This window comes from Hypanus sabinus, chromosome 21 (genome assembly GCF_030144855.1).
Source record: "Hypanus sabinus isolate sHypSab1 chromosome 21, sHypSab1.hap1, whole genome shotgun sequence".
Lineage (NCBI taxonomy): Eukaryota > Metazoa > Chordata > Chondrichthyes > Myliobatiformes > Dasyatidae > Hypanus > Hypanus sabinus.
Window position 1 is genome coordinate 17746244 of NC_082726.1, and position 286913 is coordinate 18033156.

Sequence of the window (286913 nt, forward strand, 5' to 3'; positions counted from 1 at the left end):
TACCATTCGGCTGCAAACAAGCGGCGATTTGCTGCGGCCGAACTCACAGGTCTTTTGAGATGCGCAGAGTAAAAGCAGGCTGACAGCGGGAGAGTGTGCAGCCGCCGACGCTGGGATCGAACCCCAGTCCTGCTCTGCGATCGCGACCTGTGCGTGTGGGGGAAATACAGACACACAACGAGCAAACATTTACAGCCGCTTCTCTACGAGTAACAACACACCGTACAGGAGCAGGTTCAGCACTGTGGGTGGTGCTGTTTTTCAGGTAAAACTTTACTCCAGAATTCTGCTTGGCCTCGGTGGTTATTTAAGGAAGGAAGGAGCTGGTCAACACTTCGGCAGAAATTTACCTTGATAGCACACAGTAAATCCTCTATGTAGCAACGCGTTTGCATTACTGAACCATCTCAAAATTAGATTACCCAGCTTCCTTTCAAAGGTATAAAATCTATTCGATCTTTATATCTACTGCATCACACAGGTACCGCTGCCAACTAAGGCAAATTTCGACCCATAGTAAAGGGATTGAACCACCCACGGTAGTTAAAATCTTTATTACCGGGCGTTAGTCTGCCCTTCATCAGCAAATCTTCAACATACCGACTGTCCGCGGCTCTTAGGCAGCGCAAAGGCGTGGTAGATCAGGGTGCGGGCACCAGCGGCTCCCTGTGCACAGGATCTTTTTGGCGGGGTTGCGTTTGAAACGGTGACGCGGCCTCCTCCCGGGGCCCATGTTAATGAAAGGGGGTGTTTCCATCTCTGGGAGTTCGGCTGCCTGTGAGCGGAGGTGCGCGCCAGCCGCGGTGAGCAATCTCCCCCGTTTACCCCTTTCCCCCAATGATCCGTAATCTCACGGCAACCGTGCAAGGACTTTGCGGCTGCGATCCGTATCTCGGAAATTCGGGGTAGGAGGAGGAGGAGGGGAGTTGGGAAGAGAAACCGCGTAGGGCGCCCGCCGCCCGCAGAGTGCCGGAGCCCGAAGGAGGGTGAGGGCTAGGGTTGCAGAGGAGTAGATGGCTTTTCCCCTTCCCCTTACCTCGTCCCTCTCCCCCGCGACCGACCGGCTGCCACTCACAGCCCTGGCACACGGTGGCCTTATGGGGGGGATGGGAAGGGAGGGCTCACTCGGTATTTCCTTGCTTCCGAACACTATTTATAATCAACGTGGTGTGGATTTTTTTTTAAAAAGCAGGGTGCGGGGCCGGAGAGAAGGTAATCAGCACCCGCCTTCTTAAATATATTTGTTCTTTAGTGCTCGGCGGCCGCGGCGTGTGTTTGTTTTGGGAGCCGGGATTTAAAGGGGAGAGGGTTGAAAATGGAGAGTGTAGCGGAAGGAAGGGAAGGTGCGTAGTTTGCATGTGCAGCTGGCTAGTGATTGAGCTGTCTCTGTCCCTCCCACCGTTGTATTCAGGGGGGCTGGTCTGCCGCCGAGAGGGAGGAAGGAGAATGGTAAAGGGGTGTTTTGGTCGATTTTGATGGTGGCCTCGCGTTGCCAGCCCTTCCCGGCTGACTGACCGCCGCCCGTCCCGACTGTGTAACAAAAGCTTCTCGCCCTGTAACAAAAGTCCGCGCTACGGAGCGCGCAACGGACCAAATGGCCGAACGCGCTCACGCCGTTCGTCGCCCTCCAGCTCGAAACTCCCGCACTCTGACTGCGGGAGAGCGGCAGGAATAAACAGGGGATCCCCTCCAGTGGAGATTGATGGGGGAAGACCCCGGGACTCTGCGCCGAGCCGCCGCTGCCATCCACTGACGCCCGGTGAAGGGCCGACACCGCAACCTCACCGGGAGTAAACACGGCCGAAGTCCCGCCCCCTGCGCACGCTGCACGCCCACCTGATGACGTAATCATGTCCCACCCCTCTGCTCGGCACGGTCCCGCCCTCCCAAATTTCCCGCAAAGGTTGCCGCCTCCTCTTTTCTGATTGGTTAACGTCCTCGGAGCGGGTCCGCCCCCTAGTTACTCTATTCTGATTGGTGGATCTGCCAATCGCGCCTCCCGAAGGCTTTCATTGGCGGATGGTTTTGTAGTAGTGGGGGGGGGGGTTGCCGCTTCTACGGGATCTGTTGCGTCACTTTAGTGGCGGCCTGTCACGTGTCACGGGAGGATTCCCCGGCAGGGACCCGGCTCATTGACAGCGAGTCGCCGCAGCCCCAGCGTGCACGGCGGGCGGGAGATAGAGCGCTCCACGGTGCTCGCCGTCCGAAACAAGCATTCGGTGCCTCCGGAGCGAAACACACGAAGTGGAGGCACTCGGCGTGCCTAGAGATCCTCCAGTGTTTCGTGCGTGCTGCATCCAGACTTCCGGGATGGGGGGCGGAGCCGTTGCGGGCTTAGCAGCTGGCCCTGAAATAACATGTGATCGAATGAGTTGGGAGTTCTCGCTGCCAATGCCAAACTCGTCTCGGTCCTTCCACCGTTCTGTTACTTCACAGCAACGCCAGTGCCGCATTACTGAGTGAAACTTGTAGCTGTGCGGGACCCGGAACTTGTTCCCTGATCGTAGGGTTAATGAGATTTGTTCTCTGAGGTTTTTTTTTCCCCAAGGGTTTTATGTTATTCTGCCTAGTTCCGCTACCCCCGACGTTGGGTGCATCACGTACCCAATGTACGCAGTGTGACTCTATCCACGGCGTCGGGGGTGAACAGTATTCGACAGCTTGAGTAATTGAAACAGCCGCTCACAGTGGGGGTGGGGAAAGTGACTTTGAAAAGAATTGCGACTGGAGGAATTCTACAGGAAGTAGTTCTTGATGTTTCCCCCCTGCGGGATGTAAGCGTCGCTAGTATAGGCAACACTTACCGCTCGTCATTGATCGTCCTGTGAAGTGGTGCTGAATATATCCCCACGGTGCTTTTAAGGAAGGCAGTTCCTGTACGTTGTCGCAACCCATTGAAAGAGTGGGGTTAGATTTTAAATGGCCACGTGAGAGCGTATGATTTGAACGCGGACGTGGATTCCAGCGTTCTTACAAGCTTTGCTTGCTGTATCTTTTGGTGACGAGAGGTGGTGGACTTGGGAGATGCTGTCAAGAAGCATCGATCGGCAAGTTGCACTAGTTCCTGAACCGTGCACAGTGGTAAACAGTTTGAAATGTTTAGGTGACGGATGAATTCCCATTCGGAATCATGAATATTATTGACTTAAATGACGTGAATTTTGCTTTGCAGTAGCAGAACACTGCAAAGATATTACTATGAATTATAACAATGAATCGCACAATTCAGAAGTATGATGCGGAGGGGAAGAAGCTGTTCCTGAGTACTGAGTGTGGGTACCTTCTCCACGGCGGTAATAGTGAGAAGAGGGCATGTCCGAATTGGTGGGATGAGATGCCGTCGTCTTAAACCAACACCTCATTCTACCCTTGTCATTCGGACAGGAGTATAGAGAGGAAAGGTTTTGAGAAGAATGGATCAAATTGTGCAAGTGGACATCTTGGTTTGCAAGGACAAGTTGAGCAGAAGGGGCCAGTAGTGGCTGCGCTGTCTGTGATTCTATACAAATGCAGATTCTGGTGCATGAAAAGTGCACATTCTGGACCTAAACCAAAACAAATTCTGGATAAATCTTGCAAATCAAGCAACACCTCTAGTGAGAGGGCTAGCTGTGGTTCCTGATCTGAAATGTTGGCAAGTTTCTCTTTTCACAGATGCTCTGTGACTGTCTTGAGTTTGTCCAGCTTTTCTGTTTCTGCTACCATTCTGCTCTGTCCTGAATGGTACTCGACTTTTTGACCATTGGAACTTGACACCCAGGCCTGGGTATTAGAATGAAGACATACTGTCTCCTGTATCATGACGTTTCGTGTTCTGTGGCAGTAGTGTAGGACAAAGACGTAAAATTCCTATAAATTACAAAATAAACAAGTGATGAGAAATAACATTCTTGGATCACTCAGAAACCTGATGGTGGAAGGGATGAAGCTGCTTCTGAATTGTTGAGTGCATCTTCAAGCTCCTGAAGCTCCATAGTGATGGATGCCTCCTTTTCAAGGCACCACCTCTAGAAGATGTCCTTAACGTTGGGAAGGCTCGTCTCCGCGATGGAGCTGGCTGAGTCCCCAGCCTTCTACGGCCTCTTGTGATCCTGGGCATTGGAGCCTCCATCACCAGAAGATGATGCAAGCAGTCAGAATGCTCTTCACTGTACATCTAGGTTTGGTGATATGCCCTTGCTCCATCTGGCAGTCTTTGGGGTACAGTAGGACGAGAGTCACTTGCCCAGATTGACTGATCTCTGACCTTGCCCCTGTGCCCTATACAGCTGAGCTGTTAAGCTTTCAGTTGTTAGTGACCTCTCCTTCCCATGGCTCTTCAGGATATTGTTGGTGAATTGGTGGCATTACAGGTACATTCTGCAAGGACGTGTGAATGGAAATTAACCCCCCCCCCCCATGTACTGCCAGTGGTGAAGATCATGAAAGCATCTGATGATGTCCAGTTTAGGAACTGCCCTGAAGAACATCAGCAGAAATGCTCTGAGATGATTAGTGTCCACCACTTTGTTAAAATTATCCTTCTGCGTAAGAATTTTCCTATTGGTTTCAACTTTGCAATACCTTGTAATTGCCCTGATGCTATTAAAGGCAATGACCTTAACCTTAAGGAAGGATTTGTTTGTCACAAAACATGTGGGAAATGTCCATGTGTCAACTGATTTGGCACTTGTTCAGTTTTCCCTTCATCGGCAGCACTTTTACTAAAACCACTGTTGAATCTTTTTTAATGGGAATGGAGTAGGAACACTGAACACAGATGAATTTTAGCAGCCCATTTCATTCGTGCATTTACAAAAATCATTACTATCAACAGCTGCCCTCTAGTCAGCAGACTAACTTTTTCATTTTGATAATAATTATCACCTGTCACAGCAATAAAATTGGCTCCAAATGGTAAACTTCTGTTTTAGATATTTTTGTGCTGATTCTTTTAAAAATGTGTTTGCATTGCTCAGCAATGAGAACATGTTACATATTTCCAAGAAGACCTTTTTTAAAATTAAAGGAGCAAATCATTTTATCTGACAAGACCTGCACTTAGATCTTTTCACAAGAAGTCTCTTGAGTAATCAGCTTGAAATATCGACTGTCGGCTTCTCCCTGTAGAAGCTGCCTAACCTAAACCTGTGTCCCTCCAGCTATTTGTTTTTGCTGCTCCAGCTTTCTTGTGTCTTTGTGTCCCCTTGTGCAGCAGAAGCAATTTTGAAGAAGCTACCTTCATAGAGTCATACAGTGCATAAACAGTCTCTTTGGCCTAACTGGTCCCACCAACTAAGACTCCCATCCAAGCCCGTCCCATTTGACCATGTTTGATACTAGCCTTTTCCATCCATATTATCTGTTCGAGAGTCTATAAGTATTGTGACTGAACTTTCTTCAACCACTTCCTGTGGCAATTCATTCCACATAAATACAGCCCTATAAGGGGGAAAAAAAGTTACTCCTCAAGTTCCTATTGTACTCTTCTCAACTATGCCCTTGAGTTCTTAATCTTTTTCCTAGGGCTGAAGAATCAAGTGAATGTAGAAGATCACTTCTCAAGTTTCCGACACTCCAAGATGAAAAAATCCTAGTCTGACCAAATTCTCCTGTAACTCAGTCCCTCAAGTCCTAGCAACGTCCTTGTAAATCTTTTCTGCACTTATTTCAGTTTAATCTTTCCAATAACAGTGACCAAATTTCAACACAGTCTCACCAGTACAACTGCACCATGTTTATACTTCCCCACTTTATACTCATAGCCCAGTCTAATGAAGGCCAACATGCTAAAAGCCACCTTCATCTTCAAGTGACTCTATTTCTATTCCAAGGTCCCTCAGTTCTAGAACATGCCCCAGGGCCCTTCCGCTCGCTGTGGAAGTCCTACCTTGCTTTGACTTGCCAAAATGCAACACCTGGTACTTATCCGAATTAAACTCCATTTGCCATTTCTTGGACCATTTACCCAGCTGATCAAAGAATCCTTGTAATCTTTGATAAGCTGCTTCTCTGTGCAGTATAATACCTACAGCATGTTTGTGTAAGCTACTAGAAACAAAATACTTCTAATTGCCATTTTAAAGAAACTAGATGAATGTTCATCCAAACCCTTGTAAGAGTATATTTTAAAGATATGCCCCGTGGAAAGACAAGTTTGCACAAAGTTTGACTCACCATAGATCTTAAAAAGCCCAATCTTATCACCAACACAGGTTAGGGCCACTGGAAACAGAACTGAATATCTTCAAATTACTGCCTCATTCATGCTGAGAAAATGCTCTTTGAGCCATTTGAACTAAGAAGGTGACTGAGCTATGACTTTAAATAATATTTTGTTAATAACATAATTAACAAGTAATCTGAAACACTGTAGGTATTTGAATAGTTTGGGAGCAGGGTAGACCACCATGTAATGATTTTTTTTTTGCTGATATGATATTGGCCTCAGCTTCAATTTCCATGATACTCCCTAACCCTCAAGTGCATTAATCTGCTTTCAAAATATTTTAAGAATTGGTATTCTTCTCTGCAACAGAAATTTCCAAAATTGAAAACCCTCAAGAAATTCCTACTTAGTTCAGACTTTTATTTAATCCAGAGATCATTTCCCCCAAATTCTAGATTTCTAAATTCTAAATCCACCGACTGCCCTCTGAAGCCCAAATGTAAATGGAAAGAAAAAAACAAAGTGAGAACATTTGGGTGAAGCAGTGCAACATAAGTAGTCCTGGAGGTACTTAGTGGGTCAGACAGCATCCGCTGAGTTCCTCCAGGGCTTTGTATGTTGCTCCAGATTCCAGCATTTGCTGACTTTACCCCCCCCCACCACCACCACCCCCCCCCCCCCGAGTTAAATAGGGGATGCTATCAGTGTTTCTAACACAGCTAATCTGTGGTGATAACAGATCAGAAAAGTTTAAGTTCTGAGCATGGTCATGAATATTGAATGATAACTTTCAGATTTAAGTCCACCATGCAGTTAAAAAACTTTTGGGTTAATTTGGACAGTTTCCAATTTCTAGCTAATAACGTAATTGGTCTATTGCAGTGAGTTTGATTCTCCAGAAGTTAATTTTAATGACAAGTTATTACCAGATGATTGGCAACTCATTTCTTGCCTTTTTTTGTCTAAAAGTTTTAAACCTAGGTTTGTCCATGTCTGAAATATGCCGAGCCAAGTCAGGAGCACTGGCTCACATACCTAGTCCCCCGTAACCATACATGTACATGTGCAATCCTTGTTGGCGAGTGTCTGCTTGTAACTGGATGAGCTCACTGAGCATTCTCACCAGCGTGGATCATTTAGTGATATCAAAAGTAGGGATCTTTGCTGCACACTCCGTGACTGAAATTGGTTAATTCAGCATATTCTGTCAATTAGGATCTTCCTTGCAGAAGTCAGGGAGAGGTTTTTTGTTTATACAGCTGCTGTGTCCTCACTACTTTCACACTTTCAGAGTATCAGGGAAATAACAACTTAATATGCACAGCAGGGTTCTCGATATGGCAGTAAGGTAGATCATGATCTCATCTGTTTCAATTATATTGTTTGAGGGGTAATTCTTTGCCAGAGCACAATTCCTTCTTCAAAAAGCCCCTCAGATCATTAACATCCCTAGAGGGAATGTATTTAATTTTTCTTAAAGACAATCTGAGTGTGCAGTGTACTCTCAGTGCTGTACTGTGTATCTATCTGAAGCAGCATTCAGGGATGTGGAGTGTGGGTTGAACCCATTGCCCTTTGGCTCAGGCGAGTGTGCCAGCATTGGATTAACACCACTGGACCATTTTCAAATATGTAATCTGGGAAATAAAACTAATACAAACAATAGATCTGAACCAGACAACATTTCCATCTCTGCTGGTGGGAGGTTTTATGTAAGTTTGTTTTTCTCAAAGATTAACTACGGAGTGGAGTGTGCTGGATACATTGCTAATGTAACTGCGTGAACCAACCTGTTGCAACACTGGGAAAAGGAACACCTTTCTTTTTCTTTTTACACCTGGTATAGAATCAATTGTTTCCCCCTCCCAACCATCCTTGTTTTCTTTCCCATGGCAGTTGCTTCATTGCACCTTCCCCCGACTTCTCTTTCCAAAGGGTTAATGGAGAGGGACAAGTCAAGTTAGTTCTGAGCTGTGGGCCCACTACCAGCACTGAGTGGACAGAGGAAATATTATGTGGGTTGTATTCCTTTATCCTACAACTCAATAAACTGTGGCATCTACTAGTTACTTGAAAATAGATTTTTGAGCTCACTTGTCTCCTAATGCCAGACTGGTTATCATTGACATTGTCCTCAAAGACTTCAGTGAATGCAGTATGAACAAGAGAAAACCTGCAGGTGCTGGAAATCCAAAGCAACACACAAAATGTTGGAGGATCTCAGCAGGCCAGGCAGCATCTTTGGAAAAGAGTACAGTCGACGTTTCGGGCCGAGACCCTTCATCGGGACTTTCTTTTAGCATGGTAGTGTAGAGGTTAGCCCAAAGCTCTACAGTACCACCGCTGTCTGTAAGGAGATAGTACGTTCTCCCCATGACTGCATGGGTTTCCTGCAGGTGCAGCAGTTTCCACCTATGGTCTGAAGATGTATCAGTTTGTAGCTTAATTGGTCACTGCAAGTTGTCCTGTGATTAGGCTAGGGTTAAATCGGGGGTTGCTCAATGGCGCAGCTTGAAGAGTGGGAAAGACCGATCCAGCACTGTACCTCAATAAATAAACATTTGTTGTCAAGCTCCTGGTCCTGTCAGACATCTGCAAAACAAAGCTTCTGTTCTGGAGCAGAAAATGTGCCGATGTTGGAAATGTGAAATAAAAATAGAAAATGCTGGAGGCATTCAGCAGGTTAGGCCCCAGCATTTTCTATTTTTATTTTAGAAACCTCATGAAATTTGCTACAAATGGCACTCACTTTACCTGTAATGCGGATGATCTTGCTACAGTGAGACCAGGCAGTACGGAGATGACTGACCGATTCCAACTAAACAGAACCAATAGTTGATCAACATTTTGGTCCAAGGTCTAATTTTAGTTTTAGTTTCAAGGAAATGTAATAATGGATTTGGGGAAGAATTGTATCATGCATTAGGCTATTCACTCCATTAGGTTGATACTGGTCAAAATATGTGTCAGACCAATTTCATATTACAGTTCCAGTTGGTTTCCATGGTTAGTTTGACTAATCCCTTCAAAGGTTGTCCCAGATGACAGGCTACAAGGAATGTTAAGCAGTAAGTATGTTGAATGTTAATTTGGCACAGTTGTGTCTGATTCGGGAATTTCCATGTTTCAGCCCATCTATTTAAAGCAGTTATCGATGAGTCCTGCAGTCTGAGATCCCTTTAGATCGGGGGTTCCCAACCCGAGGACCACAGAACCCTTGCGTAATGGTTGGTCCATGGCATTAAAAAAATAGCTTGGGCATCCCTGCTTCAGTAGAACCTTGGTTTGATCGATGGTAAAGATCCCCAGAACACTCTACTAAACAAATTAACTGGTCATCAATACTAATTATTTGTAGGTCTGCTTAGGTTAACTATGACTACACTATAAATGAGGTCATAGACGAAAGGAGTCAGGATGCTAAGGATGCCTAACAGGATGGGTGTAGAGATATTTTCTATAGTGCGAGAATGCAGAACAAGGAGTGACTGTTTAAGAGTTCACTCTTTTGAGGCAGACCAGGTTTAGTTTTTCCTCTTTCAGGAGGTTGTGAGTTATTGAAACTTCTGTCCCTGAAGGGTGTTAGAAGTAGCGTCTTTGAATATTTAAAGTGGAGGTATAATCCAGGGGGAGGGAATTGAAGGGTTACCAGGAAATATATGGGAATACAGAGTCTACATTCATAATCTTATTGAATGGCAGAGTTAAATGGTCTACTCCTGCTTCTTACTCATAGGTTTGAAAATGTTCAATTTTCTGAACAATTAACATAATTTTCCTTTTGATCATAGCACTCATTCCAAATATTATAGATCAATATAAAAATATTGCATTAAACGGGTAAATAGAAACATAAATTGCAGACTTGTGTAAGTGTTGTTTACTTGAGAAGCACAACTTTAATCCACAACTGTTTAGTTTTGTGGTTAGTGGCACTCTCACCAGATGTAAATACGCCCCAACATCTTAAGATGTTAAAGCACACCTTTGTCTCTAATCTAAACCAATGAGACTGATAAATTAAAATTTGCATCCTGAATTTTATAGGCGGTGTCTAACACATGCATGCACATCACTGGCTTCAGAAGAGCATCTGGTTGCTTTGTGAAAGGACATCACCTGCCAGCCCACAGACCCAGCCAGCGTTCCAACACCTTTGCACAGATTTTGTGACAAACCAGGTAAGGGTCACCTTTAATTCTTATTGTAGTCCATTCATACATTTGCTGCAGATGCTAGTAATTTGTTTTCCTGTTTCCCTCCTTCATGTCCCTACCCCCACTTCTAACATTGTCTCCATCTACTCACAAACATCTGCGCCTCCCTCAGATATCACCAAACTGCTCACCCAAGGTCTCTGGTGATATCTTCTTCCCAGATGCAACCATCAAGCAAAATTTGAACCCAATTTTATATCTGCCCTGCCGACAGCACAGACATAGCCCAGGCAAAGCCATCCACAACACTGAGGTCTCATCTCCCCTTTCTCTTTGTTATGACTGGTAGTCTTTCTCCTCCATCCCAGCCCTTCATTTATGTGTTGCCTCTAGGCTGAGTATCACTGACTATCACCTCACCATGGTGACTTGGAGATAAACAATGCAGAGCGTTGTTGAAAAATATCAGAAAACTAGAGTGTCTTCCTCTAAGAATTCAAGTTCTTGGACAAGCTCTGCAAACTTCCATCGCTACCCTAACCCTGCTGATAAAATATTCAACAGTCTGTATACACAGTCTCCTGCGAGATAAAAGTTGAGCTTCCTGCTCTATCATAATTGTTATTACAAAAGAGGCCATTCAGTCCAAGGAGTCTTTCTACTATATCTCTAGATGGAGATACGCATTTCAAGTATGCCCTGGGTGAGGGGTCTTCCTTCACAACCGCCTTGTATTTTTCACCCAGGGTTTAATCTGTGACCTATTTCCTCAGTCTTGACCCAAAATATTGACTCTCCATTTTCCTCCATGGATGCTGCTTGACCTGCTGAGTGTCTTCAGTGCTTTTTGTGTTGTCATGGAGTACTACAGCCCAGAAACAGGCTCTTTAGTCCATCTAGTCAATGACAAACTATTATTCTGCCTGGTCCTGTTGACCCACACCTGGACTGTAGCCCTTCGTACACCTCCCCTGTACTTTGGACCCAAATCAACCACTTCTTGTTCCCTCTATTAATCCATGAAACCAGTTAGTCTTGCATGCTTTCATAAAATCTCTGAACTTGGGGCTCCAATATAATCCTAAAACTGAAATTCATCATCACTGTAAGTATTAGAGTATATCTAGGATCTTCACATCCTTTCAACAATGAAGCACTCTACATCAGCTGTGAACCAACTAAGTTCAGAATGGCTTTTCTACTCTCTTTATAAATTTTAGGATCTGATGTTTTAGTAATAGTTTTTTTAGCTTTCAAAAAGTCTTTCACTACCAAATGTCATTCATAACAATAATGTTCCCTCTAATTTGAAATGACCAGTGTGCGCAAAAATCTTATGTTGTGCAAATTTTGTCCGGTGACAAAACGTGTACGCACTGAATACTAGCGGTTCTTTTGCACTTTGGAATTCGACATAGTGAATCAATAATTTCTTCAGTAAGGGTATAAATAAGCCAGTTCTAAAATCTGCAGACAAATAATTGCACCAAGTCATTAACACTGTCCACATCAGAAACCAGAAAAAGAAATATAATTGTGTACGATTGTGAAATATACTTAACATACCAACAAGGTAGAGGGTGACAACCTTTTGTGCACAATTTAAATTCCCTCCTGCACTAGTAGCAAAAGATGTGTGCACGTGCACACCTTAGAAGTATTGTTGTATAATGGTACTTATCTTCACACTAACTTGTGCTCCCGTCTATTGAAACCCCTTTACTTACCCTTCTGACGTGGCTTTTCTACATCTTATCTAACATTTTCTGACATCCAGATGAAAGGTCACACCCCAAATGTTGACCATCCATTTACATCCATAGACAGTGTCTGAGCTCTTCCAGCTTTGTGCGTTCTGCCAGGTTCCAGCACTTGTGGTCTCTTCTGTCTAGATTTTCTGAAGTCTCACTCTAGACAAAGCCTGCACATTTGCATTCTTGTTGACTGCCTGTTCCCATAATAGATCAAATTGTAATTGCTTGTCACCAAAATATTTCTCCATGGTTCCAAGCCACCATGATTTCATGATTCTCCAGGCTTGACCCTGCTCCTGTATCCTTGAAACTTGGCTCAACGCACAGTCTACCTTATCTTCCTGTCTCCCTTTCATCTTTGGTAAAAGTGTACAGTCACTTTGCCCTTCCTGCTTAGGATTCTCTCTTTAGTTTTGGATGAAGCTTTCGATAACTCTTCCCATCGTACTTTCATGAAGGATCAATACTTCCTCCTTGTATTCTCTGAGATACCTAGGACATTTTCCTATGTCAAAGACATTATATCAGTGGAGTTTGATCATCTCTTGGCTGGATTACTTCCCATCACTGGCTACAGGAGAAATGCTGTAAGGTATTTGATAGGTACACCAGTGGAATTTAAATTGACTTAATCTGGATTTTAAAGGTTGTTCCAAATTCTCATGTGATTGATGATGGTATTGCCAGTGATTTTTTTCCCCTCCATGTTACGAGCAATACACTGCAGGGTTGGGAGTTAAAACTGGAGGCTACAGAAAGAAGATAAGAGGGGAGAAATTTAAGAGGCCTGAAGAGTAACTTTGCAGAGGGTAGCAACCATTTAGAATGTGCTACCAGAGGAAATGGTTGAGGCAGATACTATTGCAACATTTACTGGAAGGGAGGGACTTGGTGGGTTATGGCTTGAATGCAGGCATCTTGGACTAGCAGAAGAATGGTGTGGTTAGCATGGACCATTTGGGCTGAAGGGCCTGTGTCTATGCTGTATTACTGTGACTAAAGAAGTACCTCCTTAAGATAAATTACTCTTTCAGTTAAGTATTTAGCATAATAGAAAACTAAATTCAAAATCAGGACATCAGGGTTAGGCAGCATCTGTGAAAGAGTTAATACCTTGTGCCAATGACCTTCCGATCAGAACGGAAAGGGTTTATCTATTGGGTGGCTGAACTCATACTGATGAAGGCAATTCTGTTTTCTGTAGGTTACAATTAAAACAAAATCTGAGTCCATAAAGGCCTGACAAGATAGATGTTGAGATGTTTCATGGGAGGATCAAACAAGGGCATGTAGTTTCAGTGAAGGGGTGGTCACTCAAATCTGACATGTGTAGGAATTTCTTCCCATGAGGTGTAGGGAACCTTTGGACTTTTCTACTGCAGAGCTATGGAGGTTGTTTAATCGGGGTGCATACTTCTGAAAGTTTGAGGAACGAAGGTAGTGAGGAACTGGCATATTAGAGGGCTCTGGGATGATCATACTGAGTGGCAGCAGAAGGCTGAGGGGCCAAGTGGCCTCCTCCATTCCTAATCACCGGGAGGAAGGGATGCGTCATAAAATAACTTGGGGTTGAAGCCAGCTGCACTGCCAGGATATGATTTTAGCTTTTGGCAGGTGGGTAAATTGCATTTGAGCAGTTGTGTACTCACTTGGTTTCCTCTTCAACCTATTGATAAATGGTAGCCAATCGAAAGTTTGGTTGCATAGCTGAAGTTGATGCTGTTGCGAGTTTCTGCAGGATGGAGAGAAGTGTTTTGGTTACAATTTACCTGAAATTCTCTTGTTCCTATTGAATTGATACTGTGTTTACTGCCTTTGAATCTTATTCATGTTACAATGTTTAATGATAGTCTCCCCTTTCCATGTACCACTGGCTGTTGTGTTTCCTGTACTAACAGTGACTATCGTTATTGGGTTGGCCGAACGAGTGGTTTGGAATGTGCCAAAGACTCATATAAACAGTCTTCTGCGTTTAGAGAAAAATACTAACTTGAAATGCCTAGAGTGTGGTAGGTGAGTTTGAGACAGAACCTGCCAAACCAACATAGATTTCTTGGTGATTTGTCAGATCTTGCAGATCAGGGCAAGACTGTTGATCAATCAGCTCAAACCCACTGCAGGAGTTCCTTAAGGCAAAGTTTTCATCCCAATTGACAACAATGATTTTCATTCCATCACAAGGCCAGATAGGGGATATTTGCTGATGATTACTAAATATTCACAGCCTTTCAGAACAGCAGTATTCAATAGGATCTGTAAAATATTCAGGCAAGGAACTTTTACATCACAAAACTACCAGGCAATCCCTATCCCCTGAACTAGAATCTAACCACCTCCCCTTGACATTCAATCTCATTCGCATTGCTGAGATCCCCCACCAAAATCCTCAGTCACACTTGGCCAGCAACTCCTAAGGATGATGGGTCAAAGGCTGGATATCCTGCTGTGAATGCATTCTGACAGCAAGGTCTTTCCATGATCTGTAAGGCACTTGCTCAGATAACCGCAGATCCAGCAATACTCAAGGTCAGCACTGTCCCAGGTAAAGCAGAGTGCTTGGTTGGTGCCCCAAGCACCATGGGTGTAGTGTGTACTGTTTTCAAACTGCATCCACGTGCCTCAGCTACAGTAACAGCATCTCCCAAATCTCTACCAAGGACAAGAGCTTAAGGCACACTGAAGCACTCCCACTCCTTTCCAAGTATCTCACCCTCCTGACTTCAAAGCGGTATCACTAGTCCATCATTTGGTCTTAAGGTTGTGAAAAACCCTACACAGCAGCACTTGAAGGACTTAAGAGCAGTTCAAGGCAACCACCACCATCAAGGGCATTTAGGAAAAGACAGTAAATGCTGGTCTTGCCGTTGATGGTCCTTCCTACCACATCGGTCTGGCCAGGTCATCGCAGCACCCCCTCCAACCACGATGCAAGCGAGATTCACTGTTTGGTGGCATGATGCATAGACTGGCAGCTTTGTCCGTCTGCCTTCCAAAGTCATCTTGCTCTGGGACTTCTTTGACTGGTTGTATTCCACAAGGGACACAAACAACCCCATGACAGCAAGAAAAACATCAGGTCAGATAAACCTTTGAATCTCTGATGGGTCCTTTTGCTAATCCCCTTTAGTCTTGTTTTTTAATCAGGTATTTATCCTGCTATTTACTTAGGAGTTAATTGGCAGGGCATTAATGCTTACTCCTGGGAGTCTGTTCTAAACATAACTTGTGTGTGTGAGGGGGGGTGGAAGGAAATTGAATAGATTCTAATAATGCTCCAGACTTGTTTATTATAATCTAATTAAGTACATAGTCTTTTCATCCCTGAATGAGGAAGTGACTTCTTCTGGGGAATATCAAATGGATGGCACCAATACTTCTAAGTGCCATTTCTGTATAACTATGGACAAAGGAAGATGTGGCATTTAACCACACAAAGCATTCTAATTTCTCCATACCACCTTTCAGACTCACGCAATAGCAGTTGTGCAGAGGCATTAGTCAAATGTTTCTCTGAACTCCAAGTTAAATTAAATTTACTAACCATTATGAAAATCACACCAAAATCCATGACTATAATATTTAAAATTCTGGGGCAGTGGCTTTTATTCGGGCCATTGAGACTGTCTACCTAGTTAAACATCAAATAATATGCAAAACATTATTGAAAGCAAGATATCCCAAAACGTGAAAACATTTAAAACATCCCAAAACATTTAAAATGGACAGCAAGTCACACTGAGTCATTAAATCAGAGATCAAAAGTTTAGTCTGCACCCATCCAATATTCTGAGATTCACTGTTGAAGATTCACCGTCCTCTGGTAGATCCTGAAATGGCCAGCCCTACTTTTTCAATCCATGACCCGTGGTTGGTAGGCACCCTAGTACCAGAAACATCAGCTCTGTACCAGTCCCACAAGAATTTTGTTGTTTTATTAAAACCACATTACTTCTTCCTTCTAAACAAGACTGGGCTCAGACAGTTTACCTGCAACCCCCAATCACAGAAATCAATCTGGTGAACCTTAATGGCACATTCCCCATCATAAGAACATCCCTTCCTGGAGGGATAGGCAAGACCTGTGCATAATATTCCAGAAGCTGCCTCACCAGGAACCAATACAATAGGGACAAGACATCTGTACCCTTGTATTCAAAACCTATCTCAAAGCCAAACAGTTTGTCATCTTAATTGCTTGCCAAAATGGCTTTAACTTTGATTACATACAAGGATAGCCAAGTTCCTCTGACACAAACATCTTTATATGTGTTTTTCCTGAAATTAATAACTATTATTCCTCGTTCCATGACCCAATCCATCCACATCTCCCCGAAACAGGGGTTCACAACTATTTTTTATACAGTGGTCCCCTACCATTAACCAAGGGGTCCATGGACCTCAGATTGGGAACTCTTGCCCTGAAGCCTCAGCCCAAATTTCCACCTAGCTTTGCACCTCAGTAAACTTGGATACAAGACCATAGACATAGGAAAAGAATTAGGCCATTCAGCCCATTGAGTCTTTTACTATTCCTCTCAACCCCTTTCTCCTGTCTTCTCCCCTTAACCTTTGACACCTACTAACCTGTGCTTTATATATATACACACACAGTCAGTGATTTGGACTCCACAGCCATCTGTGGCAATAAATTCCACAAATTCACCACCCTCTGGCTAAAGAAATTCCTCATCTGTGTTCTAAATCGACATCCTTCTAATCTGAACGTTGTGCCCTCTGATCCTAGATCCACTGTAGGAAACATCCTCTCTATGTCCACTCTATCTAGGTCGTACATATGTCACATGAATCCTACACTCAAGTTACTAATACACTCAGACTCCGCATAACGCTAACCTGCATAGCACTGATTCGTTATGATGTGATTATTCAATTCTTTACTGAAATTTTTCAAAAATGGCAGAAGTTAATTCTAAACAACACTTAAAACTTCTCAAGAGCAGCTGCCGTTACAGTAAACATTCAGTCAGCCAATGAGAACACTTTACATACACTCTGAGCCACTCACAGCCAATCACATATTAGTTCACACTCTGCCTCCCTCACGTGTGTAACATTCTTGCACCTTTGCCAACATATTCCATTTTTTTGTCATCCATAATATTTGGAAAAAGGCCTGCAACTTCCAATGAGGGTAGTAGATCTAAGATGTCCAGGATAAGCATTAGCACGGATGTGAGACTGCAAGTGATACGGCGTGAGGATGTTAATGATGGCGATGTTACTGCATTCTCACTGTGAGAATCTTAGTATTAAAGAGCTTCGAGAAATGGCAGAGCAACACATCCTGGGTGAATCTGTGGACACAGATGGAGAAGAGGAAACACCAGCAAGAAATCTCACCACAGAATTCCACAGCTTTAGCATCATTACGACCACACAAATCACGGTCCAGTTCATGGATAATGACCCTGACTGGGAGCGAAGCAATAAGGCAAAGAGGGATGTCCTCAACAGAGAACAGCTTGTTGAGAGGAAGCTTAAGAAAAGGCAGTCAAATCTTGACGCCTACTTGAAGAAGAAGCTAGAGTGAGAGGAAGACCCTCAGCCTGGTCCCTCCTCCAAGATGTAACCACCTTCCCTCCACTGCTGCACAGCTGACGTACAGGTTAGGCCTATTTGCGTCTTTGTTACTCCACAAATTACGTTATATACATAATAATATCATACATGTCTGGTTTTCTTTCTTTTTGTCAGACACACCCAATGCTATAACGACCCCGCGTAGCACTCCACCCCCAAGGAACACATCCTCAGCGTTAAGCGGGGTCTGAGTGTACATTGAATGACTGAGCTCCAACGGACACAGTCTTCCAACCTAAAACTGATCATTTATGCTCCATTAATCAACCCTCAAGTCCAAGTACAGCATCCTGCAATACTCACTCTAATTTTGTGTAGTAAATCTTGTCTGGGACCTTCTGAAAGTTCAAATAGTGTACACTACATCAAATGGCTTGTCCTTAATGATGTATCTTCAAAATTTAGAATGTTTATCACATGCTTTTAAGCTCTGCCAAGAACTATTATTTTCCAAATGTTGTTTCTACTTTATAAATTATAGAATTTTCTTTGTTGTTGAAACGATTTTTCAGTCGAATACTTTTAGATAGGCAACCAGAATGTCTTGGATTAATTTGAACTGATGAAATATCCTAGCTAGTCATTATTCTGCAATAATCTAGCTATCTGGTGATTAGACAGAAACAGATCATTTAGCAGAAACTTTATTTTGCACAATTAATGTTCCCACTAGGCTGGTGTTTTATGATTTTAAAAAATCTGCCAAATCTCATTTCCTCACTGAGCTTTAATTTGGAAGTTTTCTTGGAGCTGAAGCATTAATGTTGTAGGTAAGAACAGTTCCTGATCTGAATTCCAAGCAGTTCACTGCTTTCATCAACTTTTAATCAGGGCTGTAGCACCAGATATTAAAACTTCATTTTAGTCAATTTACACAATTTACAAAAAGACTCTGGCTGTCATTACTTTCACTTGTTGTGATCAGACATCTGTTGCAAAAAACATTCAGGCTACTGAAGTCATTGACTGAAGACTGAAACCCCTCCGCAACAACTTTCATCCTTGTGCAGAAGCACTCAAGTATTTATCTCTCTAGGGATGCCAAATTTAGTGGTGAATTCAGCTAAAATTAGCCAACAATAATGAAAATTTACACCAAAGCCATAGCGGACATTTAAAGTAGCGTGCCTTGGCTTTCATCTAGATAATCAAAAGAGCCTGTCATCCACTGTGAGAAAACATTAATTTTACCAACACTAAAAAACTACTTCCACAAGACTCTCTCCAAGACATTTTTGAAATTTGTTACACAAAATTAATTACACCCAAGTATAGTGTGGGAAAGCCACCGCACAAGGCAATGAGGCATGAGGAACCCTTTCTAGCATTTCTATGCCCCCTTATGGTACTGTAATCTTTAGCTGTCTGAAGTAGGATTGTGGTTTGAGGTCTTATTCCAAGTATTTTAAAGGTTCAGCCTTCCATTAGGAATGTTCAAACCCTGGTGGGACATAACTTTTTGAGTCTGAATATCACTAAACAATAACCAATTGCATTAGCATTCATTAGGTAGTGAGGGGAGGTTTGGGGAAAAGAAGTGGGAGAAGGAATGGAAGAAAAGGTGCTTGAAGGTACGGTACTATGCATGACTCTTGATCTCGTGGAACGCAGCTGGAAACCTAGTTGAGGAAAAGAAAGATTCTTGCAATGGAGATAAGTGTATTGTAGTCTTAGTCGGGTCACCATAATATTCAGAGAATAAGAATCAGATTCATTATCACTGACATAGGTCATGAAATTTGTTTTGTGGCGGCAATAGAGTGCAAGACAAAACTTCCTGCAATTTTGAAAATAATTAATGCGAGGCATAAAAAATGAGTTGGTTTTCATGGACTGTTTGGAAATGCGATGGGAGGGCAGAAGTTGTTTTTAAGTTTGCAGATTTATACTAATATAACAAGTGCAGCAATGAACTAATGCATATCGGACCTAATGTGAAATTTTAATTGGTGGTTGAAAGCTTCTCCATGTGTATGAGGTGAACTTTGACTTGATAAAATACTATCTTTTGTGTCACTGTGGTAACAAAAAGCACTCTTTAAATTCATTGTGGACATTGCTGGCAAGACCATTTTATTGCTGGGCCCCAGCTCATGGTGCAGGTGGAAGGGAGCAGCCATCTTAAATCTGTGGCCCCTATTTAAACTTTGCCCCAAGCAGTTCTTATTTAGAATGGGATCCTCCCTGTCATGGCCATGTCCAACCCTTCAACATGGATTTTCCATTTCATAAAAATTGTTTCTCTCCTGAGTAGTCCAGTGTGACAATGCAGCAGAGTTCAGGCACTGTCCTTACATGCATCAATTTCTGACAGAAGCAGAACTTTTATGAACTTTTATGAAGAAAGTACTGTATTGACCAAAATACGAGTTACATCACAGATCAGTCAATCCAATAGGTGGAGCAGATTTGGGAGAGTATATTCTTGTTTCTGGAATCTCATTCCCCTCCTAATAGCCTGCCTACCTGTAGTTATAAAACAGGAATTATTGAAAGTACTCAGCCTGTCAGGCAGCATCCATGGAGAGAAACAGGAATGCCTCATGGGTAATTGTGAAGGTGATATGGAGAGCAAATTGTTGCCCATGTAGCAAGCTCTCCCTCTCCATGCATCTGATGAACCAAAGGAATGGCAGAGACTAATACAGATTGGTACCAGTGGTGTCGCAGGAGTTGCCAGTCAGCATTGAACTCAATGTAGGACTGCCTTAGGGACTCCAGCTCTAGAATTTTTCCCCCTCGGGGTTTACTCCCAAAGCCTTAACCATGAGTGGGTATAGCTGCAAGGCAGCGGAGGTTTGAGATCAGCACTTTCCTTCTCCTAGATGAGCTGCCAACCATGTCTGATGAGCCCTGTCTGCCCGAAGCGACTGGTTTTAATGAGCTGGTGTCCTGCCTTTGCCCCTTCTCCTGTCAGTAGAAACAGTTCCACCAGGCTTAGTAGCCAAGGAGGCCAGGAGCTGGACCTGGTAGTCAGACACTATCTAAGATGCATGCCATTGGGAGCATTTAATAGGTAGTGGGAGTTTGTCCCCATTCCCAACCCCAGCTATAACAACCTTGGGGAGAAAACAGCTGGAATAAATGGGTTATGCTCTCGTTGGAGGGGTTAACAGTGGGGTACCCCAAAGACCAGATCTTGGGCTTCAAATGTCTAGAGGGAGGGAACAACATGTAAAGTCTCCAAGTTTGCTGTTGATACAAAACAAGGCAGAAAGGTCTGTTGCGATAAAGGCATTGTGAAAATGCAATGCTTATGGGTAAAGTTAGTGACTGAGCTAAAACCTGGCAAATAGAATTTAATGTGGGGAAGCACTTAAGAGGAATCAAAAGGAACATTGTATCGATGGAAAGAGACTGCAAATGAGGGATGGACAGGGGGATCTACGTGTACCAGTGCACAAGTCAAAAATTAAACAAGCAGATCCAGTAAGTAGGAAGAAGGCAAACAGCATTTGGAACAGAAGGGCTGGGGTATAAGAACGGGGTGGTTTTGTTGCAGTTGTACAGGGTTTTGGTGAAGTCACACTTGGAATATTGTGTGGTTTTGATCCTTGTACTCATGAGGGTATAGTAGCATTGTAAATACCCAGAATGAATGGGTTGCCTTATCAAGGGAGGGTAGACAAGTGGGTCTGTATCCCTCAGAGTTTAGCAGAATGTCACCCATACAGTATCTGAAGAAGGCTTGATAGGGTATGTGTGGAGATGTTTTCACCATTAAAACAGTCACAAGCAAGGGGCCCTGGAGCCAGTTATTTAGAACTGAGGTCTGCAGCAATTTCTTCTCACAGATGGTAGAGAATCTCTGGAATTCTCGACCGAAGGAAGATCGAGGCCAGGTGTAGGTACAGGTAATGTGGAGGATGATGAATTTGAAAGATCGGGAAATTGAGGGTGATGGGGAACTGGCACAGAAGTCATCAAGGGGCAGATCCACCATGATCATATTGAATGCTGGGGGGGGGCAGGGTCGTTGGGGTAAATGGCCAATTCTTGCTCTCATGTTGCTGTCTGCTGCAGAGGTTTGTGTTTTTTTTTAAATTACTAATGTTAAATCTTAGCCTATGCTGACATTTTTACTGCTTCCTTCAATACCTTCACAAGTTCCCGAGCTATTGCAATTATTGGCAAGTTTTATCAATGACCCAGAGGAAACAGCCCAGCTTCTGCCTTAAAAAATATCTTTGCGCAAGTATTGAGACTTGCCTCAGGTGTCCAACTGCATTCAAATAAAATGAAGTATTAATCTGTCCCTTCTACAATATTCAATTTAAAAATTAATGTCATTTTACACCTTCTCAACTGCCACCTCTTTCTTTGTGCGCAGTTCAGTCCAAAATTCTGTGGACTTCCAAAAGGCAAAGGCTTTGGCTTGCATATCCACCAACAATGCCCGTAGAGAATAGGTTTGTTCCAAGATTGGCTGCTACTGTATTTCTCATGTCCACGTGGAGCAGTGTTGCTGGAAAGGAATCAGTACAAATGGAGATAAGAGTCAGCAAATGTTGGATTCCAAAGGAACACAGCTGTTATATGGAGAGAAATGTACAATCAATATCTCAGGCCTAAGCCCTTCCAATGGAAGGTTCAAGGTCTTGATAAATGGTCTTAACTTGAACCACTGATTGTCTATTTCCCTCCATAGCTGTGTTGCAGTTAGTGCAAATGCCCTGTTTGAAAATTCAATATAATTAAACCAAGCCAAGATCTCACCAAAGCAACTCTGATATAAGGGGAGAGAAAAAAGAATCTGTATTTTGGTAGTGGGATCAGTTAGTCTCCTGTAGTTAAAGGCTTCATTGGAATTTGAAAAGTCACATCTTCATATCAGAGTAATGAAACGTTGGTCAACTGTTTCCATAAGTTTTGCCTCAGTAATTTCAATCAAGTTTCAATGTCAAATTGAACAATGCTCTTAACCTATTGTCAAGACTAGATTTCATGACAATTACAAATTTAAATTTATAAATATACTACCAGACAGCAGTTTTCTTCCAAAAGCTTATGAATTGTTAGTTCCACATATACTCAATTTTTTTCCCCCATGTCACCTCCTATTGAGTTTTTGTTAAATTTGACATACCTCTCATTAGGTCTGCTCTTTTCCTGAGGCCCAGCATGCTTGATGCTGTTAGTTGCATTGTCTTTCTAGGAGACTTATGTAATCTTTTGCAATTTTGCTAATCGTTTACCATCTTTGAAGTGTGGAAACAATAGTACCTCACTCAGATACTTTATCATTTCAGGCGCTTTGTTATTTTAGCCTCCTTTAGGTGCATCCCTGTTTCTTCCCCTTCCTGTTTGTGCATTCAAACCCAAGATGGAAACACAGAATGCCTGCGCTCACACAAGTGCCAAGCCAGCAATTAAACTGAACTTAGAAGGGGTGATCAAAAACTTGCTCAAAGGGTCAGACCTTCAGGTGATGCCGGGAGGGAAAACGCGATTAAAGGTTCCTTCCCAGTTATAAAATTGTTCATGTACAGAATAAGGATGTTGTTTCAAGTCGAGTGCACTCACACAAAACCATATTTGAGGTCTGGAGTCACATTGAGTACAGGCTATGCAAGAACTGGTGCCTTTACCCGAAACATTTGCAATCTAGAAGGTAAACAAACTAACAGTTCCAGTCACCATTACAGATACATTCTTAATACTAGGAGTTTAAACTTAAATTTCCCAGCTGCTTTGGGACCAAAATTGGTGTCCCGAGATCAATAATAATTTCAATATCAGTCTGGTAATTTAACACTCAGACACAAGGGTTGGTTTTCTCAAAGAATGAGTGACAACGGTAATTAATCACTCTGCCATTTTCCAATTTGCTCCAAATATTGTTTCCCTTCAAGTGACTTCCAAATTCATTAGATGGACTAATGTACTCAGATTATGTCACCTTCCCCCCCCCCCCCCATCCTCAAATGTTCTACTGACTCGAGGCACACCATCACACCTTCCAATTTCCCATTAATAGCAGCACAGGCTTCATACTTCTATAATCACCCTTTCATGGTGTTTCCTTATTCTCAAGTATGGTGGTTTGTGGTTCCTGAAGTAATTTCTTTCCCGTGTGGGCAGCACTGCATTGGGTCAATCTAAAGAAAACTCAGAAGATCAGATAACATCTGTGGAAAGAAACAGTCAACACTTCGATGCTTTCTAAAGAAAGGTCCTTCACTTGAAATGCTACTATTTCTGTTACCACAGGGCCTGACTTAATGTTTTTATTTCATATTACCAGAATCTACAGTTTCATTAATTTATTGTACCAATATAGATACTGGTAGAAGCTATGCCTCAACCACAGCTGCAGCCATAGTCATATTTTAGAAACTATTGATGAAAAGGCCAAAACTGAACGATTTTCATTCACACATCTCCCTTGAGTCACTGGTCAGGATAGAGGACCCCATTCATATGTTTGAATATTTGGGGCAAACATTGCTGCTTTCATCGGCACTTGAGGCACCACAAGTAAGGTGCATTCTCAATCTAAATTGATTAGTACAATAAATCTTAAAGGATTCATAATAGCAGTCTATACAACTTGATATTTAGGATTGCATTAGTTTCTGTGTTCCTGGTTATTTTTCTTCCCCCCCCCCCAATCAAAACTAAAATTCCAAATATAGTTCTTTAAACACTTCAGGATGGATCCAAAAGGGGTAACTTAGCCGTTACAAGCTATTTGTAAATAAAGTCTTAAGTGTAGAGGCACACGATTTTCCCCTGTTCTGATTGGAGAGACGCTGGCCAAATCTTTGAAGGCATGTATTATTAATACTTCGTGCCATAAAAGCAAGCTTTTGATCACCCCTTCCAAGTTCATTTTCATTAAACCTGTGCCATAAACAGGGAAATGTATTATTTAAGACTATACTTTGTAGTATCTAGTAGTAACAATATCATTCTAGCTAGGCTGAACAATACATACATTCCCCTATTAACTTAAATTCTGAAGAACCATTCCTGAACGCGTCACCATCTTAGCTATTAATTTTTGGTGTCGAATTGTAAAAGGATCATTTAATCCCCTCAATAAGAGGTTTAAAATTTTCACGGCAAAGCATTGTACATCAACAATAAACTGCTTGCTTAAGTCAAAAATACTATAGAAACATCAAATAAATTAAGTTTTAAATTTATGATAAATTTAACTGAATAAATTACTTTTTAAAAAATTACAACGGTTGCACTAATCCAACAATTGTAGGGAGTACCACAGCGCACAGAATTTAGAGCGTCTTATTTACCACTTCAGGTCCAGGTAGAGACTTTAATGCGTTGATAAATACTGCACCGCAAATAAAAATTGTCCATAAGATTGCATTAGGTAACTAACTGCAGGACACAGCAGCCTGACTCGGTCATTGTTTGCCACAGAGGTGGGTTCAGTCACGCTTGAGATCTCACTTGGAGTCGAGTGAGATAAGCAGTCACAAATCAGTAAGCAGAGGCAAAGCTGAACTGCCTGCTTGCACAGTGAAAAAATGGTGACCTGATTTAAGCCAGTACCAGTCGTGGCACTTCCGCTATTAAAGGCAAATAACTGCCAATCAGTTTGATAGACATTTGAATATGCCAAAGAAAATACACCGGTCCACTTAAATTTAGCAAACAAACCAATCATAATCGAGGAAGGCGGCGTGGCTGTGCTGAACCTAATGTTATGTGGTTGGGAGTATGGGCGGGCAGCGGTTGTCAGCTCGCTTACTCGAGCTGCGGGATTGGCAGCGCTTGTAATCCAATCAAGTTCATTCCTTCCCCAGCAGACTCGTCGGCGGGGCTTCTGTCGATGACCAATAGGCGCAGGGGAAGTGCGGGACTTCCGTCCCCGGCATCTGCCGATCACGCTCGCAGATAGGCGTAGCACTGTTGTCAGGTTACAAACGACAGCGGGATGACGGACGTCGCCCGCCAGCCAATGAGCGCTTCGAAACCCGCCCGCTGTAGCAGCACCGGAACCAATGGGGCACGCGGGGTGGGCGGGACTTCCTGCGCGGTGTACAGTTGATTGACAGGCAGTGAGTGAGCGGACGAAGAGACGGCCTCCGCTGCGAGCTGTTTGGTTTTATTTCACCCACACCCCCGGGCCCCGCTGGAGGGGTTCGCGGGATTTCTCTGTCGGCGCTCCCCGGAGCGGGAGGGACACTGGGCGCAGGGAGTCTGCATCTTTGGCGGGGCTTCGGAGCGGTGAGTGGAGGGGGCCTGTGTGGGGTGAGGTGTTTGTGTGCCGGGAGGGGGGCTGCGCTGTCCTGCTGTGTGAGGGAGCGAGCGAGCGAACAACCCGCGGCCTGCACAACAATCGGTGCCCCGGCTCGCGGGCTCAAGATCGGCAGCCGTGATTGGGGGTGGGGAAGGTGGAATGAGAGACGGGGGGGGGGCGGAGAATCGATCGGCCGGCAGAGCGGATCGAGGCGGCGATCGGGCGCGTTTGGGGAGGTGGTGGGCTGGTCACCGATCGGTGGCGCCGGATTGCGCTTCCCCGAGCGGGAGGGAGAGCCTCGGGAGGCGGGATTGGGGGGGGGGGGACATCAAGCCAGCACGGGCCCGAGGCAGGAGGCTCCGGGCGAACGAGGGGAGAGGAGCGGAGTGAAAAAACGGGTGGGGGGAGGGAGGGAGTTGTTCTGTACGGAGCCGAACGATCGGGTTTGAGGGCATCCGGGGAGAGAAAGGGGCCGACGGCGAGCGGGGATTGGCGCTGAGGGCGTCTGAGGAGGAGACTGGCGGTGAGGGGGCGGGGTTAGCGGATCCACGGGGAAAGTTGCTGCTCTGGGCTGCGAGTGTGTGTGTGTGTGTGGACAGGGCAGTGGGAGGGATCTGGGAGGGGGTGGAGATTAGGGAGGGGCTTGGCTCGAAGAGGTTCTAAGGGGCGGGGGGAAGAGTAGGCATCAGGCATAATGGACACTGTGGGGTGGTCCTATTGGAGAAACATTTAGATTCTGCTGGAAGTATTCACCTCCGGTGCCCGCAGACAAAATTGAAACCTGTGCCTTGAAGTGTCCGCGAGTCCTCTCGAAAGGTTTCGTTAAAATGCCACCGCTTCTCAAAGTTTGCGAGTGCGGGGCAATCGGAGAAAATGAACCAGGAGAAGGATTCGCGCTAGAGATCACTATGCCTTAGAACAAGCATTGGCATTTCTGATAGTCTTGAGTTTAGCTAGAAGGCTTGCACTTGATACCTTGGGATCTAATCCCGGTTAATGGTAGGGGTCCATGGCATAAAAAAGGTTGGGAACTCCTGCCTGGGTGGTTCCAACATTCCACGTTCTTTCTCTATAAGCCCGTTAATTTTGTAAAGAACCGGTAGTTTATTTGGATGAGATATTACACTGTGGCCACATTTTTTCAGGTGGTCCAAAGAGTCTGTTTCACAATGAAACCTTGTCCGCATTTATCTTTCAACCGTTTTTAAAGCACATCATTTGGTCATTAAGTAATTCTTTCCTTTATGAAAATCCTGTGTTCACTGTAGTTGCCATGTGGTTGTATTATGACAGTGATCATCAATAAAGTGATGAAATAAATATTGTATAAAGAGATTCCACGATTGACTTTGGGCGAAAATACATTCTGTCTCTGTTTTTAGGTAAACATGGGGGGGGGGGGTAAACCATGCAAGAATGCAAGAATGATAGATGTGAGTAAATTAATGCTCAGATCTGGTATAGTGGGGAGCTGGAGGGTTGAGGATGGTTTTAGAATGCCATTTGTACCAGTGTTTGATTTCAGGCTCAAATCAGTGTTCTATTTTGTGTTAAAATAAGTCATTATTTGTAGGTACCAGTATGTGGTGATTGTGTTCTACAATAAGTGTTCTTGCACTATGATATGTAGTTATAGTTTGCTTGCTATGTATTGCACACTTGTGAACTACCTGGTTGTTTGCTGTAACTCAGATTCATCATGCAGCATGAACTACTGCTGCCTGGGATGTGGCCAGCACCATTTGTGAAGTAGTTCACTATTCCCATGTGCATGTGTGAAGGCCATTGTGCAAGCTGCGATTTTGATTGCAATAGTAATTGATGTGTTTAACTTTTACAAATTATACCTTATTGTGATTATAGGGAGATGAATGCAAAATATATAATCAAAAGAAATTCTTCATAACTTCTTTAGAATATTAAATTGGAGGCTATAATGTGCCCTGATGGGCATGAGAAGCAAATACTATATAATTGTGAAACCTCTTGAGTTTCTTTTCATACTATGACTGGGGGGACTCAGTAAGGCATATACACATTTATTAAACTGATGTTTGCATATGAATTGATGCCAATGAGCACTCAGACCCTAAAGCAACCTTTGTATTGCTTTTGATTTGTAATCAGGACAGGTAGTGCACCACGTAGTGTAATTATGCCTTAAGAGCATACTAAGACATCGACACACAGAATTTTGTCATGAATCCATTGTTGCTCTCTATCACAGTTCAGCCTTGCTGCAGTGTTTGTGTAATAGAGCTGAAAAGTAAATCTTTGGAAGTATGTGTTTGAGAGTTTCCTAGGTACTGCCCTGCACATAGATGTGTATCAGAACTTCTTATTTTCATTCCTTTAGTCCAAGAGGATTGGTACTTAATTTTGATTTTTATTCCCAGATCCCTAATCAGTGACAGGTATCTTTTTTTTTGTTTTGCCAACATATGCTGGCAAGAATTAGTACACTAAACAGGAAAATGTGAATATTATCTACTTACTGCATTTCTTTATATTTGACAGAATATCCAAACAGCTCGAGCCAAGAGATTAAACAGTTTTCTGCTTTGCGTTTGGTCACTATTTTATTTCTATTTATTATCAGTTATGCCCTAAAGTAGGTGTTTTAAAAGAATAATCTATTAAAAATAATGGGCATTCTCATTTGCTATATCACATATGCCCAAATGTCATAATTCAGTGTGGATTCTTGTTTTGATTTTTTTCATGTGTTTTTACAATGAATATTCAGTGTATGGACTGTAAAGAAAATATTTTTGTTCATTTATTCCAAACAGAATTTGTTCTGTCAAAAATTGTTGTACTACTCTTGTCTGTGATGTTATTCTAAGTTTTGTTGATTTATGTCTCTCTCTATGTGATCTTTCTTGAAGATCTTGCTAAGTATAACTGAACAATCCTTCAGATTTCCTGGGCTAATGATAGTCATCTGCTGAATCTAGTTTTAAGTTTTTTTTGAACTGGGTAGGTCCCTGCTCTTTGCTGCATTATTATGAAGTCAGTAATGTGAAAACTAGTGATGGAAGTGATTAAGCTGTCTTACTGCCAGCTCATTTAAGGTCTGTGCTGGGACTGTTGATAAAACTAGCAGTGGATGGAGTCCACATTACACAGATTAAATTCCACATCTCCACGTGAGTTGTTATCAGAGTTGTTTGGTTGTTGACCTGAATGCTGCAACTTGGGTGAACTGCTGTTTTATATTTGAATTTAAGCTTTAAGCAATGAAGAATGAAGCAAAGTATTGTGGGAATTGAAGTTTTGAAATTGTCATATAAACTATTAATAGCTTTTCTGTTTTTTTTGTTCTAGTTGAGTATGGCTGTGGTAATACTGCATATTTAGTTAGTGCTCAGTGACCAGAATAAGTTACTGTATTGGTAGGGTATTTAATTAGAACACACTTCCACTTCAGAGATCTCAACACAAAAATATAGACTGGCTTTTGAGTTCAATAAGTAATCCTGCAATGTCTCTCATGTGTTAAACTGGAGCTCCATTTATCATCCTGTATGGAATCAAATGATTCATCACACATTTTCAAAGATAAGCAGAGTATGTTGTGTCAGATGGCAATGTCCTTGAATGTAGCTCAACAGGTAGCTCATTGTGGCATTGCTGATTGTGGGACCTTCCAGTGTGTAAACCCAACCTGCATATCCATTGCTACCACAGTATTTCCATTTCACAATTACTTCATTGAATGAAAAGTGTTTGAAAACCATGAAAGATACCATTCAAATGCAAGTTTTCCTTCTTGCTTTACCAAGTAAGCAGTGAAATAGACATCACATGTTTTGTCTAGTCACTGATTCATGAAAATATTAAGGTGGACAAGCACACAGTGAGCTTGCTTGAAATGGTCACATGCACAACATGATTATGTTACTGTTATTTTATTTTGAATGGAAAATATGTAGCAAATACATCAGGTAATGCTCCTCTGAAATTCCCATGCCCTATTATTCCATTCCTATTTGAATAATTTTTGAGAAGTAAAAAAAAATTCAATTCCGTGATTCCATCCACCAGAAAAAGCGGGATCTCCCAGTGGCCACCCATTTTAATTCAACTTACCGTTCTCATTCCAATATGTCTGTCCATGAACTCCTCTGCGTTTGTGTTGAGGCCACACTCAGGTTGGAGGAACAATGCCTTATATTCTTTCCGGGTCATCTCGAACCTGATGGCATGAACATTGATTACTTGAACTTCTAGTAATGCCACCCCTGCCCTCTCCTTCACCAATCCCCATCCCCTTTACCCTCTCTCACCTTATCTCCTTGCCTGCCCATCATCTCCCTCTGGTGCTCCTCCCCCCTTTTCTTTCTTCATGGCCTTCTATCCTCACCTATCTCTTTCACTAATCAGCTTCACAGCTCTTTGCTTCGTCCCTCCCCTTTCCGGTTTCACCTATCACCTTGTGTTTCTCTTTCCCCTCCCTCACCTTTTAAATCTACTCCTTATCTTTTTTTCTCCGGTTGTGCTGAACAGTCTTGGCCCGAAGCGTCAACTGTACTTTCTTTCTATAAATGCTGCCTGGCCTGCTGAGTTCCTCTTGCATTTTGTGTGTGTTGCTTGAATGCAGTTGTTTTCCCCTACCTCGAAAGCTGAATTTTGTTTGAGTGTGATTATTGACATTTTTCTATGTTACTATTTCAGAATTCCTCCAATTTGGAGCCATTCATTCTGCTTGTAATTGACCACAAATCCATAATTCAGTCATCTCCGTTTGCTACAAAGCTTGGTCATGCAAATAGCCTGGATGTGTTTGTTGCTAATTGAACTTCAGTTTAGTTAGATACTGGAGGCACTCAGTGAGTCTAGCAGGACATGTAGAGGGCAATGGACTGTTGATGTTTCAGGTGGAGGCCCTTCATCTGGACTGAAAGATAGAGGGGGGGTGGGATAGTGAGAATAAAGAGATAAGGGGATAGGGTGGAGCAAGAGCTGGCAAGTAATAGTTGGATTTAGGTGAAAAGGTGTTATAGGCAGATGGAGGAGGGAGGAGTAGAAATAGAGACTGAGTCTGGGAGGTAATTGGTGGAGCAAACAAAAGATTGCAGTTGTTGGAAAGGATGGTAGAGTATAGAATCATAAGGAAGATGGTGTGGGCAGATGAAAATAAGGTGGAAGGGGACCCATTGGAAGGAGTTTGGCTAATGGGCAGATGGAGTAGGTAGAGGAGAGGAAATAACATTGGGCTGTGGTGTAGGAGGAATTGGGTAAGTCAAGAGGATAGGGTAAAAGGACAGAAGGAAAGCAGTTTGCATGAAAATTGGAAATTCACTGTGAGTGCCATCAGGTTGCGGAGTACCCAGGCGCTGTTTCTCTAGTTTGCACTTAGACTGGCAGTGGAAGGGGCCAAGGACGGGCATATTGTTAGGAAGGGGAATTAAAATGGACGGGAACCAGGAGTTCCAGAAGGCCATGGCAGATGGAATGCAGGTGCTCAGCAATATGGTTGCCTAATTTTTATGTGGTCTCACCAACATAGAGGGGGCCACATGAAGGGCACTGAATGTGATAGACGAGGTTAGAGGAGCTGCATGTGAATACTGGAATGGCTGTTTAGGCTCCTGTATAGTGTTAATAAAGGATCCATAGGGACGGGTGTTATACCTGCTACCGTTGTAGGGGAAAGTGTCTGCACAGAGAAGCAGTAATGAGCAAACCAGGGGTGTCATGGGGAGAGTAGTTCCTCTGGGCAGCAGAAAGTGGTGGTGAGGGGGAGATGTGGCTGGTGGTGGGATCATTTTGCAATTGAAGTTCAGCACAGTCCTTTTGCTCTTTCTTTTTGAATCTAAGTTAACAAAGTTCTTAATATACTTTGTAGTCCCTGCTCTACCTCCCAGAACTTTACTGCTACATGTCTGAAAGAGCATTTCTCCAGGTGTGTTATAGGAGGTAACTGACTTTCTGCAGGCAGCCCTTATACCAGTAGAATATTTTGTCTGTCAGTTATGTTTGCCATGGATCTTCCTTATTCATTCTCAAATGAATTAATTGTGTTGTATCTTTCCCATAATGTCAAACTCTCCTGAAAGTGCTAAAAAGCGGTCATAATATCAAATAGTTATCTCCTGATTTGTGACTCAAGGGCTGTTTTGACTCAGTGATATACTTCATTGTGTTGTTTTTTGCTTGGAGCTCAGTGTAGTAGAGTGGTGCTTGAAAATTACTTGAAAGCATAGACACCAACATTTTAGATGTTAAAAGAGCTCTATTTTGTTTTAAAGTTGCATTTCATCATCACAAGCCCGTTAACTGAAATGTTTAAATTAATTTCAAAGATTGGTAGTCGTCATTTTTGTTTTTGTTGAAAATTTTTAGCTTTTGTTCTAAACATGATGATAGCTCTGCACGACGGATTTTGAGAGTTGTTTTACTATACAGTTGTATTTTTAAATAATTAGTAAAATCATTTATTACTTTTTATCTGATGTTAGAATAATGCACAGTAGTTTAGGAAGCTACATCATTCTCCGCAATTTGAAAATAGGTATAAAGGCAAAATAATATGTTTATTCGAAAATTAACAAGCCATGGCATGGTGTAACACAATGAAAAATGGATCAGGTGTTTAAATTTTGTTTGGAAATGCCTTTAGGACTATGCTGGCAAAAATGCAATTGCTATTTGAAAGCCCAGGAAACTGAAAAACAGGATAATTGGAGAGGAAGAGCAAGAGACATTGAAGGTGCAGAAACCAGTCGAAACTTAGTGTAACTTGATTACCAAGACTTCACTGTTATGTGCACATTAGGTATAATTGATTTCATAATGATTTAGACTGCAATCTGACCTCAAATCATATTCAAGATGCTGAAACTGATCAATAGCCTGTTTATCCTTATGCCAAATTCAAGCACCAGTCACTATTCATATACTGCTTGTCCATGTGTGTATTTATTTTAAAATCCCAATTCGTCAGAACTTCTGTGGTTCTACTCTAGCCCTCATATGCAACTTACTGTAGAACCTTTATCCCAGCTTGCATAGTCTTCTCTGCTGGCTGTTTTACCCTTTTCCTGATTTGTTTTGGTTTTGGAGAGCTTTCAGCCCTCCACCCTATTGTTGAGGTACATTCTTCTCATTTTCAGATGACTATTTGATATTACGAACACTTTTTTCCACTTTCAAGTTATGTGAACTGTTTTGTGATATTTCAGGTGCTTTATTAATGGAAAATAAATTTGGTTACCAAATAATTTGCTCATTCCTTAGAGGTTCCATTCTCAGAAATGTTGTTGATTTATTCCATTTGTTTGCACCTAAGTCTTTGACAGCATAAGTCTTTTCCAAATATGGGTATGAAATCTAGTTGAAGCATTAATATACTTTTGGGGGCAGAGGTAAATTGCAGTGGTATTGTTTTTGGTTTGAACCTTCACTGTATTCTCCCAATATTGTATTAAATCATAAAGTTAATGTATCCACCAGTCATTCATCTTTGTTGCTACTCTATTTTATATCTGTAAATTGAGTAAATATCTAATTGACAGTAAAAACAAGTGATTATGATGTGCTGATGCATTGTAAGATCATGAAGAGTTTGTTCATTTTAGCCTGTGTATCTGATGGAATTGGTGAATGTATTTTAGTTTAAAGGTTAAATTATAAATTTTTATGAGGAAACTAGAGAAACCTTTGATGGTAAAATTCATTTAATACCTTTGTAGCCATAGAGTTGTACAGTAGAATTCCTTCAGCTCACCATATCCATGCTGATTTTTTTTCCCATCTACACTTTTCGAAATTGCCTGCCTACATTAGGTCCATATCTTTCTAACCCTTTCCTATATTAACTGCCTGTCTAAATGTCTCTTAAGAGTAGTGATTGTGTCAGGTTCCACCAGCTTCTCTGGCAACAAATTCCGGATATCAATTACTCCTTGTCCTTCCTCTTACCTTAAACCTATGCCCTCTTGTTTTGGATACCCCTACCTTGGGAAAATGATTCTTAGTAGCTACTTTATATAAGCCTCTTAGGGTTTTATATCCCTTTATCAGGTCACTCTTCAGCCACATTTACTGCAGAAAAAGCAAGTCCAACCTATCCAATCTTTTTCTTTAATGAGATAACCTCCTCAGAATTTTCTCCAGTAAACTTATCCTCCTTATAGTGTGGCTACCAGAATGGAACACAATAATCCCAAGAAGTGATCTTATCACTGTTTTGTGATGTTGCAACAAAATAACCAAGTTTTTAAAAGTTTATCATATATACTGTATATGATATGGGGTGCCTTGATAACGTAGTGTTTAGTATGATGCTATTACTGCTCATGCGGCATTCTGAAATATAAATAAATAAATAATAAAACTCACCCTATCCTCGTTATATGCAGGGGGGATACGTTCCTCGTAGTTGACGCATAATATGGAAACGCATAATGTGAATAATTATTTGAATGGGGAAAATAGGGTTGCATTCTGGAGGGCTTCCTAAATATTGTTTTATCTGTAATTTATTCACATTTTCATACTAATACGACACAAAAGCAGTGCCACACGGCAACATTCATATTATATTTCATCAATTTAAGGTAATATTCAATGTAATAAATCATAGGAAGTTAGCGTACTAGGATGTACAGTACTCACCAGCAGTGGCAGGTGTGTTCGCTCCGGGAGATGAGTGGTTGTTGTGGTGTCGGGCAACTTTACATGGATGAGGTGGATGGTTGTGGGTCGTCAGGATCATCAAGGACAGCAAGGAATGAAGGAGGACTCGCAGAACTCTCAGAACTGCCGGCAGCAGAAGATGACACCGGTTTGAAGAAAGTGGTGAGGGTTGTTTGCTTTCTTCCATACAAGCAATTGACTGCAGGGAACGACTGAAATGCTGATTCTGTTCTAAACTTGGGTCCATGTCCCAGAGCTGTGTTACCTTCACCTGACATGGCCCTGTTTATAATTTCCAACTTTTTTTCCAAGTGTTAAAACGGTTCTCTGCTGCTTGGCTGATGGCCCAGGACATGACATTGGACGCTTAGGAGGCATAGTTAAATATTTCAAGCACAAAATTAGTGCACCGTAGGTAATAACAACAGAAGTTTAAGAGCACAAGATTGCCCATCCACACGCTGCCAAAACCAATGTGAGACTGTGAGGTGTGCGCACGTGACTTGTATTGGCGAGAAAACTGTGCTTCTCGTCCCAACAACCTCGCATAACTGTGAGTTTTGGACACATAAGGAGGAGTTGGTAGAAATAGGTTTGATGCATAACTGTAAATCCACATTGTCTGAAGGCACACATAACGAGGATAGTGTGTATGTGAATATCTTATGGATTTTCTTTTAAGCTCTTTGCCCTATACCAGTGGTCCCCAAACTCCAGGCCGCGAAGCATGTAGGGATGCAGCGGTAGCTGGTGCGCACCCAGCACATCTTTAAGGAAAAAGCCAAAATAAACAAGCTAATTAATTAGGTGTGGCACATAATTAATTAGCTTGTTTATTTCGGCTTTTTTCTTAAAGATGTACTGGGTGCGCGCAGACTTTGCGGCCCGGAGGTGGGGACCACTGCCCTATACATTCATTACCAGTTAGAACTTAGTAGATATTGTTTTAGTCTTTGATAAGGCAGGCAGTGGATCATTGCACTTGAATACATAAACCAGGAGTAAGCCATTTGATGCTCCGGTTTATGTTGTGCCGAGGTTGCTCTTTTTTTATATCTCGGTGCCACTTGTGCACTAATCCCACATCCTTTAATAGAGAGTTAATTTCATATTCAGAAATCAAATTTTTCCTGAATATGCTTGGGGACTCAGCCTCTCTGACTTGCCCCTTATTTTTGACAGTGACTCTTCAACACACCAGCCAACATTCTCTCTGTATCTACGCTGTCAAGCCCCATTAAGAAATTTGCTTATTTTGTTGTTTGCTGCTGATTCTTCTAAACTAAAATAAGATTAAAGGGTCTGTCTGCCTAAACTCTTTATATGGTAAACAAACTATTCTAGGAGCCATTTTGGTGAACCTGCACTGTACTCACTCAATTGTAGTTATAAATTTTACTGGTGACTTTAAATTGCTCCTTTATGTAATTATTATTTCATTATGCTGTCTTGTAGTTTGTTATGACTGAGCTGTGTGTTTGCAAATCTTTCTGCCCATATAAAGCCATCACAGGTAACAAAGTGTTTATTTTAAAAACTGAAAAAATAGGAGCAATAGACCAGTTTCTTGTCTGCCCTTTTGTTCAGCATGATAATGATTATCTGAACCAGGCTTCACCTTTTTTGTAACAGGTCCTCAATGCTATGATTTTTCAAAAATATGCTTACTTTCTCTAGCTTTCATAACCCTCGAGTGTTTTCATCAAGAAGTTCCTATTTATCACAACTTTAAATGATTGCTTATACCTATGACACTTATCCCATTAGTGCAAGCATCTCAATCTCTGCCCTTGTATCTCTCAAAAAGATCACCTCTCATTTTTCTAAACAAGGGTTACAGATCTAATAGAGACATGATTTTAATTTAGGATAATGGCAACTAGCTGGTTTTTAGTCAAATATTAGGGGGTAATGAAGAAAGAGGGTAATTTTGAGTGAATGTGCATGTTTTAGCAGCACACAGTCACACAATTAATATGTTTAGCAGAATTTTGCTGTTCTTATGGTGAAGCCCAAGGAAAGGAAGTTTTAAGTTTTTTTTCAAATTCTAAATGTTTATATTTTCATTTAAGATTGGACATACGGTGGTCTGAATAGAATATTTTACAGCCTCATTAATATTCCTTCAAGAACTTAACTGCTTTAATTTAACTTTAATTATTAACAAGAAATTAATTTGAAGATTCATTTGAGGCTGAATAGTGATGCTCCCAATAGAAGAAATGCCTGCAAAAATGTATTAGCTCTGATTGTGGATGGAAAGTATGTATAGTTTTCAGCCAAGTGTATTTTGCTATTTGTGCCCCTCAAGGTTTGTATATGTTCATTGACTTAATTTACAGACGCTTAACTCTGATTGCTAATGTTATTAATGTCTACTGCTTAACATAAAGTTGGCAGGTGAACAAGAAGTGAGAAGTCAGTGAAATTACTTCAAACTCTTGCAACTAATTTGAAAGGAAACATGTCCAATGACACTTCCTCATTAGTGCAGTATGATGTGCTGTGATATAAAGGATTATATGTCCTGCTGATTGTATCACTGTGCTGTCAAGTGATCATTACTCTGCAACAACATCTAGCTTACCTTTGTTCAATAGTTTGTGATAGGATCCATTACCTGCAAGCACTGGCACTGGCACTGGCACTGGCACATACAGTTTACAGAAGTGACAGTATCTGCAACTATTGTATTTTGTTACATTGGTCAGTATGTTTTTGCTTAGCCTCCCAACAGCAATACAGCAGAGCAGAACTTGGTGAACTGGTACTTTATTGTTGAGCATCAAATGACTTCATTAGTTTCTTAAAGATAGATATCTGAATTAAACTGTTTGTACTTAATTGTTATTTTTCCTTATTATAACAAATATATTGGTGAAAATAAAGTAGACCATTTCTACACCAAAAGGAAAACAATGCTTGTGATTTATTTTTGCTTTGAATGTAATTTAAAAAGCTAGAGGGTCATGGATCTCAAGTTTTTAAAGCTACTTCTCCATTACAGATTTCTTTGACCCAGAAGTGTACTTTCTATCATTTCTTGTGGGTTCTTTCCAAAATACTCTCATCAAATGGCAGACTGAATTTGACCAGGATATTGTCTTATGTGTTTTTTTTTGATAGGAAGCTTTGAGAGGTAATTCTATCTCTCTGTTGAATTTAAAGTCAAGTAGTAATTGAATTCGATTTCTAGGTTTTGCAGTTCTTTTTGTAGTTACTCTTTTTGTTTATTTCACATGCTGTTATGGTTTTTGTTGCTATAAAAAGGAATTCTAGACCAATTGAATTAGAAGTAGTTTGTTAAACCTGTTTAAATCCTTGGTTAGATAAATCACACAATGGAAATGCTGTGCTCAGTTATGGTCACATTGCAAGCAGACTAATGCTGAAGAAGTACACAAAGAGATTTACAACAAAGAGATTTGATGAGTTTTTGCTCTCAGGAAATATGACTGGGCTACGATAGTTATACAATAAATTATTTCGCAAGCTGAGAAGTCCACATGAGGGACATAGGAAATAAAAATTAAGCCACTGGAGTTAGAATCAAGTATATTGTCACTCTGGTATGTTGTGAAATTTATTGTTTTGCAATACATAAAATATACTATAAATTACAATATGATATAATAAGTAGTGCAAAAAGAGAGCAAAAATAGTGAGGTAGCATTCATTGATTTATTGACAATTCATAAATCTGATGATGGAGGGAAAGAAGCTGTTCCTAAAACATTTATTTTGCATCTACAGGCTTCTGTACCCACTCTCTGATGGTATTAACAATAAGAGGGCATATCCTGGGTGATGGGGGTCTTTTAATGATGGATGCTATCTTTTTGAGTCATCGTCTTTTGAAGATGTCCGAGATGGTTGGGAGGCTAGTGCCCATAATAGAGCTGGTTGAGTTTACAACTTTCTGCTGTTTTTTTCCGATTCTGTGAAATGGCTCATTCATATGGTGATGCAACCAGTCAGAATGCTCTGTAGAAATTTGCTCAAATCTTCAATGCATTCAAGATATCAAACTCTTAATGAAATATAGCTACTGGCATGCCTTCTTCATGATTGCATCAATATGTTGGCACCAAGGATAGATCTTGACCGCTGACACTGAGAAACTTGAAACTGCTGACCCTTCAAGGAGGACTGGTGTGTGTTTCCTCAACTTCCCTTTCCTGAAGTCCACAATCAGTTCCTTAGTCTTACTGATGCTGAGTGCATGGTTGTTGTTGTGATACCACTCAACCAGCAGATCTGTCTCACTCCTATAAGCCTCCTCATCACCATCTGAGATTCTACCAACTACAGTTGTGTCATCAGCAAATTTATGGATGGCATTTGCACTGTGCGTAGCCACACAGTCATGGGTGTGGAGAGTGCAGAGCAATGGACTAAGCACACGTCTTTGAAGTGCACTGGTGTTGATAGTGAGGAAGAGATGTTATTTCTGATTGTCATTGTCTACAATTTCCTGAACAAAAAGTCACAGATTTGTTGCAGAGGCCCAGTTTTTGAAGCAATTGATAGTTCTGAGGGGATGATGGTGCTGAATGCTGAGCTGTAATCAATTAACAGCAGTCTGATGTAGGTATTGCTGTTGTCCAGGTGGTCCAAGGCCGAATGGAGAGCCAGTGAGAATGCATATGCTGTAGACCTATTGCAGCAGATCCAGGTGCTTGCTTAGGCAGGAGTTAATTTTAGCCATGATCAGTCATTCAAAGCACTTCATCACAGTAGGTGTGAATGCAATTGGGCAATAGTCATTGAGGCAGCTCATCCTGTGCTTGGGCACTGGTATAATCGATGTCCCTTTTGAAGCAGGTGGGATCCTCTGACTGCAGCAATGAGATTGAAGATGTGCTTGAACACTCCAGCCAGTTAGTTGGTACAAGTTTTCAGTGCCCTGCAAGGTACAGCATCATGGCCTGACGTCTTGTAAGGGTTCACCCCTTTGTTCAGATTTTTCCCTCTGAGACAGATATCACAGAGATTTGCATAGGTGTAGATTTATTCTCTATTTTCAAGGTGTACATAAAAAAGCATTGAGCTATTCTGGAGTGAAGCTTCAGATGATGCTCAGGTTTTGTCTTATAGGAAATAATAGTCTGCAAATCCTGCCAGAGCTAGTATGCATCCAATTCCAACTATAACTTCAAATTGCTTTTTCGCTCTTCTGTAGGTTGTACCTGGATTGGAGTTAGCTAAAGTAGATAAAGAGAAGTTCTGTGAGTGTTAATGTCCTGAATGGTTTTATTACAATAAGGCATTCCTATTTAGTAACCTACAGCTAGAAAATGTATCCTGTGTCCTTAACATTGTGTCCACCAGCTATGCAGTGTTTTCCCTCACTAAGTGGACAATGTTGCAAAAATTAAGCAACTGAACTATTTACTTTCCTAAAAAGTTAGTAAAGTATCCTGATTTTGGACCAACTTTAGATGATGGTATCAACCCTTCACTCCAGTGAGGTGGCATACTTGATTGCATAACAGAAGCTTCTCTGAAAGCAACTACAGATTACTGAATCATGTTTCTTCCCTGCATGTGCCGTGATAATGGGTGGGTAGCCGTTAGGAATTGAGACCACATAATGTTGTGTGGGTGAGGTTGGAGAAAAGAGGCACATGTATATGCCTGTTCTCTTCATTAATAATACTTATCCCATTATGTTGAATTTCCTCTAGCTTGTAAATGAAGTGGATCTCTCCAAAATCTCAAATTCTATCTTGTACGAAAAGGGTATTCCTCGTTTTGTGGACCCGAATGTAGCATTGTGGACTTTGACTTGTCCATTCCAAAACATAAAATTTCTTCTTTTTAAACCATTGTTCTTGACTTGCTCTTTGTGGTTCAGATCATTGTCTTGTTGCATCATCCAGTTTCTATTATGCTTCAGGTGATGGACTTCTTGTAAAATGTCTTGATACAATTTTGAATTCATTATTTCCTTTAACGATTGCAAGCTGTTCAGGCTCTAAGGCAGCAAAGTAGCCCCAAACTATGATGCCCCTTCCACTATGCTTCACGGTTGGGATGAGGTTTTGGTGTTGGTCTGTAGTGCTCTTATTCTTCCAAACATAGTGGTGTGCATTCCTGCCAAAAAGTTCAACTTTTGTCTTATCTGTCCACAGAACATTGTTCCAGAAGCGTTGTGGAACATCCAGTGGTCTTTTGCAAACTTGAGATGTGCAGCCATGTTTTTTTTTGGAGAGCAGTGGTACCCATCCATGAACCGCATTCTTGTTCAGTGTTATTCTTATACATAAACAGAGACTTTAGCAAGTTCTAGAGATTTGTGCAAGTCTTTTGTTGTTACCCTTGGGATCTTTTTCAGCTCCTTCAGCATTCATTGATTGGAACACCTGACTATTTAGCTCTTGTAGAAGGCATTCCCCCTAGAGGTTCACATACTTTTTTGAACCTAGACTGTAACTGTTTAAATGGTGTATGAGAAGAAATACAATTGTTTATGTGTTATTAGTTTCAGCAGATTGTGTTTGCCTATTATTGTGACCTAGATGAAGATCAGACTACATTTTGTGAGTAATTAATGCTGAAGACCAGGTAGTTACCAGGTAGATAACAAAAAAGGTAAAACGCCAAGAAAAAATGAGGTACGAAGGTAAACTAGCCAAGAATATAAAGGAGGATAGTAAAAGCTTCTTTAGGTATGTGAGTAGCAAAAAAATAGTTAAGACCAAAATTGGGCCATTGAAGACAGAAATGGGTGAATTTATTATGGGGAACAAGGAAATGGCAGATGAGTTGAACAGGTACTTTGGATCTGTCTTCACTAGGGAAGACACAAACAATCTCCCAGATGTAATAGTGGCCAAAGGAACTAGGGTAAAGGATGAACTGAAGGAAATTTATATAGACAAGAAACGGTATTGGATAGACTGTTGAGTCTGAAGGCTGATAAGTCCCCAGGACCTGATGGTCTGCATCCCAGGGTACTTAAAGAGGTGGCTCTGGAAATCGTGGATGCATTGGTAATCATTTTCCAATGTTCTTTAGATTCAGGAACAGTTCCTGCTGATTGGAGGGTGGTTAATGTTGTCCCACTTTTCAAGAAAGGAGGGAGAGAGAAAACAGGGAATTATAGACCGGTTAGCCTGACGTCAGTGGTGGGAAATATGCTGGAGTCAATTATAAAAGAGGAAATTACGACACATTTGGATAGCAGTAGAAGGATCAGTCCGAGTCAGCATGGATTTATGAAGGGAGAATCATGCTTGACTAATCTTCTGGAGTTTTTTGAGGATGTAACTATGAAAATGGACAAGGGAGAGCCAGTGGATATAGTGTACCTAGACTTCCAGAAAGCTTTTAATAAAGTCCCACACGGGAGATTAGTGGGCAAAATTAGGGCACATGGTATTGAGGGCAGAGTACTGACATGGATTGAAAATTGGCTGGCTGACAGGAAACAAAGAGTAGTGATTAACGGGTCCCTTTTGGAATGGCAGGCTGTGACCAGTGGGGTACCGCAAGGTTTGGTGCTGGGACCGCAGCTGTTTACAATATACATTAATGATTTAGATGAAGGGATTAAAAGTAACATTAGCAAATTTGCTGATGACACAAAGCTGGGTGGCAGTGAAATGTCAGGAGGATGTTATGAGAATGCGTAACTTGGACAGGTTGGGTGAGTGGGCAAATGTATGGCAGGTGCAGTTTAATGTGGATAAATGTGAGGTTATCCACTTTGGTGGCAAGAACAGGAAGGCAGATTACTATCTAAATGGAGTCAAGTTAGGAAAAGGGGAAGTACAACGAGATCTAGGTGTTCTTGTACATCAGTCAATGAAAGCAAGCATGCAGGTACAGCAGGCAGTGAAGAAAGCTAATGGCATGCTGGCTTTTTTAACGAGAGGAATTGAGTACAGGAGTAAAGAGGTCCTTCTGCAGCTGTACAGGGCCCTGATGAGACCCCACCTGGAGTATTGTGTGCAGTTTTGGTCTCCAAATTTGAGGAAGGACATTCTTGCTATTGAGGGAGTGTAGCGTAGGATCACAAGGTTAATTCCCGGGATGGCGGGACTGTCATATGTTGAAAGATTGGAGTGACTGGGCTTGTATACACTGGAATTTAGAAGGATGAGAGGGGATCTGATTGAAATATATAAGATTATTAAGGGATTGGACACACTATAGGCAGGAAGCATGTTCCCGCTGATGGGTGAGTCCAGAACTAGAGGCCACAGTTTAAGAATAAGGGGTAGGCCATTTAGAACAGAGATGCGGAAAAACTTTTTCACCCAGAGTGTGGTGGATATGTGGAATGCTCTGCCCCAGAAGGCAGTGGAGGCCAAGTCTCTGGATGCTTTCAAGAGAGAGTTAGATAGAGCTCTTATAGATAGCGGGGTCAAGGGATATGGGGAGAGGGCAGGAATGGGGTACTGATTGTGTATGATCAGCCATGATCACAGTGAATGGTGGTGCTGGCTAGAAGGGCCAAGTGGCCTATTCCTGCATCTATTGTCTATAGTTGCAAAGGGTTCACAAACTTTTTCTTGCAACGGTATCTGGTGGCTCTTCCCATTTCTCAATCATGGTTTGTACTGCATGATGTGAGTAAAAATGCAGTAAATGTACAAATGTATCATTGTCTTAGGTTTCCTTTACAAACACTCAGCAGCTAACGATTTCATCCAAGACTGCATGAGCTTGCTTTATAGTCTTTGACCTCCAGTAGGTCTTCAGATCATGTATTCCTCCCATTGCAAAGATTGCCTGATTATCCCCATCACATCAATTGTATATGCTGATGAAGCCCCTTTTACCTTTGTATATTTCCTGTGTTGGATTTTAAAGTTCACTCTTGACTTACCAATCAAAGCGTTCCTTTCTAAGCTTGTCATCAAACTCTGGCTGCATTTGGCCGAACTTTCACAAGATGCTGTTCATGCATCACTCCTTTACTTGATTATCTTATCAAATGAACACTTATTTATTTTATTTATTTAGCGATACAGAGCGAGAAGGCCCTTCCAGCACTTCAAGCCATGCTGCCGCAGCAACACCCCCCCCACCCCAGCAAACCTGATTAACCGTACCCTAATCACAGAACAATTTACAATGACTGATCCTTTGGATTGTGGGAGGAAACCAGAGGCTCCTTACAGAACAGCACCGGAATTGAACTCCGAACTCCAGACCGCTACATTACCCTTTTTTCTACCTTAATTTATGGAGTTCCTTCATAAGGTTACCCTGCTTCTCCACTTATCTTCCTCCTTAAACTTTACTTCTCTTGATATAAGCTTTGGCTAGTTACCCTGATACCATCATTTGTTGTACAATATGGGATATCGTTTGATGATGCTACTGTTAGGTTGGAATGTTATACTGTGATAAATGCACTATATTGATAAGTTACCATTGTTTAGGAACAGTAACAAGGGCCTGAATGTCAGTTATGAGTGGTAGTACAGTGTAGGGGATTATTTGATATGGAAGTACTGGGACGAGAAAATGGGGATTAAAGTGTCAAAAATTAATTCAAATCCAATATTTAATTTGGGTCCAGTTCTTATATTGTGGCCTGATTTGATTTTATTAAAATAAAATTTTGACCTTATGGTAGTTTTGTGATTTAGTTTAGCATATGATTGGTGTTGTATAGAAGAGTCAAAATAAAAATTGAGCAATAGTTTTTGAAAAGTTTGGCATCATTTACTACTGTCTTCATTGCACTTATTTTACATAAAGTCTGAAACTGATAGCCTTAACTGTTCTTTCTGATGGTAATTCGTATCTTTGTATTCATGATTGATATAGAAAAGATTAAAAGAAAAATGTTATTGATACTTTCAACCCGGTCAGTCCAGTAAACAACAGTTTGAAATTAATATGCTGTTCTGAGAAGGATATTTACCAGAGATAGTATCCAATGTGCACTGAGAGTTTGCACAATATAGCACAATAATTCTTCTTTATATTGTGGTTTGCAACAATATTACTGTAATTATGTATCAAGCCAAGCTATTTGATAGTGTGTTAAAGGATATTATTTCATTAGCTTGACAACTGCATCCCTCTGGTGAAGGCAGGTCAATAATTGGAGGATGAGCTGTTTCACTGAGAACAGTGAAACTGACCTTTCTTTGCAGTATTAGTTGGCATCTTAAGTAGACACTGAACAGGTGTAATCAGGGCCTTCAGGGACTCTCATATTGAGAATTGGAATCTCCTGTAAATTGGTGAGACCCAATGTAGATTGGGAGACTGCTTTGCTGAGCATCTATGCTCCACCTGCCAGAAAAAGTGAGAGCTCCCAGTGGCCACCCATTTTAATTCCACTTTCCATTCCCAGTCCGACATGTCAGTCTAGCGCCTCATCTACTGCTACAATGAGGTTACACTCAGGCTGAAGGAGCAACACCTTATGTTCTCTCTGGGTAGTGTCCAACCTGATGGCATAAACATCAATTTCTTAAACCTCTGGTAATGGCACGACCCCCTTCCCTTCTCACCATTCCCCATTCCCTCTATCACCTTATCTCTTTAACTGCTCACCGCCTCCCCCTGGTGCTCCTCCCTCTCCCTTCCATGTCCTTCTGTCCTCTCCTATCAGATTCCCTCTTCTCCAGCCCTTTATCTCTTTCACCAATTGACTTCCCATTTCTTTACTTCACCCCTGCTCCCTTCCTGGTTTCACCTATCACCTTGTACCACTTCCTCCCCTCCCCAACTCCACCTTCTTATTTTGATTTCTCATCTTTTTTTCTCTAATTCTGATGAAGGGTGTCAGCCCAAGATGTCAACTGCTTATTCTTTTCCATAGATGCTTCCTAGCCTGCTGAGTTCCACCAGCCTCTTGTGTGTGTTGCTTGGATTTCCAGCATCTGCAAATTTTCACTTTTCTCTGTTTTCTGTTCTTTTTGTGATGTGATGTAAGATTAGGGAATCCTAAACATCTCTGTTCTAGTCTGTATTAGTTCAAAATTAGTTGCTAAATGGTAACAGTATTCAATTAACTGATGAATGAGTGTTACCTGAATACTGAATTTAAATTTTAGGCATGCACTCCTTAGAAATGATTCTTTCTTAAGAATTGCTTTCTTAAAAATGACTTTTTTTTCCAGTGAGTGAGTTGTGAGGGATGTGGAAATACCCACTTTCCTCTAGTGGTTTCCCCTACTGAAACTGAATCTGACCACTTTGTCTGCAGGTAGTTGCAAATACAGTGATGCTAGAAAGCTTGTGAATCCTTTAGAGTTACATTATATTTCTGCATGTACATGACCTAAAATGTGATCAGATCTTCATATAAGTCCGGATACTAGACAAAGAGAACCCATTTAAACAAATAACATAAAAACATTATACTTTTTCATTTATTTATTGAGAAATATGATCCAATATTACATGTATTTGTTGGAACAAGTATGTGTACCTTTGCTTTCAGTGACTGGTGTGATCTCCTTGTACAGCACTAACTTCAACCAAACGTTTCCAGTAACAGTTGATCCATCCTATACATCGGCATGGAGGAATTCTAGGCCATTCCTTCTTACAAAACTGCTTCAACTCTGTGAGTTGGTAGGCTTCTTTGCATGAACTGCTTGCTTCAGGTCTTTCCACAATATTTCTATAGGGCTGAGGCCAGGACTTTGACTCAGCCATTCCAAAATGTGAAATTCTTTTCTTTAACCATTCTTTGGTAGACAGACGTTTGTTTAGGATCATTGTCTTGCTGCATGACCCATTTTCTCTTGAGCTTCAGTTTGCAAACAGATATTCTGACGTTTTCCTCTAGAATTTGCTGGTACAGTTCAGAATTCATAGTTCCATCAATGATGGCAAGCCGTCCTGATCCCGAGCAGCAGAGCAGACCCAAGCCATGACATACCACCACCATATTTCACAGATGGGCTGAGGTGATGGAATGCAGTGCTTGCTTTTTCGCCAAACATAATGCTCCCATTTAAGCCAAGAAGTTCTATTTTGGACTCATCTGTCCACAGAACATTCTTCCAATAGCTTTCTGTCTTATCCATGTGGTCTTTAGCAACTTTTAGATGGACAGCAATGTTCTTCTTGGAGAGCAGTGGCTTTCTCTTTGCAATCTTGCCATGCACACCATTTTAATTAACACCGTTAATTCAGTTTTTGCCTGATGGTAAATTCTTGAACAGTGAAATTAGCCAATGCAAGAGAGATCTGTAGCTCCTTGGATGTTACCCTGGGATTCTTGGTGACCTCCTGGAATATTACACACCTTGCTCTTGGGGTTATTTTTGTTGGTTGACTACTCCTGGGGAGAGTAACAATGGTGTTGAATTTCCTCCATTTGTACACTAACTGCCTGACTGTTGTAGATGGGGTGGAGCCCAAACTCTTTAGAATGGTTTTGTATCCTTTGCCAGCCTGGTGAGCATCAACAACTTTTTTCTGAGGTCCCCAGAAATCTCCTTTGAGTGAGGGATAGCACACTTCCAAAAACATGTGGTGAAGACTTTGAAAATAAAGACCCAGGTTTATGTCCTTTAAATAGGGCAGGGCTTCTCACACCCACACCTGATTGAAACACCTTACTGTAATTTCCCCTTTAAATGAATTGATAATCCTAGAGATTCACATACTTTTTACAACAAATATATGTAATATTGGATCATTTTTCTCAGTAAGAAAATGAATGTATAATATTTTTGTGTTAATTATTTAACTGAGTTCTCTTTATATAGTTTTAGGACTTGCGCGAACATCTGATCACATTTTAGATCATATCTATGCAGAATTAGAGAAAATTCTAAAGAGTTCACAAACTTTCTAGCACCGCTGTACCAGTTTGACATTGCTCAGTGTTTTACAGTCATCCAGAGGTATGCATTATTGGTTGCATTCTGTTTTTTTTGTGTCCTGATTAACAAGTTTAAAATATGTTATTGTTAAATGCCACTTTTAAAAGTTTCAAGCTTTCAACTCTGCTTTTATTAATGGTGCTGAGATCAATGATTTTTGGGATTCTTTCTAATTAATGCAAAATTTAAATACAACAAACAAGCAATAAAATTATCTTTTATTATGCATTTCAAAATTCAGTTTAGTTCCAAAAGAGGGATTTTTCGGTTTCTATCTAAATGTCTGTGATGAGTTGTTGCTATTGTTTCCTGGATTGGTTACTAAGTGCATTATAAGTGGGGGGACAGTGGCTACAGAAATAGACTTTTAGATGTGCTTCTTGGCCTATCCTTGCAGTAGCATATTGCAATGTTTTATGTGTGGTGATAATGGATAGTCACAAGTAGCTTTCCACAGAGTAATATGGACTCTTTTGGAAAAAATAACTTGTCTGTGAGGATGAATATTCAAGTTTAAATTCAAATAGAATCCTTACTTGTGTCTAAGAATTAGTTTTCACCCATAAGCTCTAACAGTTTGGTATATTTTCCAAGTTTAATGGTGAATTAAGAATTATATTTTAATTATATTTGAAACACTTCAAATATGAAGTTTGTCCAACCAATCTTGAATTGGAGAGAATGAGAGAAACTTGCATTTATGACTCCAAGAAGTCTCAAGTGTCGTTTAAGTTTTGATGTTCAGTCACTGAGATAACCTTAGGGAACGAGGCAGACAGTTCGTGCAGAGCAGGCTGCCATTCATTGCATAATATTTCCTTCAGTAATTTATTAATGTTAGAGGCATGCACTGCCACCTTGTGATGTCTTGGCATTTGCTGTAATAATAACAAGGAACTGTATTCATCCAATTTCCAATGTAGCTGTCTCTTGGGGCAGGTAAAGCTTTGTCTGCTACTGCATTCCTACCCACACTCTCATTTGTAAAGTATGACCTCTTAACTAAATATTTTTAAATGGAAATTTGAAGAGAATATGTATATTTAAAATTGTAATACAAACGGTGGGCTAAATGGCTGAATATTTATCAGGGAAAGAGGTGAAACATACCAAAGATCACTTTATCCAGTGGGAGGGTGATAAAACAGCAGTGTTAAGTTGAAATATTATATTAAATATAAGTAAAATATTTGAATGCATTGATCAAACAATATAAATACAAATAGAATAGTGGAAATCAACTTATTATCTTCAGTTGTACCTACTTATGTGCAGGTAGAATGACATTTGCTAATTTGAAAGATGTTTAGGAAATCTGTCAGTACTAATTTGGCCGAGTTTAACATGATTATAATGTAATTCAAATTCAGTGTTAATCTATTTCTAAAACTGTTACTTTTCTGTTAATGTATCTTAAAGAACTACCATATATGAACGGTCTTTAAATTCTAATTACCTCCAAGACTCATGTTAACTTTGTACACTTCAGTACTCTGCAAACAGAAGTCAGTTAAATTTTTCACAGGCAAGATGATCAATTTTGGGACATGAAGTGAACGCACTTAGTGCTCTGGGTACAACTTTCCAAATCTTGAATACATATTAAATCTGGAATGTCAGCATTTTTTTCCCTTTGCAGAATTGTCAACAACTTGTCCAGATCTAGCCTGCTCATTGTTGTTTTTTCTAAATCTATTAGCAGATTTGAGTGTCGAATTAATGTGGATATTTTCTATTGGATATTCAGACTATCAAATAACATGACAATGGGGACAATTTTTAAAGTGTACCAAGTACAGCCACTTAATGAAGATGCATTTTTAAAAAATGGGATCTGGTGGAGACACTCATATAGTAGAAATTATAGATGCTGTCAAATAGTAAGCATTTGGCTTTTTAAATCACAGTACGTAACCTGTTGCTAAAGTTATGTTTCAAAAAATTTGATTGGATGATTCCTGGCACTTCAATGTGTGAATGTCATCCTTTCTGTTTTCAATTTACAGGATTTTGTGGAATGAAGGGGTCTTTACCCAGAATTGAATCTGGTCTCTATGACTTTAGATATTTGGATGGACTAAACCAATGATAGTGTTTTCTGTGCTGTTAAGAAGACTGTTGAAGTTCTGAACAATACTGCAATGGGCATTTAAATAAGATACCTGCAAAAAGTGTAGCAGGTGGCAATAGCTTGGGTGATGTGTATTTATGAGTTTCCATGTATACTTACAAATGCAGTATTAATCTATTTCTTGTGTATAATTACTTTGATTAGCACTTCTATTCACACCTTTTATGAGAATGCCACTTGTGTCTTAACAATAGCACTTTACTCAAGAGAAGTGACTCTAAAAACTTTGCCATATATATATATACACAAGAATGAACTTTGCAGTTGGAATATCAGAAAATGTGTACTTTGTTCTTAGACCAACCTTTTCACTGTAATGATTGAAAGGGTGCTTTATGCCCCAATTATTTTGGCATTAGTAGGTACAGTTGGCCCTCCTTATCTGCGGGGGATTGGTTCTGGGACCTCCCACGGATACCAAAAAACGCAGATGCTCAAGTCCCTTATTTACCCTGACCAGTGAGTGCAGTGGTCTTTAGGATCCAGCGGAACCCTGGACCTTATTTAACCTGTCTCAGAGCGGTGGTCTTTAGGACCCGACGTAGCTCTGTTCACAAAAATGATCATGATCACGGTTGCAAATAAAGTGGAAGTAATAAAGTGATTGGAAAGAGGTGAAACACCATTGGTCACTGGAAAAGCATTAGGCTACAGTCAGTCAATGATTGGAACAATTTTAATGGAGCATGTGAAAGGCCCTGCCCAGATGAAAGCTACAATTATTACTAAGCAACTCAGTGGTTTAATTATTGAGATATATACGTTTCTTTAGTGTTTTATATGCATAGAAAGGTAAACTATACTGTATACTAAGACAACCGTTTGACTAATTGACGCTAAATAATACTGGATGTACCTGTTTCGACTTCAAATTCATCTTAAAGACAGACTCAGGAACAGAACTCGTTCATAACCTGGGGACTGCCTATACTCTTAAATCATCTCTAGATTACTTATAGTACCTAATACAATGTAAATGTATGTAAATAGTTCTTGTACTGTATTGTTTAGGGAATGATGACAAGACAAAAATGTCTGTACATGCTCGAAGAACGAGTGCTGGAAGAGCACTTCCGAGTTTTCCCGATCTGCGGTTGGTTGAATCCGCGCATGCGGATCCCGCGGATAAGGAGGGCCGACTGTATTCATCTTTTGGAATATAAGCAGTGCTGGCAAGTCCACCATTTATTGCCCATCTTAATTGCCGCTTTGAGTAGGATATCTTTTCAAACAGCTGCATTCCCTTTGATGAAATTACTCCCTTAATTTCTATTTAGCAAGAAATTTCTATTTAGCAGAAATCAAAACTTTTCTGTGTTTATTATAAGTTGTCTAGTATATGCCAGCTGAAATATAATATGCGAGGAGCCAGAGTCTCCAAAATTAAATCAATACCAGCAGGTTGCAGTCTATAAATTATTTTAGTATTTAGTCCCTTGCAGTTGTTCAGGGCTTAATTACAACATTTTTTCTTTTCTGGTTTATTGATGTTAATGATTGCTACGGAAACATAATCTCATTTGCTTCTTTAATACAGAAAAACGTAACTGAACCCTTGCTATGAATTACTCAACAGGAACACATTGAAATTGTTTCTATTTGACTTGCAGTTATAAGTATGTGAATGATAGCTTACTGCAACGAATCCAAGTAAGAGCTTGTATATGGAATCAACTTGCATAATAGAAGTTACAGTTCTCATTTTCTCATTTATATTGGGCAGTGCTGTGATAGGGTAGAACAGTTGGGGAAGTTGATGGTGAAACTGAGATTCCCTTTAAGTGCTGCCTTCCCAATGTGGCTCACTGCAGCCAATCAGGATTGAACTGATGTTCCCACGGGGATGCTTAACGTAAAAAAAAACCTGCCATGTAGCTTATGTTTCCAGTGTTTATGAAAGATGACACTACTTGTGATTTACTGTTCCCATACGTTGGTATTGTTTGTTGAGAGGTCAGTCAGAGTAGGCTTTTTATTTTGAAGTGTTGACAGTATTCTGAATCCTTATGTCCATTAAAATGAAAACAAGCTGCTTTTGTTAAGACCTCCATTTGCCATTACACTTCTGCAGCTGTTCATCTCTTTGAGCACTCCTTCAATTTTATCTGTAAGTCACTTGTTGCTCCCCCTCACAAAATCTTTATTGATATCTAAGGGGTACAGGCTTGAGTTTATCTAGTATATATTAGTAAATCATCCAGCACCAGAACTGTCCAGGTCATATCAAATTTCACTGGAATCTTCTGCCCTGTGCCAAGGTTATCTGTGGCTTGCATTCCCCACTATATTCCTGAATCCTTTTAGTTTAGTCAAGTATGAGGAGCTTGTAGATTTATTTATCACTGAGATCCCTCTATTTGATTCCATGACTTTCTGTATATGATAATATTTGAAAATCTACCTATTTAACTAAATTATTTTTCTCTTGTTAGTATTTTACTGATTTGATCTTATTTTTCTCAGATTATACTTCTACTAAGCACTTTGGGATATTTTCTCCTTTAAAGATTTTATATAAACGCAGGATGTTGTAAAATATTTTAATGAAGTAAATATGCATTTATTTGGGTCAATCTAATGGTCATTTTTCCTCTTTAGGGTTATAGGGCTCCCTTGAGTATGAACACATAATGAAGCGTCGACTGGATGAGCAAGAAACAGCTTATGCGTCTCAGCAACGTCGGATTGCAAGCAGCGCTGAAACGTTTTCACACCAGCATCGAGTACTAGCCCCCGCACCCCCTGTCTACGAGGCAGTATCAGAGAACATGCAGCCGACAGCTGGCATTCAGTACTCGGTCACACCAGGATACCAGGTACTTACTTGTTTATGGGGATCCCCTTGTTTGGGATATATCTCACTTTAAAAATGTACAGGTTTCCCCCGCTATCCGAAGGAAGAGCATTACAATGAACTGTCGTAAAGTGAAGACACAATTACAATTTATTTGTATGGGAAAAATTCGTGAGCGTTCACAGACCCAAAAAATAACCTACCGAATCATGCCAAATAACACATAAAACCTAAAATAACAGTAACATAGAGTAAAAGTAGGAATGATATGATAAATACATGGCCTATATAAAGTAAAAATACTTTTTTGCAATCATTGCAGCACTGTCTAGCATAGCGAAAATCTTACTACATAGCGGAAGCAGTCTCTCCAGTAACCTTTAAGGTATGAAGCTGCCAAATCTTACCAAATAACACATAAAAATAAACAGCTTATATAAAGTAGAAATAATGTACATGCAGTGTAATTTCACTTACCGGAATCAGGAAGACAGCAAGCATACTGATGATGGTGTGTTAGGCTGAGTCGTCGGAGGTTGGGGTGGTGGGAGTTAGAGGAGACTGAGGTGTCATCTCATCGTCATCTGTTTCCTTCAGGGCAGGCAGGTCGCCTTCTTCTATGTCTGCCTGCCTCAATGTTGAAGGTCGAGTTTCGTCGTCTGCTGTGGCTGATGTGGAAGGCTTGAAAAATGACAGTATGCTTGACTGCTTAGCCTCACCCATTTTTCTATCATCCAGTTCTTTGAAAGCGCTCAAACCGTCCTGCAAATATGCCCTAAACCTACGTACCCTTTCAAAATTAAAGTCATACTTTTTGCAATCATTGCAGCATTGTCAATCACAGCAAAAATCTCACACAATTGCATCACGTTCAATTCCTGGATAATTTCCACTTTTGGGCCGTTTGCTACTGCATTCGGTTTCAATTGTTATCCTTTTCTCTTGCAATTGCGTTAGCTCTTCATCTGTCAGTTCTTGGTCATGGGATGCCAAAACCTCTTCAACATCATCTTCGTCGACTTCCACAAACCCAGCCTCCTTAGCCAAACTCATTATGTCCTTACTTCATTCACCATGATCGATACACTTAATTATGTCTAGTTTTACATTAAGTGTAACACCCTTACGAGCTCTTTTAGTCTTTTCTGATACCTTAGAACTCATCTTGCTAACGGATGCTTAAAATAAATCAACATCAAGCACAGATGTTCACAGGCACATATTTAAGCAATGGCGGCTAGAATGCAGTTCCAGGGGAGGAACTCAGCTGCTCAGGGCACACGCTGCCTTTTTTCATAACAGTGAAAAACACCTTTTAGCAAAAACAGGTAACTAATGTAGGTCTTTCGTAACAGTGAGGTGTCGTAAAGTGAATGTTCGAAAAACGGGGGCCACCTGTGGTTGAAACCAGAGACAATTTTAGTTGGCATTTCATTATTGTCCTTAACCTTGACATGTATTGGAATAAGATTCAATTCCCTTACTACTGTTATAAAAAAAAATTAACTTTTTAAATTCTATTTTTATTGATGGTAACCTCAAAGCACGTAAAGCCGATATCTATTGATCATTTGATGTAGAATTCAAAAATAAGATGTCTGAAACTAGATAGTTTCTCTTTGCTAAGAGCATTGATTTCTTTTTCTGGGGAGGCTGTTATTAGATTGTGATTCTCAGTTGCATGGGATATGCACTACTTTTCTTTTTTTTCACCAAGGACTTTAATAGATGGGATCTTACTTGACCATTTAATCAATGTATTTTTAAAGCACAGAACTATAAAAAAGGCCAATCAGCCCTTTAGTCTGTTCCCATTGAAAGGGCGGATTTCTTACCTGTCAGCACTTGCTCTGTAACCTGCATTTCATGGCTCCTAGTGCACATGTAGCCACTCTTTTTAAAAAATAATGATGAGGGTTTTTGCCTCTACCACCCTTTAAGTCAGTGACCACTACAATTATCTGAGTGAGAGGATTTTTTTCCTCAAATCTTTCTATTCCTTTAGTTTATTGGGATTCCTTTGAGTATGAACATACATTGAAGTTCCCTGGGTTTGACGTCATCTAAGGGAAATAGAAACATTTATATCATAGTAAAATTGAAGCAAATGTTGGCCATTAAGAACAATCATGGCTACTTCTTTAGCTGGACGGCATATTCTTGTCCCATACTCATTGGTGTCTTTTGTAGCTAGATACATATCTAAAGTATATTCTGCAACCAAAGCCTTTTTGTGGTCATTAATTCCACAGGATTATCATGCTTTAAGTGGTGAAATTCCTTCATATCTTAACACTATCTGTCTTACTTCCTTTCCTGAGAGTGTGACTCTCAGTTCCAGACTGCCAGACAGCTAAACAATCCTCCTTGCATCCAACATATCAGAATCTTGTGTATTTCAGTGAGATTTCATCTCTTTCTACTAAACTTGAATGAATGCAGCTCCATTGACCAAATCTGTCTTCATGTGACAGATCCAAAATCCCAGGAATAATTCTGTTGAAAGTTTGCACTCCGTTTCATGATTGAAGAGACCAAATGGTACACAGTACTTTGGGTGTAATCTCACCAAGGTTGTGTATAATCTTTCCTTTGCACAAAGCCGTTTGTGTTAAAGACCAACATACCATACACTTTCATATTGCTTGCTGTACTTGCCCATTTACTTTCAGTGACTGGTATACAAGGATATCCTGTTCTGTTTGTCCATCAATATTTCCTAAATTATCACCATCTATTTTATACCATGTCTCTTTTTTTTACTGAAGTGGATAATTTCACATTTATCCATGTTAGGTTACTTTCATCATGTACTTGTCTAAATTGTATTCAACCTTTGAAACATTCTCACAATCCCGCTCAACTTTGTGTTGTCAGCAAATTGAGAAATATTACATTTGATTCTCTTAATCAAATTATTGAATGATATTATGAATGGCCGGGTGTAAATATTGATTCTTGATGTACCCAACAAGTCCCTCCTTAAAAATCAATTTATTCTTGCCATTTTGTGCTTGCCAACTAATTTTCAATCCAGGCCAATATATTGACCCACTCCCATGTGCTTTAATTTCGCTTAAAAACATTCTACAAGGAAATTTAATAAATTTGAAAAATCCAAGTGCTCTACATTTATCTATTCTATCAGTAAATCCTCCAAAAGAAAACTCTAGTAGGCTTGGCAAACACGTTCCTTTTCATTAATCCAAGTTGACTTTGTCTAATCTAGTTGATTAAGTGTCTTGTTATTACATTCCTTTGATTAGCTCTAGCATTTCCTCTCTACAGATGTAAGGATAACTGGTCTGTAGTTCTGTTTCTGACACTTCTTGTGAACAGTGGGGTTTCATTTGGTATCCTCCAATGTATGAGGGTTTTTCTACAATTTGCAGAATTTCATCAGATGACAAACAACCCATCCACTATTTTCATGGCCACCTCTTTTAGTTTTCTGGCTACCATTTATGGGGGCTTTTTACTGGCTCAAAGTGCCATTGATTTCTCTAACACCTTTTTTCCCTAACCAACGCTAATTTCATTCTTCCTATTCAGTGGTTCCATGGCATGTCTAGAAAGTAATGTGTATCCTCTTCTGTGTGGATGGTACCAGATTATCTGTTTCATGGCTCTACTATTCCTTTTTTTCTATTATTAATGCTTTTTTTGACAGAGAAAAACATCTATATTCACTAATCTCTTTTACTTTTGCTGAAGATTTTATAGTTTACTTTTATATTCCTTGTAAGAGCATGAACAATCTAAACTATTGGTTATAGGCTTTCCTAGAATGACAGTAATCGGAGGCAGAGGGGAAGAAGCTGTTCCTGAAACACTGAGTGTGTGCCTTCAGGCTTCTGTATCTCCTACTTGATAGTAACAGTGAGAAAAGGGCATGCCCTGGGTGCTGGAGGTCCTTAATAATGGACGCTACCTTTCTGAGACACCATTCCCTGAAGATGTCCTGGGTACTTTGTGGGCTAGTACCCAAGATGGAACTGACTAGATTTACAAACCTCTGCAGCTACTTTCGGTCCTGTGCTGTAGCCCCTCCCCCACATGAGACAGTGATGCAGCCTATCAGAATGCTGTCCATGGTACATCTGTAGAAGTTTTTGAGTGTGTTTGTTGACATACCAAATCTCTTCAAACTCCTATTGAAGTATAGCTGCTGCCTTGCTTTTTTTATAACTACAGGTTTCCCCCGCTATCCGAAGGTAGAGTGTTCCTATGGAACCGTTTGTAAGCTGAAATGTCGTAAAGCGAAGAAGCGATTACCATTAATTTATATGGGAAAAATTTTTGAGTGTTCCCAGACCCAAAAAATAACCTACCAAATAAAACCTAAAATAACACGAACGTATAGTAAAAACAGGAATGATATGATAAATATACAGCCTATATAAAATAGAAATATTGTGTGTGCGGTGTAGTTTCACTTATCAAAATCGGGAAGACCGCAAGTCAAAATTGATTTGGAGGAAAAAAATCGGCATGTACACGTACATGCCTATGCACTTACACGCATGCGCACACAACTGCCTGCACAAGGCTTCACGGTCATGGTAGTCTTTCTTGGAGTAAACACACATATAAAGCGGATGTCTTTTTTTTGTAAAAGCGAAAATCCTGTTTGGTTAGCGAAAACAGGTACTAATGTAGGTCTTTTGTAACAGTGAGCTGTCGTAAAGTGAACATTCGAAAAATGGAGGCCACCTGTATTCCCAATAATGTAGCTTTCCTAGCAACTCAACAATAGTATTATTAACTTCTTCGACATGGTTGAGTCACTTTTCCTTTTGAGTAGTTTTAGAAAGAAATGTATAACTGATGCAGTTCCTGCATTGTTCCTCATAGATTGTAAATTGAGCTCCCAGGCTAGCTCACCTGCAGCTGTGTCTCTATGATGACAAATGTATATGATCTATGTACATTTATTTGTGTTGTTAATTTGGTTACCTAATTATGAATGTTTTATACACTTGGATCCAAGTTCTTTGTCTTATTCTTAGATATTCTTAGACATTCTTAGATATCTTAGTTATGTACCATCGCACTATTTCTCCAACTGCTGCCTTTTCTTATTCCAACTCTATTTATGAGTGCACTGTTTTATTTACACAAGATCCATAACTAATTCAATTTGTTTAATATTATCCCAGTCATTTTATTGTTCTGTTTCTTTTTGTTTTCTCTTTAGCACTGTAGATTTATGCTTACTGCGACCCTTCCCTGACTTGGTTAGTTTGTAGTCCTATATACAGCACTTAGTAGGTACAGAAGAGATGTTGGGGGTAAATTTTTTTTATGCATAGAATGGTGAGTGCATGGAATAGGCTGCCGACAATGGTGGTGGAAGTGGATACGATAGGGTCTTTTAAGAGACTCCTGGATAGGTACATGGAGCTTAGAAAAATAGAGGGCTGTAGGTAACCCTAGTAATTTCTAAAGTAAGTACATGTTCAGCACAGCATTGTGGGACAAAGGGCCTGTACTGTGCTGTAGGTTTTCTATGTTTCTATGTTCTATGTTAACAAGTTAGTACTCAAGTCCCAGAATGGATCAAGGTGGCTTCTTTTCCCAGTACTGATGCCAGTGCCCTTCAATTGAAATCTGCTTCTTCCATACCAGTCACTGAACCATGTATATAAAACTCAATCCTGCCTCACTCTTCCCCTCCCTCCCCCTCACCCCCCTCTTCCTCTCCTCCTTGTTTTCCTCTTACTGTTTTCCCTCTTCCCCCCCCTCTGTGGACTCATGGATGTCTTGTCCTTGAGGTAGGAAGCAATGTTTTACAGCACAGGTAGGTTGATGCCTTGTGGCTGTTGAGCATAAGGACTGTTTTCTTCTGTGGTTTGTTATAAGTCAAGGTGATTTGGAGATTAGTATCTAAATGTATACATTTGCAAATGTTATCTACATACTAGAGTTTGGTGATTGAGGTTGGGGGTGACTTTACGTCTGTGTGATTGTAACAGCAATAAACAATTTCCCCATTTCCAATTTGTCCTGTACATTACTTCCACTCCAATCAGATGCTTGATGGAGATGCAGTGTGGCACTATAGTACGGAAGATTGAGAGGTGTTGGTGCAGTGATGCAGGCTGCTCTGAGATTGGGCCTGTTGGATAGGATCACAGCTTGTCTGTTTTCATATTGCAGTTAAGACAAACCTGCAAATAATGAAAGCTGAGAAAGATACTTCACATTCCCTCTCAATTTGGCAGTTGTCTGTTGTGTTTGACTTTGCATTTAGATTATGTGGATAAGATAGCTCTCTTTTGTATACAGTGCGATTTTGAGAACTATTAAGGTGAGTCAGGAGTTAGGTTTTCTCATTTGCTTTCACTTTCCATGGATCCTTTGCTTGGACAAGTCCTTTGCCCTGTCAGCTTTCTAAATAGATATAGAAAGTTAAAGTGGAAGTGGGTAAGTACAGGTTTCCCCTGCAATCCGAAGGTAGAGCGTTCCTATGAAATTGTTTGTAATCCGAAATGTCGTATAGCGAAGAAGCAATTACCATTAACTTATATGGGAAAAATTTTTGAGCATTCCCAGACCCAAAGAAATAACTTACCAAATCAAAGCAAATAACACATAAAACCTAAAATAACACTAACATATAGTAAAAGCAGGAATGATATGATAAATTTACACCCTATATAAAATAGAAATATTGTAGGTACGGTGTAGTTTCACGTATCAAACTTGGGATGGCAACGAGCCAAAATCAATTTGGAGAAAAAAAATCGGCACGTACACGCATATGTACGCACATGCGTGCACACGTACATGCATGCACAAACAACTGCCCGCAGAAGCCTTCACGGTCATTGTAGTCTTTCTCAGGGTAAACACACGTATAAAGCGAGCGTCTTTTTTTGATAAAAGTGAAAATCCTCTTTGGTTAGTGAAAACAGGTACTAACGTAAGTCTTTCGTAACAGCCAGTTGTCGTAAAGTGAATTTTGGAAAAACGGGGGCCCTGTTGAAACAAAATCATTACTGACCATTTCCTTGATGGAAAAAGTGTTGCCTCTTGATGCACTATCAGCAACCCAGCATGTGGTGAATAAGGTGTAATAAGCTTTTGGGTGCCTTAGCAATTCATTGGTGAAAACTTGTGCAATTAGAAACATTGAGACATAGAAAACCTACAGCACAATACAGGCCCTTCTGCATAGTGAAGAATTATAAGCAATATTAACTATACCACGTCCCCAAAATCATACAGAAGCATTGACCAGTTAGCAATTAGAGATGGGTGACATTTCCTGTGACCTTTGCTTCTTTCAACTCATGTCCTGAAGCATGTATTTATGAAGATGCTTTCAGACTACAATCATATTAATCAGACATCTTAATATTTATACTTATTCCACTCATTGCATTATATTTACTATCAACAGTGACGTGGACAAAATTCAGCATTCCATGGTCAGTAGGTCAGCAATTTAGCTGATTGAATGCATCAAGCAATTTTCATTCTAGATGTGCAGAATGTGTTCAGATCACTTCTTACATACGTAGAATAGTGCAGTACACCACAACAACAGGCCCTTCAGCCCATAATATCTGAGTTGACTATAGTAGCCAACTTAAACTGCACATCAGAATGCAGGTGATCTCTATCCCTTCATTCCCTACATGTTTGTTTGCCTGTTTAAATGCCTCTTAAAAAATTCTGTTGCATCTACTTTCCCCTCCCCCCTCCTCTGGCAATACATTCCAGTCATATACCGTGTGTGTTGCCTCAAAGGTTGTCTTATTTATTAGATTAAATAATTATTTGACTGGTAAGCTTCTATGTCAGAGTAATATTTCTGTACAATTGAATGACAGTAGACAATTGGAGTATTACAGTACATTTTGATGAAAGTCAGAAATTTAAATTAAATTTAAAAATGTTTTAAGTCCATTTGTTAAAGTCTTGGATGAATAGGAAACAGCTAAGTAAATAGAACCTATAAAGATACATAGCTAGTGTGTCTAAGACTTTACACTGTACTGTTTTTGTCAAAGTGGAATGGAGAGTGAGTATGTAAATCTGGCTAGAACATAAGATGTTGGGAATGGCAAGGGAAGCACCATGAGAGGGATGTGGGACAGGAGGCAGAGAAAGAGTGTCAGTGACAGAGGGTGTCGAATGTATAGGCACCCAGTACCTGGATGCCAGGCAGGTCATTTGTTTTCAAACAATTGGGTTTATTGATCATTACAGAATGTCTTTTTGGTGCTTCCTGCTCTCTCTTCCCCTTTTCCCAGTCATGATTTCCCTCACCCTGCTCCCTTCCCACTCTCAGTCCACAATATGGGCTCATATCAGAGTCAGATTTATCATTACTCACATATGTCATGATTTTTTTGTGACAGCAGTACAGTGTAATACATAAAATTACTACATACTGTGCAAATGTTTTAGGCTCCCTAGCTAAATATATGCCCCTAAAACTTTTGCACAGTAATGTATGCTAACATTAATATTTACTTTGCTACATTAATTTCATTAGCTACTGAAAACTTCATCAAAATTTCTGGTCCATCAAAGCACACAACTGGTTGAATTAGACTTATAAAGGTAGTATTGTATTATGTACTTCATAATGAAAACAGAAAATCCCTGATGTTCTCAGCACATAAGGCAACATCTATGGAAGCAGCCACGAAGTTTAGCATTTCAAGCTAATTCTGAGGAAAAAGTAGCAATAAATTGATTTTAATTTGTAGAATAGAACAAAAGAAAAGGTATGTGAGAGGATGAGGCAGGAAAGATAAAATGATAAAAAAGAAAAGTGATAAAAGATGGTAATGGTCAGTAAAGAAAGATGAGGTATAACTAGGAAAATGTTTAGTGAAGTAATCATCAAGAATTGTAAGGCTGTAGCAACCCACTTTCTGCGCAGGCGAACCGGCTCACAAATAGCCAGCGTGTGAGGAGAGACTTTGGTAATGCACCTCTGACGTAATTTCCGCCCGGAGAGGGCGGGCGCTAGGGATTAAATGCCAGCGCCGCGAAGTTTGAATAAACTAGTCTTGAAACGAGTTACCGACTGCGTATCGTTGACTCTAGCTCTGTATGTAGTACATCGCTACATTGGTGACCCTGATGGTCCAAACAGGATTTGGACCAAAGATGACCGACTCTTCATCTGTTCACGCAGTTTCACTAAAACTGCCGACTTTCTGGACGCTGCGACCACATGTATGGTTTAGCCAAGCAAAAGCTCAGTTCCAGATTCGGCAGATATCTTCTGATTCCACGCGTTACTATCAGGTGGTGAGCGCCCTTGACCAGGAGACGGCTGCTCAGGTTGCAGATTTCATACAGCCGCCCCCGGAAGAAGGCAAATATGAAGCATTCAAAGCGCTGCTCATTGGGACCTTTGGCCTCTCACGGCGTGGGGTGCCTGCCTGCTTCACCTGGACGGATTGGGAGACAGGCTGCCGTCAGCATTGATGAACGAGATGCTGGCCCTGGCTAACGGACGCAAGCCCTGCCTCATGTTCGAGCAAACGTTCCTAGAGCAACTGCCCGAGGACATACATCTGCTGCTGGCCGACGCAGATTTCAGCAACCCCCGGAAGGTGGCGGCCCGGGCAGATGTGCTGTGGAAAGCCAAGAGGGAGAGCGTGGTGTCCGTCGGTCAGATTACCAGGCCACGTACCCAACAGCAGACCTCCCAAACAGAGGCTGATCCAGACTGTGGATATTGGGGGATGTATCGCCGGTTCTGGGGTGGGTTATGTGGCGACCCACTTTCTGCGCAGGCGAACCAGCTCACAAATAGCCAGCGCATGGGGAGAGACTTTGGTAATGCATCTCTGATGTCAAAAAAGCAAGCTTTTTTGAGAAAGTAAGGAGGCATGGGATCCAGGGGGACATTGCTTTGTGGATTAAGAACTGTCTTGCCCACAGAAGGCAAAGAGCGGTTGTAGATGGGTCATTTTCTGTATGGAGGTCGATGTCCAGTGGTGTGCCTCAGGGATCTGTTCTGGGACCCCTTCTCTTCATGATTTTTATAAATGACCTGGATGAGGAAATGGAGAGATGGGTTAGTAAATTGGCTGATGACACAAAGGTTGGAGGTGTTGTGGATAGTGTGGAGGGTTGTCAGAGGTTACAGCGGGACATCAATAAGATGCAAAAACTGGGCAGAGAAGTGGCAGATGGAGTTCAGCCCAGATAACCGTGAGGTAGTTCATTTTGGTAGGTCAGATATGAAGGCAGAATATAGAATTAATGGTAAGCTTCTTGGCAGTGTGGAGGATCAGAGGGATCTTGGGGTCTGAGTCCATAGGACACTCAAAGCTACTGTGCAGGTTGACTCTGGTTAAGAAAGCATATGGTTCATTGGCCTTCATCAACTGTGGGATTGAGCTTTGGAGCCAAGAAGTAATGTTGCAGCTATATAGGACCCTGGTCAGACCCCACTTGGAGTACTGCGCTCAGTTCTGGTCGCATCACAAAGTGGAAATCATAGAAAGGGTGTAGAGGAAATTGACAAGGATGTTGCCTGGATTGGGGAGCATGTCTTATGAGAATAAGTTAAGTGAACTTGGCCTTTTCTCCTTGGAGCGACGGAGGATGAGAGATGACCTGATAGAGTTGTATAAGATGAGAGGCATTGATTGTGTGGGTAGTCAGAGGCTTTTTCCCAGGGCTGAAGTGGCTAATACGAGAGGGCAGAGTTTTAAGGTGCTTGGAAATAGGTACAGAGGAGATGTCAGGGGTAAGTTTTTTACGCAGAGAGTGGAAAGTGCGTGGAATGGGTTGCCTGTGATGGTGGTGGAGGCAGATACAATAGGGTCTTTTAAGACAGTGGTCCCCAACCACTGGGCCGCAAAGCATGTGCTACCGGGCTGCGAGGAAATTATATGATTTGGTGATATGAGTCATCTGCACCTTTCCTCATTTCCTGTCACACTTCACTGTTGAACTTAAACACACATGAGGTCATCAGTCGCCTAAACATAGGGATATCCATGAGCCAGGGATCAGTGGTTGGCCTCAGGTAATCAGCTGCCTTGTGCGGCCGGCGAGAAGTGCCGTTGCTACTGGCTTGGGGCGCGGACAGATGGGAGCGGCTCTAAACCTGTTTATCACACCAAATGTTTGTGGGGAACCCGGTGCTAAAATATTCGCAGACGACCTAATTCGGGCTCAGGGTTTCGTAAGTAGCAGAGTGGCTACCTCGCTGTGATCTACTGAATGTTGTCCCTTGAGCCAAACTTCTGTCGGCTGATAGATCCTACCTACCTACAAGGCAGGGACGGGCACGTGCCCAGTCGCACTCCTTGCTCGGTTGATCGCTCGCTCTCTCCAGACTGCACAGGGACCTCTGGCCCTTACCTTGCCTTACCTTGTTCTCTCACCCCACCCACAGCCAGCTGCACCTGGCCAAGGCATTTGGTAGCGGGCAAGTGAGAAGCTGGAGTTTGGGCCCAGAGGCTGTCTGTTGAGGCAATAAAGCCCTCAAAATGGCTTTGGTACCCTGAGTCCAAGCACCCTGCACTTAAAGACAAACCTGTTGAGTTTCTTGAGTGGAAAAAACGTGAGGAAGCAGGACAGAAGCAATTGTTGAGAGCCACGGAAACTAAATTGCGGAATAGACTGGACATAATGAACCCCCTTCGAGAATCGCTGTCTCCCATCACCCCTCAATGGGACCATCTTGTTGCAGGGAAACAAGCTCAGGGCTGCCACTGATTCAGCGATATTGGTGTGTTGGAATGATTTTATATGTTCATAGGTGGAAAATATGCGCTGTGTTTAATATCCAAACGTTACTTAAAATGTTGTGATGCTGTTGACTTATAATTGATTTATATGCGCTGTGTGCTTAGTATTAAATTCGTTAGATAAACCCTTTTAGAAACGAAATTGAGTGTATTAGCCACTTATAAATGATTTATAGTTGACTTACCACCTATAATCCGGTCGTGATTAACACCCAGCTCCCCCTGTTGGTCGGTCCACAAGAATATTGTCAATATTAAACCGGTCCGTGGTGCAAAAAATGTTGGTGACCCTTGTTTTAAGAGACTCCTGAATAGGTACATGGAGCTTAGAAAAATAGAGGGCTATGGGTAATGTTCTGAAGTAAGGACATGTTCAGCACAGCATTGTGTATTGTGCTGTAGGTTTTCTATGTTTCTATTATTTCACTGTCCCCCATTGCTACCTCGCCAGCATTGTTTTACAGCGGTCCAATATCCACTCTCAGCTCTCTTTCACACTTTATGTATCTGAAGAAAATTTTGGTATCCTCTTTAATATTATTGCCTAGCTTACTTTCGTATATTCCATCTTTATCTTCTTAATGACATTTTTAGTTGCCTTCTTTTGGTTTGTAAAAGGTTCCCAATCTTCAAACTTCCCACTAATCTTTGCTCTGTTCTATGCCCTCTCTTTGTCTTTTATGTTGGCTTTGACTTCTCTTGTTAGCCATGGCTGTGTCGTCTTTCCTTTATGATACTTCTTCTTTGGGATGAATATATTCTATACCTTACAAATTGCTTCCAGAAATTCTAGCCATTGCTGCTTTGCTGTCTCCCTGCCCGTGTTCTTTTCCAATCAATTCTGGCTGATTCCTCTCATGCCTTTGTAATTCCCTTTACTCCACTGTAGTACTAATGCATCTGACTTCTCCTCAGATTTCAGGGTGAATTCAATCATATTATTATAACTGCCCCTAAGGTTTCTTTTACCTTAAGCTTAGTAATCAATTCTGCTCCATATAACCATATAACAATCACAGCACGGAAACAGGTCATCTCGGCCCTCCTAGTCCGTGCCGAACTCATAATCTCACTTAGTCCCACCTATCCGCACTCAGCCCATAACCCTCCACTCCTTTCCTGACCATATACCTATCCAATTTTACCTTAAATGACACAACTGAACTGGCCTCTACTACTTCTACAGGAAGCTCATTCCACACAGCTATCACTCTCTGAGTAAAGAAATATCCTCTTGTGTTTCCCTTAAACTTCTGCCCCCTAACTCTCAAATCATGTCCTCTCGTTTGAATCTCCCCTACTCTCAATGGAAACAGCCTCTCAAAATTTTAAATACCTCGATCAAATCCCCCCTCAACCTTCTACGCTCCAATGAATAGAGACCTAACTTGTTCAACCTTTCTCTGTAACTTAAGTGTTGAAACCCAGGTAACATCCTAGTAAATCACCTCTGTACTCTCTCTAATTTATTGATATCTTTCCTATAATTCGGTGACCAGAACTGCACACAATATTCCAAATTTGGCCTTACCAATGCCTTGTACAATTTTAACATTACATCCCAACTTCTGCACTCAATGCTTTGATTTATAAAGGCCAGCGTTCCAAAAGCCTTCTTCACCACCCTATCTACATGAGACTCCACTTTCAGGGAACTATGCACTGTTATTCCTAGATCTCTCTGTTCCTCTGCATTCCTCAATGCCCTACCATTTACCCTGTATGTTCTATTTGGAATATTCCTGCCAAAATGTAGAACCTCACACTTCTCAGCATTAAACTCCATCTGCCAACGTTCAGCCCATTCTTCTAACCGGCATAAATCTCCTTGCAAGCTTTGAAAACCCACCTCATTATCCACAACACCTCCTACCTTAGTATCATCGGCATACTTACTAATCCAATTTACCACCCCATCATCCAGATCATTTATGTATATTACAAACAACATTGGGCCCAAAACAGATCCCTGAGGCACCCCGCTAGTCACCAACCTCCATCCCGATAAACAATTATCCACCACTACTCTCTGGCATCTCCCATCTAGCCACTGTTGAATCCATTTTATTACTCCAGCATTAATACCTAACGACTGAACCTTCTTAACTAACCTTCCATGTGGAACTTTGTCAAAGGCTTTGCTGAAGTCCATATAGACTACATCCACTGCCTTACATCAACATTCCTCATAACTTCTTCAAAAAATTCAATAAGGTTTGTCAAACATGACCTTCCGCGCACAAATCCATGCTGGCTACTCCTAATCAGATCCTGTCTATCCAGATAATTATTAATACTATCTCTAAGAATACTTTCCATTAATTTACCCACCACTGATGTCAAACTGACAGGTCTATAATTGCTAGGCGTACTTCTAGAACCCTTTTTAAACAATGGAACCACATGAGCAATACGCCAATCCTCCAGCACAATCCCCGTTTCTAATGACATCTTAAAGATCTCCGTCAGAGCTCCTGCTATTTCTAACTTCCCTCAAGGTCCTGGGGAATATCCTGTCAGGACTCGGAGATTTATCCACTTTTAAATTTTTTAAAAGCGCCAGTACTTCCACCCCTTTAATTGTCATAGGTTCCATAACTTCCTTACTTGTTTCCCACACCTTACACAATTCAATATCCTTCTCCTTAGTGAATACCGAAGAGAAGAAATCGTTCAAAATCTCTCCCATCTCCCTCGGCTCCACACATAGCTGACCACTCTGATTCTCTAAGGGGCCAATTTTATCCCTCACTATCCTCTCGCTTTTAATATAACTGTAGAAACCTTTCGGATTTACTTTCACCTTATTTGCCAAACCAACCTCGTATCTTCTTTTAGCTTTTCTAATCTCTTTCTTAAGATTCCTTTTACATTCTTTATATTCCTTGAGCAATTCCTTTACTCCATGCTGCCTATATCTATTGTAGACATCCCTCTTTTTACGAACCAAATTTCTAATATCCCTTGAAAACCATGGTGCTTTCAAACCTTTAACCTTTCCTTTCAACCTAACAGGAACATAAAGATTCTGTATCCTCGTAATTTCATCCTTAAATGACCTCCATTTCTCTATTACATCCTTCCCATAAAACAACTTGACCCAATCCACTCTCTCTAAATCCCTTCGCATCTCCTCAAAGTTAGCCTTTCTCCAATCAAAAATCTCAACTCTAGGTCCTGTCCCCTGTCCTTCTCCATAATTATATTGAAGCTAATGCTATTGTGATCACTGGACCCGAAGTGCTCCCCAACACATACATCTGTCAGCTGACCTATCGCATTCCCTAACAGGAGATCCAACACTGCCCCATCTCTAGTCGGTACTTCTATGTATTGTTGCAAAAAACTATCCTGCACACATTTCACAAACTCTAAACCATCCAGCCCTTTTACAGAATGAGCTTCCCAATCTACGTGTGGAAAATTAAAATCTCCCGCAATCACCACCTTGTGTTTACTACAAATATCTGCTATCTCCTTACACATTTGCTCTTCCAACTCACGCTCCCCATTAGGTGGCCTATAATACACTCCTATCAGTGTTACTACACCTTTCCCATTCCTCAATTCCACCCAAATAGCCTCCCTAGAGGAGCTCTCTAATCTATCCTTCCAAAGCACTGCCATAAGTTTTTCTCAGACAAGCAATGCAACACCTCCTCCTACTCTATCACACCTGAAGCAACTAAATCCAGGAATATTTAGTTGCCAATCACACCCTTCCTGCAACCATGTTTCATTAATAGTTACAACATCATAATTCCAGGTATCAATCCACGCTTTAAGCTCATCCACCTTTCTTACAATGCTCCTAGCATTAAAATAGATACATTTAAGATACTCTCCACCACCTCCTCTCTTTTCATCCCTAACAATGCATTCAAATTTATTATCCTTTTCTTTCTTCTCCCCTACATCTTCGGGCTGAGCGCATCCCTTCTCCATCATCTGCCTTTCCTCCCTCACACACTGTCTACTTACTTGCTCTACTGGTGAACTAACCTCCTCTCCCATAGTTTCCTCAAATTAGTTCCCGCCCCCCCTTCTTACTAGTTTAAAGTCTGCCCTGTAGCCCTAGCAAACCTCCCCGCTAGGATATTGGTCCCCCCAGGATTCAAGTGTAACCCGTCCTTCTTGAACAGGTCACGCCTGCCCCAGAAGAGGTCCCAATGATCCAGAAACTTGAATCCCTGCCCTCTGCTCCAATCCCACAGCCACGCATTCATCCTCCACCTAATTCCATTCCTACTCTCACTTTCGCGTGGCACAGGCAGTAATCCCGAGATTACTATCTTTGCAGTCCTTCTTCTTAACTGCCTTCCTAACTCCCTATACTTTCATTTCAGGACCTCTTCCCCTTTCCTACCTATGTCATTGGTACCTACATGTACCACGACCTCTGGCTCCTCACCCTCCCACTTCAGGATATCTTGGACGCGATCAGAAACGTCCCGAACCCTGGCACCAGGGAGGCAAATTACCATCCGGGACTCCCGATCACCTCCACAGAACCGCATGTCTGAACCCCTGATTATCGAGTCCCCTATTACTATGGTCCTCTCTTCTATCCCTACCCTTCTGAGCTACAGGGCCGTCCTCTGTGCCGGAGGCCCAGCCACTGTCACTTCCACCAGGTAGGCTGTCCCCCCCAACAGTACTCAAACATGAGTACTTATTGTCAAGGGGTACAGCCACTGGGGTACTCTCTAGTACCTGCCTCTTCCCCTTCCTGACCGTGACCCACCTATCTGCCCCCCGTGGCCCCGGAGTGACCACCTGCCTGTAACTCCTCTCAATCACTTCCTCACTCTCTCTGACCAGGCGAAGGTCATCGAGCTGCAGCTCCAGTTCCCTAACTTGGTCCCTCAGGAGCTGTAGTTCGGCGCACCTGGTGCAGATGTGGACGTCCGGGAGGCTCGGACTCCAGGACCTCCCACATCCGACACCGAGAACAACAAGCTGCCCTCACCCTCATACTTCCTGAATAACTGAAAACAACAAGAACTAAAAGGTAAGCCTACTGTGCCCTCTTCTGCCTAAGCCCCCTGAGCCCAAGCCCTACACTCTGCTCCCGGCGCACTCCGCTGCCCGCAAACGAAGCTGCCCGCTTCTTAAGGCTGCGTTCTTTTTATATCTTCCCTCCTTCCCAGGCCTCCTTCACGCGCCTGCGCAGTCCCGCCTCTCAGAACTCCAATCTGAGACGCAATTGGACAATTTGAAAATGGCCGCCGCTGCACTTCCTCTCAAAGCCTCGCTGTCCTCTTCCAAAAGAGAACTACCTCACTCAGTCTTCTCCTTTTTATATCTTCCATCCTTCCCAGGCCTCCTTGGAGGGCCTTGGTCCTTGCACCCAATCCAGAATAGCTGATCGTCTAGTGGGCTCAACCATGAGCTGCTCTAAAAAGCCATCTCGTAGACACTCTAGAAATTTTACATCCTAGGATCCAGCACCAAGTTGATTTTCCCAATCTACCTGCAAGTCCCCCATGACTATTACAACATTGCCCTTTCGGCATGTATTTTTTATCTCCCGTTGTAGTTTGTAGGCCACGTCCTAACTGCTGTTTGGGGGTTGGTAAACAGCTCCCATCAGGGTCTTTCTACACTTGCAGTTCCGTAGCTCTATCCAGAATGATTCAACACCTTCCAACCCATTGTCACCTCTTTCTAATGATTTTATTTTATTTTTTACCAACCGAGCAATGCCACTTCCTCTGCCTTCCTGTCTATCCTTTCGATACAACATGTATCCATCATACCTGCCCATGTTCAACTGTGCTTCAAGTTCATCTACCTTATTCTGTATACTGCACCTTCAGTCCTATATTCACTCTTCGATTTTGTCGCACCATGTTCAACCTTTTAACTCCTAACTTTGTCTGAGGTCTTACCAACATCTGCCTCCACAACCTCTGTATTAATTGTTTTGGCACTCTGGTTCCTTTTCCCCTGCAACTGTAGTTTAAACTCCACCATGAAGCATTAACAAACCTTTCTGCTAGGATATTAGTCCCCCTCCATTTCAGGTGCAAACATCCCTTCTGTACAGATCCCACCTTCCCTGGAAGAGAGACTGACGATCCAAAAATGTTCTAAATGTCTGGATTATTTTCAGGTTCTGATACATAAGAACTCAGCAGCCAGGGTGTATGATATATGTACAGCAGATCTGCCCTGTTGCTGCTCACTATTGGAGCAGACTGTTTGATAACACTCTTGGTGTTATCACACTGTTGGAAAAGGGCTACCAGAAGTTTTTTCCAATTTGCCCACTTAACTCCACAGAACATCCAAGCCCAGCTGAAAATATTTCTTTCTTTGTTGGATCTGGAATGTAATTGTTATTAGCAGCCTCCTGATACCATCATTTAGTTATGAGATGAGTGTCACAATTAGATGTTTAAAACTTCCACTTTCTCCACAGGTGATTGAAGCAGCTTGATACTTTTTTGAGCAATGCATACAAAGGGTCAGTAATTCATGGGTAGTTTCAGTGGAAGTTGCATCTATTTTTTTTTGCTCCAGGTTTCAGCAATGCCTCAAAGCTCTGGCAGTCACAGCCATACTCCAGCTGTACATAGTGGCCACCATCATACTGCACCAGTTCCCCCTCATGGACAGCAGGTGGTAACTCAGAGCCATGCTCATCCTCCAGGAGCACCAGCCACACCAGTCCAAGGACAGCAGCAGTTCCAGAGGCTAAAGGTGAGATGTAATTTCTGTAGGAGAGCCCTAACATTCTTGAAGGCGAAGGTTAAGGTATCTGAATTGTGTTTATGAACTTAATACCGTCTACGATTTGTTGCTGTTGTTCTCCCATCTTATCTATTTATTTGTTTAGCAGTACAGCGCGGAGAAAGGCCCTTCAAGTCATGCTGCCCCAGAGACCCCCAACAACCCTGATTAACCCTAACTTCATCATGGGACAATTTACAATGACTAATTAACCTACTTGGTATTTCATTGGACTGTGGGAGCAAACAGGAGCACCCGGGGAATACACACACATTCCAAGGGGAGGACGTGCAGAGACTCCTTACAGACAGTGCCAGAATTGAGCTCTGAACTCCAGTGCCCTGAACTGTAGTAGCGTTGTGCTAACTGCTACGCTACCATGATGCCCAAGTTATCTTGGCATTGAAATATGTGGTGGCACTCACATGTTTTGATGTGTATGTGATAAATTAATAAATCCGTATCTGAATTTAAAGCGTATTTTTCTCATCTGTTGATGTATTCCTCAAGTTATCCTCTGTGTGAATTAAAGACATCCACTTGTCATTTAGACTTAATTAAAACAAAGGGAATGACAGTGTTTGAAATAGTAGATTTACATAGACATTGTAATCAGGATATTAGTCTTGCAGTTAATATGCATGACAAGAAAGTGACATGAGTTCATCGTTAGAATGGATACATTTTAGCTCATCATTAAAAGAACAAAAAGTTAGGATGTGTTTTGTGTAAGATCCGGGAATTCTTTATCTGTAAATAATATAGCATATAAGAACATGGTGAAAGGGAAGAGAAATGATTTGTGAAACAGCAACTCTTTTGGATACAAGGCATAGGGTGCTGAGTCGATAGGATTCTATGAACGGGTTCTAATGATGTCATTTAACCATAGTTTTGAAACGGAAGTGGTTTAATAACAGCAACTAAAACCACAACATGTACAGTGATACGATGATTGCAGTTTAGAAATGTTGAGTTATTCGACTTCTGGCAAATGCTTGTCTGACCACTTCTTGCTGCCTTGATGGTTGGCTGACTGACATGGTTTAAACGTTGATTGGATATTACTCTTAGTACTCTTCGTACTAATTTAAGAATTGAATTATCTGTTACAGCAGATATTGACTCTTCTGTGGTTGGTTGTTTATCTCATACTGTACAGGAACATGTGGTATTGTCTGTCATTACAATGTTAGAGGGTACCAGTCTTACATTTCACACACATTCAAAAAACTCTGCGGTGTAAGGAAGGGGCCATATTTAACATTAAAAATAATGCAGGATGCTTTTATGTTTTACTGTAGCAAACTGAATGAATAATCTTTTATTTACAATGATTTTGTATGGAATGTTCTCATCTGAAATTGATATATCCTAACAGCTCTAAATTATAGGTGAAATGTCAAAATGCTTTTGCATGTTTTCAAGTTAACATAATCTTTTTACTTTGTTTCATGTTAGGTGGAAGATGCTTTGTCATATCTTGACCAGGTGAAATTGCAATTTGGAAACCAGCCTCAGGTTTACAATGACTTTCTAGATATTATGAAGGAGTTCAAGTCTCAGAGGTAAGAGTGAATGGAGGTATTTTTTAAGCTGCCATGCTGTATTGATGGCTGTATTTGTTTTCTCAAGAATAAAATGCTGGAGGAACACTGCAGGTCAGGCAGCATCTACGGAAAGGACTTAAGAAGAGTTTCAGCCTGAGACGTTAACTTTATTCCTCTCCGTGGATGCTGTCTGTCCTGCTGACACCCTTCAGCGTCTTGTGTGTGTTACTCTGGATTGCCAGCATTTGCAAAATCTCTTGTGTTTATTATTTGTTTTCTCAACATATGTCTGTTAAATTGATAGCAACTGCAACATTTATAGGAGTTTCCACTCAGTTAAAGTGGGAAAGCATGTGCAGAGAGTTGGCAGACATGATGTGGGATCTCATTAAAGATTCGTATTAGTCAAAATGACACAGATTCAAGGAAGTTAAATAATTAGTAAACTATGAGGTTATTTTATGCAGATTGTAGCTGCCCTACTCATAGTCTTTCAAACTTTAATTGCCTTTCTCCTCTAAAACATTGCAGCATTGATACCCCTGGGGTGATTAGCCGGGTATCTCAGCTCTTCAAAGGGCACCCTGACCTCATTATGGGCTTCAACACCTTCCTGCCTCCAGGCTACAAAATTGAGGTGCAGACTAATGACATGGTGAATGTGACGACACCTGGACAAGTCCATCAGATCACTCCACAGCATGCTGCCCAGCCACAGTCTCAGCAACAGCACCAGCAGCAACCCCAGCAGCACACTGCCCCTGCACCGGCACAGCCAGCACCACAGCCACCACCGGCCAAAATCACCAAGGTGAGCATGGCGAGAGTAATATGTCGTCGGTTTAATGTGTCAGCCTTGCATTTTCTGATTCAGTTTTACTTGTTTTTGGGTTTGCCTGACCTTTGATGCAGGCAAAGTCAGGACCTACACTCACTGTTTACCTGGTGCCAACCGGAGTAGAGCTGCACAGCTTATTGATGCATCACTATGGCACCTTCCTGAATGCAGGGTTCTGTTTGAGTTCACAGGTCAAAAATGAGACCAGGAACTTAGTTCCCAGGTGATAGAAAATTTCTACATCCCTTCAACTGTTGGCAAATCCATCCCGCTGGTCTCCCAAACACTGCATATGCGGGCTGCATGCAAGTTGGATTCTTGTAAGACAGGGAAGACATGTATTTATATTTTTCTTACTTTCTTGTCAATTGCCTTCCTTTAACTGGAAGGGTAAACTTTGGAGCTGAAAACACCAGCTTAGATTGATGCTGATGCTGTTTTAGAAAGGTATGATTTAAAGCAAAAGTAATTGTCAGGTTTTGTATAAAGCCTTGTAATGATAATAAAATCCACAGCTTTGAGATGCTCATCTCAGAAAAGAAAGCACATAATGACCAGTGTAAAGGATTGAATCATGCTGTAGCACAATTAATTCATCATTAGTGACATCTTGTTAATCTGTTCAGACTCTGCTAGCAGAACTTTGGTTGGATTTATTTGATGATATCTTTTAGTGCGCGTTCATTTATTAACGGAATAATCTTAAAATTGTCATCAGATTAAAATATACCTTGTTGCTTTTCAGCTTGGAACGAGAACCTTATTCTAAGGAATCTTGAGCATACATGATAGTACTTAACTAAGAATGTGTCTTCAAGATTCCGTAAGATATTTCTGCTCTCCATCGTCAGGAGGATACATTTTTTCCCCGAAGGGCTTTTATTTTAATACATTGTTAAGTTTCCTTTAAACATTAATTTTGTAATGCTAACGTCAATGGGGGCAACTGTTAATTATAAGCAAGACCTTCAAAGCTGAGAACAGCTATTCCAATTGTAAACTTGCCTTCAGAGGTAGATGGGATGGCTCACTATCATTCTTTCTAGGTATTCAAATGCTTGGTTTCTCTCTCCTTGATTTTATCCTGGTTTCTTCACTTTAAATGAAATGCTAATAGCATTTTATGGATATCTTGGTGTTACAAACCATTTTGTAAAATTACTGCATTTTCATTCAGGCTGGGAATGAGTGAGAGCTAAAAAGTTTATTTTTCTTTAACAGCTTTCTTTTGGAGATATTTTGTCAAACTGTAGACACTCAACAGTAAAAATAGGAACCGTGAAGAAACTCTTTGGTGTGGTGAACAACTCTCCTCATCAAAAATATTCCTTTGAAAAATAATATTTAATATTGGTAACTGCGCACAGTCTTTTTTAAGAACACTGATCTTTTTAGAATGTTAGCTGAGTGTTGTGATGTTTTATCTTTGATTAATTTTATCCATTAAATGCACTTTATCTATGGTGAAAATAGCCATTAATACATTTGCTGTAGCCATGGATGTGTAACACAATAAATTTTAATTCATTATCAATCAAATTAATTTATTTTATTAAAACAAGTTTATCAAGCTTTCATTTTCTCCCCATTACATTGATAGTAGGAATAGGACATTTTATCCTTTGGCTTTGCTCTGCCATTAAGCAAGATCATAGCAGATTTTCTACCTCAATACTTTCTTCCTAATCCCATTCCCTTGATTCTCCCAGTTTCTGTCAATCCCACTTCTAAATATACTCAGAATCATGTTTAATATCGTCTGCATAAGTCATGAAATTTGTTGTTTTGCAGCAGCAGGGCAGTGCAATATATAAAAAACTATGAATTATATATATATATAAATAGAGAGATATTGTGTGTGCGCGCACACTTATTTATTTATTTATTTATTCATTTATTTATTTATTTATTTATTTATTTATTTATTTTGATATATTTTTTGTGTGTGTGTAGTACAAAAAGAGAGGAAAAAGTAATAGTGAGGTACTGTACACGGATTCATTGTCTGTTCAGAAATTTGATTGTGGAGGGGAAGAAGCTGTTACTAAAATGTTAGATGTGCTTTCAAGCTCCTGTACCAACTCCTTGATGGTAGCCATGAGGAGGGCATGTCTTGGGTGATGGGGGTTCTTAATGATAGATCCTGCCTCTTTGAAGCATCATCTTTTGCAGGTGTCCTCGATCCTGGAGATGCTAGTGCCCATGGTGGAACAGATATATTTTGCAACTTTCTGCAGCTTTTTCTGATTCTGAGTAGAGGCCGTTCCATACCAGACTGCGATGCAACCAGTTAGAATGCTCTCCAGTGCAATCTATAGAAATTTGAACAATCTTCTGAGTGAAGAGAGTTATCCTGACCTCAGCCCTGAATCACATATTTCTTTTTAACTCATGAAAACCATAGGCTTGTTCTATTCAAGTTTATTACATTTTGGGAGTAATGCACATGATACTAGAAACTCTTATCATTATTTCAGAATATTGTTGGTTGGTTGGTTTGATAGTACTGGCTAAGATAAAAAGTTAGCAGAAACCTTTCTAACTGGGAGAGTGGCACAGTACAAAAGATTTTGTTTTTTCATCTATATCTATAGTTCGGGTAGATGGAGCTCATCAGCCCTGGAAGGCGGTCCATCTAAGAGAGGGAAAACTCTGATTTCAAGCCTCCGCTGCCTTGCGGCTATACCCACTCATGGGAAAGGCTTTGGGAGTAAACCCTAAGGACAGATCTGGAGCTGGAGTCCCTAAGGCAGTCCAACATTGCCTTCAACCTTGCTCTGGCAACTCCTGCGATGTAACTGGTGGCGAGCTGTATCGGCCCTTGCCCTTCCCTTGGACAACATCGGTGTCGTGGAAAGGAGAGTCTTGCTGCTTGGGCAACTCCCGGTCTTCCATACAACTTTGCCCAGGCCTGTGCCCTGGAGAGGACACAGACTTTCCAGACACAGATCCATGGTCTCACGAGTCTAACGGATGCCATCACATCTATAAATACGGAGGAATTTGTAAAATGCAGAGTGACAGGAAAGGGATCGCTTTATGCAAGCCCCTCTGATGTTGTGCAAAAGTAATATTACTGTATCTCTATGACTGATAGCAATTATAGGGTCTGGACTCTCATTTCTAAGGAATTGCATAAAAAGAAATAGTGTTATGGGACATCCATCAGCTCTTGTTAGTTGAGCGCTGCATGTCCCACTCTCCACTTTCCTGAATAACTACATGATATGCATCTATAGGTTCTGAGTTTTAAATCACAAAGCCAGTCACATCAAAGACTAAGCGTAGCCATATCAAGATAATAGATAAATACAGATAGTTGTATGCCTTTTATTTAAGTAGGCAAGAGCAAGTAAAATGATATTGTTCCCCTTCCAGAGTTGTGATAACAAGTTAACTGATAAATTATGCAGAGTTGTTCTTGGGATTTTAGTGAAATGTAGTTCACTTTGTATACTTTTGCAGCCTCTACAGTCACAGACACATACACCAACCAGCCAACCAAATGCAGTAATGGCTCCGTATGCTTCTCCTCGGTCACCTCCAGTGCAACCTCACACCCCAGTCACGAGTGCTCACACCACCACACCACCCATGCAGAACAATCAGCCTGTGGAGTTCAATCATGCCATCAACTATGTCAACAAGATCAAAAACCGCTTCCAGGGGCAGCCTGACATCTATAAGGCCTTTCTGGAAATCCTACACACATACCAGGTAAGGAAGCTCACACCATTTCAAGCTTTTGCCCAAATATTTTGTTGTCTTCTTCGTTGTTTAACACTTTCAGTACATTTATCTGTGTATCTCCTTATCTATTTTTACCATTTTCTTTCTATTCTTTTTCAGTTCTCTCGTTTTAATTGTTTGTATCTAAGTATCTCTTCTATTAATTTTTCCTTTACATGACTGTTAAAAAGAATACACTTTCCCATGTGTTGTGAGCTCATCTTGCCACTCGTGTGATCAGTGCCTATTTGTAGATGAGATAGTTGATCATTGTATATCATGGGTACCAAAGGGCAGCTTCTCTGTAATAGCAATTCATGTCTAGGAAAATGAATACAATTACTCAGCTGTATTTTTACATCTTCTCTGTTATGATGCCGTAATGAATGTTGTCAAGAATGCGGAAAGGTGGGAGTTCATGGTGTTGAATGGGAAGGGGGGGGGGGTGGAAGAGATGAAGGGCATGCTTTGACATTAGCAACTAGAAAGATAAGCAATTTTTTTTCATAAAAGAATAGATATGTAGATTCAATTCACAGTGAGTCCCCACCCTTTCGTGCCACATGTTAATCAGTGACTGTCTCGTTTACAAGAAGCTTTAAATATTTTTTGCTGTTACAGAAGGAACAACGGAATGCAAAAGAAGCTGGGGGAAATTACACGCCAGCATTGACTGAGCAGGAGGTATATGCCCAAGTAGCAAGGCTCTTTAAAAACCAGGAAGACCTTCTGTCAGAATTTGGCCAGTTCCTGCCTGATGCCAACAGCTCAGTTGTGAGTATTGTTGAATACTGTTTGCCTTGGTACGGAACACTCTTCTAAGTTGTTCATTATCATCCAGTTGTACTGAAGTGTCCAGAGCTACAGTGGTTAAGCTAAAAATGACAAACCATTTTATTCAACCTTTGCAGCCAAGGATATTATTAATTGGAGCAGATATCAGTATTAGAAATTTATAAGATTTCTGGAGAGGAGAAGAAGTAGGTGAACACCACAATTATCTGAATTGAAATGCTTTATCAATTGCATTGAGGGTAAAAGCCTACATTATCTTTCGTGATATTCCTAACAAAATACTCTCTCTTACTCCTCACCTCTTGATTGAGCGGCAACTTATTAAAATTGTGTTGCTTGCATTTTTGTCTAAATTGATGGTTTAGGATTTGTGTAACTGTGCCTTGAAAAAGTATCCAGCCCCCAACCCTTTGTTCACATAAATGAGTATTATAACCAGAGATTTGATCAATTTAATTGAGAATTTTATTTGTGAACCAGTCCCTGTTGCTGGAAAGCATTCCCATAACATGATACTACCTCCACTATAATTTACAGAAGGGATGGTGTTTACCTGGCTGATGTGCAGTAATAGATTTACACCAGTGTTCTACTTTGGTCTCATCCAACCACAAAACGTTCAGAATTACCGGCATATGTCATGAGATTTGTTAACTTAGTGGCTGCAGACAGACAGACAGTACAATGCACATGATAAATAATATGTATAAAAATGTGAAACCCCCTTATACTGGGTGTCTCTGGAAACCTGGCTTTTAGCCACTTGCTGAAGCCACTGGATTCCACGGCGATAAACCCAACTTTCTCCAGCTTCTTACATCTAGGGTGTATACAACTTTGGTTCCGCCAAATCCATGAGGTTGGGATGTCTTGCACCCAAACCCTGGTTTGTGTGAATGCTGTGTGATTTACTGCCCCCAGCAACAAATAACAGATCATACACTGCATACAACTAAAAAGAAGTATATTTAAGATTGTTAATTTAAGCAAACAGTTATTAAATGAAAGATAAAACCAAAAAGGGCCCATTACTCTTAAACAGTCAAATGTGCACTTGAACTTGTCTGTCACTCACGTGCTGGTCCCTCGGTCTGTATGAAAGCACACACCACCTTCCGAATGTTGCTCGCAATCCATCTCGAACAAACTGGTCTCCAACAGTATTCCAAACACGAGGAAATCTGCAGATGCTGGAAATTCAAGCAACACACACAAAATGCTGGTGGAACGCAGCAGGCCAGGCAGCACCTATAGGGAGAAGCACTGTCGATGTTTCGGGCCGAGACTCTTCGTCAGTCCTGAGGTATTGGCCCGAAACGTCAACAGTGCTTCTCCCTATGCGTACTGCCTGGCCTGCTGCGTTCCACCAACATTTTGTGTGTGTTGCTGCGACAGTATTGGTTATTTCATTTTGAAGCCATTCATCTGCACAAAGCTCCTTGTGCAACAGCCATCTTTTACCCCTGTTACTTCCAGCTCCCACCAACAAGGACTTTCAACCCAGCGTTCTCTAGAACCTTCCCCCAATTCCATTATCCTGATTGGCTGACAGCGCATTCCTAAGTTGAATAACAAGCCTCTTATCTTAGCTCAATCCCAAACAGATTGAAAGCAGAATGGTCTGCTCTTACAGAACTGCTAAAATGAAATACCTAGAGCATAGCAGTAAAAGTCTTAACTAGGGTGTTACATATGTATGTTAAATAGTTACATTAAAGATAGTAGTGCACAAACAGAAATAATAAAAAAGTGAGGTAGTGTTTGTGGGTTCAACGTCCATTTAGGAATCAGATGGCAGAGGGGAAGAAGCTGTTCCTGAATCACTGAGTGTGACCCTTCAAGCTTCTGTATCTCCTTCCTGATAGTAACAGTGAGAAGAGGTCATGCATGTCCTGGATGATGGGGGTCCTTAATATTTGACGCTGCCTTTCTGAGGCTCCGCTTCTTGAAGATGTTTTGGGTACTATGGAGGCTGGAACCCATGATGGAGCCCACTAACTTCACAACTTTCTGTAGCTTCTTTTAATCCTGTCCGATAGCTTCCCCCCCCCACCCCACCCCCACCAGTACCAGTACCAGACAGTGATGCAGCCTGTCCGAATGCTCTCCAGGTACATCTGTAGAAGTTTTTGAGAGTATTAGGTGACAAACCAAATCTCCTCAAACTTCTAATGAAATATAGCTGCTGTCTTTCCTTCTTTATAGCTATATCAATATGTTGTGTCCAGGTTAGGTGCCAGGTACTTGAACTTGCTCACTCTCTCCACTTCTGATCCCTGTATGGGGATTGGTTTGAGTTCCCTCATCTTACCCTTTCTGAAGTTCACAATCAGCTCTTTGGTCTTGCTGAAATTGAATGCAAGGTATACCACTCAACCAGCTGGTATATCTTGCTCCTGTATGCCCTCTTGTCTCCATCTGAGATTCTGCCAATAATGGTTGTATCGTCAACAAATTTATATATGGCATTTGAGCTGTGCCTAGCCACACAATCATGGTATGGCAAGGGTAATGTAGTGTGCTAAGCAAGCATTCCTGACGTGTGCCAGCATTGATTGTCAGTGAAGAGGAGATGTTATTACCAATCCGCACAAATTGTGATCCAATTGTATTGGGAGGTACAAAGGCCCAGGTCCTGCAGCTTTTCGATCAGGACTAAAAGAATGGTGCTGTTAAACGCTGAGCTATAGTCAATGAACAGCATCCTAGCATAGGCGTTTGTATTGTCCAGGTGATCTAAGACGAAGTGAAGAGCCATTGAGATTGCATCAGAAATTGACCTATTGTGACCATTATCAAGTTGCAGTGGGTTTAGGTCCTTTATGAGGCAGGAGTTGATTCTAGCCATGACCAACCTCTCAAAGCACTTCATCACTGTAGATTTGAGTACCACTGGATGATAGACGTTAAGGCAGCTCACACTTCTCAGGCACTGGTATAATTGTTTCCGTTTTGAAGCAGATGGGAACTTCTGACTGTAGCAGTGAGAGGTCAAAAATGATTTTGAATACACCAGAAAGTTGTTTTCAGAGTCTTAGCAGATACTCCAAAGGGCCTGCTGCCTTGCAAGGGTTAACCTTCCTGAAAGACATCCTGACATTGGTCTCTGAGATGGAGATCACAGGGTGCATCTGGGATCCTCGCAGCTGTAGTTATATTCTCCTTTTCAAAATGGGCATTGAAGGTGTTGAGCTCATCTGGTAGTGAAGCATCATAGCCATTCATGACATTGGGTTTCACTTTGTAGGATGTAATGGCCTGCAGACCCTGCCAGGGTTGACATGCATCTGATGTTGCCTCCAGTAACTTGGAATTGTTTCTTCACGTGAAATAGCCCTTCTCAAGTCATACCTGGTTTCTGGGTGCAGACCTGGGTCACCATACTTAAATGCCACAGATCTAGCTCTCATCAGACAACAATCCTCCTGGTTCATCCACAACTTTTGGTTTGGGAATGTACAGCAAGTTTTCATAGGTACACACTCCTCCACACAGTATTCTTCTACATCTTTACAGTATCTTCTAAGTGATGCTTTGCAAAGTCTTTCTAGGCAATGGTATTTTTTTTTTAGCGGGCTTATTCCTTGCCACTCTTCCATAAATACCCTTCTTGTGCAAGGCCTTGGAGATTATGGAGCCATGAATTTCATCTCCATTTGCAGCCACTAACTTCTACAGCTCACCCAGAGTGACTGTTGGCATCGCAGTAGCGTCTCTTACAAGTGCAACTATTCTCCAGTGTCTAAATTTAGAGGCGTGGCCTGATCTAGGCTGTGTGGCTGTGGTTTCTTCACTTTTTCACAATGGACTGCACTGAGCTCCAAGGTATGTTCAGCGTCATTAAGGCAGTCTGGTACCCTTCCTCAGATTTGTGCTTCTCGATGATCATTTCCCTGACATGCCTTAAATGCTCTTTTGTCTTCATTTTGGTTTGGTCTTTTGAAAATCTACATACTGTTGGACCTTACAAAGAGAAGGGGGATTTATTCTTGAAAACAGTTGATAACAATTTTCTACATCAACAAATTGGGTTTATTTGGTGAAGTAGTACAGTATAGTGCACCTGAGGATGGTTAGTATAGTATTACAAAGAGGATGAATACTTTCTCAGCCTCATAATTTTAGTTTTTAATTTGTTGTAAATTGTTAACAGGTTTTGGAATTTTTCTTCTGATTTGATGTGATGCACAATGTTTTGTAGATTGGTTCAGAAACTCCTACTTCAATATATTTTAAATTTTGAAAATGGGACAGTAAAATGTGAAAATAGTTATGGGGGCTGAATACTTTTTCAAGGTACGGTAAATGGAAGTGCAGGTAGCTGCTCCTAGGATCTGATTTGAGTACTTAAATCTGTTACCAATTGTAACACCCAAGTGTTGGTTCCCTGTCATGATACATGGGAAGATGAATGTGCATTGTTTGATTTGTCTCTTTCTTTCTTAACTGTGGTACCTTGAGCTTATCATCAAGCTGAATGTTATTACTCCGCAGCTGCTGAGTAAGACAACAGCAGAGAAAGCAGACTCGGTTAGGAATGATCATGGCAGCACAGTGAAGAAGCCTCAGTTGAACAATAATAAGCAAAGAAGCAACCAGAATGGGTGTCAGATTCGGCGCCACTCAGGCTCTGCAGCCACTCCACCTGTGAAAGTAAGTGTTGGTTTACTGTTATGGCTAGACAGAATTCTGAGTGAAATGGTTCTGTGGACAAGTTCATGTTTCTTTCTGGATATGAATGGACTTCAGTAACAACATTATACAATTGTGCAATCCCTTTAAAGCAGAAGAGCATGCCATTAAGCCCTCAGAGATATAACCAATTGAGGGTGTAGTGAAAATGATCATTTCCCCAAGGTGCTCTTTGAATTATTCTGCAACGTGTGCTTGAGGTTTTTTGTATTAGTTAGTAACTTCCTGGGATATTACCTGTGGTAAATAATGGTTTATTGTAGGTTATAATGTTAGGGTCATTATACTTTGTAACTTGTAGATTATCATTTTGTTAGTTTAATATGGTTATGTTTAACTTGCTCTGTCCTTTTAAACAAAATACTTTCTAAACTTGTTTTTACTTCTGTCGTGTGTCTGTAGCTGTTATAGAACTTCGGATTTTAAAGATTACAGGTCCACGAAATGCAAATAGGGTTTTAAAAAAACAGCAAGTAAGAAATAAACCCACAAATGGAACTGTGTCATCTTGGGTTTATGTCCTGGATTTTTAAATTTATTTATAAATAGACAGAATAGGCAGTGTTGGTCCTTTGAGCCATGCTGCACAGCAGTCCCCTAATTTAATCTTGGCCTAATCACAGCACAATTTACAATGAGCAATTAACCTACCAACCAGTACTTCTCTGGACTGTGGGAGGAAACCCACGTGGTCACAGGGTGAACGTACAAACTCCTTGCAGGCAGAGGCAGGAATTGAACTGGGTCGCTTGTGCCACCTGGTGCAAGTGGGTCAGAAATGGTCTGGGATAATAAATTGAGCCACAAAGACTCTTTCCTGTAAATAATTGCAGTATCAGAATAACTGATTTTTAGCTGATCTGAAGGGAAATTTATAGTTTGGCATGTGGCTGCAAATTCTTGGTCCCTGACATAAAATGACTGTCTTTGTACTAAATATTTAAAGTCTTGGTTTACTTAATACATGTAAGTGGCAGCCTTGCTTTGAAGCCTTTATAAAGTTCTTTAACATGTGATTTCCTGTGATGTAAAATCTTTTGAGCACAGGCTGTATGTATAATACATGCTTTAGCTTATTATATGTTAAACTGGTATATTCAATTATGAAAACAGTCTCAGTTCTGTATAGGAAGATAATGAAACTATATAGTTCCATTTGGAACAAGAAAAGGTAAGCTTTTGACTAAAGTTCATACATTATGAGCTTCTAATCATTGGTGAATTACAGAGGGGTGATAAGGCCATCAAGCTGCTTGTGTACTGTGTTGGTCAGGGACTGCTGTGGAAATGGAGGCACATGTAATGCAAATAGGTTGCTAAACTGTCCATAGTAAAGAACTACTGTATTTTAAGTATGTCCAGTGTCATTCAGGTGTAAAACTTATTTGTAATGTATAAAGATAAACCGCAGTAATCCAGTATTGTTAGTGATTATGTTTTCTTCTTTTTGTAGAAAAAACCAAAGATGTTGGGATTGAAAGACCAGTCGCTGGCTGAGGTCAATAAACATGGAGCTGGAACAGAAACTTTATTCTTTGAAAAGGTGACTGAGTTTGACTTCAAATCAGTGAATTTAAGAGATTGATTTGACGAAACCTTTATCACTGTATCACTAAACATTCCATTACTCAAGGGTGTTAAAACAGTGTTCTGTTCTCCAAAGAAGCTCTTGGCCATGCAACTGTTTGACTGTGGATAGTTTTGAAAGAGAAATATTATATAACCAATGTTGAAAGTGAAATGAACCAGGAGAAGCCTGGACTGATATCTTGCCCTACTGTCCTGTTTATTATTTATTGTAATTATGTAATTTATTATTTATTGTAATGTCTGCACTGTTTTTGTGTACTTTATGCAGTCCAGTGTAGGTCTGTAATATAGCTTTCTCTGTTTTTTTGTTACATAGTTCAGTCTAGTTTTTTGTACTGTGTCATGTAAACCATGGTCCTGAAAAATGTTGTCTCATTTTTACTGTGCACTGTACCAGCAGTTATGGTCAAAATGACAATAAACATTGACTTGACTTGAGAAGGCTGTAATAGATTAGAAGCCAGAAATATGTGATATAAGTGGTGATGGTACAGGCAAATGGGGTGGTAATACATTAAGTAGAGAAACAAAATTTACTGTAAATGACCCTTACTTATTGTTGAGCCTGAATTGCTATGAAGGACCTAATCTAAAGATAAATTATTTCTTAAAATTTTGTTGAGTTTCATTGGGATATTGTTGATGTCAGAATCAATATGCAGCAGAGAGGTTAATGGCAGATAATCAAAAACCCAGGTTCATCGTTCTGGGGTGAATGGAGGTGTTAAGATGGAAGTGGTATTTTGGTTTGTGCAGTTCTGAAACCGGTTATAGCAATATTAACTGCTGTTTAATTTGGTATATACTCAAAGATGGATGGAATGATGATAACACACATTGACGTGGATGACAGTTAACCAGGACTAGGCTGCTGATTAATCCACCTTGCAACATCTTAATGGATTGATAATATCTATTGTCTGTATACTGTGTATTACCAGATATTGTCTGGAATGAAGTGCCATAGTTATGAGGAGAGATTGAATAGGCTGGTTTATTTTCAGTGCAAAGTAGGAAACTGAGGAGTGACCTATTTGAGGTTTACAAAATGAGGGCCATAAATAGGATAGATGGTGGGAATCTTTTGTTGTGCAGGGGAGTCCAGAACGAGAGGGAGAAGGAAGAAATCTAAAGAAAAACTGAGGGGCAGGTTTTTCACATAGAGGATGATGAATATTTGAAAAGAGCTCCCAAAGGAGATAGTGGAGGGAAAAAGTAATAGAATATTAAAAGATATTTTGACAGATACCTGGATAGGAAAGGAATATAGAAACGTGAGGCCATTGTGGGAAAATGTGATTAACATAGTTAGGCATCATGTAGATGAGGGGCTTTAATGGCCCCTTTTCTGTTTTGTATGTTCCTGTAATTCTATATAAACTTCTTCCTTTGGATTGCAATCAACTTTAAAAAGGCTTTTAGATAGGCAGAAATTACTCTATGTTTTATCTGTCATTTCTACTTTCCACATGCATTTCAATTGAAAATGAAGCAAATATACAGTTCTAAATTATAACAATCCTGTACTTCAGAATAAACATTTGAAACATGTACAGTTATCCAAGGATATCAATAGGTCCGTTTAATATCAGAGAATGTATACAATATACGACCTGAAATTCTTGTTCTTTGCACACATCCATGAAAACAGAAGCTGCCCCAAAGAATGACTGACAGTAAAAGCCCAAAGCCACCCCTACTTCCCCCCCACATGCACAAGCAGCAGCAAAGCAACGACCCTTCTCCCGCCCCCACTTCCTTCAGCAAAAAGCATCAGCACCCTACACCCACCAGGCAAGCAATAGGAACACCCCTATTGAGAGACTATGATCTGCAGTACAACAGAAACTTAATTGTTCACGTAACAATTCAACATACCACAGGCTCGTTCTCTCTCCCTAGTACAGGGACAGAGAGGTGTCTCCCTTTTACAGTGAGAGTGGAGATCAACAAAAGCAAACAATTCACTGATTATGGTGTTAAAGTGTGCTGTGTTGTTTCCCCATCCCCCCCCCCCCAACCAAGTTCTCCAACTTAAGAATTGGCTGCAAACTACCCTATGAACGAAAGAGGGAGAGAGCACGCGATTCACTGAGTACAGAGACCCCAACAGCTGATCCAATTTCAGTCAGTGATACTGGCATAAAATCGGCTCGTGCCCAAAGCCCTGAAGCCTCGGAACTTGAAAGGCATGCTTGTCTTCTAAGCTGCATCCTTGGGATATTGCAAAGAATTGAATTTTGAGTGTAGCCCTAGGTCAGGACCTCTGACGAAGCCCCATCCATCTTGAAAAGGAAAAAGAGACACATTAAAGGTTGAAATTATGCTGTTTTGGCAGATGAGCTTGAAGGAACTGCTGTAGCTCCACTCAATCAGTTTGATTAAATAGAAAGCTAAAAATTTGTACTTTTTTCTTCTATTGTGAGAACAAGAAAGTACAAACTTTACCCCTACCTGCATGGGATTTAAGTATGTATTTGTTAAGGTTAGCTCTGTAAATAGAAAACATGATGGTTTGCTGTATTGGTGAGGCACTTATTAACTATTTTGTTTTACAGCTTCTCAGTTAGTACAAATGATTGCAGGATAGAAAATGCCTATAAAGTGTTATGATTTGATTTTAGGTTCGTAAGGCGCTACGGAGTGCAGAGGCTTATGAGAATTTCCTACGCTGTCTTGTCATTTTTAATCAGGAGGTGATTTCTCGTGCAGAGTTGGTCCAGCTTGTGTTTCCTTTCCTGGGGTGAGTAACCTGAGCGGACAGGGTGTTGGTTTCTGATTGGGGTTTAAACTTTAAACATTGAAGCATCATTTTTGTTCAGAATAAATACTTTGCTTGAGTTTTATTTTGAATAAAAGGATTTTGTGGTTACATATTTATTCAGCATAATAACTTTTAGGCAATAATGTGAGATTTGTTACTTTGATCTAAGGCTAAATCAAAAAAACTGAGCCTTTGGATGTAAGCTTGGAAAATAATCTACAGTTTGAAAAAGCAAACCAGTGATTTAATTGTGCTTGCAGAGTTATTCAGAATGCTTTCTTTTGGTAAGTGGACACAAAAAGGGTTAGAAGAGGAGCTTCAGATGACAGTTCAGCTGGCACTCCCCATCATTTACTTCAAAGCAATTAACAACCTTATTCTGTCCACTACCACAATAGTGACTATTGTATTTTAAATTACCAGGGTTTAAGATCTTTTGATAGACGTAAAGACTCAACAGAATTTGGACCAACATGCATTTCCTGAGAGCATCAATTCACCGTCGTATTGGGGAACTCTATTTAATAATGCTGGTCTGCAAGCTCTTAAGTGAATTTAATTTACTTTCCATTGCATGTTTATAATGTTTCATAAGTTACTCAGCAAGAAGAGACTACTCTCTATGTCTCATTAAACAAATTAATTTGCTTTTCTCTGAAAGAAGAGGGTGGCACATCCAGATATTGGATTATCAGGGGGTTAAAGAAAAAAAATCATATCGAATTGAATTTCGGTTTATTGTCATTTAGAAACCACAACTGCAATGTAGTTAAAAAATGAAACAACGTTCCTCCAGAATCATATCACAAAAGCACACAACAAAACAGACTACACCAGAAAATCCACATAATGTTTGGCAATCCCCAAATCCAGAGTCTGGAGAGGCTGCTGCATATTATCCACAGTATACTTAGTTTAAAAAGATAACTTAAAAGTGTCCTATCCTTCATTGGCCACAATCTACATGATGGAACTTAATATAACTATACCACACAGATATATTGTGGTAGAAAGCTTGTTTTGAGACCAGTAGATTTCAGTATATGTTGGCTGAGAGATTGAGAACCCTGAGAGCAGGGAAAAGCTGAAGGCTAAATTAGATTGGGTAAGTACATATCAGACCAGAAAAAGCAGCACTGAGCAAGGCTAGTAGAGCCACAGCAGAGCACTAGCAAGTTGGTTTTGATGGTGACTTCCCCCCCACCATTGTTGTGTATGTGGAATTTACACATCCTTTGACCATGGCTAATTGCCCCTGTATGCTTTGGTTTCCTACCCGTGCCAAAGTTGGTAAATTAATTAACCACTGTAAATTGGTGCAAGTATTTGGATGAGTGGTAGAATCTCAGAGGAATTGATGGAAAGGTGGAGAGAACAAAATAGGATTCGTGTAAGTAGTTGGTAACAACTTGGTGGGCATAAGGGCATGTTTCCTCGATTTATGGTTTTGCAACAATATTTTCTCTTTGAATTGTTCATATTGTTTTGCAGAAAGTTTCCTGAGCTCTTTGTGTGGTTTAAGAATTTCCTGGGTTATAAGGAGTCTTCCCACATTGAGGCATTTCCAAAGGAGAGAGCTACAGAAGGTATTGCAATGGAAATTGATTATGCTTCTTGTAAACGACTTGGTTCAAGTTATCGTGCCCTGCCTAAAAGCTTCCAGCAACCCAAGTGTACCGGCAGAACTCCTCTTTGCAAAGAAGTAAGGAACATTTTATGAACTATTTTGTTGCACACTAAATTCTGCGGTAGTTAAGTGTGGAATTCCTAAATAGCTGAACAGCTCATGTCGGCCATCAAGTTGTGTCGGTGACTCTCAGACTGAGTATAGTTATTTTGTGACAAAAATCACTGGTGCAGGGTATTGGTATGCTTGTCAAAACAATTTTTAATACATGATAAAATTGTACAAATCTAGGCACAGATCACAAAAACTTTTAGTATTTCATATGTGATTTTTTTTTAATGTGACATTCTCCATATAAGTTATCAGAAGTATTTGTATGAACTCAGAATCATGGTAGTAGTGTGAGAAACTAATTCAGCAAAGTTTTTTTAAGTTCTGCCAGAGATAATCTTGCTAATACCTTTGGGTCTTGTCACATAAATTAACACTGCAAGAGTATGTACGAACATTGGTAGAAGCATTGATTCTGCAGATAGTCTCACATCTTATTGGCGCGTGGCCAAGTGATTAAGGCGTTCATCTAGTGATCTGAAGGTTGCTTGTTCAAGCCTTGGCTGAGGCTGTGTGTATGTGTGTCCTTGAGCAAGGCACTTAACCACACATTGCTCTGCGACAACACCGGTGCCAAGCTGTATGGGTCCTAATGCCCTTCCCTTGGACAACATCGGTGGCGTGGAGACGGGATGCTTGCAGCTTGGCCAACTGCCGGTCTTCCATTAAAAAAAACCTTGCCCAGGCTTGCGCCCTGGAAACTTTACAAGGTGCAAATCCATGGTCTATCGAGATTAACAGAGGCCTACCTACCTTATTATTGCCCTGGAACTATCACTGGTGCTTTTGTTTCAGGTATTAAATGATACATGGGTGTCTTTCCCCTCCTGGTCTGAAGACTCCACCTTTGTCAGCTCAAAGAAAACACAATACGAAGAACACATCTATAGGTGTGAAGATGAGAGGTTTGAGGTAAGAAAATCTGCAAACTAGACATGTGGACATACAGGTACTTGTAACGTTGAGCCTTTACTTCCTATTTATATATTCAATATTAGATTGTATCCATAGCTTGTTTTTGACTGATTTCTGTCCACAATCTGTTGCTTAAATTGATAACATTTGGCCTTAATTCAGGTATTGATTTTGGCAGTTTAAAGTGTGATCTAATTAAGCATTAAAATATTAGAAGGATTTGGTAGGAAACATTAGTCCTGATATAAGAACCTGGACAATTTAAGAGCAAAATCAGGAGGCCCTTTTACTACACTCTGGAAAACTAAGCTCTATCACCCCAAAAGGTTTTGGATGTTTGAACGTAAAATACAAAATTTCTGTTAGGCAAGGCTGTCAAGGGATACGAAGATAAGTTTGACAGATTGAGTTGTGTTGTATATAAACCATGATTCGTTTGGATGCCAGAGAAAACCAAATGGTGAATAGCCTCATTCAGAAGATGCTCATATGACACAGTTCATAAGTATTTGTGAAGTTGTACTTAGTGGTATATGTAGAAAACCCCGTTCTATTTTTCCACTCTGAAATATAACCTCATTATTTAGGATCTGATCAGTGATCCGTGAGGAAGATTACTAGTTACACCTTCTGGTCATATAGTAGCAGGATTGGTCTAATTGCAGTGCTCCGAGTATTTACCATTGGTGATTAAATCACAGTGGGTGTGGATCGTGTGCAATTTCAAAGTAAATCAGTAGACACTAGAACTGTGATCTTTTCTAAATACTTCAATCTAATCCTTCAGCAGTGGTTTTAAAAAATGAGGTTTTATTCTTGTTTGCTATAAGGCAATCTTCTTATGACATGATTTATCTACTTGATTCAGTCCTGAACAAATGGTATTATTTACCTTTTCCTCCTTCTCCAGTTCCTTATGAATGCAACACATGTCATTCCTATATCGAATGAAAGGAACAGGAGCTTCTAACAGAAGCTTATAAATAATTGTTTAGGATTTATTAGGTTGTGCACAAAAGAATCCTACAAACATTTACTGTCCTCTCAGGTACTACTCCATTAAATGTATTCTGGGTCATTAGTGCTGGTCTTGATTAGAATTTGATACCTGACTCTGTACTTTAGAAATGTCTTACCTTCTCACACAAACAAATTGGAAAATTTTGTCATTCAGCAAAAAAAACAAGTTTCTTATGTTGGATATTTTTCCACAGCTTGATGTTGTCTTGGAAACAAACCTAGCAACGATCCGTGTCCTAGAAACTGTTCAGAAGAAGCTGTCACGAATGTCAGCAGATGACCAAGCTAAATTCCGTTTGGATAACACCCTCGGAGGCACTTCAGAAGTGATTCACCGTAAGGCTATTCAGAGGATATATGCAGACAAGGCTGCAGACATTCTTGATGGACTGAAAAAGAACCCTGGTGTAGCTGTTCCTATAGTACTAAAAAGGTAGCTTTATTCTGACATTGCCTTATATTAGTGTTACTAAATGTACTAAAGATTGACTCCTTTAGAAAGCCTCAACAAGTGGGTTTCTATATTTGAGATGGAGTCATGGCACTTTTTGTCGTAAGAGTTTAAGAACTGTGACCAATAAAGGCCACACATCTGGTAGTGTGGCTGTTTAGTTATTCTGTAAAATCATGGCAAATGTGATTTTATTTTCAGCTTTATTTTCCTGTGCAATCCTCAGCTTCCAAAAATTCATAATCCTCCAGAAATTCTTTCTCGTCTGTCTTCAATAAGTGATCCCTTATTCTAAAATTAAGCTTTGTAGACCTGAGTTCTTCTGAGAGGAATATTCCATGTTGTCAAGTCCTCAGTATTTTTATCCAGATTTTCATGAATGAACTACTGGGGGCCAGAAAATGCTCTTGGAACTGTATTCTATCTTTTTCAGAAAACGAAGGAGATGGAAGTTTGGTAAAGTAAATCAAGTTGTATAAAACACTAATTCTGAAACAGGACTTTCCTTCAAGGTATAATTTTGATGTTGGTACCAAGAGAAAGCTTAACATTAATGAACTCTACCTTCAGATCAGTTTTAAATGTGCCCACTTTAAGTCCATTGTTTTTAGATCTTTCTTCCCAGTCAGGACAGATGAATACTACTATGTCAGTGGGAGTTGAATATCATGAGTTGGGTGACAACTTCTTAGGATACCAGTCTTGGTTCTCTATATCCCACTGGTAGCAGAGTTGCAATTGCGAGCTGATTTCGAAGGAGTGATTTGTGATTCAGCAAGGACCAATCTTTTTCTTATGTCATTTTGTCAAAGTTACATGTTCCTGCTATTATTCTCTTTGCTCCATCACTTCACATGTGCACATTGCCATAAATTGCAACTTGGAACCTTTGGAATTTTTATGTTAGAATCTTTTTTTTGTCTCACCTCTAGGTTAAAAGCAAAAGAGGAAGAATGGCGAGAAGCACAAAGAGGTTTCAATAAAATTTGGAGAGAGCAAAATGAGAAGTACTACTTGAAGTCCCTTGATCATCAGGGAATCAACTTCAAACAGAATGACACCAAAACCCTGCGCTCCAAAAGTTTGCTCAATGAGATAGAGAGCATATATGATGAGGTATAATGTTGTAACTGGTGTCTGTTTTCTTTAGGGGAAAGCAATGACTACTATTTTTGTGGCTGGTCATTTTGATGGTGCAATATTAAGGGACCTCATAGCCACTAATGGTAATAAGCTACTAGCAGAAATTACTGGTTATGTGTTTGGACCTTAACTTTAAAAATCCAGATCAATTTGGTGTGAGTTACTTATTTATTGAAATACAGTATGGAATAGGCCCTTCTGGCCCTTCAGGTCGTGCCGCCCAGCAACCCCCGATTTAATCATAGCCTAATCACGGGATAATTTACAATGATCAATTAAGCTACTAATCGGTACGTCTTTGGACTATGGCAGGAAACCGGAGCACCTGTGGAAAACCCACGCATTCCATGGGGAGGACGTACAGACTCCTTGCAGATGACGTCGGAATTGAACTCTGAACTCTATGACGCCCTGAGCTGTAATAGCGCCGCGCTAACTGCTCTGCTACCATGATGAGTTAATTGTTCACTATGACCCCATTTACCTGGTTACGCTTCTGCTTTCAATGAATATGATTAGATTGTACGCAACGTTTCTCTTCTTGCCCACAGATTGCTGGTTGTTATAATAATGCATTTAGATCTCTCTCTTCATTAATGTCTTTCTTCACAGTGCTACCCTTCTTTCCCACTTTCCTCCAGTTCATGCTGGTGGTCTCTCTTTTCCACAGGCTTCCAAGCATGCACATGTATCACCACTAATATCTAATGCTGCTTAAAAGATTTAATTTTCTGCTTAACATATGCAGTAAATTTCCCTCTGCTGAGGCATCAGATAGGACCTGGTATTGAGAAAAGATGGAAATTCTTAGTAGGCAGCTGATATTTTGTCTGAGTTTTGATTTTAAAAAGAGAGACGCCATAGTACCCCATCAGTTCATACCTCTTAAGATTTTTTGCACCATTATAAAAAATATTCTCTTAATTATTTAGCAGCCATTGAGATTGGCAGGTTGGAGTTAGTGCTAGGAAGCACGTCTTCATATGGGATTTGGTGCTTGCTCTTTAACCATAATGTCCTTGGGTGTAATTTGTAGAAGGTACTTTGGTGAATTATACTACTACAAAATTGCTCAATGGTTTCTGGAAGATTGTTTATTCTGGGATTTTCTCTACTGCTTGCGTCACCCAATTATGCCTGTTAAATTGTAGCACTGTCACAAGTATTGGAGCTTGGCATAGTTTTTCATGCTGGCTAGTTTTGAGAACATGTAATTTTAAGTTGATCTGCAAAAGAATCAGAGAGATAGGGTGAGGACAGTTTCTTTTATGTTGGGAATTGTTATGAGTTCTACTGCCTGATAGAGCTGTGGAAGCAGATTCAAACCAGTGTTCAGAAGTGAATTGAATCACTCTTGGCAAAAAAGATTTTAAGAATCAATGTGAAACTGCAGGATAAGGGACAATACAATTGCTCTTTTTGAAGAATCAACAAAGGAAACATGGGCTGACATGCTTTCTGTGCTATATAATTCTGAGTGTTATACTACTGGTTGACTTAATTGTGAACTGAAATCTCTTCCAAAAATCAATTTGTGCTTTATAAAACCTTGAGTAATTATGTGTATTCAAATCTTTTACAAAATTGAACCGATTCAGAAACCTGCAGGTGCCATTCCTGTGATGCTCCTCTCCTTTTTCTTCAGAAAGTTGAGTGTTCAAATCAGTTACAAAGCTTTGGACACAAATTGTAGAGAATACTTTGAAGGAAGTGGTTTCTATCAGGATGCAGTCTTTCTAATAAAACAATGAAAGCATTGCGGCAGCAGAGTGGAATTCTTAGGTGTTCTGGCCAGTAGTAGTGCCTCAGATAATTTAGCTAAAAGCATGATTATTATCTTGTTAACGTGTGAAGTATAGTTTTTTCTAAGTATAGTTTTGACTCTTCATCATTGGCTTTGATGCACTACTGTTTATCTAGAGGTGGCCATAAAATTGCAAATAACAGCAGAACAATCTGAAAGTACTCAGCTGGCCAAGCAGCGTTACAGAGAAAAAAGAGCGAGAGGGGTTAAGAGTGAATGTTTTAGGTATCTAATATTTAGAAGTATCAGGAACAACAGTGATGACCTTGAGGTTTGGATGCATCTACGATATTGAGGCCATTACAAAGATTTAGCTATCACAATGGCAGGAATAGATGCTGAATGTTTTGGGGTTTAGATATTTCAAAAGGGTCAGAGAGGGAGGTAAAAGAGTTGGGGGAGTGGCATTGCATTATTATCACAGCTCCGGAAAGGGAAGATGGAGGGATCATCTACTTGGGTCAGTGTGGGTAGAAGTCAGAGACAGGAATCACCCTATTAGGAGTATTCTATAGCCCCCCGCACCGAGGAGCACATTGGTAGGCAAATTTTGGAAAGGCGCAAAAATAACAAGGTTGTTGTCATGGATGACGTCAGCTCCCCAAATATTGATTGGCACTTCCTTAGTGCAAGAGGTTTAGCTGGGGCGGAATTTGTTAGATGTGATGATGCAATACATGTGCAGGCTGACTAGAAGAGAAGTCATACTGGATCTAGTACTGGGCAATGAGCCCGATGAGGTGACAGATCTCTTAGCAGTGAGCATTTCGGAAACAGTGACCACAACTCCTTTGCCTTTAGCATAGCCTTAGACAAAGATAGGAGCAGAGGGTATAGAAAAGTATTTAATTGGGGGAAGACTAATTATCATGCTCTTAGGCATGAACTTAGAAATAGAAATTGGTACAGCTGTTCTTGGGAAATGTACAACGGAAATGTGGAGGATGATTAGGGAGTCCATGTATAGTGTTCTGGGTAGGATTGCCCCATTTAGGAAGGGAAAGGTAGGGTGAAAGAACCATGGTTGACAAAAGAGGTGGAACATTTATTCAAGAGGAAGAAGGAAGCATATTCAAGGTTAAGGAAGCAAAGATCAGCCAGGGCTCTGGAGAGTTACAAGTTAGTCAGGAAGGAACTTAATAAGGGACATAAGAGAACTAGAAGGGCTCATAAGAAGTTCTTGGTGAGTAAGATTAAGGAAACCCCCAAGGCGTTATATACATATGTGAAAAACAGGAGTATGACTTAGAGAGAGGGTAGGACTGGTCAGGGAAAAAAGATATGCCTGGAGTCGGATGAAAGGGGAAGGTCCTTAATGAATACTTTGCTTCAGTATTCACCAGTGAGAGGGACCTTGACAAATGTGATGTCATCACATAACTGGCTAATGTGCTAGAAAATGTTGAGGTTAAGAAAGAAGGTTGTGTTGGAAGTTTTGAAAGGCATTAGGGTAGATGAGTCCCTGGGGCCAGAGGGGATATGTGCCACATTATTATGGGAAGTGACAGAAGAGATTGTCATGCTGTTGACGATGATCTTTGTGTCACAGGAGTAGTAACAGAAATTGGAGTTTGGTAAATGTTATTTGTTCATAAAAGGGAGTAGGGATAATCCTGTAAATTACACACCCTTGAGTCTAACATCACTGGTAGGTAAGCTATTAGAGAAGATTCTTAGAGACAGTATTTATAAAGCATAGTCTGATTAAGGGTAGTCAGCATGGTTTTTGAGGAGCAGAACTTGCCTTGGGGCCTGATTGATTTCTACGAAGAAATGACAAAACAAATTGCAGGTAGAGTGGTGAATGTGGTTTATATGGATTTTAGTAAAGCTTTTGATAAGATTTCCCATGGTAGGCTTATTCAGAAAGTCATAAGGCATGGGATCTATGGAAACTTGGTTGTGTAGATTCGGAATTGGCTTGCCCACAAAAGGCAGAAGGTGGTAATAGAGGGACTTACTGAGGAAGTGGAAGGGTGGGTTAGTAAACTTGCAGATGACACAATAGTTGGTGGTGTTACGGATAGTGTAGAAGATTGTTACATGTTATTTGTAGGATGCTGAGCTGAGAAGTGGCAGAAGGAATTCAGTCGGGGAAAGTGTGAAATAATTCACTTTGCAAGGTTGAGCTTGAAGCTGGAGTACAACGTTAATGGCAGGATTCTCAGCAGTGTAGAGGAGCAGGCGAATCTTAGGGTCCACTTCCATCAAATGCACAAGTTGATTGGCTGGTCAAAAAAGCATATGGAGTGTTGACCTTCATTGGTCAGAGAATTGAGTTCAACAGCAGTGATGTAATGTGGCAGTTCTAGCACTTGCAGATTTTCTCTTGTCAGTTCTATAGAACTCTAGTTTGACTACACTATTGTGTTCAGTTCTAGTCACCTCATTATTGGAAGGATATGGAGGTTTTGGGGGAGTGCTGCATGGATTAGAGAGCATGCCTTATGAGGTAAAGTTGAGCAAGCTAGGGCTTTTCTCTTTGGAGTGAAAAAGGATGAGAGGTGGCTTGATACAGGTGTATAAGATGATAAGAAGCATAGATAGGTGGACATTCAGCCCCTTTTCCCCCCAAAATGCTAATCATTAATACAAGACAAACTTTTATTGGAGGAAAGTATAGAGAGGATGTCAGAGGTAGTTTTTTTTTACACAGAGAGTGGTAAGAGACTCTTAGATAGGCACAAGGAAGAAAGAAAAATAGACATCTATGTGAGAGGGAAGGGTTAGATTGATCTTGGTGTAAGTTAAAAGGTCGGTACAATGTCATGGGTCGAAGGGCCTATGCTGTGCTGTACTGTTCTATGTTCTATGTAAGCAAATTTTAATCTAGGAAAAACTGGAATCAAACATGCCTATTAAGCATTCCCAGTATTTAATGTTTTGTTTTGGATTTCCATTGTTGACATATTTTATTTTTCTATGTAATTGCTTTCTATTTAACAATGCATTAATTGATCACCTTAACACAGGGTGGTGCTGTGACCCTTCTGTTTGTCATATACTTTAATGATCTGGATGTGGATGTAAAAGAGCATTCATACAGTGGTGTTGATAGCAAGGAGGCTAATCTGGCCACTGAGTGATGTTGATGAGTTGGTACGATGGGCAGAGAAATGGTCGGTGGGATTTAATTCTGGAAACATGAGGTGATACGCTTTGGTAGGATTAATAAAGCTGATCTAATGAACAGTAGGACTCTAGGAAATATGAGTAACAGAGACTTTGATGTCATTCTCAAAGGATCCATGAATGTTTGTAACGCATTATGGAAGAAATTAAGAAGGCCCTTGGGATACTTGTGCTTATTAACCAGGGCATACAATATAAGAGCAAAGAATTTAAGGTAAAATCATGTAAAACATCAGTTAGGCCTCTTTTGGGATACTGTGTGCATTTCTAGTCACCATACAATAGAAACAATTTGTACCAGGGAAACTAAAGAGAGAATTCACAAGGATGTTTCTAGGAATTGATTGTTTCAGCTATGAAGGGAGATTGAATTGGTTGGATTTGTTTCCTTTCGAGTGGGGAAGACTGTGGGGAGATCAAAATGAGGTGTACAGATTTACGAGTGAGTGGGATTGCTAGGATATGAAAATAAGAAACACCCCAGTGTGATATAGGTTTAAGGTCGGGAGCAGAACATTTAGAAGGTATTGTTAAGAAGATTTTCTTTCACATAGGGTAGAGCTCACCATATAAAGTATTGGTGGAGTTAGATACTCTCACATTTATAATGTATTCACTCTGTACCTTCAAGTGCTATGCATTGAGGCTACAGACTGAGTGGTGGAAATTGGGATTAACATAGAGAGTTACTGTGTTGATAGCCAGCACAGATGTGTGGCCAGAAGGGCCTGTTTCCCTATTGTATGACTAAATTTGTCAGGTCTTAAACATTATTTATTGAAAGGTTTTATTGTTTTCTATATTTATGCCTAATGCTCCTTTTTCTTTGTGCATGTTTAGCGACAAGAACAGGCATCTGAAGACCATGCACATGTACCATCCGGCTCTCACTTAACCTTTGTTTATGAGGACAAGCAGATCATGGAGGATGCAGCCTCCCTCATTATCCATCATGTCAAGCGGCAGGCTGGGATACAGAAGGAAGATAAGTACAAAATCAAACAAATAATTTATCATTTCATCCCAGACCTTTTGTTCGCTCAGCGAGTTGAGCTGTCAGATGTAGAAGATGAGAAAGAAGATGAAGAAGATGAAGAGATGGACATTGACGAGAGTACGGGGGCAACCAAAAAGCACAATGGCATCGCTGGTAGCCCACCCAAGCCAAAATTAATGTTCAACAATACTGGAGCACAAAAATTGCGTGGCATGGACGATGTGTACAACCTATTCTTTGTGAACAATAACTGGTACATCTTCATCAGGCTTCACCAGATCCTTTGCTCTCGACTCTTGAAGATCTACAACCAAGCAGAGAAGCAGATTGAGGAAGAATGCAGAGAAAGGGACCGTGAAATGCTGACAGGAAAGCGAGACAAAAATGATAGTCCTGCCATTCAGCTTCGACTAAAGGAACCAAGTGAGTATACACTGGGAACTGAGTGTTCCCTCCTCATTTGAAAACAATGACTGTCATTACTTTATTTTCGTATTCAGCTTAACTGAGTTACTGGCTGACCTCCCAAATATTGTACTTGAGTTGTTGACAATGGTAACAAAATTATTAATGAATAATGATTTGCTTAAGTCTGTGCCAGGAACAGGTGGTTCTGGGATTTGGAATAGGGTGGGTGGTGCTTGGGAAAAGCCAAGAGGATGGCCAAGACCCTGCGAAAGAACCAAGGGGGAAGCTGGAGATTGATGGAATAGGTGCGTTGCTGACCTTCTGAAATGCAGAGTCAGTTGGTGAGACACTTTGCATTGCAGAAGAGGCTTAGTGTTTCAGGATCTGCAATGTTGCAATTTGGGTAGGAATTTGTCGATAGGATCTTTTTACAAGTTCACTTGGCAATTTCAGAAATTCCTGTATATCATCTCCTTCGGCCCCTTGGAAATCCCATGGATACATACGTTATTCCTGTGTGAATGCGCCTCCAGGTTTGTTAGTCGATCTTGAATAATCTCCTGAAGTTCCAAGGCGCGGGAGAGAATCTCCCCAGCCTTGGCCTTCCAATCCTCCACTTCTGCCACCCTTTGCTTCGTCTCTTCAACTCTGCCCATTATTTCTTTTAAATCACCAACAGTAGCATTCAACTTCTGGTTAATTTCTTCTCTGAAATCTACCAGTTCCTTTTTTAGAAAACCCACGGAATCACTCAGTTCTTTTTTCAAATCCAAATGAAGTGCTTGTATTTCGGCCATGACGTTTGCATGAACAGCCTCCATATCCTCATGTTCAGCTTGGTTGTTAGCACCGACATTAGTGTCCTCACCATCATTCGGTATTTTATCGCTTGTCTTTGGGTTTTGTTGTGATTTTCCTCTTGTCTTTCTTTTGTTTCCCCCTTTCATGCTTCAGGACCCACTTTTCTATTTAAATAACCATTTCTTATTTAGGGGGAAATAAGACCATCTGGGAGCCCTTACTGATTATGCTGCTGGCTGTATCTGCGCCATACCGGAAGTCACTTAGCAATTTCATATATAGATGTGGGAATGCAGGTTGATGGCTGAGGTCAACTTATTATAACCAGTTTTTAACTTTGACTTGATTGTACTATTTCACTTTTACTGAAAACTTCAAGAAGCTATTCCTCGACAGAATGTGTCAACCCAAAATGTGGACTGTCCACAGATGCTACCTGACTTTGTGAGTTCCTCCAGCAGCTTGTATTTTTATGCTTCAGATCCCTGCATCTGCTGTTTCTTATACCTCCTCTTGATACTTTAGTGGAACCTTTCAGATGGTACATTGTGATTGGGTTGTTGCAGTGAAAAAGAATTGTAGTTTTAAAGCTGGAGCCATACAATATGGAAACAGACCCTTCTGACCAACTGGTTCACACTGTCCAAGATTCCCATCTAAGCTAGTTCCACTTGCCTGTGTTTGACCCATATCCCTTTAAACAAGGGAATCCCAATTTTTTTTATGCCATGGACTCATTCCATTAACTGAGGGGTCCATGGACCTCTGGTTGGGAACCCCTGCTCTAAACCATGTACCTGACCAAATGTCTTCTAAATGTAGTAATGTACCTCCCACAACCACTTCCTCCGGTGGCTCATTCCATCTACTTACCACCCTCTAGGTGAAAAGGGTGGCCTTTCAGGTTCCTATTTAAGTTGCTCCCCTCTCACTTATACTTATTCTGTCTAGTTCTTTATTCCCCGACCCTGGTGAAAAGACTGTATTCAACCTATCTATGCTCTTTCCAATTTTAATACACTTCTATGAAATCACCCCTCATTCACAATGGCCACAACCTGTTCAATATGTCTCCATAATACATCCCCTTGAGTGCTGGCAATATTCTTATAAATCTCCTGCACTGTTCCTAGCTCCTTAGTGGAGATGACATGACACTCAGTGGCCTAAAGGAGTCTTGCAACTAAGGAAACTCCTGCACATTTAAAATGAAATAAAGGTACTAAGGTTAATATTGTTTGATATAACCGTGAAACCCAATTTACTCAAAGACTAAACTGTAAGCACAATGTTTGCATGGGAAATATTTCACACCTATATATTGGAAACTTTTAGTTGCCTATCAGTCAGTGAACTGGGAGATTTTGAAGGATTACCTAAGGGTAGACTACTAACAGGCTACTGAGCCATATGCGTTTATACAGATATTTAAGCTTCCCCTGAGTCTTTTCCTACTACCTTATTTAACTTCATCAAGTGCATTCTTCTGATCCTTTGTGTTATATATATTCTCTGAAGTATATCTGTGCTAGTCATCTCAACAACTCCATGTGATAACAAGCCCCACATTTTAAAATCTATGTAAGGATGATCTTCCTAAATGTCTGTTAGACTCCTTGGGTGAAATGGTAATATAGTGGTTAGCGAAATGCTTTACAGCAATAGCTGTGATTTTGGGGTTCAATTCCCATTGATGTCTGTAAGGAGTTGCATGTTCTCCCCATAACCGTGTGGGTTTCCTCTGGGTGCTCCAGTTTCCTCCCATATTCCAAAGATGTGTGGGTGAGGTTTAGTAAGTTGTGGGCATGCTACGATGGCTTCTCCTTGCACATTTAGGTCTGTGATAGTTATTGACGCAAAGTGCTGCATTCCATTGTATGTTTCAATGTATGTGTGACAAATAAAATTAAACTTATATTAAATCCAGTGACCCCCAAAAGAGTGTTCTGAATTAAATCTTTACATGATCAGAAGGACCATATTATTTTTTTAAGGGAAAAGAAACATTTTCTGCTAACTAAAATCTCTCAAGTTATGTTATCTATTGACAGATTGTTACCTAGTGCTCTTTTAACTATTTTTAAAAACTATACACTATAAGAGTGAGATACACAAAGTCATAAACAAGTTTAAAAAATCTTCAGTATTTTTCAGTTCTTACTCTTGAAAAATGATAGCAAGCAGGATCATACTCATTTATTCTATTATGTGTTACAGTTCTGTGCTCAACATGGCTGTACCAAAAACGATCATATTTAGTGTAACAACTTAAAATACTATGAAACACAGTAAAACACAGTCACCTGACATAGTTGTTCAATGTTTGCTTTGTGAATAGTGATTAGAAATTACAAAAGATTTTCATGTCAAGTGAGTTGTCTGATTATCACTGGAAAGGGTGACTTATTCATTAGCGTAACAATGGCTAAGCTGCCTTGATTGTATTAAATTAGCCCAATCGCAATTGATTCTTTTTACCAAGGTGTTTACCTTGCTGTGAGAGATAGCAGCTTATTGATTCACATCTAGTCTGATGGAATGTCTGCTCAGTTTGTTTCCGATGAGATTTAAGAAGCACATCCATGCGGGATATAACTTTGTGCTTCATATTACATATCATCGGGAAAGCCAGTACGCGGCATTATGAGACAACACCCATAAAATTAAGGCACTTCATTGAACGTGTTTGGCACTGGTGATGCTGAGTATGTATCCTGATTCATTGAACATACATGAACCACAGCATTCTCCATTCAAATTGCCCATATTAGTGACACACGGCCTAGTTGAAGTCAGTTCTAAACTGCAATTCATTTTTGGTTTTCTTTTGCATGTTATCTTATTTCCATACTTTGACTATTAAGTGGTGTCACTTAATGAGGCACCTGCAGAATAAAAACGAAAATTTAAGCCAGTGAGTTTCTGATGTGCATTGGGAACAAATTGTTGTCAGATTGGTGAGAACCTATTGGTTGTCCTTTCAGCTCTGAGTCAGAAAGTTACTGTATTCATACCCATTGCTGCATGACAAGAGCATATACTTGTGTTTATTGCTTAATTTTAGTACCAAATAATGCATTGTGAAAATTGCCATCTCTCAGCTCAGACATTAAAGTGATCTCTTGTCTATTTGTTCTGTTAATTCACAGTGATGATGATATTAATTTAGGTGCAGTAGTGAGTTTTTAATTTTATTCTGTTAAATTTCCTTTTTCAATCAGCTCAATGATATACTTGTAAACTGTAAACATCTCTTTGCTGTTTTACATCTATTCTGCTGCAAGAATTATATATTAAATGAAGTGCCTTGGAATATTTCCTGACTCTACATTCTTTTCTCTTTTAAGTATGTATCCAATTGCATTTGGGGAAAGAACTTTTGACTCTGATTCCACCAATTTTTCAATCAGTGGATCCCAATCATGGGTGCAGTTTTCAATCACTTGAGGCAGGGAAAGAGGCATGTGAGAGTGAGGTTTTTTAAGTGTTTCAGATGGGTGTGAGGGGCTGAGCTTTAGCTGTGGCAGTGGTGGTGAGAGAGTCCTCTACAATTAGAAAACTGGATTCAGTCATCTCCTGGTTCATCCTAAATTACATTGACAGAAACAAGAGAAATTCTGCAGATGCTGGGGCTCAAAGCAACACACAACATGCAGGAAGAGGTCAGCAGGTTGGGCAGCATCCGTGGAAATGAACAGTCAATGTTTCATGCCAAGACCTGACAAAGGGTCTCAGCCCGAAACATTGACCGTTCATTTCTACAGATGCTGCCCGGCCTGCTGAGCTCCTCCAGTGAGTTGACTGTACTATTTTCCTAGCTGCTGCTTGGCCTGCTGAGTTCCTTCAGCATTTTGTGTGTGTTACATCCACAGAAGTACTTTTTAAAGCATAGTCACTGGTGTAAGTAGGAAATCTGGCAGCTAATTTAAATACTCCAAAATTTCTGAAAACAATAACGTTTTATGAGCTGCTAAATTATCTTTATTAGAGACATTGATTAAGGAATGAATATTGGTCTGAACACTGGGGATAGCTCTCCTGTTTTTCTCCACCATATATCCATGGCATTTTATAAGCCAGGTAAGAAAGCAGATGGGAATATAATATCTCATTTGAAAGACTCTCTGGCATTCCCTCAGTGTGCCAGTGTAGATTTTAGTATTCAAATCTTTTGACTGCATATTGCATCAAGTTGCTACAGCTTTATGTGTGAGAGCTCAAATGTTCTGGTCTGGTGGGAACTGCTTTGGGAATGATACTGTAACTTGCTTCTTTGTCAAATTGCAGTGGATATTGATGTGGAAGACTATTACCCAGCTTTCCTTGATATGGTACGGAATCTTCTAGATGGAAACATGGATTCCTCCCAGTATGAGGACACCCTTCGGGAAATGTTTACAATTCATGCGTTCATTGCTTTTACAATGGACAAACTCATCCAGAGTATAGTCAGGCAGGTAAGACATCGCCAATTAGAAACTGGTAAATTGGTTTATCATTACCACAGGTACCAAGGTACAGTGTAAAGCTTGTTTTGCATGCATCTGTACAGATCATTGCATTTCATTAGTTTATCGCGGTAGTACAAGGAAAAAGCAATAACATGATGCAGAGACAAATGTTACATTTGTAGAGAAGATGCAGTGCAGACTGACAGTCAGGAGTAAGGCCAAAACAAGGCAAGTTGTGAGGTACAAGTCAGTGAGTTTTTGTTCAGTAGCTTATAACCGCAGGATAGAAGCTGTTCTTGAACTTGGTGGTATGTGCTTTCAGGCATTTGTATATTCTACCTGATTGGTGGGGGGCGGGGGGAGAGTAATCAAAGACTAATTAAGCTTGGAAACAGGCTCTTCGGACCAACTGGTCCATTCTGACCACAGCAAGTTCTCTGCTAATCCCAGATGCTTGCATTCAGCCCATAACCATCCAAGCCCTTCCACTTCATATACATATTCAAATGCCTCTTAAGTGTTGTGATTATACCTGCCTCACCTACTTCCTCTGGCAGCTTATTCTAGGTACTCTACTCTGTGTAAAGAAATTACCAGTAAGGTCTCTTCCAAGTCTCCCTCCACCACCCATCTAGTACGGAGGCACCAAAGCACAGGATCAGGAAAAAGCTGCAGTAGGTTGTAAACTCAACCAGGTCCATCATGTGCATTGGGCTCCATCGAGGGCATCTTAATAGGTGGAGCCTCAAGAAGGCAACATCCATCCTTAAGAATCCTCACTATCAAAGGCATGCGTTCTTCTCTTTGCTATACAATCAGGGAGGAGAGACAGGAGCCTGAAGACAGGCTGACTGTTTCAGGAACAACTTCTTCCCCTTTGCCATCAGATCTCTGAATGGTTTATGAACTCTTTTTACACTACATTTTTTTTATATTTCTTATTGTACCTTGTAGTAATTTTTTATGTATTACATTGTATTGCTGCTGTACCACAAAGTATTTCGCGACATATGCCAGTGATAAACCTGATTCTAATTCTGATTGCATCTGAATGGATGCTTTCTATGGTGAGTCTATTAAAATTGGTGAGGGACATCGGGGCATGCCAGTACCAGCTCTGGTGCTGTTTTTTGAAATGACATCTTAGGTTAGACTAGGACAGGAATACCTCTGTTCCTGCCAAAGCCTTGATCTGAATGTTATGTGTGTGTCTGACCTCTGTAAATACTCCAGTTTAGCAGATGCCAATTTGTGTTCATGAAGATAAACAGTTGTTTTATTTTTTTATTTACTGGGAACAGTTTCAGATGCAAAGTAGACTTGTGCATTATGGCTGTTGTAACAGTTACCTAGTGGAGCTGATTGGATGGAAAAATAAATTGAAAATTGTGGTGGGGGGTGTAAGGGGTAGGAATGGTGGATGGGCGTGAACATCAAGCAGAAGTAGAGTGTGGGTGTAGGGTCTGGGGATGGGGAAAATTAATTGCTATGAGGATTCACAGCAAATTCAACATTTAATACCCACCCTTATCTGAACTGATTGCCTCACTAAGACACATAGGAAGACATTTAAAAATCAGTAACTTTATTGTGAGTGTAGAGTTGTATAAAGGCTAGATCTAATAAGGACACCACTTTTTGCCTAGTAAAGACCACTTGTTGAATTTTTTTTAAATAATAGTCCAGCTGTGTTATGGTTGTTGTTACTGAAATACTTTATTCTGGATTAATTTAAAGTTCCCTAACTGCTACAGTGGGATTTGAACTTAATGGTCCCAAACTTGTATTAACAATGCTGTGATGTACTGTCCCTCACAAGAGAACCAACATTCAAACCAGATAGCATAAATAAACTATGAAAAGTAGAATAAAATCTCTGCTCTAGAGGGATTGCTCAGATGCATTAAAAATGAACCAGGAAATTAATAGCAGAGGCATTACTAAATAGATTTAATAATCAGCTGGAAAAAAATGTGCCTGGGAACTGGAAGATGTTGAACATGACCTTTATATTTAGAATTGGGTTTTCCAAGGATCAGCATTTTGTTGAGGCTTGTGAGTTACTGAGATCCCGAGAGTGATCCGTCTAGAGTTTAGCCATCTGGCACTTAGGTGCTGGTAGGGTCACCCATGGTAGTAAGTTCAAGGGGGAAATTCTAGACAAAGAGAGAGCCGACCAAGATCTCAGTGGTAGAGGTGATGGAAGGTGATGACACATCACAATAGCAGTGAAGGATCCCCAGAGGTCTCGCATCCCATGCCACTGGACCCTGACCCTGATCTGTTATGGACTGTGTGGTGGCTGCTCGTGTATCAGCCTCCTCGTGTTAAACAAAGTCATGCACAGGCGACCTCCTAAAATCCTGGATATATAAGTCTTGGATCAGCCTCTATTGCTCCCTGAAGACCAACCAATAACCCCTTAGGAGAACATCATACTCAACTCGAGTTATTGTACTACAACTGCTATACTTAGAAGGGACATAGCATTTTCCCAGGAACTTTAAGCTGTTAGCTTAATACCAGGGATTCTATTATTTAGAACAAATAATAGAGACCAAGAGAAGAATAGAAAAATGTCTAGGAATAAAAAGTAGCAGTGGACAATAATTGTAATTTTCCCAAGGAAATGTTTTGATACAAAAATCTTGTTGAATACTTTGAAGAGCAATGGTGTTAACGCAGTAAATGTAATTATATTTTCAAAAGGCTTTCATTAAAGTGTCCCATAATTAATGACTGTCAGAGAATGAAGAGTGCAGGACAAGAACCAGAATAGAGTGCTAACTCGCTTCAAAAACGCTTCATGGGAATAAAGGATAGTTATTTAAAATAGATGGAATGCCTAGTGCTGATCCACAAGGATCCACACTCAGCCCATTGCTGCTCATTAATTTGATTTGTTTTGACCCCTGGAATCAAAAGCACAAAATCGCTCTTTTTGTGTCTGAATGCATATTGGTAGGTTGTGGGGACTTGATGAGAGAGAAGCAATCAATACTGATCAATGCTTGGAAAGTGATTTTAGATGAAGGCCAGCACAGGTAAATGTGAAGAAATACATTTGTCAGAAGAATAGAATTGCACTAATGCACAAAATATTTATTTTTCCCCCATCATGTGGTGTCCAAAATATAGATAATTAAGCAAAATATGGTTTAATATAGAAGAATTTAAATACATATTTTCTGATGCTGCTTTTATGGCTGCCAGCAATGTTAGAAAATATGGTTATTACTTAAGGGAATGTGAAAATCAGTGAGCTTACTGCACCATACCTTGCTGTAGTGCATGCTAGGGCGTGGCATAAGGTCACTAGGTGGATAAGCATTAGTGGCGAGAGGGATTCTTTCTCAACCATAATGTCTGTATTTCTCATGTGTATACCAGGTTTTGTTTTGCATTCTAGTCTGGTTCCTTATCAGGGTCAAGTTGTGGTGGAAGCTATTGATTCAACCCTATCAGAAAACTGGGAACAGACAACTTGACTTACATTGTAACAGAGAAATACTTTAAAATTAGTTTTAAGAAGAACTAATTACCTGACTGTCCACCAATGAGTGTGGCTTTATTTCCTTATTTTCTTTAGAATTTAGGTGGTTAGTGCCTTTTATTGTTCAACAGCAGAGTTAAAGTCTGTTTATATTGTACCATTTTTATTCATCTTTAGATGGGAATATGTGATCATGGATTTTAGTGAACATGGATAGTTTAATGTTGATTATACTGCAAGCATTTGTGAGGGTATGATTTTTGGGACATCTTATAGTACTTTTAAATGGTACTCATTGGCAAGTTATAAATAACTTTTACAATAAAAATCTATTACATTTTTGGTCAAAATTAGATTTTTTTTCTGCATTAGCAGTTATGTGTTCATCTGTGGCTGGAAATAGAATTGTGAATAATTTATTGTATGTTTTTCTTCAAAAGGTATAGTACTGTGCAAAAGTCTTAGGCACATATATGTAGTAATGATTGCCTAAGACATTTTCACAGTACTGTAGTAATTTTATGTATTGCACTGTACTGCTGCCGCAAAAAATAACAGACTTCATGACGTGAGTGATGATAAACCTGATTCTAATATGGTTCTGTATTGTGGACTGAGTGGGAAGGGGCTAGGGAGAGGGGATTCATAGTTGGGAACAGGGGAATAGAGAGTGGGAAGCACCAGAGAGACCTAGTGATCAATAAACCAATTGTCTGCAATCAAATCACCTTGCCTGGTGTTTCAGGGCTGGGTGTGTCTGCACCTGTGTTACCCCTACCCCTGGCACTCCTTCTCTGCTGGCTGTCCAAATCCCTTCCCACAGCACTCTAGCCTTGCCATTCCCAACACCTTTTGCTCCCACCAGATTTACAAAAACTCATGCTCCACTCCACATTGATAAATACAGTTCTGTGCAAATGTCTCAGGCATGCTAGGTGTGTGTGTGTGCGTGTGCGCCTAAGATTGTATACTCTTCCTCTCGTTCACAAGCTGATACGTCTAGCACTGGAAGGTTGTGAGCCGACTGCCTTCCTGCTTTATTTTTACTGGCTTGTGCTCGGATCTTCCCTAACAATAGCCTCACTGCATTTAGCAGTTTTGAGTGGGAAGTTCCAAGTGTAAACAGTTGAACCATCCTTAGTGCTTGGACTGGGGTTTCATTGTGTCTCTTACAAACAATTGCTTAGGTTGATGCATTGAAATAGGCACTCTAGCATACTTGCCCAACTAGCTGTTGAATTTCCAAAGCAGTTTGAAATGTAGAAACTTGTTTGAATCACAAACCTATTCCCTGCTTCTTTTTTGTTTTTGCTCTTTATAGCTGCAGCATATTGTGAGTGACGAAATCTGTATACAGGTGACTGACCTATATCTAACGGAGAGTGGTAACTGTGCCACTGGGGGGCCCTTGGCAACCACTTCCTCCCGAACTGCTATAGAAAGCAATTACCAGCGCAAGGCTGAGCAGCTCATGTCAGATGAGAACTGTTTCAAGGTAAGTGTTCAGATGCTGATCCCTCTCTGACAACTGATCCACCACTTTAAAATTACCTTTCAGGAGGCGTGACTAGAAATGGAGAGAGTAGCATCTGAATGGATTAGGGGTTCACAATTTAGAAAGCTCCCCAATTCCTTGACATAACTTTGTCAATTAGTTCCCAGTATTAAAAATTTTATTGAAACTGTTTGGTTAGAGGTATGGTGAGTTCTGAAATATTAGTCTTGGCAATATTGCTGGGGTCCAAAACAATTGCTGAAACCACTGTGTTGTGATGTGTCTCAAAACCACCTGGGCAAAACCATCTAGTTGAATTAATTAGCTGGCTGCTATGATAGTGTGGGAGGTAGCTGAGCTGGATCATCCACTTAACAATTCTGCCAGATCTTCAACTTTATAATAAAAATAGATGATGGAAAGATGCTATGCAAGATGCTGAAAGAACTCAGCACAGCTATAGAGGGAAATGACCAGCCGACGTTTTAGGTCAAGGTCTTTCATCTGGACTGAAAGAGAGACCAAGACAGGTCAGTGGAAGGCCAGTGGACAGGTCAGTGGAAGTTCAGTGGACAGGTCAGTGGAAGGTCAGTGGACAGGTCAGTTGGCAAGTGATGGATGGATCCAGTTAGGGGGAAGGAGTTGAAATACTGACAGATACTTGGGGTTGCTAGGTGGCGGTCACAGAGGGCTGCAGATAATGGAAGGTGAAACGGAATCAAATGAGAGAGGTGGAAAGAGCCAAAGGAACAGTGTGGGCGGGGGTGGGGTTGCCGAGGAAGGGAGAGGAGGGGTGGAACTAGTGGGAGGAAAATGTGTGATGGGCTGATGTCACCCAAGCAAAAGATGCTATGAAGCGAGTGGACAAGTTAGATGTCATCAAAACAAAATTCCAAGGATTCTAGGCTGGCTGTCGCTGCTTGAAAGGAAGCAGGATATTTAGACCAATTAGTCTGCCATCAGTAATAGGAAGATGCTGGAATCTACAATTGAGGACATGCTAATAGTAAGATTAAATAGGATTAGAAAATAATCCCATAGATTTAGGAAAAAACATTTGACAAATTATTCAGTTTTTTCTGAAGTTGTACTTGCAGAATCAATGTGAGGGAAACCAGTGGATCTGATAAATTTGGATTTTCAAAGGGACTTCAGTGAGTTTTCACACAAAAGATGATTAAGTCAACCTACAGCACATGGGATTGGATATTATATATGGGTGCAGAGTGAGGATTAGTTAATGGACAGAAAAACAGAGAGTAGGACTTACATAGGTTATTTTTGGGTTGACATATTTGTGCAAGGTCAGGTGCTGAGTTTCTATCCAACTCATAACTAGTGATGTGAATGAACAGACCAGGTGTAATATATTCAATTTGCTCGTGATAAAATAATGGGTGATTGTGTGGGTAGTGGAGTGGATACAGATAGGCTTCGGGGAAATATTGACAGATTAAGTGAATGGGCAAGGAATGGAGAATGACTATAGTAAACAAAATTTCATGCACTTAGCGAAAGAAAAACAAGCTGAGAATCTTTTGAAAGAATGGAGGTATTGTGTTCATTGGGTCTTGGATGTCTGTATATACGAATCACAGAAAGTTAACGTGGTTACAGCAAGCAATTAGGAGATTGAGTGTTTTAGTTATTAATGAAAAACAAAAATAAAGGGGTTTTGCTTCCATTTTTATCAAGTCCTTATGGGACAGCATCTACAGTGTTATGTATAGGTACAATCTTCCTAGTAATGAGAAGATGCATTAGTGATAGAAAGTGCAGTAAAGATTCACCAGATCTACTCTAGAGATGATGGATTTGTTGAACAAGGAGACATTAAGTAGGAAGACTAATACTTTTTTGATTTTAAAAGAATGAGGGGTGAAACATACAGTGCCTATAAGAAGTATTCACTCCGCCCCCCCCCCCCCCCCCCCCCCCCCGGAAGCTTTCTTGTTTTATTGTTTTACAATGTTGAATCATGGTGGATTTAATTTGGCTTTTTTGACACTGATCAACAGGAAAAAACTCTATTGTGTCAAAGTGAAAACAGATCTCTACAAAGTGATCTAAATTACAGATATAAAACACGAAATAATTGATTGCATAAGTACACTGAAGTCAATATTTAGTAGGTGCACCTTTGGCAGCAATTACAGCCTTGAGTCTGAGTGGATACTCTTTGTCAGATTGCATGGGCATCATTTGTGAACAGCCCTTCAAGTCTAGCCATAAATTCTCAGTTGGATTGAGGTCTAGACTCTGACTTGGCCACTCCAGGACATTAACCTTGTTGTTTTTAAGCTATCTCTGTGTAGCTTTGGCTTTGAGCTTGGGGTTATTATCTTGCTGGAAAACAAGTCTCCCAAGTCGCAGATCTCTTGCAGACTACATCAGGTTTTACTCCAGGATTTCCCTGTATTTTGCTGCATTCATTTTACCCTCTACCTTCACAAGCCTTCCAGGGCCTGCTGCACTGAAGCATTCCCCCCCCCCCCCCCCCACAGCATGATGCAGCCAATACCACACTTCACAATAGGAATGGTATGTTTTTGATGAAATGCAGCATTTGGCTTACGCCAAACATAGCATTTAGTCTGATGGCCAAAAAGCTCAATTTTGGTTTAATCACACCATAGAACCTTCTTCCAGCTGAGTTCAGAATCTCCCACATGCCTTCTGGCAAACTCTAGCCAAGATTTCAGTGAGTTTTTTTTTCAACAGTGGCTTTCTCTTTGCCACTCTCCCATAAAGCTGCGTTTGGTGAAACACCAGGGCAATAGTTTGCAATAGTTGCAAACAATAGTTTGCACCAGGGCAATAATGCACAGTCTCTCCCATCTCAGAAGCTTGTAACTTCTCCGGATAGGTCTCTTGGTGGCCTCCCTCACTAGTCCCCTTCTTGAACGGTCATTCAATTTTAGAGGAAGGCCAGCTCTAAGCAGATATATAGCTTTGCCATATTATTTCCATTTCTTGATGATTGACTTAACTGTATTCCGAGGGATATTAAGTGACTTGGAAATTTTCTAGTCTCCATCTCCTGACTTGTGCTTTTCAATAACTTTTTTATGATGTTGCTTGGAGTGTTCTTTTGTCTTCATGTTGTAATATTTGCCTGGATATTGGTTCACCAGCAGTTGGACCTTCCGTATACAGGTGTATTGTTACTGCAATCAATGGAAACACTTGACTGCACACAGGTCTCCAAAAACAGATTATGTGACTTCTAAAATCAATTGGCTGCACCAGTGATGATTTGAGTGGGTGAATGCTTATGCAATCAATTATTTTGTGTTTTATATTTGTAATTAATTTAAATCACTTTGCGGAGATCTGTTTTCACTTTTACACAAAAGTCTTTTTCTGCTGATCAGTGTCAAAAAAGCCAAATTAAATCCTCTGTGATTCAATGTTGTAAAATACTAAAACATGAAAATTTCTGGGGTGAGTGAATACTTTTTATAGGCACTGTACAAAATTAGAGGACTTGACAGAATAGATGCTGATAATGATGTTTTAGCTGTTGGGCTCTCTGTAATTCTAAAGTAAGGAGTTTGTCTTTCTGGACAAGATGGAAAGGAATTTTTTTCACAGCCATTTCATGTAGAGAATTCTCATTTAGGACAATGGCGCCTCAGTCATTAGGTATATTCAGGACAAAGGTTTCATGGATGTTAAGAGAATCAAGAGCTGCAAGGTTAGGACTGTAAGTGGTGCTGAGGTAAATCATCAACCATGGTCTTATTACATAGGAGAGCAGTTGATACCTTCTTCTATTTCTTGTATTCTGATATGTTAGTTAATTTGTACAGACATTTGTTGTCCTATTGAAGTTTTCTTTTTCCTAGCCTAGTAATTTGTCTTTTTTCTTTAATATTCACTCCTTTCGGTTTCATGATACGTTTTAAGGAAAAGTGTCCTTCCAATACAGTATAGTTTTGGATGGGACAATGTATTGGGGAACAAGGGAGAGACTTATGTATGTTCCTATTATTATGATAAAGAATAACCCTTTGTCAGAAGTGTTTTGTAAGATGAAATATATTACTGTAAATGCAGAAATTCTGTGTACTCAAACCATTCCAATTTTCTTTTCGTTCTTTTGCTCCCAGCTTACTTTCATACACAGCCGAGATCAAGTGTCTTTGACCATTGACCTGCTAGACACTGAAGAGGAAAACTCAGATGATCCTGTGGAAGCAGAGGTACGCATCTTGACATTAAGAATAAATGATATGGAGTTACCCAAGATTGCGATATTTACCTTATTATTTTATTTTGCCAATAACAAGTATTAAAAAATCTCAGATTCTTTTTAAATAATGTATATAAACAAAAATTGTATTCCTCCTCCCCCCACACTCCCACACACACAATATTGTACACATAGAAGAAAGGTGAATGCGTGTTTGCTCTGCTTCCTATCTTGAGATTTTCCAACTTTTAGTGTGTTTTTCCATATTCCAGCATTTGCAGCCTCTTGTGTCTCCATTTACTACGGGAGAATGAGTTATGAATGTCCAAGCTGCAGGTCAATTCCTGGTCAAGTTTGTCCAGAAAACAGTAAAACCTAAATCAGAAAAAAAACTGCAGGTGCTGGAAATCTGCAACAAAAACAAGCTGGAAACACTCAATGGTCAGGCAACTCTACAGTAAAAGAAAAGGATTTAACACTCCACATCGACTCTTCATCAGAACAGTTATTAAGGGTCTCCTATCTGAAATATAACTTTCTCTTTCTGAAAGTACAGCCTGTTACTTTCCCCCCAGCAATTTTAATTTTTTTTTATCTTCATTAAAGTTTATGTGTTTGTAGAAACAAAATTAAGTATTTGGGGAATACTAAAAAGCTAATTATTTTTGTTCTTGTGATTGAGGATTTTCTGTCCCTTTGTCCATTATGTTTGAATTCAATTACTTCAGTAATTGTATTGCACTCAGATGCCGTTAACAGTATGGCTGTATGGATTTTGCTTTGTGCTAGTGTTGGTTAATGGAGAAGCCTTGACAAATGCTTTTTAGATGTAGTTTTCCCTCTTCTTATCCCTTTGATTGAAGTATAATTTGCACAGGCACTCGCGGTGTCATAAAAATGGACCCTTCGGCCCACTACTGTCACCTGATTATCTGATACCTATCTATTAATACCATACCAGCATTTGCTGGATATCCTACTAAGCCTCAGTGGTTCAGATGCTCACCCAGATGTTTCTTAAATGTTGTGGGAATCCATGCTTGCACCACCTTTTCAGACAGTGCGCACCAGACTGCAACCACTCCTCTGTTAGATAAACAACACAAGCAACTGATCTTCATTGGGGTAGATAACTGTTTCATTCAATGTAAAACTTTGGAGAACTGCATGGCATGGTAACATGGAGATATGAAATCATGGATGCTCATTTTACTCCATTGCTGTATTGCTTGGTAAATTGTGAGTGTGCAAATGGATTGGAATCAATCCATGGGACAAATGGAAATATGATCACTCCTGAACCAAGGCCACTCCAACTTCAGTATCTGAGCTGCAGTATGCACACAGTGTTTGAATGTATTTGCATTTAGATCCCAAGTTCCAACTCTATGAATGATTCACTGGGGCATAGCAGAAAATGGGCCTTACATTCAACATCCTAAAAACTCCTCTACCAAACTCTCTCTTCTGCAACATCTCTCTCCAATGAAACTCTGGAAAGTAGGATTATTTCTCTGAATTCATAAGCCACTTTTCAGCAAAAGAAAGTGTCAGTGGTAAAATTCTTCATTGCACCAGTCTCTGCGCTAGCTTTCAGCTGTCTGAGGAAAGGGATGATTTGAAGTTCAAGACCTCAAGCCTGACACAAGACTTGTGATCTACTTTTATGGAGAAAATAACATGGGATTCATTGATGAAGCACTTAAAAGGAGTTGATCAAGGATGCTTCCTTGAAAAACACAAAAATTTCAAGTGCATTTATTAACAACATAGAGATAAGGTTTGTACTATATTCAGCAGGCACCTCCAACCAGTAAGGGGATTCCACCACTGCTTCATTCTATCTCCATAAAATTTGCCAAATGGATTGGTAGGAATGAACCAGCGTCAGTGTCCTTATTCATACTAATGTGGTTGTACATACACTCAGCTAACTCAGTTGGGCAGGCTACATTATTAGAATATAAGAAGTCAGAATATGAGCACGCCATCTGGCCTGTCAATATGATCATGACTGGTTTGCCTGTGGACTCAGCTCCACCTACCTGCCTTTTCCCCAAAATCCTTAATTCCCCTGCTAAAAAAAAAATTATCTGAGTGGGTCTTAAATATATTTATTAAGGTAGCCTCTACTTTTTCTCTGGACAAAGAATTCTGCAGATTCACTTTTCTCTGGGAAAAGCATTTTTTTTCCTCATTAGCATGCTTGATATCTAACTTCCATGGCATGCACTTAATTCCAAGTTCTGTCATGTAACTGGTTACTGACTGGACTGAAGAAATAGTGCGAGAAGATCCAAAACTACCTTGAAATATAACAAAACAACTCCATTGACTTGTGGAAAGCCCTAGTCAATGTTCACTCAAAGGAAGAAAGGACATTTGGATTAGTGCTGAGAGCTTTGAAGCCATGCATCAGGTATACTAAGGTCCAAGGTAAATGACCAGAAGGACTGCGCTACCTCCTGAGTGTCCCAAATGGCCTTGCTACTCCCTGGCCCTATACTCATCTCTAGAATATTCTCAACACTGGTGCTCCACAAGGTTGCGTCCTCGGCCCCCGTACTCTATTTGCTGATAGTGTGGTCAGATTCTGCTCTAACTTCATGTACACATTTGCAGATGATAGCACTGTAGTGGACCGTATCTCAAATAATGATAGGTCAGAATACAGGAAGAAGATAGACAGTTTAGTAAAATGGTTTTGTGATAACAGCTGTTCCTTCAAAGTCAGCAAAACAAAAGATTTGGTTGTTGATTTCAGGAAGGCTATGGAGGGGAAGAGGTTGGTGCACGTGCTCTTGTCTACGTCAGTGATACTCGGGTTGAGAGCTTTGTGGGTTTCAAGTTCTTTGGATGAACATCATCAATAGTCTGTCCTGGTCCAACCAAGTAAATGCCATGGCTGAGAAAGCTCACCAGGAGGCTAAAATTTGGCATATCCTGTTGACCCTTACCAATTTTTATTGATGCACCATTTCTGTGGATGCATCATGGCTTGGTATGGCAACTGTTGTGTTTGTGACTGCAAGAAACTGCCGAGAGTTGAGGATACAGTCAACATATCATGGAAAACAGTCTTTCTTGGACTGTATTTCTTTTTGCCTTTGTAAAGCTGCCAGGATATCTAAGACCCCATCCAATCCAGACATCATTCCTCTCCCTCCTCATATTAGATCTGTAAGCACATACCGCCAGGTTCAAGAACAGCTTCTACTCCACTGTTAAAAAACAGTGCACTGGTACAATAAGATAGATTTTAACCTCGTAATCCAGCTCATTAAGATCTTGCACCTTATTGTCTACCTACGCCGCACTTCTGTAGCTGTTACACTTTATTCTGCATTCTGTTACTGTTTTATCTTTTACTACCTCTATGCACTGTATGATGATTTGAGCTGTATGAACAGGTTGCAAGGCAAGCTTTTCAGTGTACCTCAGTACATGTGACAATAATAAACCAGTTTCATTTGCACCAAGCACCTCCTGCCCTACATGTAGTAAATTCTGCAGGTCCCACATTGACTCCTCAACCACTTCAGAACTGGAGTGGAAACATTCTGAACTGAGATGCCTGAAAAGTAGTAATATGATGCACATTTGCTATTTTTAAAAACCTACACTGGCCAGACTTCATTTTTACAGCATCATTTGCCTCAATTTAATGTTAAATTTCATGGCTGAACACTTAAGGGCAATTGATTAGTCATGAGGAATATTGTAGATTTGGAGAAGTTTCTAGAGGTCAGGTGATTTTTTTTAATAGCTACCATATCAATATAGTTGTTACTGTAAAGGCTTTGCTAATGTTGACCTCTTTAGTGCCAGTGGTGGAAGTTGTTGATGGTGATGCCATTGAAGTGTGATTGACTTTTTTTTTTAGCCTAGTTTATTTGTTTTTAGACACAGCTTGGAACAGGTCTGTCCGGTCTAACAAGCAGCACAGCCTAGCAATCCACCTATTCAACCATGGCCCAGTCACAAAACAATTTTCAATAACCAATTAACCAACTAACTATAACCATATAACAATCACAGCACGGAAACAGGCCATTTTGGCCCTCCTAGTCCGTGCCGAACCCTTAATCTCACCTAGTCCCACCTACCCGCACTCAGCCCATAATCCTCCACTCCTTTCCTGTCCATATACCTATCCAATTTTACCTTAAATGACACAACTGAACTGGCCTCTACTACTTCTACAGGAAGCTCATTCCACACAGCTATCACTCTTTGAGTAAAGAAATACCCCCTCGTGTTTCCCTTAAACTTCTGCCCCCTAACTCTCAAATCATGTCCTCTAGTTTGAATCTCCCCTACTCTCAATGGAAACAGCCTGTTCACGTCAACTCTATCTATCCCTCTCAAAATTTTAAATACCTCGATCAAATCCCCCCTCAACCTTCTACGCTCCAATGAATAGAGACCTAACTTGTTCAACCTTTCTCTGTAACTTAATTGCTGAAACCCAGGTAACATCCTAGTAAATCGTCTCTGCACTCTCTCTAATTTATTGATATCTTTCCTATAATTCGGTGACCAGAACTGCACACAATATTCCAAATTTGGCCTTACCAATGCCTTGTACAACTTTAGCATTACATCCCAACTTCTGTACTCAATGCTTTGATTTATAAAGGCCAGCGTTCCAAAAGCCCTCTTCACCACCCTATCTACGTGAGACTCCACTTTCAGGGAACTATACACAGTTATTCCTAGATCTCTCTGTTCCTCTGCATTCCTCAATGCCCTACCATTTACTCTGTATGTTCTATTTGGATTATTCCTGCCAAAATGTAGAACCTCACACTTCTCAGCATTAAACTCCATCTGCCAACGTTCAGCCCATTCTTCTAACCGGCATAAATCTCCCTGCAAGCTTTGAAAATCCACCTCATTATCCACAACACCTCCTACCTTAGTATCATCGGCATACTTACTAATCCAATTTACCACCCCATCATCCAGATCATTTATGTATATTACAAACAACATTGGGCCCAAAACAGATCCCTGAGGCACCCCGCTAGTCACCGACCTCCATCCCGATAAACAATTATCCACCACTACTCTCTGGCATCTCCCATCTAGCCACTGTTGAATCCATTTTATTACTCCAGCATTAATACCTAACGACTGAACCTTCTTAACTAACTAACTGGTATGCCTTTGGACGGTGGGAGGGAACTGGAGTCCCCAGGGGAAACACATGTTGGGAAGTGATCGGCCAATTCTTTGTGCTGCCTATTATTTGGCACTTTGGTGCTATGGATGATAGCTGCTCCTTGTCTGCAAACAGCTTCTACTCCACTGTTAAAAACAGTGCACTGGTACAATAAGATAGATTTTAACCTTGCAATCCAACTTATCCAAAGCTGCAAACTACACAGATAACACAAACAAAATGCTGATGGAACACAGCAGGCCAGGCAGCATCTATAAGGAGAAGCGCTGTCAACGTTTTGGGGCCGAGACCCTTCGTCAGGAGTGTCCTGAGGAAGGGTCTCGGTCCGAAACGTCGACAGCGCTTCTCCTTATAGATGTTGCCTGGCCTGCTGTGTTCCACCAGCATTTTGTGTGTGTTGTTTGAATTTCCAGCATCTGCAGATTTCCTCGTGTTTGCTCTTTAACTACACAGATAGTAGCTTTAATCAAATGAACTCAAAATAGAGCTGACCGTTGTGGAATCATAAATGTACATCCTCATTTCTTTTATGGAGAAAACATAACTCGGATGATAGATGAAATGCTAAGAAAAATCAACCAAACATGTTCTCCTTGAGAATCAGCAGAAACCTCAGGATGCATTGACTATCTTTGAACATGTCTATTTTTATTGGTCAGGTATAATTTCAGTGGTACTTGCCCAGAAGAAGGCAATGGCAAACCACTTCTGTAGAAACATTTGCCAAGGACAATCTTGATTAAGACCATGATCGCCCACATCATACAACATGGCACATAATGAATGAAACTTCTTATTTCATGAGTTTTCCTTTAACTGTACTTCTGTAGAACCTGAGTTCTGTATGGGGTTATTTGTGCCAGACTGCATGTCCAGGACTTCATTGTCAAAGTGTTTTCTCTGGTATTAAGCTCTTGTACTTGTTTTTCAATAAGGGTTGTAACATTTTGGTAGAATCAGAAGCTAACATTAATGGACCTGCTGTGGGTGAGTGCAATTTGCCTGAAGTCAATGTTGATTGTTACTTCTGTCTCTTCTAATTGGAAGAGGCTGATGGGTACTAATTGAAACAAGAAATAGTAGGTGCTGTGAATCTAAGACATTCAGCATGCTAGGAACCAACTATTTTCCAGATAACACAACAATAGGTAGTATTGTTGACAGTGAAGAAAGATATCAAAAAATACAAATCTTAATCAGCTGGGCCAAGGAATGGCCTAATTCAGATAAGTGTAAAGTGTTGTGGTTTGGTAAGCAAGGTAGGACTTTCACAATAAATGTCAGGACTCTGGGGAATGTTGTAGAACAGAGGGACCTTGGAATATAGGCACGTGGGTTCGTGAAAGCGGAAATGATAGTGAAGGCTTTTGGCAGGCTGTCCTTTATCAGTCAGGGCACAGAGTATAGATGTTGCAAGATTATGTTACAGTTGTATAAGATACAGGTGATGCTGCTCTTGGGCACCTTGCTATAGGAAAGATGTTTTAAACTGGAAAAAGTTCAAAAAAAGGGGATGTTTTCAGGACTTGAGGGACTGAATTATAAGGAGAGGTTGAGCAAGGCTGGGACATTTTTTACTCAAAGAAAGACTTGAAAGGTGATCTTACAGAGGTGATGAAAATCATGAGGGATATAGATAGAGTGAATGCAAGGTTTTTGAGAGTTTTTTCTCTCACCTAAAGAATTATTCCCTCTAATTCTTGATTCCTCAATCTTTTTGATTCCCCAACCATGGAGAAAAAGGGTTAAGAAATGAAGAACTAGAGGGACGCACACAAAACGCTGAGTAACTCAGCTGGTCAGACAACATCTAAGGAGAGGAATAAAGAGCTGATGTTTCAGGCCAAGACTCTTCATCAGGACTAGGGGAAATTGATTTTAAGGTGAAATGGGGAAGATTAAATAGGAGTTTGAGGGGAAACTTTCTTCTACACACAGGGGATGGTCTGTGTTCTGACTATTATCAAAGTCACTCTGAGAGATACTGAAGCAGGTGATATAGAAGTCTTTATTCAGCACAACAAGCTGGCATTCTTAGGACACATTGTTGTCCATGAGTGTCACAAACTGAAAGTGTATCGAATTTTTATACCCTTAAGATCAATGGTGACAAGTGATTCAATATAGTTTCACAGTGACATTGTTTACTTCAATACTTTGGGTTGCCATAACTTTCTTTGAATTGCAAAACCAACAGTGGGAGACACCTCTGAATGTTCAAATTCCTTGGCTGAGATACTTCCCTGAGCTTATTTATGAAAGTACGAATTACTTATTCCTATAGTTGATGCAGCACAATTAACACAACACTATTGTCTTAACATCTGACTGATGAATAAGTAATTGTCTCATTGTTACCATTGGGCCAATTTAACTTCACTTTATTGCTTGCCATTTACAATAATAGCTGAAGACTGGTTCTTGTGTGAATTTGCTGTATTCACATCACTCCAGAATACTCCCTAACAGTATGTACATGGGATGAGTTGTCAGAGGAAGTAGTTGAGGCAGGTCATACAGGTACATGGATAGGAAAAGTTTGGAAAGATATGGGCCAAACACAAGCAAATGGGATTACCTTGGATGGGCATTTTGGTCAGCGTGTTCCAGTTCAATTGAATGGCCCCCGTTTCTATGCTGTAAGATTCTATGATTCTAAACTCTGGAGTCAATACATCAGCTCAATGACTCTTCAACAGGTATTTGGCCAAATAGACATAACTTCTTTTTTGTAAATATGCTGTACAATTGAAGTCTTTCACATTGTTGAATAAAGATGCCTGTATGTAGGCTGCTTAGAAACAACTTGGTGTGCCTCATCAATGGCATAGGTTTTTGTTTTGGTTCTGCTCTTAAATGTTTCTCAGGGTTGTATAGAAAAAGCTGAATCTGTGATAATGGCCACCATTAGATGAGGCTTTATAGGATTGTTCATTTATAAGATGTTAACAAGCACATAGTTTTTGCATTGATGTAGGTAGCGTCTAAGGGATAGTTGTCCATGGTGTTTCTCGTTGATAATTACCAAGTGAACAAGTTGTTGTCAATTGTAGGGCACCTTGGCTCTGCCAATGGCCTACCCCTTTCCCATTTCATATACTTTACTCAATATCTTATTCCATGCCCCTTGCACAGTTGTAGAAAATGCATTAAAAAATCAAATAAAAAACACTACAAACAAAAAAAACCCCAAAAACAAAATAGGAAATTAGTACAGTGCAAGATAAACATACAATAGTAATATAATACAAAATAAAATAATTGAAAAAGCACCCAAGTTGAAGTCATGTAAAGTTAGTGCCCACCCCCAACCCCACAAAAAAAACTCCAGACCAACCAAAACAAAACAAAATATAGAAAATATAAATCAGAACATTGAAACCCCAATTGAAAACAGAAGATAATAATGCCTACTACCAAAAAAAAAGCTGAAAGCAAGGGATTGAAAAAAAACTTAATTAAAAGGAAAGTTATGAAAATATTCAATAAAAGGTCCCCAGATCTTATGAAACTTTATATCCGAATTAAGAATAGAATAATGAATTTTTTCAAGGTCTAAACAGGACATGATATTGTTAAGCCATTGAACGTGTGGGTGGGGCAACATCCCTCCATCTAAGAAGAATTAGATGTCTAGCCAGGAGAGAAGCAAAAGATAATATTTGACATTTAGTCGAACTCAAGCGTATCTCTGTCTCACCCAAGAAACCAAACAGAGCAATTAAAGGGTTAGGTTCTAAGTGGGAATACAGGATAAGATTATAAAAACATCTCTCCAAAATTTCTCTAGACTAGGACAGGTCCAATACATATGAATAAGAGAAGCCTCGCCACTTTTGCATTTATCACAAAGAGGACTAATATTAGGATAAAATTGAGGTAGTTTAGATTTGGACATATGGGCCCTATGAACAATCTTAAACTGTAAAAGACAGTGGCGAGCACAAAGAGAAGTTGAATTAACCGATTTGAGAATCGAGTCCCAAACCTCATCAGATAAAGGGATATTTAAGTCATGCTCCCAAGCCCTTCTAATTTTATCCACAGGGGCACACCGTAAAGATACTAATTTATTACGAATAAAAGATATTCAGCCTTTACCCAATGGATTAATAGAAAGAAATAAGTCCATAGCATTTTTCTCGGGCATTTCAGGGAAGTTGGGAAATAAAGGATTGATAAAATGTCTAATTTGGAGATATCTAAAGAAATGGGCATTAGATAGATTGAACTTAGCAGAGAGCTGTTGAAAGAGTGCGAAGCAATTATCGATAAAAAGATCTTCAAAATACTTAATGCCCTTTCTATACCAATCATAAAATGTGGAATCATACATAGTAGGTAGAAAAAAGATGATTATGTAAAATAGGACTAGAAAGGGAAAAACCATAAAAACCATAAAATTTCCTAAACTGGGCCCATATTCGCAAAGTATGTCTAACAAGAGGATTAACAATTAGTCTGGACAGACCAGTAGGGAGTGCAGAACCAAGAAGTGCAGAAATAGATAGATCTTTAGTGGAATTCAGCTCCATTGCTACCCAATTAGGGCGATCAGACTGGCTATGAATAAAAGACCAGAAGATAAGACAACAAATGTTAGCTGCCCAGTAGTATAGACAAAAATTAGGTAAGGCCATGCCACCCTCTTTTTCAGATTTTTGAAGATAAACTTTATTAATTCTAGAACGCTTACTCTTCCACAGATAGGACAAAATAATAGAGTCGAAGGAATCAAAAAAGGTTTTAGAAATGAAAATTGGAATAGATTGAAATAAATGTAAAAATTTAGGGAGAACATACATTTTAATAACATTAATATGACCTACCAAGGACATAGATAGAGGTGACCATTGTGACAAACTCTGTTTTGTAGAATACAAAAGATGGGCAAAATTTTCATGAAAAAGATCTTTAAACTTCCTTGTAACTGTAGTACCAAGGTAGGTAAATTGATTATCAACTACTTTAAAGGGGAGGTCGCGGAATGCTAATACTCGTGCTTCTTTATTAATTGGGAAAAGTTCACTCTTATGTAAATTAAGTTTATAGCCAGAAAACTGGCTAAATTGATCAAGAAGTGAAAACATTGGAGGTAAGGATGTGGACGGATTTGAAAGAAAAAGTAATAGATCATCAGCATAAAGAGAAACTTTATGCTCAACACCCCCCCTCCAGATCCCCATCAATTCAGGACAGCTTTGAAATGCAATCGCCAGAGGCTCTACAGCCAAATCAAAAAGATAGGGACTTAAGGGGCATCCTTGACGGCTGCCACGTTTAAGGTTAAATAACTGGGATTGCTGAGAATTAGTCAAAACAGAGGTGGTAGGACATAAATATAGCAATTTGATCCAAGAGATAAAACTTTGACCAAGGTCAAATTTTTCTAAAACCGCAAAGAGGTAGTTCCACCCTATACGATCAAATGCTTTCTCCGCATCGAGAGAGATAATGCATTCAGGAGTCCCAGTTGAAGGTGAATATAAAATATTGAATAAATGCCATGTATTAAAAAAAGAAGACGATTTTTAATAAGACCAGTTTGATCATCAGAAATAATAGAGGGTATAACAGTTTCTAATCTATGAGCCAAAACTTTGGCCAAAATTTTAACATCAACATTAAGCAAAGAAATTGGCCTGTACGAGGAACACTCTGTTGGATCTTTGCCCTTTTTTAATAAAAGAATAATACATGCCTCATTAAATGAGGGTGGGAATTTACCAAAGTTAAACAAGTCAGATAGTACTGAGAGTAACTGAGGTGAAAGAAGTGAAGAGAATGATTTATAAAATTCTACGGGGAACCCATCAGGTCCAGGAGATTTGATTGAAGACAGTGCAGAGACTGCAAAAGATATTTCTTCTAATGATATAGGCTCATTAAGTTTTGCTTTAGAATCAGATGAAAGCGAAGGGATAAAGATCAACAGAAATATTCTCATTCAGAGATTCAGAGGAATAAAGCTGAGAATAAAAAAATTTAAATACGTCATTAATTTCTGAGTGATTCGATGTAATATCCCCGTTCTCCTTCCGGATCTTTGTAATATGTTGTTTAGCTTTAGAACGTCTCAACTGATTAACTAGAAATTTACCAGATTTATCACCGTGAATATAAAAACAACTCTTACTTTCAAGAAGTTGACGTTCAACTGGTTGAGTAGAGAGAAGGTCAAATTTAGTTTGAAGTTCTACACGCTTCTTATATAATTCGGGGTTTTTAGTCTGAGCATATAATTGATCTAATTCTTTAATCTGATTAATTAAGTCTAATCGCTCTATACGGGACTTTCTGTTAAGATTCGCTGTATATGAAATTATTTGACCCCTCAAATATGCTTTCATAGCATCCCAGACAATCTGGGATGAAATTTCAGATGACGTATTAGTGTTTAAAAAAAAAAGTTATCTGATCCTTAATAAATTTTAGAAAATCATCATCCGATAATAAAGAGCAAACACGAGGAAATCTGCAGATGCTGGAAATTCAAACAACAACACACACAAAATGCTGGTGGAACACAGCAGGCCAGGCAGCATCTGTAGGGAGAAGTGCTGTCGACGTTTCGGGCCAAGACCCTTCGTCAAGGTTTGAGTCCTGACAAAGGGTCTCGGCCCGAAACATCGACAGCACTTCTCCCTATAGATGCTGCCTGGCCTGCTGTGTTCCACCAGCATTTTGTGTGTATTATTATCTGATAATAAAGTCGGGTTAAAACGCCAATGTTTATTCCTCTGAGGGAGACGAGGAAAATTTAGAGACAAGGTAACTGGGGCATGGTCAGAGATCAGTATACTCTGATAGTCACAAGAATGGATAAATGAAATAAGTTGATTATCAATTTAAAAATAGTGAAATCTAGTAAAGGTATGGTGAACATGTGAAAAAAAAAGGAATAATCTCTCTCAGTAGGATGAAGGAAACGCCATATATCAAAGATATCATAGTTAGAAAGAAAAGAGTGAATAGCTAAAGCAGATTTAGTAGGTGATCTAGTAACAGGGGATGATCAATCCAAATTTGGGTCTAACCAGCAGTTAAAGTCGCCACCCAATATAAGAGAATATAAATTTAGATCTGGTAATGAGAAAAAAAAACTTCAAAAAAATTAACATCGTCAGAATTGGGAGCATACAGGTTAGCTAGTACAACTTTAGTATTATATAATTTACCAGAAACAATAATAAAATGGCCATTTGTATCAGATATCTTACTATGGAGCTCAAAGGGAATATTTGAGTTAATAAGAATGGAAACTGCCCCCCCCCCCCCCAGCTTTGCCGGGAAGGATGAATGAAAATGCTGACCCACCCACTTTGACATAAGCCAAGAATTATCAAAACTTACGAATATGAGTTTCTTGAAGGAAAACAATATCAGCTTTAAGTTGCTTAATATGGGAGAAGACCTTCCTTCTTTTAACAGGATGATTCAATCCCTTTACATTCCAGCTCACAAATTTCAATGTATTAACCATTATCAATTGTTAATACGTAAAAGGTAGTAGGCATATATAAAATCAAACATTGCAATAACAGTCTGGGAGCAAAAGTATAAACATAAATCAATAAGATTAGGACACAAACATGTCCTGAATAACAAGGGAAAACAGAAAAAACAATAAATAGTGTTGGGACTGGAGAACCCACTCCACCCTCACAACCCAAAACTAGATGGCTACCCAAAAAAACAGCTAGTTCTACAAAAAAAAAATGATACCCCAAAAACAACTTCCAGTTCCGTAACATTAACATAAGCTCCGTGTAAATAATATAGCAAATACTAATTAATTTATGCACTAGAAAGCAATATTACAAATAGGAACAACTTCATCAGAAAAAAATATAAAGCTTATACAAAAAAAATCAAGAGCTAACCTACCCGCGAGAAACTATGAAAAACTGAAAAAGAAAGATAAAGGGGGGAAAGAAAAAGGAAATTTTATATTTAAAGAGAGTACATATCAGCTGTTTTTAAAAAAAGAGGCAAGTCTTATACCGTAAATCGACAGGGAGACCTTCAATAAGAAACTCCAAACCTCCAAAACAAATTAAGACCAATTATAGTTCTCTATAGTTAAAGTTATTCAAAAGTAGAGTAAATTACACAAGTAAAATCTAAATCCACAGGGAAACATTAAATTTAAATCATCTATTTAAGAAAATTGCACCAAGTCCAGGGAGAGACTAACTAGAACCCTTAGAATCTCGGTAGTTAATGTCTAAGTTATTCAAGTAGAGTCTGAGTTTGCAAAAAAAACTTTAATTCAAGAAATACTTATCAGCCATTTTAGAAAATCAAACCGGGTCTGAAGAAGTCAAGATGGCTGGAAGATTTCCAACAAACAACTCAGCTTCCTTAACTGATTTAAACCACTTATATTCTCCAGTAGTAAGCGTAATTCGAAGGTCGGCAGGATTACGAAGAGAAGGTTTGAATCCACGGTTAAAGAGCACTTTCATAACGCCTTTGAACTCGGCACACATCCTCAGAACCTGGGGGGGGCATAATCTTCCATGATATGAATGGTATTATAACAGAAGGTCAGAGAACCTCTTCAGCATGTCTCCATAATCAAACAGTTTTTCACTTGATATTGATGGAAACACAGGATAATAGGCTGTGGTCTAGAACCCAAAACAGCTCGAGGGATGTAGACCCTATGAGCTCTTTCTAGCTCAGGTGGAGTCGGGAGAAATTCTTTCCCGAAAATCTCACAGAGGAAAGAAGAGAAAAATTCAATGGAAGAGCCCGTTTCGGTGGCCTCTGGCAAACCGAGAATTTGCAGATTGCAGCACCTGCTCCGATTTTCGAGATCTGCCATTTTGGAAGTAAGTTTGCTATTTTGCTTCGTTAATTTGGAGCAGAGAGTTTCCAGATGCTGAGCGTGGCGTTTTAAATCTCAGAGGTTAGGTCGATACGAGATAAATGTTCAGCTTGGTCATCCACTCTGGTGTTAATCTGATCCAATTTTGACTCCAGCTGACTGATAGAGGCTGTAAATTCAGTCTTGATATCAGTTAGAATGTCTTGTCGATTCTGTTCCAGGATAGAGAGAATCTCAGCCGACAGAGACGTGGAAGTTTCTTTTCTCTCGAGTTTAGTATTTTTTGTAGCCATTATAAGATAGATGTATTCGCAGGCAGATAAAAAAACAAATAAAATAACAAACTAAGGTTTAAAAAGGGAGACACATAGTGCGAAGATAAGAAATATAACAGAGCAAAAGTTTGAAGTGACTAAACAATTGCCATCTTACCGGAAGTCTCCCTCCTTGCACACTTGTAATGCTTTACGGATTGAATCAGAATTGGTCTTCCATCTTGATGACTACTGAGATGAGGACTCTGTTGGGCTATGAAACCACAGATTGGGGTGATGGACAATTTTCATATTGATAGCTTACAGAATCCCATGAATGGTTATACCTTGGTTTGCTAGACCTTTCCTTAGCAATCATTTACAACTGTGTGGGTCATCAGTTACACATAAGCCAGCCTGGTAGGTGTATTAAAATCCAAGTCAATTTTATAATACAGAAATTGGTACTGGGCTGTAAATGACAGAAAGCAGCAGTAGTAGAACACTGCATTCGCAACGGCCATAGGATTGATGTCGACGTCACAGAACTATTGTGTTGCACCAATGGTTTTCGGGATTGTCTGGTAAAGGAAGCCATAGAGGAAAATAATTTTAATAAGGACTAAGGTCTCACTCTAAGTAAGAACTGGAATTTGATTATAAACAAGGTGGGAGAGCAGAAACCTGATTGGACAAAGTCTAACCAATCAGGAAGGACAGACTATGGGGGTATAAATATCACTGGATTAGACATGCCCAGGCATCATCCCTGATGAAGATGTCAGAATTTGACATCAAAACGTCAGTTATAATTGATACCTGTGCCCAGCTGGAACCCGAGAAGAGTTGATTTCATAGATACTTTGTTTAGTCAGATACTGTTTTGGTTTGTTGCTGTGTGATTATGCAGTTAGTGCAGCACTGTTATAGCATCAGCAACTTGGTTTCAGTTCTGAATCTGTCCATAAGGAATTTCTGTGTTCTCTCTCTGTGACTGCTTAAGGTTCCTCAGGGTGCTCCAGTTTCCTCCCTCAATCCAAGGACATACAGTTCAGGTTAGGTTTAGTAAGTTCGTGCGCATGCTGTGTTGGCGCTAGAAACATGGTGACATTTGCAGGCAGCCCCCAGCATGTCCTCAGACTGTGTTGGTCATGACACAAATGACATGTTTCACTGTTTGTTTCGATGTACATGTGACAAAGCTAATCTTTAACTTCACCATAGTGTAATTTAAACTCAACATCTGTTTTCAAGCACCGTGCAAGTTACCATTGGGGTATCATCTTGGTAAAACAGAAGGTCATGAATGAAAGCTTGATCTCACTTGCATTTTAATCATTTTTGGGCTGATGTGTTTAGGTTTCTTTTGGATGTTTTCTTTATGATGGGTAATTAAACAATGATCTTTCAAAACCTTGAATTTTGAGTTTTTTTGAGATATTCCTATATCATTCAGAAATTAGTCTGGATGCTCCCCGTCACCTCTTAGATTCATAAACTGGCATTTTGGCAGAGGACTGGGCAAACAATCCTAACTGCCCTTTTGGCTACAGAGATCTGAGCTCAAGTAGATTGGATGCAACTTGTGTGTCTTCGATGTAGTTGGAAAAGAAATAGATAATATGTTTCTATTTTGAACAAAGGTCGGTCACCTCACATGAATCAGTTTCTGCCTGAGATTTTGTTATCCTGTCATTGAAATTCTGTTGTATTCACTGTTTTATTCCGATTCAAATTTACTGCAGGGAGAGATTATAATTCAACGCAACTGTTTGTTTACAATTTCTTGAATCTGTTTTCTGTTTGGTTGTGTTGAAATTATAATATATTCTGATTTAACAGTGTCATATTGTAGATGTAGGGAGTATTGCCTTTTGGGGTCAAACATTAAAACCGGGCTGTTTTAAACATTAAAATACTGTCACAGGTAGATCTAAAAGATCTTCAGCATCATTTTGAAGAGGAGAAGAAATTGGGAGATATCCCCTGTGTCCTGGCCAATATTTATGCCTCATTGAACACATCTTTAAAAACGCATGTAATCTGGTCATTTTCACACTATTGTTTGTGGGGACCATGTACAGCCAATGTACTTCACAAGAAAGTCATTGGGTGTAAATTGTTAATAAGATCATGAATGGTGGTTATAAATGCAGAACTTTCATTTTTGTTACTCTCCAAGATCTCTCACTGTTGCCTTCTGTATCGAGGTGACTTAGCAGCAATGGGGAAAAATCTTGTCATGAGATAAAATTTTACTTTAATCAGGAACAGTATCCTCAAATAATTTTCCCCCTCCCCTTGCCTATAAAAGTAGGAAGGAATTTATAAGAATATGTGGAATTTAAACTTCAACTTAGGTAGAAAATAAGTTATTAATAATCTGTTCACCTATGTTGACTGATAATTTTTGAATAACATCTATCTATTTGCAGCGCTGGTCAGACTTTTTGGATCGTTATATGAATTCAGATTCTACCTCTCCTGAACTACGGGAACATCTAGCACAGAAACCTGTGTTCCTGCCAAGGTAAGGTTTTGGTGCATTGTAGATTAAGTACTAACATAGTTAGTGAACTTTCGGTTTATGTGTTTATTATTAAGAGACAGAGTTTGGAAATTTGAAGGGCAGGAGGAGGGCACAATTTTTCCTTCTCCTACTGATTATTTGTGCTTTGTCCACAAATCTCCATTTGTATGTAACTCTTAAGTTCCTCATCTTCCTGTACCTGTTCAGCTCCCTTCCACCATTTTTTTTAAGATGTTATTTTATATGGCAGCTTTGAAATGGGTTCAGCTCCCTTCCACCATTTTTTTAAAGATGTTATTTTATATGGCAGCTTTGAAATGGGTTCAGCTCCCTTCCACCATTTTTTTAAAGATGTTATTTTATATGGCAGCTTTGAAATGGGAAAAAGGTTCTCTTAATTTTCACTGGTGGCAAGGAGAATGTATCTTATAAATGCTGAATCCCAGTATTTTTAGGACCATTGCATCTTTTCAAGGGGATTTAAAAAAAAAATCAGATTCTGCTGATCTTCTTCCAACTGGTGTCAGAGCAAAGTGGTAGTCAAACAAGTAGAAACTGATCAGGGTAGTCCATTTGGATTTGTGAACAGGGGTTGTGTAGTTAATCAAGCTGCATTGTTTTAAGGATACTAACAAGGTAGGGATGGTGCCTGTGCATTTGATGAAATAAAGTAAAAGCATCTTGTTCAAGAGGTTGCCAGAAAACATGAATGGATGCAATCAGAGGCATTCCTATGTTGGTACCTAGGTTGTTGCAACAGGTGACAAGAATCAGAAAAAAAAGTTATGTATGTTGATGAGTGCTGTTTCTGGAATCTACTGAAGCTTTGGCCTTTAGATAACTTAACAAACAGATGAGGAAATTGAGAGTTGTATGTGTCACGTTTTTGAATGCTGTTAAGATGAACTGTAAGTAGACAGAATGGAGCAAATCTCAAATGGGTCATAAAGAGATTGATTTGGAAGTGTGAAGTGGTGACCTTTAAAATCAAGAACTACAGGGGAACAAAGGGATTTTGACATCCTTGTACAGAAATTAGCTGTTTTGTACCTTTCCACTTACTTCAAGTAATGAAATTTCAACTCCGGGTTTAGCAAAGATTAAGTTATTTGGTTAGATAGTCTAAACTTGCTGAGTAATCCTTTGATTATCTAATGGAAATTTTTTTAATGGAAAATTGAATTTCTGGAGTAGATAAAAGTAAGTTATTTCCTCTGTTGCAGAAATGTAGAATAACATAGCACATTGTAAATTTAGAACTGACTAATGTAGGAATGAACTTTAAAAAATACTTTGAAGAGTAATGGAGAAGTCTCTCCCACAAAAGAATGGAATTTTCAATGAGGTCTTTTTCATAGTTGAGTGAAGATTTGTGAATGGAGTTGAGGTGCAAATCGGTCACAGTCTAATTGATTGGTAGTGTAGACTCAATGACCTACTGTTCAATTGAGGGAAACATAACTGAAAAGCAAAAATAAAGATAAATGAAAAGAAATCATAAGCTTCTTTTGAGCATGCTGTGTTGTGCCTGAATTTGTGCCAACACTTACAGGCTGTGTTGGTTGTTAACGTAAACAGCACATTTCACTGTGTTTCAATGTATGATGCATAAGTTAATCTAAATTTGAAAAGCTATACTAGATTTTCAGTCGATTAACTGCAATGGCTTGCACACATACTTTTGAAATGTGAAGTAAATTATTTTCAATGGGACTATTGCTCCATGGTATTAGCATGGAAGGAGAAAATTCTTAGGTAGCCATGTTGGCTTTCTTCTGCTTCCACTTCATCACAAATCTCTTAATTCATCATTTTATATTTTCAGAATCAGATTTATTATCACTGACTTAAATGTCCTGTATTTTCTGACAGCAGTACAGTCCTAAAATATAAAATTACAAAAATAAATAGTACAGGAAAACAGTGTTCACAAGTTCATGGGCTATTCGGAAATCTGATGGCAGAAGTGGGGAGAAGCTCTTTCTCAGTTGTTGAGTGCATGTCTTCTGGATCCTATAGCTCCTCCCCCTTGGCAGAATTGAGAAGAGGTCATGTCCCAGATAGTGAGGATCCTTAGTGATGGATGCCTCCTTCTTGAGGCACCATCTCTTGAAGATGTCCTAAATGCTGGGGAAGATGTGCATATGCTGGAGCTGAGTGAGCCTGCTACAATCTGCAGCTTCTTGCAGTCCTGTGCACTAGACCCTCCGTATAAGATTGTGATGCAACCAGTCACAATGCAATTCCCTATAAAAATTTCTAGAAATCTGAAAGAGCTTTATATGCACACCTTGCACACATCACTTGATCAGCCTTTTACTGTATCCTTTCAATTAGCCTTTCCTCTACCACTTCTCCAAAATACCCCAATAATTATTGTCATGGATAATACCTATGAACGAAACAGTATGAGTACATGATTCTCTATATAATTGAAGCCCTGTTACTTACAGAATCAAATATCTTTTCAATTATTTATCTCAATCAGCAGTAAATTGTAAGGCAAGTCAAATGCTGAACAATGTCTATAAATGGCCACCATCATTATCAATGAACAAGAAGGCAAGAACTTAAGAATGAGGATTCAATCTTCTCACCTGGAAAATGTGAAAGGTCTAAGAAGAATTAAAGCACTCTTCAAGAATCATTCCCTACCAAAATATGAAATTACTGACTTTAACTAGAACTGAGAAATATTTTTAGGAGGATAGAGTTAGAAATTATTGAGCAGAATATATTTTAAAAACAGATATGTTTGTGCCTGATTTACTTGATGTATCCTATAGATTCCTGCTCTTAATTTTTTAAATACAAAAAAATTATTTTTTGCAGTCATCTAAAATACAAATCGATACTTTTTTTTCAGGAATCTACGTCGAATTCGCAAGTGCCAACGGGGTCGGGAGCAACAAGAAAAAGAAGGGAAGGAATGCAGCAATAAGAAATCTATAGAGAATGCTGAGAATTATGATAAAGCACAGTGCAATTTTAAACTCAATTCATACAAAATGGTGTATGTCTTCAAATCAGAAGACTACATGTACAGAAGGACTGCACTGCTTAGGGCTCGTCAGGTCAGTATACTCTCTTTACAAACTCCAAAAAATTGCATCTTATGGAGAAACAAAAAGCATGATACTGCGGGTGTTTAGAATTTGGTATATAAAAGGCCTAACGGAAATTGAGGAATAATGACCTTTTATTGGGTGGTTTAAAAAAAAATTTTCTTACCATTGATACTGCTTGAATATTCCTTGCTTGCTTCTGATGAGCATGTGGTTAAGGTTCTCTGGATTGGACATGATATAAAAAGTAGAAGTAAAAATAGGCTATTTGGCCCTTAATGCATTCTCTGCTTTTCCCATTCAAAATATGAGAAATGACAGGCCAAAGCTGTTTGACTGCTTGTTCACCCCTACCATCACCCAAGCAAAATGCAGAAAAGCACCTTATTTTAATCATGGAAAATCTTGGCAAGTCTCATGAAACACTTTTCCTTCTGTAAGTTCAATAAGTATTGTTGATGGCTCTTCTGCTTTTTTTTTCTTAAATTTAGTCTCATGAGCGAGTCAGCACACGGCTACATCAGCGGTTTCAAGCCTGGGTGGATAAATGGAGCAAGGAGCACGTGACTCGTGAAATGGCTGCCGAAACCAGCAAGTGGTTAATGGGCGAGGGATTGGAAGGCATGGTGCCTTGCACAACCACCTGTGAAAAAGAAACACTGCACTTCATGAAAATCAACAAATACAGGGTGAAATACAGTGCATTATTCAAGGGGCCGTGACCAACTCACACAACAGGTCCTCCTCTCGTTCAGTGTGCCCATGTTGTGGCATCTTGTCTAATGCCATACACCAGCTCCTACAAAAAAATTAAACACTGCTATCTTTTTGTAAATACTCTGTACATATTGTCAACAGACCTTTTTTAAAAGAAAGAGAAACAATCTGCATCAATGTGCTAGCATCACTTACTAGCTTATTGTGTATCATAGTATGAGGTGGCTTGAAGTTAGTTGATATGGAAAAATGAGGCACCATTATTAAAGTTTTTACCAAAGGGATTTCAGAGTAATTGTAGCTTTCTTTACATGTTTTTTCTGTTAGTGAAAAAAATTATTTCTTTATGCACAGAACACTTGCATCATTAAGTGTTCCTGTGCAGCATGCCATTACATTGTGCATTTTGGCCTTTTTTGTTTTCAGTTTAATTCAAGTTTGCTCGTCTATAACAACTGGACCAAACTTCATGGCAGACGTTATTTGAACTGTCCAATCACCTTTTCTTTCTTTTTGGAAACATTGAACTCTGGGTCTCTGAGGGTAACTTACCTAAGACCTTTTTTTTTAAAAAATACCTGCCTTAGTCTTCCGAACACAATTTACTTCCATTTGGAAGTCTGATAGACTGCTGGTTCCAGTTTTATACAGTATTTGACCCCATGGAATAGTAGTTTCAGGTATTAGAAGATGTTAATGAGCAAGTGGTTGACTGATTTTCTAATGTGACAGCTGACCAGTCAATTTTTCTTCATACTGTAGCGTCCAGATATTTTTTCCAGATGTTCGTCATTAATTAATAATTCAGTTGCAGTTGGCACAGTCCTAAGTTTTTGTGCTGCTTTTTTTCACAAATTACAAAGGTGTTTTGGGCATTTTACTTTGAACGTTTTTGAAGCATTTTGAGTGTAGTATTTGATGCCTCTTACTAACACAGTTGATACTATTGGAAGATGATGAAACACATCAGGTGTTCTTTTAAACATGTCACAAAAAAGAGCTAGCAGAAATTTGAAAGACTTTCTATGAGCCTTAAATTTGATTGGCTAGAACATTCACTGCTGTCTGTCGTATGTTGAAAGTGCTCTGTAATGTCTGAAACACATGACTGTTAATTATGATGCCTCTGGAAATCAGTTTTATACATTTAATAATAACTTTCCCTCCTACAGCTCCTCCAACTTCTGACTTAATCTTATTTTGTTATTTTTACTTGATGAAACAGAATTTTTTTTAAATTTTGAGTTTTTTTTTGATGAGCAGCCATACACCTTGTGAGTTTCAATTTTTATAAGCAAGCAACACACAAAATATGTTCCAGAATATTTTGGAATTATTACTGCTCTCTCTCTCTCTCTCTCAAATAGCCATGCAACTGAAAATTCTGTTATTGACAACAGCAAACTGGTAATTGGATGAAGTTGATCCACATATGCCATTTTACAGATTTCTTTGTAAATCAGGTAAATTATTTTCTCCCGTCTTCTGTCCACTGATGTGGATTAGCAGCTTTTGCTCCCCCAGGACAAACCGAGTAGTGGTTTGGCAAGTATTAAAAGAGCCAATCTAATCAGGCAAGATTTGGCTAACGGCAGCTGTAAAATCCTATAATTAGTTTCTGCTCAACCACTCACCCGGGTGTCAATGTTAACCTCCAATTGTCCATTGAAAATGTTGCATCTGTTCAGATAGCCACTGTGCTCACTGACATTGTGGTCAGACAATGTCAGAGTTGATTTGTACAGTTTGCCCCAGCAACCTCTCTATTTTCACTTTGTAAAGTATAAGAGGCAGGGCTTTTAAGCCAGCTTGTACAATGCATATATATTGCTTTTTGTATTCTGTACTGTGATCTTTAGCCACCCACGTGTGATTTCTATACAGAAGTTGTACACTTGACTTGTAGTTCAGTATTTCCCATTAAAATATCGCCAGGGCTGAAATCTGGCTGTCTTGTGTGAAGTGTATTTTTTCTAATCTATTATATCTAACTTTAAATATGTAATCAAAATAACTTTTATTGTAGATTGAAAGCATAAACTGATATCCTCACTAGTCTGGAGGTAGGTTGTTTTTGTATTGCTTCCCTTTCAAAATCTAAAAATAAAACTTGTCACTTTTACATCTGGACAGAGATCAAGGACAATCCCTGTTTGCTTACAAATAGCTGATGTACACACATTGTAAAACATTAGGACTACAGATCTAAGTGAACATGGATTTAAGCTGTGTCAGTTGCCCCACTAAGTCAATGGTTTAAGTAAAAGATTGAAATGTTTAGAGGGACAGCAGGATCAGAGTAAAAAGCTTTGATTTGATACATTGTCCTCCAGCTTTGAAATCTCTATTCTTATTTTATGGTCAGATAATCATTCTTACTCTTTTTTGAGGGCATTACAGAAAAGGCTGTTACTTAATTATTCACCCAAATTCCACTGGAGAGGGCAGTAGGGACTGGATTCTTGAACTATTACAGTCTACACTGTGATGGTATTCTCCCAAAGCTGTTGGATGAACGGCTTCTGAATTTAGACCCAATGAAGGATATTTCCAAGTCAGGATAGTGTGTGACTTACTGAAGTTATAGACACATCACCTGCTGCCCTAGTCCTCTGTAATAGAAGTGATAGGTTTGGGAGGAGATGCTTAAGAAACCTTGGCCACTGATTGCAGTATATTGCAAATATAAAAGGGGAGGGAATTGAAATTTTAGGTTCTGGTATGGGATGTATCCTGCTTTGCCTTTGATTATGTTCACCTCGATTATTGGAGCTGCATTCGTTCCATGGAAGGTTTTCAATCATGCTGTTTTGTGTCCTGTAGAAAAGGAAGGGCTCTGTGAAAATAGGAGCCACACTGCAGATCACTCTGTCACCTGGTAGTGATCACAATATTTATATAACAGGATGCAGTCACATCTGGTCAGTGGTCGCTCTCTCGTTCTCAATAATGCTTATGGTGGAGAAAATGATGAAAGTAATTTTATTAAATGTTTTGGGGAGGTACTTAAGTTCTCTTGTGTTTGGAAATGGGCATTATCTAGCACTTAATTGACATGCACTGGCAGCCATTCTTGAATGTTGTTCAGGGGCTGTTTATGCAATTATTGAGAACTCCGAGATCTAAGGAAATAGATGCAAATGTATGTTACGTATTCATCACTGAATATCCATACCAGATGATGAAAGGATTTTGATGAAACAAGTGCAGATGCTTAAGGCTGAGATACTGCTGTGGTGACATCTTTGGGGTGAGGTGATTGGCCTCCAGCAATCAGAATCACCTTTCACAGTGCGAGGTATTCCTCCATCTAATAAAGAGCTGCCTCTTTGATTCTCACTGACTTCAATTTTACTGAAACTGCTTGACACCATACACTGAGTCAACTGCTGCTTTGATACCAGGGCCATCACTTTACCTAACCTCTAAAATTCAGGCTTCATCCTACAGAAGCTGACTGGCCCTGACGGAACTCAAACTCAACACAACGTAGGAATGTACAGGCAGCCCACAAGCGTCACCACACATCCCGGCACCGACATAACATGCCCATAATGCTTGGCAGAACAATACAGAACACAGCAAGCAACAAAACAAGTCCCTTTCGTCATCCTGTCCACCCATACACACAAAAACAGCCCAATAACTCCAAGACTGGGTCCAACCCTTCAACTTCTGGACTATTGATTGATCTTTGATCATTGTTATTGACCCCCAGACTAGATGGTAGAACCCTGAACAGAAATGGAATGGCTTAGTTTTTGCCCAACAACATAAGTAGGGGTAGGCTGTTCAGCTTCCTGTGCCTGCTCCACCATTCAATAAAATGAAGCCTGATGTTATACCTCAAAGCCAATGCACATATAAAAGCTTGCTCCTACATCCAAGTTTCCTAAGTGATAACAAAAGTCGTAATATAAATGGGAAGCTGAGGGGAAAAAATAAGATGACATAAACATAAATGGGCTTAAATGATGCCTTTGGGATATTTCACCCCAAGAACCTTAATAAGTGAGCCCAATCCTTCTTCATAATTACTCTTGGTAAACATTTTGAAACAGGTTACTTCTGAATTTATTTTTCGGTGGAGTTTCAATTCCCCTTTATTGCCATACCCAGGCAATCAAAATCCACTGAATTGAGGGATGTTCCCTCCCACTCCTAAGTTCAATGAGATTTCATTTCTTCAGTTATTTTAAGCATCTAAGCAGCATAGACATATAGGCCTTTAATGGCTTTAAACTTGGTAACGTGACTGCATATCAAACATATTTCTTTAACATCATTTATATCGTCTTATAAGCATTTAACTCACATTTACAGAAATCTTCTCAGCCTATCAAAGTATACCCATTCATAACACTTTACATAGCACTTCCTTTTCCTTAAGTTTGAGTGATCACTTCCATTTTGATACAAGTTTTTTTTTCAGTTCTGTCTTTATTTTTTATTGCAGGGGAGTCCAATCTCCATTTATAAGCAAATAATGAAGATGAACGCTGTGGTACATTGTCACCTGTATGATGAGTTGCTAAAGAAGAATCCTGCCCTTTTTTGTAAGATGTTATAGATTTCTAAAATAAATATCAACAAGGGGGAAGAACTGTAATAATAGAGAAAACTTCTTGTGAATAAATAAATGATGAAACTGTTGTGTTGTTCATTGCAGCTTAGTAGATAGCACACTTGCATTAAAAGGTTGTACATTCAAGTCCCACTACAATGACCTGAGTACAAAAAAAAAGCTAACCCAGCACATCAGTGTAACAGAGACAGACAGCTGCATCTTTGGTGTTGAGGGATTTTTCATGTGACATTAAGTGGAGGTTGTTTACTTATGGACATAAAAGATCTAAAATTTCAAAGAAGAGTAGAAAAGATTCTCCACAGTGTCCTAGCCAATATTTATCCCTCAGGCATTACCACAAAAGTTTAGTCAATCTCATAGTGCAGCTTGTGGGAAGTTGCTCTGCATGTTTTTGGGATTTCAATGTAATGAGAGTGATTACATTTTGAAGATAATTCAACTGGGTGAGAGTGCCTGAGGTTGTGAAAGATGTTATAGAAATGAAAATCTTTCTTTAATAGCACTGCAACTAACACAATGTTTAAGAGGCATTTAGGCAGGCAGTTGTATAACCAAGGCCTAGAAGGATATGGACTTAATGCAGCAAAATGAAATTAGTGTAATGGTGTAACGATTGGCATCGACATAATGGGCTGAAGGACCCATTTCAATGCTGGACAATTCTATGACTACATCTTATCAACCTGTCAAGTCTTTCCATCATACTTCCAATTCTCAAAAATTGTTTTACCTTTGATCTGCAATTCTTCTATTGCAGGAGCAGCTGCCCTTGAGAACTTCTATTTTGGAAATACAAAAACAGTAAAACTTAAATATTCTGACGGATTTCTCACTGGTTTGCATTGGCTCACTAGATTCTGTTACCCGCTCTGTTAAACTCACCAGGTTCACAGAAAAAAAATACTATATTCCTGTGGAATATGTGGACAGCAAAGTAAAAGTCTATCAGGGTACGAAACATAAACCAGAAAATCTTAGTCCAGTAAAACTAAAGTTTGCAAATGCTGGATTTTCAGATTTTGGCATGGTAGCATTGTGGTTAGCGTGATGTCTTACAGTGCCAATGATCACTAATCAGGGTTCAATTCCCACTTTTTTTGTAGGGGGTCTGTACATTCTCCCCATGTCCATGTGTATTTCCACCAGGTACTCTGGGTTCTCTAAAGATGCAGAATTAGTGTTAAGGTTAGTGAGTTGTGGGTGTGCTGGAAGCATAGCAACACTTGCAGAATCCAGGACAATTTTCAGACTGCGTTGGTAATTTGTGTAAACGACACATTTCATTGTATGTTTCAATGTACTTGCGACAAATTAAGCTGATCTTTAATGTTTACAATTTGTATGATAAAATTTCTTATAGAAATTTCTAAAATTTCAAACAGCAAATTGTTTAAATGAGTTGTACTGAGTGCATGGGCTATGACTGATATTCCAGCTCAGTTTTAATATAAACGTGGATTCTAATTTCCAGTTATAATCTGTTAAAGGGTGCATGAGTGGCAGAAGAAATTAAATGTACAAGTATTCATTGGGAAGAAAACTATTTACACAGGTAGTGTTTAAAAGAAGAGTGAATTAAAAATGATATAGGATTGATGCAGGTTTTCCACTTGAGGGTCAAATTCTCCTAGAGTAGCAGTAAAGATGAAGCAAAGTACTCATTCTCATTATGAGGTCATGCGAGCTGGATGATAAGCTAGAAGTGTAACACACTTTTGGATATTGGGGAAACATTCCAGGAATGTGTGCAGAGAAGGGCCACAAAGATGATCCATATAAAGATCAGAGACAGATCAGGGACATTGTCCCTCCCAACTGTTCTGCCTTTCAATAAGATCATAGTAATTGGCTTCCTAATAGCTTTCTGTACCTGAATGTTGACGTACGGTGATTTACAGTGGCATGCAAAAGTTTGGGCACCCCGGTCAAAATTTCTGTTACTGTGAATAGCTAAGCGAGTAAAAGATGACTTGATTTCCAAAAGACAAAGTTAAAGATGACACATTTCTTTGATATTTTAAGCAAGATTACTTTTTTCCCCAACTTTTACAGTTTCAAAATAACAAAATAGGAAAAGGGTCCGAAGCAAATATTTGGGCACCCTGCATGGTCAGTACTTAGTTACACCCCCTTTGGCAAGTATCACAGCTTGTGAACGCGTTCTGTAGCCAGCTAAGAGTCTTTCAATTCTTGTTTGGGGGATTTTCACCCATTCTTCCTTGCAAAGGGCTTCTAGTTCTGTGAGATTCTTGGGGCGTCTTGCATGCACTGCTTTTTTGAGGTCTATCCACAGATTTTCGATGATATTCAGGTTGGGAAACTGTGAGGGCCATGGCAAAGCCTTCAGCTTGTGCCTCTTGAGGTAGTCCATTGTGGATTTTGAGGTGTGTTTAGGATCATTACCCTGTTGTAGAAGCCATCCTCTTTTCATCTTAAGCTTTTTTTTTTACAGACAGTGTGATGTTTGCTTCCAGAATTTGCTGCTATTTATTTGAATTCATTCTTCCCTCTACCAGTGGAATGTTCCCCATGCCACTGGCTGCAACACAAGCCCAAAGCATGATCGATCCATCCCCGTGCTTAACAGTTGGAGAGGTGTTCTTTTCATGAAATTCTGCACCCTTTTTTCCCCAAACATACCTTTGCTCATTGCAGCCAAAAAGTTCTATTTTAACTTCATCAGTCCACAGGACTTGTTTTCAAAATGCATCATGCTTGTTTAGATGTTCCTTTGCAAACTTCTGACACTGAATTTTGTGGTGAGGATACAGGAAAGGTTTTTTTCTGATGACTCTTCCATGAAGGTCATATTTGTGCAGGTGTCACCGCACAGTAGAACAGTGCACCACCACTCCAGAGTCTGCTAAATCTTCCTGAAGGTATTTTGCAGTCAAACAGGGGTTTTGATTTGCCTTTCTAGAAATCCTACGAGCAGCTCTCTCAGAAAGTCTTCTTGGTCTTCCAGACCTCAACTTGACCTCCACCATTCCTGTCAACTGCCATTTCTTAATTACATTATAAACTAAGGAAATGGCTACCTGAAAACGCTTTGTTACCTTCTTAAAGCCTTCTCCTGCTTTGTGGGCATCATTTATTTTAATTTTCAGAGTGCTAGGCAGCTGTTTAGAGGAGCCCATGGCTGCTGATTGTTGGGACAGGTTTGAGGAGTCAGGGTATTCATAAAGCTTTGAAATTTGCATTACCTAGCCTTTCCTGATGATGACTGTGAAGAAGCCATAGCCCTAACAAGCTAATTAAGGTCTGAGATCTTGGTAAAAGTTATCTGAGAGCTCAAATCTCTTGGGGTGCCTAAACTTTTGCATGGTTCTCCTTTACTTTTCTTCAGTCTAAAATTTTACAAAACAAAAACAATACACTAATCTTGCTTAAAATGTTGAAAAGAATGTTTCGTCTTTAACTTTATGACTTTTGGAGATCATCTTCTACTCACTTAATTATTCACAGTAACAGAAATTTTGACCAGGGGTGCCCAAACATTTGCATGCCTCTGTATGCACAAGGACACCCAACTCACTCTAAATAACAGTTCTTTTAATGTCTTGTGTGTGGGGGAGTACCTTGGTACTCTGGTACTATCTTTTTCCTAACAAAGCGGATGACTAATTTTTCCATCTTATATCCATATGCTGTGTCCTTGGATGGCCATTCACTTCTCTATTTCCCCCACATCTTCTCTCCATCCTCTTCACAGCCCACACTGCTATCCAGCTAAGCATAATCTGTTAGCTTAATCAGTATTATACTTGGTCCTCTCATCTAAATCATTGATATAGACTATGAATATCTGGGACCATATACTTTGCCTTCTATCCAATAACCAATCTTCAGCCAATACCCCAATCCCATGTGCACTAATTCTGTGGCACCTTAATAAAGGCTTCCTAATAGTCGAAATGCACCATTTCTATTGTTTCTTCTTTCTCTAATCTACTCTTTACAGCCTGCAATTTGTCAAATATGATTTCCTTTCCATGTTCAATACTCCATCTGTCCAATAGCAACATTACTTTCTAACTGCCTTGATAATTCAACTGTGTTACTGATGTCAGGCTAACAGGTCTGTGGCTTCCCATTTTCTTTCTCATGTTGCTCAAGTGATTTGCTTCCTACCAATCAATGAGCACTTTTAAAATTAATGGAATTTTGTGAGGTGAAATACCTGTGTATCCAATATTTCCATGGTCATTTTGTAACCATGAAAACTCAAGTCATTATGTCCCAGGGATTTATTGGCTTTCAGTCCACTAATTTTGTCAATACCTTTCTTTAACCAATGTGACTGCTTTCAGGAGACACGAGACTGCAGATGCTGGTATCTGAAGCAACAATGCTGGAGGAACTCAGCTGGTCTAGCAGCACCTTTGCTCGGGGGAGGGGATTGTTGACATTGCGGGTAAAGACAGTGCTTCAGGACTGAGAAGGTAGAAGGTGTATAAAGAGGTGAGGGATGAGCCATTAGCTGACTGGTGGACTGAGGAGTGGTACAAGTTTACTGATGATACAACTATTGTTGGCAGAATTCCAGATGGTGATGAGAGGGCGTACAGGTGTGAGATATATAAGCTGGTTAAGTGGTGTTGCAGTAACAACCTTGCACTCAACATCAACTGATTTTGTGGATATCAAAGGATAAGATGACTGTACACTCACTTGTCCTCAGAGGGATCAGAAGTGGAAAGAGTGATCAATTTCAAGTTCCTGGGTATCAATATCTCTGAGGATCTATCCTGGACTGATATAGCTACAAAGGCACTTTGCCACTATATTTCATTAGGAGTTTGAGGAGATTTGGAATGTCACCAAAGACGCTTGCAAATTTCTACATATGTACCATAGAGAGTATTATAACAAGCTGTATCACTGTCTGGGGGTTGGGGGTGGCTAATGCACAGGCTCAAGATAAACTGCAGAGTTGTAAGCTTCCTCAGCTCCATCAGGAGCACTAGTCTTTGCAGTATCCAGTACATCTTCAAGGAGGGATGCATCAAAAAGGCCGACATCCATCATTAAGGACACCCACCACCCAGTTATGTCTTGTTCTCATTGTTACAATCGGCGTGGAGGTACAGAAACCTGAAGGCACACTCTCAATGATTCAAGAATAGCTTCTTCCTCTCTCCCATCTGACTTCTGAATGGACCTTGAATCCATGAACATGACCTCACTTAATTCTATTTTTACACTACTTTTAAAATTTACCTTTTTAATATATATTTAATGTAATTCACATTTTTATCTATTATATATTGTCACAAAGTCAACACATTTCATGGCAAAAGCCAGTGGTATTAAACCTGATTCTGATTACTCCCAGTCCCACTTTCACACCAGAGCTACTGTTTTCCACTATTTCCAGCAGGTGATCCATAATTCTTCTGTGAAGACAGACATAAAATGTTTCTGCAATTTTATCATTCCTCAACACAATTTCTCCAATCTCAGTCAGTAAAGGATCATTCTGAAATGTTCCCAATCCATTGTTTTGTTACATTACAAGACTTTTCCTTTTTAATCTACTGCTATCACTAGCATCTCCTAGCCATCTCCTAACACTTATCTGAGCTAATGCTCAGTATGTTTGCACTTTTTGAACGTAGTTTACCAGTCTACTATCTCAGTCATTTTTTTTGTTTAGTTTCCACGCTTGGTTTTGGATTGAATTAAATCTCTCACTCTTTATACTATATTATGATCACTCTTCCTAAAAGGCCCTTAACTATAGATTATTAATTGGCCTATTCTCATTACACAAGAACAGACCTAAGAGAGCCTGTTGCTTTACAGATTCCTGAACACTGACTGATTAGATAACTATTAGACATGATATGAATTCTTCCTTCACCTTATTAATTTTAATTGGGTTTACCAGTATTTATGTAAATAAATCCCCATGACTATTATTACTTGCAATTCTAAAGGCTTAATGTATACAGTGCTCTACATTATCAACAGTGATGTCTTTTATCCAACTCCCATAAAATAAAAGTGAACAGCTCATATAATAAAGAATCTGAACATAAGACGAAGGAAACACTTGGTTTCTTTGGGTCATTGCTAGAACTACAATTAGTACACTGGATTTCGGATTAGCTACAAAACGATTATATGAAATGACATAGCTAAAATTAAAAATAATAAGAAATGAATGGGAGGAGTCAAAAATAATATGCATCTATATACTGTTGCTTCACCTTATTGTTCTAAGTAACCAGAGATACAGTTTTCTACTTAGCTTTGTCTAAATGTAAGCAGGAATCCTCATTTTTAAGTTCAATAATTATAACAAAAATCTGCAAAACTTTCATTCCTAACTTAAGTTGCACATTCCAGTAACTGCAGTAACAATAATTACACTTTAGTATTAGGTCCACCATTGTCAAAAATAAAAACAAAAATTGCACCTTTAATGTAGATATTATAGTCCAAGGTGCAAACATGCAAGACCATGAACCCCCCCCAAAAAAAGACCAGCAGAACTAACTTTTGTCAGTTAAAAATGTACATGTTTCAAAATACATCTAGTGCTTCCAAAAGATCTCTGTGCCATTAACTTCTGTGGTATCAATGAGCAAGACACACAAAATGCTGGAGGATCTCAGCAGGTCAGGCAACATCTATAAAAATGAATACACAGTTGACATTTTGGGCCAAGACCCCTCATTGAGCCTGGATAGGAAGGGGGAAGGCCCTAGAATAACAAGCTGGGGGAGGGGAAGGAGGACAAGATGGAAGGTGATAGGTGAAGCCAGGTGGGAGGGCAAGATAAATGGCTGATAGGAAGGAATGTGATAGGAGAGGAGAGTGAACTGTGGGAGAAATGGAAGAAGGAGAGGCACCGGGGTGGGGGGTGATAGGCAGTTGAGAAGAGGTAAGGGGCCAAAGTGGGGAATAGAAGAGAGAGGAGGAGAATTTTTTTTTTAATTACTGGAAGTTGGAGAAATTGATATTCATGTTATCAGATTGGGTGCTACCCAGACTGAGTACAAGGTGTTGCTCCTTTACCCTGAGAATAGCCTCATCGTACCCAAAGAGGAGGCAATGGACCAAGCTGTCAGAATAGGAATGGGGGTTGGAACTAAAATGGCTGGCCACTGGGAAATTCCATTTCTGGTGGATGGAGTGGAGGTTGTCAACAACAGTGGTCCCCCAATTTGCAACGGGCCTCACCAATATAGAGGAAGCCACATTGGGAGCTCTGGATACAATAGATAACCCCAGCAGATCCACAGGTGTATTATTGTCTCACCTGGAAGATCTGTCTGGGGCACTGAATGGAGTTAAGGGAGGAGGTGAATGGGCTGGTGTGGCATTTCTGTCATGGATGGATGAATGGACAAGGGAATCACAGAAGGAGTGATTCCTGTTGAAAGCGTAGAGTTTGGAATGGTGGGAGAAGGAAAGATGTGTTTGGTGGTAGAAACTTGTTGAAGAGGACAGAAGTTGGACACCTCATATTCAGTCTGGTTGCCTCCAACATTGATTTCTCCCCTCCCCCTTTCCCCCTTCGATTCCTCTCTCTGGCCTCTTCCCACTTCTTTCTTCCCTTTTTTCCCCATGGTCCACTCTCCTCTCCTATTATATTCCTCCTCCAGCACTTCACCTTTCCAACCAACACACACACACAAAATTAGTCCCCCTCTAGCTCAGGTGTAAGCCATTCCTTCTGTACAGGTCCTACCTTCCCTGGAAGAGTGCCCAATGATCCAAAAGTCTTATGCCCTCCCTCCTGCACCAACTCCTTAGCCACGTGTCTAGTTCTGGTTCTAGCCTTGTGTAGCAATCCTGCGATCACAACCCTGGAGGTCCTGCCCCTATAACTTAGCACCTAACTCCCTGATCTTCCGATGCAGAATCTACATGGACCACGACTTCTGGCTGTTCACTCTCCCACTTCAGAATGCTGAGACTCGATCCCTGGCACCCGGGAGGCAACATACCAGCCGGGAATCTCATTCTCGCCCACAGAACCTTCTGCCCGGCCCCCTAAACAACAAATCCCCTGTCACCACAACGTGTCCCTTCTTCCTCTTTCCCTTTTGAGTACAGAGGCAGACTCAGCACCAGTGACTCGCCCACTGCGACGTTTTTCTGTAGGTCACCCTCACACCCACCCTGGCTCGGTAACCCCTTTCCCCTTCCTGACTGTCACCCAGTTTCATGTGTCCTGCATCTTGGGCGCAACTGCCTCTCCACATGTCCTATCTATCACCCCCTCCATCCAGTTCAAGCTCCATCTCCCTACCGTGGAGTGTTAGAAGCTGCAGCTGGATCCACTTCTCGCAGGTGTTACTGTCAGGGACACTGGAGGTCTCCCTGTCTTCCTACATCCGCGAGAGGAGTATTTCCCTATCCTGTATGTCGTCCCCTACTATCCTAATTGAGCAGATATAAAGAAGAGAATGAGAGAAAAAAAAGCTTTTATTTCCTTTGCTTCCTCTTCGCGGAAGCGTCGAAGAGTTTAAAGCCTAAGATCGCCACCCTATGTCCACTCAGACGATAGTCGTTGCGCCTGCCCTCCTTTAATTTGCTCTTACTAATCAATCCAAAATTCGATATGCCGAAACGCCGACTGTTTATTCAATTTCATAGATGCTGCCTGGCCCGTTGAGTTCTTCCAGTATTTTGTGTGTTACTCTGCATTTCCAACATCCGCAGAATCTCTTGTGTTTGTGGTATCAACGATCTGGTTTTAGAACGGCGCAGTTTTGGGTGGAATCAGGAGTAAAGGCGGAAAAGCGGGCAGCCGCTGAAGAGAGGGCAAAGACTGGTGTACTCTGTTCTCCCTGTTGTGGGGCTGCAGCGGATTTTTGTTACACGTCAGTGATTAAAGTCCAACAGCCAATTGTAAAACTTCCTATTCGGGTTGTGCGAACACAGAGAAAATATTTTACAAAAAAAAACCTCACAAGAGAACAATTTGCAATGCTAAGAAGTTATTGCAGCCGTCGGTTCCGCGCTCGCTGAGTATCTGCAAGACGATGGACAGACGACGCAGTTGAGCGGCGGGACGGCTGAGCCCGGAACGGGACACCACCCCCGTTCTGCTCCGGGGGACGGCTGAGCCCTGTACGAGACACCACCCCCGTTCTGCTCCGGGGGACGGCTGAGCCCGGAACGGGACACCACCCCCGTTCTGCTCCGGGGGACGGCTGAGCCCGGAACGGGACACCACCCCCGTTCTGCTCCGGGGGACGGCTGAGCCCGGAACGGGACACCACCCCCGTTCTGCTCCGGGGGACGGCTGAGCCCGGAACGGGACACCACCCCCGTTCTGCTCCGGGGGACGGCTGAGCCCTGTACGGGACACCACCCCCGTTCTGCTCCGGGGGGCGGCTGAGCCCGGAACGGGACACCACCCCCGTTCTGCTCCGGGGGACGGCTGAGCCCGGTACGGGACACCACCCCCGTTCTGCTCCGGGGGACGGCTGAGCCCGGTACGGGACACCACCCCCGTTCTGCTCCGGGGGACGGCTGAGCCCGGAACGGGACACCACCCCCGTTCTGCTCCGGGGGACGGCTGAGCCCGGAACGGGACACCACCCCCGTTCTGCTCCGGGGGACGGCTGAGCCCGGAACGGGACACCACCCCCGTTCTGCTCCGGGGGACGGCTGAGCCCTGTACGGGACACCACCCCCGTTCTGCTCCGGGGGACGGCTGAGCCCGGAACGGGACACCACCCCCGTTCTGCTCCGGGGGACGGCTGAGCCCGGAACGGGACACCACCCCCGTTCTGCTCCGGGGGACGGCTGAGCCCGGAACGGGACACCACCCCCGTTCTGCTCCGGGGGACGGCTGAGCCCGGAACGGGACACCACCCCCGTTCTGCTCCGGGGGACGGCTGAGCCCGGAACGGGACACCACCCCCGTTCTGCTCCGGGGGACGGCTGAGCCCGGAACGGGACACCACCCCCGTTCTGCTCCGGGGGACGGCTGAGCCCGGAACGGGACACCACCCCCGTTCTGCTCCGGGGGTCGGCTGAGCCCTGTACGGGACACCACCCCCGTTCTGCTCCGGGGGACGGCTGAGCCCTGTACGGGACACCACCCCCGTTCTGCTCCGGGGGACGGCTGAGCCCGGTACGGGACACCACCCCCGTTCTGCTCCGGGGGACGGCTGAGCCCGGTACGGGACACCACCCCCGTTCTGCTCCGGGGGACGGCTGAGCCCGGAACGGGACACCACCCCCGTTCTGCTCCGGGGGACGGCTGAGCCCGGAACGGGACACCACCCCCGTTCTGCTCCGGGGGACGGCTGAGCCCGGAACGGGACACCACCCCCGTTCTGCTCCGGGGGACGGCTGAGCCCGGAACGGGACACCACCCCCGTTCTGCTCCGGGGGACGGCTGAGCGCGGTACGGGACACCACCCCCGTTCTGCTCCGGGGGACGGCTGAGCGCGGAACGGGACACCACCCCCGTTCTGCTCCGGGGGACGGCTGAGCCCGGAACGGGACACCACCCCCGTTCTGCTCCGGGGGACGGCTGAGCCCGGAACGGGACACCACCCCCGTTCTGCTCCGGGGGACGGCTGAGCGCGGTGCGCCATGGCCGGCTTGGTGCTGAAGAACCGCCGAGCGACGCTGGAGCGGGTGGAAAAGTTCTTGTCTCCGATTTATTTCAAGGATGTCAACCTGCGGGGCCGGTGAGTGAGTGGGGAGGGGTCCTGAGGAATGGGAGGGGGTGCCGGTGTGAGAAAGGCGTTTTTGGGGCTACGTATTAGTGGAGGTGGGTCTGGACCGGTGAAAGAGGGAAGGGGAATGGGAGTGGGGGTGAATCTGAGGCAGTGAGGGGAGTAAGAGCTCAGCGTCGACTGTAAACCTCTCCTTTAAACTTACCCTGGTTCCCTGGTCACCACCCTCTCTGACTGGACCTGTGTTTCTTATCTTCCCAGCTCCCAAGCACATTCTAACCCCTTGACCAGTTCTCCCCACCCCTCCAACCTCCTCATGGTGAAACTGTGAAATACACAGTTAAAGAAAATGCCCGATAAACCAGACTATTTGAATAGGACAGAAAAACATTTTCCCCTCTGTCTTCATTTGTCCATTAACTGGATGACTTCGTTAACAGCTTATCCTCGGATAACCTTGTCCTCACCCTATCATTAATATTCACTTTGTCCACTTTGATAATTCCCCCCCCCCTCTTTCTTGAGTTCCCCTTTCTGGCCTCCTGTCCTTTCTCCTCACCTGCCTATCACCCTCTTCCCTTTCTCCCATGGCCCACTCTCCTCTCCTCTTCCTTCTGTTTGCTTTGTTTCATTTGTTTAATTTCACCTTCTCAGTTCTGAAGGGTTATTGATCTGAATTGTTAATTTGGGGGAGATAGCAAAGTGAATTCAGAATCGGATTGACATCAACAACTCGGAAAGAAAAACCCCAAAGAATGAATGACAGAGACGTTAGAACCCCAAAGGCCCCCTCCCCCTCCCATGCACACACAGCAGCAAAAGCAACAACCCTCCCCCTCCCCACTTGCTCCAGCAAAAACATCAAAGCCACCCCCCCATGCAAGCAGCAGCAAAGCCCCCCAGAGACCATGATCTAGAGTCAATCGAAAAGTACTGTCCATTCCTACACTGACATCTGAAACAGGCTCTCTCTCGCTAACAAGGGAGAGAGAGGTTTCACTCCTGCAACAGATGAGAGAGAGACGAACAGTTCGCTGTTTTGATGTTACAATCTGCTGCGTCGCTTATTTGAATTGTTCTTTTGACATCAGTGTACATTGCTATCTCGATGTTACAATCCCTCGTGATGCTTCAGTCGGTGACAGCGACAAGGTTGTCCACTGGGCCACACTCCGAAGGCACAAGTCTTCGAGGCCTGAAACGCAAGCTGCTCAGCGAGTTCTGAGAACAAGAACGAGAACCCACTGCTGGTTTGAATGCAGCTGTCAATCACAGACATGACGGGACCTCAGCCACCTTGAAAAGGGAAAAAGAGACATTAAGAGAGAAGAAATTAAATTGATTACCCCAGGTCCACAAAAACCTCGGGTGCCATCTTTAGAATTAGAGGATCTTATTGATAAATAAACTTTTCTTGGGCTTCAAGTTGGGTATAGATTATAACCAACATTTCAATGACAAACTCTGCCACCTTCTTTAGGGACGATGCCTGGGCACGTCCAGTCTGGTGGTATTTAGACCCCTGTATTCCCTCCCTCCTGATTGGTTTAACCTCATCCAATCAGGTTTCCACTTCCCCATCTTGTTTACAGTTGAATTCCATTTCTTTCTTAGAGCGAGACCTTCATCTTTGTTCAAATCTATTTCCTCTAGTTTTATTTCAATGGCTTCTTTTACCAAGCAGTCCCAAAAGCTGTTGTGTGGCATAGTAGTTTTGTGCCATTGAAGTCAATCCTATGGCCATTGCGAATGCAGTGTTCTGCTACCACCAATTCCTCTGGCTGACCGAAATGGATACACCTCCAGTTCTCCCTGATATGTGTTTCCACTGTTCATCCCATCTAGCTGATGTACACTGCTCCACTGGGAAAGCACTAGAGCCTTTTTCAAGTCTAGGTTACTTTTGGTCTCATTGATAGTTGAAGCCGGTTACAATGAATTACAAAGGGATCTTGATCAGTTAGAGAGATATGGGATAAGGAATGGCAAATGGATTTCAGCTTGGGGAAAGGTAAGGTATGAATTTTGAACAAAAAAACCAGGGTAGGACATTTACATTTGCTATATTTGATAAGTACATTTTGGGGTAGAACTTAGAGGGCTATGTGCCAAATACAGGAACGAGTAGTAGCAGGTAAGGTGTTGTGGTGAGCATGGATCATTTTGGCTGAAGGTCCTGTTTCTGTACTGTGTTACTTTAAGACTATTTCTCTTTCCAAAGATACTGCCTGAACTATATACAGCATTTTCTGTTATTATTTCACATTTCCAACATCTGTATTGGTTTGATTTCCTTTTGCTTAGCAATTGTCTTTGCACATTTTACAAGCTGTTTAGAGTAAGTTTAGAATAAATACAAAGCAGTGTGCATTTAATGGTACAGCAACAGCTAAAGATGTATCGATTTGCCTCTTACAGGCTGTTTGGTGCTCGCTGTCCAGTTGAATCGCTGTCCTATTTTATGACACAGTCACGTATCCCGTATGAGGAGGCAGTGAGGGGAAATTTTAAGGCTGCTAAAGTTGGAGATTCTTTTGGACCAACGTAAGTATGTATAAGGCAACAGGGAAAAAATGTTATAAATGTTCAATTATGGTCATCCAGAGGTAGCAAACAAGTCCCATTTTTTCATGCATGCATCCTTAAGCTGAATTTGTCTGTAAGTTGGAAAGTAAAGAAAAACTCCCCATTGATTCCTACCAGCCCAGTATTGTGTGGGGGAAGAGGGGGAGAGAGAGGTCAGATTACTTTTTACTTTTGTTACTTTTATTAATTGCAAATCTTCATTTATTTTTATTTTTTATTACTTTTCATAAGGGGAAACTTGAATCGTGAGTTAAGCTTAGTCGGGAATCTGTCGAATAAAAGGAAATGTATATCTCTGTCATGTTTAATGGAGCACGTTGTGCCAAAATGTTTTGCAAGTATAGATTGAAAGAAAATTCAGTCAAATAAAAATATATTTTGACAAATGATCCAAAACTTGTATAAAGTGTTAACCTGTAAATTTAAGCTTATTCTAATTCATACAATTGTTAACTAAACTTTTGTTTAAATTACAGATGGTGGACATCCTGGTTCAGGGTAACATTCACCATTCCACAGGAATGGAAAGGCAAAGAGGTGCACTTTGTGTGGGAAAGTGAGGGGGAAGCAATGGTTTGGAAAGACAACTCCCCAGTGCAGGTACAAATTTCTGGTACAGATTTCTTAGCGTAACTCCTTATGTTGCAAAAACTCCTTTATTAGAACCTTAAAAAACATTAAATATTTTGTCCAGAAGGGAATTGGGAATCTTCTGTTACAGGATGGTGGAGGATGAACATGGAATTGCAGTTAAAAAAAAAAGACTTGAGTATTTCTCAGAAGTGCAGAGTAATTACAATAGCACAGAGTGGGGTCTTTTAGCCATCATGTTGTGCCAGCTCTCTGAGAACAACTTTACAGTTTCATCCATTGGTTTGCACAAATGAACATTACTGAAGATCGATCATTTCAGCCCCAGGAGCTTTTCTGTTGCAGGAGTTCTTCAGCAGTGTCATAGGAGCCACCATCTTTAGTTGCTTCATCAGCCATCCATCTAGAAGTAGGAATGTTTACTGATTGAGCAACGTTCATCTCCTCAGCTCATGGAAATCCCGTGCCTTCAAGTATCAAGACCTAGACAACTTTAAGGCATCAGCTGATAAATAGTAAGAAACGATTGTATCAGAAAAGTATGAGGCAATGCATGTCTCTAATAAGACAGAATTTATCCACCCACTCTTGCTACTCAATAACCTTACCATTGCCAAGTCCTGTAGTACTGACATGTTTGTGGAGTGGGTGCTTGCTCCCAAGAGGTAGCAAGGTAGGATTTGGGGTCACCAGATTGTGAACTTGACTATCCCAACCGCATAAATACTGTGATTATAAAAGCAGGTCAGAGTGACTCCCCTGCCAATGCCCTAAAATTTTTCTGTTACAATTCAGGAGTGTGATGGAGCAATTCAACTCTACCCAGGAAATCCAGTCCCTCCTGCTTTCTATTCACCTTTATTTTATTCCCCCACAGTCACACTATGGCTTTATTGTGCATCATCTACAAAATGTGCTGCTATTACTTGTCTGTGCTTCTCTGGTGACATTTTCCAAATATGCAACATTGAGTACTAAAAAAGGCAAACACAGTAGGTGCACAGCAACACCATAAGAAGTGAAAGAGTGAGTGAGTGGGCCTTCCAACCTTTCCTGTGTGCTTTTCCATTCAATAAGATTATGGCTGATCATTGCCTGACCTTATCTTGTAACCCCTAAGCATTCCTCTTTGTCATGCAGCATGCTGATCCTGGTAAATCCAGTCCTGTTACTTCATTGTCCCTGTGTCCAAATCTCTGAAATAATTACCACAGAGTTTTGAGGGAGTAAGCATACAGCAGCTCAGGCCAATTAGGTTTGGGCAATAGATGTTGACCTTGTCAGCGATGCCTAGATTCTGAAAACTGAATAAAAACTAAAGCATGCTTTAACTGCATGCACTAATTCATCTATTTGTTTAGTTAATATCTCCCAAAATTTAGTAACCAAAGTAGTAAAGCACACCTAAAAATGTAAAAACTACAATCTGTTTGTCTTGCCAGTTTAGCGACAAATAGAAATCCAGGTATTGGAACCCTATATAAAATAGAAAACGAACATGTTGGAACAGTCATGAAGTCAGGCAGCACCTGGGGGAGAAATGGTCCTGATTTTAAAACTCTTTAGTCTGAAATGTCAATTCTGCTTCTATATATGCTACCTAACCCTCTGAATGCTTAAGTATTTTCTGCTTTTATTTCAGATTTGAACTCACTTTTGTGAACTTCAGTTCTGAATGTAATTTGCCTACTTTCATTGTTTTCAGGAGTTTTTCTGCACATCGGGTATCTGCTGGTCTTTTTAATGGGTTCTATTGGATTTCTTGTTTCTTGTGGCTGCCTTGTAGGAGACGAATTTCAAGGTTGCATATAGAGTATATACTTTGATAATGTACTTTGAAGATTTCCAGCATCTATAGTTATTTTTTTCCGAATTTAAGTGGAGTAACCGTACTTGGGCACTTCTGGATTCCCAATGAACTGACAAGACTGTTATAAAGCATGAACTTGTGATTTAGCTGGATTGTAAAATTAGACATACTTAGATAAGCTCAACAATGCAATGTTCACAAACTTTGTTCATAAAACTTTTACATCATATCATTAACCTTGTAAACCTGGGTTAATATTTGATAAATTGGTCAAATTTGGGTCTGTTATCTCATCATGGACTGAAATGAACTGGGAACTAATGTATAGAATTGAAGGATCTTATTCAGTTATGATATTTTAGAGCAGATAAGATGTGTTGCAATAGTTTTCATTGATTACTGACCTGGTGAAAAGTTAATGCCAAGGCATTTGCTTTTTCTGGAAGTGATTTTCTTTTTTTTGACCAAAGGAAGCAACTAAACTTGTGCTTTGTGGTATGTTATAATATATATACATGAGTACAACAAATAGATGGTACAAGTTAAAGTACTGGTTAGTGCAGTTACATGGGAAATGATGGAGGCATTGGTCAGTCATTGATTTGATCTGCAGGGGAAAGAAGACGGTCTGTTTGCTGGATCTGTGTCAAACCCTAAATGTTCATTAAAGGGGAGTTGATATTTCTTGTGTTATCTTAACCCTTTTAAATATAATAATTTGTCTTCAGGGCCTTACTAAAGAAGGGGAGAAGATTAGCTACATCCTCTCAGAGAACCTGACAGATGAAGAACCTCATAGGTCAGCAATCTTAACCGTCTGGAGAAAGCTTTTGTATACTTTAAGATTCTCTTGCTATTTGATGTAATAAAAGACGAAGGGTACTATTGTAAATGAACAATTTGGCATCTTTTGGGTAAGTGCCATAGAGCACCGCATCATCTCTAGTCTGTTTTATTAAAATGTCTATAATTATAGGAATCTGTTTTAGACCAACTGTTTCTACAGTTGTTTTAATCCATTTTAATATTGACATCTTTTAATGCAGTAACCAGCTTATGTTGACTTTGATGTGCAAATGCCATTTCTTAACTTGCTGTTAATAGCTTTTGTTTGTTCACTTGAAGCGAAGTCTTTAGCATTATCTTAATGAAATCAATAGCTAACCTGCAGTTCCATAGTAGGAACAAATAGTGTGCTGTGTTTTATTATTTCAGATAAAATTTAATAGAACATCATTCTTTAGTCTTGAATCAGTTAGACACAGTCTTCGGTGCTTGTCCCTTTTTCCCCTTAATTTGGGACCAGTGTACTGATTATGGTAATTTTGGCTTAGTGCTCTGCGTAAAAGGGAAGTTGCCAGAGTTAGATATAGTGGAAGGATGAATTTAGAATCTTAGTCATTTCTTCAATAAATAATGTGGTTGATATTCTTGCACATACTGATCTTCATATCTGCTTTGTCCAATTCTGCAATTGTAGTTAGTCAATTTTATTGGAGGAGACAACACGTTTAACTGGAGGTATGTTTCTCTTTTCCTCACTGCAGCTGGGAGCTGTATGTAGAGCTGGCATGCAATGGACTGTTCGGAGCAGGCCAGGGCTCTATGATTGCACCCCCTGACCCACAGCGCAACTTTGTTCTCCACAAGGCTGAGCTGGTAGTTTTCAACAGGGATGTTCATGAACTACTCATCGACTTTGAAATCCTCCTGGACATGGCAAAGGTATGGATTGCTTTGAATTCTCAGCTCTGTTTAGAAAGGACAGTGGAAGTACTTGATAAAAGTAAATAGTTGTGGTCAGGAGACTTGTCTACTGGACTGATGAGACTTTGACTTTGGTGTCTACATGCCAAAGATCAGATCTTCCAGAGTCAGTTTATTGAGATTTGCTTATGGGCTGTGATCAATGAATTGGAGATGGAGAGAAGCAAGTGACTGTTAAGGATTTGAATCTCTCTGTTGAAAGTCTGATGTCACTGTTTTAAGTCTATTCGCTATGCTATAAAAACTTTTTCTTAATCATTGAAACCCAAGTTTGCCTAAGTCCCTGGTACAGATGCCCTTAAGTTAACGTAGATCTTGTAAGAGCATGAACAATCTAAACTATTGGTTATGGGAAAGTTATAGGAAAGATGTCAACAAAATAGAGAGAGTACAGAGAAGATTTACTAGAATGTTACCTGGGTTTCAGCACCTAAGTTACAGGGAAAGATTGAACAAGTTAGGTCTTTATTCTTTGGAACATAGAAGGTTGAGGGGGGACTTGATAGAGGTATTTAAAATTATGAGAGGGATAGATAGAGTTGATGTGGATAGGCTTTTTCCATTGAGAGTAGGGGAGATTCAAACAAGAGGACATGAGTTGAGACTTAGGGGGCAAAAGTTTAGGGGTAACATGAGGGGGAATTTCTTTACTCAGAGAGTGGTAGCTGTGTGGAATGAGCTTCCAGTAGAAGTGGTAGCGGCAGGTTCAGTATTGTCATTTAAAGCAAAATTGGATAGGTATATGGACAGGAAAGGAATGGAGGGTTATGGGCTGAGTGTGGGTCAGTGGGACTAGGTGAGAGTAAGCGTTCAGCACGGACTAGAAGGACCGAGATGGCCTGTTTCCATGCTGTAATTGTTATATGGTTATATGGGCTTTACTGGAATGACTTCTTGGTCAGCAATGAATGCAGCATGTCTCTGTTATTTTGCCTGTGACATCTTTGCCGTGGAGTCAGAAAGTTCTGAGTCCAACTTCCACTCAGCAGATTTGGAACACAAAATCTTTGTGCCATTTCAGAATCAGAATCAGAATCAGGTTTATTATCACCGGCATGTGACGCGAAATTTGTTAACTTAACAGCATCATTTTGATGCAATACGTAATATAGAAGAGAAGTAAGTAAGTAAGTAAATAAATAAATACTGATAAATAAATAAATCGCAATATACGTATGTTGCATAGATTTTTTTAAAAACACGCAAAAATCAGAACTACTGTATATGTTTTTTTTTAAAGTGAGGTAGTGTCCAAGGGTTCAATGTCCATTTAAGAATTGGATGGCAGAGGGGAAGAAGCTGTTCCTGAATTGCTGAGTGTGCTGAGTCTGTATCTCCTACCTGATAGTAACAGTGAGTAAAGGGCATGCTGTGGGTGCTGGAGGTCCTTAATAATGGACGCTGCCTTTCTGAGACACCACTCCCTGAAGATGTCCTGGGTACTTTGTAGGCCAGTACCCAAGATGGAACTGACTAGATTTACAAACCTCTGCAGCTACTTTTGGTCCTGTGCTGTAGCCCCCCCACCATACCAGACAGTGATGCAGCCTGTCAGAATGCTCTCCGCAGCACATCTGTAGAAGTTTTTGAGTGTATTTGTTGACATACCAAATCTCTTCAAACTCCTATTGAAGTATAGCTACTGCCTTGCTTTCTTTATAACTACAGGTTTCCCCCGCTATCCGAAGGTAGAGTGTTCCTATGAAACAGTTTGTAAGCTGAAACGTCGTAAAGCGAAGAAGCGATTACCATTAATTTATATGGGAAAATTTTTTGAGCGTTCCCAGACCCAAAAAATAACCTATCAAATCAAACCAAATAACACATAAAACCTAAAATAATAGGAACGTATAGTAAAAGCAGGAATGATATGATAAATATCCAGCCTATATAAAATAGAAGTATTGAATGTACGGTGGAGTTTCACTTATCAAAACCTGGAAGACAGTGAGCCAAAATCGATGTGGAGAAAAAAATCGGCATGTGCACGCATGCACACACAACTGCCCGCACAGGGCTTCACGGTCATGGTAGTCTTTCTCAGGGTAACACACATATAAAGCGGGCGTCCTTTTTTCGTAAAAACGAAAATCCTCTTTGGTTAGCGAAAACAGGTACTAATGTAGGTGTTTTGTAACAGTGAGCTGTCGTAAAGCGAACATATGAAAAACAGGGTCCACCTGTACATCAATATGTTGGGACCAAGTTAGATCCTCAGAGATCTTGACACCCAGGAACTTGAAACTGCTCACTCTCTCCACTTCTGATCCCTCTGTGAGGATTGGTATGTGTTCCTTCGTCTTCCCCTTCCAGAAGTCCACAATCAGCCCTTTCATTGAGTGTGTTTTTTAAATCTATTCAACATACGTAGATTGCAATTTGAGTGCCAAGTTGTTGCTGTGACACCACTCCACTAGTTTGCATATCTCACTCCTGAACATCCTGTCGTCACCACCTGAGATTCTACCAACAATGGTCGTGTCATCAGTAAATTTATAGATGGTACTTGAGCTATGCCTAGCCACACTGTCATATGTATACAGAGAGTAGAGCAGTGGGCTAAGCACACACCCCTGAGGTGCACCAGTGTTCACATTCAGCGAGGAGGATATGTTATCACCAATCCGCACAGATTGTTAGGAAGTCGAGGATCCAACTGCAGAGGGAGGTACAGAGGCCCAGGTTCTGCAACTTCTCAATCAGGATTGTGGGAATGATGGTATTAAATGTTGAGCTATAGTCGATGAACAACATCCTGACGTCGGTGTTTGTGTTATCTAGGTGGTCTAAAGCCGTGTGAAGAGCCATTGAGGTTGAACCTGCTGTTGATCTATTGTGGTGATAGGCAAATTGCAATGGGTCCAGGTCCTTGCTGAGGCAGGAGTTCAGTTTAGTCATAACCAACATTTCAAAGCATTTTGTCACTGTTGATGTGCGTGCTATTGGGCAATAGTCATTAAGGCAGCTCACATTATTCTTCTTGGGCACTGGTATAATTGTTGCCTTTTTGAAGCAAGTAGGAACTTCTACCCATAGCAGTGAGAGGTTGAAAATGCCTTTGAATACTCCCGCTAGTTGGTTGGCACAGGTTTTCAGATCCTTACCAGGTACTTCATCTGGACCTTCCACCTTGTGAGGGTTCACTCTCTTTAAAGATGGCCTAATATTGGCCTCTGAGACAGAGATCACAGGGTCATCAGGTGCAGCAGGGATCTTCACAAGTGGGCATAGAAGGCATTGAGTTCATCTGGTAGTGAAGCATCTTTGCCATTCATGCTATTGGGTTTCACTTTGTAGAGAGTAATGTCCTGCAAACCCTGCCAGAGTTGCCGTGCATCCTATAGTGCCTCCAACCTCATTTGAAATTGTCTCTTCGCCCTTGAAACAGCCCTCCGCAAATCATACCTGGTTTTCTGGTACTGCCCTGGGTTGCCAGACCTGAATGCCACAGATCTAGCCTTCAGCAGACGACATGCCTCCTGGTTCATCCACGGCTTTTGGTTTGGGAGTGTACAGCAAGTCTTTATAGGCACACTCATCCACACTGGTTTTAATGAAGTCAGTAACAACTGCAGCATGCTCATCCAGGTTCAAAGATGAATCCCTGAATACAGTCCAGTCCTGTAGGCACTCCTGGGTTTCCCTTGTCCGTACCTTGGTCCTCACTGCTGATGCTGCAGCCTTCGGTCTCTGCCTATACTCAGGGAGTAGAAGTGCAGTTAGGTGATCAGACTTCCCGAAGTGAGGGCCTGGAATAACACGGTCGGGATTCTCGATGGTGGTGTAGCAATGGTCCAGTGTGTTCTTTCCTCTGGTATTGCAAGTGATCTGTTGATGGTAATTGCTTAGTAACTTTTTTTTCCAGACTGGTCTGGTTAAAGTCTCCCAAAATGACGGTGAAGGCTTTAGGGTGCGCTGTTTCGTGCATTGTTCAGATCATCTAAAGCCTGATTGAGATTGGGCTGAGATGGAATGCATACTGCTACCAAAATGACCCCGGAGAATTCTGTGAAGTACTGTAGGAAACATACAAACATAGAAACATGTGAATTGATCATAAGGAACAAAGACATGGCAGACCAATTGAATAATTACTTTGGTTCTGTCTTCACTAAGGAGGACATAAATAATCTTCCGGAAATAGTAAGGGACTGAGGGTCTAGTGAGATGGAGGAACTGAGGGAAATACATGTTAGTAGGAAAGTGGTGTTAGGTAAATTGAAGGGATTAAAGGCAGATAAATCCCCAGGGCCAGATGGTCTGCATCCCAGAGTGCTTAAGGAAGTAGCCCAGGAAATAGTGGATGCACTAGTGATAATTTTTCAAAACTCCTTAGATTCTGGATTAGTTCCTGAGGATTGGAGGGTGGCTAATGTAACCCCACTTTTTAAAAAAGGAGGGAGAGAGAAACCGGGGAATTATAGACTGGTTAGCCTGACATCGGTGGTGGGGAAAATGCTAGAGTCGGTTATCAAAGATTTGATAACAGCACATTTGGAAAGAGGTGAAATCATCGGACAAAGTCAGCATGGAATTGTGAAAGGAAAATCATGTCTGACGAATCTTACAGAATTTTTTGAAGATGTAACTAGTAGAGTGGATAGGGGAGAGCCAGTGGATGTGGTATATTTAGATTTTCAAAAGGCTTTTGACAAGGTCCCACACCAGGAGATTAGTGTGCAAACTTAAAGCACACGGTATTGGGGGTATGGTATTGATGTGGATAGAGTATTGTTTGGCAGACAGGAAGCAAAGAGTGGGAGTAAACGGGACCTTTTCAGAATAGCAGGCAGTGACTAGTGGGGTACCGCAAGGCTCAGTGCTTGGACCCCAGTTGTTTACAATATAAATGATTTAGACAAGGGAATTAAATGCAGCATCTTCAAGTTTGCGGATGACACGAAGCTGGGCGGCGGTGTTAGCTGTGAGGAGGGTACTAAGAGGATACAGGGTGACTTAGATAGGTGAGTGGGCAAATTCATGGCAGATGCAATTTAATGTGGATAAATGTGAGGTTATCCACTTTGGTTGCAAGAACAGGAAAACAGATTATTATCTGAATGGTGGCCGATTTAGGAAAAGGGGAGATGCAACGTGACCTGGGTGTCATTGTACACCAGTCATTGAAGGTGGGCATGCAGGTACAGCAGGTGGTGAAAAAGACAAATGGTATGTTGGCATTCATAGCAAAAGGATTTGAGTACAGGAGCAGGGAGGTTCTACTGCAGTTGTACAAGGCCTTGGTGAGACCGCACCTAGAATATTGTGTGCAGTTTTGGTCCCCTAATCTGAGGAAAGACATTCTTGCCATAGAGGGAGTACAGAGAAGGTTCACCAGATTGATTCCTGGGATGGCAGGATTTCATATGAAGAAAGACTGGATCGACTAGGCTTATACTCACTGGAATTTAGAAGATTGAGGGGGGATCTTATTGAAACGTATAAAATTCTAAAGGGATTGGACAGGCTAGATGCAGGAAGATTGTTTCCGATGTTGGGGAAGTCCAGAACAAGGGATCACAGTTTAAGGATAAAGATGAGGAAAAACTTCTTCACACAAAGAGTGGTGAATCTGTGGAATTCTCTGCCGTAGTAAACAGTTGAGGCCGGTTCATTGGCTATATTTAAGAGGAAGTTAGATGTGACCCTTGTGGCTAAAGGGATCAGGGGGTATGGAGAGAAAGCAGGTACAGGGTTCTGAGTTGGATGATCAGCCATGATCATACTGAATGGCGGTGCAGGCTCAAAGGGCCGAATGGCCTACTCCTGCACCTATTTTCTATGTTTCTATAAGTATAGAGGGAAATGCGAAATGATAGGAGAAGACCGGAGGGGGTGGGATGAAGCTAAGGGCTGGAAAGGTGATTGGCAAAAGGGATACAGAGCTGGAGAAGGGAAAGGATCTTGGGGCGGGAGGCCTTGGGAGAAAGAAAGGGGGAGGGGGAGCACCAGAGGGAGATGGAGAACGGGCAGAGTGATGGGCAAAGAGAGAGAGAAAAAAACAACTAAATATGTCAGGGATGGGGTATGGGGTAAGAAGGGGAGGAGGGGCATTAACAGAAGTTAGAGAAGTCAATGTTCATGCCATCAGGTTGGAGGCTACCCAGCTGGTATATAAGGTGTTGTTCCTCCAGCAATAATAATGTATATAATAATAAATAATGTACTTTTGGGTGAAGAGTGCATAGGAATGTGAAATTCACCTCATCTTTCTCATTTTTTGTGTGGGGAGTGGGATTTGGGGATTGATATGCCTGATCTGTTTTTGTTTCATTTTGTGTGGGAAGAGAGATTTGGGGGTCGTTGTGCTCGTTCCATTTTTGTTTGTATTTTTTGTGCAGGGAGGGGGTATTTGGGGGTTGATGATCATGCTTCCTTGCTTTTCTTTCTTGGCTTTACGGCTAGCCAGTGAAGAAGATTTTCAGAGTTGTATACTTTGATAACAAATGAAACTTTGAAATATATTAAAATATAGAAAATAAAGGCATGCATTTATATAGTGTCTTGAACCAGCTGCTTGCAACTGCTGTAATTAGAGAAGCAAAATACCAAGTACAGTTGTGAACTCATGTCTCATAGTTAAATTCTTGCTTTTGCATGTCAGTTGCTCAAGGTATTTGAATGAGGTGTTGGAAAGTAAATAAAATACTTTAAAAGAAGGCATATCACTTTCAGTAAGACTTTGCATCTAATTCCTTCTAGTTCAACATTTTCTGTCCAAAAGCCCCCAATTGACATGCAAATAAAGTTTGTAGTATTAATATCTCCTTTTTGACTGCTTCACTTTCCCTATCCAGTTCCTTGGCACTGAGAATCAGCGCAGCTATCAAGCGTTGTACACTGCTAATAAGATGGTAAACGTCTGTGATGTTGCAGACCCCAGCACCTTTGCAGAAGTGCACAGAATAGCCAACGCTTTCCTTCAGCAAAAGAATGGGGAGAGTCAACACATGGTGCATGCAATGGGACACTGCCATATTGATACAGGTCAGAAGAATTTGTAAAGAATTTCTGACACAAAGGTCAGAAAATGTTACCTTTTGCTTTCAAAGTTTATTTAATTTAATTTCTACCAATTAACACATTCCGGTTACTCTACATACCCATTCCACACCTTTATTTCTAGAGCAATTTAATTGGTACTGGTTACTGTATTACATCATAAGAATTTTGAATTCCATTTGTAACCTGTTTCAGTACAACTATTTGATTCCAGTCTGTCATTTAATTTACTACACTAGTGTCTAATACACTAGGAATTATGATGCTATTACTGTAACAAAGTCTGACTAATTAAAAGTCTAAGTACTTGTATAGAAGCACTTGGTGCCTGGGGTACATTGCATGTGGACTATCATGTATGAGGGAAGACATCACTGCTGTTGTGGAGAATGGCATCAGGCAATGGATCTAACTAGCAAATCAAAAAAACTGCATTTTGTGGAAATCTAAAATAACATAAGATGCAGGAAGTATTCTAGGGAGGCAGTATCTGTGAAAATGGAAATGGGGTTAATGTTTCCAGATTGTAGACCTTTAATCAGAGCTGGGAAAGGAGAAAACCAGGTTGATTTTGATGTAGGGTCTTTGACTTGAAACATCAACTCTATTTCTCCTTCCACAGATGGTGTCTGATCTACTGAGTGCTCCTGTGCTTTTACAAAGACACAGGACTTAAGGTGCTTGGAAGTAGGTACAGAAGAGATGTCAGGAGTAAGTTTTTACACAGAGAGTGGTGAGTGTGTGGAATGGGCTGCCGGCAACCGTAGTGGAGGCGGATACAATAGGGTCTTGTAAGGGACTCCTGGATAGGTAGATGGAGCTTAGAAAAATAGAGGGCTATGGATAACACTAGGTAATTTCTAAGTAAGTACATGTTCAGCACAGCATTGTGGGCCAAAGGGCCTATATTGCGTTGTAGGTTTTTCTATGAGACTGCAGGTGTGGAATCTGGAACAACAATCAATCTGCTGGAAGAACTCTGCGTGTTGAGCAGCTTCTGTGGAAGGAAAGAAATTGTCAATGCTTTGGGTCCTGATGCAAGGTTTTAACCTGAAACATCCAACAATTCCTTTCCTTCCAGTGTTTGTATGTCTGGCTAGAGGTGTTGTATCCCTGTCATTAGTCTGTATTTGCAGACAGGAATCCTTGTTAAAAGTTCACCTCAGTTCCATATAAAGAGCAATCACCTGAGTCAGAAAGTTCAAATCCCACTCTCGGGTAAACAGACAACCTGCTGGAGGAGCTCGGGGAGGGTGGAGTCAAGCAGCATCTGTGGGGTGAGGGGTGGAAAGAAAATACATGCATTAGGACTGTAATTAAAGAGGGACGAGGAGTGGTGAGACAGGAGTCTGAGGTGATGGTAGACTGAGGACGGGTGAAGGGTAATGGTGAGGGGTAGTGTTGAGAAATAAAGGCAGGTGGGTGATAGGTGGAGGCAGACAAAACGAAAGAGGCAGATGGAGCTAGGAGGGATGAGGGTGAAGGTGGAGGCAGCTCTTGAAGGGTGATGAGCAGCAGAATAAAGGATGCCATTGCTGGACTCTGATAAGTAAGGGTGAGGTGTGAGTGCAGGGGTACAAAGCAAAGACTCTACAGAGGACTGACGGCTCAGCATCAGAGTGGGGAGATTAGCGGAGATAGAAGTTGTTTCATCTGCCTATTTTGTCTGCCTCCATCTACCATCCACCTGTCACTATCTCCCAGCTACATTCCTTCCCTCCCCTGCCTGGCTCCATCTGTCCATCATCCTGCACCCTCCTCAGTTAACCAATCACATCAGGCACCTGTCTTGCCACTCCCTCTTTATACTAGCCATCTCCCTTCTCCACTCTCAGTCCCGATGCATGGTATCCAGCCAAAATCTTGATAATTCCTTCCTCCCCACATTTGCTGCTTGACCTGCTGTTCCTCCAGCAATATTGTTTCTTGCTCCAGATTCCAGCATCTGCAGTCTCTGGTGTGTTCTTTTCCAGTGTGCTGTATTGTACAGTGTATCAGTTTACTGATGAGATATAAACTGATGTCTTGTCTCAAGTGGACAAAAAAACAACCTTGCAATCTAATTTGAAGAAGGGCACAGAATTTTCCCAGCACCAAGCATCTCTTAAGTAACATGTAAGCTGTGGATAGTTGGTCAGCCAAGCAAACAGCAGTGTGATGATGCTGTATGCTTATCAGCGACTATACTTAATTACCAAGCTTTTTAGGGTAGTCCTGCAGTTGGGGAAGATAGTTTCCATTCATCAGTCTGCAACTCTTCTACATGAATTATTAAAATTAAACATACAGGAGCAGCCAACAATTTAAAAACCCTACCGTGAGAAAATTTAAGTACAAGGGAAAAGATTGTTAAACCGGGGGAATGAGGAGTTGCTGTGTTCCATGTTTCATGGAGATGTGGCTTACTTCAAACGCACCAGATTCTGCAATCAGATCAGAAGGTTTCTCAATACATGGGATGGACTAAACTGCTGATTCCAAGAAGGCAGAAAGAGGGGTTTGTGTTTCATGATAAGCTCTCTCTGGTGCTTGGATGTGGCAGCTTTGTCGTACTCTTGTTTCCATGACCTGGAACATCTGATGATTAAATGCCAACCATTCTACTTACCAAGAGGGTTCTCCTCCGTGATCCTGACTGCAGCTGACATACCGCTAAAATCCAATGGTAATCAGGCACTCGAGATATTGGATGGTGGCATCAGCAGATGAGGAACCGTCTACCCTGTCACATTTCAAATCATAGTCCGGGACTTCATCAGCATATAACGGGCACACCATGGTTCCAGCACACTAGATAACTTCCATGCGAAGGTAAGGAATGCCGACTGTTCCAAGCCCAGACTGCATTTCGGGAAATCTGATCACTTGGCTGTCCTTCTCCACCTGCATACAGGCAGAGGCTAAAGAGCAAGGCTGCAGAGATGAGAACAACAAAAAGGTAGTGGTGGGGGGCAGAGGAGTGGCTGTGGGATTGCTTCAAGTCTGTGGACTGGGTATGTTACATAGAAACATAGAAAGTCTATAGCACCATACAGGACCTTTGACCAACAATGCTGCGCCGAACCTGTACGTACTTTAGAAATTACCGAGGGTTACCCATAGCCCTCTGTTTTTCTAAGCTTCATGTACCTATCCAGCAGTCTCTTAAAATACCCTGTCATTTCTGCCTCCACCACTGTCACTGACAGCCCATTTCACACACTCACCATCCTCTGCATTTAAAAAAAAACTTACCCCTGACATCTCCTCTGTGCCTACTTCCGAGCACCTTAAAATTTCCCCCTCATGTTTGCCATTTTAACCCTGGGAAAAAGCCTCTGACGATCCACTTGATCGATGACTCTCATCATTTTGTACACCTCTATTAGGTCACGTCTGTCGCTCCAAGGAGAAAAGGCCAAGTTCACTCAACCTATTCTCATAAGACATGCTCTCCAATCCAGGCAAACATCCTTGTAAATCTCCTCTGCATCCTTCCTATAGTGAGGTGACCAGAATTGAGCACAGTACTCCAAGTAGGGTCTGACCAGGGTCCTATATAGTTGTAACATTACCTCTCTGCTCTTGAACTCAATCCCACGGTTGATGAAGGCCAATACACCATATACCTTCTTAACCACAGAGTCAACCTGCATAGCAGCTTTCAGTGTCCTATGGACTCGGACCCCAAGATCCCTCTGATCCTCCACACTGCCTAGAGTCTTACCATTCATACTATATTCTGCCATCATATTTGACCTACCAAAATGAACCACTTCACACTTAATCTGGGTTGAGCTCCATCTGCCACTTCTCAGCCTAGTTTTGCATCCGATCAGTCTCCTGCTATAACCTCTGACAACCCTCCACACTATCCACAACATGCTCAACCTTATCAGCAAAATTACTAACCCACCCCTCCACTTCCTCATCTAGGTCATTTACAAAAAAAAAGAGAAGGGGTTCCAGAACAGATCCCTGAGGCACACCATTGGTCACTGACCTCCATACAGAACATAACCTGTCTACAACCACTCTTTGCCTTCTGTGGACAAGCCAGGCTTGAAATGTTCAAGGACTCATCAGAGAATCTGAAGAAATATACCATGATTGTCACGTTCTTTATAAAAACAGTCATAGATGAGTGTGCCCCCACAAAATCATTTAGTCTTCCCCAATCAGAAGCCCTGGATGAATCATGAGATCTGCAATCTGCCGACAGCCAGATTGGCGGCATTCAGATCTGGCGACAAAATAAGATACAAGAGGTCTGGGTACGATCTCCAATTATTTCACAGGTGAAGTTGCAATCGACTTGAATCATTGAAGGGTGCTTGACAGCGGTGACAAGGATTGAATGTTATTGCCTTCTACAAAGTGAAACTAAGCGGCATAGGTGACTACAAGCTTTTGTTTCCAGATGAGCTGAATACCTTCTCGAACTCCCACAGCCCCTGATGGTCCTGTGATTTCAGTCTCTGAGGCTGCCATGAGAGCATCCTTCATGTGGGTTCTGTGAACCCACAGAAAGAATCCAGTCCAACAGCAGTACCTGGCTGAGTACTAAATAAAGATCTGGCTAGAGTGTTCACTGATATCTATAACTTCTTTGGTAGTCTGAGGCACCCATCTGCTTCATGCAGGCTTCAATTATACCAGTGCCCAAGAAGAACGTGGTAACCTGCCTCAATGACTATCATCCAGTAGCACTCACATACACTGTGATGAAGTGCTTTGAAAGGTTGGTGCTGAGACATGACAACTCTGGTCTGAGAAGTGATTTGTATCCATTCTGGTTTGCCTATCTGAACAGGTCCAAAGCAGATGCCATTTCATTGGCTCTTCACTCAACACTGGAACATCTGGACAGTGAAGTTGCATACATCAAGATGCTCTTTATCAACTACAGCCTGGCAGTCAAACTTATCGCACCCAATAAGCATCAAGAGCTTGACCTCAATACCTCCTTGAGCAATTGGATCCTCGATTTCCTTACTTGCAGACCCCAGTCAGTTTGGGTTGGCATCAACGTCTCCATGATCACCACAAGCACAGGTGCACCACAAGGCTGTGTGCTTAGCCCCCTGCTCTACTAGGTTTATACTTATGACTGTGAGGCTAAGCACACTTTGGAAGACATTTAAGTTTGCTGATGACACCACTGTTGTTGGTTGAATCAAAGGAGGTGACAAAGCAGTGTATGGGAGGGAGACTGAAAGTCTGGCTGAGTGGTGCCATAACAGCAGCCTCACTCAATGTCAGCAAGACCAAGGAGGTGTTATTGATTTCAGGAGAGGAAACCAGAGACACATGAGCCGGTCCTCACTAGGGGATCAGACATGGAGCAGGTCAGCAACTTTAAATTCCCCAGTGTTATTGTTTCAGAGGATCTGTCCTGGGCCCAGCAAGTAAGTGTCATTACAAATAAGCACGGCAGCGCCTCTACTCCCTTGGATATTGGGAAAGGTTTGGCTTGGCATCTAAAATTTCAACAAACTGTTATAGATGTGTGGTGGAGAGTACGTTTACAGATGGCAAAGCCATTGTAGCTCACTCTGAGACGGACCTGCAGTGCACAATGAATGCTTTTGCCTGAACATACCAGCTACTGGGACTTGATCTAAACGTCAAGAAAACCCAAGTACTGCACCAACCTGCTCCAGATCAAGCTCCTAAACCTCCAGGCACCCAAGTTGACAACACCCCTTTGGAAAACACTCATCATTTCCCATATCTTGGCAGGCTTCTTCCTTCAGGAGCCAGCATTGATCCAGAAATAAATCACAGAATAGGCTGTGCAAGTGGAGCTTCTGCCAGGCTGAGAAAGAGGGTTTTTGAAGATTGGGATATCAAGACCAACACTAAGATTCTGGTCTATAAAGCTATAGTCCTCCCCTCCTTGCTATATAGAGCAGAGTCATGGACAACATACAGCAGGTGCATAAAATCCCTAGAAACTTACCATCAAAGATGCCTCTGAAAGATTGTGAGAGTTAGCTGGAAGAACAGGTGTACTAACTCCAGCATCCTGGAGGAAGCTGACATTAACTCCATACCCATAGTCGTGATGTAACACCAATTGCGATCGGTCGGCCACATCATCTATATGCCTGACTCCCGCCTCCCTAAACAACTCCTGTTCGGCCAACTCAAGGATGCAAGGTGCACTCCTGGAGGACAGGAAAAGCGGTTCAAGGACAATATCAAGACCCACCTGAGGAAGTGCCACATCAACCTGAATGGGTGGGAGAAATAAGCACAGTATAGGGAAAGCTGGAGAAGGACTGTCTATGAGGGGACTGCATAGCTTGAAGAATACCTCCACTGTTGCCCCGAGTCTAGTTGGCTTCTTCGTAAGGAGTGACTGGGAAAGACCCAACCAGTTACATCCACCACCACTTCAGTGACCTACACCTGCCAACACTGCAATAGGACTTGTGGCCTCTTCAGTCATCTCAAGACCCACAATTGACCACATCAACCACCAGGAGAAGAATTACTGATGATGGTGATCTTTGCTAATTGCATCACGGCCTGGTACGGAAACACTAATGCCCTTGAATGGAAAATCCTACAAAAAGTGGTAGATACAGCCCAGCCCTCCCCACTATTGAGCACATCTACAAGGAGTGCTGTTGCAGGAAAACAGGATCCATCATCAAGGACCTCTACTAACTTGGCTATGCTGTCTCTCACTGTTGTCATCAGGAAGAAGGTACAGAAATCTCAGGACCCACACCATCAGGTTCAGAAGCAGTTATTACTCCTCAACTATCAGGCTCTTGAACCAGTGGGGATAACTTCACTTTCCCCATCACTTAACTGTTCCCACAACCTGTGGATTCACTTTCAAGGAATCTTTATCTGATATTCTTGATACTTATTGCTTATTTATTATTATTATTTTTACTACTTTTGTATTTGCACAGCCTGTTTGCTTTTGCGCGTTAGTTGTTTGCCCATCTTATTCGGTATAGTCTTTCACAGATTCTATTATGTTCTTGGATTTACTGAGTATGCCCACAAGAAAACAAATCTTAAGGTGTTAAATGGTGACATATATGCACTTTGATAATAAACTTGCTTTCAACTTTGAAATTTTGTTTGATTGAAATTATATAAAGCCCTAATTGGAGTATTACCCTACTGTTGGAGTATTATGTGGAGATTTGGTCTTCTAATGCACAGGAGGGTATAGTTGTGTTAGCATGGTGTAATCAAGTTTCACCAGGTTGGTTCTCAGTATGGATTTCCTTACAAAGTAATTATGCAGATGGACCAAATTCTCTCTGCAGTTTAGAAGAATAAGAGATGATCTCATAAACATACAGTAGAAATACGAGAGAACCTAATGTGGTAGTTGCACGAATGATGTTTCCCCTGACTAGGGTGCTTAGAACCAGAGACAACTGTGGTAAAGTAAGGACTCCCAAGAGACTGCAGATGCTGGAATCCAGAGCAACAAACAAACTGCTGGAGTACCTCAGCGGGGTGAACAGCAGCTATAGGTTCAGGGGAGGGGCGGAAGAGAAGAAATCCAACATCAGAACTAATTGGAGCGAGGAGATGGCTAGTATAACGAGAAGAGGGGGAGTAGTGAGATAGATGCCAGAATGGTTTGTTAAAGATGATGGATAGATCGAGCCAGATCGAGGGCTGTGGTGTTGGGAGACAAGATGCCCTGAGGCAGACAGAAGAGGAATATGGAGCCAGGTGGCGGAGACGAGTGTGATGGTTGAAGACAGCTGCTGCAGGGAGATGAGCAGGAATACAAAGAGCTACCAGTTGTGGAGAAGTAAGGAAGGTGACAGTGGACACCATTGGAGTTGAGGAGAAAGGCAACACCAGATAGGGAGGGAGTGAGGGGGAGGAGAGATGATGGGTGAAGTGTATGGGTAGTAGGTAGATGAAACTGGGAAGGGAAGGAATGAAATGGGTGAAAGAAGGCTATCCTCAAAATATGGGTTGGGCCATTGAGAGTTGAAATGAGAACAAATTTCTTCATAGAGAGACTGGATATCTTTGGCCTTTCCTACCAAAAAGGAACATGGAGGCTCAATCACTGATAATCTAATACTTAAGCAGAATGGATGAAGCTTTTAGATTTAAGCAAATGGAGTGATGTGGCTTGTTGTAGGAAAGTGATGCTGTGGTAAAAATATACCTCTGGCTTTATTGAATGGTCATCTGTGTCAGGGGCAATGGCTAGTTCCTGCTTTTATTTCTACATTCAAAGAATTAGTCTTTCACCTTGCTTGTCATTATTTTTAAAAAATCATACTTCTTTTTTGGCTTTCCACTCTGCAGCTGAAATAAACCCACAATTTCCTTTCCCACCGTGATATCATCTTGACACCTCTGCTGTCCACTTACTGTAAAAATAAGAGGTGCCAAAACTGCTCAGGCATAAGTATAGCATAGCCAGTGCTTAGCAAAAATAAATTATTGTTGCTTTGATGTATAGACTGTAATCTTGTGGAAAAATGGGAAGGATATTCAGATCAGGAATAAACATGAAGTTGGGGTACTGATCAATTATCCTTGTCAAACTTCTCACTACAGAAGGCTGCTATTCAGCCTGTTGTGTACAGTGTATGACAGTTTGTGCTGTTCTCTTGCTGCTCCAGCTTCTTGGATTCTATTCTGGCCTTCGATGCTGTGTGTGAAATTTATGCATCCTTGCTGTGACTCTGCTGGTCTCTGCTAGGTGCTCTGGTAGTCCTTTGGTGTGGATAAGTGGCTAGAAAAAGAGGAGTTGATAGGCACTTGAGAGAGAATAAACTGCAGGATTACAGATGGGAGGGTGGTGGGAAGAAAATGAATTGGAACTCATGGGATTGCTCTTGGGCGCAGAACTGAATGGCCTTGTGTGCTATAATAAATCATTGCCTCTGCTACTTATCAGATGAATGGGCAGCATTATCTTTCTTGCCTTGCCTTTTCTTCTGTTTGATTACACTTAGTATTATATCCCCAGGAGTGTGGAAGATTAATAGAGAGAAGGTTTTTCCTCTTGGAATTGCCTATTGAGGCAGAAGTCAAGTTAAAACACGAGAATGGATCTTTTTCTTGTGTGATAAGTGTGAGTGAACAAAGTTAAGTTGCCGCACCTTGTATTTGTTGATTGCTGAGAAAGCTGGTGAGGTTGGTCAGTCTCCTATATATGATTGCATCTCATTTTTAAAATGTTTATTTTGCCGATAAACAGCTTGGTTATGGCCATTTGAAGAGACCATTCGTAAGTGTGCTCGGAGCTGGGTGTCTGCATTGCGACTGATGGAGAGAAACCCAAACTTCATTTTTACTTGTTCACAGGTAAAATGGACATTTCTCTTATTTTGATCCTGATGTAATTCTTCTTATTTAATGTCATGCATTGAAGACCAATTTCACCAGCATTCCCAGCTATCAGAGCACGAAAACATATTTTGCATATTTTTGAATCTCTAGTGGTTCCCAAGCACAAGATGTATCCCAGCATAAAAGGGCAGCTTTTCGTAGTATGTCATATTGTGCTAATTTGGAAATGTATAGCATTCCTTCATTACTTCCCACCTAGTAATAGATGGCACAGCTGGCTGAGCTGCTGTCTCACAATTTCAGTGACTGGGGGTCATCTGTGTGGAATTTTGCGTGTTCTTTCTGTGACTGTGGATTTCCTCCAGGTGTCCTGCTTTTTTCACTCAAGCCAAAGGTGAATGGGTTTCTAGAGGTCCTTGCAAACTACCTCTAGTTTATGTGGGTGATAGAACTGATTGGCAGTATTGGTAATGGAAGTGGGTTACAGGGAAAAATAAATGGGGGCACTGCTTTATTTTGAATTGGCATATGCTTGGTGGGACAAATGGCTTCTTTCTGTGTGGTAAAGAAATATGAAAATACATGACACATTCCCAGCATTTTTCTGCAGCAATTCAAGAACAAGGTTCACCACAACCTTCATGGATAATTAATGGTGGGTAATAAATACCAGCTTTATCAATTGTTAATAAACCCCCCCCTCCCCCATCTTCCCCCCTCCCCCATCTTCCCCCCTCCCCCATCTTCCCCCCTCCCCCCTCTTCCCCCCTCCCCCCTCTTCCCCCCTCCCCCCTCTTCCCCCTCCCCACTCTTCCCCCTCCCCCCTCTTCCCCCTCCCCCTCTTCCCCCTCCCCCTCTTCCCCCTCCCCCTCTTCCCCTCCCCCCTCTTCCCCCTCCCCCCTCTTCCCCCTCCCCCCTCTTCCCCCTCCCCCCTCTTCCCCCTCCCCCTCTTCCCCCTCCCCCTCTTCCCCCTCCCCCTCTTCCCCCCTCCCCCTCTTCCCCCCTCCCCCTCTTCCCCCCTCCCCCCTCTTCCCCCCTCTTCCCCCCTCCTCCCCCCTCTTCCCCCCTCCCCCTCCCCCCTCTTCCCCCCTCCCCTCCCCCCTCTTCCCCCCTCCCCCCTCTTCCCCCCTCCCCCCTCTTCCCCCCTCCCCCCTCCCCCCTCTTCCCCCTCTTCCCCCTCTTCCCCCTCTTCCCCCTCTTCCCCCTCTTCCCCCTCTTCCCCCTCTTCCCCCTCTTCCCCCTCTTCCCCCTTTCCCCCTTTCCCCCTTCCCCCCTTTCCCCCCTTTCCCCCCTCTTCCCCCCTCTTCCCCCTCCCCCCTCTTCCCCCTCCCCCCTCTTCCCCCTCCCCCCTCTTCCCCCTCCCCCTCTTCCCCCCCTCTTCCCCCTCCCCCTCTTCCCCCTCCCCCTCTTCCCCCCTCCCCCCTCTTCCCCCTCCCCCTCTTCCCCCCTCCCCCCTCTTCCCCCTCCCCCCCTTCCCCCTCCCCCCTCTTCCCCCCTCCCCCTCCCCCCTCTTCCCCCCTCCCCCTCCCCCCTCTTCCCCCCTCCCCCCTCCCCCCTCTTCCCCCTCTTCCCCCTCTTCCCCCTCTTCCCCCCTCTTCCCCCCTCTTCCCCCTCTTCCCCCTCTTCCCCCTTTCCCCCTTTCCCCTTCCCCCCTTTCCCCCCTTTCCCCCCTTTCCCCCCTTTCCCCCCTCTTCCCCCCTCTTCCCCCCTCTTCCCCCCTCTTCCCCCCTCTTCCCCCTCTTCCCCCTCTTCCCCCTTTCCCCCTTTCCCCTTCCCCCCTTTCCCCCCTTTCCCCCCTTTCCCCCCTTTCCCCCCTTTCCCCCCCTCTTCCCCCCTCTTCCCCCCTCTTCCCCCCTCTTCCCCCCTCTTCCCCCCTCTTCCCCCCTCTTCCCCCCTCTTCCCCCCTCTTCCCCCCTCTTCCCCCCTCTTCCCCCTCTTCCCCCCATCTCCCCTCTCCTCCCCTCTCCCCCCCCTCCTCCCCTCTCCCCCCTCTCCCCCCTCTTCCCCCTCTCCCCCCCTCTTCCCCCTCTCCCCCCCTCTCCCCCCCTCTTCCCCCTCTCCCCCCCTCTCCCCCCCTCTTCCCCCTCTCCCCCCCTCTCCCCCCCTCTCCCCCCCTCTTCCCCCTCTTCCCCCTCTTCCCCCTCTTCCCCCTCTCTCCCCCCTCCTCCCCCCTCTCCCCCCCCTCTCCCTCTCTCCTATGGATCTCTCATCAGTCCCTCAACCTCCTTAAAATCCAAATTGACAATAATTCCACTAAATGTTAGCAGTTCCACTCAGAAACTGGCCCCTTGTCTCTTGAAACTTGATGCACTGGGTCAAATTTTTTTGCTCTTGTTTAACAAGCTCACTGTAGCCAGCTCTACCTCACACGGTTACCCAGTTCTGATCCTTTGTCAGACTCAAGCCCACTCTGGAAAATATTCTGTGCATAACAAAATATATTTGTGATATTTGGTTCTAGAGTAAATTCAAGTTTTGTTTTTGTTTCTAAATTAATAGATTAAAATAATTATTGTTTGACTTATGAAATAATCTAGTTGATACTGCTCTGGGCTTTGCAAATATGACATGAGGCTAGTGCCTTTGATTTTCTTTTCATTGGAACTTTGGTAAACAGTGGAAACTTAACTGACTTTCTCTTCTAATATACATTATTCAAGCTTTTACCTTCAAACACCTGAAGAGCTTTGGGTTTCCCTCTGTGCCAGAAAATAGGCTTGATTAATGACTATTTATAATCTTGAAAGTGAACATTAAAATTAAAATCTTAACCGCAAGAGAGAATAATAAACAAGTTCTCAAAATGCACATTATTCTTGAGACTGTTTGCATCATTTACAACTCATGAATATACAGCTCATTTATCTCCAACCATAAACTTAACCCTTGATTACAAAGTAGCTTTCTTCTTGGCTTATTGCTCAAGGACGTAGTGCCAGATGCTTGCATCCTGTGCCAAGGTCAGATGATTAAACCAGTTGTATCAAGGTTATGCATAAGATGATGTGCTTCCTTTGTCGTTCACACTTGGAAAAATGAGAGTAGCAGAATGGAATGGAAGCACGACTTCCAGAAACCCTGTAATATCTCACATCAACCTGGACTGGAAATGTGTCACTCTTCCTTCCCTGTCACTGAGTCAGTATTTGGCTGCGTCTTCCATGTGTGTTCAAAATATTGCTGCATCACACCTTCTTGGAAGCAGTAAATGTCCTTCAGCAGCGTCAGCTAAGTTGTTCTGTGGTAAATAATGCCATCATCAATTCACACAGCTCCCTGAAAGTGGCACTGCAAGTAGTAGTAGGGTGGTAACGAAGATGAACAGTGTACTTGCCTTTGTTATTGGTATGGTGAGTATAAAGGTCAGAATGCCACTTTGCAACCGTATAGAACCATGGTCAGGCAGCATTTGGTGCATTTCTAATTGCTACATTACAGGGAAGATGTAGAGTCTTTGGAGAGGGTCCACACAAGGTTCACTGGGCTGTTGCATGGATTAGAGAATATTTCCTGTAAGGAGAAATTGGAAAACTTGGATTGTTTTCTCTGGAGAATCAGAGGCGATCTGATCGAAAGATACAGTACTGTGCAAGAGGCTTAGGCACCCTAGATTTTTAACGTAAGTTTTGTTTTCAATATTTTTGTTTGTTTTCTGCATTAGTGTGTCAGTAGAAAAGAGCAAATTTTAGTTTCCAATCATTCATTTTTCAAAAAATTAAATGTTAGAGAATTCTTTGTATTTTGTGAAACGAAGTAACGTATTAAGCAATGACCACTTCTCAAATTAAAAATTTGATTATTTTGTAGATATTTAAAAGATAAACAGGTGGTAATGATCAATGACATAATGAGTTGAATAAACTAAACTGAAACAGAAACTGGTGTAGAAGGAATCAAACTGGGCAAAGGACAGCCAAACTAAAAGGCGAGGGGTGGCAGATGTGACAGTTTAACCTTAAAAATAATTAATTCTGACACCGTGGCAAGAATGAGTGTAGCAACAACTCACAAGGTTGTCGTCCTGATTCAGCAAGGTCTCTCCCAGGCAGAGGTTTTGTGGCAGATGGGAGTTTCAAGATGCACTGTCCAGGCAAAGAAACAGGTAAGCAACAACACACACAAAATGCTGGTGGAACACAGCAGGCCAGGCAGCATCTATAGGGAGAAGTGCTGTCGGCGTTTATAAGCTTACAGACTCTCACAGCTACCTGGACTATTCGTCTTCCCACCCTGTCTCTTGCAAAAAGGCTATCCCCTTCTCACAATTCCTCCGTCTCTGCCGCATCTGCTCTCAGGATGAGGCTTTTCATTCCAGGACGAAGGAGATGTCTTCCTTTTTTAAACAAAGGGGCTTCCCTTCATCCACCATCAACTCTGCTCTCAAATGCATCTCTCCCATTTCCCGCACATCTGCCCTCACTCCATCCGCCCGCCACCCCACTCGGGATAGGGTTCCCCTTGTCCTTACCTACCACCCCACCAGCCTCCAGGTCCAACGTATAATTCTCTGTAACTTTCGCCACCTCCAACGGGATCCCACTACCAAGCACATTTTTCCCTCCTCCCCCCTTCTGCTTTTTGCAGGGATCGCTCCCTACGCGACTCCCTTGTCCACTCGTCCCCCCCATCCCTTCCCACCGATCTCCCTCCTGGCACTTATCCTTGTAAACGGAACAAGTGCTACACCTGCACTTACACTTCCTCCCTCACCACCATTCAGGGCCCCAGGCAGTCCTTCCAGGTGAGGCGACACTTCACCTGTGAGTCGGCTGGTGTGGTATACTGCGTCCGGTGCTCCCGGTGTGGAGTTTTATATATTGGTGAGACCCGACGCAGAATGGGAGACTGTTTCACTGAACACGTACGCTCTGTCTGCCAGAAAAAGCAGGATCTCCCAGTGGGCACACATTTTAATTCCACGTCCCATTCCCATTCTGATATGTCTATCCATGGCCGCCTCTACTGTCAAGATGAATCCAAACTCAGGTTGGAGGAACAACACCTTATATACCGGCTGGGTAGCCTCCAACCTGATGGCATGAACATTACTTTTCTAACTTCCATTAATGCTCCTCCTCCCCTTCTTACCCCATCCCTGATATATTTAGTTTTTGCCTGTTCTCCATCTCCCTCTGATGTTCCCCTCCCCCTTTCTTTCTCCCTAGGCCTCCCGTTCCGTGATCCTTTCCCTTCTCCAGCTCTGTATCACTTTCGCCAATCACCTTTCCAACTCTTAGCTTCATCCCACCCCCTCCGGTCTTTTCCTATCGTTTCGCATTTCCCCCTCCCTCCACTACTTTCAAATCTCTTACTATCTCTCTTTTCGGTTCGTCCTGACGAAGGGTCTCGGCCCGAAACGTCGACAGTTCTTCTCCCTATAGATGCTGCCTGGCCTGCTGTGTTCCACCAGCATTTTGTGTGTGTTGTTGTTTGAGTTTCCAGCATCTGCAGATTTCCTCGTGTTTGCTCAAGAAACAGGTAAAGTCGAGGACCAGAAATGCATCAGTTGGCCGCAGAAATTGAGGGCAGCAGGCAAGACATACATCGGGTTGGTGTCCCTTCTAATAGGAAGAAGTCCAGCCCTGATGTCAGCTCTGAACTCACAGAAACCACTGGAACCCAAGTACACTCTTCTACAGTCTGGACAAGCCTTGTCAGCATTTGTCTTTGAGCAAGAGTTGCGCTAAAAAGCTGGAGTGATGTACAAAGAGCTTAGGTTTCCATCCAGTCTGAGCATTATAAAACAGAGAACAGTACAGCACAGGAATAGGCCATTCAGCCCACAGTGTGCTGACCATGATGCCAATTTAAACTAGTCTGCACTTGGTCTATATCCCTCAATTCCCTTTATGTTCAGGTGCCTGTGTAAATGTCTCTTAAGCATTGTTATCATATAGTAAAAGGTGGAGAAAGAACCAGTAACTTTCCCTCCAACTCAAGTTGGCTTCACCTCACAAAAGTTTAGAAAATCGGTGTCTGTCGCTAATCTACACAGGTGGGTAGATTTCCCTTCTTAGTCTGAAGAAGACATTCTTATATTACTGAAAAAACGTTTAAGCATGTACTTCTCTCAATTAAATAACTTTTGGCACAATTCAAAGATCCTCACTTGGATGTCCCGATTAGTACTTTGTATTTATACTCCAAGGGAATAAAATGGGAGGAGCAGCAAGCATGTACAACTCCTACCAATGCCTTCTTTCACTTTGCTGTTTCTTTGTTTCACCCAGAGTGATTCTGCTTGATTTTCTGAGCTTCAATCCTCTAACCTAGTCTTTAAAATTTGAGTTGCTTTGTCCCCACATTCTATTTTTTAAAATTGCCTATCTTTTCTAAAGGTTTTCTGAAATAAGTAATATCCAACTATTGTGAATTTGAAACAGAGTTTTTAATGGTTATTAGATCACTAAGAATTTTAAACATGTCTCTCCTCAACTTTGTTAAGAGTGCACTTTCTTCCTAACAGAGTATCATCTTACCTATTTTGCTACCTGTATTAATACGTTGCCTTTTTTATGAACTTCAAAAAAGTATCTCCTTACCCAGAACCTTTTTAGAGCACTTTTTAATTTATGGCTGTGGTGAACTACATATACCTGTCTGGACACGCCCCCTGCTGACTGCTCCTGTGGCTCCTCCCACAGACCCCGTGTGGTGAACTACATATACCTGTCTGGACACACCCCCTGCTGACTGCTCCTGTGGCTCCTCCCACAGACCCCGTGTGGTGAACTACATATACCTGTCTGGACACGCCCCCTGCTGACTGCTCCTGTGGCTCCTCCCACAGACACCGTGTGGTGAACTACATATACCTGTCTGGACACACCCCCTGCTGACTGCTCCTGTGGCTCCTCCCACAGACCCCGTGTGGTGAACTACATATACCTGTCTGGACACACCCCCTGCTGACTGCTCCTGTGGCTCCTCCCACAGACCCCGTGTGGTGAACTACATATACCTGTCTGGACACGCCCCCTGCTGACTGCTCCTGTGGCTCCTCCCACAGACCCCGTGTGGTGAACTACATATACCTGTCTGGACACGCCCCCTGCTGACTGCTCCTGTGGCTCCTCCCACAGACCCCGTGTGGTGAACTACATATACCTGTCTGGACACGCCCCCTGCTGACTGCTCCTGTGGCTCCTCCCACAGACCCCGTGTGGTGAACTACATATACCTGTCTGGACACACCCCCTGCTGACTGCTCCTGTGGCTCCTCCCACAGACCCCGTGTGGTGAACTACATATACCTGTCTGGACACGCCCCCTGCTGACTGCTCCTGTGGCTCCTCCCACAGACCCCTGTATAAAGGCGATCAAGGCCTGAGCCCGGCCTCTCCGTCTCCAGGATGTAGCATGGTGGTCACTCACTGTTTGTTCGTTCCTTCTTCCAGTCAATAAAGGCTGATATCTCGCTTTATGTCTCAGAGTGAGTTATTGATGGTGCATCAATGGCTTCATTTGCAGCCTTGGTCATTGGATTTGACTAAGTTCAAGGAGAGCTCTCTGCTGTTAGGAGACGATTGAATGGTTCCCATGTACGATAGGATAGACTTGACCTTGCAATCAGATTCATTTGCTTACCACATGTACATTGATGCAGTGAAACACTATCACAACTAAGGATATGTCGAAGGCACGTATTCTGGCACTAACATAGCATATCTGCAAGCTCAGCCGAACAACACAACAACACAGTGAGCACGTTTACAAAGTGCGCTGCCACAAGAAAGCAGCATCCATCACCAAGGATCCTCACCATCCAGTCCGTGCTGTCTTCTCGCTGCTGCCAGCAGGAAGGAGGTGCCACATCACCACGTTCAGAAATGGTTGTTACCCTTCAACCATCAGGCTCCTGAGGTTAATATTATTCACCTCAGCATTGAACTGATTTCCACAACCTACGGATTCACTTGTAAGGGCTCAGCAGCTGGTGTTCTCAGCATTATTTATTTATTTACTTTTCTATTTGTTCAGTTTGTCTATTTTTGCACATTGTCAGTTTCTGTGTAGTTTTTCAGTGATTCAATTGTATTTATTTGTGCTACTCTGAATGCCTGTAAGAAAATGAATCTCAGGATAGTGCGTAGTGACATAAAAGTACTTTGATAATAAATTTACTTGAACAGCCAAAGCAAAGCAATCCCCTTTCGTCTATCTCTCTCTCTCTCTCACTTGCGCATGCTTTCTCGCCTGCTCCCCGTCTCTGTCACCCCTACCTCTATCCTCAGGACGGACTGCTGCAGACTCACAGACTTCAGGCCTTCCCCTTGGGCCTCAGTTTCTGGACTCACCAACTTCACTCTTTGACCTTTGGGCTTTGATCTTCACAATCTATCCCATTACAATCTTGCACCTTACTGTCTGACCGTGCTGCATCTTCTCTGTAGCTGCTGTATGTTATTCTGCATTTTGCTATAGCTCTACCTTGTACTACTGTGATGCACTGTGTATTGATTTCATCTGTGTGAACAGTGAGCAGGACAAGCTTTTCACTGTACCTTGGTACATGTGACAATAATAACCCAAAACCAATGCTAATATCAATAAATCCTGAGGAGATGTTTTAACTATGGAACTGGTCAGGAAGCACAAGCATTTGGGACTTGCACTCTTGGAAACTATAGATTTTATCACTGTACTGTTCCCAAAAACACTTGTCAATCCCCAGTTTGCAACAGTCTCTATACAATGGTTCTGAAATTAATGTGCTCATCTACCTGCATGATCTGCAAAAAGCTGTCAGAATATTGTACCTGTCGGACAAGTGTGAGGGTTGAGGCTCTTGCAATAAGCCTGCCTCACTCTCCCTCCTCCTTTCAGAAGGTTCTTATTGCACATGTCACTGATCCATTAATTCCAATAAAGTGTCCTTTCATTCCATTCTTAGAACATTTTTAAAGTATCCTCTGTCATTATTACTCTTACCTCAGTTAAGTGCTTGTTCCCAAGTATCTACATGATTGGACAGTATATTGGCAAAGGTAGTAGAGCTACTGGCTCAGCTGGAGTATCCCAGGTTCGATCCTGACCTCAGGTGTTGTCTGTGTGGAGTTTACACATTCTCTGCATGACCAAGGTTTACTGCTGGTGCACTGGTTTCCTCCCTCTTCCTGGAAATTTGTCAATTGGTAGCTTAACCTTTTTATGTCCTTTTACCTTACATTCCCATAAAAACTACCCAGCTGTACAAGATAGCTTTTATAGAAACATAGGGGAAATAAAAATGTATTAGGGTCAATTAGTGTAAGATTGGTTTCTTGATGGTCAGCATGGATTCACTGGACTGAAGTGCCTGTACTATATTTCTGGCTGATTACATGACGTACTGTGAACAAATCATCCAGAGAATGTTATTAACCAGTTCCAGATGGTGTCTCATTTCACTGGATTCCAAGACTACTTGTTTATTATTTTCTCATCAATGCAGTTTTAAACTTAAATGATTAAAAGAATTTAACTTCAATCTGAAATTTAAGGCAAACATTGTAATTCTTCACATCACGTTGAGATATAGATGCTGATGCTAGATTGTTTGATTTTCATTTTAATTTAACAATGAAGACTGATTGATACAGTAGAGGAAAGTGAATTCCAGCTCAGGAGGAATGACCCAGGTCAAAACCCTTCATCTGCTTCCATATAAAGTTCTATAAGATTAAGATTATTCACATTACACTGTTTGTCTTAAAATCAAACCAATAAATCTCCCTCTTACTCCCAAGTCCACAGTACATGGTCACTGCACTAGGAGAATGCCTATTGTCTGTGCCAGATCTGAAAGGGCTCTGGTTCTGTTCCCCTGCTTATTCCTCGTAACCTTGAGCATTACTGTCTGCCTTCTCTAGACCCATGATGACCTTCTCCATGTGATGCAAAACCATAGGAAGTACAGTGAATTTTAATCTACTTTCCTTGAAGCTAGCCAGCAAGATAGGAATGTTGTAATACTCGTGGGCAACACTGCACGTAAGCCTCACTCATGATGTAGAGAAAGCCATTAATGTAATCTTCATAGTTATACACTGGGGGCAATCACCTCCCACTTAAACCCTACCATTCTGATTCCAGACCTTTGGTATTTCATTTTGCATTAGCAATAGTGTGCAAATTGTTTTTGCAAGATACTGATTTTTCTATTTGTAATAGAGATCGTATTCCCTCTTGTTGTTGAAGAACTTTGTATGGAAGTGAATGAAGAGCTTTGACCTCAAGATTCTTGGGTCCTTCCTCCTGAGCTGGGATGTACTTTCCTCTACCATGCATCAATCAGTATTCGTTGTTGAGCCTAAATGAGAAGGGGATCCTTTCAAACTTTGTGATTCTTCTCATCTCACTGTTTGTCATGAACGCTTTTCTTGTTATCACAAGACGCTTATGGATAGAGGTAAAACAAAGTAGTGCCCAGCATCTGTAGGATTTCTCTTGTTTGTGTACTGCTGATGGCAGGGGAACTACGTGACTTTGGTTGTTGCATTGCCTGTTACAGCCATCCATGAGGGGAGGTGCTGGAGACAGCGTGGGAGACGACAGAGGTACGATGAGTGCACTGGAATCTGTGCCCAAGTGCCAGGTTCTCATACTGCGGTACCACCTGTTACAGCCACGTATGTGAGGAGGTGCTGGAGAGTGTGGGGGAGAACGATGAAATCTCTGCTGAGTTATAGGCTGGAGGCAGTGTGGGGGAGAACGATGGAATCTCTACTGAGTTATAGGCTGGAGGCAGTGTGGGGGAGAACGATGGAATCTCTGCTGAGTTATAAGTTGGAGGCAGTGTGGGGGAGAACGATGGAATCTCTGCTGAGTTATAAGCTGGAGGCAGTGTGGGGGAGAACGATGGAATCTCTGCTGAGTTATAAGTTGGAGGCAGTGTGGGGGAGAACGATGGAATCTGCTGAGTTATAGGCTGGAGGCAGTGTGGGGGAGAACGATGGAATCTCTGCTGAGTTATAAGTTGGAGGCATTGTGGGGGAGAACGATGGAATCTCTGCTGAGTTATAGGCTGGAGGCAGTGTGGGGGAGAACAATGGAATCTCTGCTGAGTTATAAGTTGGAGGCAGTGTGGGGGAGAACGATGGAATCTCTGCTGAGTTATAAGTTGGAGGCAGTGTGGGGGAGAACGATGGAATCTCTGCTGAGTTATAAGCTGGAGGCAGTGTGGGGGAGAACGATGGAATCTCTGCTGAGTTATAAGCTGGAGGCAGTGTGGGGGAGAACGATGGAATTTCTGCTGAGTTATAAGCTGGAGGCAGTGTGGGGGAGAACGATGGAATCTCTGCTGAGTTATAGGCTGGCTCTCCCATCGGTGCTGCTGTCCATCATTCGCTCTCTGGAAGCCAAGCTGGATTGGCTTCGTCTGCGGCTGCGGGAGATGAAGAACTGCTGCATATTCATTCTTGCAGGAGCGTGGCCCCAGGACAACCTCCTATGCGCCATCAATCTTCAGGCCAAGCCACTTAGGGACTTGTGTTAATAGTATTTTGTGACTTGTGTTTTTAATCGTAACTGTGTGTAACTATATATACAGTTTTGCACCTTGGCCCCAGAGGAATGTTGTTTCGTTTAGCTTGTATACATGTGTGTGGTTGAATGACATTTAAACTTGAACTTGATGCTCCTAGCGTGTGGCATTGGGATGCCATTAGATATAAACTTCTGAACTATGATCGCTGCAATCTGCAGCCTGTAATTTCCCTATAAGAAACATACTTTTGAACTATCTAAGTGATACAATAATTTTAAGGATTTGGTGAATTTGACTCAGGAATGTACCTTGAAGCAGATGAAGGTCGTCCACCATCGAAAGAGAAGGTGCCACAGTAGTCTTCAAACCAGATTCAAGTGTCAAGGCTTGAGAGCAGAAAACAAGTCGGTGTTCAGCCCACTACTCTGTGCTGGCCGAGATCCCCACCTGAGCTTGTCCCATCTGCCTGTGTTTGACCCACTTCCCTCTCTTCCAATGAGCAGCAAGTACAGTAGCCTTGGATCCTTAAGAAGGGTTTTGTCCCGACTCTTCCACAGACTCTGCCTGAATTGCCAAGTTCCTCAAGCATTTGTGTGTGCTGCCCTGGGTCCCACACCACCAGTTGTTGCCCTTCAACCTCTTCCTCAGTGTCAACAAGACAAAGGAGATGGTTATCAACTTCGGGATAACTCACACCTGTCTTTACAACAGTGGCAAAGCAGTGGAAACTGTTTCAGACTCCTGGGAGTGCACTTCACACACAACCTGTCAAGGTCCCGGAGTACATCCTACACAGTCACAAAAGTTCACTAACACTTCTGCTTTGTGAAGAGAGCTGGACTAATCACATCTGTACTTATGTCGTTCTACCGAAGTTCAGTAGAGGTCATCCTAACAAGCTGCATCGCTTGTGTACAGAAAGGTGCCGAAAAAGGGCCAGTAACGTTATGAAGGATCCTACCCACCCTGCTCATGGACTGTCCCACTCCCATCAGGGAGGAGGCTAATCAGCATCTACACCAGAACTAGCAAACTCAAAATTATTTACTTTCCCCAAGAAGTAAGGCTGATCAACACCTTCACACACTAACCTGCCCTCCACCCCCAACCACCATTCTTTCTTGCTTCCTCTCAGAATCACTTTACGTACAGACACTCCTGTGCCTAGTGTCACTTTATGGATGTACCATCAATCTATGTATGTGAACTGTCTTATGTATTTATATTTATTGTGTTCTTTATCTTTATTTTGTGTGCCATATTGGATCTAGAGTAACAATTATTTTGTTTTCCTTTACACTTGTGTACAGGAAATGACATGAAACAATCTTGATCGGTGTCCTGAATTGGCTGGATAGTTTCGGTGATTCTGCAAAATACAGACTCACTTTCAGGAACTCTGCAGCTCATGTTTATGGCACAGGACAAGATGCTCATTCTCAGAATGGAGCTTCTAAATGAACTATAGCCACTATTGATTAATTGACAGCTATCAATTTTATTGGAAATTTAAATGATTTTTATGGGAAAGGTTCAGGGATGAGTGATTTCATGACAAGATTAGACAGCAGAAGATTGTGTTTCTTTACCAGAATAAGGAAATGTGAGAGGCGAGTTTTAGAAATGTATGAGTTCACTAAAGGCTTAGTTAGAGTAAACGGAGTTGAGCTGTGTCTGTCATGGTACATGGACTAAGGCATTCAGATTTAATAAAATGGAACAAAAGAATAGGGAAATGTGAGGGAATTTTATTTTTAATCACAGACACGAGATTGCAGATGCTGTAATCTCAACTATAAAACAAAATGCCGGAGGAACTCAGCCAGCAGAGGCAGAGGTCAACATTGGGGGTTCAGACCTGTTATCCTGACCATTGCTTTGACTCCACAGATGTTGCCTGACCTGGTATGCTTCCCCAGCATTTGTACAGAGCAGTTATGATCTAGATCTTGCTGCTGGTAAGGGTCATGGAAGCCAGGTTGATCATGATTTTCAGTAGGAAATTGGATGCTGATGATGGAAAATAACTTGTGGGGCTGCAGGGAAACAAGACAGACTAGATTGGCCCACAAGGAAAGTGTAGATTTGGTTAGGTAAGATGGTCTTTATGCTGTTAAGATTCTATGCTCTGAAATTTTATGCTCTGATTTTTTTCCCTCAAAACCTCAAGCATAAAGTCAATTCTTTACCTTTGCTGACTTTCTAGGGTATGTTTGGCATAATCACAGTTAGCCAGCAATATACTGATATGCATAAGGGTGCTCATTTTCTGATTTTAGCTGGGAGTAAATGCACTGTATCCTAACCTGCCTCGTTCCCCATTTTTCATTATCCAGGTCAGCTGATCCACACCATCTCCTGCACCAGCAATATTTCCCATTTTAAAATTCAGCATTAGAATGCAGTGCAGCCTAAATTGTTTTTTTATACCAGTTTAAATTTCTGCATGTCCCTTCTCCTCTCCTACTCTGCAATCTTTTACAAGCCTTCCAGATGCTCTTTTGAAAAATTATCCAGTTGCTTTCCATCACTGGTGACCCTGCCTTCAACCATCTGGAAATTCAGTTTCCAGAGCTTATTTTCTCTCCTCCTGCCTACCTCTTGATTAAGCTGTCAAATCTTCCCACTTTTGAACTAGTGTCAACTTCTATTGTATTTATGCTCCAGGGAAGCACCTTGGATGATCCAGCATATGCAAGTGTAACCCCCTGGGTCGCCTCAGGCTCGCTCAGCTCGTTCTCGTCTAGGGGGAGCAGCCTTCAGCCCCGCCAAACTGGGTAATCAGCTGGTGTGGATGCTGTGTGATGTCCCCGCCTCGCCCAAAAACAGACAGCACACCATATGCGATTAAATGAGTACAATTTATAAAGGTTACTATAACTAAGTGATTAATAACGATACAGTATATATGAAGAGAAAATTAAAGAAAAGGCGCCAAACTTATCAAAGTCCAAACCACTTCGTGCACAACCGTTGGAGCTCAATTTCTGAAGTCTTCTGGCCACCATTCGATCCCCTCCGAACTCCTCGACTCGCAGCTCAGGACCCTCCGAACTCCTCGACTCTCCAAACAGCTCAGGACCCTCCGAGTGGTCAACCAAGCACATCTAGCTTCAACCCCCCCCTCCTCGGAGAATCTCCCGGCCTCGGACCCCCCTTTGGGGTCCGATCCTCGCCCAGCTTAGAGCATTGCGTCCTCTCTCTCGACCCCCTCGCGCCGATCTGCCCAAAAGCCCGTCAACAAAAGCTTACAGACTCAGAAGAAAGAACATTAATCCCCATTTGGTTTACAAAGGAATACCATTCTCATTATCAGTAAATTAGCATTCCTGCTAGTTAACAAAAAGAAAAAACCCTCTTTACACTCTCCCTCCACCAAATAAAAGTCATGTCCTCATGACTACTAAATAACTCGCCACCTTTCCTGCCAACACACCGTAACCCAAGCACAAACAGTGACATCTCCTCCCCACACAGTAAACCTCACGCCCTGTCTTTCAAGCGCTACTTAGGCCAACTATCCGGGAGTTCCCTAACCCGTCTGAGACCTCCGTACCCCCTCACCTAAACCCTTCAGGCTCGGACACAACTGGGGATACCTTGGGCCCACTACCAACTCCTCTCTCAACCTCTCACTCATGCCCCACACTGCACTCAGCTAACCCTCCCCGCTACACCTGACTCAATGGGAGAAGGGCCAAAGGTCTCTTCCTGTTCAGTATTCACTGCACTTCTCTCCAGCTTTTTCTTCCTCATGACTTCTTCCAGATCAACTTTCAGGTTTTGCACTTCATTTGAACTGTCGATGGTCATCTTCAGGTTCCCTTCAAACTTCCGCTTCTCTCTTCTGAGATTTGTCTGTAATTTCTTCACCTCCCCAAACTCCCCTCTCCGGGTTCTCAGTTTGCTATTACCCTCAGTCAGACAACTTTCTTCATTCTCTCCAACTTGTAAGTCTTCCGAATGGTTCCAGATCACTTTCTCCAGTCTCTCCGTCTTCATTTCAAACTTGATTCTGTAGAGACAGTCACTCACGAGCTGCGACCTTCGCCAGCCCTGGCACTTGACCAGAAAACACTTTAACTCGGTAGTTCTCAGCTGCTCCTGCAACGACCTCACTTCATATTCTCCTGAGGCAAATCCAAATACCAAGAGATCATCCACATACACCAAAACTCCAAACGCCTCCACATCCCCTATGGTCTTCCACCTGCCCCGGCTCCAGATATGCCCTGTGGCATCTTTTCAGACCGGAAGACTCCTAGAGAATTTATAACAGCCGTCTTCTCCTTGTCCGCCCCGCTCATCGGGATCTGGCAACATCCACTCCTCAGATCCAGCACCTTAAACCACATCGCACCACTCAGATAGGCCATCGCCTCTCTGGCCCTCAGGGCCATATTCTGGTCACTAACAGTGCGCCTCTTCAACGCAATACAATCCACACACACGCTGCCTACGTCTTCCACGGCTGTAGGGGCCAGTCGCCGCAACCTCTCTCTCTCCGAGGTGTCTTCAGCAGTCAACTCCCCTCCTTCGTGGTATTTCCCAGCGTCCACTAAGAGGGTCTCACCCTCAGATACTTCCCCCAAGCCGTACCACCACTGGCTCTTGTTTGAATTCGGTATCAGCCCAATGCTGCTACACATGTCCACACAAGCAGCTCGAAACTCTGGGTGCATCGACAATGCCTCCAAACAGCGCTCACCCGCCTCCTCCGGGCAGGCCCCCAAGTGCACCAGCAGGATATTGGTTCTCTCCAGAACAGAAACGCTGCCCGTCTCAACAGGGTCCGGACACATCAGCATTAATGATTCATGAACCTCAGTCTCCTCCACATTTGCCTCTAAGAACTCCATTTTCACTGACCAACATCCGTTGTCTGGATAATCACCGGCACTGGTACCCCGAATCTCCAGTGTCCTCAATGTTGTCAAGGGTAAATGCTTCCAATAACGGTTATGAAACAAACTGTACAGCAACTTAACCGGCGCCCCGGTGCCGAGGATGGCTTTAACTTGACTTCCATCCATCCGTAACAACACCTGTGCGCGTGGCCCCTCTAAGCCTTCAGGAATAGAGTCTGCTCCTTTCGGGAGTTCCTTGGTACATTGCTGGGAACGTGCTCCCCCAGAGACCCCAAGCCGTTCCCCCACTGGGCCTCCTCTAAGTTTCCCGACACCTATCGAATCAACGGAACAACCGATCCCCTTGACAGATCCCCTTGGCACCACAAGCAATTTATCTGCCCCCCTAGGCAAAAAGGGATACCCTAAAAACTTCCCACCAATCTCCTGCCACGGATATGATAAGCCCCCCAGCTGCGGCATTTGACTTCCAGTCGAACCACACGCATTTTCCCACACTTTCCCAGAACTGGCAGCGGTCACTTCGAGGTAATTGCGCCCGACAGTTCTAACAAAGTCACCAGCCCGCCTACTCAAACTTTCAACCCGTCCCTGTCGCTTTTCCTCAGCCAAGCACTGCCACTCACCCAACAACTGAGGGGTCCGCTCCGCCCACGCTTCCGCCCCTTTAGGGCTGGACATTATTCCAATAACCGGGCGGAGCTCACCACTGCTGAACCATCCCAACCTGTCACTCCTCAATCTCCAAACAGTACGGACAACCCATGGTCCCACCACCATTTTGTCAGCCAACAGAAACCACCCCACCCAACACACACACCGCGATAACCAGCAATCGCACACCCACAAAGGCACACCAGCTCTTGGCCGCAGACACAATTTAAAGAGGGTGATCACACAGCTTCCACAGAAATCAATCCCGGACGAGCCCCCACAATGTAACCCCCTGGGTCGCCTCAGGCTCGCTCAGCTCGTTCTCGTCTAGGGGGAGCAGCCTTCAGCCCCGCCAAACTGGGTAATCAGCTGGTGTGGATGCTGTGTGATGTCCCCGCCTCGCCCAAAAACAGACAGCACACCATATGCGATTAAATGAGTACAATTTATAAAGGTTACTATAACTAAGTGATTAATAACGATACAGTATATATGAAGAGAAAATTAAAGAAAAGGCGCCAAACTTATCAAAGTCCAAACCACTTCGTGCACAACCGTTGGAGCTCAATTTCTGAAGTCTTCTGGCCACCATTCGATCCCCTCCGAACTCCTCGACTCGCAGCTCAGGACCCTCCGAACTCCTCGACTCTCCAAACAGCTCAGGACCCTCCGAGTGGTCAACCAAGCACATCTAGCTTCAACCCCCCCCTCCTCGGAGAATCTCCCGGCCTCGGACCCCCCTTTGGGGTCCGATCCTCGCCCAGCTTAGAGCATTGCGTCCTCTCTCTCGACCCCCTCGCGCCGATCTGCCCAAAAGCCCGTCAACAAAAGCTTACAGACTCAGAAGAAAGAACATTAATCCCCATTTGGTTTACAAAGGAATACCATTCTCATTATCAGTAAATTAGCATTCCTGCTAGTTAACAAAAAGAAAAAACCCTCTTTACACAAGGTCTATATCTGATGACAAGCTTTGTTTATACAGTGCCTTTAATGTAGCAAAACAACCCTGATTATCAGGCAAAATATTAAATATATGCATGTAGTTATGAAGTACTCTGGCACTTAAGAAATGATCATGCATAATTAGCAAAGTTATTAACACTTCATTCCTCTTTTTACCAGGCACAACAGCTGGAGTGGGTAAAGAGCTGGTACCCAGGCTTGTATGCACAAATCCAAGAGTATTCTCAGAAAGGGCAGTTCATCGTCGTAGGAGGCACCTGGGTAGAGATGGTAAAGTATCAGACTATGGTTAGAAAATACTGCATGCTCTAATTAGACATCACCTTAAATGTCACTTTACCTTTGCTGTTGTGTGGTGCATGTGGCAAGGTATACAAGCCATAATTGATTGCAAGTACACCCTCTGTGTCAACAATAGTGACACCAGCCTTCCTGATAAGCTGATTACCTTCTATGCATGGTTTGACGCATTGAATGAATTGACATTGAGGAACAGGTACCCTCGCTGGCCACAGCCAAGGTGAGAAAAATCTTAGCCAGGGTAAATCCACGCAACGCTGGTCAGTTGCTGGGAGACTGCGGCTCAGCTAACAGAAGTTTTAATGGTCATTTTTAATAGCTCTTTGAAACAGTGTACTGTGCCTAGAGGCTTCAAGGCAGCCACCATTGTTCTGATGCTCAAGAGCATGACAGTAACTGGCCTAAATGATTACTGCCCAGTGGCACTGACTTATACAATTATGAAGTGCTTTGAGTGGCTGGTAACCATTGTGTAAAATCCCATCTTCCAGCTACGTCAGACCCTTTCCAGTTCGCCTACCGCTCAAACTGGTCCACTGCTGATACCATAACCTCGGTCCTTCACTTTGTCCTCTCCCACCTAGAAAATGGTGCCTCATTCTCCAGGATGTTGTTCATCAGCCTCAGAGGCTGGTGGGTAAACTGTCCTCGTTGGGATTCAACACCCCTTTCTGTAACTGGATCTTGGACCCTAGTCAGTCCAAGAGCAACATCTCAATGATGCTCAATGAGCGGTTAGCCTCATTGGCCTCAATGATGAGTTAGCATACAGAGAGGATGTACAGAAAGACTTGTCAAATGGTGCGAGACAACATCTTGAGTCTCAAAATGGACTGGACAAAGGAGTTGATTGTGGACTTCAAGAAGGCGTATGTTGGCCACTATGCATTGAACATCACTAGCTCTGCCATGGAGAGAGTGAAGAGTACAAAGTTCCATGATGTGCACGTAATGGACGATCTAACCTGGACCCTCAACACCTCCTCACCAGTTCCTGAGGAGATTGAGGTAAGCCCTCATTCAAAGATTCAAAGCACATTTATAATCAAAGAATGTATTAAGTATATATGCACCTTGAAGCTTGTCTGCTTACAGGCAGCCACAAACAAGAGACCTGAATAACCCAATAAAAAATGACCAAAAACCACTGCAGAGAGAGAGAAAAAACATATACATCAACAGCATCCCGATCCAGACTGGGCCGTAGATCCACTCCTGGAGTTGTCGGAGAGCCTCGGTCCCCAGTTCATCCCAGCAGCGAGGCAGAAACGCACAGCAGCCAGATCAGTTCAGAGCCTTAACTCAGCGGAGAATTCACGGGAGAGAGGACGAAATCAGCCCGACCCAATACAGTTAGGTTTCAGTCTGTCTGGGCCAGTATTTAAGTTGTGCAAGCAGCAAGTAGTGCCACGTTCTAGGATCTCACAAAATCAGCTCAGCGCTTGGAGCAAACCAACCTCGCACTGGTGAACAGGCATTGAATCCGTTCCAAACCGCTCACTCCATCTTCTCCAGCAATACCAACTCTGCCTGTGAACCCGGCAGCTTGAACGCAAGCACATTGAGCCTCAGAATGCCCCAGCACAGTTCAACCCCTGAACCATCCTTGCTTCCTCACTGCTCATGACAGTTTTCTTCAGCAAAGATATTATAAGTTATGTTTTTAGCTGAATCCCTTGCCTTATGATTTGCTAGTAGGCTGCAGCACATCTTCAGTATTGTTTTCTTAAACCGGAAAACTTTCTACAAGAGCACGATTGAGAGTGCCCTGTCTGGCTGAATCATTGTGTGGTATAGAAACAACAAGACCCTGCAGAGGATAGTAAAGATCACCAGGGTCTCCCTCCTTCCTACTTCAAGGGTTCAAAGGTCCAATATAATGTCAGAGAAATGTATATAATATACATACTGAAATGCTTTCTCTTTGCAAGCATTCACGAAAACAGAGAAGTGCCCCAAAGAACAAATGACAGATAAACGTAAGAACCCCAAGGTGCTCCCCTCCCTCCCGCACCAGTAAAAAAAAAGCAAGCATTGGCACCATGACCAAACACTCAAGCGTGAGCAAAGCAATAGCAAAGACACAGACCTGCAGTTACCCCAAAGACTTCACGTTACACCCGGCTTTCGACATACCGCAGATTCTCTCTCTCTCTCTCTCTAATAAGGGAGAAAAAGGTATCTCCATTTTCCCAGCGAGCGGGGAGACTTAACAAACAACTCGCTGGTTTACGATGTTAAGAAGTCCGTTACTTCACTACTTCACTAAGATCCCGAAGAGTCTCCACCACCTATCCCACAATCTCTTTGACCCACTACCGTCAAGAAGGTGTTGCAGAAGCACTGGACTAGGACTGCCGCGCTGGGTAACAACGGCTTTCCTCGGTCTGTGAGACTAATGAATACCCTGCCACCACTGAGGTCCTGTCACTAGGACAGTGAGCTGTTTACTGTTTACCTGTGCTATTTGAATTATTGTATTTTATAAACTTGTAACACTTGGCTCAATTGACTCAAGTTCATCCAGGGGAAGCTGCCGTCTGCTCCGCCAAACTGTGTGCTCATGTTTGATTAGATGCTGTGTAATGTACCCCAGAACAAACCCACAACGCAAAATATCAGACAGTACACAATATGCGATTAAATGATTTTAAATGAGGTATGCAGTAAGGTGGTCTCTAATTGTCTGAGTGAAAGCAGCTCGAACAACACTCAAGAAGCTCAGATCAATCCAGGAAAAACAGCTGCTTCACTTAGTGTCCTATTCATTATTTAAAGCACTCTGTCTCTCTGCCACTACTGTACAGTGACTGTAGTAGCATCATTTTCAAGGCAGTGCAGAAACCCACCAATGGTAACATACCTGTATAAGCCTGTAATATCTACTGCCTTGGAGAATAAGTTGGGAACTGTTTTTAAACATCAAAGTCCAGTTTACTGTCAAATACACCAGTACCTATATGCAAAGGTGCAGTGGAAAAATTGTCTGTAGCTGCATCACAGACATAGCATCCGAAGCACATTCACAAGAAAAACGAATTATACGCAACTGTTAGAAAAACAAAGCCTGTTTTAGTGCAAAATGATCAAATTATGTTGCCAGACTGTAGTGATTTTGGGTTGTGCTGGTTGGTTCAAGAACTGAATGGTCAAAGGGAAGTTGCTGTTTTTGAATCTGATTGTGTGGGACATCAGGCTTGACCTCCTGCCCAATGGTAATTGTGAGAAGCTACCTTTACTGGGGCAAATTACTAAAATACCCTCCACAGCAGCCTTAGAAATGCTTTGTCCTTCAGTAGTTTAAATGTCAGCTCACCACTAACTTCCAGAATGGGCTGTTTTTCTGCTGGGACTCACTTGCATTCCATTGCTTCACGCTGCTCGGTGTTGGATATCTTTTATTGCACTACTTCCAACATTTTTGTAACAAACATCAATCTATGTTTATGGAGTGAAACATTTCACGCAGCTCTTGAGGGCTGTAATTGGACACCTTTTAACAAGCCAGTTGAAGAGATGGTGGGATACCTGAGCATAGCCCGGTCACAGGGTGCTTTTACCAGGACGTTTGAATGAAGTTATAGTGGTGGACGTTCAGGGAAGCAATTCCTGATTTGGAGGCTGGGCAGCTAATGACATGGCTAATATTGGTGGAGAGTTTAGAAATGAGGGTGCATGACAGCTCAGAATTAGAGATTATAATTGTGGGATGAGAGAAGAACGTGCAGATAGAGTTGAAATCATGGAGCAATTAAGATAAAAGGTTGAGAACTTAAAACCTGTGTGTTCCTGTGAGTTGGTGAGACCAGAAAGCACACAGAAGGGTCTTTGATGTGAGTTATATTTTGAGCATGAGGGATGTTGGATTGGTGGCCAGCCCAAAGATATAACCAAGGCATTTCAACAGTAAATGAGCTGAGGCAGGAGCAATCTCTACTCCAAACTTAGTGCAACGGAAATCCTTAAAGCTTTCACTACTTCTCCACAGTTTATTGCTGTACAAGATAGTTCGTAATGCAGAATTATATTGAAATAAAACAGAAAATCTGGAAATACTTGACAGGTTAGGCAAGAAAGAATAGATTTAACGTCAAAGAATTGAAAGAGAGATCTGGAATCAGTTGTATGACCTCTATGGTCAGTGGATTAATGATCACACAGACAAGGAAATGGAATATGTTGCAAATAGCTGAGCTGTGGGACACAAATGGTAGGTCAGTATTATACCACTGGAGAGAGAAGAACTGGGCCAATGTGATCGACAGCAGGAATATCTAATTGTGACACAGAGTAAGTGAGGTATCTGAAGTTGGAGAATTCAATGGCGAGTGGAAAAATCTGTAGCCTGCCAGACAGAAGACAAAACGCTGATCCACAGATTTTCATTGTTACACCGCAGGAGGCCCTTACAGATCAGAGTTGAGCATTGGTTGGAGAATTAAAGCAGCAAACAATAGTAAATCTAGAGTTATCCCTGTGAACTGCATGGAGGTACTCCATAAAGCAATTGCTTCAAGATAGGTGTTAGTCACATTGTGAACATTGAATGTAACGTGATTGATTGGGAGAGGTGCTGGTGAATCACCACTTCTCTTGGAAAGAATGTTGGGAATGGTGGTGTCCTGGATGGTGGGAATGAAGGAGATGAAAGGTCAAGTTTTGTTTTTTCAGCTATTGCTTATTAAAGTGTGCGGGATGGTGGATGTTTAGTGGTGATAGGCAGTGGACTAAGGATTGTGAAAGGAATTATTGCTGTAAAATTACCAGTAGGACAGAGGGTGGGAAAGATGTATCTGTGAATCTTGTTGAAGCTGGCAGAAATTATGAAGGAGTTGTATTTTAACATGCATTTGAAAATCTTCTATGACCCTGCCCGTTTTGCATGTGCTGGGATTACTTAGATTGTGAAAGAATCATAAATCTAACCACTAGAGGTCACTAACGTACAAGTTTTGCAGGATGGAAACCTCCCCTCTGGTGAATCAATGGTCCGACAATTTCTCCAGGGTCAAAGGTTCTTCCAGCAAGAGTTTGGAAAACTTTGCGCTGAGGTGAGTGGTTGGCACAGCAACCAAGACTTTGTTTCTTTGCAATTTTAGAATTCCTATCTTGTTCCTTTTTGATAGCTCTCATTAATTTTTTCCACCCCTATGAAGAGTACTTTCCTATGTACACCCCTATGTACTTTCTATCTGTCTTATCTGGTTATGATTTATTAAATGATTTATTAAACCTTTATTACAAAGAAACAAGTCTCAACTTTTCCAATCTAACCTTTTCTATCTTTGATCCATGATAAATCTTTTTGCATTCATTCTTAAAGTGAGATTCAGAGTTGGACACGGCACTCCATTTGTGTCCTAAAATAGTGTCCTGTACGAGTTCAAGGTAAGTTGCTGTTTTTGTTGTGTTCCTATTTTTGAGCAGTGAGATGCCATAGGCTCTGCTAAACACTCTGCCTTCCAACTTTAAAGGATTTGTGCACTTGTACATCTATATCCCTTTGTTCCCTGTAATAAAACATTACCTTTAACCATAATTAGTCCCATTAGCTGTCTACATCTTATTTACGTGCAACAGGCTTTTAGGCTCCTTTTTAAGTTGACTACTTATTCTTATTTTTTGGTTCCTCAACTAGCTTCTTCCAGTTTTGTTCTTTGATTCATTGAGTAGAAAGGCCTCTCACTGGTTGATAACAGTCGTGTTAGTTATTTGTTGAAGAAGAAGAAGAATAGCCTTTAACTCGGCAGTGGAGTTATCGGGGCACAGTCATGACGGTGTTTCCGTAGCAAGCTATTCTGGTTTTTATGAGGCCGAGTTGCTAGCTCGATGCTCAACCCGACTTGGATTCGAACTCGGGAGTCCGTCGCTGACATTATTGTGCCACCAAGTGGGACAAGTTACTTTTTGAAAAAGTCATTTTACTGCTTTAATCTGAGATTCTGACAGTCAGGTGATCCACTTGTTTGGTCTTGGAACTTAGATTTATTCAAGATTGTTTATTGTCATTCTTTAGTACATGACTGTAAACAAGAACAAAATGATTGTTATTCCGAATCTGATGCAGCATAAAAAACAATAAGCATAAAGAACACAGTAAAAAACACGATAAATCTAAAAGCAATCTCATAAAACCCAACATACAAGTAACTGTTATGTCCTTTGTACGTACATAACGTGATGCGAGCTGATGGGTACATTATGGTGGTGGAGGCTGGTGGTGTGGCTTAATGGGTGGAGGTGTTGATTTGCTTCGACAGCTTGGGGAAGAAAATGTTTTTTAAGTCTAGTGGTCCTGGTGTGGATGCTGTGTAGCCTCTTTCCTGATGGCAATGGACCAGACCATTCATCAGCAATGTGGTTGGGATTTTGCTGGCCTTTTTTTTGGGCATCTTTCTGTATATATGTCCTTCGTGGTGATGCGTTGGTGGACAGTTTTAACTGCAGTGCAGTTTCTGAACCTCACAGTGATGCAACATGTTAGGATGCTCTCCACTGAGATCTGTAGTTTTATTGGATGTACTGTACCTTTCGAGTTCCAGACCATGAGAAGGGACTAGAGATAAGTGTAGAAGGGCAAAGAGGTCTGTAGGGGCATGGTTTGCCAAAGGGTTTGTATGACTCTAAGCCAAGCTGCCAGCAACTAAAGAGATGGTGAGGACTGAACTCTGTAACGTTCCACTGTTTATGCTAGAGCACTTGTCCATGCTGGCACCCTCTCTACCTTTCCTCTGCCCATGTGAAAATTCTTTCTGGATGATTCTGTGCACTTGTTGCAGCTGAGTTTGATCCTGAACTTGAAAGATGTGATAGTTATTACCTCATTGATAGCTGCCCTCTTCACGGATTTGCTTACGACTCTTTTCACTTAGTTTCTTTGGCTAACAATCAGGAGCACTGATTCTTGTTCTCCCAGAACATTTTAGGATAATTGTACTGGCTCAGGTTTTTGTACTTTAATTGCTCTGTACTATAATGTATCGATTTGAGCAATAGAACGCTACCAATTAGTAATGGGGCATTGTTTTTGTTTCTCTTTATTTTAAAATATAGTTTTGGTTGCCAGATACGTTTGGATATTCTGCACAGTTACCACAGATCATGAAGGGATGCGGTATCACGCGCTTCCTAACTCAGAAGCTCAGCTGGAACTTGGTGAATGAATTTCCGGTGAGTTGTACGCGTACAGAATGCGGAGATTTTGAAAGTGCTTGGTAAAATGACTTCATAAATATGGAGAGTATGTGAAATGACTTAGAGGATGCTATTGGAGTTACTGGAATGGTTTATTTCCAGACCCTAGCACTTGCAATGTGAGTGCCTTACAGTATGAACACAAATGGAATGTATATATGTGTGCATTACTATCGTCAGTTTCAGGACAGTGGACCAATTGAACTGCTTTTGTGACTGAATTTAGTTCAGTTTCTTCAATCTTGGGGGCAGGTGGATTAAATAATAGCACTGACTTCAACATAAGTGGCACTCTGTTCAAGTGACAAGCATCTGAAGCTGTAAATAGAGGCTTTATATATGACTTACTTGGGTCTAACTCCATTCTTAGAATAGAAACTCTAATTTACTGAAACATTCATGAATGAGACCAATTGTATCAGACCTCCTCGTGCTGCAAACACCTTTCATGTGCCAATATAGGTTTTAATGCTGTGATTTTGAACTTTGTGTGGGTCCCATATTGAGTTAAAGTGCCTAGCATACAGGTACACTAGAATGCAATCTTACTTGTCTGCCCTAGATAATCATTGCATTGTGTATAAACTTGATAAATGTAATGACAAAGCAACAACATTGCCCTTGATCATGACCCCACTAAGGAGCACCAGGCCACTGTCTCCTATACCATCACCAACCTTATCAGCTCTGGGGATCTCCCATCCACTGCCATCAACCTCATAGTTCCCACACCCCACACTTCCCGTTTCTACCTCCTACCCAAGATCCACAAACCTGCCTGTCCAGGTAGACCCATTGTCTCGGCTTGCTCCTGCCCCACTGAACTCGTTTCTGCATACCTTGACACTGTTTTATCCCCCTTGTCCAATCTCTTCCCACCTATGCTCGTGACACTTCTCACGCTTTGAATTTTTTCAATGATTTTAGGTTCCCTGGCCCCCACCGCCTTATTTTCACCATGGACGTCCAGTCCCTATATACCTCCATCCCCCACCCGGACGGTCTCAAAGCTCTCTGCTTCTTTTTGGATTCCAGACCTAACCAATTCCCCTCTACCACCACTTTCCTCCGTCTAGCGGAATTAGTTCTTACTCTCAATAATTTCTCCTTTGGCTACTTCCACTTCCTCCAAACCAAAGATGTAGCCATGAACACCTGTATGGGTCCCAGTTATGCCTGCCTTTTTGTTGGCTTTGTGGAACAGTCCATGTTCCAAGTCTATACGGGTATCTGCCCCCCACTTTTCTATCGCTACATCGACGACTACATTGGCGCTGCCTCCTGCACAGATGGTGAGCTCGTTGACTTCATTAACTTTGCCTCCAACTTTCACCCTGCCGTCAAATTTACCTGGTCTATTTCTGACACCTCCCTCCCCTTTCTTGATCTTTCTGTCTCCATCTCTGGAGATGGCCTATCCACTGTTATCTACTATAAGCCTACAGACTCTCACAGCTACCTGGACTATTCCTCTTCCCACCCTGTCTCTTCAAAAAGGCTATCCCCTTCTCACAATTCCTCCACCTCCACCGCATCTGCTCTCAGGATGAGGCTTTTCATTCCAGGACAAAGGAGATGTCTTCCTTTTTTAAACAAAGGGGCTTCCCTTCTTCCACCATCAACTCTGCTCTCAAACGCATCTCTCCCATTTCCTGCACATCTGCCCTCACACCATCCGCCCGCCACCCCACTCGGGATAGGGTTCCCCTTGTCCTTACCTACCACCCCACCAGCCTCCAGGTCCAACGTATAATTCTCTGTAATTCCGCCACCTTCAACAGGATCCCACTACCAAGCACATCTTTCTCTCCCCCACCTTTCTGCTTTCTGCAGGGATCGCTCCCTATGCGACTCCCTTGTCCACTTGTCCCCCCATCCCTTCCCACCAATCTCCCTCCTGGCACTTATCCTTGTAAACAGAACAAGTGCTACACCTGCGCTTACACTTCCTCCCTCACCACCATTCAGGGCCCCAGACAGTCCTTCCAGGTCTTCACCTGTGAGTCGGCTGGTGTGGTATACTGCGTCCGGTGCTCCCAGTGCGGCCTTTTATATATTGGTGAGACCCGACGCAGACTGGGAGACCGTTTTGCTGAACACCTACGCTCGGTCCGCCAGAGAAAGCATGTTCTCCCAGCGGCTACTCATTTTAATTCCACGTCCAATTCCCATTCTGATATGTCTATCCATGGCCTCCTCTACTGTCAAGATGAAGCCACATTCAGGTTGGAGGAACAACACCTTATATACCGGCTGGGTAGCCTCCAACCTGATGGCATGAACATTGAGTTCTCTAACTTCCGTTAATGCCCCTCCTCCCCTTCTTACCCCATCCCTGACATATTTAGTTGTTTGTTTTTTTTCTCTCTCTCTGCCCATCACTCTGCCTGTTCTCCATCTCCCTCTTTCTTTCTCCCGAGGCCTCCCGTCCCATGATCCTTTCCCTTCTCCAGCTCTGTATCACTTTTGCCACTCACCTTTCCAGCTCTTAGCTTCATCCCACCCCCTCCGGTCTTCTCCTATCATTTCACATTTCCCCTTCCCCCTCCTACTTTCAAATCTCTTAGTATCTTTCCTTTCAGTTAGTCCTGACGAAGGGTCTCGGCCCGAAACGTCGACAGTGCTTCTCCTTATAGATGCTGCCTGGCCTGCTGTGTTCCACCAGCATTTTGTGTGTGTTGCCCATTCTACCTCTGTTTGATGGTCCCAACTGTGTCAACATCTTTACCTTTTGCAATATTTGTTTAGTCAATGTGATGTGGGCCTAGCCCCTCCTCGGGGTCTCCCTGTCCTTAACTCAAAAGTGGCTTAGGTCATAACTCTGAACATGGTCAGTTTAGCACTGCTGTGAAGCTGGAACCATTTTCTATCAGGATTAAATGTAATAAAGTCAGTTCAATTCAATATTGTCTGCAAACTTGGCTACAAAATTATCAATTCAATCATCCAAATCATTGACATATAATATGAAAAGAAAAGGTCCCAACACTGACCCCTGCGGAACACCACCAGTTATCAGCAACCACCCAGCAAAAGTCCCCTTTATTCCCACTACTTCCACTGATTTCTCCTTTGTCTATCCTTGTTGTTCCCTCGAAGAATTCCAACAGATTTGTCAGACAAGGAAGAAGCAATGTAATGGGCTTTTAACATCATAAATCAGCGAGTTGTTTGTTATGTCTCCCCCTCGCTGTGAAACGGAGATGCCCCTTTTTCCCTTATTAGGGGGAGAGAGAGCCTGTGGTATGTTGAGTTACCGGGTGAACGAGTAGTCCTTGGGGTTCTGCAAGTCTGTGTCGTTATTGATGCTTTGCTGCACAGTGAAGTGTTCAGTAGGGGGCGCCAATGCTTTCTTTGCTGGTGGGGGGGTCATTGCTTTGCTGCTACTTGCGCATAGGAAGGGGGGAGCTGGGGGAACTTTGGAGTTCTAACATTTTAACTGTCATTCATTCTTTGGGGGTGCTCCTCTGTTTTTGTGGATGGTTGTGATGAAAAAGCTAGCAACTTGACCTCGTAAAAAAAAAACCAGACAAATGCCAAAGAAACTGCAAGCTTGCCACCCAATGCACGGAGAGGAACAGCATGTAACAACTATAATAGATCTGGAGAAATTGTGTCTTGTGTTTAGGGATGAAGAACAAGAAAGAAAATTAAAGCGTTTTCATAGAAATATCATTGCTGCTTTGAAAGCATAGCTTGTTTGTCTGAAAACAGCTATGGTGCAGCATACTGGAAGCTTTACATTGCACCAAGGATTAAAGTGTATGAATAAATATGTGCTGTGTCAGATCCTGTCTGATTCCTTCACCAGTACCTTTTTGGACTTCCGGGGTGCCTAGGCATGACTCGAGTAGCAGCAGTTCTCTCAATGGATGTGATTAAGTATTCCCATTTCAGCCTGATACAGCTAAAAAACACAAATGCTTCCAAGGTCAGTACAGTCCACAAAGATGTCTTCATGTGTTTAAACAAACTATCGCTGCTTAAAACTGACGGAAACAACACCGATTGCAGTCAGAAGCACCCACATAGGATACCTGGGAGGAAGCGCAGGTGCAGAGTGGGGTTACAGGTGCGTTTAAGGAAATGGGGTTTTAAACTCCCTATACCGACTATCTTGCTGGCAGACGTGTAGTCTCTGGTGAATAAAATCGATTATCTCACAGCTAGGGTGCTGAATCAGAGGGACATTAGGATGGTGTGTATCCTTTGTTTCACAGAATCCTGGTTAGCCCCTTCTGTACTGGATGCAGCGATTCAGATCGATGGGTTTCCTATACACCGTCAGGATGGATCTATAGTCTCTCAAAAGCAGAGGTGGAGGAGTATGCCTCATGATCAGCTCTTCTTGGTGCACAAATATATCAGTGCTGTCTCAATTCTGCTCACCAGACCTGGAATATCCAGCAGTAAAGTGCCGTCTTTTTTACCTAGTATGGGAGTTCTCCAGGGTCATTTTGGTAGCAGTTTACATTCCACTTCAGGCCAATGTCAAGCAGGCTTTAGATGATCTCAGCAATGGGATCAACATGCACGAAACAGCGCACCCTAAAGCCTTCACCTTCGTTTTGGGAGACTTTAACCAGACCAATCTGAAAAAAAATCACAAAGCAGTTACCATCAACAAATCACTTGCAATACCAGAGGAAACAACACACTGTGCCATTGCTACACCACCATCAAGAATGCCTACCGTGCTATTCCACACCCTCACTTCGGAAAGTCTGATCACCTGGCTGTACTTCTACCCCCTGAGTATAGGCAGAGACTGAAGACTGCAGCACCAGCAGTGAGGAGCAAGGAAGTACAGGAGCGCCTACAGGAATACTTTGAATAGGTGGACTGGGCTGTATTTTGAGAGGTTGGAGGTGACATCGGATGCCCGGCAACTCTGGCAGGGTTTTCAGGACATTACTTCCTACAAAGCGAAACCCAATAGCATGAATGACAGCGATGCTTCACTACCAGATGAACTCAACACCTTCTATGCCTGCTTTGAAAGGAAGACCAGCTGTGAAGATCCCTGCTGCACCTGATCTCTGTCTCAGAGGCCAATGTTAGGCTGTCTTTAAAGAGAGGGAACCTTCACAAGGTGGAAGGTCCAGATGGAGTACTTGGTAAGGCTCTGAAATCCTATGCCAGTCAACTGGCAGGAGTATTCAAGGGCATTTTCAACCTACAGGCAGAAGTTCCCACTTGCTTCAAAGAAGCAACAATTATATCAGTGCCGAAGAAGAATATCGTGAGCTGCCTTAATGACTGTCACCTGATAATACTCACCTCTACAGTGATGAAATGCTCTGAGAGGCTGATCGTGATTAGACTGAACTCCTGCCTCAGCAAGGACCTGGACACATTGCAATTTGCCTAGCGCCACAATATATCAACAGCAGACGCAGTCCCAATGGCTCTCCACACGGCTTTAGACCACCTGGTCAACACAAACACCTATGTCAGGTTGCTGTCCATCGACTATAGCTCAGCATTTAATACCATCATTCCCACAATCCTGATTGAGAAGTTGCAGAACCTGGACCTCTGTACCTCCCTCTGCAATTGGAACCTCGACTTCCTACCGGAAGACCACAATCTGTGTGGAGCGGTGATAACATATCCTCCTCACTGACGATGAACACTGGCGCACCTCGGGCATGTGCTTAGCCAACTGCTGTGCTGTCTATATACACATGACTGTGTGGCTAGGCATAGTTTAAATACCATCGATAAATTTGCTGACGATACAACCATTGTTGGTAGAAACTCAGATGGAGACAAGAGGTCATACAGGAGTGAGATATGCCAACCAGTGGAGTGGTGTCACAGCAACAACCTGGCACTCAACATCAGTAAGATGAAAGAGCTGTCTGTGGACTTCAGCAAGTGCAAGTCGAAGGAACACATACCAATCCTCACAGAGGGATCAGAAGTGGACAAAGTGAGCAGTTTTAAGTTCCTGGGTATCAAGGTCTCTGAAGATCTAACCTGGTCCCAACATATCGATGTAGTTATATAGAAGGCAAGACAGCAGCTATACTTTATTAGGAGTTTGAAGAGATTTGGTATGTCAGCAAATAAATTCAAAAATTTCTATAGATGTACGGTGGAAAGCATTCTGACAGGCTGCATCACTGTCTGGTATGGAGGGGCTACTGCACAGGACTGAAAGAAGTTGCAGAAGGTTGTATATTTAGTCAGCTCCATCTTGAGTACTAGCCTTTAAAGTACCCAGGAAATCTTCAGGGAGCTGTGTCTCAGAAAGGCAGCGTCCATTATTAAGGACCTTCACCACCCAGACTTGCCCTTTTCTCACTGTTACCATCAGGTAGGAGTTACAGAAACCTGAAGGCACACATTCAGCGATTCAGGAACAACTTCTTCCCCTCTGCCATCCGATTCCTAAATGGACATTGAACCCTTGAACACACTACCTAAATTTTTTTTTTGAATATATAGTATTTCTGTTTCTTGCACTTTTTAAAAATCTATTCAATGTGCATACACTGTAATTGATTTACTTATTATTATTTTTATTTCATTTATTACTGTTTTTCTCTTCTATATTATGTATTACATTGAACTGCTGCTGCTAAGTTAACAAATTTCACATCACGTGCCTGTGATAATAAACCTGATTCTGATTCTTGGATTTTGTGACTGTGTTAGTAGAGATTTTGAATGAGAAAAATTGCTTCCTTGTGTTCCACGTTGTGTTAAATGATATTTTTTTCCTTTGTTCTTGTCTTCCTTGTGCCCCTTGCAGCATCACACATTCTTTTGGGAAGGAATTGATGGCTCGAAGGTAATCTCCCACTTTCCACCTGGGAACTCGTATGAAATGAAATGCAGGGTGGAAGAGGTATGTACAAACCAAACAGCCTCAGTAGTTCAGAAAAGTGGGAGCAGGAATATTTTTTAAAAATTGATATTCACTATTTTTTGAGAACGTTCCTGTCTCCTTTTCCTTTTTAAATTATCCAGTAAAATTTGCATTCAAGGAAACTTGATCAGTACACATGCCCAAAGGGCTTTAGAAACTAGCTGTTGACATGCACTTCTCACCCACCTTGGGCATACGATGGCCACTGATTTATCAAAGGCCATTCCTGAGTTACACCCAGCATTAAGGCACCACATCTTGGTGCATTTGACTATTCTTGATGGATGTGTACCTTGATGATTGATGGTTCAGTTTTGAAGCAGTCTAACTGGAGAGCCATATGATCTGCCTCAAAATTTCATTCTGTTCATAAGGTATATTGCAATGATCTGCAGCATTGAAACTCGATGTATATCAGCTGTGGAACATGTGACTCTTTGAGGGAAGCACATCCTCTCAGTACCAGAGACATAAGGTTTGAATTCTTCACTCCAGTGCTGGTTGTGTGAATTTTGCATGTTCTTCCTGTGTCTCTGTGGGTTTATTCAATATCCTTCAATGTCCTGGTTTGTAGGCCACTGTAAATTACCCCTAATGTGTATAGTGTAGGGGTGTGGAGGGAGTTGTTGGAAATGTGGCAGAGAATAAAATGGGTTAGTAGGATTTGTACAGAGCCTGTGGACAGCGAGGTCTGTTTCTGTGCTGTGTCTCTCAGTAACTTCTGCCTGGACTTGTGACTGGCATCACAAAAGTTCAGCCTTCACTTTTCAACGTAGAGTAGGCAGAGCTTTGGGGGGCGGTGTGGGATATCATTGTCTGGTGGGAAAGGAATAACAGTACTTGCATAAATAAGAACAAAGTAGCACGTTTCATGGGAGCAAATTTGATATGCAAGATTGGAATGGGTCACGTCTGCTCAGTTACAGATGCAGGCTTTCAAAAAGAGAGCAAAATGTAGAGATACAAGAATGGTATAGGAGAGTTTTGGACCTTGGCACCAAAGACAAGGCAGCCCATTGTAGTCAGGGTACATGTGCTCAAAATTGGAGAAGTACTAATATCCCATAGCAGAAGTAGTTACAGAGATAAACAGAAGTTAAGTTAGTAAACAGAAGAGATTTTGCTGATCTGGAAATTTAGAGCAGCATTCACAAAATACTGGAGGAACTCAGCAGGCCGAGCAGCATTTATGGAGAGGAATAAAAAATTGACATAAAAAGGATGACAAGTTTGAGATGCTGGTGGATTGGGAACCAACAAGGATCAAAAAATTAAAATGTGATAGGTGAGGAATGCAAAAAAATATGTTCCCTTGGTGCCACTTAACTTGCTGATGAGGTAGAATTTATTCTGCTTAATAATGCTGTTTGTGAGCTGACCCTTTGAAGCAGACCTACTGTATAGTGTGGGCTATTTCTTCCATGGAGTTGTACTGCTGCAAGAAAAATACAACTTCTTGTAGCTAGAGTGCAGCAAATCACTAGATTACTGAAAAGATATGTTTTTAATGTTAGAATGTGTTTATTAAAATGACAACTTGTAAATCCATAGAATTCTTAACTTTTCCTTTGTCATAATATTTAATTATCTGCTGAGAGGATGATTCCATTTAAAAGCTTGTAGGGAAATTGGAATGAGAGTCAGAACACCTTGTTTAATAAATCTGTAGTCTGCAAGAAATACGATTAACACATGCCATTGACCAGCAGTTAACATATTAAACTCTTAAAGACTAGCAGGGAAACCAAGGCTTGCAGACCATTGATGTCAGATCTTTGTACAAAATCTGGTAGTGTGCATTCATCAGTTTGAGATGTTCTGTTATAATTCTGCCTGTCTTATGTTTCATATATTTTTGCTGTGACACAGTGTGTGATGTACTTTGTATCCAAGGAAGGACTGTATTTCGATATATTCAAATTTGGTGCTGTTACTTTTTCATGGTGATCTGCTTCATCAATCATCCTGAGAGATTTCATTTCCAGCTCCAGGCTGTTATTTTTGCTTCTTTATACGATATTAGATTTTTGCCTTGGGAGAATCTTAAACTTCAGTGGGGGTTGTTGTCCAGCAAGTAGTAATTTATATGTAAATTAAATTACCCCGTGACAGCAGAAGATTTTCTTTATTAAATGTAATTTTTAAATTTTCAGTCCTGAATTAAACAGTTGCATGAATCTTGAATAACAATATCTTTAAAGGTTTGTGACATGCACAAAATGCTGGAGGAACTCAGCAGCCCATGTAGATCTATGGGGAAAAAAGTACTGGCAACATTTTGGGCCGAGACCCTTCAGCCTGCTGAGATTCTCCAGCATTTTGTGTGTGGTGCTTAGATTTCCAGTATCTGCAGATCTTCTCTTTTATGTTTAAAGGTTTGCTCGTCATGCCAGTTTTGCTTAAATGTGTTTTTTTATTGAAAAGATGGTTGTTTCATATTAGAATATTTTTGTTAAAATGTTTACAGTATGACATCTTGAAAACACACAGAATTCTTAACTCTTCTGATTAAGATATTTTTTCCAGCTCTTTAATTTGATTTTCTCTGTGGTTTATCATAATCTTGAGCGCGAGTCATCTCATTAGTTAATGTTTATTATTCTCTGCTGCCTTTTAAAATAAAGTTTTATTATGTCGTCTTTGCTCTGTGAAGTGCTGGAATTGCTCCAGATTAGAGGCACCCATGTCCCCTGACTAATTCCACTACTCACAGAATTAGTGAAGATAACATTTTTTCAGACTTTAGCTGGTTCTCTGTGGTAAACCATTTAGTTTCTTTATGACGACAACTAAAATCTACAACCCCATGCAGGACTAAAGAAGTGCTTGAGCCATGAATTTATACCTTACTCCTTTTGCAGCTCATTCTGTTGGAGATTTGGTGCCTTACTCTATAAAGCCTTAAGACCTTAACATCCTTCAAAATGTTTCCAGAATATATGGCTCAATAATAAGATCAACCTGTTATGCAGAACTCTCACTTCGTTTACCCAATCAGTAGTAGGCATGCCTTCAGCTGATTAGTTCCGAAGCTAAGGCATGTTCCTTACCCTCTTCTCCCTCTACCCGTCACTAAATTTCTCATTTTAATTTGCTCCTTAAACTCTTATCAGGGAACTTCCGTTAAGATGGCGATTGCTTAGCTGCTCCGAACTTTTGTTCCGTTACTGTCGCTATCTTTGCACTAAATGTCTCGATTTTTTAAACCTTAGTCGGGAACTTTTTCGGTATCTCTTACTTGCCTGTGAACACATCTAACTTACAATGTCTAGCAAGAGCTCTAAATCTGGGAGAAAGGAAGCTACGGCTCTCTCAGACGAGACCCTGGCTGCGTTCGGTCAACTCCGAGACGAAATGTTAAAGGAATTCAAAACCGCTTTCAAACAGTTGGAAGGCAAACTTGATCAGATTAACGACAAAGTGGACAAACATGCTCAACACTTATCTCGCATCGATTCGACTTCTGAAGATTTAGAAAGTCGTGTTCGATACTTGGAGACTCTGTTCCAGCTTAGAGGAAAAGTGTAGCAAACTCCTTTTCAAAATGGTGGATCTCGAAAATCGCAGCAGACGCTGCAATCTTAGAATTCTTGGATTGCCAGAGGCCACCGAACAGGGATCAACAGTGAAGTTTTGCGCCAAGTTTCTCTGTGAGATATTCGGGAAAGATTTGCTTTCGAACCCGCCTGAGCTCGAACGGGCACACCGGGTCCATGTTCCCACCGGAATTCTGGGCAACCGCCCACGACCAGTAATCTTGTGCTTCCATCAATACCAGGTAAAACACCGTCTGATTGTAGAGGCATGTCGCAGAGGTTCTTTTATTTCCCAGGATACAACCATTCGCTTTGTGGAAGATTTTGCACCCCAGACCTTAAAGATGCGCGCTGAGTTTAAAGGCACAATGAAAGTGCTTTTTGATCGTGGTTTTAAACCCTCTCTTCGTTCCCCTGCTGATCTACGAATCAAGCTTAACACTGGGAAATACAAATGGTTTAAGTCAGCGAAGGAAGCTGAAGCATTTGTGGCAAGTCTTCCGGCTATCCAGTCATCTTCGGAACCCGATCGGACCTCCTAAAATGGTGGATAAGTACTTCTCGTAGTAAAATTACTTTTTCTGGACTCAGACTTTACTTGAATCATTCAGACATTATTCATCGAAACTCTAAGGGCAGTTGACAATCTCTCCCTGGATTTGGTGTGTGTGTAATCTATTTTTTATTCTTGTACAACTTTATCTACAGAGTTCTACAACTGACTTTAACTTGTTTTGGAGGTTTGAAGTCTTCAGTGAAGGCCTTCCTGTTTGTTGGTTCACAGTTTAATTGCCGATCTATTTTACCTTTTTATATTTATTTATTTTATTATACTTTTTTCTTTTCTTCACCCCTTTTTTCTAATCTCTGAATTTTTTTCTCTCTTCTCTGTAAATGGTTGATAAATACTCGTCTTGAATTTAGAATTTTCCCCTTCCTCTCCTTTTTTTTTATCCTTTTTTTTCCTTTCTCTTACTTTATTCTTCTACAATTTTTTCACTGGCAGGTTTGTTTTGGTCCTCTTCCGATTTTCTCTGTATTATATTCCTGCAGAAGGTGTTCTAATCTATAATTATGTTTTCTAGTGCATAAACTAGTTACTATTTGTTATAGTATTTACACGGAACTGCTGTTAATGACACAGATCTGGAAGTTGTATGTGGGTTAATTTTTTTGGTAGAGCTAGCTACTTGTTTTGGTAGCTGTCTAGTTTTGGGTTGTGTGAGTGGGGTGGGTTTTCTAGTTCCAACATCACTCACTGTATATATTATATCTCTTTATTGCTCAGGACATATATATGTTTTGATTTAACGAATCTATGTTTACATCTCTGCTCCCAGACTGCTTTCTTTTCTTTTTCAATCTTTTTATTGAATTTCATATATAAAAAAAACATAACATAATATTGTATTAAATAGGTTACGAGTACATTAAACTTAAAGTTAAATTAATAACAAGATAACAATATCTTATTAAACTATCGGCAAAAAAAAGATCATATAATAATCAATCTAACCTATATTGATTATACATAAAAGGGATTAAGAATAGTCAACAAAAGAAAAAAATATATAAAAATGCAAGAAAAAATATATATATATGAATAAAAATAATAAACCTAAACTAAACATGGGCAATAATAATAGTTTATATGTATATGATAGTGTCAAGAACTCCGGAACTCCATACCAGAACAAGAATAAAAAGAGAAAAGGTCTGGAAGCAGCCAAATTAATTCATATGAAAATGTCGAATGAACGGTCCCCAAGTTTCTTCAAATTTAATTGATGAATCGAAAATAGTACTTCTAATTTTTTCTAAACTCAGACAAGAAATAGTTTGAGAAACAACAATTGGAATCTCCACCCATTATCAACATATATTCATTTAGATTAAGAAGGGAAGTAAATAAACGTTTAAAAAATTCAGGGCAGTCAAAGTTTGGAGCATAAATATTAACTAAAGCCACTTTTCGATTAAAAAGTGAACCAGTAATCAACAAGAATCTGCCCTGTGGATCAGATATAATTTCATGATGTATAAACGAAATTGAGGGGTCTATAAAAATAGACACATCCCTACTTTTAGCGGTACAATTAGAGTGAAATTGTTGAACCTTCCAGAACCTAAGAAAGCGTTGATTGTCCTCCTTCCTAATATGGGTCTCCTGTACAAAGATAATATTAGCATTTAGTCTATGGAATACTTTAAATATTTTTTTACGTTTAATCGGATGATTTAAACCATTAGTATTCCAAGAAATAAAATTAATAGACTTGTCCATCATGCCAATATTAATTGTATATATCATAAAAGGTTAAAAAGACACATAACCCATAATTCAGGAAGAAGGAATAACGATACAGGAGCAACCAAAGAACATGACACCTCACCAATATTAATAATTTAAAGTCGGTCCATGAACTAAAAGCAAAAAAATAAAAAGCAAAAGCGTGAAAAAAGATCCCTACCCCTCCCCCAAACCCTTGAAAAAAAGCCAAGCGGCAGGCGCACAAACTAATACTAATATTACCCCCATTTCAAGATGGCAACCATGAAAATATAAAAAGAAACTATATAACACCCAGATTAAAGTACAGGGTTGCAAAAAAAAAATATATATCAATCAAAATGAAAAAAAAAAGTAATATATTAAAGCAAAAGATCGTTAATAAAAAAGGATAAACATTAAAGTTTGAAAAAGTGTAATATACCTTTAAAAAAAGATTCCATATTCAAATACAAGAAAAATGATGTTTCAAAAGCAAAGACTTATGTGAAGAAGAAACGACATTTTGAAAAAACCATATTACAAAATATAAATGTAAGTTCAATCTATTAAAAAAATTAATAAAAAAGTCATCAAAATAGGATTAAAAAAGGATTCAATAGTCACTACAATATAAAAAAAGTCCAAAAAATCCAAAACATTCGTCCCATTTCCAAGTACAAGCAAACAAATAAATGCTTACGGAAAGCAAGGTCTTATGGGAAGAAGAAATGACATCTTAAAAAAAATAAGTCATTATCACAAAATATAAACGTGTATATCCAATACAGAGAAAAAATAAGAAAAAAGACATAGAAAAATTAAAAAAGCATCTATAAACCATAATCAAAAAAACCCCCAGATCTATAGACCAAAGTAAGAAGCTACAACACAGCTTCATAGGTTAAAACCCAAAACGAAATGGCATCTTCTCTCCAAAAATTCTTCAACATAACACATAGTTCAACTTATACTAGAACAGGGATGGGCAAACTTTTTGACTTGAGGGCCACAAAGTGTTCTAAAATTTGACAGGGGGGCCGGACGAGGAGCAGATGGACGGAGTGTTTTGGTAATACACCTCATAAGAGAAAATAAAATATCATGGGATATGTAGAAAACGTGCTTTAATTTCAATTGAAAATGAACAAATGCATTACAACAAAATACCTGTCTTTGAAGTCCCATGGTATTTAGCTATTTATTGAAATGACTTTTAAAACACTGAAAATTAAATGAATAAAATACAGCTTTTTTAAATAGTAACAGTTATTATTTTAAAGCACTGAAAATTCTGTTATCCTTCAAGATATTATCATCATCACTCTCCTCCTGACTGTCTTTATTTCAAAAACGGTAGGAGATGCAGGTCTACTTGTCCTGCTCCTTCTTATTCAATTGTCCCCTGTGCCAAAACTCAACAACGAACCGCACAATGACAGAACAATGAGAGCGCGCCAGTATGCGGAGCACGTTATTTGATCTGGAGCGCGTTTTTTATTTTGAGAACGTACGTGCACCTGCGCACTACTCATGTCCATCACTTAACAGAAATGACATGTAACATGTAAGGCTTATTGAAAAAAATATTTTCAAATGCATTTTTTACATACCACAACGAAGAAACTTATTTTTAATTTCAGTGGGAACAGTGTTGTTGGTCTCCCTTTTTAGCCAGCGCATCAAAGTCTGGATTTAGTTGTGGCGATTCTCAGGATGGATCTAGGTGTTGGTCAGTTAACTTGGATCTGTGGCTGGCTTTCATGATGCTGAACACCTGTTCACACAAATAGGTCGAGCCGAACAACGCCAGCATTTTCTGTGCCATCCTCCGGAGGTTTGGAAACACCTCTTTACCAAGTGAGCATAAAAGTCATTCAGTTTAAGAGATTTGAACTTCTCTTTTAAGACGGGGTCAGACTGAAGGTCGATCAGTTCCAGCTGTAGCTCCTCTGGTGCTGTTTCAGGATCTTGTGACAGGGGACAGGCCACCAACTGAAGTGACTTGTCAATTTTTTCAAAATCAGAAAAGCGACGGCAGAATTCTCTGTGCAGCGCATCCAGTGACTCGCTGTATTTTTTCACATTTGCGCCGGCCTCTTCCAGCGTGGCTAGTGTGGCAAAATGAGTGAATAACTTATTTGAAATTTGCCTGGAGAAAAAAGCCAGCTTGGACTTAAAGGCTTTCACGTTTGTGTACATGTCATGCACAAACTGATCCTTCCCCTGTAGCTTCACGTTCAGTTCATTCATGTGTGAAAATATATCCACAGCAAATGCAAAGTCACAAAGCCAGCTCTTGTTGCTCAGCTCAGGAAATTCGCCGGCCTTCCTCGGTAACTCCAAAAATGCACCGATCTCCTCTTTGAGCTCCCATACTCATTGAAACACTTTGCCCAAACTTAACCAGCGGACACGGGAGTGATAAAGTAGGTCCTGGTGATCCACATCAGTTTCCTCCAGGAACGTGATGAACTGACGGTGCTGAAGTCCCCTTGCACGTATAAAGTTGACAAGTTTTACGACAGGATTCACAACATGATTCAGCTGTAATACCGATTTACATAGAGATTCCTGGTGGATGATGCAGTGAAGGAAAATAACATCCTGGTCAGGATTTTCATCTTTCACTTTATTCTGTATTCTCCTCAGCAGGCTGACATTTTTCCCCGTCAAATTAGGAGATCCATCTGTGGTGACGTTGATAAGTTTACTCCAAGGGAGCTCCATATTTTCGATGACAGCAGACACCCGGTCATACAAGTCCTCTCCCCGTGTTTTTCCTTTCAGAGACTCCATTGTCAAAAACTCCTCCGTTATTTCAAAAGTATTGTTAATTCCTCGGATAAAAATGAGGAGCTGAGCAGTGTCTTTTACATCGTTGCTTTCATCCAGTGCTAATGAATATAATGTGAATGACTCTGCCTTTTTATTTAAGTTGCTGGTTATATCTTCATCTATCAGTTCCACACGGCAAGTCACTGTCCTGCGTGATAAACTGATTTTTTCAAATTCGTCTTTGCTCTCCGGACACAGTACACCTGCTGTCTCCACCATACATTCTTTTAAAAACTCGCCTTCAGACAGAGGCTTGCTGGTCTTTGCTAATTTGAATGACAGCATAAAACTCGCCTTGGTACTTGAGTCATGAATGGCAGTTTGACGGTGAAAAAAATTTTGTTGAGCCTGTAAGTTAGCTGCCAACCTCAAGAGCTGCGACCTCTTGACTGGTCGCTAGCATAGTTGGCATGTTTTGTGGTAAAGTGACGGCTGATATTGTATTCTTTAAAAACCGCCACAGTCTCTTGGCATATCAGGCATACAGCAGTTGATCTGTGTTCGGTAAAAAGATATTTAGTTGTCCACTCCTTATTAAACACCCGACATTCTCTATCCACTTTTCTTTTCTTAGCTCCACTCATCTTTACAGAAGGGGTGAGAGGTTGTAGCGGTGTGCTACACGCAGCGCTAAAATTATGACATGGAGTCGGTAACTGCAGTCGAAGGAAAAAACTTTATTCGTAATCCCCAGCCTCACTTTTAAGCATCCCTCAACCTGCCTCCCGTGGCGCAGAGGCTCCAAAGCTCTGTGCTTGCAAATCCCCGCAGGCTATTTCCCTTAGCCGGAACGCTGGCTAATTGTGAGCCGGTTCGGATGTGCCAGGAAATGGGTCGCCACAAGGTTACAAAGTAAAGCACAAATGTGGAGTAATACGCTGCACCTCAACAAAGGTCAATGTATATAGAGTGCGTCATCTATTGGGAAAACGCCAGAATTGCGGGGAAAAAACGTTAACAAGGTTTATTAATATAATTTCATCAAGTTCTGCGGGCCGGATTAAAAAGCTTAACGGGCCGCATATGGCCCGCGGGCCGTAGTTTGCCCATGCCTGTACTAGAAGATCGATATTCTTCGACAAATTTCTTCGCTTCTTCCGGAGTATTAAAGAAGCGCTGACTGTTGTCATTCAACGTAATTCTGAGATTTGCTGGGTATCTTAAAGCTTGTTTAAGTCCAATCGAATGAATCTGTGCCATCACTGGTTTAAAAGCAATTCTCGCTTTCATCACATCAAATGAATAATCTTCAACAATACGAAACTTAAAGTTTCTGTGAGAAATCATACCTTTCTGACGAGCTAATCGGATTAAAAGCTCTTTCTCCCGAGGATAATGGAGGCGAACAATCACAGCTCGTGGCTTGTCACCCGTAGCCGAAAATCTCGCAACTCTGTGGGCACGATCGATAATAGGTTTAGCCTGCAAAGCTTCATCACCGAAAACTTCCCATAATAAGTTAGAGAAAAATTCAGTTAAGTCACCGGACTCAACTTTCTCGGGAAGCCCAATGATTCGCAAATTCTGTCTGCGAGATCGGTTTTCAAGATCGGTAATTTTAAACTTATACTGATCAACTGTTCTAGCAGATGACAGTACCTTCTTCTCCAACGTTTCAATTGTACGTATTTTTTCACAAATTAACTTCTCAAGAGTCACGATCTTGTCTTCATGCCGTTGAATATCCGATGCCTGCGATTGAAGCTTGGTATCAAGCGATCTAACAACTCCTTCAAGTTCAGACATTTTCGTGGTAAGTTTATTTTCCAAACTTGCCAGTTTACTTTCCAAATTTGCTGCTTTACTTTCCAATTTACTTTCCAAACTTGCAAGTTTAGTATCCAGAAGATTAGAAATTGCATCGAGAGATAAAGGGTCTTTAGATGATTTCTTAGCTGTAGCCATTTTAAGTTTAGAAAGATTAGATCAAATATTGTTTTAGAAAAAAAAAGTAAATCATAAGTAACAACCCATATGATTAAGTACGAAAAGGTTTGATTAAAGGGTGATTATAGTTGAAAAGATGAAGAGTGCCTAAAAGGCAGATGTCTACGTCGCCATCTTGAAACTCCGCCCCCCAGACTGCTATTGTACTGTTTGACTTTTTATATGCCTTCTGCCTTTTATGCATTAGTAATCGATAATGGCTAGTGCACTTAAATTCGTGAGCTGGAATGTAAAGGGATTGAATCACCCTGTTAAAAGGAGGAAGGTATTCTCACATATTAAACAACTCAAAGCTGACATTGCTTTCCTTCAAGAAACTCATATTCGTTGTTCTGATAATTCCCGGCTTCTGTCAAAGTGGGCAGGTCAGCATTTTCATTCATCCTTTACCGCTAAAGCTAGGGGAGTCTCCATTCTTATTAACTCAAATATTCCTTTTGAACTCCATAATAAAATATCTGATATAAATGGCCGTTTTATTATTGTTTCTGGCAAACTATATAACACTAAAGTTGCACTAGCAAACCTGTATGCCCCCAACTTTGATGATGTTAATTTTTTTGAATGGTTTTTTTCCTCACTACCAGACTTAAACTCATACTCTCTTATACTGGGTGGTGACTTTAATTGTTGGTTAGATCCTAATTTGGATCGATCGTCCTCTGTTACTAGACCACCTACTAAATCTGCCTTAGCTATCCAATCGTTTCTCTCTAATTATGGTATCTCTGATATATGGCGTTTCCTCCATCCTACGGAGAGAGATTATTCTTTTTTCTCACATGTTCACCCTACCTTCACTAGAATTGATTATTTCTTACTCGATAACCAACTTATTCCATTTGCCCACTCTTGTGACCATCAGCGTATACTGATCTCTGACCATGCCCCAATTACTCTCTCTCTGAATTTGCCTGGTCTCCCTCAGAGGAATAAACACTGGCGGTTTGATTCAACTTTACTATCGGATGATGATTTTTAAAAATTTATTAAGGATCAGATAACCTTTTATTTTAACACTAATACATCACCTGAAGTGCCATCCCAGATTGTCTGGGATGCCATGAAAGCATATCTGAGGGGGCAAATAATCTCTTACATAGCAAATCTCAACAGAAGATCCCGTGCAGATCGATTAGACCTCATTAACCAGATTAAAGAATTAGATCAAATATTTGCCCAAACTAAGAACCCTGAATTATACAAGAAACGCGTTGAACTCCAAACTAAATTTAACCTTCTGTCCACTCAACCTGTTGAACACCAACTTCTCGAAAGCAAGAGTCACTTTTACATTCATGGGGATAAGTCTGGTAAATTCCTAGCCAATCAGCTGAGGCGTTCCAAAGCCAAACAACATATTACAAAGATCCGGAAGGAGAACAGAAACTTTACATCGGATCATTTAGAAATTAATGACGCATTTAAAAATTTTTATTCTCGACTTTATTCCTCTGAATCTCTGAATGACAATATCTCTGTTGATCAGTTTTTACAGAATCTGAATATCCCCTCACTTTCATCTGATTTCAAAGCCAAACTCAATGCGCCTATGTCATTAGAAGAAATATCTACTGCAATTTCTGCACTGTCCTCGGGGAAATCTCCTGGACCTGATGGGTTCCCTGTAGAATTTTATAAATTATTCTCTTCTCTTCTTTCTCCTCAGTTACTTTCAGTATTATCTGACTCGTTTAATTATGGCAAATTGCCGCCCTCTTTCAGTGAGGCATCTATTATTCTTCTTTTAAAAAAGGGCAAAGACCCAACAGAGTATTCCTCGTATAGGCCGATCTCTCTGCTCAATGTTGATGTAAAGATCTTAGCTAAAGTTTTGGCTCATAGATTAGGAACTGTCATTCCCTCCATTATCTCTGATGACCAAACAGGCTTTATTAAAAATCGTCTCCCTTTTTTTAACATTCGGCGTTTATTTAATATCTTATACTCACCTCCAACTGGGATTCCTGAATGTGTTATTTCCCTCGATGCGGAGAAAGCATTTGATCATATAGAGTGGAACAACCTTTTTGCAGTTTTAGAAAAATTTGACCTTGGCCAAAGTTTCATCTCTTGGATCCAATTGCTGTACCTGTTTTAACTAATTTTCAGAAATCCCAAGTATTTAATCTCAAACGTGGTACTCACCAGGGATGCCCCTTAAGTCCCTTTCTCTTTGATTTGGCTATGGAACCTCTGTCGATAGCATTTCGAAACTGCCCTGAATTGACTGGGATTTGGAGAGGGGGTGTTGAGCATAAAGTTTCTCTCTATGCTGATGACTTATTACTCTTTCTCTCAAATCCGTCTACATCCTTACCTCTAATGTTTTCAGTTCTTGACCAGTTTAGCCAGATCTCTGGCTATAAACTTAATTTACATAAGAGTGAACTTCTCCCAATTAATAAAGAAGCACAAGAACTAACATTTCGTGATCTCCCTTTTAAAGTAGTCCATAATCAATTTACCTATCTTGGAATTACAGTCACAAGGAAGTTTAAAGATCTCTTTCCATATAACCATATAACAATCACAGCACGGAAACAGGCCATCTTGGCCCTCCTAGTCCGTGCCGAACTCTTAATCTCACCTAGTCCCACCTACCCGCACTCAGCCCATAACCCTCCACTCCTTTCCTGTCCATATACCTATCCAATTTTACCTTAAATGACACAACTGAACTGGCCTCTACTACTTTTACAGGAAGCTCATTCCGCACAGCTATCACTCTCTGAGTAAAGAAATACCCCCTCGTGTTTCCCTTAAACTTCTGCCCCCTAACTCTCAAATCATGTTCTCTCGTTTGAATCTCCCCTATTCATGTCAACTCTATCTATCCCTCTCAAAATTTTAAATACCTCGATCAAATCCCCCCTCAACCTTCTACGCTCCAATGAATAGAGACCTAACTTGTTCAACCTTTCTCTGTAACTTAAGTGCTGAAACCCAGGTAACATCCTAGTAAATCGTCTCTGCACTCTCTCTAATTTATTGATATCTTTCCTATAATTTGGTGACCAGAACTGTACACAATATTCCAAATTTGGCCTTACCAATGCCTTGTACAATTTTAACATTACATCCCAACTTCTGTACTCAATGCTTTGATTTATAAAGGCCAGCGTTCCAAAAGCCTTCCTCACCACCCTATCTACATGAGACTCCACCTTCAGGGAACTCTCTGTTCCTCTGCATTCCTCAATGCCCTATCATTTACCCTGTATGTTCTATTTGGATTATTCCTGCCAAAATGTAGAACCTCACACTTCTCAGCATTAAACTCCATCTGCCAACGTTCAGCCCATTCTTCTATCCGGCATAAATCTCCCTGCAAGCTTTGAAAACACACCTCATTATCCACAACACCTCCTACCTTAGTATCATCGGCATACTTACTGATCCAATTTACCACCCCATCATCCAGATCATTTATGTATATTACAAACAACATTGGGCCCAAAACAGATCCCTGAGGCACCCCACTAGTCACCGACCTCCATCCCGATAAACAATTATCCACCACTACTCTCTGGCATCTCCCATCTAGCCACTGTTGAATCCATTTTATTACTCCAGCATTAATACCTAACGACTGAACCTTCTTAACTAACCTTCCATGTGGAACTTTGTCAAAGGCTTTGCTGAAGTCCATATAGACTACATCCACTGCCTTACCCTCGTCAACATTCCTCATAACTTCTTCAAAAAATTCAATAAGGTTTGTCAAACATGACCTTCCACGCACAAATCCATGCTGGCTACTCCTAATCAGATCCTGTCTATCCAGATAATTATTAATACTATCTCTAAGAATAGTTTCCATTAATTTACCCACCACTGATGTCAAACTGACAGGTCTATAATTGCTAGGCGTACTTCTAGAACCCTTTTTAAACAATGGAACCACATGAGCAATACGCCAATCCTCCGGCACAATCCCCGTTTCTAATGACATCTTAAAGATCTCCGTCAGAGCTCCTGCTATTTCTACACAAACTTCCCTCAAGGTCCTGGGGAATATCCTGTCAGGACCCGGAGATTTATCCACTTTTAAATTTCTTAAAAGCGCCAGTACTTCCACCTCTTTAATTGTCATAGGTTCCATAACTTCCTTACTTGTTTCCCACACCTTACACAATTCAATATCCTTCTCCTTAATGAATACCGAAGAGAAGAAATCGTTCAAAATCTCTCCCATCTCCCTCGGCTCCACACATAGCTGACCACTCTGATTCTCTAAGGGGCCAATTTTATCCCTCACTATCCTCTTGCTTTTAATATAACTGCAGAAACCTTTCGGATTTACTTTCACCTTATTTGCCAAACCAACCTCGTATCTTCTTTTAGCTTTTCTAATCTCTTTCTTAAGATTCCTTTTACATTCTTTATATTCCTTGAGCAATTTCTTTACTCCATGCTGCCTATATCTATTGTAGACATCCCTCTTATTCCGAACCAAATTTCTAATATCCCTTGAAAACCATGGTGCTTTCAAACCTTTAACCTTTCCTTTCAACCTAACAGGAACATAAAGATTCTGTACCCTCATAATTTCACCCTTAAATGACCTCCATTTCTCTATTACATCCTTCCCATAAAACAACTTGACCCAATCCACTCTCTCTAAATCCCTTCGCATCTCCTCAAAAGATTGGAGAAAGATTGCCTTTCTCCAATCAAAAATCTCAACTCTAGGTCCTGTCCTGTCCTTCTCCATAATTATATTGAAGCTAATGCTATTGTGATCACTGGACCCGAAGTGCTCCCCAACACATACATCTGTCAGCTGACCTATCGCATTCCCTAACAGGAGATCCAACACTGCCCCATCTCTAGTCGGTACTTCTATGTATTGTTGCAAAAAACTATCTTGCACACATTTCACAAACTTTGCCAATCATGAAAACTTTGCCAATCTTTCATATGCTATAAAACAGAGACTGGTACAATGGTCACCTGTCTTTGGTATGTCGTATATGTCTTTGGTAGGCCGTATTAATGTTGTTAAAATGTATGTTCTCCCCAAATTTTTATACCTATTTCAATCTATCCCAATTTTTATTCCTAAATCTTTTTTTGATTCCTTAGACTCTATTATTTTGTCATATCTGTGGCAGAATAAGCACTCTAGAATTAATAAAATCCATCTCCAAAAATCTAAAAAAGAGGGTGGCATGGCTTTACCTAACTTTCGTTTCTATTATTGGGCAGCTAATATACGTTGTGCTACCTTCTGGTCTTTCTTCCATGGCCAACCCGAGTGCCCTAACTGGGTGGCGATGGAGCTGAGCTCCACTAAAGAATTATCTATCTCTGCACTTCTTGGCTCTGCACTCCCTAGTAGTCTGCCCAGATCAATAGCTAATCCTCTTGTTAGACACACTTTGCGTATATGGGCTCAGATCAGGAAATGCTATGGTTTCCAGGGGTTTTCCGTTTCCAGCCCTATTGCTCATAATCACCTTTTTTTTACCTACTACATACGATTCAGCATTCAGTTTGGTATAGGAAGGGCATTAGATATTTTGAAGATCTTTTCATTGATAATCGCTTCGCTTCTTTTCAGCAGCTCTCTGTTAAGTCCAATCTGCCCAATGCTCATTTTTTCAGATATCTCCAAATCTGACACTTTATTGCTCCTTTAATTCCTAACTTCCCTGAAATGCCTGCGAGAAATGCTATGGACCTATTTCTTTCCATGAATCCACTAGGTGAGGGCTTAATATCAATCATCAGAGATAAACTAGCAGCCTTACGACGGGCCCCCATGGATAAAATCAAAATGGCCTGGGAGCAGGATTTAAATATCTCCTTATCTGAGGAGAACTGGGATTCAGTTCTCAAATTGGTTAACTCAACCTCTCTTTGTGCTCGCCACTGCCTTTTACAGTTTAAGATTGTTCATAGAGCCCATATGTCTAAATCTAAACTATCTCGATTCTACCCTAGCGTTAGTCTGCTCTGTGATAAATGCAAGAGGGGCGTGGCCTCTCTCATCCATATGTACTGGTTCTGTCCTAGCTTGGAGAAATTCTGGAAAGATGTCTTCACTACGTTATCGTGTATTCTGAATCAGCACCTAGAACCAAACCCCTTAACTGCTCTGTTCGGTTTTTGGGGCGAGACAGATTTATGTCTGGGTCCGACCAAATGCCGAATATTATCCTTTGCCTCTCTTCTGGCTAGACGCTTGATCCTCCTCAGATGGAGAGATGTTGCCCCGCCCACTCATGCTCAATGGCTTAACAACATCATGGCCTGCTTGGACCTCGAAAAAATTCATTATTCAGTTCTTAATTCGGATCTAAAGTTCCATAAGGTCTGGGGACCTTTTATCGAGTACTTTCATAACCTTCCTCTTGACTAGGGTTTTTTTTTCTTTTCAGTCCCTTGTTTTCAGCTCCTTTAGTTTTTTCTGGTAGAAGGCATTATTATCCTCTGTTGCTGAGTGTATTCACAGTCTGGGAGTTTGGCTGTCCTGACTTATACTCTCTATATTGTGTTGTGGTTGGTCTGGAGTTGCTGTTGTTTTTTCTTGTGTTGTGGGGCTTGGGGAGGACACTAAGCTTACTTGTCTTTAATTTAGGTGCTTTTTTTTGCTAAATTCTCTTCCTTTGTAACATATTGTTATTGTATGCTTAATTTTGCACTGTTTTAATGTTCCCCATTGGGATTTGGGGTTTTTAATTTGTAAAATGTTTTGAAAAACTAATAAAAAAATTAATTAAAAAAAAACTCTTATCACTATTGCACGAATTTCCTCCGGGTGTTCCCCACATCTCAAGTATGTGCTGACTGTTAGTTATTTGGCCACTGTAAATTGCTCTTTGTGTGTAGGTGAATGGTAGAATCTGGGAGAGTTAATGGGATTGTTAGAATAATAATGTGCTTAGTGTAAACGGGTGATTGATAGTCAATGTAGACAGTGGTCTGAAGGACCTGATTCTATCCTGTATGACTTTGAAAAATCCTTTCTTTCCCCTGTTGCAGCTTCTGAATACGGTTAAAAATAACAAGGATAAAGGTCGTGTTAATCACAGTGCATTCCTATTTGGGTTTGGCGATGGGGGAGGTGGACCTACACAAGACATGCTGGATCGACTACAAAGAATACAGAATACAGATGGACTGCCCAGGTCAGAGGATATTGTTTAAAAGGCTTGTACATTTCCATCTGGCTTCCTACTTTAGATTGACCTACAGAAATTCTGTACTCTGCGTTTCTTCTGTTACTGTCAATAAATGAATTGGAGAATATTGTACATTCTAATTCTTCATGCAAACTGCAACTAAGAAATGCAGTGAATTGGTGATTCCTGTGCACACATGGAATCCTATCCCTTGCAGAGTCCGTGTGTCTTAGCAGGAAAAGTTGAGTAGCTAAGTGTGCTATGCAATTACCTTAACTATGGCTGTTGCAAATAGATTGTTTAGTGGTCCTCTAAAGTGGACACTTGAACTGTGAAGTTACAACATGGAAATAAGTACAACTTTTACTTCAGAGGAGTGAATGGAGTCATGCAGTTGGACAGTAAAATTACTTAGTACATTTGTGTCAAGCCTACTTTGCTTTGGAACGTTGGATATTGGGCTTCTATGGTACCCCATTGTTAAATGCCATTCATTGTGTTAAACGTTGAAATTGAGCAAGAAAGCCCATTGTTTTCTACTACTGTACTGACCCTGGACTATCTCAAAGGCAGATTCCATTGATTGGCACCCCTCCCCAATCTGGAGCAAGCTTTTGCAATAAAGAGACTCACTCACACTAGTGTGTTCCCTAACTGAGCAGATGGCTTAAAGAGACAGTGTTAAATAACTTGTGGTTTGAAGCCAGGCTCATACTAACTGTAAACAGTGTCACAAGGATCAAATATTTTGTCTTACTGGTCCTGTATATTAAGCACATCACATATTTAAGTGAGTCCATGTACAAATACTTCATTATACTTCTAATCCTTTTGCAATTTTTTATTTTGCTGTTCATAATCATTAACTGTTTATAGCATCATGGTAAGATGGGTTATTCAAGTTCACAAAAATATTTTTTTCCTTGACTTTCCTGTTAGAGGTGACAGGATAGAGATTTATTCATTGTAAATGGGTGGGGGGGGGGGGGGAGGAACTTAATGTGTATTGTCTTGGACCACCACAGTTATCAGGTTCAAAAATCACCAACGTTACCACATTTGGGTTTTTCCGAATAGCTCAGTGGCATCACATTGAGAATTCTTTCAGGATGGCAGCAGGACCTTCTTTGTGCTGAGTTAGATGATTTTGTGTATTAGTAACCAGCCTACGTCCTTCTATCTAGGCTGCTGCATCGCTGCTTACATAAGGTTCTGGAGGTCAGCTAGTGGTTGTGAAATGTTAGAGAGAGAACCAGTGAAATATAACTCATAAGCTGTTACATTATCACAACCAAGTCCAAGTGCTTATCTAACGGTTAGTTATTACAACTGGTTCGCTTAACAATAACCTTGTTGTCCTGAGAGTGACCAAGATAAGTTTGGTGGTACTTTAATTTTCTCATGTCCCCTCTTAAGCAGTTCATGTTTCTTCCTGTAATTATTTTCAGCATCATGTATAACACTTGTGGATCTCATTTTGAGGTGTTACCTGTTGGTGTTCACAGCCAAATCCTAAGTGAGCATACTGTTCTCAAGCTGTCAAGAATGGTGAATTGATCAACGTGAACTTGATTTAGTCTCAATTGTTGTAGTATTTGTTGCATTGTCTTCCTGATCCACCTTCCTCCCAGTGGCATTGGTTGGTTAATTTTATTATGCATGGTATTACTGTTTCCAGCTGTCATTAGCTTGGTTTAAGCATATTGACAATCAGGAAGTTGTCCCTACAATGGATCTTCGTTGTCATTGCTTACAGTAAAAATTCCCAATCTGTATATCTCTAGCCCCGTGTGCCTAATTAGGCATCCAATTGATGAAATGTAACATGGATGATATATCCATTAGGCATTAGATCAACAAGCATGGAGGTGCTTTTAAACCTTGTAAGTACTTTGTTTCCTTGATTATTGGGTAGTGGCCAATGTTTGCTAAATAAAGAAAATAGTAATTGTATTTTGCATATTTTATAGTTATTTTGGAATCTAAGTAGCAGAATATATATATGATCCATTAAGAGTAGCTGGTGAATGTGTTATGTAGACAGGTATAGGTCAACGTTGTTAGATAAAATAAGGCTTGCACTATCTAGACTAACATTTGTAAGGATGGACAAACCTCAAAAAAAAATACTACAGATGTTGAAAATCTGAAACAAAAACAGAAAATGCTGGAAACACTCAGCAGTTCGAGTAGCATCTGTGGAAAGAGAAACAGAGTTAACATTTCAGGTAACACACACGAAATGCTAGAGGGACTCAGCAGGCCAGGCAGAATCTTAAAAAAAAAGAGTATAGTCAACATTTCGGGCCGTGGCCCTTCATCAGGACTGGAGAAAAAAAGATGCGAAGTCAGAGTAAGGAAGTGGGAGAGGAGAAGGAGAAACACAAAGGGGATAGGTGAAACTGGGAGGGAGAGTGGTGAAGTAAAGATCTGGGAAGTTGATTGGTGAAAGAGACACAGGGCTGCAGAAGGGGAAATGTAATGGGACAGGACAGAAGGCCAAGGAAGGAAGAAAAGTGGGGGGGGGGGGGGGAATGATCACTAGAGGGAGGCGATGGAAAAGGCAAGGAGATGGGTGAGAGTGGGGAAAAAGGGATGTGGTGTGGTGAGGAGGTGGGACGCGGGGCATTACCTGAAGAATGAGAAATCAATGTAAATGCCATCAAAATGGAGGCTATCCAGATGAAATATAAGGTGTTGTTCCTCCAACCTGAGTGTGGCTTCATTGTAACAGTAGAGGAGGCCATGGATAGACATATCTGATTGGGAATGGGAGGTGGAATTAAAATGGGTAGCCATTGGGAGATCCGCTTCTTCTGGCGGAAAAACTTTTTCTCCAATCCTGCTGAAGGGTCTCACCCGAAAATGTCAACTGTACTTTTTTCATAGATGCTGCATGGCCTGCTGAGCTCCTCCAGCATTTTGTGTGTGCTGCTCGGATTTCCAGCATCTGTAGATTTTCTCTTGTTTGCGATTGGATTAACATTTCAGGTAGAAGGCAAAGGGTCTGATGAAAGGTCATTGACCTGATACATTAATCACGTTTTTGTTTTCACAGATGTTGCCTGACTATAGTGTTTCCAGCATTTTATTCTTTTTTTCTACACAGATAATAATTGGTTAAAGGAAAAAGACCATAATGAAAATAAGCAGTAATTTTTTTGGGATGACAGGCTTCAACTAATGAAGTTTCTTGGGGATTAGTTTGGAACCTTGGTTGTTCTCATTTTAAATTCCTGTCTCGAATGTAGAGATATGTGCCTAAAAATTCAACACAAATTTTCAGTGTTTTAAGATTAAAAAACAATTACTTTGTTCTGTTTTGTACTGTGATTGTGACTATTTTTATGTGTTTTGCCACTCCAGAAATACAGCTGGGCAATTCACGAGTGGATCATTGTTAAACTGTGTAATTTCAATGCCAGAATGGGCTAAATAATCTCTTTCTCAGATTAATTTCCAAAGAACAACTATAGAACGTTAAAGAGTATGGCACAGAAACGGGCTCTTCAGTCCACTGTCTGCACCAAACATGATGCCAATCTAATTAATTCTATCTACCTGAATATGGTCCATATCCTTCTACTCCTTGCCTGATCCTGCATGTGTCTAAATAACCCATAAATGTTGCTATTGTATCTTTTTCTACAACATCCCCCTAGCAATATGTTCCAGGCATTTAAAAAAAAACTAAATCCCCTTACTTCTCTCTCCTTACACGTGTGCCCTACAGTATTTTACATTTACTCTCTGCTCTATGTATGTCTCTCATAGATTCGATTAGGTCACCCCTCAGCCAATGCTCCAGAGAAACCAATCCAAATTTGTCCAACTTCTCCTTATAGCTAATACTTTCTAATCCTGGTGAACCTTTCCAATGTTTCCACATCCTTCCTATAGTGTGGCAACCAGAACTACATGTAATACTCCCTATGTGGCCCAACAGGTGCAGCAATAACTTGCCAACTTTTCTGTTTGGTGCCACCCTATCCATTTATATTGTCACTTTCAAAGAGCTTTAGATTGCATCCCAAGATCATTCTGTACATAGTGCTCCTAAAGTTCCTGGCATTTATTGTGTACCTTTTTTGTATTTGACACTGCAAAGGGCAACAGCTCGCACTTGTCTGGATTAATCTTCATTTACCGTTTCTCTGCCCAAGTTTCCAACTTAAGTGTTCATTTCCAAGACTGTAAGTACTTTCAGCTCATTGGGATCTCTGAAAGGCATATTTCCTTCATCCTTCCAAACACTTCCCTTCTAGTAAACTGATCCTCTTGCCTATCCTTGCCTTCCCTCCACTAGTGTCACTCATTGTCCATGTGATCTCCCCCAGCACCAGCCCTACGTGTCTGATCATTGCCCAGATTTGCCTTGACCCAAGCTACCAATCATTTCCTCAAGACTATTCCTATCCGTTTTCACTGACCCACACTTGCTCTTGGGCCTAGATGCAGCCAAACTTGTGAACAGTAAAAGAGTGTCTCATACTTGGAATATCATAGGTGGCCCCTACAATGCCATTTTATTACAGGGGCCCACTGTTATGTGCTTGTGTGTGGTTTATTTATCACCCAGAGATGTGAGAATAAGGAGATACAAAGAGTCTATGTGGCACAGAAATACAACTGTGAAAGCTGCCCTGCAGCTCCTGAAACCTGGGATCAATCCTGATCTTTGGTGTTGCTTGTGTGGAGTTGGCAATTTGTTTTTCTCCCCCCCCCCCCCCACCAGTGACAGTGTGGGGGTTTCTCCAGTTTTCACCAATGTCCCAACGATTAATTTGCCGCTATAAGTTGTCCCTAGTGTGTAGGTGAGCAGTAGAATCTGGGGGGAGTTAATGGGACTATGAGGAGAATAAAATGTGATTAATGTTATGATGCTTTGTGCCTGTGATGCTGCTGCTTGTAAGTTTGTCATTATACCTGTACATACATGTAATTGCACACATGACAATTAAATTTGACTTAGGATTCATGAAAATGGAAGCTGGGGGTGGAGGTGTGCTTGAAGGGAATGGGTTACAGGGAATATTGATGGTGAAATGGGATCTTCCCATGAGTAAGCATGGACTCTGGCCCAAAATGACCTGTGTTGTAAGAAAATATGTGCATACTTCTACTTCAATTAGTTCCTCTGGCTAAAGCTGAACTGCCATAGTCAGATGAGGCTGGTCAGTAAATGCTGCTGAGTAGCTTAGACTGCAGGATAGTAGCTGTCAACCAGGCAGCTCTCAAATGTCCCCTTGAAACAATCCCCAGGAAAATTTACCCTGTTGTAACAGTGATCCATGAAAACATAGTTAATTACTAAACTAGATTAAAGTCAAAAATTTGGGAGGAAGCTTTTGGCACTCGTATATTTGAACTGAAGTTACATTAGCGAGGTTAACCAGTATGAGTTCTCTAGTTTCCTCCCACAGTCCAAGCAGGTACCTGCCAGTAGGTTAGCTGGTCATTGTAAATTGTCCTTTGATTCAGCTAGGGTTAAAATTGGTGGGTTGCTGGGCTGTGTATCTCATTAGGCTGGAAGGCCTGTTCTGTGCTCGAGCTCTAAATAAAATAAAATAAAATACAAATACCAGCTACTAATAGATATGTTCCATCTCAGGGTAGAATTGTCCACCCCAGAGACTTTCTTCTCCATGCTGGAAGCTGATACAACACTGCTGTGTACCTGGGTTGGTGAACTCTTCTTGGAACTGCACAATGGCTCTTATACTTCCCAGGCAAAGGTGGGAATTTATTTTTATTTTCTTTTTGGCATCATGTCAATCATTCTCTAGTTTCTAAGCCAATCTGTATCAGCTTTAATTTATTGAAATGTAAAATAAACGTAACATTACCTCAATGTTTCTGTAACAGATAACATTACACAATATATTATTTTAAAGTTTATGTATGTATGCACACACTTGCTCTGCACCAATTTTACTTCCGGTTGCCATGATTTTTGTATGCACTATGTTAATGTTTAACGTTTAATCTATGTATTGACTTATAATTGAGTTTCCCAATGCAAACAGTTAACCGTAGGTACTGATGAACCCAGTGATTTGCTAAAATTGCCTTTTTATGAAGTGCATCTTGGATTAAATTTACAAAGTTCAAAAAAAAAATTTTAATGCCCATTTGATAATTGTGAATTGGTTTCTGTATCTTTTAAAATCATTAACATTTTCCCTTTTAGTTCCCCAGCTCCTCACAAACACCCAGGCTTCAGCTGGTGTTACCACATGTGCTGGCATAAAGTTCATCCGTTAACTAAGAGAGGGCACCAGGCGTGCTCCCTCAATCTGTGATTGAGGGTATTTTAAAAAAATGCTTTGCTTTCCAAGTGTTCAGGGGCGGGGGGGGGGGGGGGGTGGGTGTGAAACTGCAAATTTAAAATAATATATTGGTAATAAGGCAAGGAGAGCGGCTCACCAAATCTGTGCCATCCTTTAACCACTCATTTACACTAATCCTACATTAATCTTTTTTAAAAAAAAAACTCTCCCCACACTCTTACTAGACTGTACAACTCAACTACACACAATGTGCAACTTAGTGACCAATTAACTTATCAATCCGTCACGTGTGAGAGGTTAACTGGTTACTGAAAACAGTGAACACTGTAAAATTGTTTCATAATGACTATTTACCCTCCAGCAATCCCCAGACTGGTAAATTAATGTCCAGAAGAAATCCACACAGTTGCAAGGAGAATCTGAAAACTCTGTACAGATAGTCAGGGTTCGAAGTCAGGGTTGAGCCTGATCTCTGGGTGCTTTGAGGCAGTAGCTCCACCAGCTCCACCATCCAGCCATGCCCTTTTCTTGCTGCTGTCATCAGGAAGGAGGAACAGGAGCCTCAGTACCCACACCAAGTTCAGGAACAATTATTACCCCTCAACCATCAGGCTCTTGAACCAGAGAGGATAACTTCACTCACCTTCAACCACCTCATCACTGAACTGTTCCCACAACTTGTTTACTCGCTTTCAAGGATTCTTCATCTTGTGTTTATTGCTTATTCATTTATTCATTCATTCAATCAATCAATCAATCATTTATTTGTTTATTAATATTTTTTTTTCTTTTTGTATTTTCATAGATTGCTGCCTTTTGCACATTGTTTGTCCATCTTGTTGGGGACAGTCTTTCATTGATCATGCTGTATTTCTTTGTATTAACAGTGAATGCCCACAAAAATGAATCTTAGGGTTGTATATGGTGCCATATATTAACTTTGATAATGAATTTACTTTGAGCTATGCCACTGTTCTGCCCATTGATATAATGTGCATTCTGTTGTAAACTCTGAAGACAGAATGGCACTGAACAGAGGCATGTGTGCTTTCACTTCAGCTTAGCTACAAAATGTGTGAATACAGTTTAGAGGTAGTGAAAGTTTCATTCAAGGGAACTCTCAATCACTTGTAGGTGTTCTGTTTCCGTGCACTGTATAACAGATTGAAAATTACATTTCTGTTTGATTCTTTTCTCAAAAATTCATACAATTACAGCAGGAGATAGAAAATGCATGTCAAAAGGGCAATATTATGATAGTCAAGGGGGAATTTCTGCATACAGGTAGATTGAGAAAATCAGATAGGTACTGGATCGCAAGAGGAAATGAGGAGGTATTTCTAGAATGCCTGTGCCTGCTTTTTAGAGCAGCTCATGGTTGTCCATTAGGGGATCAGCTGTTCTAGATAGAGTGTTGTGCAATCATCTGCAATTGATTAGAGAGCTTAAGGTAAAGGAACTCTTGGGGGGGGGGGGCAGTGAGTGAACATAGTATAATAGAATTCACCCTGAAATTTCAGAAGAAGCTACAGTTAGATGTATCGGTATTACAGTGGAGTAAAGGGAATTACAGAGGCATGAGAGAAGAGATGACCAAAATTGATTGAAAATGAACACTAACAGGGACGATGGCAGAACAGCAATGGCTAGAATTTCTGGGAGCAATTCAGAAGGCACAGGATATATGCATCACAAAGAAGTATTCTAAAGGCAGGATGACACAACCGTGGCTGACAAGATAAGTCAAAGCCAACATAAAAGCCTAAGAGAGGGCATATAATAGAGGAAAAGTTGATTGGAAATTAGAGGATTTGGAAGCTTTTAAAAACCAGCAGAAGGCAACTAAAAAGTTATAAGGAAGGAAAATATGGAATATGGTAAGCTAGCCAATGCTATTAAAGAAGATACCAAAGGTTTCTTCAGATATATAAAGTGAAGCGAGAGTAGAAATTGGACTGTTGGAAGTAATGCTGCAGAGGTGGTAATGGGGAACAAGGAAATAGTGGACAAACCAAGTAAGTATTTTGCATCAGTGTTCACCGGGGAAGGCACGAGCAGTGTGCTGGAAGTTTGAGAGTGTCAGGGGACAGAAGTGTGTGAAGTTGCCATTTTTAGGGAGAAGGTTCTTGGGAAACTGAAAGAACTGAAGGGAGATAAGTCACCTGGACCAGATGGTGTACACCTCAGGGTTCTGAAAGAGGTGGCTGAAGAGATTGTGGAGGCACTGGTAATGATCTTTAAAGACTCAGTTGATTCTAGCTCGGAGGACTGGGAAATGTACGGAAGAAAGGTGGCAAATGTTCAGGGGATATTTGCATGGAATTCTGCATGGGTACGTTCCAGTGAGACAGGGAAAGGATGGTAGGGTACAGGAACTGTGGTGTACAAAGGTGGTTGTAAATCTAGTCAAGAAGAAAAGAGCTTAGGAAAGGTTCAAAAAACTAGGTAATGATAGAGATCTAGAAGATTATAAGGCTACTAGGAAGGAGCTTAAGAATGAAATTAGGAGAGCCAGAAGGTGCCATGAGAAGGCCTTGGCAGACAGGATTAAGGAAAACCTCAAGGCATTCTACAAGTATGAGAAGAGCAAGAGGATTAGACGTGAGAGAATAGGACCAATCAAGTGTGACAGTGGAAAAGTGTGTATGGAACCGGAGGAGATAGCAGAAGTATTTAATTAATATTTCTCTTCGGTATTCACAGTGAAAAAAGATCTTGGCAATTGTAGGGATGACTTGCAGCAGACTGAAAAGCTTGAGCATGTAGACATTAAGAAAGAGGATGTGCTGGAGCTTTTGGTAAACATCAAGTTGGATAATTCACCGGGACTGGACAAGATGCAGCCCAGGCTACTGTGGCAGGCGAGGGAGGAGATTGCTGAGCCTCTGGCAATGATCTTTGCATCATCAGTGGGGATGGGAGAGGTTCCGGAGAATTGGAAGGTTGTGGATGTTGTTCCCTTATTCAAGAAAGAGAGTAGAGATAGCCCAGGAAACTATAGACAAGTGAGTCTTACTTCCGTGGTTGATAAGTTGATAGAGGAGATCCTGAGAGGCAGGATTTATGAACATTTGGGGAGGCATAATATGATTCAGCATAGTCAGCATGGCTTTGTCAAAGGCAGGTCGTGCCTTACAAGCCTGATTGAATTTTTTGAGGATGTGACTAAACACGTTGAAGGTGGAGCAGTAGATGTAGTGTATATGGATTTCAGCAAGGCATTTGATAAGGTGCCCCATGCAAGGCTTATTGAGAAATTAAGGAGGCATGGGATCCAAGGGGGCATTACTTTGTGGATCCAGAATTGGCTTGCCCACAGAAGGTAAAGAGTGGTTTTAGACAGGTTCTACATATTCTGCAAGGAGGTCAGTGACCAGTGGTGTGCTTCAGGGATCTGTTCTGGGACCCCTACTCTTCGTGATTTTTATAAATGACCTGGATGAGGAAGTGGAGGCTTGGGTTCATAGATTTGCTGATGACACAAAGGTTGGGGGTGTTGTGGACAGTGTGGAGGGCTGTCAGAGGTTACAACAGGACATTGCTAGGATGCACAATTGGGCTGAGAAGTGGCAGATGGAATTTAGCCCAGGTAAATGTGAAGTAGTTCATTTTGGTAGGTCAAATATGAAGGCAGAATATGGTATTAATAGTAAGATGCTTGGCAATGTGGTGGATCAGAGGGATCTTGGGGTCCGAGTACATAGGACACTCAAAACTGCTGTGCAGGTTGGCTCTGTGGTTAAGAAAGCATACGGTGCATTGGCCTTCATCAGTTGTGGAATTGAGTTTAGGAGCCAAGAGGTAATGTTTCAGCTATATAGGACCCTGGTCAGACCCCAGTTGGAGTACTGTACTCAGTTCTGGTTGCCTTACTACAGGAAGGATGTGGAAACCATAGAAAGGGTGCAGAGACGATTTACAAGGATGTTGCCTGGATTGGGGAGCATGTCTTATGAGAATAGGTTGAGTGAACGCGGCCTTTTTTCCTTGGAGCGACGGAGGATGAGAGGTGACCTGATAGAGGTGTATAAGATGATGAGAGGAATTGATCGTGTGGATAGTCAGAGGCTTTTTCCCAGGGCTGAAGTAGTTAGCCCAAGAGGGCACAGTTTTAAGGTGCTTGGAAGTAGGTACTGAGTAGATGACAGGGTTAAGTTTTTTTACGCAGAGAGTGGTAAGTGCATGGAATGGTCTGCCGGTGATGGTGGTGGAGGTGATTACGATAGGGTCTTTTAAGAGGCTCCTGGATAGGTACATGGAGCTTAGAAAAATAGAAGGCTGTAGGTAACCCTAGGAAATTTCTAAGGTAGGGGCATGTTTGGCACAGCTTTGTGGGCCAAAGGGCCTGTATTGTGTTGTACGGTTTCTATGTTTACCCCCAGAATGGATATGTGTAATTGTGAGGAACCATGTATGAGGAGATTGACAGCATGCAGTGAGGAGTTAGGCTGGTAACTGTTGGCTTCATTCTCCTGGATCCCACACTCCATGTGGGTGTAGCCCAATCCCTTCAGAGCTGATGGGTCACTGCAGCCTCTGTTCACTCCTCCCTGCAGCTACCTGGCTGCTGGACAGGGAAGCCTACAGAGAAGGATCTTTTGGGGAGGAGGTTACTCCAGGATGGGGATGGTGTGAATGGGAAAAAATGTTGAGTGGTGTGGACAAATATGAAAGAGAAACAAAATCAGTGGAAAGGTGATGAGGTGAGGTAAATATTTACCTAATGTAGTATTCTTGCTGCGGATTGGGACTGAAATCCTTATTTTTATTAATTTATGCCCCTCTTATTGATCAATTTACAATATGCATTAATGATTTAGATGAAGGGATTAAAAGTAACATTAATAAATTTGCAGATGACACAAAGCTGGGTAGCAGTGTGAAATATGAGGAGGATGTTAGGAGAATTCAGGGTGACTTGGACAGGTTGGGTGAATGGGCAGATGCAGTTTAATGTGGGTAAATGTGAGGTTATCCACTTTGGTGGCAAGAACAGGAAGGCAGATTACTACCTAAATGGTGTCAAGTTAGGAAAAGGGGAAGTACAACAAGATCTAGGTGTCCTTGTTCATCAGTCACTGAAAGTATGCGTGCAGGTACAGCAGGCAATGAAGAAAGCTAATGGCATGTTGGCCTTCATAACAAGGGGAGTTGTGTACAAGAGCAAAGAGGTCCTTCTGCAGTTGTACAGGGCCCTGGTGAGACCCCACCTGGAGTATTGTGTTCAGTTTTGGTCTCCAAATTTGAGGAAGGACATTCTTGCTATTGAGGGAGTGCAGCGTAGGTTCACAAGGTTGATTCCCCGGATGGCGGGACTGTCATGCGTTGAAAGATTGGAGCAACTGGGCTTGTACACACTGGAATTTAGAAGGATGAGAGGGGATCTGATTGAAACATGTAAAATTATTAAGGGATTGGGCACGCTAGAGGCAGGAAACATGTTCCTGATGTTGGGGGAGTCCAGAACCAGAGGCCACAGTTTAAGAATAAGGGGTAGGCCATTTAGAATGGAGTTCAGGAAAAACTTTTTCACCCAGAGAGTTGTGGATCTATGGAATGCTCTGCCTCAGGAAGCAGTGGAGGCCAATTCTCTGGATGCTTTCAAGAAAGAGTTAGATAGAGCTCTTAAAGATAGTTCAGTCAAGGGATATAGGGAGAATGCAGGAACGGGGTACTGATTGTGGATGATCAGCTATGATCACATTGAATGGCAGTGCTGGCTCGAAGGGCTGAATGGCCTACTCTTGCACCTATTGTCTATTGTCTATCAACCTCTCACTCTAGCCATGAATTCCTTGCTTTCTTGCCAAGCCTGCTTGGACAGAGAAGAGTAATAAAATTCTTCTAATATGCATTTGTACCTAGATGTAGACAGTTTTTAAATATCAGAAAGACAGCCTATTCACTTAAGCACCAGAACTCATTTATATTCATATATATTATTACTTGGAACAGACATTTAGCCCATCAAATTGATGCAAGTTTGTAGAGCATTCCAAACAATTCCAATCAATCCCATTCCTACATCACATAACTGATTTTTCCCCCCTCAAACCTTGCAGGCATTTACAGAAGAAAAGAAATAGAATAGTTTTTCATAAGTTCTATACATAAACAAAGACTGACAACCAATGTGCAAAAGGAAAGCAAACTGTGTAAATTATAATTATATATATATATATTATAGAGAGAGAGAGAGAGAGAACTTGAGTTGTTAAGAGTTCTTGAAGGTGAGTCCATAGGTTATGGAATCAATTCAGAGTAGTGGTGATTGAAGTTATTCACACCAATTCAGGAGCCTGATGGTTGTAGGTAGTAACTAATTCTGAACCTGATGTGTAAGACCTCAAGCTTGTGTATCTCCTCCCTGACAGTCACACACACGGTCACGGGGCGAGCATGCAGCTCTCATTCGTCTTGTTTCTGGGCTCTGTTTTGAATAATCAGCACGATTTAATTTAACAGCAATGGCAAATTCTGGAAGGGCTATAATGCTTATAAATGGACATTCTCAATTATTTAAAGGTGTAAAGAAAATATTGTAGTAATCCTGTACAGTTGTCAAGATCTGGTAAAGAAAATACATGCATTGCTTTAAATTTAGATAGATGACCTATTTTAATTTTTGCATTTATGGTCAAACTCACTGTGGATCTGCACCCCTCACAAATGTATGATTTTAAAAATCGCATCTCTTCCAAAACAAAATGTTAGATGTACAATTCAGAAGCAATGAAGGACTTGATTAAAAGTAAACAAGATCCTCAATTTGTGTGGAGGTGTTTGTGTGTGTATGTACTTATTGAACCAGATAAGCAACCATTCTTATTTCCTTGGCATTATTTAAATAACACTTATTTTGGCCAGTTCTAGCAAGAGCTTGCAGACCCTCTTAACAAATCCTTGCAGTGCTGATTTGCACCAATTACTGGACTGAAGTATTCCCCCTCATAGTTACAGAAGCATAATTCCTGATTATCTCTAAGTGTTACTGCTCCATTTCCAGATTGAACTTTCACTTCAGGCATAGCTGTGTCCTATAAAGCAGATGGCATGGAGTTTCTGCAAGGCCTCTGCAGCCGTATCAGGAGAAATGACGTGAGATAGAACAAAACAAATCAGTGTTTCCATTATGAATTGTATACTCTGCCACTTCTCTTTTTTATTTGTTCAAATGTCTGTTGACTAAATCGTTTCTGATCCACAAATCTGACCAGCCACCCACTGAAGCTTCTCTTTACATCTGCTTCTGATGCTATGGTTATTTTAAAAGTATTTGCTTGAATGTACATTGATTTGAAGTCCCTTTACTTGAAGGGGAATTCACATATTTAGTAGTGGAAGGTTAAGAGGCCTGAAGAGGAAGTTGCAAGGAAAGGAGGCCAAGTGTCTAAGAAATGTGGTTAAGACTAAGTGACAGAAAAAGAGTGGAGGCAAAAAATAGAAAGGTGAAGCTGTGGAATTGTGAATAAGAGCACTAGCATGATTCAATAATGAAACTGGAACAATTTCTACTGCAATATCAGACTATGGTTTTGTATGTGTAAAGTTTTCATTGTGTTATTGGCCTTACTGCTTAATACATTTTTGCTACTGCCCTGGCTAATGATTTAAGTTTTTTATTTCTGTCTCTTAGCTTTATCATTGCCCATGATATCACTTCAAAATAGCTCTATCTGCTGTAAAAAAAAATATTTTCCTTTACCATATCCTTTTTTTCTATTTTTGCTTTATTTTAGATTAAAATAGGCAATCGTAAATGTGAATGTATCCTTCGTAGTATTGAAATCATGAGTAGCCTGGCTGCAGTCCAGAAAGATGGCTTCCAGTATCCAAGTTCCCAACTGCAACAACTGTGGAGGCAAGTTATTTCATGACAGTTTTATTTGAGTGTTTATATTTATTTTCTCTTAGGTTTTTTGACATCAGTCAAATTCTAAGATGCTTGTAATTTGAGCTTCTGCCTCTCACTCAAATTTTTGTAGCCAGACGTTAAGGGCAATGATGACTTACTTTTATTTTCTGCACTTGGGCTAAATATTATGTGGAATATCATATGGCAGATCACAAGCCTGTTACCCTGTTGGAATGTGTGTTTATGAGTAGCATTGTTGTGTTGATCAAAAGGCAGTCAACTTCTCTGGCACTGGGTATTTTGAGAGGAGTTCCCATGTAGAATAGACAATTAAATGGCAGCAGATCAGTTGTTGCCCTGATATATGTGGAGTCTAATAGGAGGAGTAAATTTAATAATTGACAACAGAGTAACTATTCACTTCCTGATTTTGCAGTTGAGGTTGCACAGTAAATCCCATACATGGTTGAAGTTTTGCTTGATGCTTGAGGTTCATGTTGGAAATATAATTGTATTTTTTGATCTGTTCAATTTTACTGAGTGAATCATATGAGTTACTTTATTCATCCACGCAACATTATAAGACTAGTAACCCTGGCATTTGTCATCCATTCCAAGTTCTTTCCCCATGTCATTTCAGAAGTCTCCATCCCCATTAGTAAATCTGGAATCACATTGGCCAGAGCAGCTAATGGTGGCAGATTTTTTCTACAAGGCATCAGTAATGCTGATAAGTTTCTGTGCAATCGATTAAGTTTCATAGACACACATCACAAGAGAATAAGAGCAGGAATAGGTCACCAGGCCCATCAAGCCTGCCTTGTCATATGATAATGGCCGATATACCTCTGGAGTTTATCTCCTTTTCTGAGCCAGTTCCCCATTGCTCGCACTGGCCCAACCTTTCAAAAAAAAAATCAACATCCTCTAAGTTGGGGGTTTCCAAACTTTTTTATGCCCTGGACCCTAGCTTGGGAACCCCTTCCAGTGATCTGGCCTCCACCAAACACAAGGGTAGAGATTTCAGAGATTTTCTGTGAGAAGAAATTCTGATGCACCTCCATTACAAGGTATGGGTGTGATAATTTAAGGCTACATTCCCTAATTCAAGACTTTTTCTCACTAGCAGAAACATCTTAAGATCTGCATAAGATTACCCATAGTTCTTCTTTATGTCAAAGAATACAGATGAAACTTTGTAGCCATTTGTGATAGGACAATTTTCTAATCTCAGAAACTAACCTAGTGAATCTCTTCTGGGCCATCTCCAGTGTTAGTATATCAGTTCATAAATAAGAGGACTAAAACTGTACACTGTATTCCAATACCTTGTTCAATTGTGATGAAGTACTTCCTTATTTTTAATTACCAGCCCTCTAGAAATAAAGGTCACTGTACCATTTCTTGCTATATATGCACACACATACATACATATACACACACACAAGCTTTTTTTATGTTTTCTGTATAAGAGCACTTAGAACCTTATGCAGTCCACTCATTTGAACCTGTTAATCTACAGGTAATACTTTTTTAATTCTTGCTACCAAAATGAATAACCTCACATTATTTTGACATTAATCTACATACAAGGTTTTTCCCCTATATACTCAATCTACAAAGACCAGAAAACCTCATTGCAGCACACCCTCCCATCCATTTTTGTGCTATCAGTTCACTTGGATGTCCAACACTGTGCTTTCTCCTCAAGTTGTTAAATGGTCATAATCATGAGCAGTAAACAGTTAAGGTCCAAGAATGATGTCGGGGGTAAGTTTTTTTACACAGAGTGGTGAGTGCGTGGAATGGGCTGCCGGCGACAGTGGTGGAGGTGGATACAATAGGGTCTTTTAAGAGACTCGGATAGGTGCCTGGAGCTTTGAAAAATAAAGGGCTATCGGTAACCCTAGGTAATTTCTAAAATAAGTATGTGCTTGGCACAGCATTGTGGGCCGAAGGGCCTGTATTGTGCTGTAGGCTTTCTATGTTTCTATGTAACTGAACTTTGGGACACTCCACTGGTTACATCTCTCTAGAATGGAAATTACCCATTTATTGCGAATGTCTTCTATGTGATAACCAATCTTTAATCCATGTTAACTCTCTTCCCCAAGATCATGGGCTGGCACCTTATTAAAAGCCTTCTGAAAAATCTGAATACATTACACCTGCAGTCTCCTCTATTAACCCTACTCATTGTTTCCTGGAGTTCTTTGAGTAATGTGTCAGCTTCAGTGAGTGAGCAGCTTCAAGTTCCTGGGTGTCAAGATCTCTGAGGATCTAACCTAGTCCCAATGTATTGATGTAGTCATAAAGAAGGCAAGACAGCGGCTATACTTTATTAGGAGTTTGAAGTGTCAGCAAATACATTCAAAAACTTCTATAGTTGTACTGTGGAGAGCATTCTGACAGGCTGCATCACTGTCTGGTATGGAGGGGCTACTGCACAGGACTGACAGAAGCTGTAGAAAGTTGTAAATCTAGTCAGCTCCATCTTGGACACTAGCCTACAAAGTACCCAGGACATCTTTAGGGAGCGGTGTGTCAGAAAGGCAGCGTCCATTATTAAGGAACTCCAGCACCCGGGGCAAGCTCTTTCCCACTGTTACCATCAGGCAGGAGGTACAGAAGCCTGAAGACATACACTCAGTGATTCAGGAACAGCTTCTTACCCTGTGCCATCTGATTCCTAAATGGACTTTGAAGCTTTGGACACTACCTCACTTCTTTTACTATACAGTATTACTGTATTTGCACATTTTTAAATAATCTATTCAATATATGTAACTGATTTACTTGTTTATTATGTTTTATTTTATTTATTATTATTATTTTCTCTCTCTGCTAGATTATGTATTGGTTTGAACTGCTGCTGCTAAGTTAACAAATTTCACGTCACATGCCGGTGATAATAAGCCTGATTCTGAAACATGGTTTTCCTTTCATAACATCAAGTTGACTGTTTTAAGCTTTTCTAAATGATTCGATATTTCTTAATTGATTTTAAGCTGACAGGGCTATAATTTTACCACTTTTTATCTCCCTTCCTCTTGAACGAGGGTGTCAGATCTGTGCTTTTCCAATCTTCTGGTGCTCTTCCACAACTTAAGATGAATAAATAAATACCTGCAGGATAATTGGATGGAAAAATATATTGAGAAGTGGGAGGAGGTCCTTTCACATTGGTGTAAACTTGTTGAGCCAATTCTGTACATTTGAAATGAATTATCACATTTCACAGACTATTGCTTCTAAATCAGTTCCACGATGTACTCCCTGGCACCTGTATTCAGTCTGTAGTGGAAGATGCTGTAAAGAACTATGAAGGTAAGGCATCTTACATCTTGAATGCTGTAGATTTTGCAGGTTCTTTTCATTAATAGTGATCTTTGTATTGTTAGATCTTTCAAGAAAATACCCTATTTCTATTATGATTATAATTCTTTATTGAATTAGATTGATTATTTATTATCATTATGTACTTCTGTAACCATATTAACATTTTGCATTTTAGAGCAAGGAAACAGGTCCTTTAGCACGCCAAATACATGCCATCCCCCCAGAACTCATTTACACCAATGTCATTTTCTTCCCCTTGTGTTCCCAACAATACTTACCAACACCCCACTTGTGTTCCCACTTTCAGGCTGTGTACTTGCACCACAAGATCATTTTGAATATCAATGCCTCTAAGTGTCCTGCCATTTACTATATTCTTTTCTCTTTTACTTGATCTCCCAAAATGCAACACCTCACACTTGCCCAGATTAAATTCCATCTTCCGTTTCTCTGCCTAAAGTTCTACAGTATATCCTGCTGAACCCTTTGACTACCTTCCTCAGCATCAACAACTCCACTGACTTTTCATCATCTGCATACTTACAGCCAACAATTTCATCCAAATAAATGTGCGCACGCAATCCCTATGAAATGCACAGTTTCCAGACTTTCAGTCAGATAAACCCCCTCCTCAACTCTGTCTAGTAAACTTGTGTTGAAATGATCCAGTTTTGTCTTCTCTATATGCCTCTAGAATTTTTATAACTCATTAATGTTCGTCAAGTGGGCACCTGACAGTGTGAAATTGTATCTCAAAACAAATCTGGATCATTCAAAACTTTTTGATTCAAGTTTCCTTCATCCATTTGCTAAACCATATTTGCAAATCGGAAGTCTTAGCAAAACAATCTGTATAAGCATCTCCCAGTAGTTGAAAACTTTAAAAGAAAATCACGTTCTATTTTAATCCATACACTTAGATAAAACACTTATAAATGAATGTGTGCTCAAACTGATCTGCTGCCAAATTGACTTTGCCCGGTTATTTGTCTGGAACATCTGAGATGTGATGTGTTTGCACCCCATTCTTTGCAGTTAAGTTTTTTCTCCTCAGAGCTCTCTACTATTACCTCATTCACTCTGGTAAGGCTATGTATTATGGACCCTGTGCCATTATCTTTATTAAAATGAGAAAGATTAATATTTTAACTTACTGAAGATTTGCTGTGGAATAAGATTCTGAGATTGTAGATATTTTAGTACATAATGACACAGTGATGGTGATGGGATGTAAAGCAAGGGGTGGAGTTAGTGGTGTGGCTGAATACAATGGCATTAGTCTTATCATGGAAAAATGGCAGATTATCCTTGAATGTTAATCATGCGTGTCTCAGCAAACTTTCTGTCTGAGTAAGAACATTGTGAATTCAAACCCGTTTCCAGAGATTTGAACACAAAAGTCAAGTACTAACTGTGGAGCTGTGTCATCAAATGTTTCACCTGCTGCCTTATCCTGGCATTACAGGACAGCATGGGGGTTATATCTAGAATTCCTGGTGAATATTCATTCCCTCATTACCTAAACAGGTTATCAAATCTTGTTGCTACTTTTGGGAGCTCACTGTACACAATTGGCTGTCTGGTGTTCATAAGTACTTCATTGACTATCAAGTATTTCAAGTGTTTGGGGACTGACGCTGTGATTCTAATACAAAGACATTAAGAAGGCAACCCACACAAAGGTGGTGAGGGCATGTGAACAAGTACACAGAAATAAAATGGGTGTTGGCAATATTTGTGAAATAATAAGTCATTACTAACTTGCATTTATACAGAGCCTTAAATTTAGAAGAGTATTTTCACTGATACCTGACATTGAGCTAAGAAAAGAGTTTGATAGCTTTAGTTATTTATGTCATGTTTGACCTCCACCTGGGATCATTAATTGGTTTACTTCCCATTAAGTTTGAATTCCCTTCTTGTTTTTGTTGGCAAGAATTGGGTTTACAGCTTTTGTGAGGCCATGAATCAGCAGAGGTGTGGGGGGAGGGTGCCCTCATCTAATTGGCTTCTATTTGACTTGCGTACATTGAAAGTATGTTATCCTCGTGTTAATACAAACTGCTACTTTATTTTTTTTCTTTTGTTCATTGTTTACAGAAATCCAGAGTAATGGGGATGAGCTTCTTAAAGAGGCCATCCAGTGTCTCATGGGTGGATGTGTGCTAGAAACCGGGAGAAATATTCATGTACTAAACACCCTGTCATGGGAACGGACTGAAGTAATCTCAATGCCTCGACTGGAGGGAGAAGAAGTTTTGGGTATGTATCATTAAAGTCTTAGAAGATGCGATCTCTGCTATAGCTAAGCACAAATTTGTCCTTTGGAGCGTTAATCAAGATTTGTCTGATCCTATTTCATATGTTATGTTACTTACGGACACTATCAAATATTTGCAGCAGCAGCCGTATTTGACAGGAACTTCATATCCTAGAGGTTTCCTGAAGGACTACAGTAGGAACTCAGCATTTTGTTGTGTTGCTCTGGATTTCCAGCAGCTGTGGAATCTCTTGTGTTTAGGATTAGAATAATATGGCATGGAATCAGGCTCTATATCGCAACTGGTCCATGCTGATGACAGCATCGTTGATATTAGTTCCAGCTGCTTGCGTTCAGCTCATAATCCTCCAAGCCTTTCCCCTCTGTACCAAACAAATGTCTCTGAAACTAGTACCCACCTCAACCACTTCCTCTGGCTGCTCATTCCAAATACTTATTAGCCTCTGAGCAAATTACCTCTCGGGTCTCTTTTAAATATTTCCCCTCTTATCGTTTATCTGTGCCCTCTAATTTTGGACTCCTCTGCCCTCAGGAAAGAAACTATCACTATGCCCTATCCATACCCCTCATGATTTTAGAAACTTCTATGAGTTCATCTCTCATTCTTCTGTGTTCCTAGGAACAAAGATCCAACGTGGTCAATGTCTCCCTATGATTCAGGCCCTTCATTGCAGGCAGTGCCCTTGTAAATTTTTCTTCCATCCTCTCCAGATTAACTTAGTCTTTCCTATAACAGGATGACCAAAACTGTGCACAATACCTCAACTGCAATCCCGCTAGTGACTTGTATAACTGCAACGTAATATCTCTGCTCCTAAAAGCGATGCCCTGTCTGATGAAGGCCAGTGTGCTCAATGCCTTCTTCACCACCCTATCTACTTGCGTGGCCACTTTCAATCAACTGTGCACTTCAACAGAGGGAGCTCCCTCTGTTCCACAACACTCGTCCGTGCCCTGCCATTTACAATATAGGTCCTACCCTAGCAGTACCTTAAACCTACCCAGTCACCCTCCATTAGTAGGGTATTGCTGTACACTTTGGTGATTTATTAAAGTGTATGGAAATATGGCATTGGCACTGTTACCATCAGGCAGGAGGTACAGAAGCCTGAAGACGCACACTCAATGATTCAAGAACAGCTTCTTCCCCTCTGCCATCCGATTCCTAAATGGACTTTGAATCTTTGGACACTACCTCACTTTTTTTCTAATGTACAGTATTTCTGTTTTTGCACTTTTTAAAATCTATTCAATATACGTAATTAATTTACTTGTTTGTTTTTTATTATTTTTAAAATTTTATTTATTATTTTTTTCTCTGCTATATTATGTATTGCATTGAACTGCTGCTGCTAAAGTTAATACATTTCACGTCACATACCGGTAATAATAAACCTGATTAAGATTCTGCAAAACACCAGTATTTTTCCCACTGATTGAGTAATAATATTCTGGATGTGGTACATTTCAGGTGAAGACCTGTGTTAGAGCACTAACTTGTCATATCAAGTTGGAGAATGCTGTTGATTGTTCAGGTACCCTTTGAAATATTGCCTAAATAGTTAACAGAAATCTTGATAGGGGGAAATACCACAGCAGAATCTGATCTAGTTCACTTGGTGATTCCCAGCAGAGAAGGTTGCACGGTGAGCTGATTCGTAATTCCTCTCCCAAGCCCAGAGGCCAATTTTGTGGCAGATACAGTATAACCCAACCTGGACTCAATGGTTTGTGTCCCTCACTGCCTTCACCAGCTTGTTAATAAGATAAACTTTATCTATACCTATTATTGCTGATCATAAATGCATTCTCTCAGCATGTCACCTTTACTGGTGTCATTTTTAAAAATCACTGAATATGACTGATGATACCTGTTTTCCAATCCAGCATGTCAGATACTGTTAACAAGTACAGCTTTTAACCTGACTAACCAGATTCAACTGGAAGTTCAAAATTTATCTTTTCCATAACCAAACAAGTCTCTACAGGATAGGTTTATTTTAATATTCATTTTTCAGAATCAGAATCAGCATGTGTCATGAAATAGTTAACGTTGCAGCAGCAGTACAATGCAATACATAATGAAAAATGAATAAATAAATATATATATTCAATAGTTAAATAAGTAGTGCCAAAAAATAGAAATAAAAAAAGTTGTGAGGTAGTGTTCATGGGTCCAATGTCCATTCAGAAATTGGATGGCAGAGGGGAAGAAGCTGTACCTGAATTGTTGAGTGTGTGCTTTAGGCTTCTGTACCTCCTTCCTGATGGTAGCAATGAGAACAAGGCATGACCTGGATGATGGGGGGGGGGGGGGGGGTGGGGGGGTGGTCCATAATGATGAGTGCCACATTTTTGAGGTACTGTTCCTTGAATTAACAACGGCATTCAAAAATAATACTTAAATTTCACATAAGCATACAGAGTGGGAAACAATGACAGTTTATTTGAGAGGTGCAAGTCAACTTTGGTCACTTTATGAATGTTCACTGCATTAGATTTTTCTTTCTGTATATGACCTATCTATAACTTTTTTCTGGTTTTGCAGACTGATAATTTTCAGATTTATATTGTTATATGGCTGTAATGTTGAAGATATTATATTTTACTCACATGAAGAAAGAGGAATAAATGATTGAAATGTCTGACTAAATCGCATAGTATTGGAGTTTGAACCCAATGTCGTTGTTCTGTCCCACGGCATCATGTCTGCTGATTGGAAATGTAAAACTTAAATATAGAACATGCAGGAAATTACTGTTTTTAATGTGTATTTGCATGCTAATGTGTTTTGCTGAAAGAGATCATTCTGCATTTTGTGGGATAAGTGTGGTACTCAATATTAAAATATGATACACTATGGATGATTGGTTTATCTCAACAAGTTGTAAACCTGGACAAACAGAAATAATTTAGAATAGAGAGAAGATGTGATGATCCACTCTCCGATTGTTCAGAAATACTGATGGTTTGGCATCTGGCTAATTAGCTGATGTTTCCTGCAATCCCTTTAAACTCACTGGGGCCTTGAATCTCCCCTAAACTATGTTTCTCTCTTCCCAAGCCATCTGACAGCATACTGGAGTATTTTCCATTAGAAGAGTGTGAGAGGGGGTCGACTGCCTGGAGGGAACTTAATTTTCATTGGACTTTTACACATCCATTATTTTCTTCCTGCCTGTCACTGCTAATACAATAGATTTGACCAGCCAAACCTAACCCAAAGTTCACTGACTCACTCTGCTGGATCAATCACTCCTCTGAGCTTGATTCTAGCATATATCCTAATATTAATAAGCCATCATATTCAAAGTTCATCTTATCCCTGCCACCTCATTTTCTCATTGACTCATTCAACAACAGTTTATGATGGTAACACGAGGGAATCTGCAGATGCTGGAAATTCAAGCAACACAAACAAAATGCTGGTGGAACTCAGCAGGCCAGGCAGCATCTGAAGGAAGAAGTACAGTTGACGTTTTGGGTCGAGACCCTTCGTCAGGACTAATGGAAGAAAGAGCCTCCCCCTCCCACTTTCAGATCTCTTACTATCTCTTTTTTCAGTTAGTCCTGATGATGGGTCTCGAACTGAAACGTCGACTGTACTTCTTCCTATAAATGCTTAAAAGATGCAGAATGGTGGTGTCTTCATATCAGCGTTAAGTAGTTTATTGTAATGTTTCCTATATTAAAGCATAAGTGAGTGGGAAGGAAGCTTTGTGATACTGCAGTTACCCAGGTTTACATTTTATGTCGTTTGCAGCCTTGGTAAAAGTTCCCAGTGTAGGATTTGCTACAGTGACCTGCCCTTTGGTCCCACCAAATCCAGTTATTGTCACTCCACAGGTAATTATAACATAAGTTGTTAAGCTACTTCATTTTATTGATAAACATCTATGCCCCTTTTCTCACTTGAGTACTCAAGTATATGCTATGCACTCTTGTGCATTTATTCCTTGAGTTTTTATTGATTTCGGCTTCCTATACTTATTCTATGGGTTATATTTTTCCTCCTGTTAGTAATCTTTAACTCTTTTTAGTTTTTGTTTTCTCCTCCCATGCTGTTACCGCTTGGATATCTCTCAAATTTCTTATGTTTTCTGCATTGTATCATCCCCCTTGCTCACTGTCCCCCTCCACCATGACTGATGTGCCACAGGACTCAGTGCTGGACCCAGTGTTCATAACTTTGGATTTGGATGGGATGCTGATGACTCTAAAATAGGTGGCATTGTAGACAGTGACGAAAGTTATCAAAAATGTGACCAGCTAGGAACAGCAAATGGTGTTGAAGTCATTGTGCTGTGTTTTGGGAAGTCAAACCAGGGTTGGACTCTCACAGTGAGCAGTAGGGCCTTGGGGGAGTGTGGCAGAACAAAGGGATCCAGGAATGCAGGTGCATAGTTCCTGAAAGTTTCATCACAGGTAGACAGGGTGGTGAAGGCTTTTGACATACTGGCCTTAATGAAGGCGTCCATCCCAATGCCACAGGATACTGCTGCTGAGCCTGTGGGCTGTGTGTCTCGCAGTCCATGGCCTGGACAGCTCCGCTGAAATGCCCACCACTATGTCGGTGCTGATGCTTTGGTCTGACCTTGCCCTTCCACTATTACTTGTCCCAGAAGAACCACCTGAACTTGAGGATGTGCTAGAAGGGGTGCCTGTAGATTGCGACTGTTCCATAGCTGGACTTGTTGAAACACTATTACTTGTGTTTGTCCCTTCATCAGCTGTCTTTTTGAAAAAGCTGTGCTGCAGTGTATAATAGGGGGCTATCCGTGTCTTAGGGTCATAGTCCAGCATCCTCAAAATCAGATCCTTAAACTTCAGGTAATCTGCTACAGTATGACCAGACTCCCCAGCTCGACGTCCACCAGGACCACCAGTCTCTACTCCAAGAATACTGTGGAGTCATGGTGTTTAGGAGTTCTACAAGACATTGGTGCGGTTACACCCTGCTGCAGGAAACGTGTAATTCAACTGAAAAGAGTGTAAAGGTTATTTATTTATTGATTGAGATACAGCGTGGAATAGGCCCTTCTGGCCTTTTGAGCCACGCCACCCAGCAGCCCCCGACAATCCAAGCCTAATCACAGGACAATTTACAATGACCAATTAACCTTCCAACTGGTACGCCTTTTGATTGTGGGAAGAAAGCAAGGACCCGGGGGAACACCACTTGGTCACTGGGAGAATGTAGATACCTCTTGCAGGCAGTGAAGGAAATTGAACCCAGCTCACCTGCACGGTTAACCATGGTGCTAACCACTACACTGTGCTGCCCCATTTATGAGAATGCTACCAGCATCTGAGGGCCTGAGTATGGAGAGGTTAGGCAGACTAGGACTTTACCTCTTTGTCTCAAGGAATAATCTTACAGAGGTATATAAAATCATAAGGGGCTTGGATTGGGTGAATCCACACACTTTTACCCAGGGAAAGAGATTCAAGAATTAGAGGTCTAGGTGTAGGGTGAAAGGGGAAAGATTTAAAGAGACATGAGGATAATATGTTTACGAACAAGCTGCCAGATGAAGTGATTGAGGCAGGTATAAGAACAGCATTTAACAAACTCTTGGACAAGTACATGGATAGGAAAGATTGAGAAGGACATGTAGCAAATGCAAACCAGTGAGGCTCATTTGATGGGCATCTTGGTGTGAGCATAGATAAGTAGGGTCTGTCTCCATGCTGTATGGCCCTGACTCTGTCTCTCAGTCTCAGTTTAGATCTTCAACTTTGAAAAAGGACAGCTACTTAGTTATGAGGGTTGGCCAAGGTGGATTTGGAAGTTAATTTAAATGTTGTAGCAGTAGGTGGAGTGTATATGATAGTTAAATATTTTATCCTCTGCAGAGATGCATGCCATGGAGTGGTAAAGACCCTGTTAAAGCTCCTTGTCCATGACTAATTGAAGAAGAATTATGTTTAGGGGGTGCAGAGACAAAGCCAGTGGGTAGCTTAAGGGTTGGACGACTTCCATGAACTAGCAAAGTATAGTGCTGATAGAAAGAAAGTGGAGAATAGGAGTAATTATGAAGGAGAGAGCTCAAAGGTACAGTGATCAGAGTTCCTGCCCCTCAGCTCCAGTGATCTATGTTTGATGCCGCCCTCAACGGCTGTCTGTGCAGGGTTTGCACATTCCTACCACTCTATGGTTTTCCTCCAGGTGCTTTGGTTTCCTCCCACAGCGCAAAGATACACAGGGTTGTAGCTTAATTGGCTGCTGTAAATGGCCCCTGGTGTAGTGAGTGACGGAAACTGGGAGAAGATCACTTAAATTACAGGGATGATTGAAATTGGATATTGTACGATTAATGCAAATGGGTGGTTTGTGTAAACTCTGTCAAAGGGGTATTTTCGTGTTATTTGATTCTATGATTTTGAATTTAATTCATTATAAACGTGTGTATAAGTACATGAAAAAAGAGAAGTTACCCAGGTTTTTAAACCCTCTGGTCATATCTTGTCAATTCCACTTTTTTTTTTGACATGCTTTCAGATGGTTGGTTACTACAGGGTAGAGATACTCTATATTTCCTTTATTCACAGCCTCCCCTTTTGCCTTCTTGTCAATCCAGTTCACCTCTCTCAAAATCTGTGTGAACAGTTTAAAAGCGAGGGTCTTATAATGTCCATTATCACAAGTGAAACAAATACAGGGTAAAGTTATTGAACTAAAGATGTGGGAATCTCTTGGAGCTGATGGGCCTTCATTCTACAGGTTTGAATCTTTTGAATGCTGGATCATTAAGTACATAAAACCTAAAGAGATTGCTGGAGTTTTTGGGCTGCAGGGGTTAAGGTTATGGGGTCAGATGGAAAATGGAATTGATGTCATCCATTAAATCATTCACAATCTCAAGTTCATGGGCTACCCCGATATCAGTTCTTGTATGAGTTCTTGTTGCTCTTGCAACTCGTGTTTTCGTGCATGCTTTCTCCTCTTCCCACTCTGTCTTTCTCCTTGTGCTCCTCACCCTTCATTCCTCCCTCCTGTAGGTATTTTGTGTTTATTTCAGTGGATGTTTGTTCACGTTGCAGGGAGATGGTTCCATAACCATGGAGAATGGAATTCTCCGAGTTGAATTTGATGCATTAGGCCGTATGATATCACTTTTACATTTACTTTACAAAAGGTAAACTATTTGTTACAAATTATTAGCCATGGAGATAAAGGCCAAATGAAATTATTTCATTATTCTGTAAACTATGCTTGAAATATCTCCCATATTTTGATTTCATGTTAGCCAGGAATTTCCTAAAAGTTTGTGCCATTAGTTCTCTGAGAAAATTCCATGAAATTTGCAGCATGTTACCCCACATCAGAATTGCTCCAGACACTAGAGCAAAAGGGTTAAAAGCAGGAACAGATCGTAAGCCTGCCTCTTTGAAACATTTCACCATTGAATAAGACCGGGGGTTTTCTACACCACCCCTGCCATTCCTTGATTGTGTTTATAAAAAAAAATATCTAGCAGTACCAGCCTGCAACTGACCACTCACCTTTTTGAATAAAGAAAATTCTTCCTGTATCAATTCTGAATGTCAGACCCTTTATCCAGAGCCTCTACTCCCTAGTTATAAACTTCCTTATGTGAGGAAATAGTCTTGTATGTCTCAGTAGATCCTCTCTCATTCTTGTGAAATATTTATGCCTAGAAAGTTTTGTTGCAGAAATCCTTGACAAAACTTCGGTACTGCAGGTGGGAACAAGTGGTATTTTTTTGAATTACTGCCACTGTGAACACTCACTGCCCCTCAGATCATAACAGATTGGTTCTGGAGGCATTGGTCTGTCAAGAATTGTTCAGCAAGCTGGATATCTGTACCTAGGTTAATCTTAACCTTGCATAGCCACACTAAATGCAGGGGTGGGCTTTATAATGAGCATGAAGTTATTGTTGTTTTGATTTTAAATAAAATCATTGTATTTCCATTTTCACTGATATCCAATGGACTTGACTTGAAATTTTTAATCTCTGTTGAGTAGTAAAACAAGTATTTTAATCAACAGGTATTCTCTTCAAATCTATATTTCATTTATATTGATGCTTAATAAAAATTGAGCATAGGCTGTGATCAATAATGAAACCTGATCTAGAGTTGTGCATAGATCAACACACGGATTCTGATTTAATGTTAATGCTGTAAACTGCAGCTCTCTATTTGTTGTCCTTCATTAATTAGTCTACATGATAACCTGGAAAAACAGTTCCAAAGTGTGTGTTTCTTTTAAAAATACATCTCTGAAGAGTACAAGAACTGAAACTAATAGTGGTCCAACTCGAGTCATTCAAACGCATTAACAAAGTGTTGCATTTCATTCTATTTGCCCTGAAAAGGTGCCTCACAGAGACGACACATTAAGCTGAGCATGAACCGTGCAGGGATTTATATTTTATTATTGTGATAAGCCACTGTGAAGAATAAATTGTGACTGCAGTTGAAATAATAAAAGATTGCAATCACAACCAGTTTCTACCATTCAAAAAGTTTTTAACATTTATGAGAGAACTTCAGGAAATCGAAGTTCTGGGAGCTAGAGACGTAAACCTTGTTTATTTCAAAAGCAATGATGCAGGCAGTGGGCATTTGTTGACTCCATTCTTACCCCAATCATTCATCCGTGAAGCATAGTGAGTAGAGAATTAGTCACTATACAGATGGTTTAAATATTCAGAATTTGGGAGAATAAGGGAAAACCACCTGTTTTTTTCATGAAATAAAATCATACTATTCAGTATCAAATCCAATGTCAAGCTCTCTTCTCACTGTTGCCATCAGGTAGAAGGTACAAAAACCTCAGAACTCATATCACCAGGTTCAAGAACAGTTACTACCCCTCAACCATCATGCTCTTGAACAAAAGGGGATGACTACACTCACTTGCCCCATCATTGAGATGTTCTCACAACCAGTCATCTCACTCTAAGGATTCTTTATCGCATTATCTCATGTTCTTGTTACTTTTTGCTATTTATTTATATTTGCATTTGCACTCTAGTTGATCTTTCATCAATCCCTGTTATAGTTACTATTCTATAGGCCTGCCGAGTTCCTCCAGCATTTTGTGTGTGATTCTATAGATTTGTTGAGGATGCCCACAAGAAAATGAATCTCAGGGTTATACATAGTAATATTTTGATTATAGAATTTACTTTGAACTTTGGAATGTTTTTGAGTAACTCAGACTAAAAAGATTGCTCTAAGAAATGGATACAGTTGTAGGCCCTGATTGGCTATTGTATCATTCAGAAAAATCGTAGCTGATCTGTCACCTTTCCTGCACTAACCCCATATCCCTTGATTCTTTTAGTATCCAAAAATCTAGAAACCTCTGGCTCAAATATACTCAGCGACTGACCTTCCACAGATCTTTTGGGTGGTGAATGTATTTTACCCAAACCTCAGATTTGGAATAAGAGTGGATTAAAATATTAAAGATGGGATCCGTATCTGTTCTCTCCCACTCCCTACTCCTGTACTGATCTGGTTCTGTGATCATGAACTTGTGATGTTCATCATCCACGTCCTTCATGGATTATTATGTTGCATTTGCAGGGAAACACTTCCTGAGGGCAGCTATGGCAACCAATTTGTGCTGTTTGATGACATCCCGTTGTACTGGGATGCATGGGATGTCATGGATTATCATCTAGAGACAAGGTAAAGTTCCCCTGACAATCTGCATTAACTTGTATAGATCACGCATTCCTCTGGCACACCAAGGAGAAGTTGTGTACCAAAGCTGGAAAAAACGGTTGTGATGTTATTCTGCAAAGAGCTACAAAGTGACATGAGTGGTGAGCTGGGCAGTGATGATCTTTATGAAGATCGGACGAATCTCAGTCTGACTCTCATGGGATTGTTCTTTCTTTCCATGTTTCTTTGGCAATTAGCAACTTGTCAGAGCAGTACTTGGGTAATTTTCTCTATGGCTCCAACTAAACAACTGTACAGTTGTATATCTCCTTGTGACGTTGAAAGGAGCATTCAGCTCATCAAGTCCATTCTGGCTCCTGAAGTAATTCTTCCATTTATTTCTCCGTCTCTCTGTCTCTTGTCTCTCTCTGTCTATCTGTCTGTTTGCCTCTCTCTCCCTGTCAGTCTGCCTCTGTCTGCCTCTCCCCCTCCCCTCCCTCTCCCCATGTGTCTTGTCTCTGTACCCCCACTCTCTCCTTACCCCCACTCTCTCCTTACCCCCACTCTCTCCTTACCCCCACTCTCTCCTTACCCCCACTCTCTCCTTACCCCCACTCTCTCCTTACCCCCACTCTCTCCTTACCCCCACTCTCTCCTTACCCCCACTCACTCCTACCCCCCACTCTCTCCCTACCCCCACTATCTCTACTCCACTTGCTGCCCCCCTCTCACTGCACCCCATCTCTCTGCCCCCCTCTTCCCCCCTCCTGCTCCTCCGCCCCATCACTCCTTCTCGTGCTCTCTCTCTCACACTCTGTCTCCCTCTCTGTCTTTCGCTTTCCTTCTCTCGTGCTGTCCCTCACTCGCTCGCTTGCTCTCTCTGTCTCTCTTATGCCCTTTAACCAGCCCTACATAGACCAGGGGCAATTTACTGTAGCCAATTAACCCTGTCTGGGCCGTGGAAGGAACCTGGAACTCCCAGAGGAAACCCCCACAGGGCATCACTGAAAGGACATGCAAACCTGATAGTGGCAGCTCCGGAGGTCAGGACTGAAGGCTTGTCTCCCTCCACTCATCACCTGATTGCTGTGACTCATTTAAAATACTCTACTGCTCTGATTGTTACAATATTAAATAATTTCCCTTAAGAGAAAGCTTGTTATCACTGAGGCAGCAAAAGCAATTGAGAAAGAAACCTTTGCATATTTTATTCCCGCTGTCCAATTTCTGCACCTCCCCAGAGTTCTAGGGAAGTTTATTTGTTGAATCCAGTGAAACCCAGTTTTTTTTTGGTAATTTAGTTCTAAAATTCTTCTGATCACATTTGGCATTTGGTCACCGTGCCTTTGTGAGTAGTTAGACTGATAAAATTGGAAAAAAAACTCCCATAAAATTATAGACATATTTGATAATGGTTAACAGAAGGTGCTTTCTAACAAAATTAAAATATTGTAATTTGTCTGTAACATAAAATAGTTAGTATTTTCCCTGGAATGTGAAAGTTTGGCACTTTCTTTTCTGAATTGTACTGTATTCTCCACACATCCCCCACCCAACAGTCAGATCATCATCATTGCTGTTTTGTACCTGTTGCAGATAAACATTGTTATGTTCTCAGAGCTGTTGTGCTTCAGTCACTAACTCACACACTCTCTCCAGAGAAGTAGTAATATTGACCAATTAATCAAGGTCAGATTTAGATCTTTCCCCTTCCAGGTAATTTTACAAGGACCAATACTGACTAAGTATAAAAGGCCAGTCCACCATCACAGTATAGCCTAACAATTGATACACTTACAATCCCGAGGTACCTTGGAGCTGTTTACATACAGTAAGGAACTTGCAACATGCTGCCTCAGTTGTAATGTATAAAGCTTGCAGCTATTTTTCTCCCCCCAGCAATGAACTGTAAACAATGAGATGATGATGTCTAGATAATCCTTTTAGTGGCCATCGAGGAATAGATAGAGATCTGTCCTGTCCTTCATATCATGGCAAGGGATACTTTGCCTTCAGCTGGGAAGACAAATAGACCCTGGTTTTATTCTCTCACTCAAAAGGCAGCACGTACCCCTATCAGTACAGCACCGGGAAACCTGAATTGACTGTGGTGTCATTTCGGGAAGCCATATTTTGCTTATTCATCAGTCAAAGTGTTACTGTCCCACATGACAATGCCTTCGTTTGAACTTGGGTGGTATTGATGCTTGGTACAACTGAACTGGCACTGTAATGTTTGCTCATTAGGAAACCTATCGTCCAAGTTCTGCAACCTCCAGAGGTCGTGTGCTCAGGTGGGGTCAGGGGAAGTATAAGGCACTCCATCCGTATCAGCGAGACCAGCAAGATTCGTCAAGAAATCATACTGGATGCCTGCTGTCCCTACATTAAGTTTAAAACTGAGGTGAGCAGATAAAGGGAATCGAGAACTTTCAGCTAGCTTGTGTATTGCACTAAGCAGTGTTTCTCTGTGTAGGTTGAATGGCATGAAACACACAAGTTTCTGAAGGTGGAGTTCCCCACAACAGTGCACAGTCCCAATGCCACCTATGAAATCCAGTTTGGACACCTTCAGCGTCCGACGCACCGCAACACTTCGTGGGACTGGGCACGTTTTGAGGTACCGATGTAACGCAACTCCCTTGTGCACACTCCCCACATTAAACAGAAGAGAAAAAAGCTCAAAAATTCAGTATGCTTTGGAACTGAGGTTGGGTGACCGCTTCAGGAAACACTTGTGTTTAATTTGTAAAGGCCCCTCTGAGCTTCCCATTCTCTAACACTTTAATTTTCCATCCCACTCCTTCTCCAACCTATCAGTCTGTGGTCTTCTGCTCCGTCACAGTCAGGCCTAAGGCATGCTTGAGTATCTGTACCCCATTTTCCATCTGGGCATCGTAACTTTGTGGATTTAAAACTAAATACTACAACTTAAGGTAATTTTATTTCTCTATTGCTGTCTGTGATATTGGCCCAGCTTTTGTTTTCTTTTTACTGTCCCCTTTGGGTGTGGAGCCTAAACTACTGCCCACGTTTCACACCCTTACATTCTTTAGTCTACATTCTCTCTCTCTCTCTCTGTGCTTCCATTCACCCAGTGTCCAGATCACCTTTGTTTACAGCTCATCCCTTGTCACCCAGTCTTACCCCACTCTTCTTGCAGCATAACAAGCTTCTTTTCTTCCCAGTTCTGAGGAAGTTCCCGATTCAGTGGCCTGAATCTTTGACTCTTGTTTCTCTTCCGACAAATGCTGCCTGATTTGCTGAGTATTTATAGCATTTCCTGTTTTTATTTCAGATTTGCAGCATCTCCGGTCTTTTAGTTTGGTTTTTACTTTCTGAAAATACCTAGCAGCGATAGAGTCATGGAATGAAGCCTTTCAGCCCACTCAGTCCATGCCGACTATCATGCACTTATTTGCACATATTTTATACTAATCCCATTTTGGAAATATTCTCCCCATATTTCCGTCACCTCCCACTAGATTCTGCAGGAGAGAGAAACCGATAACTTTTCTGCTCAGCATGTTTTCAGCTCCCTGTGGGCACTGCCTGACCAGCTGAGTATTTCCAGCAGTTTCAGTTTTATTTCCAGTTTCCAACAGCAGCAGCATGTTGCTTTTGAATTGTTTAGCAGTGTGTCATGAAGCATTTCTTCATATTCTTTACATCCTGTCCCAACTCCTGCCTTTTCTCCAAAGTAGTTAAAGGAAACCTTATTTGCTTCTGTCATAATGCATTTGTTTTTAAAGTAGGCTGGTGAGATTGACATCAGTAGTGAGTAAGTTATTGGAAGTTATTGTAAGGGACCACATATTACAAGTTTTTGGATAGACAGACTGATGAGGGTTAGTCAACATGAGTTTATGCATGTACGGCTGTGTCTAAGTAAGAGTTTTTCAAGGATGTTATGAGGAAAGTTGATGAAGTTAGGGCAGTGGATGTTGTCTATATGGACTTTAGCAGGGCCTTTGACAAGGTCCCACATGGGAGGTTGGTCAAGAAGGTTCAGTCACTTGGCATTGAGGTAGTAAATTGGATTAGACATTGGCTTTACAGGGAAGCCAGAGAGTCGTAGTAGATGCTTACCTCTCTGACTGGAGGCCTGTAACTAGTGGTGTGCCACGGGGATCAGTGCTGTGTCCATTATTGTTTGGCATCCATGCCAACATTTTGCATGATAATATGGTCAACTGTATCAGCAAATTTGCAAATGTTACTAAGATTGAGGGTGTACTGCACAGTGAAGGAGGCTATTAAAACCTGCAGCGGGATCTGGATCAGCTGGAAAAACGGCCTAAGAAATGTCAGGTAAAATTTAATGTAGACAAGTGTGAGGTGTTGTACTTTGTGAGGACAAACCGGGATAAGTCTTCCATGGTCAGTGCTAGGGCACTGTGGAGTGCAGTAGAACAGAAGGATCTGGAAATATTGGTGTGTGGCACCTTTGTGCTTGAGGGGTATCTCTGATGATGTTGGGGGATGTTAGCATGTATGGAATTGGACTTTTTCAGTCCTATGGTTTTTATATGTTGTGTTTTTGCCCATTCTTTCTTTCTTGTTTTGTTCTGCGAGGGGAGCGGTTTGGGCAGGGGTGGATGTTCTTGAGTTTTGTGTGGGGGAGAGTGGGTTGGGGGGGTTGATGATTGTGTTGCCATTCTTTTTTGTGCAGGGGGTGGGTTTGCCGTTGCTCTTTAAACTGACCCATGGTTTTCTTTATTTTGTGGCTATCTGGAAAAGATGAATCACAGAGTTGTACAAGGCATATACAGTTGCAAGAGAAAGTTTGTGAATGCTTTGTAATTACCTGGTTTTCTGCATTATTGACTCATTAGATGTGGTCTGATCTTCATCTAAGTCACAATTATAGACTAACACAATCTGCCTAAACTAATAACACGCAAATAATTGTACTTTTCATGTCTTTATTGAACACATTGTTTAATCATTCACAGTCTAAGCTGCAAAATGTATGTGAACCCTTGTACTTAATAACTGGTAGAACCTTCTTTAGAAGCAATAACCCGCATCAAACGTTTCCTGTGGCTGCTGATCAGAGTTGCACAAAAGTAAGGAGGAATTTTAGACCATTCCACCATACAAAACTGTTTCAGTTCACCAATATTTCTGGGAAGCTTTGCATGAACAGCACTCTTAAGGTCATGCCACAGCATCTCAATTGGGTTAAAGTCTGGACTCTGACTTGGCCATTCCAAAACATGAATTTTCTCCTTTTTAGAGCATTGTTGTTGATTTACTCTTGTGTTTCAGATTATTGTCTTGTTGCATCATCCAACTTATTAAGTTTCAGGTGACGGACCTCTACCCTAACATTCTCCTGTAAAATGTCCTGATACAATTTTGAATTCATTGTTCCCTCAATGATTACAAGTTGTCTAGGCCCCGAGGCAGCAAAGCAGCTCCAAACCATGACACTCCTTCCACCATGCTTCACACAGTTGGGTAAACTTTTGGTGTTGGCTTGCAGTGCCCTTTTTCCTCCAAACATAGTAGTGTGCATTTCTGCCAGAAAGTTCAACTTTTGTCTCATCTGTCCACAGAACATTGTCCCAGAAGTGTGGTGGAACACCCAGGTGGTCTTTTGCAAACTTGAAATATGCAGCAATGTTTTTTTTTTGGAGAGCAGTGGTGTCCTTTCATGAATATCATTCTTGTTCGGTGTTTTTCTTATATGAACAGAGACTTTAACAAGTTCTAGAGATTTCTGCAGGTCTTTTGCTGTTGCCTTTGGGTTCTTTTTCCATCTTCTTCAGCATTGCACGTTGAGCTCTTAGTGTGATCTTGGCAGGATGCCCACTCCTAGGGAGTGGTAACAGTACTGAATTTCCTCCATTTGTAGACAATTTCTCTTACTGTGGACTGATGAACATTTCAGTCTTTAGAAATGCTTTCGTAGGCTTTTCCAGCTTGATGTTATCTCTACAATTCTTCTAAGGTCCCCTGAAGGTTGTTTTGATCGAGGCATGGTGCACGTAAACTAACCTTTCTTGAGAAGAGCCGGTTCTGTCAGTAACCTGATCTTGTATGTCTTTTTTATAGGGCAGGCATCTCTACAACCCACACCTCCAATCTCATCTCATTGATTGGAACAGCTGACTCCTTTTATAGAAGACATTACCCTAGAGGTTCACATACTTTTTGAATCTAGATTGTGATTGTTTAAATGGTGTATTCAGTATTGATGAGAAGTACAATTGTTTGTGCACTATTAGCTTAAGCAGATTCTGTTTGTCTATTATTGTGACTTAGATGAAGATCAGACCACATTTTATGAGTAATAAATGCAGAAAACCTGGTAAATTGCAAAGGGTTCATAAACCTTTTCTTGCAGCTGTGTACTTTGATAATAAGTGAATCTTTGTACCTTTGAATACAGATCCATAATTCTTATGAAGGGGCATCACAGGTAGACAGGGTCATAAAGAAAGCTTTTGATACATTGGCCTTCATAAATCAAAGTACTGAGTACAAGAGTTGGGATGTTATGTTGAAGTTGTATAAGACATTGGTGAGCCCTAATTTGGATTATTGTGTGCAGTCTGATCACCACCTAAAGGAAAGATGTCACTAAGATTGGAAGAGTGCGGACACAAATTACAAGGATGTTGCCAGGATTTGAGGACCTGAGTTATAGTGAAAAACTGAATAGATTAGGACTTTATTCCCTAAAGCTTAGGAGAATGAGGGGTGATTGATAAGGGTGTACAGAATTGAGGGGTATAGATAGAGTAAATGCAAGCAGGCTTTTTTTCACTGAGGTTGGGTGAGACTAGAATTAGAGGTCATGGGTTGAGGGTGAAAGGTGAAATGTTTAGGGGGAACTTCACTCAGAAGGTGAGAGTGTGGAACGAACTGCCAGTGGAAGTTGTGGATGTGGGTTAGATTTCAACATTTGGGAGAAATTTGGATAGGTGCATGAATGGGAGGGGTATGCTTGATGGGTCCAGGCAGAATAATTGTATGGCTCAGACGAGCTGGGCTGAGGTGTCTATGCTGTAGTGCTTTCTGACTATTTATAGTTACTGAGTGCATGGTGCAATTATAGTTTCCCAGAGTTCTCCTACTCTGCTGACCTTCCTGGGGTTTACTCAGTCAATCCTGCATTCCCAATCTATTCTGTCTCAATTCTAGCAATGTTGAGGTTTTAAAAGGTTTCAATTCATAAGTTACTGTATTGTGCGTGAACTGTGAATCCTTTGGAAGTGACTAATCTCTATAAGGTTGCTCTGTAATGTGCACTTTAGCTTGATAAATTATGTGCAATTATTCTTGAAAGATTGAACTACTGTAGGCTGCAAAGTGCTGAGAGTTACAAACAGTGTAATGTATTTTGGCAGAGGAAGTGGGGAGAGAGGCAATAAACACTTTGGCTAAAAAGCTTTGGCTTCTAACACCTATCAGAAAAGTCCAAATCCACTGGAGATCTTCGTGCTTTTTGCGTCCTATGGTGAAAACAGTGGGAGGTGGATGTTTTGTTGTCTGTTAGATCAATGTTTTCGTACATCATGCTCATCGTCTGAGCCACTGGGCTGTCAACGTATGATAGGCTGCCAGGCTGAATGTGTGCGGAGGTGCTGTGCCTCATTTCTTTCCTCTGCAGTTAGTTTTCTCACCATTCTGGACATGAATTACTCAGTCAGGCACATCTAAAGTGAATTATTTCCTCCTCCTCCTCAATCACTGTCGAGTTGCAGATCTCCAGATAACACAGGCCCAGTGCTTGGTCAGTACACGAAGGCTGCATGGAATGAACAGGATGAAGACAAAGCTCAGTGCTTATGCATTATTACTGGGGCTGACCACCTTTCGTCACTATTCCTGCCAGTGTTTTTCCAAGACATTTACGTTGACCCACCAAGACCTAATGTCATCCTTGGGGAGGAATTATTGATGTGCCAGTGTAAGTTAGCGTTAGTTCAACTGAACTGACTCGCATGTATCCTGGGTTCATGACCATATCTACTGTTGCCTAGGTCTGTCACAGTTAGAGCCATCAACTTTTCTGAATCACTTTTCACAATCTTGCCTCAACTGCTTTGAATCAAAATACTTCTTTTTAAATTTAAAAGTAAGCATTTTTGTAACAAATTGCATTTAGAAAACACCCCTAATGGAGCAAATCAATCCCAGCAGCGTCACAAAGAATTATCAAATGAATTCTGATATCTCTTTGATAATCCAGTCCAGAAAAGGTCTCAGTCCTGAAACATTAACAATATTGTCAGATCTTCTGAATGTTTCCAGCAAATTCTATTTTATTTAGGATTTCTAGCATCTACAGTATTTTTTTTTTTAACTTTTCACTTACTGAAAGAGAGAAGCTTCATTTTAGTGGATTTGGGAGCGTAGCAGCAAATTTTTATCAAAGCATCATAGAAAGCATCTTATCTGGATGCATTACTCTGCATGTGACCACAAGAAACTGCAGTTGTGGACATAGCACATCACAGAAATCAGCTTCCTCTCCATGGACTCTGTCTGTACTTCTTGCTGTCTCCACAAAGCAGCCAGCATAATCAAAGATCCCACTCATTCCGGAGTCCTTTTTCCCTTCTCTCCCGTTGGGCAGTAGATACAAAAGCTTGAAAGCACACACCACCACCCTCAAGGACAGCTTCTACCCCACTGTTATAAGACTATTATAAGTTCCCTAGTACAAAAACTTGGACTCACGACCTCACAGTTGACTTCATTAAGATCTTACACCTTACTGTTTACCTGCACTTCACGTTCTCCATAGCTCTTACACTTTATCCTGCATTGTTGTTGTTTTATCATATTCCACTTCCGTGCGCTGTGTAATGATCTGGTCTGTATGCACAGTATGAAAGAAAAGCTTTTCACTATACATGAGACTAATAATAAACCAATTCCAATTCGAAAACGATGTTACTTTGCTCCCTAGGTCTGGGGACACAAGTGGGCTGATCTGTCGGAGCATGGGTTTGGCGTCGCATTGCTTAATGACTGCAAGTATGGATATTCCGTGCATCGCAACACAATGACCCTCTCCCTGTAAGTACTCCGTGAAAAGCCGATTTATCGCCACCAAAATGGCCATAACAATATGACCTATAAAATAGCCGACTAAATATTCACTGTTAAGTCATAGAATCTAATAAAATATTTTACTTTGCAAAATGGTGGGTTTTTAAAGCCCTCCAGAGTTAATCCTGGATTTAATTTCTGCTCGTGGATGGAACTGCCAAAGGGTTGGTAGGGTGCTTTGGGTTGCTTCTGAGTTTAGTCATGGTTATAAAGGACGAACCTGTTTATAGTTGGCATACTTCACTGCCCCAAAACCAGCTAATGAACAATCGTTCTGTTCCTTGTTTGCTATAGCCACTGAACCAACGTTAGGAGCTAATGCAGCTTGGATCATTTAAGAGGATTTGTGGCAGATTATGTGAAAAACACTGGCTCTAAATTTAACACTATTTTCTTATGATCATAAGCTCTTTGCACACCCGCTGTTGGCCAATGTATCAAATACTGGGCTTCTATATTTTAGTAAGAGAATTAGACCACATTTGTGCTGGTCTGTGGGGAACCCAAAACTTGGCTCATAAATTCAAAGCAAACTGGCCCTGAAAACATCTGAAAACTGAGGCTTGAAAGAGACCTGGAGGATCAACTAGAAAAATCAGATTTAAACTTCTGCCAGTGAAACAGGTAAACAGGTGTCAATGTCTGGAGAGAAAGGCTGGCTTGCTCGTCTAGTGCAAATTCACAGCTGGAGTGTTCGGGAAATGATAGATTGGTTATTAAATTACTGAACTGATAGTCTAGAGATTTGGACCATCTGGAGACGTGGGTTTAAATCCCGCTGTGGCAGCTAATTAGATCATGTATTTTTTGGAATGATCCATTATCATGAAACTAATGGAAATCCATTTGGTTATTTTCCTGAGGAGAATCTCTCCCATGTGGAGGCATGTAGAGTCACAAAGGCACACATCACAGAAACAGGCCCTTTGGTCTAGCTTGTCTGTGCTGACCGTTTACCTGTGTTTGGTGCCTATCCCTCTGAGCCCTTTCCTTTTATGTACTTATCTAAATGCCTTTTAAATGCCACAATTGTACCCAACTTCATCACTTTCCTCTGACAGCTTGTTCCATATACCCACTACCCTCTGTGTGAAGAAGTTACCTCTTAGGTTCCTTTTAAGTCTTTCCCCTCTTCTTCACCTTATCGATGACACATGGAAAACTTGTAAGTTTTATACCATCCCACCTTAGAAATACCTGTCCTGTTCTTCACCATAAACCAGTGCTCTCCATCCAACAGCACTGTGTAAATATTATCTACATATCGCTCATGGCCACCTTCAAGAGCTTGTAGGAAAAGGGCACTAAAATGGCCCTGCTATAGAAGTGGGAAAAAGGAACATGACAACGGTGTGATGCATTGTTATCTGTTCTCTAAAGTGGACTAGTAATTTACCCTGTTATATCATCTCTGTACTCCACCTTCAGGAGAGGAACAAGCACAGTAAAATCTATGTGGGGATGAATATTCTTCCTCCCCTCATCTTCATGGTTGACATCACAAGTAGTAAACATTTCTCTGTGATTTAATCTCCGCCCCAGCCGTGATCCAGTAGACGAGCAGAGTGCAGGGAGGCTCACTAGTCACTGGAAAAAGGACTGTGCAGACCTGGCTCTTGCTGTTCCTGTGCTGTGTAAAATCACAGTCTTCCCCAGTCTGTCCAACTGAATTCAAACAGTGTCAGCTCTTTCATTAGAATTCTCTAAATAGAATCTCTTGTATAATCGCCCCAGAAGAAGTAGATCAGTTTCTTAAGCCTGTCTAAGTAGCTAAGCTTGTGGAGCTTTTACAGGTCCACTGTATTACCCAGTATATTAATCAGTAACATGAGAGATAAAGTTCAGTCAGTTTAGGGTCCATCCAGATGTTTCACTATCATTAGTTCCACAGGTGACCGGACTCAAATTCATCAGAAACTCATTTGTACCATGCCAGAGAAACCCCAAATAACTATTGTCTTCATGTTACCATCACTGACTTCTGTCTACTCTTCTCATTGACTCCTCCATGGCTGTTACCACTTGTGGACTGTGATTCGGCAGTCGTCCTGGTTTAGTTCTTAGAGAGGTCCCAAGCGTTTCCCGTTCAGCTTATGTATACTGTGTGGGAAGACAATATCAACACATGTCCTCAGTGGCAGATGGTGCATGAGGCACTGGAAAGGCTTTCCTTATGAAGATATACTGAGACTATTTTGCTCTCTTTTTGTGCTATTTATTATATATTTCTTATTGTAACTTATGGTAATTTTATGTATTGCTCTGTACTGCCAAAAACAACACATTTCCTGACATGTGTCGGTGATAATAAACCTGATGCTGATCTGAAGCAAGGTACTAGTGATGAATTAGTGGCTAATTTGATAAGGTTTGCAGGTTTCCTGGGGACTATTTTAGGGTGAGCAAGTCTTTAGGTCTTACCCCAGACATTAGTAACAGCAGGTGATTAAATGGTTATTGAATTTTATTGGTGTACAGTTACCTCTATGTTCCAGTATCACACAGTGTCCTGCCATTAATCCGTACCCATCAGTGATAAACAGGGTGGGTTAGTGGGACTGCAGCATTGGCACAGCATGGGTGCCACGCCTGCTGGGCCCATGGGGAGCCCATGGGACTGGCACTGTAAGTGGAATCACCAGCTCGTGGCAGCGATGGAGAAGTCAGGTGGACTTCACTTGGATCCCAGCACGGTAGCTACGTTGACAATTCTGTCTTTGTTTGCAGATTGAGATCGCCAAAGTCCCCAGATGCCATGGCTGATATGGGTCAGCATCAGTTCACGTACGCCATCATGCCCCACACAGGTAAATATTTAGGGGAAAGGTGACGTCTTTGAGAAATACACAGATTTTACAATAAATACATAAGTGAGTTCCAGGGGTGCAGTGAGGGGGAGGCAGACTTTGTTGGGGTCCTGAACACAGCTTCAGATTACAACAAATTACAGTGACTTAGGAAAACATGTCTTTGTGCACAGCAAGGTCACAAAGTTATAGGAAATTATTTTGCTAAATTTTTGAATATATAACAGTGCAGTCCAGATAAAGAGTCATTAGGACTGTTCTAGTTAGCGGGTAAGCACAAGAAGTGGGTACGCTACCTGTGAAGAAGATCGGAACTGGTTTAGATTCACAGCACAGAAACGGGCCTTTCGGCCCAACTAGTCCATGCCAACCTATTAATCTGCTTAGTCTCATTGATCTGCGCCTGGACCATAGCCCTCCATGTATACCTATCCAAATTTCTCAAATCCACCACTTCTGCTGGCAGTTTTTTTCCACACTCTCAATCACCTTCTGAGTAACGAAATTCCTTCTCATGTTTCATCCCAGTTTGGCAGAAGAATAAACCAGGGAAGATAGTACACCCGTGGCTGACGAGGGAAATTAGGGATAGTATCAAGTCCAAAGAAGAAACATACAAGTTAGCAAAAAAAAAAGCAGCACACCTGAGGACTGGGAGAAATTCAGAGACCAGCAGAGGAGGACAAAGGGCTTAATTAGGAAAGGGAAAAAAGATAATAGAGAAAGCAGGCAGGGAACATAAAAACTGACTGTAAAAGCTTTTATAGATATATGAAAAGAAAAAGATTGGTCAAGACAAATGTAGGTCCCTTACAGTCAGAAACAGGTGAATTGATCATAGGGAACAAAGACATGGCAGACCAACTGAATAACTACTTTGGTTCTATCTTCACTAAGGAGGACGTAAATAATCTGGAAATAGTAAGGGACCGAGGGTCTAGTGAGATGGAGGAACTGAGGGAAATACATGTTAGTAGGGAAGTGGTGTTAGATAAATTGAAGGGATTAAGGGCAGATAAATCCCCAGGGCCAGATGGTCTGCATCCCAGAGTGCTTAAGGAAGTAGCCCAAGAAATAGTGGATGCATTAGTGATAATTTTTCAAAACTCCTTAGATTCTGGATTAGTTCCTGAGGATTGTAGGATGGCTAATGTAACCCCACTTTTTAAAAAAGGAGGGAGAGAGAAACCGGGGAATTATAGACCGGTTAGCCTGACATCGGTGGTGGGGAAAATGCCAGAGTTGGTTATCAAAGATGTGATAACAGCACATTTGGAAAGAGGTGAAATCATCGGACAAAAGTCAGCATGGATTTGTGAAAGGAAAATCATGTCTGACGAATCTTATAGAATTTTTTGAAGATGTAACTAGCAGAGTGGATAGGGGGGAGCCAGTGGATGTGGTATATTTAGATTTTCAAAAGGCTTTTGACAAGGTCCCACACAGGAGATTAATGTGCAAACTTAAAGCACATGGTATTGGGGGTATGGTATTGATGTGGATAGAGAACTGGTTGGCAGATAGGAAGCAAAGAGTGGGAGTAAACGGGACCTTTTCAGAATGGCAAGCAGTGACTAGTGGGGTACCGCAAGGCTCAGTGCTGGGACCTCAGTTGTTTACAATATATATTAATGATTTAGACGAGGGAATTAAATGCAGCATCTCCAAGTTTGCGGATGACACGAAGCTGGGCGGCGGTGTTAGCTGTGAGGAGGATGCTAAGAGGATGCAGGGTGACTTGGATAGTTCAGGTGAGTGGGCAAATTCATGGCAGATACAATTTAATGTGGATAAATGTGAGGTTATCCACTTTGGTTGCAAGAACAGGAAAACAGATTATTATCTGAATGGTGGCCGATTAGGAAAAGGGGAAGTGCAACGAGACCTGGGTGTCATTGTACACCAGTCATTGAAGGTGGGCATGCAGGTATAGCAGGCGGTAACTGAAGAGATTGACTGAAAAGAACGTTGAAAGTAAAATCGCCAAGTATACTGAAGTCTTGAAACAACATGGTGTCCTTGTTTAATATATATACTATGGCATTGACAGTAAATGTATTTTAAAAAAGGAGAAAAAAAAGGCAAATGGTAAGTTGGCATTCATAGCAAAAGGATTTGAGTACAGGAGCAGGGAGGTTCTACTGCAGTTGTACAAGGCCTTGGTGAGACCACACCTGGGGTATTGTGTGCAGTTTTGGTCCCCTAATCTGAGGAAAGACATTCTTGCCATAGAGGGAGTACAAAGAAGGTTCACCAGATTGATTCCTGGGATGGCAGGACTTTCATATGAAGGTAGACTGGATCGACTAGGCTTATAGTCATTAGAATTTAGAAGATTGAGGGGGGACCTTATTGAAACGTATAAAATTCTAAAGGGATTGGACAGGCTAGATGCAGGAAGATTGTTTCCGATGTTGGGGAAGTCCAGAACGAGGGGTCACAGTTTAAGGATAAAGGGGAAGCCTTTTAGGACCGAAATGAGGAAAAACTTCTTCACACAGAGAGTGGTGAATCTGTGGAATTCTCTGCCACAGGAAACAGTTGAGGCCGGTTCATTGGCTATATTTAAGAGGAAGTTAGATATGACCCTTGTGGCTAAAGGGATCAGGGGGTACGGAGAGAAAGCAGGTACAGGGTTCTGAGTTGGATGATCAGCCATGATCATACTGAATGGTGGTGCAGGCTCGAAGGGCTGAATGGCCTACTCTTGCACCTATTTTCTATGTTTCTATGCTTCCCTTAAACAGTTCACCTTTCACCCATAAACCATGACATCTAGTTCTAGACTCACCAAACCTTAGTGGAAAAAGCATGCTTACATCTGCCCAATTTATACACCCTCATAATTTTGTATATTTCTATTAAATCACTCCTTATTCTCCTATGCTGCAAGGAATGGTCCTAATCTATTCAACCTTTCCCTGTAACTCAGGTCCTCAAGTCCTGGCAACATCCTTGTAAATTTTCTCTGCATTCTTTCAATCTTATTGATATTATTCTATAGGTAGATGAGAAAACTGCACACAATACTCCAAATTAGACCTCACCAACGTCATTTACAACTTCAACATAACATCACAACTCCTGTACTCTTGATTTATGAAGGCCATTGTGCCAAAAGCTCTCTTTATGACCCTTTTTCCCCCATTTAGAATCTGCATAAATATATTGAAACTACTGCCATTATGATCACTGGATGCCAAGTGTTCCCCCTGCACAAACTTATGTCACCTTCCTATCCATAAGATTGATACCAACGTGGACCACGAATACTGGCTGCTCACCCTCCCACTTAAGAATGCAATGGACTCAATCTGCGATGTCCCTGATCTTGGCACTCGGGAGGCAACATAGCATCCAAGGAATCTTGTTCTCATCCACAAAACCTCCTGCCTGTTCCCCTAACCAATGAAATTCCTATCACTACAGATCACCTCTTCTCTCCGTTTCCCTCTAAGCAACAGAGCCAGACTCATTGCCAGAGACCTGACCCCTGTGGCTAGGTCATCCTCCTCCAACGGTGCCCAAATACTGTAGTTGAGGGGAACGTCCACAGAACTACTCTGCGCTAGCTGCCTATCCTCTTTCCCCCTCTTGACGGCCATCCAATTACTTGTGTCCTGCGCATTGGGTGTGACTACCTCCCTATACATTATGTCCTGTCAGTCAACCCCTTTGCCTCCCGGATTTCATCCAGCACCTCCAACTCCTTAACACAGTCTGAAAGAAGCTACAACTGGATGCACTTCTTGTGGGTGTGGTTATCAGGGACATTGGAGGTCTCCCCACCTTCCCACGTGCCACAAGAGGAACGTTTTCCATGGCATTTCTACTGCTGTAACTGTGTAATAAGAATGAAAGATAAATTAAATGAAAAAAATTAGCTGCAGCCTCTGCCTCCCCTTGGCTTCTATGAGCCAAAGCCTGAACTCCCTACACTAACACTGGCCCGCTCCCACAATGGCCACTCTGCTTAAACTTAACTTCTTTTAGTGGTCCTTACCAAGAGCCTAATTTTGCACACTTCAACATTTCCGAGAGAAGTGTGGTGTGCAGAATGTCCTGACTGTCCCTGTTTGCATGCTTTTTAAATCTCTCTTTTGCTATGCACACTCCAACGTTGCCGAGAGAGAATGTCCTGACTGTTAGTGGGAAACTGAATGAATGAAGAATCACTTAACACCCAGGTCTGTGCCAGTCATCATAGGTTTTTTATTGTTTTACATTGGTGAGGAGTGAGGCTGAAAGCCTCTGGCAGCTTCTCCGCTCAATAAGTAAAACCAATACATGTTCTCCAGTCTGTCCCAGCCAGCTAAAATCAATCACAGCTCATACATTACATATATGACCAGTTTAGAACCACTGAGTTTACCAGATAAGAGACTACCTGTCCTTGGTCGTGTACAGTGAACCCTCGTATTCAGAATTCCTTTGGGCTGATGAAAACTCTCTTCATCGCTGCTTCTGCAGTAACCACAGTGGTCAAGTCCCTCAGTGTTAAATACAATCTGCATTTCTCCACTTTGTGGCACTGTGGTTGCCTCTGCCCTGGTCTACTCCCAACAGTCCCGTTACTGAGCCCTCTGAGTGAGGAATGCTGACTTGTATCTGAACTAGAATTGAATGACTAACCTGATGGTTTTAAACCATTGCTGTTTTTTTTAACTCTAGTCCTAGTGTCAGCTGTAATGCTAGTCCTGAGTGCCTGTGCTGTTTTCTCTGCAGGTTCTTACCAAGAGGCCAATGTGATCCAGTTTGCCTACAACATCAACTACCCCTTGCACGTTGTACCTGCTGAACCCAGTGTCACTGCCCCCCGTTCCTGGAGTGCGTTTTCGATCCTATCTCCTGCCGTCGTTCTCGAAGCTATTAAACAGGTAAGAGTACTGGAGAGCTGTACACAAAGCACTCAATGTGTCATGCAGCATATGTGGAGGAAAATGGGCGGTCAGAGTTTCAGGTGGAGACCCTTCATGGGAACTGAAAAGGTAGCGGGGGAGTTAGCCAGTATAAAGCTAAAGGGGAAGGGGGTGGAGGAAGAACTAGCAGGTGATGGGTGGATCTAGGTGAGGAGGGAGAGTTACAGAGGACGAGTTGAACATATTTTTAAATCCAGTTTTTAATTGTGCAATATTTCTGTAGTTCACAATGAAACTGAGGAGGTATCACTGCATCAAAGAGTAACTGATTTTTTTTTAGTAAGTTTGATAGCATATTGGATATTAACCCAATAACAAAGCCATTAGATATAGGAGCAAAATTAGGCCATTCAGCCCATTGAGTCAGCTCCTCCATTTCATCATGACTGATCCATTTCCCTCTCAAACCCATTTTCATGCTGCCTTCCTGTAATCTTTCACGCCCTGTCTAATCAAGAACCTATCAACCTCCGCCTTAAATACGGCCACTGACCCGGCCTCCACAACTGCCTGTGACAATGAATTCCACAGATTCACCACACTCTGGATAAAGGAATCCCTCCTCATCTCTGTTCGAAATGGACGTCCCTCTGTACTGAAGCTGTAGCCTTTGGCCCTAGACTCCTCCACCATAGAAAACATCCTCTCTATCTAGAATAGGTTTTAATGAGATCCTCTCCTCGTTCTTCTCAAGTCCAGCGAGTAAAGGCCCAGAGCTTTCAATCGCTCCTCATCCACTAAACCTTTCATTCCCGGAATCATTCTCATACACCTGCTCTGAACCCTGTCCAAAGTCAGCACATTTTTCCTTAAATAAGGGGCTCAAAACTGCTCACATCCTTCAAGTGAGACCTCACCAGTGCTTTATAAAGCCTCAACATCACATCCTTGCTTTTATATTCTAGCCTTATTGAAATGAATGCTCACATTGCACTTGCCTTCCTCAACACCAACTGAACCCGCAATTTAACCTTTAGACACAAGGACGCCCAAGTTCCTTTGCACCTTGGATTTCTGAATTTTCTCCCAGTTTAGAAAATAGTCCAGGCTTTTACTCCTTCCTCCGAAGTGCATGACCATGCAACTTCCGGACACAGTTCCATTTGTCTCTTCTTAGCCCATTCTCCTAATCTGTCCAAGTCCTTCTGCAGTCTCCCTCCTCCTCCTACGCTACCTGCCCCCCTCTGTCTATCTTCGTCTGGTCTGGAAACCTGGCCACAAAGCCATCAATTCAGTCATCCAAATCATTGATATACAACGTAAAAGGAAGTGGTCCCAACACTGAACCTTACGGACCACCACTAGTCCCCAGCAGCCAATCAGAAAAGGCTCCCTTTATTCCCATGCTTTGCTTCCTGCCAATCAGCCAATGTCCTATTTATGCTAGTATCTTCCCTATAATACCATGTACTCTTTCCTTGTTAAGCAGCCTCCATGTGCAGCACCTTGTCAAAGGCCTTCTGAAAATCCAAATACACAACATTTGTCTATTCTGCTTGTAATATCCTCAAATAATTCTAACAGATTTGTCAGGCAAGAGTTTTCCTTAAGTAAACCATGTTGACTTTGGCCTATTTTATCATGTCCCTCCAAGTACCCTGAAACCACAGCCTTAACAAACCACTCCAGCATCTTCCCAATCACTGAGGTCAGGCTAACTGGCCAATTATTTCCTTTCTTCTGTCTCCCTCCCTTCTTGAAGAGTGAAGTGGAATTTGCAATTTTCTTGCCCTCTCGAACCATTCCAGAATCCAGTGATTCTTGAAAGATCATTACTAATGCCTCCACAATCTCTTCAGCTTTCTTTTTCAGAATCCTGGGGTGCAGTCCATCTGGTCCAGGTGACTTATCAACCTTCAGACCTTTCAGCTCCCCAAGCATCTTCTCCCTAGTAATAATGATTGTGCACATTTCTGTCCCCTGACACTCTTGAAATTCTGGCATACTGCTAGTGCCTTCTGTAGTGAAGACTGATGCAAGATAGCAAGATACTTATTCAGTTCATCCGCTATTTCCTTGTTCCCTGTTGCTATCTCTCCAGTGTCATTACCCAGCGGTCCAATATCTACCCTCACCTCTCTTACTCCTTATATATCTGAGACACATCCAAGAGGACCACACCCTTGTCGTGGTTTGGAGGCTTGCGAGCCTCAATGACCTGGAGAGCTATGTTGGCTGGAGTCAGGAGTTCATGCTTTGGCTCTTGGTAGGGTCAGCCAAAGCCAAAAAGGTCCACTGGTCCTCCAGGTTCAGGGGTTCAGCTTAAGGCTAACAACCCTAACTGATCGGAAACAGCAAAGAAAAGTGCTTCTACGTCTAGTGTGATGGTATTGCTGAGTCTTCAGTAGTGAAAACTGAGCAACTGACACAATGAAGGAAGCCCTGAACACCGTCAGAGATGGAGGATCTTCATTGCTGCCCTGAACGCCAATAGCATAATGTGCAGTAGAGATACCTGAAATAACTTTTGGTATTCTCTTTAATATTGTTGGCTAACTTACCTTCATAGTTCATCTTACCCCCCCCCCCCCCCATGGCTTTTTTAGTTGCCTTCTGTTGCTTTTTAAAAGCTTACCAATCCTCTAACTTCCCACTAATTTTTGTTTTATTTTATGCCCTTTCATTTGCTTTTATGTTGGCTTTGACTTCCCTTTCCAGCCATGGGTGTGTCATCCTGCCTTTAGAATACTTACTCTTCTTTGGAATCTATCTATCCGGTACCTTCTGAATTGCTCCCAGAAACTCCAGCCATTGCTGCTGTGCCATCACCCCTGCTAGTGTTCCCTTCCAATCAACTGTAGCCAACTCATCTTTCTTTTGGCCCAAAACATTGACTGTTCCATAGGTGCTGTCTGGCCTGCTGAGTTTCTCATGCCTCTGTAATTCCTTTTATTCTATTGTAATACCGATACATCAGACTTTATGTTCTCCCTCTCAAATTACAGGATGAATTCTGTCATTTTATGATCACTGCCTGCTAAGGATTCCCTTACCTTCAATACCCTAATTAAATCTGGTTCATTACACAACGCCCAGTCCAGAATTGTTGATCCCCTAGTGATCTCAACCACAAGCTGCTCTAAAAAAGACATCTGTAGATATTCTACAAGTTCTCTGTCTTGGGATCCAGCCTCAACATGATTTTACCAATCTACCAAATTTCCCATGACTTTCGTAACATTATCCTTAACCAGAGGCACAAGTTTCAATTCCTGTCTGTTAGGGAGGAATTTTAATTTAAAGAGATACATTAAATGTGGAACACCAAGCAAGAGGATGGGTAGTAACCATCAGTGTTGTGGATTGCTGTAAAATCCTGTTAGGTTTATTGATGTCCTTTGGAGAAGAAATCTGCTGCTTTGCTGAGTCTGGCTGTATTTGATTCAAACTCAAAGTAATTCTGTTAGAGTTTACTACCTCCTGAATGTGTGGCAAGTCAGGTAGTTCACGGATAATAATGTGACTTTGCCATGACCAAATCAGTTTTTAAAGAGGTTACTACCTGTGGAATGGTTTGCAAGTCATGTAGTTCACGGATAATAATGTGACTTTGCCATGAAGAAGTCCGTTTTTAAAGGTTTACCTTGATGCAGCCAAACACCTTCATCTTTCACCAGGAGGGATGCTAGTATGACTGCTGCTATTAGTGCTATGTACGGAAAAGATTTGTAGGTGATATTTTCTTTGAACCTTGCAAAAGATCGTGACTCCCTGAAATGAATTTTTACTGTATAGAGGAAGGCAAATATTTTGTGAACTGATCCTTGCTGTTCATTCTGATAGGCTGAAGACAGGAACGATGCTCTAGTTATCCGACTGTACGAATCTCACGGTAGCACAGTGGACACTTGGTTGCACACTTCACTGCCTGTTAAACAAGCACTTTGGTAAGTAGCGGTGAGCGTTGTCAGTAAACAAACCTTAGAACGGCACTTAGATCAAAGGTTATTGTGGGAAAGCTCAGATAACACATAATAATACTCTGTATTATTAGTCTTTGTACTTAAGGAAGGGTGTAAGTGGGTGGGAAACAGTTCAGAGGTTTACTGGAAAAGCGTAGTATCTGGAATGGGCAGGACGAGGGTTCAGCAGGCCAGGCTTGTACCCACTACAGTTTAGCAGAATGAGATGTGACTTGATTGAAACATTGATAAAACCAGAGGCTGGTTTAAAGAAAGCTGCCTATTTAAGCAGTATGTTGAGTCTCTGGCGATCTCATGTCAAGGTCAATGGAAGAAGTATCTTTGAAAATTCTTAAGGCAGAGATAGGTAGATTCTTGATGAGTGAAGGGATGATGGCTTGGTGGGGCTCGGCTGTGTGCTAATTAGATCAGCCGTGGTCTCGTGAAATGGTTGAGCTTCAGCCAATTGGTCCTGCTGCTGTTAGTAAAACACATGGAGGGCATCCATCAATGCAGGTTGGTTTAATAACCAGAATGGGTGAGAAAAGGAAATACAGCTCTCATTTTGTTACAGAGTGAAGGCACGTTAGACCTACTTGTGGGGACGTGCGAGGTGTGACTCATGTTCAGTGTTCTGGCCGGGACCGGATTCCTGGTTACAAAACAATGGGTGCAGATGTTTGTTCTTGCCTCAATCATTAGCTCAGCTCCTCTCAGGAAAACAGGATAAATTTCTGTACCTTCCTTCAGCTGAAAACAGATCTCACCGGGATAGGAAATCGACTGGATTTCATGCTCCTTTTTTCAAGGGCTGTGGCATATTTGTAACTACAGCTCAGGAAGTTATCTACATTCAGTAGCAATTATGCTGCAATCTACTTGGGTCTTCTGAATTTACACCTTAATATTTACTGCTTCCCTTTGGCAGGTGTGACCTCCTGGAGCAGCCACTGGCACCCAAGCCTCTTCCCATCAAAGATTTTAAGATCAAACTCTCCTTCACTCCATTTCAGATCCGTTCCATGATTCTCATTTTCTGATGTTGTAATGTACAAATGGTATCATATGTAATTAACACTTTGATGTATTGAGATTCTTCTATACATAGAATCATGAACTCTGTGCTGCACAGTGATGTGAATAAAGAGCATGCTCTGACAAAGTATTTTCCCTCTCCATTATCTATCATTTCCTGTCACTGATTTACTGCTTTTGATGAGGTTAGTGTGGGTCTTTACGCACGGCTCTGCAGCAACGCTGACTTGTACTTTGCATTGCTGAGCAGTAATCAGACCATTAGCAGGAAGCATTTAGGATGGAAAGCTACTGTGATAAATATCTGCAGCAACTCATCTGGACAGACAGCATCTCCGGCAGGAGATGCCATTAACATTTCAGGTCCAAAGACCTGACAAACTGATTTCAACCGGAAATGGTACTCGTTTCCCTTCCCGCACCCGCTGAGTTTTTATGCCATCTGCAGATGCTTTGATTTCCAAGGAGATTGGTCTCATGTTCAGGGAATCACAGAACTGGTGGCAAGTAGTGGAATGTGGAATTCCTATCATGGATGAAAATTGTTAAAAGGTGGCTAGAATCCAAAGCATTATGCAGTAGGGGAAAATAAAGATGACCTTCATTTGTTCACGTACATTGAAACTCAGTGAAATGCATCATTAGCATCAATGACCATAGTCCGAGGATGTGCTGGGGTTATCACCGTGCATCTGGCACCAACTCACGAACCTTAACCATACGTGGGAGAACATACTAACTCTTTAGACTTTAGCAGGAATTGAACATATATGCTAACCACTATGCTACTGTGCAAATATAAGTGCATTCTCATATTTCCATGGCCATGCTTACTTCTCACCCCTTTTCATTATCTCCCTGCTTACAATAGTTTACAATGGCAATTCATTCAACAACCAACACTACTTTGGGATGTAATGGTAAAGCCTCTGCTTTCCTCACCTTGGGGAACTCACCTGGTCACAGCAAGACCATGCAAACTCCACACAAAGATTAGGATTAAATGCTGGTCACGGAGTCCCAATTTCAGGCAAATCCAAGTACCATCTGGTTCCTGATTCTACATCTTAAAATCCACAAAGTGTGTATACATGTGCCAATTCCACTGGTTAAAATTTAAACCAGGCAAACTGCACCTTATGGCCACACAAAAAGCAGCAAGAATAATCATTGAGTAGTTTTTGGATTTACTAGAATCACACTATTTGAGCAGTGACCAGTCACAACTGGGGGGGAGGTTTAGATTATTCCTCACCACTCAAAACACAACTGTTTAGTAAACAGCAGCTTCCAGAGGCCAAGCTTACTGTGCATCGGTGGCGGCATCTTTGCTGTGTTAGCTGAAGTCCCTGGGTATTCAGACTGTGACGTGTCTATAGCAACCCGCACCATCTAGCCAAAACATAGCTTAAAACCAGAGACAAAACATCAATGTAACCTACGCCTTACATCATTGGGGAAAGTAGCACAGTTAAATTGTGTGGGGATGATGAACTTGCCACACTAAAGATGAAATCAAATGATTTCCACATCAGTTTCCACTTCACAACAGTTGTAGTGCTTCAGCTCCAGACATCAGTAGTTGGACTGAAATTCGGGCAATTGGAAAAACTTTGTGGGGGGGGGGGGTGGGAGATGGAGAAGGTTTTACTCATTTACATTCAGTTTGTTCGTTCTGCACAGCAGGCAGGCTGAAGTATGGAAATCAATACTGCACCTCTGTACGTTGCAGAAGGAAATTCACTGCAATAAGCAGCTACTGCCAGAAACTAGGATGGTTCAGAACTACAATCCACTCAAAAGAAATTCCTCCTCAATCTCCATTCTATTCTGAGGTTTCTAGTCCTGGACTCCCCCTTTATAGGAAACATCCTCTCCACATCCGCTCTATCAACTTTCAACATTAGATGGGTTTCATTGAGATCCTCGTCATTCTTCTAAGTTCCAGTGAATGCAAACCCAGAGCCATGAAACACTCTTTCAATCCTGGAATCATTTTCGTGAACCTCCTTTGAACCCTCTCCACTGTCACTACATCCTTTCTTAGAGAAAGGGCCCAAAACTCTTCACAATACTCTGTGAAGCTTCACCAATGCCTTACAAAGCCTTAGCATTAAATCCTTGATTTTACATTATAATCCTCTTGAAATGAATACTATGGATTCAAACTGTGTTGGCCATTGATGCAATTGACATATTTCTCTAAATATGTCCATGTATGTGTGTTAAAACATTAAGTACTCAAGGAGATCACAGTTTAATTCTGAGCAAAGTCATACCCTATATTTGTAATTTATTAAGAGATCCTCACAGATGTGATGCAGCAATAAATAGTTCCAAATTTTCTCAAACATGCAGGAGAATGGGTCCCAGCAATTGTGCATAAAAGGGCTACTGCAGTCAGGGTTGAATGTAATTTTTGCAAAATCTGATGGAGTTCAGAAATGTGATCCTTTCTTCTGCAACGGATACAATTTTTGACAGTAAAGAAGCTGCAGATGGTAAAAGGCCATCATCTGCCAGCTCCACGTCCACAAAGGCTCATGGTTTGCAACATCTTTTCTGCATGGGTATCACCTGCTGTCTGGGAAAGTACAATTGTCAAGGAAGCTGAAGGTGCCATTGATGAGGATGATTATATCTGAGCACTTAAAGTACCAATGGTTCAGATTTTTCCCAATAGAGACTTCGAAGAATCTACAAAATAGGTGAAGTTTAATCAGATGATAAACATAATTGGAAACAGAGAGAATGTCTCCATTAATGGGTGGGGTAGCAGAGCATGAATTGCTCAACATCTGCAGTTTTTAGATGGTGTGTTCAAATTATCAGGAAAATACCTACAATCTCAAGTTGTATGTGAAGCCTGTTTAACATTAGGGTATCTCTTGCCTGTTCTGGGAAACTGGTGCAGAAGCTATTATGCCAAATCTATTCAACCCTGTCCCTAATAGTGCCAAAATTATAGCCAGATCTGGTAGAGCAGATAATAGATTCGATATACCAACTTCCATAGATTAACACCGATTATCCCAAGCACCTGTGCATCAAAGTCTTTGGAAGTTTGGAGGTGTTCATTTGAATTTTTTGCAAAGGTTACTGCTGAAATGACAAATGCATTCATTCAAAAGAACATCCATCACTTCTGGATGAAACAATAATGAAGGTAACTGTCCTGATGAAGGGTCTCAGCCCCCCACATCAGCTGTCTATTGCCCCTCAAGCTACCTGACCTATTGAGTTCCTCCAGCAACTTGTGTGTTCCTCATGACTTACAACGTCTGCTGAAAACTCTTGTATCCATGAAGGTGATTTAGAAATCATGCTAGAAGCTCAAAAAGTGCATTTGGATTTTCACAGCCGCTCCCACAGAGAAGCTGAAGTTTTGTTGAGTTAATTGGAACCTGCCTATCAGAAGCCCCCAATTAACACAAGAGGTTCTGCAGATGTCAGAAATCCAGAGTAACACACAAAATCCAGGAGCATCTCATCAGGTCAGGCAGCATCTATGGAGAAGGGAATAAATAGTCGACATTTCCAGCCAAGACCTTGCAACAGGACTGGAAAGGATGGAGGAAGATACTGCAATAAGGGGAAAGAGTACAAGCTGGTAGGTGATAGATGAGACCAGGTTGGGGGTGGGGGTGGGGATGGGGAGTGAAGTAAAAAGCTGGAAGGGGATAGGTGTAAGAGGTGATGGCCAGAAGAAGCAGGACCCCGAAAGAAGAGTGAGCCGTGGAAAGCAGCATTTGTCAGTAGCCATACACTTCACTTTGATTCCCACTGACACATTGGTCCATGGCTTCTTCTACAGCCATAATGAGGCTGCACAGGTTGAAAGAGCAACACCTCATATTTAGTCTGGGTAGCTTCCAACCTTAATGGCAGGAACATAAATTTCTTTAACTTCAATAATTATTCCCCCCCCTCTCTTTTTCCATTCCCCATTCTGATACCCCTTTCACCCCTTTTCTCCTCACCGATCCATGATTCCTTCTCCCTTTCTCCCCTCCTGCTTTCCTTTCTTCCATGGTCTACTGTACGCTCCTATCAGATTCCTTCTTCTTCAGCCCTTTACTTCTTCCACCTATCACCTCCCAGCTTCTTACCTGAACCCTCACCCGACCTGATTTCAACTATCACCTTCTAGGTTGTACTCCCCTCTCCCACCATCTTATTCTGGCTCTGCCCACCCCCCCCCCCTTTCCTTTCCAATCCTGGGCCTGAAACATCAGCTACTTATTCCCTTCCATTGATGTTGTTTGACCTGTTGCATTCCTCCCTGATTGTGTGTGTGTGTGTGTGTGTGTGTTGTTCCGGATTTCCTGCATCTACAAAATCTCTTGTAGTTAAAGTTGGGAGTTTGGACAGGAGCTGGTGTCAAAGTCCAGTTTGGAGCTGGAGAAGTCTGCGAGTTTGACAATTCAGGGCCAGGACTAGAGGCCCTGGAGTTGACCTGTCCTGAGTCGGAGGCCTGTCTGTGGGTGGGTGAGGGGTTGGGGAAAGGGGCTTATTTTGTTGTTCCTGCTCTGCTGAACTTTGTGGGCATGCAATGTTGGTGCTGTAATGTATGGTGACACGTGCACAGCACATCCTCGGACTGTGTTGGTCGCTGATGCATTTCACGATATGTTTCAATGTACAGGGGGACAAATAAATCTAATCTTTATCTTTTACCATAAGGGATAAAGCGGACTTAATACTTGTGGACAAAATTCAGACAAATTAACAAATATAATTGTCTAATGATTTCTGAGTCAGTTACTGATACAGCAAGTCTGAGGTACCTTCTCCACCAGAACTAAAGGAATTAAAAATGAAACGTGCAATGTTTGGAATGGAGAGCATGATGAGGAAAATGTTAATGTTTCAAACAAAACAATATGATCAATCAAATCAAAGTAACACCTTTAAAAACCCACTTCTTCATAGAAAATAAACAGCAGTAAACTTTAAAAATCTGAACATCAAGTGCAGCTCAGTAGACAAACAGGAAGTGAGCTTCAATATAAAGTTAAATGCAGGGGAATGTCAGGGAACCAATTAACTAAATGGCGGAGGAGGAAATCATCAGGATGGCTTCAAAAGGAAATTTCAGACCTTACAACTGAGCAGCTGAAGGAATAGTAGATACTGGCGGAACCAAATTCATTACATCGCCATCACACAGCCTCTAGGTAACATGCCTTTTCAAGATCAGTGCTTCAACCAAAACTTACGTTGCGGTGGTTTCTGTCCCGGGAAGCTGAAATAATATTTGTTCAACAAAATAGATGTCGTTTGCGAATTTATTTGCATTTCATTCTACAGCTTGAGCAATTCAAGTGAAATGAGTGAGACACACAAGACCGCAGATGCTGGTACGATAAACAAACTCGGTGGGTCAGGCAGCATCTGTGGAGAGAAATGGACGGTCAGTGTTTTAAATCAAGACCTTTCTTCTGGACTAAAAGAATTAGTGAGGTTGCCAGTATGATGTAGTATTTGTGATTCCCATTGCTCTTTGACCACATTGGCCATGTCCCTGTACTCTTCCAGTCCCAGATGGAGGGAAATGTCAACCGTCCACTTCCCCCCACAGATGCTGCCTGACCAACTGAGTTTTGCTTTTTGCTCTAGTCTAAGTGAGTTGTTAACCGGGCTCAGTCTGAAGAGTCCTTGCCCATGGAGACAAATGCAAAATAACATTGAGAATGCTACATATTGTTTCCGATGGATAGTGAAGTTGTAATCTAACAATGGTCGGCTGGTATGCTCAGAAGTGGAGGTAATGCACTTCAGTGTTACGTGTCCAACTTGCCCAAAGGAGAAGTGAAGCCTGGCTGATGGAGATGAGGTGGTCGTCAATAACCAGTCAGCTCTTCATTCCAAGTGTTCCTTTAAAATTACAGGACTTCCCTCCTATGACGGTGGCATTCAGCAGCTACGTTTGGAGGTGAAGAGAAGCTTCTAAATTCACACTATCTCCCACAACCAGACCTGGAAATGGAATGAAATGTCTGCACTTTGCTTTACAACAATCGATGGAGGAAAACAACAAATGTGATGTTATTGTGGACGATAATTACACTGATGCAACAATGTCCTGTTTGTCCACTGACATGAATTCACAACTTGACTGCAAGCAGCATGTAAACAGAGGGGAATTAAAAGCATTAATGTTATCCAGTATCTTCAAACTCCATGGTATCCTGTCACTGTGACCATCAAATCCAAGGCTCTGAAGTCCTTTGACCTCTAACTGTGAGGTTTTAAAAATATATAATTCTTCACTTTTTTGTAATTGTTGCATCCTGACCAACACACTACAGCCTAATACATGTGTAGGGTGGATAAAGTTGATCCTCCGAAGCTTGATTCCTGATGAACTAACCTTTAGTAAGTATACTGTCTGCAGAGCAAACCTGTCAGGAGTAAGAGAGTGTGTGGGAGGTGGGTGCTTAAAAAGAAATTAGGGCAAAGAGAGGCAGAGAGAAAAGATTAGTTTCAGGCCAAAGGCCCTTCTCAGAAAGGGCAGGTGAAAATCCTGTTGAAAATGTAAAGAATTTTAAAACCCTTGATGATCATCTTTCTCCCCACTATTAGGAAGCATTTTGGAGTTATGAAATTATGGGTGACATAATTATGGATTAACAAAGGTTCAAAGTAAATTTAATACAAACTGTTCACGTCACCAAATACGACCCTAAGATTTATTTTCTTGCGGGCATACATAACAGAATAATAACATTAATAGAAACAATGATAGACTGCACCAACCAGTGTGGGAAAGACAACAAACTGTGCAAGTACACAAACAAAGAAATAAAAATAATAAATAAATAAGCAACACATATCGCAACCATGAGATGAAGAGTCCTTGACAGCGAGCCCATAGGTTGTGGGAACAGTTAAGTGATGGGGCAAGTGAAGTTATTCCCTCTGGTTCAATAGCCTGATGGCTGAGGAGTAATAACGGTTTCTGAACTTGGTGGTGTAAGTCCTGAGGCTCCTGTACCATCTTCCTGGTGGCGGCAGTGAGAAGAGAGCTTGCCTTGGGCGGTGGGGGTTCCTGATAATGGAGGCTGCTTTCCTGCGACAACACTCCGTGTAGATGTGCTCAGTGGTGGGGAGGGCTCTACCCGTGATGGAATGGGCCATGACCACCACCACTTTCCTTTGTCTAGCGGCACTTGTTATCACTCTTAATAATTTCTCCTTTGGCCCCTCCCACTCTTCAAACAGAAGTGTAGCCACAGGCACTCGCATGGGTCCCAGCTATACCTGCCTTTTTGTCGGCTATGTGGAACAGTCTCTGTTCCAAGCCAACACTGGTGTCCGTCCCCCACTTTTCCTACGCTCCATCGATGACTGCATTGGTGCTTGTTTCTCGCACCCATGCAGGGCTCTTTGATTTCATCAACTTTGCTTCCATCTTCCACTCTGCCCTCAAATTTACTTGGTCTATTCCCGACACTTCCCTTCGCTTTCTCAATCTCAGTGTCAGTATCTCTAGAGACAATTTATCTACTGATGTCTACTACAAATCCACGGACTCTTACAGCTACCTGAACTATACCTCCTCTCACCTTGTTACTTGTAAAAATGCCATCTCCTTCTCTCAATTCCCCCATGTCTGATCTCAGGATGAGGCTTTTCATTCTAGAATGAAGATGTCTTCCTTCTTCAAAGAAAGGGGCTTCCCTTCCTCCATCAACTTTGCTCTCAGCTGCATCTCTTCCATTTCACGCACACCTGCTCTTACCCCATCCTCCCGCTATCCTACCAGGGATAGGGTTCCTCTTGTCCTACCCTACCACCTCACCAACCTCCGCGTCCAGCACACAATTCTCCAGAATTTCCCCATTTCCAACGGGATCCCACCACCAAGCACATCTTTCCAGCCCTCCCCCCTACTCCTACCTTCCGCAGGAATCACTCCTTACGCAACTCCCTTGTTCATTCGTCCCTCCCCATGGATCTCCCTCCTGGCACTTATCCTTGCAAGCGGGACAAATGCTAACCTGCCCCTACATCTCCTCCCTCACTACCATTCAGGGCCCCAAACAGTCCTTCCAGGTGAGGCGACACTTCACCTGTGAGTCTGTTGGGGTCATATACTGTGTTTGGTGCTCCCAGTGTGACCTCCTGTATATGGGTGAGGCTCGAAGAGATGGGGAGATCGCTTTACCGAGCATCTTCTCTCCGTCCGCCGAAACAAGCGGGATCTCCCAGTGGCCACACATTTTAATTCCATCTCCCATTCCAATATATCAATCCTTGGCCTCCTCTACTGTCGCGATGAGGCCACACTCAGGTTGGAGGAACACCACCTCATATTCAGTCTGGGTAGCCTCCAACCTGATGGCATGAACATTGACTTCTCAAACTTCCGGTAATGCCCCTCCTCACCATTCTCCATTCCCTTTTCCCTCTCTCTCCTTGCCCTCCCATCACCTCCCTCTGGTGCTGCTCCCCACTTTTCTTACTTCCATGACCTTCTATCCTTTTCTGTCAGACTACCAGAGTGTTGGTGCGGGAGTAAGGAGTGCTCGTGATCGACAGACGACTGGAGATCAGACAACCAGCCCTTGTAGGTAGGCCGAGACCCTTGGACCGACCTGGACAGTACCTGAGGAGGAAGGTAAAGCTGCGCAGGCGCGGGCTTTAAAAAGAGGCCTACTTTCAGGAGCGTGCGGGAGCAGAGCGCTGGGCTTCAGCGAGAGGATATCAGTGAGCCTGAGGTAAAAAAGTAAGGTCAGTAGGTTCTTTTTTCATTTATTCTGACTAATCTGGGATCAGGTAATGGGGCAGACAGTTAGAGCAGTGGTGTGCTCCGTATGCAGTATGTGGGAGGTCAGGGTCAACACAGTTGTCCCTGATGACCACACCTGCAAAAAGTGCGTCCAGCTGCAGCTCCTATCAGACCGAGTTAGGGAACTGGAGCAGGAGCTGGATGAACTACGGATCATTCGGGAGGCAGAGGCAGAGATAGATAAGAGTTATCGGGAGGTAGTCACACCAAGAAGTCAGGAGGTAGGCAAATGGGTGACAGTCAAGAGAGGCAGGGGGAGCAGACAGAGAGAGCAGAGCACGCCTGCGGCCGTTCCCATCAAAAATAAGTATACCGTACTGGATACTGTTGGTGGGAATGACCTACCAGGAACAAGCTGCAGTGGTCCTGTCTCTGGCACTGAGGTTGGACCCTCGACTAGGAAGGGGAGGAGGGAAGACAAGAGAGCGGTATTGATAGGGGATTCTATAGTCAGGGGGGCGGATAGGAGATTTTGTGGGGAAGATCGGGAGTCTCGGATGGTATGTTGCTTCCCTGGTGCCGGGGTCCAAAACATCTCAGATCGGGTGCAGGTTATTCTCGAGAGGGAGGGCAAGAAGCCAGATGTTGTGGTCCATGTATGGACCAACGACATGGGTAGGATGAGTGAGGGGGTCCTGCGCAGGGAGTTCAGGGAGTTAGGTGCGAAGCTGAAGAGCAGGACCTCCAGGGTAACAATCTCAGGATTGCTACGGATGGTGCAGGAGGGAGGGCTTCAGGTTTGTAGATAATTGGGCCTTGTTCCAGTGAAGGTGGGATCTGTTCCGAAGGGACAGTTTACACCTGAACTGGAGCGGTACTAACATTCTTGCAGGGAAGTTTGCTAGTGCTTCTTGGCGGGGGGGGGGTTTAAACTAAATTTGCAGGGGGCGGGGATCCAGAATGTGAGAGAGGATAGTGAGAGGAAGAATAAAGGACAGGTGGGGACTACACGGTTCCGGAATATTAAGTGTGTAGTAGGGAAAGGAGAGGTGGAACAAGTGATAAGGAGGACACATGTACAGAGGGATGGTCTGACGGAACATGGAGTTAAATGTGCAGAAGGAATAGCTAAATTTAGGAAGGACAACAAAATTCTAGGGGCGTATAGCCCGATGGGAGTTCGGGGAGCTGGGTTAAGAACAACAGGCAGAGATTCAAACAGAGAGAGGAGAAATGGGCTAAAAATTCTATATCTGAATGCACGGGTAACTATGATGTTGTTGGGATAATGGAGACATGGCTGCAGGGGGATCAGACCTGGAAAATGAATATACAAGGGTATACGTGCTATCATAGGGACAGAAATGTGGGTAGAGGGGGTGGGGTGGCCCTGTTGGTGAGGAATGAGATTCAGTCCTTTGCCATATAACCATATAACAATCACAGCATGGATACAGGCCATCTCGGCCCTTCTAGTCCGTGCCGAACTCTTAATCTCACCGAGTCTCACCTACCCGCACTCAGCCCATAACCCTCCACTCCTTTCCTGTCCATATACCTATCCAATTTTACCTTAAATGACACAACTGAACTGGCCTCTACTACTTCTACAGGAAGCTCATTCCACACAGCTATCACTCTCTGAGTAAAGAAATACCCCCTCGTGTTTCCCTTAAACTTTTGCCCCCTAACTCTCAAATCATGTCCTCTCGTTTGAATCTCCCCTACTCTCAATGGAAACAGCCTATTCATGTCAACTCTACCTATCCCTCTCAAAATTTTAAATACCTCAATCAAATCCCCCCTCAACCTTTTACGCTCCAATGAATAGAGACCTAGAACTGGTTCAACCTTTTTCTGTAACTTAAGTGCTGAAACCCAGGTAACATCCTAGTAAATCGTCTCTGCACTCTCTCTAATTTATTGATATCTTTCCTATAATTCGGTGACCAGAACTGTACACAATATTCTAAATCTGGCCTTACCAATGCCTTGTACAATTTCAACATTACATCCCAACTTCTGTACTCAATGCTTTGATTTATAAAGGCCAGCGTTCCAAAAGCCTTCTTCACCACCCTATCTACATGAGACTCCACCTTCAGGGAACTATGCACTGTTATTCCTAGATCTCTCTGTTCCACTGCATTCCTCAATGCCCTACCATTTACTCTGTATGTTCTATTTGGATTATTCCTGCCACAATGTAGAACCTCACACTTCTCAGCATTAAACTCCATCTGCCAACGTTCAGCCCATTCTTCTAACCGGCATAAATCTCCCTGCAAGCTTTGAAAACCCACCTCATTATCCACAACACCTCCTACCTTAGTATCATCTAAGGGGGGGACATAGGATCAGGAGAAGTGGAGTCTGTGTGGATAGAATTGAGGAACAGTAAGGGCAAAAGGACCCTAATGGGTGTTGTCTACAGGCCACCAAATAGTAGCATGGATATTGAGTGCAAGTTGAATAGGGAGTTGACATTGGCATGTGACAAAGGTAATGTCGCAGTAGTTATGGGGGATTTCAACATGCAGGTGAACTGGGAGAATCAGGTTGGTGCTGGACCCCAGGATAGGGAGTTTGTAGAGTGCCTACGGGATGCATTCTTGGAACAGCTTGTACGAGAGCCGACCAGGGACAAGGCTATTCTGGATTTAGTGTTATGTAATGAACAGGATTTGATAAGCGATCTTGAAGTAAAGGAGCCATTAGGGGGTAGTGATCATGATAAGTTTTTATCTACAATTTGAGAAGGATAAGGGCAGCTCGGAGGTGTCAGTGTTGCAGATGAACTGGGGAAACTATGGAGCCATGAGGTTGGAGCTGGCCAAAGTTAACTGGACGGATATCCTAGCAGAAAAGACAGTGGAACAGCAATGGCAGGTATTCTTGGGAATAATACACAAGGTGCAAAATCAGTTCATCCCCTGGAGAAGGAAGGATTCAAAGGAGGGAAAGGGGCCACAGTGGTTGTCAAAGGAAGTCAGAGATTGCATAGCATTTTTTTTTAAATGTATGACAGTGCTAAGGTGAGTGGGAGGACAGATGATTGGGAAATTTTTAAGGAACAATAGAACTTAATTAAAAAGGCAATACGGGGAGAAAAAATGAGGTACGAATGCAAGCTATCCAGGAATATAGAGGAGGATAGCAAAAGCTTTTTTAGGTATGTGAAGAGAAAGAAGATAGTTTAAAACAATGTTGGGCCTTTGAAGAATGAACTGGGTGAAATTGTTATGGGAAACAGAGAAATGGCAGAAGAATTTAATAAGTACTTTTAGATCTGTCTTCACTAAGGAAGACACAAGCAATCTCCCAGATGTATGGATAGGCCAAGTACATCGGGTAACAGAGGAAATGAAACATTGATATCAGGAAGAAAATGGTGATGAATAGACTGATGGGACTGAAGGCTGACAATTCCCCTGGTCCAAATGGTCTGCATCCTAGGGTACTAAAGGAGGTGGCCCTGGAAATTGCAGATGCATTGGTAATCATTTTTCAATGTTCCTTAGATTCAGGATCAGTTCCTGAGGATTGGAGAATGGCTAATGTTATCCCACTTTTTAAGAAAGGAGGGAGGGAGAAAACAGAGAACTATCAACCTGTCAGCCTGACATCGGTGGTGGGGAAGATGCTAGAGTCCATTGTTACGGATGAAATAGTGGCATATCTAGATAGCAGTGATAGGATTGGGCCGAGCCAGCATGGATTTACCAAGGGCAAATCCTGCTTGATTAATCTATTGGAGTTTTTCGAGGATGTAACCAGGAAGTTAGATGGGGGAGATCCAGTGGATGTAGTGTACCTCGATTTTCAGAAGGCATTTGATAAGGTCCCACATAGGAGATTGGTGGGGAAAATCAAAGCTCATGGCATTGGGGGGGGGGGGGGGGAAAGACATTGGCATGGATAGAAAACTGGTTGGCGGATAGAAAGCAAAGGGTAGCAGTGAATGGGTGTTTCTTGGAATGGCAGGTGGTGACTAGTGGGGTGCCACAGGGCTCGGTATTGGGACCACAGCTGTTTATGATTTACGTCAACGATTTAGATGAAGGCATTGAGAATAACATCAGCAAGTTTGCTGATGATACTAAGCTGGGTGGCAGTGTGACATCTGATGAGGATGTTAGAATTCAGGGTGACTTGGATAGGTTGGGTGAGTGGGCGGATACTTGGCAGATGATGTTTAATGTGAATAAGTGTGAGGTTATCCACTTTGGGAGTAAGAACAGTAAGGCAGATTATTATCTGAACGGTGTAGAATTAGGTAAGGGAGAGATACAAAGAGATCTAGGAGTCCTTGTTCATCAGTCACTGAAGGTGAATGAGCAAGTGCAGCAGGCAGTGAAGAAGGCTAATGGAATGTTGGCCTTTATTACAAAGGGAATTGAGTACAAGAGCAAGGAAATCCTCTTGCATTTGTACAGAGCCCTGGTGAGACCACACCTGGAGTATTGTGTACAGTTTTGGTCTCCAGGGTTAAGGAAGGACATCCTGGCTGTAGAGGAAGTGCAGCGTAGATTCACAAGGTTAATTCCTGGGATGTCAGGACAGTCTTACGTTAGAGAGACTGGGCTTGTACACGCTGGAATTAAGGAGATTGAGGGGGGATCTGATTGCAACATATAAGATTATTAGGGTATTGGACAAGATAGAGGCAGGAAATATGTTCCAGATGCTGGGAGAGTCCAGTACCAGAGGGCACGGTTTGAGAATAAGGGGTAGGTCATTTAGGACAGAGTTAAGGAAAAACTTCTTCTCCCAGAGAGTTTTGGGGGTCTGGAATGCACTGCCTCGGAAGGTAGTGGAGGCCAATTCTCTGGATGCTTTCAAGAAGGAGCTAGATAGGTATCTTATGCATAGGGGAATCAAGGGATATGGGGACAAGGCAGGAACCGGCTATTGATAGTAGATGATCAGCCATGATCTCAAAATGGCGGTGCAGGCTCGAAGGGCCAAATGGTCTACTTCTGCACCTATTGTCTACCCCCCCCCCCCACTCCTCCAGCCCTGTATCTCTTCCACCAATCAACTTCCCAGCTCTTTACTTCATCCCTCCCGCTCCTGGTTTCACCTATCACCTTGTGTTTCTCTCTCTCCTCCCTCCACATTTAAAATCTACTCAGCTGTTTTTCTCCAGTCTTGCAGAAGGGTCTCGGCCCGAAATTAAGACTGCACTTTTATGCCCCATTGAGGCTGCCAGGCCTACTGAGTTCCTCCAGCATTTTGTGTGTGTTGCTTGGATTTCCAGCATCTCCAGATTTTCTCTTGTTTGGGCCGTATCCACTACCTTCTGTAGGATTTGTTGTGGAACTAAAATCGAAACCAGTCTTTAGGTAATAAATCTGTAGCTTTCCAGCTGACACTTTGTGGCTAGTGAGTGTGGGACATACTGACTCTGGG

At 41.5% G+C, this 286913-nt stretch overlaps 2 protein-coding genes and 1 long non-coding RNA gene across 5 annotated transcripts; 2 read left to right on the plus strand and 1 right to left on the minus strand.

The window, feature by feature from the left end:
• The first annotated feature begins 704 nt into the window (after positions 1-704).
• Positions 705-135252, plus strand: sin3aa (SIN3 transcription regulator family member Aa). Of its 3 annotated transcripts, XM_059946067.1 has the most exons (22): positions 705-803; positions 10196-10329; positions 52054-52271; positions 70510-70689; positions 72181-72287; positions 72801-73080; positions 76573-76824; positions 77458-77610; positions 82126-82284; positions 83777-83866; positions 86538-86656; positions 88169-88379; positions 89211-89327; positions 90545-90783; positions 91734-91917; positions 97721-98300; positions 103374-103543; positions 108352-108525; positions 112638-112730; positions 129428-129522; positions 132389-132596; positions 133079-135252. In XM_059946067.1, the coding sequence occupies exons 3-22, from the start codon at positions 52086-52088 to the stop codon at positions 133307-133309; spliced, it is 3828 nt and encodes a 1275-aa protein (XP_059802050.1). In that variant the 5' UTR covers positions 705-803; positions 10196-10329; positions 52054-52085; the 3' UTR covers positions 133310-135252. The 3 variants fall into 3 exon arrangements, with proteins under 3 accessions (XP_059802050.1, XP_059802049.1, XP_059802051.1); XM_059946066.1 differs by lacking the exons at positions 705-803; positions 10196-10329 and adding an exon at positions 25468-25856; XM_059946068.1 differs by lacking the exons at positions 705-803; positions 10196-10329 and adding an exon at positions 50502-50627.
• Positions 11826-25411, minus strand: LOC132378828 (uncharacterized). Its single transcript, XR_009507202.1, has 3 exons — positions 24917-25411; positions 13709-13791; positions 11826-12808 (listed from the first exon to the last, which is right to left on the minus strand). It is a non-coding gene; the product is annotated as an uncharacterized LOC132378828 (long non-coding RNA).
• A 13082-nt stretch (positions 135253-148334) lies between the features above and the next one.
• On the plus strand, positions 148335-272897 carry man2c1 (mannosidase, alpha, class 2C, member 1). Its single transcript, XM_059946069.1, has 26 exons — positions 148335-148556; positions 150963-151088; positions 151607-151730; positions 154260-154330; positions 155079-155256; positions 162096-162285; positions 171488-171594; positions 189694-189804; positions 194793-194885; positions 196888-197004; positions 203789-203884; positions 221486-221631; positions 227237-227360; positions 235655-235776; positions 239012-239097; positions 241210-241371; positions 245154-245236; positions 248435-248529; positions 250955-251059; positions 253283-253439; positions 253512-253655; positions 259962-260071; positions 262832-262911; positions 267637-267788; positions 271614-271717; positions 272661-272897. The coding sequence occupies exons 1-26, from the start codon at positions 148459-148461 to the stop codon at positions 272770-272772; spliced, it is 3093 nt and encodes a 1030-aa protein (XP_059802052.1). The 5' UTR covers positions 148335-148458; the 3' UTR covers positions 272773-272897.
• Positions 272898-286913: the final 14016 nt, after the last annotated feature.

Bases quoted from the DNA above. Each gene is read 5' to 3' on its own strand.
- man2c1 (XM_059946069.1), top strand. From the start codon at position 148,459: ATGGCCGGCTTGGTGCTGAAGAACCGCCGAGCGACGCTGGAGCGGGTG. The intron at 239,098-241,209 runs GTAAGGCATCTT...CATTGTTTACAG, and splicing joins TGCTGTAAAGAACTATGAAG to AAATCCAGAGTAATGGGGAT. The intron at 260,072-262,831 runs GTAAGTACTCCG...CTTTGTTTGCAG, and splicing joins AACACAATGACCCTCTCCCT to ATTGAGATCGCCAAAGTCCC.
- sin3aa (XM_059946067.1), top strand. From the start codon at position 52,086: ATGAAGCGTCGACTGGATGAGCAAGAAACAGCTTATGCGTCTCAGCAA. The intron at 77,611-82,125 runs GTGAGTATTGTT...ATTACTCCGCAG, and splicing joins CTGATGCCAACAGCTCAGTT to CTGCTGAGTAAGACAACAGC. The intron at 83,867-86,537 runs GTGACTGAGTTT...ATTTGATTTTAG, and splicing joins AAACTTTATTCTTTGAAAAG to GTTCGTAAGGCGCTACGGAG.